This window comes from Corvus moneduloides, chromosome 24, assembly GCF_009650955.1.
Source record: "Corvus moneduloides isolate bCorMon1 chromosome 24, bCorMon1.pri, whole genome shotgun sequence".
NCBI lineage: Eukaryota > Metazoa > Chordata > Aves > Passeriformes > Corvidae > Corvus > Corvus moneduloides.
Genome location: NC_045499.1, coordinates 1,820,268 through 2,100,832, shown reverse-complemented (window position 1 = coordinate 2,100,832; position 280,565 = coordinate 1,820,268). Strand labels below are relative to the sequence as shown.

At 54.4% G+C, this 280,565-nt stretch overlaps 5 protein-coding genes, 2 long non-coding RNA genes and 1 other non-coding gene across 17 annotated transcripts in view; 4 read left to right on the top strand and 4 right to left on the bottom strand.

Moving 5' to 3' along the window:
* GPR37L1 (G protein-coupled receptor 37 like 1) overlaps nt 1-4,258 on the top strand; it is a 5,224-nt gene extending 966 nt beyond the window's left edge. Inside the window, exon 2 of the mRNA XM_032132980.1 lies at nt 2,965-4,258. Coding sequence (XP_031988871.1) covers nt 2,965-3,777 — 813 coding nt within the window. The 3' untranslated portion in view covers nt 3,778-4,258. The remainder of the gene's footprint in view (nt 1-2,964) is intronic.
* Nucleotides 4,259-5,980: 1,722 nt separating this feature from the next.
* ARL8A (ADP ribosylation factor like GTPase 8A) lies at nt 5,981-22,306 on the bottom strand. Its single transcript, XM_032132987.1, has 7 exons — nt 22,094-22,306; nt 13,281-13,361; nt 12,264-12,337; nt 9,939-10,032; nt 8,708-8,775; nt 7,902-7,972; nt 5,981-7,778 (listed from the first exon to the last, which is right to left on the bottom strand). Exons 1-7 carry the CDS (start codon nt 22,214-22,216, stop codon nt 7,729-7,731), a joined length of 561 nt encoding a protein of 186 aa, XP_031988878.1. The 5' UTR covers nt 22,217-22,306; the 3' UTR covers nt 5,981-7,728.
* Nucleotides 22,307-31,070: 8,764 nt separating this feature from the next.
* On the bottom strand, nt 31,071-46,172 carry PTPN7 (protein tyrosine phosphatase non-receptor type 7). Of its 5 annotated transcripts, none has more exons than XM_032132985.1 (11): nt 45,775-46,172; nt 43,822-43,887; nt 39,422-39,650; nt 38,890-39,073; nt 38,391-38,475; nt 37,793-37,869; nt 35,449-35,586; nt 34,594-34,704; nt 33,906-34,063; nt 32,392-32,505; nt 31,071-31,861 (listed from the first exon to the last, which is right to left on the bottom strand). In XM_032132985.1, exons 3-11 carry the CDS (start codon nt 39,550-39,552, stop codon nt 31,768-31,770), a joined length of 1,092 nt encoding a protein of 363 aa, XP_031988876.1. In that variant the 5' UTR covers nt 39,553-39,650; nt 43,822-43,887; nt 45,775-46,172; the 3' UTR covers nt 31,071-31,767. The 5 variants fall into 5 exon arrangements, with proteins under 5 accessions (XP_031988876.1, XP_031988874.1, XP_031988875.1 ...); XM_032132983.1 differs by lacking the exon at nt 43,822-43,887 and having other exon boundaries at nt 45,775-45,955; nt 46,048-46,172; XM_032132984.1 differs by lacking the exon at nt 43,822-43,887 and having other exon boundaries at nt 45,741-46,172.
* A 9,950-nt stretch (nt 46,173-56,122) lies between these two features.
* LOC116455329 (receptor-type tyrosine-protein phosphatase V-like) lies at nt 56,123-96,968 on the top strand. 5 transcript variants are annotated; one of them, XM_032133032.1, is made up of 40 exons: nt 56,123-56,211; nt 62,082-62,161; nt 63,212-63,266; nt 65,629-65,895; nt 67,299-67,568; nt 68,079-68,345; nt 70,030-70,302; nt 71,022-71,282; nt 71,772-72,044; nt 72,439-72,708; nt 73,270-73,539; nt 73,685-73,957; nt 74,170-74,442; nt 74,840-75,109; nt 75,490-75,762; nt 76,556-76,828; nt 77,353-77,625; nt 78,671-78,940; nt 79,368-79,646; nt 79,879-80,013; nt 80,120-80,324; nt 83,067-83,134; nt 83,501-83,627; nt 83,936-83,983; nt 84,403-84,496; nt 85,305-85,395; nt 85,894-85,970; nt 86,799-86,933; nt 87,477-87,599; nt 88,064-88,224; nt 88,598-88,733; nt 89,206-89,285; nt 90,537-90,624; nt 91,077-91,167; nt 91,812-91,888; nt 92,273-92,407; nt 92,934-93,056; nt 93,539-93,696; nt 94,119-94,254; nt 96,430-96,968. In XM_032133032.1, the coding sequence occupies exons 2-40, from the start codon at nt 62,096-62,098 to the stop codon at nt 96,487-96,489; spliced, it is 6,804 nt and encodes a 2,267-aa protein (XP_031988923.1). In that variant the 5' UTR covers nt 56,123-56,211; nt 62,082-62,095; the 3' UTR covers nt 96,490-96,968. The 5 variants fall into 5 exon arrangements, with proteins under 5 accessions (XP_031988923.1, XP_031988928.1, XP_031988927.1 ...); XM_032133034.1 differs by lacking the exon at nt 56,123-56,211 and having other exon boundaries at nt 61,590-62,161; nt 75,490-75,684; nt 76,751-76,828; XM_032133033.1 differs by lacking the exons at nt 56,123-56,211; nt 86,799-86,933 and having other exon boundaries at nt 61,589-62,161.
* LOC116455330 lies at nt 96,437-103,344 on the bottom strand. The gene is made up of 3 exons (XR_004244366.1): nt 103,325-103,344; nt 102,405-102,413; nt 96,437-96,506 (listed from the first exon to the last, which is right to left on the bottom strand). It is a non-coding gene; the product is annotated as an uncharacterized LOC116455330 (long non-coding RNA).
* Nucleotides 103,345-106,837: 3,493 nt separating this feature from the next.
* Nucleotides 106,838-259,521, top strand: LGR6 (leucine rich repeat containing G protein-coupled receptor 6). Of its 2 annotated transcripts, XM_032133239.1 has the most exons (18): nt 106,838-107,205; nt 162,923-162,994; nt 173,825-173,896; nt 186,350-186,421; nt 208,021-208,236; nt 217,313-217,384; nt 231,837-231,905; nt 233,351-233,422; nt 234,576-234,647; nt 235,687-235,755; nt 236,688-236,759; nt 239,832-239,897; nt 242,341-242,412; nt 243,910-243,981; nt 244,686-244,811; nt 249,183-249,343; nt 255,327-255,407; nt 256,962-259,521. In XM_032133239.1, the coding sequence occupies exons 1-18, from the start codon at nt 106,847-106,849 to the stop codon at nt 258,197-258,199; spliced, it is 3,033 nt and encodes a 1,010-aa protein (XP_031989130.1). In that variant the 5' UTR covers nt 106,838-106,846; the 3' UTR covers nt 258,200-259,521. The 2 variants fall into 2 exon arrangements, with proteins under 2 accessions (XP_031989130.1, XP_031989129.1); XM_032133238.1 differs by lacking the exon at nt 208,021-208,236 and having other exon boundaries at nt 106,877-107,205.
* On the bottom strand, nt 119,136-141,238 carry LOC116455392. The gene is made up of 4 exons (XR_004244373.1): nt 141,228-141,238; nt 130,902-130,907; nt 122,113-122,129; nt 119,136-119,220 (listed from the first exon to the last, which is right to left on the bottom strand). It is a non-coding gene; the product is annotated as an uncharacterized LOC116455392 (long non-coding RNA).
* Nucleotides 248,819-248,922, top strand: LOC116455563. Its single transcript, XR_004244421.1, has one exon. It is a non-coding gene; the product is annotated as a U6 spliceosomal RNA (small nuclear RNA).
* Nucleotides 259,522-280,565: the final 21,044 nt, after the last annotated feature.

Below are 280,565 nucleotides of genomic sequence, written 5' to 3'. Positions count from 1 at the left end.
CCAGGCCATTCCTCAGGCTCTGCAGCCACCACTGATGCTGCCAGGGCTGGGAAAAGCCCATTAGACCCTCCTCCAGCCTGCACAGGGACTCCCTCCATTTGTCTGTTCCTGTCCCAGCCTGATGCCCCAAAGCCTGGGGGCTCAGCCCTGCAGTGTGCTGGCCCAGAAACTGGCCACTGGGGGCTGCTGAGGATGGTCCAGGGGCAGGGGGCTGCAGGTGGACAGTGCTGGTCAGCACTGGAATGGGACCAGCCCAGGAATTAGGTGTGGAAACCTGAGATCTGTGTTTGTCCTCAAGCCCCACGTGTGACAGGTTGGCCACACTCAGGGAGAGCCAGGTACCCACTGAGAAGGCCAGAGGGACTGTGGTGACAGGGGATGACAGAACGAGCAAAAATGCCCCAGATGGCAGGATTTGGCCTGATGCTGCTCTGGTGCTGGAAACCAACCCTTGCTGTGCTCATCTCCCATCCTCAAGGGAACCTTGGGGTCCAGCTGTGCCCCTCTGTGCCCTGGTGGGACAGACAGACCAAGCCTGGCTGTTCTCTGGGGTCAGCACCCCGTCTATCAAAGGGTGGAAGAGCTTAGAGACAGTGCCAGGTCGCTGAAGACCCTCTCAGGCTTGGTCAGACCAGATGGGGTTCAGAACCTGCCCCTCCCCCTGAGCACCCACGCCAGTGTTCAGGGGTCCCGGCTGCTGTGTGCCCTGCTGGCACCAGAACATCACCTGTGCATGCCCCGGTGCCCCTGTGCAGGGTCTGCAGCTGTGCAGGGGTCCCTGGCTGCTCACAGGGTCCCCACCTGTGCACAGCCCTAGAAGCCCCAGCAATGCCTGGGTCCTCTGGGTGCAGGGTGGTGGACCGGGGTGTCCCACTGAGCACAGCCCCAAAGCAGCCCAGCCCAGCCCAGCACGGGGATGTGGTGTTTGCTGGGGGAGCCCTGCAGCCCCCCTGCAGCCCCCCTGCAGCCCCCCTGCTCCCCTGTGTCCCTGCCCAGCAGGCAAGAGCTGCTCCTTTCCACGGGTGTCCCACCCCATCCTCTCACTAAATGGAGAGTTTACCCCATCCCTGTCCTCCACCTCAGGCCTCCAACGCTGCATCTGGGTGGACTCAGAGAGGGGCAGGAATCTGGAAGAGGAAGGGGAAGGGGAAGGGGAAGGGGAAGGGGAAGGGGAAGGGAAGGGAAGGGAAGGGAAGGGAAGATGTCCCCAAAACAGACCCTGTCTTGAGGAGGATCTGCTGCTCATGGGCTCCCTGTCCCCGTGAGAGAACCCTGAGGGTGGCAGCACCAGGTGCAGGGATTCAGCAGCACCAGGGCGCCCTGGGACAGCTCGGTCCCAGAGGAGTCAGGAGGGAACAGGGTCGGTGGGATGTTGGTGCTGCAGGACGAGCGTGCCACAGACGGGAAGCATGGTCCTGGTGTGGGGCTACCCTTGCTCTGCCCCCCAGCACCCAGCCCTACACTGCCCTCCTGCCCCCCAAGGCATGGGCAGAGAGAGGCTCCAGGGCTTCCCCTGGGACCCAGCTGCAGGGAGCCTGGCTGGGAGCCACAGCCAGGCCAGAGCCAAATCCCCAGCACAGGGTCAGCGATGAGAGGGGAACCAAGGGTTCGTGTCTGGTGGGACTGTGAGTGGCTCGGGCCACTGGATGGATGCAGTGAGAAGCAGATCCATCCTCTGGAGCTGCTCAATGCTCTGGCACAGAGCCAGGTTTTGGGAGCAAAGCTGGTTACAGGGGCTGCTTGGGGACAGGTCCTGTGCAGGGATGTGCTGGGCTGACTGATGCCACCAGCTACATCCCTGCCAGGGCACTGGAGATGGGTGTTCTGCAGGACCAAGGGTGCCCAGAGAGACACCCTGTGAAGGCTGTAGGGGGAGGAGGCAGCAGCACAGCAGTGCCGAGGGCTGCAGGTGCCAGCCAGGGAACAGGTCCAGTGTGCTGGGTGCTGGCTGTGGGGCAGAGCAGGGTGCTGGGTGCCCAGGCTGGCTCTGGGCTTTGGGCAGAGGAGCTGGGACATGCTGGGAGGTGGTGCTGGGTGCAGAATGCTGGTGTTGGGCCGGTGTCCTGATTCTGTGTCTGGGGCGATGCTGCTGGGCATAAGCGATGGTGCTGCTGAGGGCTGGCACCGCTCTGGTCATCAGCTGCTGGAGTGACCAGCCCAGGGCCAAGGAAATGGCTGGGAGACCGGGGGGGCAGTGTTCCAGGCTGTTCCCCACGCACCACGTGGAGCCCTGGGAAGTTTCCTGAGAGCTGGGAAGGTCTTTCAGCACAGGGTGATGTTTGATGGCTTCGTGAGCCAGGAATGGCCACAGCACTGGGGGCACCAGCATGTGACTCTGCCATCATTTTGGCCAAGGGCTGTGGGACTTGGCTCCCAGCTCTGGGGCTGGGACTGGGAATGCTGACCAGTGCCTGGCCAGCCCTCCCAGAGCCACAGCGATTCCTGTCCCTCCTTTGGCCTCCTCCTTTGGCAAAGGGGATGTTTTTCTTGCTATTCTCAATGCAGCGGAAATTGCCCCAAGCTGATTTGGGACAAGAGTGCCTTCAACTCACTTGGCCTGTCCAGGCAGGCCTTGGGAACCCTGGGAAGGTGCTGGTGGGTGTGATGGCCCCTGCTTCTCCTCTGCAAGAGCCATCCAGAATAGAGGAAGAGCCTGAAAGACAATCCTGCTGTTCCCACCTTGGCTGGATGGACAGACAGACATCCAGCTAAACTTCTCCCTTCCTCAGAAAAGGGAGCTGGGCAGGGACTGAGGGTCGGGGGACATTTTTCAAAACCTTTCAGGAGTCACAGAAAAGTGGCTCTAAACCCTGGGATGCAGCCACAGGCTGTGACCTCCCTACAAGCTTTGAAGGAGAGGTTGTGATCTTAGGTAGCCAGGGGTTTGCCCCAAGCCTGGTAGAGCCCAGCCCCCTGTGATGTCCCTGCAGCAGGGCCCACCTGTTCTGCCTCCTCCCTCACCAGGTATCGTCACTGGGAGTTACCACCTTCAGCCTCTGTGCCCTGGGCATCGACAGGTTCCACGCAGCCACCAGCCCCCAGGCCAGCACACGGCCCATCGAGCAGTGCCAGTCCATCATCGCCAAGCTGGCCGTCATCTGGGTGGGCTCCATGACGCTGTCGGTGCCAGAGATCCTGCTCTGGCAGCTGGCACAGGACACGTCGCCCGTGTCCGGTGGGGTGACGGAGTTTTGCACCATGAAGCCCTCGTCCAACCTGCCCGAGTCCATCTACTCCCTGGTGCTCACCTACCAGAACGCTCGCATGTGGTGGTATTTCGGCTGCTACTTCTGCCTGCCCATCCTCTTCACCGTCAGCTGCCAGCTGGTGACGCGGCGCATCCGTGGCACTGAGAAGAAGAGCGAGTGCCGGGGCACCAAGCACGGCCAGTGCGAGAGCCACCTGAACTGCACCATCATCGCGCTGACCGTCATCTACGGGCTCTGCACCACCCCCGAGAACGTCTGCAACATCGTGGTGGCCTACATGTCCCCTGACATGTCTAAGCAGACCTTGGATCTGCTCAACCTCATCAACCAGTTCTTCCTGTTCTTCAAGTGCTCCGTGACACCTGTCCTGCTCCTGTGCCTCTGTCGTCCCCTGGGCCAGGCCTTCATGGACTGCTGCTGCTGCTGCTGTGAGGGCTGCGGCCCCGACACCACCTCCAGCGAGGGCAGCGCCGACAGCAAGCTCAAAACCGAGATGTCCTCCTCCATCTTCTTCGACAAGCCCCGGGAGACTCCCCCACCCCTCCTGGCCCTGGGCACCCCATGCTAAGTGCCACTGGGGAGCTGTAGCGATCATTTCACCACCTCCTCCCAAGACCAAACGTTGTTTTGCCATTAGTACTCATGTCTGGACATGGAGCAAGCAGAAGAGACAGATCAGGGGGCTGTGCCGTGGGCTTCAAACCCAGCACTGGGCAGGTGGGGCTTGAAATCCCAGTCCCCGTGGCTACACTGGTGACCCTCTTGCCTCTGCCCAAAGGTCAGCGAGGACAGCAGCACCCTCCTGTCCCGGCTGCCTGGCCGGGCTCCATGGGGCTGCTGCTCTGGAGATGGTGTTGTGCCAGGAAGGTCTTACCTGAAACCACAGAGGCTGGCCGTGATGGCTCACAGAGGACACAGCAAACACAAACTGCCCTCCTCCTGCCCCCTCCCTTCCTGCCAGCCCCTCCCCAAGAGGAGAAGGTCCAACTGGCCGTATCCCACGGGTTCAAGCCGTGCCCTGTATGAGCTCAATAAACCAGTAACCTAGAGCACGTCGTGCTTGCAGCCACTGGCACTGCTGGGCTGAGCCCTGTATGAGCACCTTGGATGGCTCTTCCCTAAACCTGGGGGGCTCTGGGGTGGGCATGGGCAGCTGGGGGGCAGGAGGGCAGGGAAGCAGCTGTGCCAGGGTGGGCAGCGGTGAGGGGAGATGGGGAAAGGCCCCCAGCCCCTGTGCTCCCTCCCTCTGGGGTGATGCTGAGCAGTGCCGGTGAGAGGGTGCCCTCTGAAGCGCTGGGCTTGGGGTGATTTGTAGGACTTGAACTGGTCTCAGTAAAGCCCAGCCAGCCCAGCCCAGGGCTGAGGTGCCCCACAGCCTGCTGCTTCCCCCATGTGTGCTGTGCACCACGGCGCGGTGCTGCTGCACAGTGCTGGGGGGAGATGTGGGATCACCACCCCCAGCACCCCTCAGGGAGCCTCGGGGTGAGTGCACCTCACCCAAACTGCCCCCCAGGGCTCCTGGCCCTCATCCCCCTGCCCGCTGCAGGGACAGCATTGTCCCAGGAGGATGCTTTCAGGGCTTCAGGGTTTCCAACCCCACACCCACCCCCTGGCCACGGCCCCTGCATGGGGCAGGGCGGGTCAAGGAGCAGGCGGGACGGATCTGCCTGAGGGCAGCCTGGCCGTGGCAGCCCATCCACCGGAGCTGTTAGAGCTCCTTGTCCCAGCTGCTGGCAGCCGCCCCAGCCCCCGAGATGCCGGGGCGAGGGAGACGGTTGCCACGGGCAGTGAAAGCGAGGGGCTCACTGCGGGCTTTGTGCGCAACACCCACCGGGCTCCGCGCGGGCTTTGCTTTCGCAGACCCGTTTCCAGGGAAACAAAAGCCCCAGTTTTCTTTCGAGAGCACAAAACTGGGTTTTTCCTTTCATCCTCCTCCCCCCTACCCCGTGCTGGGCCCCACGGCTTGGGAGAAGAGGGGTCTCATCTTGGCACAGGGATGCAGGGGGGCTCAGAGTCCGGGCCGTACCTCCAGCGCCCCGTGTGCCCACGGGGTGAGCGGGGTCCCGGTGAGGGGCCGGGGGCAGTGGGGGCAGTGGGGGAGGGCATCTCCCACGCGCCTGGTCCACATCGCTCCGTCCTGAGCCTGGGCCAAGGGCGAACAAAGCCAGGCTTGTGCTGCGGGGCTGCACGCGTGGGGAGCGGAGCGCGGGCGGGGCAGGGGCTGCGGCAGCACAGGGCCCCCCCCCAGCAGGCACAGCACCCCGGGGCTGCGCTGAACCCCGGCCCTGCTCCCACCCTGCTGCCCGGGCGCCTGACAAGCGCAGGGCAGGGGGCCACCCCCGGGCCACGGGGCGGTGGGAGCCCAGCAGCAATGGCCACACCCTCCCGAGGACATGGGGCCACCTCCAAAGGACACAGGGCAGGGGGACCCCAGCAGCAGTGGGCACAGCCCCCAGGAGGGAGCAGGGAGAGGGGGCACTGCAGCCCCCCCAAACCCAGCAGGGTTCCACAGCAGCTTGGGACGTGACAGGGGCAGAGGAAGGTCCAGCAGCAGGGATGACCACAAACAGAGTGTCCGAGCAGGCCTTGGCACCCAGGCCAAGGAAACAAAGCAACTGCAGCCGTCAGAGGTGCCTCCAGCACCTCTCGGGTGAGCATGACCCCACAGATGCCCAGTGGCACCCAGAGGACGGGGACCTCCCTTCCAGGCAGGGCCCCGAAGGATGGGTGGTAATGATGGGGAGGAAGAAACGTGACTGCAACCACACCCGCAACGCAAAATTGTTAATTTATTGTTAGGAGGCAAAAAAATTGTACAGTTACAAGAATCATTTCCCAACAGAGGTCAAATCTGAGTCAAAATATCTCTTACAAAAAAAAAGGGGGGGTGGGGGGTGACAACACTTTACAAGTCATTAAATTAAAAAAAAAAAACCAACAAAAAGAAACCTCTCTTTGTGCAATTCTGCAAAAACAAGAACAGAAGATAAATCCCTGGCCTGATGCGCTGGAGCTGAGTGGGAAGAGGCTGAGAGGGGCCCTGCAGCCCCCCAGCCATCCCGACCCTATGTCCCAGCCCTGCACTGGGACCAGCAGCTGCCTCGTCCTGCACACCCACCCTCCAATGCCAGCCCAGTCCCCCCAAACTGGCCCCAAACAGCCTGGCCAGAGCCCCAGGCTGCACCTGCAGAGCCCCAGCCAATGGCACAGACATGGCACAGACAGCCACAGCCTTTCTCACCCCACACAACTTCCACAGACCTCCACCCTCTGCAGACACAGACCTGACCGTCGTCCCCACAAGCCCTGCTGCCCCCTGCCCCACGGCTCCTGTGCGGCCCAGCCAGGGCAGCAGGGCAGGGGGTGCCATGGGGAGTAGGGAGTGGGGAGCAGAGCACGGGGAGCAGGCACAGGGAGCAGGGCATGGGGAGCAGGGCACCGGGAGCAGGCACAGGGCACAGCCCCCTGGGTCCGGCGAGCAGCACTGACAGTGCACAGATGCTCTCAGTGTGTCTCCGGGCGCCTCCATGTGTCCCTCCCTCTCTGGCATCCCAAGGGATGTCCCTGGCCAGGGCAGAGCCAGCCGCCCCAGCCGGGCACAGGCGATGCCACTTGGCATGTGGGGAGCCAGCACAGCTGTCCTGAGAGGCTGCACGGGGTTGAGCCAGCCCCAGGACGGGTGGGAGGCAGGTGCCAGCCCCCTGCTCCCCCAGGAGCTGCTGGCATTGCTGGGTCCCCAGCACTGGTACCAGTGCCCCAGATCCTCCCCCCTGAGCAGCCAGGCTGGGCAGAGGGCAGGAGAGCAGGGGCCATGTGGGGCAGGGGGACAAGTGGCCCTGGGCCCCCAAGGGGGGGTTGGGGAAGTGGAGGCAATAGGGGGAGGCTGATGAAAGTGGCTTGTGACCAATCCCTGTCCCCTGGAGGGGTGAGGAGCCTGCGGGTGGCAATGACACACCTTTCCCCCCCCACTGAAGCCCGAGGCAGGCAGGGCAAGGTGGGCACCTCCAACACCCCCAGGGTGGTCTCTGCCTGGAGGCAGCAGCAGGACACCCAGAGAAGGGGAGAGGGAGCCCCAGGGGACCTGCCTGCAGCTGGCACAGCCCCATTCCCAAGGGCTGCCTTCTGCTACCACCCTCCTCCTCCTCCCAGAGCTGACCCGTGGCTGGCCTTGGGGAGCCCCAGCTTTCCTACTGCTCACAGGGCCCAGTTCAGTAACAGCACTATCCCTTAAATTAAAAAATTAAAATATATATACATATATATATATACTGTATACACAGACAACAACAGAACAGTGCCAAAATGGAGGGAGAGAGAGAGGGGAGGAGAGGACAGGGGGAGAGGAGGGCAGTCGGACATCTTCTTTACAATAAAAACAAGGATTCTGCCCCAATGTGAGCAGAGTCTGGGGTCCCCTAAAAATACCCATCTAGAGAGAGAGCTGGAGGGACAGAGCAGGAGAGAGGGGCGTGGGCTTGTACAATGGCATCTTCCCAATCCGAGCCAGGCCCGCGGGACCTCAGCTTCGCCTGGACTTCGAGTGCTGGATAAGCCACTGTAGGGTGATGTCTGCAGAGGTAAGGGGACACTTACAGCCTCTGCCTCTGGCTGTCACCTCCTCCCACACCTGGGCAAGCACATGGGCACGGGCTGCCCCCCACGCCCCCCGTGACCCCAGCCCACGGCACTCACCGATGTTGTCCTTTTCTTTGCAGGAGATGGAATAGCAACAGATCTCTCGGTCCTGGATGGCGGAGAGGTTCCTGTGGGAAAGGAGCAAGTGCTGGCTGCAGACTCTGAGCTGTGTGGGGTGGCCATGGGAGACACCTCTGGGCAGCCTTTGAAGGGTCCCTTCAGACCCAGTCTCTGAGACAGAGCACACTGAAGGGGCAGCAGCTCCCCAGGCTCTCCAGGAGCTGCACGTGAGCCAGGGGAGGGCACCATCGCTCCATGCCTGAGGGGCAGGGGTGGTCTGGGGGGGGCCTATGTGACAGGGCAGGATGGACCCAATCCCACGGAGACCCTGGCCACCAAATCCCATAGGTCCCCCCCAGCCCTGCAGCCAGACGGGGCAGGGAGGTTTTGGGAGCGGCACAGGGCTGGCAGCATGGGAGCTGCACAGGTGCCCATGGCCAGGGGGGCTCAGAGGGGTGGCTGAAGGGGAGGAGATGCTGTGAGCCAGTGCAGCATCCCAGATCCCCAGCATGGAGGAGCCCAGTGCCACTGTCCAGTGCGGTATCTCGGGGAGACCAGCTCCACCAGCCAGTGCCATGCTGCGGCCGGGCCCCCACGCCACCATGTGGCACGTGGGACCCAGCCCTGGCACTGGTGGTTCCAGCTCCTCTCTGTCTCCACAAGGTGTCACCTAGGAGATCCCCAGCCACCCGTGTGTGCCAGCCCACCCCAGGCACCACAGTGCCAGCCCAGACAGGTGATGGTGCTGGTGGGGACACGGCAGAACGGGGAGGGGTCACACTGTGTCACACTGGCACACTTACATCTTCTCAATGAGCTCCTTCTCATCCAAGGCACCGGGCAGGTCCCGCTTGTTGCCCAGGACGAGGACCTGCAGGGCAGGACAGGGGACACCTGAAGCACCCGGCCACCAGACCAGGCAGGAACCTGCTTCTGCCACTCAGAAGCAGAGCCTGCTTGTGACACAGGACAGCCCTGGCTACCCCACTAGGATGTCCCAGACAGAGAAACCCCCTTCAGCAGCACTCAGGAGGCAGGGCAATTCAATTAACTGCCTTAATTAGCCTGTACACAGCATCTCCTGTGCACTCTCTACTCCCAGTGTGGAGATGTTCCCACAGCACATCCTCTCTCAAGGGTACCAGCATCTGCTGTGCCATCCAGGATGGTCTCCCAGGAGCCTCCCACTGCCTCTGAGCAAAAAGTCAAGTGAAATGGCCAACCCTGACGTTACCCAGCAGGAGCAAGCTGTGGATGCCGGGTAGAACCCACTCTGCAGGCAGCCAGCCCAAACCAGGATCAGCCGTTTGTGCCATCACTGATCTCTCCCTCAAGGCTCTCCACAGCCACAAAAGCATTCTCAGACTGTGTAAGGAAAATAACCACCCAGCAGGGCTGGTTTGTCCCTCCGGAGCAGCCATGTGACTGTCACCTGACGGGGCGGTGCTGAGGCTGTGGCTGCCCGGACTGCGCTGGGGCTCTGCAGCAGCACAGGATGCAGCATCCCCTGCTTCAGTCTGGAGGCTTGTTCTCAGAAGAGAGCCTTCAGAGGCCTGCAACTGCAGCGTGGTGTGTCAGGAGCTGAATTTAGCTGGCAGCGGACATTTGGGATCCGTGGCAAGATCTTCAATTAGCTCCTTTCAAAGGATGCTGATTTGGGGGGGTTGGTGCACATCCCACCTGACACGTACAGGGTGCCCAGCACTGCACCACGTCCCACCTCCTGCACGTGTCACAGTCCAGCAGCTCCCCTCCCAGGAGAGGGGACCTTCCTATCACACCATAAATCAGGTGCAAATCCATGTGAGGGGACAGATTTCACCCAGGGGGCCTGATCCGTGCCCTAAAGCTCCCTCTCTGTTGCTTGGCCCAGTTCTGACCTAGAAAGCGTCATTGCCCCAGCCGGCTCCCTCGGGAGTGCAGCAGGGAAGCGACGCCTCCAAGAAAAGGAGATTCATGGGATGTCCCTTCCTGAATCTGCTCTGCAAGCCCTGGCAGTCGCCAGCCTGGGGACCGACCGAGGCACCAGCTCACCGGGATGCCCTGGAGCTGTGGCTTGTCAAGCAGGTTGTGCAGTTCGTTCTTGGAGGCCTCTATCTTCTCCTGGTCAGCAGCATCCACCATGTACCTGCAAGGGAAGGGACAATCCTGAGCACAGGTGCCCAGGTCTCCACGGCCTCGTGCTGTGCTGAGGTCCGTGCCACCCCCAAACCTCCTCCCATGGCAGCTCACTGCCCCAGGACATGCAGGGGGTTGATAACAGGATCCTTCCACCAGGACGCCTCTTCCCAAGGATGGCTGTGGAGCTAAAAACCCCTCATGTCTCCCAGGGGAGTAGGGGACCACCCCAGCCTTGTCCCTGCAGGTGTCAACCTGCTGACAGCAGGGACAGGCTGGGCGAGGGAAGCCCAGGCAGGAGAAGCTGCAGGACACACATTGTCTCCATGTGCCCAGTGAGACTCGTGCACATGGCAGCTCCCATGTAAACAGCCAGGATAGAGGACAAGCAGAGAAGGCAAGAGAAGCTGAGGATGGAGAGGTGACAGTGACCCAAGAAGGGGAAAGAGCTCCTTGTCCCATCGATGGGGTAATCTTGGGAAGGGCCATGGAGCACATGGATGTGAAGCCGGTGGCCAGCAATGCTTCTCTGAGCAGAGCAGGAGATTTGGGAAAGGATTTCATTCTTACAGGGCAACTTTTATCCTGCAAAGAAATGTCAGTGAAGCCAAAACTTGGGTGAAGAACCGATCAGAGCAGCCTTGATTTCAAAGATCAAGAAGCTGGGAGAGAAGGAGTGAGAAACACCAGCTCATCAGGCTGTGGGGAGTTACTTAAAAATAGGAAAAAAGCTACTAATGACTGAAGTGCTTAACACAGGAAAATGGGAACGAGGTGCCAGAGGGAAAAACACCCCCAGGGACTGCCCCAGACCTTGGCATGTTGGGCAGGGGAAAGGGCTGAGAGCAAAGGGAAAGGAACATGACACAGCTCGAGGTGATGAGGGCAGACTGGAGTGTGACCTGGATGCTGACAGGTCCTTTTGTTTCCTGACAACTACGTGGGCCAAAATTATGACATTATGGAAGGAGGCAGCAAAAGGAGTGAGAAGACAGAGATTTTGTCATTTCCAGCAAAGCTCACTGTAATAAAAAGTGTAATAAAAACCCTCCTGCAGGTCCAAGGCCATGTCCCACCATGGTGACAATGTGCAAGGGCAGGAGCAGACACCACTGTCCCAACATGCAGGACACGCAGTACCACACTCCTCCTCACCTGCCAAGGCTTGGAGTTGGGAAGGGCAGCACAGAAACCAGCCCTCCAAATCTCAGGGCACAGTCACTTGGAAAAGATCCCATAAATCTCATTTTCTGACTGGGTTTAAGGAACCCCAGTATGGTGTCCCAGGATCAGTATTTGTCCTTTGGAATAGGCAACCTGCTTCCCAAGAATGCCTTGCCAGGCTCACCCCGAGCCTGGACTCCCTGGGATTGCTTTCACTGTGCTGTTTGCAGGCAGGGGACGCCCAGGGACACTCAGATTTGCTGACTCAGTAGCGGGTGTTGCACTGAGACTCCTGCTCTCAGCACAAGATTTATCTGGCAGCACATGAATATCCTGACCTGGAAACCAGCCTCTGGGAAGGGCTGAGCCCCACCACTGGGCTCTGCTCAGCCCCAGCAGTGAGCAGCCAGCAGACAGGATGCATGGGAGCCTGGAAGGGCAAGATCTGAGGAACAGAGCTGGACTGAGTGATGCTGGAAGGGAAGAGAAGGGTCTGCCACAGCTGGAGGGACCTGGCTGTCCTTTGCTCAAAGCCCATGTAGACATCAGTCCCCAGGGGAAGTATCTGGAAAAAAGGAGGCTCAGGGGGGACTTTCTCAGTCTCTCCAGTTCCCTGACAAGAGGGTGGAGCCAGGTGGGGGTCGGGCTCTTCTCCCAGGGAACAGGCTACAGGACCAGAGGAAACGGCCTCAAGTTGCACCAGGCGGGGTTCAGGTTGGATATGGGGGAAAATTTCTTCTCTGAAAGGGTGGTTAGGCCCTGGCAAAGGCTGCCCAGGGCAGTGGTGGAGTCACCATCCCTGGAGGTGTTCAAAAACCACCTGGGGACGTGGTCTAGTGGTGAATATGGTGGTGTTGGGCTAACGGTTGGACCGAATGATCTTCGAGGCCTTTTCCACCTTTAACGATTCCGGGATGATTCAGTGATTCCACCCCTTGGCACAGGTGTCTGGCTCTGGCAGCAAAGGCACCGCAGCTCCCCTGTCCCCCCAGCACCCCGGGGTGGGATGATGCCCCCAGCCAGCAGCAAGGCTCAGCATCAGCACGTGGGTGAGAGCAGGGCCCTGGGGATACTCACACGATGGCACTCACTCCACGGCAGTATCGCTCCCACATGCTGCGGAACCGTGGCTGCCCCCCGATGTCCCAGAGCTGTGACAGGGAGATGGCAGCGTTACCCCCACAGTCCTGCCCAACACTCCTTCCTCCCCCATGTGGCCACCCGGAGCATTTTGGCCACGAATCAAACCCACCCCCATCTCCTCCTCTTCAGCTCAAATTTCAGGAGGAGGCTCCTGACTTGATGAAGAAGGGAGAAACCTCAGGAGGGGCAGCTGGAGGATGCTGAATCCCCCTGTAATGTGCCTCTGCTGGCATGGAGGGACCCTCTGGCCCAAGCTGGCTGCTCCTCCCCATGCCCATCACATCTCCTGGCACTGCCCTGAGACATTTCCCATTTCAGAACATTCGGCACACTCTCAAAAGTGTTCCTGCAGCAGCCACAGATCCCCAGCCAGCTTTTCAAGTCTGTCCAACAGCTATTTCCCAGTACAACCCCAGGCCCTTGAAAGATCCAGAAGAGGTAGAACCCTCCTTTTCCTTTGCTCCCAAGGCAGAGGCCACCACTGCAAGCCATGACCTGTTTTTCCCAGCACTACCACCCTCAGCAGCATGACCACATCCGTAAGTCCCAGAGACATAAGAAACCTCCAGCTTTGCAGCCTGAACTGGCTCTTATTGCCCAAGTCTGGATCTCCTACACCCCTCCCCACCACCTCCCCTGGTGGGTACCTGCAGGACCCTAACAGGGCAAATCTTTCCCTTCCAGATGGTGGATCACAATCCCTGGAAATGTTAACAAAATGTGGATGTGGCACTTGTAGACACGGTTTAGTGGTGAACATGGCACTCCTGGGGGAACATTTAGACTCGATCTTAAAGCGATTATCCAGCCTTAATGATGCTGTGCTTCTATTCTACGAGCTGCATCTGGCGTGCCTGGAATTCTTCCACCTCCAGCAGAACAGCCACCAATCTCCCTCACCTCCACCTTCCATCCCAAGAGCCCTCACCAGCAGTAACAACTGCATCTCACCTTTATGGTAACATTCCCTTTGGTGATCTTCCTCATGTTGAAGCCCACTGTCGGGATCATGTCTTCGTTGAACTGTCCTGACTGCAAGGAACAAGGTGAAACAGCATTAGGAGGCAGAGGAACGGGGCCAGCCTGCCCTGGCAGGGCAGCAAGGCTGACAGCCTGGGATAACCCCAAAGGCTCTGCCAGCCCTGCCGTGGGCACAGCGCAACCCTCCTGCAGGTCCACGCCAGGACGCAGAGCCCAGGAGGCACGGTGCCACCAGGAATGCTGTGCGTCCTGGTTCCGCCCAGAGGGACGGGATGTGGCCAAAGACACTGTGTTATTCAGTACCACCTGACATCATTGCCATGGCCAGGGAAAAGGGACTGAGTTCTTTTCCAGTTGGGAAAAAGCCTGGTGGGTGGAGGGAAGCCATTGTTTCATTGTCCCGGGCTTGGTGAGCATTTTGCATGTAAATCACCCTCTCTTTGTACACTGTTGTTATTAGTAGTGTTGCTCTTACTGTTTTCTTATCTCGTTGCTGTTTCTAGTAAATTGTTCTTATCTCAACCCGTGATCTTTGCCTTTTGTGCTTCCAGTTGGAGGGGGAAGGGGAAGCAACCGGGAACATCGGGAGCACCAAACTGGGGACTGCCATTCCTAAACCACGACGCCGTGGCTGCTGCAATGGGCACAGGTGCCCTGGGTGCCCCAGTGCAGTCCCCAACCCTGCAGCGAGCTGCCAGCCTCAGCCCTGGACACCCTGTTGTCTCGGTGGGCTCGGGGCTTGCCCATCCCAGCTCTTTCCAGGTGTGACTCCCAAGCCCTTCGTGGGAGGAGGCTGAGACCTTCGTCCTGAGCAGTGACCTCTGGTGAGGCAGCCCTGCAAGGACCCCCGGGGTTTTAGGCTGGGCTTTTCACCCAGAGAGCCACCTCCTGCTCCAGCTCCTTTCCAGTTGCAAGTCCTGGGGGCACCAGCAGGTTTCATGCTTCCGATCACTTATGGTCTAGCTCAAACCAGACTGACTTCTGCTTTCAAGAGAGTGCTGTCTGCGCTGGTCCCCAGTCCTGCATCCTGCCTGTGCTGGGTGACGTGGGGGGTCACAAAGGGCCCCCCTCCCCAGAAGCTGCTCTCATGCAGCTCCAATGTCTGCTGAGTTTATGCATCAGATGCAGGAGATCCCTGGGGGGTCGAGCACCCCAGTGCTGCTGTGGATGGGTCAGGCCTGTCGGAGCAGGGACCATCCCTCTGCTGAAGCTGGCTCACAAGCCCACATGCCCAGCACCACGCCGAAGGCTCTGCTAATGCCCACCCCACCGTCCAGTTTGCTGCTCCAGTTCCAGCGCTGCAGGACGGGCCCAGGCGGAGCAGGGATGTTAGGGGCAGTCCCAGCAGTGATGTGGCATCGCTGGGGCAGGACAGGAGCTGGCACAGCCCCTCAGCCACTGCCTCCAGCAGCTTCCCTGGGACTCACATCAGGCTTATGGCCTGTAAATGCATCCTGGGGAATGCTGAGGAGCCAGTAGGGAAGACTGTTTGATAGCCAGGATAATGCAGCTGCGGGGAATCTGGCCATCAATGCCAGAAACTTGCAGGAACCACCAACCATGGCCAAACTCATCCTAGCAGGTCCTTACTACCTTAAAACCTCCGTTTCTTGAGGGCTTTTCTGTTAGTTAACACAAACTTCAAAACAGGAAGTCAGTTCATGCTATTTTCTCATAAGCAGATTTTTGTGCCTGGTTGAGCCTGTGGCTCCTCCGGATGCACCACATCAGCAAGTCACCAGGGTTTTCCTGACCTCTTCCAAACGCTCTGCAGTACACACTGCTTCCCTTTTTCATATCCCTTTTGCATTCAGCAGTAAAACCCAGCAGCTAAGGGGCGTTCAGGCCCCGCTGCACCCAGAAAGGACTGTGGGTAAGGGCACGGGGAGTGGAGGGGAAGCAGGCAGGGATCCACAGGGGATGTCTCCTATGGACTGAGGTTCAACACACAACTGAGCTTTATGAAACTAAGAAATTCTCAGGCTTTGATCAGTGGGCACAGAGAGCAACTGCTGAAGAGCTTCTTGGAAGCTGCAGGCACCTCCCTCAGGGATCCCAGACCACACCACGCGATCTGCTGGCTGTGCAAAAGCCACACAAGATATGGTTCTGGTGTGATAGAAACTTCTTCCAGGAAGGGGTGGGCTGCAGGAGCCAGGAGTCACCTCTTCTTTCCTCCATGGGTGGGAGAGAGCATGTCTGTGTGAGTGACCACAGCCTTGCTCCCTGCCCCAAACCCCTCTCCCTGCAGCACCTGCCTCCAGGCTGCCCACGGCCAAGGGGCCGAAACAAAACCACTTGAGCTGTCCAAAACAGGCCAAGCTGGGAGTGCAAGGCCTTGTGGTCCAGGATGGCTCACACGTGCTCCCTGCTGTCCCAGCACCCACAGAAGCATCTTGCACGTGCTCCTCCTCCATCAGCTCCTCCTGCATCAGCTTCTCTCTGAACACAACTCTCAGTGGTGGAAACACGATGGTCCCTCTTCCCTCTCCAACCACCCCTGGTGCCTTCAACACATTTTCAACTCCCTGCAGGGTTCAGCCATCCACAGGTCCACTGCCAGGAAAGCAGTGAGCACCCTGATGGAGACAAGCAAAAGCTTCACGGGACACATTCTTCCCCCAAATTTTTGTTATGTAATGAACATAGCATCCATGCTGACTCTGAAGATGATGCCAAGCCACACCAATTGCTTAAGAATGGGATTGCACTGGGAAGCACAAAAATCGTTGCAGGCAAGATGGATTTTGTGGCTACAAATGGCAGATCAGGTCTTTACAGACTCGAGCTCATCACTGCTTTTGCCAGGGTTACTCACTGCTCTGCCCAAGGCCCTGCCCGGAAGGCCAAGTGACCTTTCCACCCAGCCCCAACACTTTCCAGTTGGGTTACTGGCAGAAGTGGCCAGAATTCAGCTTTTGCCAGGGCAGGCAGTGTCCCCAGCTCACGCTGAGCCCCATCCCCTGACACATGCACAAGGATTCCACATCACCTGCCAGTTCAGCCATCATCCCTTGCTCAGACGGGCCCAGGACCTCGGCTTGCTGGCACATGCAGAGAAGCCACCTCAGCCTCCCCCAGCTCTGGTGAGCAGCATGCAGGGCTGAGGTGGCCAGGCCCTGCTCCTCACCGGATGACATTGAACTGATGTGACCTGCTCTGGATAAATCACTGCTGGCTGTTCTGCAGCCCTGTTCCCCAGAGGGCAGAGATGGCAGTGCTGGGCCATGCAGTTGTGTCTCCACCAAAGCATGGCCCTCTGTGGGACAGAGGCAGGAGCCCAGAGCACCTCGGGTTGGGTGTCTCCCACCACTGCCTGGACCATCCCCACAACTGGCACTCCTGCAGGCATCTCCTGCCATACCCTGTCCAAGCTCTAACATGGAGGGAAACTTAGATATAAAAGATAGAAGAAAGAAACTTTTTATGATGTGAGAGGTGAGGCCCTGGCACAGGTTGCCCGGAGAAGCTGTGGCTGCCCCATCCCTGGAAATGTTCAAGGTCAGGTTGGATGGGTCTTGGAGCAAACCAGTCTAGTGAAAGGTGTCCCTGTATGTGCCTGCCAATGGTAGGAGTGTTGGACAAGGTCATCTTTAAAGGTCCCTTCCAACCCAAATCACTGTATGATCCTGTCTCAGGAAAGCCACACTGTCCATTTTTCTTGGCTCATGTTGACAGAGCTTGCAGCAGCAACACAAAACCATGCCCCAGACAGATTCTCCTCCTCTTCCAGAAATACCAAGAAACCCCCCAGAAAACCTACCACCTTCTGCATTATGAAGCTAAGGTGCAAACACACACCCGTGGAGGGCCCAGGGGCTGCATCTGGAGGCAGAAGGACCATGAAGCAGCATGAGAGCCCACGGCCACCTCCCACCCACCCTGGCCCTGCCAGACCCCACACAAGGGGCACATCCAGAGGTGGGTGTCAAGACAGACCGGTCCAAATGCATCAGAACAACATCTCCCTACTACTTCCTCAGCACCTCTCTCTCCTCTACCTCCCCAGCAAACCCTGGGGACCTTGCAGACCTGGAGCTGCACCTTCCCTCTCGGGCTCAGGCACCAGAGCACATCCTGCCAAGATGGGTCAAGTGGCTAGTGAAGGGGTTGGCGTGTGTCTGAGGATGGCCAGGAGCAGGCGCTGAGCTCTGCAGTGCTCTGAGCCACTATCAGGCTCACTGTTGGAGCACTGGCTACCTGCCACACCAGCCACCAGCCTACCTGGTGCCAAATATGAGGCTGATGTGGTTTCATAGGATGGGTCAGGTTGGAAGGACCACAGTGGGTCATCTGATCCAACCTCCCTGCTCAACCACGTTCATCCCAGAGCACATGGCACAGCATTATTCCCAGACAGTTCTGGAATATCTCCAGTGAGGGGGACTCCACACCCTGTCTGGGCAGCCTGTTCAGTGCACAGTCACTGCACAGGAAAGAAGTTCTTCCTCATGTTCAGGTGAAACTTCCTGGGCATCATTTTCTGCCCATTGCCTCTTGTCGCATTGCTGGGCCCCAGGGAGCAGAGCCTGGTGCATCCTCTGACCCCTCCCTGCAGACACTGACTGACATTGATGAGGGCCCCTCTCAGCCATCTCTTTTTGGCTGTTTGGCTCAACAGCCCCAGCTCCCTCAGCCTGTCCTCATAAGAGAGACGCACTAGCCCTCTCAGCATCTTCACAGCCTCCACTGAACTCACTCCAGGAGCTGCATGCTTCCTCTTGCAGCACTGCTCTGAATCACTTTCCAAGCAGGGCTGAAGCACAGGATGGTGCCTCAGAGCTCCCACCACATGTCCAACACCCCAGCACTTGTGGCTTCACTCTCCTGGAAGGCTCTAGCACAGATAGAACGCGTGTGATGTTAAAAAGCAGCAACACCCTCTTGTTCTAACCATGGCCTGCACTGACAGGTTTTGGGCCCCAGCACCTGCTGAGGAGCTCTCAATGGCCTCGAGTCACCCTTGTCACCACCAGACTGGGATAAAGGCAGCTAAAAACCCACTGGCTTCAGGTTAAATCAAGACCACATGTATTTGCAGTTTTCACTTCTCCTTACAGGCAAGACTTCAAGCCTCAGCTCTCAACAGCCAGGAAAAGAAAATATAAGTCCTGGAAAATCAAAGTCCCCAGACAGGTGACCCAGGAGGAGTCACCCTGATCATAGCTGCCTTCAGCAAAGCCCTTGCCTGGCACAACCACAGCCTGGCTGCTGGAGGGAACCAGCCACCTTCCAGGGAACCAGAGTCCACTTTTCAGTCAGGTGCAGCTACAAATCCTGAAAGAAAAGGACGGTGCCAACCCCCCCAGAGCAGGTCCAATCCCAGAAAGGCTTCTTGTGAGATCTCTCCAACAACACCAAAATCCCATTCTTCTTCAGGTTTTTCCCGCCCCACAAAGCCCAAATCACAGCTATTTCCCCTTCTGACAACCCCATTGCAACACCCTAATGCCAGGCGCCTCCAGACCTTCTCAGGCAGTTCCTGTCGGGTTGGCATTTTCTGTCATGCTTCTATTTCACTGTGCCCAACAAGTCCTTCTTTCCAGGATGTCTTCTCAAAAGTTGGTGCCCCTTTTTGTGTGCATCTGCCACAAAACTTGAACTTTCCGAATAATTTGAGAGGTCGAACTCAGCACCCTGAGCCCGACTGCCGTGTGAGGGTCTCAAACACCCCACCCCAGACCTGACAGACCAGCAGGCTATGGTGCCAACTTCAGCAGCCTCAAGAGCTGCTATAATTCCTCAAAGCCCCTTTTCCCTACACCAGCAATCCTGGCTAAGTGGAGAGTGTCCTAGTGCATGGGTCTTGCCAGTGGGGTCTTGCCCACAATAAAACTGCCAGGCACAAAGTATTTACTCGCAGAAGCAAACCCCACAAAGCCCACACTGAGCCCTGTCTGCTCCAGATGCAGCTGGGAGAGGAGGAGACATGTGGGGAACAGGGAGCCGAGCAACACCAACCCTTGGGATTTCCAGCCCTGTCTGTGCAGGCAGAACTGTGCAGCAGGTCTGGGATAAAGCTCCATCACCCTTCGCAGCTTATCTGGGTGATTAAAACCGACACTAAATTACTTTGCCATTTTTAAGGTAGTCTGGGTGCTGTTAACAGGCAGCAGCATCCAGCAGATCCAGAGCAGGAGCACCCCACACGTGGCACTGCCGCGTCCCACCCTGGCACGGGATTGCAAAAATTGACTATAAAACACACAAATAACAGGGAGAGGTCCCCCGAAAATAGGATTGGTGCTCAGTCACTGCCCCAGAGCCGAAACGCTCCCTGTCCCCAGAGGCTGGTGCTGTTTTATGGAGGAACCAGCAGGAGACCGGAGCACTGAGCAGTGACTTCCAGCAAAACAGCTCAAGACCGGGAGTGCCATCGTCTCCAGGATGAAAAGCATTTTAGGGTGTCCTCTCTCTGCCCCTAGACACTTCAGAAAGGACATTTTCATCCCTCAGCACCTCCCAAAGAGCATGGCTCCAGTGCAACGAAGCCTCCATACGAGCTGGAAATCCCCTCTGACAGTCCAGCAGCTTCCAGCACCCTGAGCAAGCAGCAACAACTCACTCTGCTTTGGAGCCATGGCGAGCATGGACTTTGGAGCAACGTGCAGGGACCAGGGGGCAACCAGGATGGATCTGCATCCACTTCCTTCCATGAAACCCCCTGGGAGCAACAGCCCAAATCCACCCCTTCAGGATCCTCCCGCCTCGAACGATCACGTATTGAGAGGACGAGAACAACCCAAAAAGCAAGAGGGGAGACTCTGCCAAGCATCCCCATGGGCAAAGCCACGCCCTCGGCTTTGGGATCCAGGACATGCAGCTCCTGATCCACAGCAGGGACCCGGTGGACGAGGCAGCGCAGCCAGGGAGAGGCCAGGGCTGGAGGAGCCTAAGGCGGGTGCCGCTGCCCCGCTCGGGTGCGGACCGTGTGCTGCTGCAAGAGCAGCTGGCACCCACAGGACGCTGCTGCTGGGGAATGCTTCCCGAGGAAGGTCGCCAGGCAAACACCTCCTACACCGGCCCCCAGGCAAGGAACCCCGGTGGCACCGAGCCCGGCAGGGTCGCCATGAGGCCCCACCTGCGCGTCCCGGCGGCGGCGGGGACGATGACAAAGCGCCTGCTGTTACGGGTACGAGAGCAGAAGCTTCCCGGCTCCCGGGGCCGAGGCTCTCGCAGTCCCGTCCGGGGCACCGGCACTGGCTGCTGTCCACTGGCCGGGAAGGGCGAGGCGGTGCCAGGACCCTTCCCCAGGCCCTGCTCCGGCTGTGGCCGCGAGCACCGCGCTCGGCTCCGGGGATGCGGGGAGCAAACACTGCGGGCTGCCTGGGCCGTGCCGGGCCTGCACTCTGCACCCCACACCGTACCCACTGCTGCACCCCGCACCCTACACCGTACCCACTGCTGCACCCCACACCGTACCCACTGCTGCACCCCACACCGTACCCACTGCTGCATCCCGCACCCCGCACCCCACACCGTACCCACTGCTGCACCCCGCACCCTACACCGTACCCACTGCTGCACCCCACACCGTACCCACTGCTGCACCCCGCACCCTACACCGTACCCACTGCTGCACCCCACACCGTACCCACTGCTGCACCCCGCACCCTACACCGTACCCACTGCTGCACCCCACACCGTACCCACTGCTGCACCCCGCACCCTACACCGTACCCACTGCTGCACCCCACACCGTACCCACTGCTGCACCCCGCACCCCACACCGTACCCACTGCTGCACCCCACACCGTACCCACTGCTGCACCCCACACCGTACCCACTGCTGCATCCCGCACCCCGCACCCCACACCGTACCCACTGCTGCACCCCGCACCCTACACCGTACCCACTGCTGCACCCCACACCCTGCACCCCGCACCCCACACCGTACCCACTGCTGCACCCCACACCCTGCACCCCGCACCCCACACCATACCCACTGCTGCACCCCGCACCCCACACCGTACCCACTGCTGCACCCCACACCCTGCACCCCGCACCCCACACCATACCCACTGCTGCACCCCGCACCCCACACCGTACCCACTGCTGCACCCCACACCCCCACCCCGCACCCCACACCGTACCCACTGCTGCACCCCGCACCCCACACCGTACCCACTGCTGCACCCCACACCCTGCACCCCGCACCCCACACCGTACCCACTGCTGCACCCCACACCCCCACCCCGCACCCCACACCGTACCCACTGCTGCATCCCGCACCCCACACCGTACCCACTGCTGCACTCTGCACCCCACACCGTACCCACTGCTGCATCCCGCACCTCCACCCCACACCGTACCCACTGCTGCACTCTGCACCCCCACCCTGCACCCCGCACCCCACACCGTACCCACTGCTGCACCCCGCACCCCACACCGTACCCACTGCTGCACCCCGCACCCCACACCGTACCCCACAACCCACACCGTACCCACTGCTGCATCCCGCACCCCACACCGTACCCACTGCTGCACCCCACACCCCCTCCCCAAAGGCGTTTTCAGGCTGGGGTGCGATAGGGCGGAGACATTCTGAGGAGCACCCAGGGCGTGCAATGGGGGCATGCAAAGAGGGTGCAGCAGGGGTGCGAAGGGGGGGTGGAAGGCGCAGGGGTGCACTGGGGGTGCACTGGGGGGGTACTGGGGGTGCACTGGGGGGGCACTGGGGGGCACTGGGGGGCACTGGGGGGTCCAAGGCGCAGAGGTGAAGCCCTGGGATGGGCACGTGACCCGTCGGGGATGGGGGGATGCGGGGTGTCCCTCGGGCTCACCGCGATAACGTTGACGAAGGTGGTCTTGCCCGAGTACTGCAGCCCCACCAGGGTCAGTTCCATCTCCTCCTTCCAGAACAGCGCCCGGAACCAGTCCAGCAGCTTGTTGAAGAGTGCCAGCATGGTGCCGGCCGGGCCGGGCCGCGCTGAGCGGGGCCGAGCTGAGCCGTGCGGAGCCGGGCCGGGCAGGGCCGGGCCGAGCCAAGCCGGGCTGGGCCGGGCCGAGCCGAGCCAAGCCTAGCCGAGCCGAGCGGGGCCGGGCCGGGCAGGGCCGAGCGGGGACGAGTGGAGCCGAGCGAGGCCGAGTCGGGGCGGGGCCAGTCGGGGTGGAGCCGGGCAGGGCCGAGCGGAGCCGATCGGAGCCGAATGCGTCCGGGCTGCGCCGAGCGGTGCCGATGGAGGCCGAGCCGCCGCCGCCGCCCCCCGGTATTGTCCGCGCGCCGCGGGCCCTGCTGCCGCACCGCCGCGCCGGGTGGGGCCCGCGCGCCGCCTGCCCCGCCGCCGCTGCCGCGCCCCCTGCCGGCCCGGAGGACCCGCCGCACCGGGCACCGTACAGCCCTCCGGACAGCCCGGACAGCCTGGAGTACCCCACACCCCTGCCCTGGTCACTCCCTGCAGCCTCGCACCCTCGGTAATCTAGGCCTTCTCAGATCATAGCACGGCCTGAGGGAGGGGGGATGCACCACTGCACCCCGGACCCGGCACGTCCTCCCCGGGACCTCTGCTCCCCGACACACCTGTACGCCCCGGCAGCCTGCACCCAAAGCCTTCCGCAGCCTTCTCCCCGCGACCCCTGCACTTGCTGCACCCCCAGTACCTCCGCACCCCCAATATCCCTCCGGCCTGCACTCCTGTGCTCCCAGCTCCTCCTGGTGCCCACTGACCCAGCACCCCCGGCACCCCCATCTCCATCACGCCCTGTGCCCTTGTGCCCCAGTGACCTCCGCACTGGTCACCTGCAGCCCTGGCAGTGCCCTCCAGCCGTGCCGCTGGGCACACCCCAATCCTGCACCCGTACCAGCCCCCCTGGACCCCAGCCCTCCTGCACACCTGGGAGGGCCACTGGGACCCCTGGCACACACAGCAGGACTGAGCCAGCCCGTGGGGCTGCTCCTCTGCCCTCCTGCCCCACTGCGGCCCATGCCACCGTCCCCCTGATATTACCTGCCTCTCCAGACAAGAGCATGTCTGACATTCCCAGGAGGTTTTGATGTGGTTGCTCAACCGAGTTCCTTAAGGAAGCTGAGAGGTCAGGGCTGTGCCAGCCCATGTGGGTAAGGGGTGGCTTATCCTTGTGCTCCCCTGGCTCAGGGTTTAGCCCCTGAGTGACCAAGGACCAGCACAAAGAGGTGTCCCTGCCATGTCCCACAGTGTTCCTGGTACCCCCAGGAACCTGCCAGAGTACAGCCGTGGCAGAGAAAACAGCACCTGGCCAGCAGCCAAGGCAGGAACTGCCCCTGGCCACAGGTGCCCCTTGTCCAGGGCTGGTGGCAGGTGCGCCCGAAGGATGGTGTGGCAAGGTAACACCAGTGGTGGCCCAAGCAGGGACCCTGGCTCCTGAGACTCGGGGAACAGCAGTGGGTGAGGTGGGGGGACCTGGAGCTCCAGGGAGATGCATCCTGCTGTGATGGGACCTCGATGGGCACAGAGAAGACCTCACCCACTTGCTGTTTCCTTCACTCATGGGTTTTGTGGCTTTGGAGGCTGTGCTTTGACCTGGTGCTTGGCCTCAGGCCTCAGTTTCCCCAGGTGATGCCTGTGTGTTGGTTCGGGTGCAGGGTGCAGTGGGTGCAGGGGGCAGGGATGATTCGGGTGCAGGCTGCAGGGATACTGGGAGTACTGGGGCTGCAGGTGTTCGAGGGGTGCAGGCGGTGTAAGCAGTGCTGGGTGGGGGAGATGCAGGGCACAGGGGTGCAAAGGTGCTGGAGTTGCAGAGTTCCTGAGGCACTTGGGGGTGCAGGGTGTGATCAGTGCAGGAGAACTGGGGGTACAGGGCTGTGGGGTGTATAGGGGTGTGTAGGGGTGTACAGGGGTGTACAGGGGTGTGTAGGGGTGTACAGGAGTGTATAGGGGTGTGTAGGGGTGTACAGGAGTGTATAGGGGTGTATAGGGGTGTGTAGGGGTGTGTAGGGGTGTGTAGGGGTGTACAGGGGTGTATAGGGGTGTACAGGGGTGTACAGGGGTGTGTAGGGGTGTGTAGGGGTGTACAGGAGTGTATAGGGGTGTGTAGGGGTGTGTAGGGGTGTATAGGGGTGTACAGGGGTGTGTAGGGGTGTGTAGGGGTGTATAGGGGTGTGTAGGGGTGTGTAGGGGTGTACAGGAGTGTACAGGGGTGTGTAGGGGTGTGTAGGGGTGTGTAGGGGTGTACAGGGGTGTATAGGGGTGTGTAGGGGTGTGTAGGGGTGTACAGGGGTGTGTAGGGGTGTGTAGGGGTGTGTAGGGGTGTATAGGGGTGTACAGGGGTGTACAGGGGTGTGTAGGGGTGTGTAGGGGTGTGTAGGGGTGTATAGGGGTGTACAGGGGTGTACAGGGGTGTGTAGGGGTGTACAGGGGTGTGTAGGGGTGTGTAGGGGTGTACAGGGGTGTACAGGGGTGTACAGGGGTGTACAGGGGTGTGTAGGGGTGTGTAGGGGTGTGTAGGGGTGTATAGGGGTGTACAGGGGTGTACAGGGGTGTGTAGGGGTGTACAGGGGTGTGTAGGGGTGTGTAGGGGTGTATAGGGGTGTACAGGGGTGTACAGGGGTGTGTACGGGTGTGTAGGGGTGTATAGGGGTGTACAGGGGTGTACAGGGGTGTGTAGGGGTGTACAGGGGTGTATAGGGGTGTACAGGGGTGTGTAGGGGGTGTGTAGGGGTGTACAGGGGTGTGTAGGGGTGTACAGGAGTGTATAGGGGTGTGTAGGGGTGTGTAGGGGTGTGTAGGGGTGTGTAGGGGTGTACAGGGGTGTGTAGGGGTGTGTAGGGGTGTGTAGGGGTGTACAGGAGTGTATAGGGGTGTGTAGGGGTGTATAGGGGTGTACAGGGGTGTGTAGGGGTGTACAGGAGTGTATAGGGGTGTGTAGGGGTGTGTAGGGGTGTACAGGAGTGTACAGGGGTGTGTAGGGGTGTATAGGGGTGTACAGGGGTGTGTAGGGGTGTACAGGAGTGTATAGGGGTGTGTAGGGGTGTGTAGGGGTGTACAGGGGTGTGTAGGGGTGTATAGGGGTGTATAGGGGTGTGTAGGGGTGTGTAGGGGTGTGTAGGGGTGTGTAGGGGTGTACAGGGGTGTGTAGGGTTGTATAGGGGTGTGTAGGGGTGTACAGGGGTGTGTAGGAGTGTACAGGGGTGTATAGGGGTGTACAGGGGTGTGTAGGGGTGTACAGGGGTGTACAGGGGTGTGTAGGGGTGTGTAGGGGTGTGTAGGGGTTTACAGGGGTGTACAGGGGTGTGTAGGGGTGTGTAGGGGTGTACAGGGGTGTATAGGGGTGTACAGGGGTGTATAGGGGTGTGTAGGGGTGTGTAGGGGTGTACAGGGGTGTATAGGGGTGTACAGGGGTGTACAGGGGTGTGTAGGGGTGTACAGGGGTGTATAGGGGTGTACAGGGGTGTACAGGGGTGTACAGGGGTGTGTAGGGGTGTACAGGGGTGTATAGGGGTGTACAGGGGTGTATAGGGGTGTGTAGGGGTGTGTAGGGGTGTGTAGGGGTGTACAGGGGTGTGTAGGGGTGTGTAGGGGTGTACAGGGGTGTACAGGGGTGTACAGGGGTGTGTAGGGGTGTACAGGGGTGTATAGGGGTGTGTAGGGGTGTGTAGGGGTGTGTAGGGGTGTACAGGGGTGTGTAGGGGTGTACAGGGGTGTACAGGGGTGTATAGGGGTGTGTAGGGGTGTGTAGGGGTGTACAGGGGTGTGTAGGGGTGTACAGGGGTGTACAGGGGTGTACAGGGGTGTGTAGGGGTGTGTAGGGGTGTGTAGGGGTGTGTAGGGGTGTATAGGGGTGTACAGGGGTGTGTAGGGGTGTGTAGGGGTGTACAGGGGTGTACAGGGGTGTGTAGGAGTGTACAGGGGTGTATAGGGGTGTACAGGGGTGTGTAGGGGTGTACAGGGGTGTATAGGGGTGTGTAGGGGTGTGTAGGGGTGTGTAGGGGTGTACAGGGGTGTACAGGGGTGTGTAGGGGTGTGTAGGGGTGTAAAGGGGTGTGTAGGGGTGTACAGGGGTGTACAGGGGTGTGTAGGGGTGTACAGGGCTGTGTAGGGGTGTGTAGGATGCTGGGTGCCAGCAGGCAGGCTGGGCAGTGTGGGGTGTGCTGAGTGCCAGGAGCCCTGAGCAATCCCACAGAAGCCGACGATTCCCACCTGAAGAGCGAGACACAACCCAAAGGCACAGCTTCCTCGAAGGATGTTCCTGTGAGACCTTTACCCAGCCTTTCGCCATCAGGCCGGGCCCTGCAGGCTCAAAACCCCTTTTCTTTCCCCCTGCTCAGCTCTGCTGGGTTGGGGGGACACCGAGCTGCTCCAGCTGTGTGTGCTGGCCGTGCCTTCGCTCTGCTGAGCGCTCAGGGCAGGGCTGCCTGGCTGTGCCATGCCAACAGGGTTCCATCCATGTGGGATTTGAGCCAGTCCTAAAGTGAGGACTGGCACACTGAAGGTGCAGTTCCCTTACACCAGGTCCTTTATTCCAGCAGTTGCTGGGGAGAACCCATGGGTAGAGGTTGCTCGTGTTCTCGTGAGAGACAAAGATGCTGAATCCACTGCTGGGGCTGCCTGAGACAAATGTGTGTGCACAGAAAATAGGGAAACCGGGCTGGGGTTCGATTCACCTCACAGGGGCTATGTCAGCCCCTGACAATTAATGGTGGGAAAGTTTCCCTCATGTGCTGTGAGTCACTGGGAAGCTGCCTTTGTTTTCAGAGACACAAAGCATTTTGCTTTCCAAGCTGCTGCAGCCTGCTCAGGATCCCAGTGCTCTGCAAGGGAGGCCTGAGGAAGCAGAAATATCATTGTTTTCTGTAATCACCCCATCATAACTCCTCATACCAGTGAAAAATTCATCGTCCCCCAAATCTTGAATGTAATTTCTGCTTGAAGATATTTTCTTTTCATAGAATTCAGAGAGTTGTTCAGGTTGGAAAAGACCCCTGATATCATCGAGTCCAACTGTAATCCCAGCACTGCCATGGTCACCACTGAACCATGTCCACAAGTGACCATCCTGCAGGGATGGCAACTCCACCACTGCCCTGGGCAGCCTGTTCCAGGGCCTGGCCACCCTTTTGGTGAAGAAATTCTTCTTAATATATAATCTAAACTGCCCCCAGTGCAACTTGAGGCCGTTCCCTCTCCTCCTGTCCCTGTTCCCTGGGAGCAGAGCCCGACCCCCCCGGCTGCTCCCTCCTGTCAGGGACTTGTGCAGAGCCACAAGGTCCCTCCTGAGCCTCCTCTTCTCCAGGCTGAGCCCCTTTCCCAGCTCCCTCAGCCCCTCCTGGTGCTCCAGACCCTTCCCCAGCTCTGTTCCTTTCTCGGGACATGCTCGAGCACTTGAGGTGTCTTTCTTTTCATGGGGGGCCCAAAACTGTACCCAGCATTTGAGGTGGGGCCCCACAAATACAGGAAGAAAAGAGATTTTTGTTTAACATTCCAGCCCAAAGAATGTCCCTGCACCAGTCTGGGGCTTCCCCCCCTCAGGATTCCTGTAGCACTGAAGCTGTCAGAGACTGCCCTGGCATCATAGGGATATTCCTGCAGCCCCTGCCACAGAAACTGCCCATCCAGTGCTCCAACCAAACTCACCCCTCACAGCCGGGACAACAGCTGGGTTGTTGACCATCCCCACGCTGGGAGAGGCATGAACAAATGAGCAAAAAAGATCATTTTCATGCACCATCCCCACTCCACCCATCCTATTTCCCTTATTCCTGTCAAGGGGAGCCATCCCTGACTGGTTTGGGGACATCTGGCTGTTTCCCACTGGTTTGACCCAGGGTCCCAAGCTCTGCTGCCTGCAGAGGGTCCGTGGTGGCACATGCAGAGATGGGCATGTGCCCATCTGGTCCCCACGGCTGCAGCTCTGTCCCCCACTGTGTCACCCTGTGGTCTCCGTGCCAGGAGTTGGGGACTGGGCAGAGTCTTGTGCAAGGCCCAGCACCACCCCAGGGCCTCTCCAGACAAGAGCACGTCTGACATTCCCAGGAGGTTTTGATGTGGTTGCTCAACCGAGTTCCTTAAGGAAGCTGAGAGGTCAGGGCTGTGCCAGCCCATGTGGGTAAGGGGTGGCTTATCCTTGTGCTCCCCTGGCTCAGGGTTTAGCCCCTGAGTGACCAAGGACCAGCACAAAGAGGTGTCCCTGCCATGCCCCCTGCCACCAGCTCAGCCCTCCCTCTGATGCTGGGTGAGTGCTGCTGGGTGAGCCTCATCCTCTGTGGGAGCTCTCATGGGGCCTTCTTGAGATCCTGGGCCCCCACAGTGCTGCCTGGAAATGTCAAAGCATGCCACAAAAAAGTGTCCTTTCCAGGTGATGGCTTGGTCACTGATTACTTGGAGTCCACGGGTGCTGTTGGGGCCTGTGGTTACCATCACTCACCTGAGAACAAAGCTGTTATTAAATACTCAAGACCCTGGATTTTGGCATATGCTCTGCCTTTCCCAGGACCTGCTGGAGCAGTGCTGTGTTTGATGGCATTGAAGCTTTCCAGCAGCTGCAAGTGAATTTAGAGCATTCTGGGTCTACTTGCCACCACCAATGCTGGTGTGTGCCACAGCTGTGATGTGTGCCACGTGGCCACCACGTTTGTTCCTCCCATCCCAGTGAGTTGTTGCAAGGGGAGGGGATGGATTACCAGCCTGGAAAACCCCAGGCCAAAATTACAGTCATGTGGATAGGACATGATCTTGTATCTTTATACCTAATATATTTTCTTAGAGGTAAGAAAGTAATGTTTTACAAAGAGGGTGGGGAAGCTCTGGCACAGGTTGCCCAGAGAAGCTGTGGCTGCCCCAGCCCTGCAAGTGTCCAAGGCCAAGCTGGATGGGGCTTGGAGCAACCTGGGATAGCGGAAGGGGTTGGGAGTAGATGGCCTTCCAACCTAAACTGGTCTGTGGTCCTGCAGAGGAAGGATTTTCCTGAGCCCTGGGCAGGACCTGGCCTCCTGGGAACATGATTCTCAGGATGCTGCAGCCCAGGGCCCTCAGTGCCAGCATGCTCTGGGCTGTCCCTCCCGTGAAGCACAGAAACACCACGAGAAGGATAAGGACAGCTGGGTCCATACGTGGGCTTTGAGTGGGGGAGTGAGGAACTGGAGCAATCTTGGCTGTGCTGAAACCCCTGGCTGAGCTCAGGGGCTGAACCCTAGCCCAGGGCATGGGGAAGCATGAGATTTTGGAGAGATTCCTTCCCTTTGTCTGCTGGGCACCCTGTGCTCTCTATGGACAGGGTGAAGCAGTTTCGCAGAACGCTCAGGACACAGCCAGAGCAGATCAAACCCTGCTCACCCCTGACACGGGGTGAGCCCAGGATGGGGTTTGGCAATAACACAGGCGATGGTTGGGCACAGCCCCCGGCGCTGCTCAGGGAGTCAGCGCACGGAGGATGGAGAGAGCTCACATAGCGGCCACGTAAGTGTGGAACAGATGGAGCTGGTAGAAATTGCGGTCAAAAGGCAGGAAACTGATGATAATCTGCATCAGACAGCTGAACTGGAAAAACTCCCAGCACCTAATGGGGAATCAGAGGGGGAGACAACAGCCCTGGTCCAGCTGTGATCCTGGCGCTGCTCCTGCATGCCTTGGGAGACCCTTGTGCAGCTCCTGGCCTGAGCCTGAGCTCCCTATGAGCTCTCCTCTGGATAGAAAACTGAAAGCATGAGGAAAATGCTGTCTGTCCTGCTGTCCAGGGAGTGCAGGAAAACTGTACACCTGCAGTTTGCAAGTCTTCAAGTTCTCCTGCCTGATGGCAGTGGGGGAGGAAACACTTGAGGAGGGGAATGCTGAATAAAGCCTGTCTCACAACTCAAACCTCTGTCAGTGTCTCCAGAGGCACCATTAAAGGCAACAGTGTTACACTAAATTACCTGAGAAGGCAAGGTCCTGAGCCATGCATCCACCTACAGGAGCTTGCAGGAGCTCCACAGCCTCTCCAAGAGCCTGAGCATCGTGCAGGAGTCCCACAGAGAACACAATTCCCCCTCAAAGCACCTGGCTGGGCAGGCTCAGGCATGAGGAAAGGCTGACCTGGCACTAGGAACAGGGGGATTTCTCTGCCAGGATGATCGAAATGCAGCAGGTGAAAGGACATTACTTGAGATCTGTCCCTTTTCCTGCTGCTGGGCCAGGGAGCAGATTTGTTCCTGGTGCCAAGCGAGGAAACTGGACAGGGAAGACCATTGGGCAGCGATTCAGCTGCATTTCGGGGACCCATGGAGTGGTGAAGGGGTAGGTCATGCACACAGCCCTGAGCTGGGGAAGCTCAGGGAGCCCAGGAAAGCAGGAAGACTGGCCCTTTCTTCCCTGGATCTCACACTGGGTCATGTCAGGGCTTGTGACATAGGCTGGCACAGACTGGGCAGATCCCATCTCTTTCCCAGTCCTCACTGCCCAAGCAGGTGTGTGATGTGCATCAGCCAAGGGCAGCTTTGAATAGCTTCAAAATACGTCACAGAATATTCCCATCTCCGTGCTCTATGCCAAAATGTTTTTCCATCTTCTATTTCCCTCCCCCCCTGGATTTATCAGTTAAAAAGACAACCGAATAAAACCCAAATATTATTTTGTTCTGATTTCAGAAAAAAAACCCAAGAATTGAAAATCCCCACCCTCATGTAGGCAACTGGGGACACATCAGTTGCAAACTGAGCTTGGGACTCTCCCCTGCTAGGGAGAGGGCAGGTTCAGGTTGGGTATTAGGGAGAATTTCTTCCCTAAAAGGGTGGTGAGGCACTGACACAGGCTGCCCAGCGAGGTGGTGGAGTCACCATCCCTGGAGCTGTTCAAGAAACAACTACACATGGCAATTCATGATACAGTTTAGTGGGCACAGTGGGATTCGATCAGAGGTTGGACTCAATGACCTTGGAGCTCTTTTCCAACCTTAATAATATTCCATGGTTCTACTTTAAGGCTGGTGAGAAGGTGTTGGCTGAAGGTGGAGAGGGAAGCAAGCTATGGAACGCTGTTAGCTGACCATGCACCAAGCCACCAAGGTGTCTTCAGCAAGAAGAGCTTCATGGTGCATGTTTGGAGCAAGCCCAGCCCTGCCCACAAAGGATGCACAGCCAGGACAGAGGCTCCGTTTATTTCGGGGTAGTTCTACCAGCGCTGCGTCTCACGGGGTGAACATTTGAGTGCAGCCGAAAGGCAAACCGTGCTCCCGGCGCTTGCCAGCTGCAGTTCCTCTGCATAGCTTGCTCTTCTGCTTCAGGATCTTGCACCTCTCAAAAGCCAAAGCTTCTTTCTATGGGTGAAATCTGCCTCGAGCCGGCAGCAGTGGCCACCTCGAGCACCCACCGCACCACCACACCTTGCTCATCCCCAGGGTCCAAAGCCACCGTCCCCGTGGGTTCACTCAGCTGTACTCATCCTGAGGGACGTTCGTGCTGCTGCTCTGTGGCCTGGCAGCATCAGGAGAGGTTTTGGTGAAGGTGTCCCCCGAGGCTGGTGCAGGAGAGGTCAGAGCAGAGAGCCAGAAGCCCGGTGGGAGCCCTGCACTAGCGGCCTCCCCCCTCTGGCAGCTGGGAAGCGTAGAGAGCTAGTGTGTGATGGAGGAACTGGTACTGCTCGCTCGTCTGGATCATCCCACCTCTGCAAGGGAAAGGCAGGGCTTGCTGACGCTTCACCAAACACAGAACCCTGTTCCCAGCTCTCTGCTCCCAGGGCACAGATATTCCTGCTTCACCAGCCATGTCAAGATGCCTCTGAAACAGGCACCAGAGCAGCCCAAAGAGTGCAGAGGTTCAGAAGCATTGCTGGGCTGTTCAAAATGAGATTAGCAACTGATTTGGTGCTAATTTTCACCTGTGCTTCTTGAAAAGTGGCCAGATGGAGTGTTTCTGGGTTTAGTGGCTGAGCTGGAAGGGAGGAGCAGACGGCTGCCAGGTTCCCAGCCCCTTTACTCTCCCTCCTGTCCTCAGGTCAGAGCTACAGCAGCTCTGACAGCAGAACCAGCCCAGCACTGGGAATTGTTTGCCATCCACACATCTGTATCCTCCAGCAACCCTTCTGGTTTCCATCAGAAATAGTCGCCTTGGGATGCCCATCCCCATGTCTCTGCCACATCCCTCCCACACCCCTCCTCCCAGGCCTCCAAGGAGCCACGTGCTCTGAGTACCCACCTGTCTATGCGGAGACGGCACACGATTCCAAGGATATCCACCTCCCCCTTGTCCTTCAGCTGCTGGCACCCGATCCTGGTGGCGATGAAGCAGCCGGTGCGGCCAATGCCTGCACTGCAGGACAGACACAGCTGTGCTGAGCACCGACAGCATCCACTGCCCACACCTGCATCTTGCTGAGCTGGATGCACTCCTGGATTGGTTTGCTGCTGTGATTTCTTCCTAGAGGGATGAGGGGGTCCTGGCCCCAGCTGCCAGACCAAGCTTCTCAGCCAGGCACCAAAAGCCATGGGCTGGGGTCACTCTGCCATGGCAAGGAGTTCTTGCTGTGTTGCACAGCAGCTGAAGCTGCTCTGGAAGCACAACACCAGTCTGTGCCCCATCCTTGTGCAGTGCAGGGGGCTCTGCAGCCCCTTCCCCTCCCAGCTGGGCTCTAACCCCAGCACCAGTGGTTTGCACTCAGCCTGCAGCAGTGCATGCTGAGCGTGTTCCACAGGGACAACTGGGTGCTCTGCTCCACTGTCCCCAAATTCACTTAGCAAGGAGAGGAAACAGGCAGAGGCAACATCCTGCAGGAGGGCTGTCCTGAAACATGGCTCCACATCCAAGCCACAGGCCATGCTTGGTGACACAGAGAGCAGGAATCACAGAATTACAGAATGGGTCAGGTTCGAAGGGACCGGCCTTGTGATGCCATGATTTTTTGCCTTTTCTTTTTATATACCTCTTATGTATTCCCAGTATTCTTAGCATACATACTTGTAATACTTTAAGCCTGGTATCTTAACATAGTCCTGGTATTCTGCTAAGCGAGAAGACCAAACATCCTAAAGGCCTCACAGCTGGAGGCCGAAAAGCCTTACGCTATCTTGAGAAAGCAAGGCCCCTCTAGAAGATATCCTGTAAACTAGGATTAAGCCCATCTGGGAGGAAATACTTTAGAATAAGGAGATGTCACACCATTCATTTAAGCTCCTCATTGGGGAATCTTGGTCAGATATGCTAATTTATAAGGTGTAGAAGATTATATATGTGATATACCGTGTGTGTGCATTTTGGTGTATTCCACCTTCACGAACTGTTGCACCATAAGGATCCTTATTAAATACCAAAGTAAGAACCCTTTCATCCCTTAACTGTGTCTGGCTCATGGTTCTAGGACCGGGGAAAAGGCATCACATGGGGTCATCTGGTTCCATCTCCCTGCTCAAGCAAGGATCTTCCAGAGCCAGAGCTGTGGGTGTACGGTGGGGCTGGTGGCTGGGTCCCAAATGCAGACCTCTCCTGCTCCCACCCAGCTGCCCATGGACGCAGGTGCAGGATCTGCCACCATCCTGCTGCCAGGACAGGAGCTGCTGGTTGACAGCTCTGCTGTGGGGTGGCTGTGCCCCAGGATTTCTGCACCACAGCAGGACTCGTGCATGAGGACTCACGTGGGATTTTCCCCTCAGGCATTTGCAGCCTGACCCCGAGGTGAAGCACAGACGGGGCTCAGGTGAGGTGCAAGCCCTTACCTGCAGTGCACCACGATGGGCCCTGGGCTGGCTGCAGTCTGCAGAGTCTCCTCCACCTTGGACACCAGGTGCAGCAGGGGCTTGGCTGACTCGGGTGTTTGCTGGTCCGGCCAGGAAGGGAAGAGGATGTGTTTGACCTTGCGGCGTTCCTTTTCAAGCTTCTCCAGCACAGAACAAAGAGAAATCGGGATGTGAGAGCAGGGGCCAAATGAAACGTGGAGCGCAGCTCCAGCAGAGGCCAGGCAGCCTGTACCCATCTCTGCCACCCTCCTCCCAAATCCCTCTTTGAGCCTCTGCCAGACATGAGGGAGAGACCCCTGGGCCAGAGACGATGGATGTGTCCCATCCCAGAAGACGAGAACAGATGCAGAGTGTTCCAACACTGTCACCAGCGTCCAGGCAAAGCAGGATCCTTTAGGCTGGTATCAGCCAGAGAGTACAGACAGCCCATGGGGCAGAGCCCGACAGCACAGCACACAAACATCGGGCTGGTGGTGCTGCCCAGCTGACTCCTTCTCCTCTGTAGCCCAGGGCTGAGTCCTGCTCCCTCCCAGCCTCCCCAGGCAGGAGGGGCTCCTGAGAATCATGGACCCTGCTCTTTCCTGTCACACAGCATTGCCATCTCACTGGACATCCCAGGGGTGTCAGGGGCACTGCTGGGCCCCAGCGTGCTCCCTCTCTGACCCACCTGGATGGAGAGCTCCCGGACCACGTACTCCACAGACTCGCTCACTGCCTGCACACGGATGGTGAAGGGGCCATAGGTGCCCTCCTTCTCGGGCCAGTAGTGGACGCATTTCTGGAGAACAAGGCAGGTTTGTAGCTGTGGAGATGCTCAAGGCACCCCTGGATGTCTGAACTGTGCTTGGGTCAGTGCTCTTGGGAGGGGGCATCACTGTGGGGGTGGTAGGAGAGCGGGGAAGGTGGATGTAGGGTGATACAGAGGGAAAGCAAGGAAGGGATGGATCCCTGTCCCTGCACCTGCTGCTCTGCACCCTCTCCCGTGCCCTGCCCTGGCTTTCAGGCCCCAGGGATGCATAGCCTTCCTCAGCCCTGGAAGCTTCCAGACGCAGCAGGACCCAGGGCACAGGGAGGCTGTTGGGAGAGAAGGGAGCAAGGACATGGCCAGGAGAATTTCCAGTTCTCAGTTCCCCCAGGCAGGTGCTGTCAGCTCCATCCCGGCTGGATCCCCTGGCTGAGAGCTCCCAGCCCAGGGGAGAGCTTGGGGGGCCAGAGGGGCACTGCTGCCCACTGCTTCTGCCCCGTCCCCAGGGTTTTTTATCCTATTATCCAGCTGGTAAAGCGTGCCCAGGGCACACAGCCATGTGAGGAGGAAAAGCTTTGCCAGGTAGGGCCAAGGCTGCAGTCCTGGGGCTCTCTCCTCCACTTGTGATCCATCAGGGAATCCTCTGAGATGAAAGCACACTAAGTGTGTGCACAGACCCCATGTTTGGCCTCACACAACCCTCTGCTGTCATCAGCACCCCGCTCCCCCTGTGCCCCTGGCCGGGCGGTGCCTGAGCCCGGGGAGGGTCAGCGGTACCTCCTTGCGCTCCTGGAGCTCGGTGATCATGACGATGAGAGGCGCCTCCTCCTGCCACACCATCTCCCAGAAGTCGGTCACGGTGTTCAGCAAGGGTCCCTGCGTGGCAATGTACTCCCGGGGCCGCCCCGCGTAGCCCTGCCCAGCACACGGCCCGTCAGGGAGGCTGGGGGGCCTCGAGGGGAGGGGGGCTTGTCTCCAGGCCACTCCGGCCCTCATGAAGCTTTTCTGCCTCTACAGTTTAGAGGCTGAGCCACACATGCTGTTTCCTACTAAACCTGTCCCTAAAATGCTTTTATAGATCTGCTGAGGAACCCCCAGGCTTCCCCCCCATCCCGCTGGTCCCCTCACCCAGGAGCAAGTCCTTGAAGCTGGCCTTGTACACCCAAGTGCCTGCAAGCATCCCCAGGCTATCAGTGTGACAAGAGCCAGCGTGATGGATGCCTTGGCGAGGCAAAGCTCACACAGGGAGCTGCACTCCTCACTGTGGGTGTTTCCACAAGGACAAGCAGGAATCCCCGTTTCACAGCTCCAAGCATCTTCTGTCTCCAATCACTTCCTGTCCTAGTATAAAACTGCTAAAGGTATCAAAAATCCAGGCCTTCCCAGCAGTCCTGCTAATGGTTTGGTCTCACAAGAAGTCGCACTGGCCCAGCTAAGGGACAGGAATGTTCTCAGGAACATTTTGCAGAGCCCTATTTTCAGGCCTCAGGATCATTTTTTTCTTAGGAAACATGATTTTCCATTCAGGAGACCTGGAGGTGTCAACCCTGGGAATTCCACCTTCTCCCCACCACCCCATGCTCAAAAACACCTCATGGAACACCAGCAGCAGGAAGAGCATCAGTCCCAGGTGGGGCTGATCAAAGGCCTGCAGAGCCTTCCCAGATTCCTGTGCCTCCCAGGCATGCCCAGGCAGGCTGGGTTGCTGATTTTTCTGATGTGCCCACAAATTCCTGCACTGCTACACCCTTGGAGAGGTAAGGGGAAGGAAGGGGTCAGGAAATGCCAGCTGCACACAGGGGTGTGTGGGCACAGGTGTGCTCAGGTGTGTGTGCCAGGGGGACGGGCAGCACAGTCAGCACTCATGTGAGACAGAGGGGATGCCAGGCACAGCCTGGGCTGTAGGGACAGAGTGCCAGTGTCAGCTGGCATGCAGCTGCACGCTGCCAGGCTGCCTCGGGAAGGCACAGTTCCTCTGCTGCCCGTGGTCACGCTGCCCTCGGACCAGACAAGCCTCCCAGCAGCTTTGGGCACAGTGCTCCTGTCCCAAAGCTGCTCTGACCCTCCCTGCGGGGTGCTGGGCGCTGCTGTCTCAGTGGATCTCAGCCACAAGCACCATCAGAAAAGAAATGCTCCTCAGTGCCCTCCAGCTCCAACCCACACCCTCCGAGCACCTCCCAGGGGTTTGTCTGCCACCCCAGACAGCATTTTCTGTGGGCTGCTTTCCCAAGCCCTGCTTTCCCTCACTGCCAAGCACTCACAGCAGCCACGGCCCCACCTCTGCTTCCCAGTGCCCCGGCCAGCCCCAAGGGAAGGGTGCTGAAGATTAATTGCTCAGAAAGAAGCCTGCCCACCAGGCAAAGCTGGCACCTGGCTGACACGAGATCCCGTCGTGGGAGAGACTGCAGCCTGGAAGGTTGGCACAGGGATGGATATCAAAATCAGGCTGTCTCAGTAACACCCTAGGGTCTGGGGACTTCTCAGTCGCTGGAAAGGGACCCCACTGGGTGCCAAAAATAAGCCACACCCCACCTTCATTAGCTCTCCTCCTGGGAAATTGCCACAAGCTCCCTGAGCAGAGAGGAAATCCCAGGATGTGTGAGGTTTGAGGATCTCTGAGCTGCCATAATCTGCTGACACAGCTTGCCTCCCATGGCTTTTCCAGACCATGGGCTAGTGTGTGAGGAGGAGATGGAGCAGCCCCTGCAAGGGAGCCTCTCGGGGTGCTCCATCTGCCCAGGAGCTGAGAGCAGCTCCCTCAGGAGACTCTCCCCCCCAAAAGGAACAGTGTGTCTGCCCTGCACAGCTGGAGCCACATCTCTCCAGCCCCAAAAGGGCTGGCAAGTTAAGTCTGCTGCCCCAGGGCAGCCACAGGACACAGGAATCCCAGTTTCACAGCTCCAAACATCCTCCATCTCCAGTCACTTCTCCTAGTATAAAACTGCTAAAGGTACCAAAAATCCAGGCCTTCCCAGCAATCCTGTTATGGTTTGGTCTCACAAGAAGTCACACTGGCCCAGCTAAGGGACAGGCGACAGTGTCCAGCACATGTGACCCAGTGTGGCAGCTGCAGCCCGGTGCCTTGTGAGTCCTGGGCTGCAGGCCCTGGCAGGACACTCACCGTGATGTAGTTGGCATTTATGTAGCTCTCTTCCTCCTGGTTCCTGGCCCTCCTGAGGCAGACCCGGCTCTCAGGATCTGAAAGATGTTGCAGGTATTGCCCAAGGGACTGATCCTGCCTGGAGGCTGAGTCCTCCTGCTGCATGCCATGCTCAGAGCTGCCTGCACCCTCCCTCACAGCTGCTCTTGTCCCATTCAGCCTCCCTGACCTGGCAGGGCACAGCCTGGCTGCAGCCCAAACCTGCAGGTACCGTGGTGAGCAGGTGGGATAACTCATCCCCAGTGACCCCTCAGGACATCCCCACAGCACCTGACCAGAGCCCAGCTGAGTCCTTCCAGAACATGCTCAGCCTTTACACCCTTAAGGCCGTGCCCTGGGGACAAGTAACACCCACCCCAGGGACAGCTCCCCATGTGCCACCCCACAGCACTGTGCCCACCCCCTGGAACACGGCACCCAGCTCCTGCAGCACGGGCAGTAGGAGCAGGCATGGCAGAACCCCAGGAGTGCCCACCCCAGTGCCAGGGCTGCTCTGAGTCACCCTCACCCACAAGCAAACACAGGCAAGTGGGAGGCAAAGGGTCACAGTGGCACATACTGGGGAGAATGGTTTTGTATCTGTCCTTGAAGGCACGTCCAGGGATTTCCAGCTCCTCCGGACTCACGAAGTTGGGTGGGATTTTCTGCAGGGGGAGAAACCAGCAATAAGGAAAAGCCCCTCGCTGCCACTTGTGTCCCCTGGTGGTGGCAGACCTGGTCTCCCAGCAGGGTAGAGCTAACCCAGGGGCATCACCAGAGGTGCCAGCTCCTGGGATGAGTCCAGCTGTGGTGGGACTCCTTCCAGAGACGCAACCTTGGGAGAAGAGGGTGGCATGGGAGGGCAGGACAGGGTTTTCCAGGCACCCCAATGGGATATGTGTGCACCGAGGAGCAGGTGGTACCCGGGCACCCCTCCCCTCTGTGTGCCCACACCCCCTGCCCTCCCACTGGGGCTGTGGGGCACAGCCAGGCTCAGAGCCTGATGCTCACCCCTGTCAGTCCCACCACCGCCAGCCCCTGCCACCCTTCCTGTGAGGAGAGAGAGGGAATCACCGCACCGAAAACTCCTCCTGGAGCTGTGCCAGGCTCTGGGCGTGCTGCTGGAGCTCCTGTTTCCTCAGCACGTGGCTGGATGTCCTCAGAAACTTCAGCGTGATGTCCCGTGGTGTGCAGACAGGCTGGATGGGCTCCACGTTCCCTAGAGAGCTCATGTCCAGCACTAGTGACACATTGGAGCCCCTCCTGGAAGGCAGAGGGGTCCCTGGTTGACCTACTGCCCCGCTGGGACAGAAGGACAGCCCACCCCCCGTATCATCAGATAAAACCACCCCACACTGAGCAAAAGCCAGATAGACACCCCGGCAGATGGGGAACAAGGAACTAGCTGATCATTTTGCCTTTTGGCTGGGAAGCCCCTGAAGGACGGTGTCGAGATTTGTCCTGGGCTGGGTGGGGGCCAGGGCTGCCCCCACACTCAGACCTGGCACCTGCACAGGCTGGCAGGCAGAGGGCTGGCAGGAAGGAATTTTAGGGGAGCCCTGGGGATGAGCAGTGCCATGGGTACCCCGGCCAGGGGGGAGCCACACTCACCTCTCCTGGAGGCGCACGTGCTTCTTGGCAGAGGGACTGGGCTTGTCTGGCTTGTCCATGTCTGCTGCAGCTGCCTGGGCTGCCAGGCTGCCCCTATGAACTCTGGAGCACACCAAGCAGGCTTGGACCATGCTGCAGCAGCCACGGAGCCCTCGTCCTGAAGCACAGCGGGGGGACACGGGGGGCCCTCAGCTCCTGGGAAATCATGGAGCCATCAGAGGAAAAGCAGCTGGAAAAGAAAAGGCAGATGTGAGAGGCTGGGTGGAGCCCCTGGCAGATGGTCTGCAAGCAAGGGATGGGTTTTAAGTCCTCAGTTGTCCTGGAACCAGGACCCCAAGCCCCCGTATCCAGGCAGATGGAGAGCTCCCAGCACATCCACCCTCGGGGATGCCTGCAGCACTGCAGCCCACACAGGCACCACTGGTGATGCTGGGCATGGCACCAAGGAGCACCTGCTTCCCCTGAGGGGAGGACACCCACTCTGTGTGGTGGCAGGGTGTGGTGTGGTTTGGGGGAGCCCCAGAAGCTCTTCCCCTCCATGGAAGCACATGCCCTGCGCTTCCAGCCCTTCCCCATCACATCCCCCTGCTTCGGCCTGGGGACACGGTGGGAAGAATGAGAGCTGGAACGTGTGAGCACAGCAGCGTCCAGCACGTGACACGAGGTGGCTGTAGCCACCACACGGAGTCTGGCCATCTCCTGCTGCCCAGAGACACAGACCAGGCACCCTCAGCAGCCTCATGGCTCTGGCAAGGGAGGGATGGCCCTGGGACAGCCTCCTCCATCCTGTGGGTCTCAGCAACTGTCAAGAGGAAACTGCTTTATCTGGGTGGTTGAGCAAGAGGCGATGGGGCAGCCGGGCTGGGGAAGGTGCCAGGCTCTCCCCATCACCAGCTACGGGTCAGCCCCTGGCAGGGCTGGGGAGGTGCAGGTGATGCTGATTCACTTCCAGGCAGAGCTCCTCATGGGGCAGGCAGCACCCTGGGATCCTGAGCCTCCTGCTCATCCCCAGCTGCCTCCATGAGGAGGAGACAGACCCACAGAGACAGGGAATGATGCAGAGTCAGAGCTCTTGGTGGGCGAAGAGTGGGATCCCAGGCAGCCCATCTGCTCAGGGAGGTCTTGTGGAGAGCCGGGGTCCACATGGTGCTGGGAACACAGCTAGGGCAGGAGCTGTTCCCCATGATTCCCTGCTGCCCGGTGGCATTTCTGGGGGTGGCAATGCCACCACTGCCACTCACACCATCCCTATACCCCATGCAGGGTGTCCCGGTGTTCTCCAGACAGGCAGGACAAGAGCAGCTCCTTAGCAGGAGCGGCAGCACCAGGAGAGATCCTGACCAGAGACAGCCCAGCTCCCATCCCAGCAGCTGTCCCTCGCACTCCAGCCAGGAAACACCTGGGAGATGCCCTCGCCAGCAGAGGGGCCCTGGGAAGTACCTCAGCTGCCAGCACCTGCAGGGAGAGTGCTCGCATCACCTGCCCAGCATCCCAGCCCTGCCTGGGGCTGCCTGTCCACAAGCACATGCCCACCGCCCCTGGGCACCAGGGCCCGGCGCTGCCCGGCGGGGGTCTCCTCTCCAGCGGGCAGCGTGGCTGGGCTGGGCTGGGCTGGGCTGGGCTGGGGGGCTGCCTACCTGCTGCCCTGTGGCGTGGGCTGGTCGGTCCCGGCACAGGCCGCAGGCACCGCGCGTGTCGGTCTGACACCACGGTTTGAAAGTGTTCAGGAAGCTGCTTATCAAAGGAGCTGCTGCTTCTGCTGCTTCCTCTCCCTCCTTCTCCCCCACCCCGGCTGCCGCCCACACACATACCGGCCACATCTCTGCAGCTCGGCTCTGCTGGGCCGCCTGCACACCCAGCCCTGCTCCCCACCACCCGACCTTCGTCCTGCGCCTGTGGGCACGGCCTGGCCTCCCCCAAAACCCTGCAGTGTCTCCATAGGCATCTCCGATGGGGCTGGTGGGGTGTGCTTGATGCCCTCTGTGACAAGCCATGACCAGCACTGGTGCCACCCGTGGGGCACAGAGGGATGGGCGAGGCTCAGCCATGGGGGGCCACTGGCAGGAGGGGTGAGGCAGGATGCTTGGCATGGTGCAGTGCTGCTGCTCTGGGGGCACCAGACCCCACCTGCCCCGCAGGGAGCCAGAATGAATCCTCCCATGCCTGCTGTCCTGCCCGTGTCCTCTCACCCAGGCCGTGCCCAGCTGTCCCCATCCCGCTGTGGAATGTGCCAGGACTCGCTCAGTGCCTCCCACCTCAGTGCCTGCCCCTGTGCAGTGTGCTCCTTGTGCCACCCCACCGTCCCCCAACCCATGTCCATGTGGGGACACCCCTCTGCACCCACAACCATCCCTGGGTACCTCGGGGGAAGACGTGTGGGCTCCCCCTCCCCAGCAGGGCAGGGCAGGGGTGTATCTGGGGAGGAAGGTCCCTGGCTCAGGGGTCTGGCTCAGGTAGGACAGGTCTGCCCTTGGGGTACTGCACATCCTTCCTGACGCATCCCCACGGTTCTTCCTGTTTGCTCTTGCCCGGGCTCTGCACGCTTCCTTCCTCCTCAGCCCCCACCCCGCTGTGCTGCAGCAGCTCCCGCTGCTTCCCCCAGCCACACGCACCCCAAACACCTTTCCCGTGTCTGCTCCGCGGGCTCCTCCCGCTGCCCCGGGGAGCCCCGGCCGGAGCCACCCCAGCCCAGCTCACTGTGGTGACCGTGCTGTCCCTGGGCCGTGCGGTGCCCGCTCACCTCACTGGAGAGCTGTGTCCGTGCATGCCTGTGTGTGCTTGCAGGTGTGCCAGGACATCTTCCCTGGGCAACCCTGGGAGACCCTGCCAGTGCCACCTTCTACCCAAGGGTTAGGAGATCAGAGGGCCCAAGCTCCAGAGCAAAGTGCTGGGCTTGGCCAGCAGCAGAACAGCCTTATCCTGGAGGAAAGGCCACCAGCGCCTGTGTCTGACCTGCAGATCCTGGAGTGGCCAGAGGATAGACTGACTGGGGAATTGTTCCCTGCCCTAGGTGGGATGAGAGAACACGGCTGTAAGGCCTAGAGGCAGCCCCACCACACACTGCCCTTCCTTCCCACCTGTCCCTGACGGAACTCAGGAATTGCTGGGATGACCAGCAGGACTTAACAAGGTGGCTGCATAAACTTGCTCTCAGTAGGAACCAGAGTAAACAAACAGGGTTCTGTGCTGCAGTAGCAGGCTGTCAGACATGCAGAAGTGTCCTGAGGCTGGGACTGTATCTGGCCTCTAAGTGCAGAGGGCACCCGTCCCATCTGGGTGTCTTTGAGCTTAAGGGATTCCTGAGGATGCAGCCAAGATGCAAACCCCTGGAGCTGCTTTTCCTGCCTTTTGCTGATCTGATCTTGCTGCCTCCTCACTGCCCTGTTCCTCTGCCACTGGTGGACAAGCGGGGGACAAGCTCAGTGTGGCATTGGGGCAGATGCCACAGGGCCGCCAGCACATGGAAGTCACTGGGAATGTGTCAGTGACACCTGTGCGCCCACACTCCCTCCCAACATCCCCACCTGTGACAGGGAGGGTGGAGACAGCTGGACCCTCACAGACCTCATAGGGTCCAGGGAACAGCCACAAATCTGCCAGCACCCCAGAGGAGCAGAGCAATGGGGCTGTGACAGCGGGGCTGTGACAGCGGGGCTGTCCAGGGTCCCTCGCTGGACCCAGGAGGCACCACAGCACATCCTGATCCTCTGCGCAGAGCACAGTGAGCAGGAGACCCGGGACAGCACAGGCCTTTGGGAGCTGGGTTTAGGCTGGTTTTCCCCAAAGGGAATGGGAACCTTTTACCAACACATGATTTTCTGCAAGACGCAAACTCCACCCACAAAAGGGGTATGGAACAAAGGCTTTTGTGGAGGCCAGGAGCTCCCTGTGCACTGCTCGTCTCAGTGATCTGTGGCCCAGTGTGATTTAAGAGATTTGATGGGCATTTCAAAGGATTTCAGCAGTAAATCCCTTCTTCCTTCTGCCAGGTTCCGCCTTGGTCATGAACTGCCCCGGATGCTTCAGGAAAGATGCTGATGCACTTCCTTTCCAAAAATGGCGTATTTGGTTCCACTCGAATTTGGTCATGACAATGGACCATGCTCAGGGCAAAAAGAGGAAACTGAAATGCTGGGATGCAGCGTATCCTCTGCCTCTGAAGCATCACAACACCAAGGTACTCATGCTCAGGGATGTCCCCAGAAAAGCCCTGCAGCACTTTCCCTGTGCTGCTCACAGACCTCCCTGTGCTGCTGGCTTGGCTCTACCAGTCATGCACGTGCCTGTGCAGGACACCCAGGATACAGCCTCTGGAAACCACACCTGGCCCCCTTTGGCTTTTCCTTATGCAGAAAACTCCAATGGCGACTGAGGGGCCTGTCCTGGCCATGGCAACTCACCCAGGATAGAAGGAACGCAGGAGGGAAGTAGGGATGTAGTCCAGAGATGTGCCATGGCCCAGGCTCCTAGGAGCAGAAAAGTCTGCACTGCTGAGATGTCCTGACCCTTAGCCGCCTCTGACGGTGCACAGCTGGACCTCACTGTGCTCCCACCTGCCAGCATGGCTGCTCTTCCTCCCTTCTGCCGAAGCACCAGCATGCTGAGGAGGTGCATTTGAAGGGAGAGCATGGGAGGGGACACAGACCTGTGGAGACCCCCAGCACGAAAATGAAGGTACTGGTGGAAAACAAGGCATGAGCTGGTAGAGACAGACTGGATATGAGAGAGACCAGAAGCAGATGGAGCCAGAACACACTGCTTGACCCAGGGCATTTTTCAGCTCTCAGTGCCACTGGGGCAGCAAGCTTTCCCCTGTACCTTGCTGCACCCACCTACGTCTGCTGCCCTCCTGGGAATGACACCTGCCCCCTCCTGCCTCCCCGCTGGGGCACACAGCAGGTGCACACCCACACGTGCAGAGCAAACATCCCTGGTCACTCATCGGTGCCCATCCGTGCGGGCGTGCACAGACCTCGGGCAGTGAAGTCCAGACATGCCCTCCCTCCCTCCCCCCAAATGCACTTTAGGGCACATCACTTCCGGCCACCTCTGAGCCCCTGCTTGGAACATGATGCTGCCAGCTGGCTGCTCCTGAGGAACACCAGCTGGGTTTGCAGAGGGGTGCAGTGGGGAGCAAAGAGCTGGGAGATGCTCTGGCCATGGACTGTGCCTTTCGTGTGCAGCCATGCTTGTCCCGTGTCACATCACCAGGTCTGCACCAGCTGCACCAGGCTGGCCCAGGGAGCAGAGAGGGAGCTGCTGGGGCCTACAAGCAGGGACTGCTGGGGCCAGGGAGGACCTGGCTTTGAGGACAGACGGTGTCCAGTCTGGGGGCAGATCCCAAGCCAGGGTCAGTGTGCTGTAAGGACAGGACCAGGACGCCGGGACAGCCATTGCAATCTGGTGTCAGCAAAGAGGAACCTGACAGTCTCCAGAGGGTGAAACCCAGGAGGGGATGGGAGGAAGCAACACTGAAGGAAATGGCTCTGGGCAGGGGGTCCCATAGGGTCACTGCTGTGCCACTCACCTTCCTGCCTCCCTCCCCTGGTGGGGAAGGACTGGTGAGGTCCCAGAACAAGAACATCCCTTGTCCCCCAGCACTCCTTGCTGCTCTGACCTTGGTAGCAATGGGGTGTCAGGGGTGATGATGATGCCCAGAGTGGTGCTGGGAGGGTTGGCGACGGAGGGATGGACATGGAGGGAAGATTCCCAGCTGTTACCACAGCAGCCATTCAGCCTGGCCCAACCAGGGATGTGCCAGACATGGGATCCCCTGTGTCCTCTGTCCGTGGACATCTGTGCATTAGGATTATCTGTTGGAATGTAAGGACTAGAGAGCTCTGTGACAGAGTCTCAGGGGCCTTGAAGGGTCTGTATAGCTGTGGGTTTACTTCCTGCAAGATATGGGGACCCTATGGAGTAGTTGCCCTGGGGAGGAAGATCTGGATTTATCCCTGACTGGTACTTGCTGTTTGCTCACTTGCATTTTAAAACTCCACTTCCATGGGGTCATCTCGCACCTCTGGCCATGATTTCACAGCCAGTTCCCTTGGTGCAAGGAGCACCTTCCAGCCCCAGACTGGGACCTGTTTTCCCACTAACGACCAGCCAATCTTTATGCCCATTTCTGCCCCCCCCCAGCCCCCTGAGCACGAGGTTCCTCATGCAGCCTCCCTGCCCTGATACACACACCCCAGCACCTCTCCTCACCCCCTCCAGACAGGAGGTAGCCCCAAAGTCACCTCAGCCTAGGCAGGCACTGAGCTGGCACCCAAAGCACAGGCGCTTCCCAGTGGTCTCGCTGCCCAGGATTGCCTACCACACCACGGCTTGGTCCCATCAGGCCCCTTCACCTCTGGGTCCGGCACTCAGGAAGGGCTGGTCCTGCTTCCGTTGACACGACTGGGAGTCAGGATGTCCTGCAGGCTTTTGGAAATTAGCCCATCTCCTCCACTGCCGAAACATCGCTCGCAGGCTTGAAGGTGAAGCAGCTGCCTCGGGACCGAGCAGACGCTGTGCGAACTGGCCGATCGGCTGCCGGCGGGGCAGAGGAGGACGGTGCGGTCATCCCGAGCATCCCGCGGAGCCGGCCTGGGGCAGCGAACAGCCGAGGTGGGGCACCTTACCTGGGGGGCCCGAGCCACCCGCCCGCCGGCCTGGGGACAGCCCGGAGCCGGGAGCGGAGGGAAGCAGCTCCGCGGATTGCTGTTCCGGGGAGCAGCGGCTCGCTATTCCAGCGTCCTCCACGGGAGCGCGTTCCCAAGGACAGCCCCGGCAGAGCATCCTCCCGGGCTGGCGGGGCTGCGGGAGCTCAGAGCCCGCAGCGCAGCGCTGCCGGCCAGCCTGGACGCTCGGGCATCCCGCCGGGATGGAGCTGACCTGGGCAGCCACTCGGAGGCAGTGGATGTGTGACCTTTCCCCCGTGGCCGGTGACGGTCTGTGCAGAGTTTGCTCCTGCTGTGGCTTGAGCTGGGAGCAATGAAGCAATTGCTGGTTCATTTTGGCAAGGTGTTGCCGCTGATCCTGCCAGCCCCTGTGCTTCTGCCCTCTCCTCAAGGAGAACCAGAGGAAGAGTTCAGGACCTGGATTTCCTGCTTAACTGCTGGGTTGTTTTCTTCTTTGAATCACTCGGTTTGTTCAGCCTAGAGAAGAGGAGTCTGACAGGAGATCTCACTGAGCTCTTCAGCATCCTCATGAGGGGCAGTGGAGGGGCAGCTCCAGTCTCTGCTCTCTGTGACCAGGACTAGCAGGAACAGCTGGATCCGTGTCAGGGGAGGTATAAATTAGAAAGGAAAAAGTTTTTCACCCAAAGGGTGGCTGAGCACTGAAACGGGCTCCCCTGGGAAGTGATCACAGCTCCAAACCCGTCTGAGCTCAAGGAGCACTTGGACAAAGCTCTCAGGCACAGGGTGGGATTGTTGGGGTGTCTGTGCGGGGCCAGGAGTTGGACTTGATAATCCTGATGGATCCTTTCCAATTCAGCATATTCTGTGGTTCCATGACTGCTGAGTAGAACCACTTTTGGTTTCTGGAATTAGATACCCTCCTGTATCTCCTGCAAACAAGCTGAGCTTTCGTCCAAATTTGCCAGCAGAAGGGCAGAGCAGGTGAACCACCAGCACTGCTGGGCTGGGCTAACAGTGACGCAGAGCTGGTGTTGCTGTGGACTACAGAAGGTGCCTTGGCACAGGAACAGCTCCCCTGGGAAAGGTGATCTCCCAGACTGAAAGTGCTTGGTTTGTTCCTCTCCTCGTGTGGGAAGAAGCTCCCCCCGTTCATTCTGCAGTGGAGTAATTGCATGGAGGACTGTTCCTAAGCCAGGAGTATAGAACAATGAAATGACAGAAACACTAAGGTTGAAAAATCCCTCTAAGATCATCAAGTCCAGCCATTAACTGAGCACTGCCACATTCACTAAATCATGTCCCCAGGGGGTGAGGGTAAAGGGGATCTAAGCCAACACGTGGCACCAGACCTCCAAGTGCTGAGACTTTGACAATCTAGCCAACAAATGCCACTGGAGAAGCCGCAGAGGGACGGCAAGAGCCACAGAATGACTTGGTCACCATGACAGACTGCTGGGGACACAGCCCCAGCACCTGTGGCAGCACCTGTCTCATCCACGTGTCACTTGGGCTTTTTTGTGCTTCCCTGGATGCCTCCAAGAGAGCTGTGCTTTTAGAAGATGCTGTGTGCTTCAGTTTCCCTTGGGGAGTGAGCTGTCCGCCTTGCTTGGACACCTGCAGGGCACACACACATCCTCTCGAACTGCCTGCAGAACCCTGCGAGCTGTGTGGGCAGGAAGAAGTCTCCTAGGAACAGAAAAACCCCCAGCTCCTCTCATTCCTCACAGCACACAGGGCAAAGCAGGTCTCAATGAAAAAGGCACAAAAAGGCCTGAAAATCCTGAAGACTCATCACGTTATTCCTGTTCTGCATCCCTTGGCACGCTGTAGCAGCGGGGACCTCGGCAGCCAGCGCAAGGGCTGAGCCTTGTGCCCTGCTGGGTTTGCCCAGCACAGCCCTGCTGGCCCAGTCCCTGGGCTGCTCCCTCAGGGGAACTCTTGAGCCTGGTGACCTCTTGCTGGGTGCAGGGGCCATTATCAATAACAGGAAACGAGCTGGGCAGGAGGGGCAGGGGAGACAGAGACCCAGAAAGAAAGGAAGCGGTTAGAAAGCCGTCACTTCCATTTCTGCTGCAAGAGAACCTGCGCCCACGCACCGAAGGGCGCGGGGGAACAGTGCTGCCCTTCCGCAGCCTGATCTGCTCTGGGATCTCCAGGGAGTGCTTGTGACGAGGGCCCAGATCCTCGTCTGGCCTTTGATAACAGCTAGAAAGGTGGTTAAAATAGCCCATGCTCAGCCACTGTCTGGTGCAGAAACAGTGTGTGGTGAGCCCAACCGCTGGCAAGGGAGTCACTGCTGGGGGGTTAGGATTCTTAACCTTGCTAAAGACAGACTGTGCATGTGATGCTGCCTGTGTCCTCCGGTGCTGGCACAGGATGGGTCTGTGGATGCAGCTGCCTGGGGCCAAAGGGCCAGGGAGGATGTGCCAGCAGCTTTTATTTTAGGACAAATATCTTCACTGAAAGGGCGATCAGGCACTGGCACAGGCTGCCCAGGGTGGAGTCAAAGGCACATAAATATGGCACTTGGGGACATGGTTTAGTGGTGAACATGGCACTGCTAGGGCAGTGGTTGAACTTGATGATCTTAGAGGGCTTTTCCAACCTGAACAACTGTATGATGATTCTTGCATAGCAAGAGGCAGTCCCTGACAGCCGTGGCACATCCCATCTCTCTCTGGAGGAGACTGGCCATGGATGAGCAGAGGCAGCCAGAGGGCAGCAATGCAGAGACGATGGATCTGCCCAGTGCTGCTCCTCCGGCTCTGAGCCACAACAGAATGTGGGCCTGGCTGCTTTTGAAAGCTGTTCTGGATTGTGCTTTCTGGCCTCAGAAATTCAAGAAGCTGCTGTGTTGGGCCATGCATGCTCCTGCTGAGAGATGCTGTGCTATTCCTCTGAGTCCTCTTGGTCTTGCTGCAACTGTGTGGCCATAGGTGTGAGCCATGGGAGCTTGCAGCACATGGGGTCTGCTTTGTCCCAGTTCCAGGCACCAGAAATGTTCATGTCTGCTCACAGTAGGGAAGCTATGGCGCTTGGAGCCACAGCTGCCCCAGATCTGGAGGAAAAGCAAAGAAATTGTGAGTTTTTTAGTTTCTTTTCTTCTGCTGTTGGGGCTGAGAGGGGTCCCTAGCTGCTCTGGGGACTTCCGGCCAGCAAGTTCAAGGATGGAGCCATGGAGCTTTCAGCACTGGAGGAGAAATCGAGGCAGCAGCTGGTGTCACCAGAGCCCCAGATGCAGCAGAACTGCTGGGGTGCTTGCCCGTGGTGCTGGGGCCCAGGCCTGTGATACCAGGACAGGGCAGGAGAGATCTGTGCTGCTGGCAAGTCGGGGAGAGGATGGAGAAGCACCAGCTGAGCACTCCCAGGGCTGAAGAGAAGGGTGCAAGGCAGCGAGCTCTGCTCTCAGCTGGGGCAGGCCACCCCTGCCCTGCCATGCCACCAGCCAGCTTGGCATCATAACACTGTGGCAGATCACGTCCCACTTGGGCACTACTCCTGCCAGGGGCATCTCCAGCTCCTCTCACAGCCCCCTGGGCAGCTCTGCCTGCCCCTCTCCTGTGGGCCTCCTGAGCCCGTCCCCAGAAGCACTAGTGGGGACAGTTCAGTGAGCTTTAGGGTCGTTCGACTTTGGGGAGCTGGAGTCCAGCCAGAGGCCCCACAGAACCCTGATGCAGCACTCTGGGCAGATGTTGTGTGTGGGGCTGAATCCTGCAGAGCTGCCTGGCTCCAGGGCTCTGACAGGACCCCCCATATGTGCCTCTTGCTCCATCCCTGCAAGGGGCTGGTTCATGTTTTTGTCATGGTCAGGGATGACTAAGCATGTAAGGATCCAGGACTGCACCCTGAGGAGGTCCAGATGGATCCTGTCTCCCACGAGGAGTCAGGAAAATTCAAGCAGTGACAGCCCCCCTGCATGTCAGCGTCCTCCTCTCTGCTGCCTCTTCCCCAGGGATCAGCCAGGCCCCAGGGGCTGACGAAGCGCAGACTCTGCCATGACCTCTTTTAACAATGTGCAGTGAAGGAGGGGAAAGGTATGTTTGTCAAGGGAGAAAATATCTGTGTGTTTCCCTGGAGACCTGGTGGGACAGTTCCACCAGCCCTGGTACCCTCCAGGGCAGAGGGGAGTTTCAGTGACAGGCAGGGACAAAGAAGGAGAGCTGGGCAGAGGGCTCTGGGCTGGAACAGAGGAGCAGCGGCAGGAGCTGGGTGGGCACCACCAGGCAGGGTGACCTTACCTGTGTGCACCACTGCAGACGGGCTCAGGGGGAGCAGGGATGGACCCCAGGCTGGAACAACACTGAAACTGCTCAGCATCCTACACACAGTCGGGGTGCATGACCTGGGCTGGGTGGAGCAGGGCTGGGGGAGATGGAGACAGCAGGGATGTGCCATGGGGTTCCCTGCCCTGGTCTCCGCCTTCAGCAGCACCCTGCAGATCTGCAGCACTGAGCTGTTCCTGCTCCCCAAGCACCAGCCAGAGTGCACTGAGCCCAGGAATGCCCGCTTCCCGGGCTGGGCAGCCTGAGGAGCTGCTGGCCATGCCTGTGATTGTCAGGCCGTGGGAAGCTGTCGGTAAGAATCACCAGCCAGGCTGTGCTGCAAGTGGTGTCCTTGGCCGGGGTTCGACCACACATTCACGGATGCTTTTGGCCCAGAGGGGAAGGAATAAAGCTGTCTCCTTGTCTTGGTTTGAAAGACAGGTGTCAGCTGAGGAAGACGGGAACCTCCCTTGGAATGGAAAATATGACCCCTTTCCCTCTGAATTATTATAACTTTGAAATTACGGGGCTTTCAGGCAAAGCTATGGAAAAGGAATAACAGTTCTTTATTAGTGTATATATGTATAACAAGACAAACAAACAACAGCAGTGGCAGCAACGCCAGACAGAACCAGAACCCGGTGCCAGAACCAGACCCGGTGCCGGTGCCAGACCCCGGTGCCGGTGCCAGACCCGGTGCCAGAACCAGAACCCGGTGCCGGAACCAGAACCCGGTGCCAGAACCAGACCCGGTGCAAGAACCAGACCCCGGTGCCAGTACCAAACCCGGTGCTGGTGCCAGACCCAGTGCCAGTGCCAGACCCGGTACCAGCCCCGGTGCTGGTACCAGACCCAGTTCCGGTACCAGACCCGGTGCCAGACCCGGTTCCCGTTCCAGACCCAGTGCCAGTTCCAGACCCGGTTCCAGACCCGGTGCCGGTTCCAGACCCGGTGCCGGTTCCAGACCCGGTTCCCGTTCCAGATCCGGTTCCCGTTCCAGACCCGGTGCTGGTTCCAGACCCAGTTCCCGTTCCAGACCCGGTGCCGGTTCCAGACCCGGTTCCCGTTCCAGACCCGGTTCCAGATCCCGGTTCCAGATGCCGGTTCCCGTTCCAGACCCGGTGCCAGACCCAGTTCCCGTTCCAGACCCGGTGCCGGTTCCAGACTCCGGTGCCGGTTCCAGACCCGGCTCCCGTTCCAGACCCGGCTCCCGTTCCAGGCCCGGTTCCCGTTCCAGCCCCGGTGCCGGCTCCAGCCCCGGTGCCGGTTCCAGACCCGATACCAGACCCGGTTCCCGTTCCAGACCCGGTGCCGGTTCCAGACCCGGTGCCGGTTCCAGACCCGGTTCCAGACCCGGTTCCAGACCCGGTGCCGGTTCCAGACCCAGTGCCAGACCCGGTGCCCGTTCCAGACCCGGTGCCGGTTCCAGACCCGGTTCCAGACCCGGTGCCGGTTCCAGACCCGGTTCCAGACCCGGTTCCAGACCCGTTGCCGGTTCCAGACCCGGTGCCGGTTCCAGACCCGGTTCCCGTTCCAGACCCGGTGCCAGACCCGGTTCCCGTTCCAGACCCGGTGCCGGTTCCAGACCCAGTGCCAGACCCGGTTCCCGTTCCAGACCCGGTTCCCGTTCCAGACCCGGTTCCAGACCCGGTGCCGGTTCCAGACCCGGTTCCAGACCCGGTGCCGGTTCCAGACCCGGTTCCCGTTCCAGACCCAGTTCCAGATCCCGGTTCCAGATGCCGGTTCCCGTTCCAGACCCGGTTCCAGACCCGGTGCCGGTTCCAGACCCGGTTCCCGTTCCAGACCCGGTGCCGGTTCCAGACCCGGTGCCGGTTCCAGACCCGGTTCCAGACCCGGTTCCAGACCCGGTGCCGGTTCCAGACCCGGTTCCAGACCCGGTTCCAGACCCGGCGCCGGTTCCAGACTCGGTTCCAGACCCGGTGCCGGTTCCAGACCCGGTTCCAGACCCGGTTCCAGACCCGGTTCCGCCTCTCCCGCCGCGGGCCCGTTCCCCTCGCTGCAGTTCCTCTCGCGGCCGCCAGGGGCGCTGGCGGCTCCCGGCCGGGCAGGGCGGGTGCGGTGATTCCCCCGCGCCGGCAGGGGGCGCTGTGGCGCGAGCTCGGCCGCGTCTCCCCTCAGGCGGCGATGGCGGCTCGGCCGGCGGGAGGGATGGAAAAGCGGCTTCCTTTACAAACCCATGGGGCAGCTGAGCCCGGTGCCCCTCGGGATGGCAGAATGGGCTGTAGCAGGAACCCCGGAGCGGCGGCTGGAACAGCAGAGGCGGCCACACCCGGGGTGACAAACAAAATGCAGCAGAAACTCCGCAGCCATAGCAGCAGCTGCGGGGTGTCCCCGCAGGCACGGGGTGTTGGGTTATAGTGTGACGAAAAATCCGGAGCAGCGGCACAAAGCAGCGGGGCTGGGCAGCGGCAGCCGGGTTTTTGCAGGCAACTGCGGCAAGCAAAAGCCGGGGAGACGCGCCCTGTGGGAAGGGCAGGGGGTTGGGGTCCCGGGTTTTCCCCTGAGGCACCTGAGTAGATGGTGAGGGCCCTGTTCCAGAACAGTCAGGTGTTAATAAGGTCCCAGTTCAACAGCAAAGGCTCACCCGCGGTAAGGAAGAAAACAGTAAAAGGGTTGGACTCTGCGGTGGCAGCGAATTCTCCCAGTGGTAGCAGCAACTTGACCGTTCCCCTGCGATCCGAGAGCGGGAGAGTGAGGAGCTGAGCCCAGCCCCTGACCCCCCAGCCAAAATCTCTGGGTATCTCTGCCCTTCCCAAAAGAAAACCCCCCCAGCTAAGAGAGTAGCCAGCTGCACCCTTCCTTCCACCTTGGCCACTTCTTTTAAGTACTGGTTGTTATAATCTCTTAGGCAACAAATGGGACAAAATGCCGTGAGAGAAAGGAAAAAAAAAAAAAAAGGAAAAATCCTGACCTCCAACAGTCCTGCTGCAGGTCTCTGGCAAAGGTCGCAGATGATCTTTTGCAACCTCTTCCTCTGCCAGATGTCAAGCAGCAGAACTTGCCTCCTGGACAGGGGTCTGCTCTGGGACCAGGCTCTGTGCAGGCAAGTCCTCTGCCCCAGAGGTGCTGGAAGAGCTCCTTAGAAAACAGGAAACCACTCAACCAGAAGAAGCAGTGAAACATTCCCTTGTTCTGCGATGTTTGTTGTTTTAGGCTCTCCCAGCCAAGCGGCTCAAGCTGAACAGCAGTTCGGCTGATCCCTCTGAGCCGTGGGGCCATTCCTCCAGGCCTTGCCGCGAGCCCAGCCCAGCCCAACCCAACCCAACCCAGCCACCATCCACGAGAGATGCAGGACAGCGTGGCTTTGCAGCCCAGATGCCAAACGTGCTGTTAATGAGAGCCCAGGAGCAGATGAGTAGGCTCGCAAAAGCTTGATGCCTCCCCGTTACCAGCCTTCCCTCCAGCAGCAGAGCGTCTCTGCTTCCTGGTGTGTGAGTGGTAAACTGAGGCAAGGCAGGTGTGTTCCAGCTCAGAGGTGAAAATAGCTTCTGCCAGTGCTTTGGGTAGGGACCAGCACTCCAAGTCTGGCATCTGGGCAGGTCTCCAAGCCTCACAGGTGCTCCATGCTCCCAAACCAGGATGTCTGGTTCAATGGACACCTCACTGGGGACTCCTGGAGAGGCAAGGCTGAGCTGTGTGTCACTCTGGAAGGCCTAGTGAATGATCCCACTGACCCTAGTCAAGCAGCAGAGGTTGTGGCTGAAAGGAACAGACAGAACTGTCAGCAGGCAGCAGTGGAGGGTGCTGATCCTGCATCCCTCTGCGACCGCCTCACCCATGCTCCAGAACTGCAGCAGCCACCAGGCGAGGCTGAGCCCGTGCCAGCAAAGCCTTTGGCAATCAATGGCTGTGGGACCCGAGCCTGTGGCCAAGATGTGTCCCAAGAAGCAGCTACCGCTGGGATGTGTGACTGCCCACAGCAGCGCCCTGGGGAGCAGCCAGGCTGTGCCAGCCCCAAACATGCCTCAGCCTGAGGAGGGTGGTGTTGGGGCTCCCTGCAGCTGGGCTGGGGGAGTAGAACCCAGAAGGGGTCCCCCAGCTGCTCCTGTGAAGCAGCAGAGCTGCTTCTGCTGGGGTCTGGATGCAGAAAGCAGCAGGCACTGCTGACAGTCTACAAGGTGGACTCGTGTTTGGCTCCAGGAGCTGCAGGAGATGCCAGGGAGAAGCCGAGGAGCTGCATAAGCAGGCACTGCCAAGGCTGTGGCCACACACTGCAGGGACAGGAACACCCCTGGGTGCCACACCACAGCATCCCAGGACTGCTGCAGTGCAAAGGCCTGTCCCTGTGCCATGGGACACTCAAAGGTGGCACAGCTACAGGAACGGGTGTGAAAAGCCTCAGTCCAGGGCTTGCCGCTGGATACGGTGGTGGTGGTAGCATTGGTGGGGGCATTGGTGGTGGCATTGGTGGGGGCATTGGTGTTGGCACTGACACAGGCCAGGGCACATGGGAGAGGGACAGCAGCTGGGCAGTAAGAGGGGACAATGCCCTGCCTGTGACCACAGCTGCCAGGCAGATCTCTTTCCTACCCTGTGACATGAAAGATGGGCAGGCTTTGTGTTTACTCCTCCGAAAAAGAAACCTTCCTCCTGAAAACAAAACCTTTTGTGTGCAAATGCACCCGTCTGCAGATTTGTTTTTATACAGGAAACTTTGAACCAGAGGCTGGGGCTTGTTTCGTTTTGACTTGGGATTTTCAGTTCATGGCAGTATTTGGAACTGAGCTGCTTTCCAAATTTGGAGGCTGGGTTTTCACATCATTGCTGAGTGTGGCAGCAGTGTCCAGGGCTTCCTGTTGCTGTCCCTCTCCCTGTTTGCAGAAAGCTTAGCCCAGCTGAGGTGGGGATGGGTGCCCTTTGGGGAAAGGTTGAATACCTTGAGTGGCAGCTGAAATGTGTGACCCTCCTGTGTGGGACTGAGAAGGGTTGGGTGCAGAACTCCTCCACCATGAGCTGCACAGCCATGCAGGAACCCTCTGCTCCCATGCCAGGCTAAGCTGGGTGCATCCTGCCAGTCCCTGGCAAGGAGATGGGACCTGTGAAGTCCAGACCTTGCTCACAGCTGGGACTGAAGGAGACAGGAGTTGTCACACTCAGTGCCATGGCTATTGCACCTCCTCCGGCTGCAGCCATCGAGATGGGAGCAGGAGCACCTTGGGACCTGCTTCCAGCTCTCCCCCAAACCCACTGGCAAGACCCTTCTCCTTTCCCCCTGGGAGCAGCTGCCACCCGTTCCCCAGGGCAAGGATAAATGCCATTCTGGACAAGCCCTTGGAATGCTCTGCACCTCTTGAGCCAATGTGCCAGCTCCTCTCCATCCCTCCTGATGAGGGACTGAGAGGCCAGGATGGTGCCTGGTCTGATGGGGCTCAGGGCAGCAAAGCCTTTGGCAATCACAACCCTCAGACACCTTCAGGGCTGGGGCATGGGCTGGATGCCTGTGCTGACTTCATCACTGTCCTGGGGCTCTCCCTGTTCCTCCTTGCAGCGGCAGCACGAGGGGATGCTCACCATGACCAAGGGTCCCCAGCACCTGGCTGAACCCACAGCATGTGGGACAAACTCTGGCAAGGTGCGGGGAGAAGTGAGCCATGCCCAACCTGCAGCGTTGGCACACAGCTCCTGCTCCAGAGTGCAGACCCTTGCCCTCAAGGGGCCACAGGAGACATCCCTGTCCAGCTGATCCCTCCTCCCCAGCATCCTGCAGCTGAGAGCTGGGCGAGCCCAGGCGGGCCTTCCCGCCGGTCCAGCCCAGACTTGAACGTCAGGGCCGTGCACAAGCAGAGTAAACGGGCGAGTGTGAGCGTGCCAAGTTGACACCGCACGCGCCAGGCGCGCAGGAACGGGCTGTGGACCACGCCAGGGACACCCACCAGCTGAGGTACGACTCCCATTCTTTGTCCCTCTCGCTCTTCCCGGATGCATGGTTGAAGCCAGGATGTGTGCAGCAGGGAAAGGTGCAGGGCAAATCTGATGCCACAGCCCCGGGAAAGGCGGCAGGGGATGGGCAGCCTCCGAGCACGGCTGTGCCAGGAGCAGAGCCTGGCACTCGGTGGCTGTGCCTGCACGGGGGAATCTGGTGCTGGGCCCCTCGGCACGGTGCGGCACAAGTGGGCACTGGGAGCTGCTTTGTGGCTTCTTGGCGTCGTGTGCACGGCATCCTTGCAGCATCGGGCACCCTTGCTGCCAGCCTGTGCTGGCACTGCATCACAGGGTGGGAGCAGAGTCCCACGGGATTGCACAGGCTGTTGGTGACTGGGTGGGTGATTCTGGAGCCAGGTGTTGCCCCAGCAATACTCACAGTAGATCTGGGGCCAGCACTGTCCAGGCTGCTCTCAGCCCTCCCCAGTGGGTGCCTGTTGCTTGGCCAGGGGAAGCGGAGCCTGCTCAGCCCCAGGGGCGGCACCCACACCCCGGGGGTGCAGAGCAGGTCTGCCCTGCTTTGCCGGCTTTGGGCGTGCTCTGAGTCACCGCAGCCGTGCGCTCCCAGCTCTGCGAGGCGCCTGGCTCGAACCCGCAGGCATCCCGGGCTCAGCTGCCAGGGCTTCAGCAGCGAGTGGGGGGAGCGAAGAGCATCACCCAGGTGATGGTAACAGAGTCACTCCTGCCACTCTTGGCTGTCCATCAGCCCGGACAGTGTGGCTGTGCCCTGCCCTGCAGGGGGTGATGTCCGCCCCTGCCTGCCTGCCCTCCCGCCTCTGCAAAATGGGAAGGGTTCCAAGGTATCAAAGCGTGGGGCAGGAGGCAGCGGCGGTGCTGGCAGGGCTCCATGTGGGAATGACTAAATACTTGCACGGGGTTGGAGAAGGAGCATCCCCATGCTCTAGGGTTTAGCGTTGGAGAACCATGGCGTGTGAACCTTGCAAAGCGAGAGGTCCCAGCAGCACCTGCATCCTCTGCAGGTTCTGCCCTGGGAGCAGCCTGTTCCTCTCATTCCTCCCTCGCAGCCCTGGGCAGCACTCAGCACCTCAGAGTGGCAAAGGGAAGAAACTGTGGCCTGGGGCAGTTCACAGTGCTGGTGGGCACTGGGAGGGACTGAGGGATAGGGACCAAAGGGTTGTTGTTGGGCTGAGGCAGGACAGGAGCCCCAGAGCTGTTTCCAGCCCAATCCCAGTGGCACCAGTACCCCATATCATGGGACCCCTGGGCATATGTTGTCGTAGGGTGCCAGGTTGGATGCGCAGAATCCTGCCCAGGGAGGGATGGCAGAGCTCCCACGGAGACATCAGGGCTGCATGTTCAGACAGCAGCAGAGGCTCTTCTGTGCAGTGACAGCATTGCCCACAGCACCAGGTCATGGCTGTGCCCTCTGAGTGGTAGGCTGAGTCCCTGTGGGAGTGTCCTCAGCCACATGCTGCCCCCCTGGCAGGGGCCCTGCAAGGCTTTGCCCGTGCCCAGCCTTGGGAGTATCACCTGCTACTGTCACCTCGCACAGACCCTGTGACACAACTGGGACCCTTGGGCGAGGCGGGCACTCTGCTGTCCACCCTGCCCATCCTCACCCGAGCAGGTGCTTCTCAGGGAGGCCTCAACTCCCACCACGTATGCAGGACCATGCTCAAGTCTGGGAGATGCCTCAGCAGGGACAAACCCAGTGCTGCCAGCTCCATGCCCAGGGCACCTGGAGAGAAGGCCAGTGCATGGAGTGCAAAGTGGGTGCACCCTGCTCTACTCTGCTCTGGGGTTGGCTCTGCTCGGGAGGACAGCCCAGAGCCTTTGCCAGGCAGGACCTTTGCCACTGCACTGTGGCTGTTGTCCCTCACCTCAGCATAAGCAAGACCTGACACCACAGTGACAGGCATGCTGTCGGGGGCCCCCTTTCCCATCTCTCCTCCTGGATGATCCCCCTGGAGCACAGGGCATGAGCATGTCCCGTGCTGAGGCTCTGCCGCTTGCCAGAGGCAGTGGCTTGGCTGCAGAGCCCCAGTCCCCTCCCAGCCCTGGCCAGCCGAGCTCTGCAGCCATCCCGGCCAGCGGGGCGTCCCCATCCCCCTGCGCCTTGCGGTAGCGCTCACTGCTTCGCGGAAAATGTGATGACTCGGCAGCCCCTGAGTTTCCAGGCCTGGTTCCAGCTGCTGGGTGGAGAAACCTTCTGCAGTTGTGTTTGGGTTTGGCACAGCTGAAGGCTTCACTATCAAGGGTGATTGGAGGGGAGATGTGGTATCCCCAGCCGAAGGAGGGCTCTCTCTCTCTGTGTCCCTACCTGAGGTGGCACGGTGTCACTGGGGTGGCCGTGGGGGAGGCAGTGCTGGCACAGCATGAGCAGCTTCAGTCCCGTGTGGAGGCTGCTGAGCCCTGCAGCGCCAGGGACAGGCCCTGGGCTCAGCTCCCAACAGTGCTTTGGGCTGTTTCCACTGCAGCCACAGCCCAAACTCCCTGAGCTCAGGGAGCACAGCCACTGGGACCCGAGGTTAAATCAGCGGGGCTGGTATAAACATGTGTTCCCATGGCAGGGGGTGACAGTTCGCTGTGCCACTAGGATAGGCAGAGGCTGCAAAAGCTGCTGGGATGTTTCCTGGTTCATGCTCAGAGGCCAATCCCATCCTGGGGGGCAGCAAGGCACCCCCCAAGCCCATCCTCATGCCAAGTGAGGTTAGCTCTCCCCTGGCTGGGGAGGTGCGGAGCAGTGGCACAGTGTGGCAGCAAGATCCGAGAGAACAGACACTGTGTTCCAGGAGTCCCTGCTTGGCTGCCCAGCCCAGAGAGCAGAGCAGGCAGAACAGACCCTTTGCTCTGAGGGCAAGCCAGTGTCCAGAGAAACTGCTTCCATGGTGGAGCTGTGCCCCCGTGCAGGGCTGCAGCAGCAGAGGTTGTGGCCAGAGCTGGAGATGGCTGGCTTTGCAGAGAGGCTGGTGCAGGGGCACAGAGGCTGTGCCCAGGCAGGTGCAGTAAGTATGCACAGATTCTCTCCAGCTGGGCCGGGCAGGCACAACCCAGCTGGAATGTCCCAGGACTCCAGTGACTGGGTTTGTCCTCTTGTTGGCCTGGAGCTGCTCTTTGGTATGCTTTGAAGCTGCAGGAGCCCCACCTTGACTCTGTAGTCTGGGAAAACCTCCTGTCTGTGCCACCACTGCAGGGGACACTCCCTTTGACACTGGGGGATGCAACATCTCCTTCCAGGGTTTTCCTTCATAATCAAGGTTCCCTTCTGTCCCATGTCCCTGGGTCACAATTCTCAGCCCAGCAAGGCCCTCCATCCTCACCGCCAGCCCCTGCTTCATCAGCCAGGGGCTCCTTGAATTCAGCTCTGCCATCACCTGCCACGCTCGAGGGACACCAGAGTCCCCAGCGCTGCCTGCACTGCCTCTATCCCAGCCACCCTCCAGGTGACCCTCCAGGCTGCTCATGGGAGCAAACAACCCTGTCACCTGTGCTGGCAGCCTGCACCCCACAATGGACATCCACTGAAAGCCTCTTTGCAAACATGTTTTGGGGACCAGCCAGCTGTAACCTCCTTGATCCTGCCCTGGGCCCCTGGGTAAACCTGGCAAACCCTCACTGCAGCGAGGAGCTCCAGTCTCCTCCCAGCTGGCTGCAGCTGCCCAGCTCTGGAAAGGGGCCTTTAAAAACAGTCCCCAGCCCACTGGAGACAGCAGCAATCAGGCCCAAATCTCCCCCTGTCTCATTTCTTGGGAGGTACTCCATCTCAGGGGCTGGAGGACCTCACCCCCAGTACCTGTGAGCACTCACCTGGCACTCAGGTGAGGGGGGGTGGCCAGCTGCCCATCATGCCAGTGTCCAGCAGCAGGGATGGGTATCCCAGAGCTGGCTGTGTCACTGGTTGATAATGCCACGTGCTAATGGATCTCAGTCCCAAATGCTTATCAGGGGATCTCTAAGAGCCAGAGCTCTTACCTTGGGCATCCATCACTTAAGCAGATGCACCCACGGCATTTTTGGCATTCAGCCCTTCGAGCTGTGGGCATTAAGGGTTAAAAATCTTGCCTGTGCTGGAGCCAAGGCATTGCCTTCTGCTCCCACCCTGATCTCTGTGTTCAGGGTGCAGGGGAAGGGTAGGTCTGGAGACAGAGTGACACGAAGAGGCTCTGGTGGTAGAGCTGTACCCTTCTGCTGGGGGACATCTGAGTCCTAGACAGAAGTGACAAACAAGCCCTCACTGCTGGGCTGGGCTGCGGGGCCAGGGCTCCTTTATCCTCAGCCCACTCCAGGCAGGGACCTCTGCAGAAACGTGACTGTGACCACGGCCCCGGACTCCTGGCACCAGTCCCATTTGGCCAGGACCTGGGAAATTAACTGTCGCCCATGCAAAGGGAAGGGGATTCATATTCTCAGTCCCCTTTCCCAGCTGGCTCCATCAGCCTGGGGGTTGTCAGAAGGGTTGGGGTATGGACCCGGGGTTGGAGATGGGTCCTAGACCAGGTCCCCTGTGTCCCCCTCTCCTCTCAATTGCATGCAGAGCTGGAGCTTTTCCGTGTCTTTGTCCAGATACTGGGGATTGTTCTGTCTGTCACAGGTCCCACCTGACAAACTTCTGAGTCTTTTGTCGAGGGATTTTGGTGTTCCAAAGGACAGGTGGGGGATGTGTTCTACTCTGACAGCTCGGTGGCTCACAGTAATGAGCAGAGTTTGAATAACCCCCATAGGTGGCCGTGCTGGCCACTGGGACAGACTCCCACGGCCACAAAGGCTGTACTGGCTTCCGGACTGATGCATCACTGAACCTCTTCCAGCACTGTCCCAGATCTCCAGCGCTGATGTGAAGCCAATGGCATCTCTGCTCTGAATGAGAGCTGGCATTCTGCCACGCATTGCACAGACACCGCAGAGCACGGCCCTGCACGCAGCCCGGGGGCACAGCCTGATCCCCAGGCAACCCCCAAAGCACAGCGCCTACCCACCTGGGCACAGGGCACAGCCACCCCCTCAGAAGGGCGAAGCGTGGTTCGGGCACCTCTGTGCCCGCCAGATGCCACTCCCAGGAGTCTCCCACAGTGTGCGCTCCGCCCGCCGCAGCCTGCGGGGACACGGCACAGAAACACCCTCAATCCCTGCCCTCGGCGTACCCAAACCCCCGCTCCCCGGCCGCACCTGCGCAGGAATTAATGCCCACAGAGCTGAAGGGTGTCTGAGGGTGCGGCACGCAGAGAGCCGGGGGGCACAGCACCCGCGGCCACACTCGTGTCGTCGCCCCCTGCCCCATCCCAGCTCATCGCTGCGCCCTCCTTCCCTCCCTCCCCGCGCTGGGGGCTGGTTCGGGCGCTCCCTCCCAGCCTGGGGCCGCCATCAGCCGCCAGTCCTGTCTCCTCCCCTCCCGCTCCTCCCGCCCCTCCGCTGCAGCTCCCGGAGCTCCTGCCGATGCCAGAGAGGGCTCCAGTCCCGCAGAGCCCCCGCCGCAGCGAGGTTCCCTGAGCCCCCGGCCAGCAGCGAGCCCCCCACCCCAGCCGGCAGCTCTGCCCGCAGCCGCTCTCTCCGGGCCAGCTGCGGAGTCACTTCAGAGGACACGGACCCGCGGGGACAACAGCAAATGCTCCCGGCGAGAGGCAGCCGCCCCCGCTGGGCTTCTCCCGGGCCGGAGGCGAGCTCTGCCCCTGCCCAGGGACAGCGGGCCCGGCCGAGGTGCCAAGCGCTGGCCGGTCCCCACTGATGTTATCTTGCCACCTGCGCTCGGAAAGCACGTGGGGACGCGACTCCTGGCAGCCGTGGGAGAAGGGGCTGGCTGGGGACAGCCACTGCTAAGAAATTGCCTTCCCCCCCACTCCCTCCCCAACTTGTCATCCCTCTGATCTGCAGCCACCAGGTCCCCCATGAGGTCACTGCTGCTCCCGCTGCTGGTGCTGTGGGTGCCGCGGCTCCCAGGGACCCTGGCAGAGGTAAGCGCCTGACTCCCCAGCCCCCTCTTTGGCTCCGCAGCTCTTGGCCGCAGCTCGCTGCCGCGAGGGGCTGCCCCGCCGGGGAAGGACGCGGGACTTCGGGTGCCTCTCTCTGGCCGTGCAGCTGCGCCCCATCAGCGGTGTTCTCTATTCCGAGAGCCGCTGCCCCCGCTGTCCCCGCTGCCCCCGCTGCCCCTCGCCCCAGCTCCCGGGACCGCAGCGTGTCCCTGCTGCCGTGGCTGCGCCGCTCCTCGCCCGGCAGTGGCCCGGCTGCTGTTCCCAAGGGTCCCCATCCGCTTCGCTCTCCTCTCCCAAAAGCCCCGCGATCGGTGAGGAGTCGGAATGAGTCCGCCCGCAGAGCCGAGGGGAAAGAACGCCAGGAACATGCTAGTTCTGCTGTGGCTTGTTGCAGGACAGGGAGTGGGCAGGAGACATTTCCTTTAACGTGGGGGGAACTGACGCCAGTCCAAAGCCGGGCACACCCTGCTGGGAGCAGGCTGTGAGAGAACGGGTGTCCCCGCTGCCGGGCAAGGTGCTGGGGGCTCCGAGGGCTCTGTTCTGCCCGTGGGGGGTGGCAGCTGAACTGGAGTCTGTGGTCCGTCCACGCTCTCCCCGTGGTGGGGAAGGAGGTGTAGAGGGAATGAGATTGCCAGGCCCTGTCCAGAGCTCGCTCCTTCCCTCCCTCTCCAGATCTTCTCCTGTGCTCTGGCTGGTTTGGTGGCCTCTTCCCCTGTGGGCATGGCCCCGTGTTGGTCTGCAGCCCCAGGACCCGTGCAAAAGGCCAGGGCAGCCCACAAGCTGCATCTGCCAAGTCTGTCTCCCTGTCTCCCTTAGCCGTGGCTAAGGGAGGTGTGAGAAGTGACCCAGGCTCTCCTAGGAAAAGGGGTCACAGCCCACAGATGCCATGTCAGGGTGGGACCCATACCTGGCCAGCCTGACCCCTGGCCTGGCACGGGCACCTCTCCCAGCTGTTGGTCTCAGCTCAGCCCCCCCCCCCCCCCCCCCCCCCCCATCCTGCCCCTCTCTCACTTGACACCTTCAATCCCCCAGGGTGATGGATGCAACCACACAGCACAGGCAGGGCTGGATGCACGAGGTGAAAGAGGTAAGACACAGGAACGAGGTTCCCAGGCTGAGAGGGGTGGGATGGTCTCGGTACCTGGAGTGGTGAGATGAGCAGATGTGCTGGACCACTCTTGGAGTTGAGTAGCTTTGTAAATACTCTGCTTTAGGCTAACTACGAGCTACAGATCATGCCCAGGGAAGGGGGAGAGTCAGTCCCATCTGTATGGGGGCACTGTGAGAGATGGACAAGGCTCCAAAGCTCCCTGCTTCCACAGAACACCAGGTGGGCTCAGCAGCAGCAGCACAGCCATAGGTGCCCTGCTCAGAGCCTTGGGGTTGCCTGGGTAGGATCAGAGTCTGTAAGGCAGCCCCACAGCTGCTGTGGGCCGGGAGTCAGCACAGTGCCCACATGGCATCAGCCTATGCCAGTGAGAAATCACCTGGATGATCCACAGGCACCTGTCAGGGCATGGGGTGTACCTGGATGTGGCTGTCTGCGATGGGGTTAGTGGGAACATGAGAGCAGTGCTGGGGTCACGGGCCTCTGGCCCGGTTCAGGTACATTTGTGCTGCAGATGTGAGGAAGGTGACAGAGGGAGGCAGGCAGTGAAACTGCTGGAAACTCAAGAGTAGCAGAGAAGCCTAGGTTGAGAACTCATACCTTCAGGAGATAAGAAAGAGCCTGCAGTAACAAACCATCCCTGCTTGAACTCCAGGCAGGACACAGACCTGTGGGTTGCCTTCAGGAGGAGCTCAGCTGTGCCTGGTGCTCTGGGTGTCTGCTGACAGCGAGGGTAGTCCAGGGCAGCTGGCCCGGGTACAGACACCTCACTCATGGGCACCCAGCTACATTCAGCCAACCCTTCCTAAGCAGTCTGATCCTAAACATGAACTTGAATTTCTCAGGGATGGCACTGAGAAGGCCTTTCCCAGGGACACTACATGCCCCTATTTGTGTCCCATCTGATGTCCTCTGGTCCCTCTGCCCTCACCAGCAGGCTCCAAACCACAGCATTGCATGGAACAGAATTTGCATGTAGTTCTGGAAGTGTTCAGCTCTGGGAAAGACACACACAGCTCCTGATCCGTGCCAAAGGTGTCCCTGCCCCGGGCTCACCCCACTGCTCCTCCCTGGCTGTGGAAAGGGTGCCCCTGGGCAGACCTCTGGGGCAGTCATTGTGCTTGGTTCATGCTGTCTCCCTGCCAGACCCTACGTAAGCCTGTCATAACGTGTTGTACACCATAAATTTTAAGTGCTAATTATTACACAAATGTCTTACTAGCACTAGAGCTCTCTTGGCATTTTCCAAAGGCTGAGAGCCACAGAGAGCTCATGGATGTGGCACTTGGGGACTCGGGTTAGTGCTGGACTTGGCAGTGCTGGGGGAACAGTTGGACTCAATGATCTTAAAGGGCTTTTCCAACCTAAATGATTCCATGACTGACAGCAAGGCTGAGGATGGGGGTGTGTAACAATCTGCTGGAGGCATTGGGAGGCAGAGATGGACCCTGCCCTGGTCACTCTGCCAGCTTGGCCCTGACAGACAGGCTCTGCCTGGCTCCTGTTGTGTAGGTGGTTCCTGAGCGGCTTTAAGGGCAGGAATTCAATAGCAGTTTCGGCCACTGACCCACCAATTAGGCCAAGCCCAGTTTGCCACTTCCCTGTCCCCAGACACTCTCCATTGGGATGCCACAGCACTGGCCCCACAGCCCCAGTGCACTGACCTGGCTGCTGCAGCACAAGCAAGGCAGGGACACACCTCAGCACGGGCTGGGGCCAGTCTGGTCCCACATTTCCTCCATGTGTGCAGTGTCCCACTCTTCCCATGTCACCTCTGAACTGGGCAGGACGGAGGCAACTCATTGTCTGGGTCCCCCCAAAGCAGCCTTTGCCCCCTTCTCTGTCAGAGCCCACACAGAGGCAGAGATTATTGCAGGGAGCAGAATGGCCCCCCTGCCATATCCATCCTGCCCCCCAACTGGCCACTGTCTTGCTTCTCCATGGTGGACCCAGAGCCTTCAACATCTTTTTGGGGGGCTCAAGCCAACACAGGTGGTGAGCAATGGATTATACCCAGCCAGGGAACTTCTCTGCCTTAAACAAGGACTCTCTGGACAAAGCACATGATGACCTGAAGCCTTCTGGTCTTTCTCCAGTGGAGCAGATGCTCCATGCTTAGGAGCATCTCTTTGACAGCTTCCCTTGACAGCTTCCTTTGACCTGAGTCCATGAAGGTTTCTGAACATTCTTGTGTTTGCCAAAGGCTGTTCAGAGCCCTCGGGGTCGGGGTGGTGGCCACTGCCTGGTGTACCCAGCAAGGGTGGGTGGCTGGGAGCTGGCCCTGCAGGCTGGCACCCAGCACCACCACTCCCTGCTGAGGGTTTCGGATTTGCCTCTGCAGGCACCCTCCTGAATGTCAGTGTGAGTGACCACGACCGGTCAGACTCCCTCCTTCTGTCCTGGGATGAGCCAGAGGGAGGTGCCAAGGGGTACTTGCTTGCCCTCTCCTCCCTGGAGTCAGGCACGCTGCTGCAGAATGGGTCTGCTGGACCCAACGCCACCAGCTTCTGGTTCCATGAGCTGACCCCTGGCACACGCTACGAGATCGAGGTGACAGCCGTGCTGGCCTGCATGGGCACCACCAGCCAGACCATCACAGCACAGACAAGTAAGGGCTCATCTCAGTGCTCCTACCAGTGATCGTTGTGCTGCTTTGGAGGGTGTTGTGCTGTTTGCATCGTTGTGCTGTTTGGAGTCCTACTAGTTTGTGGGGTCGTTGGGCTTTTCCTCACTTTCACAAGAACCAGGGTCCTTCCTTGGTCCCCAGAGTCCCAGGGGTCATTCCCTCTTCCTTGTGGAGGAAGGGTCCTGCCCCTGCACTTTATATGGGCTGGGTTCATGCTGTATCTTCTCCTACAATAACGGAGCTAATGATGGACCAGCCCGTGATGTGGCTTGCAGAGAGCTGAGGGGTGGAAAATGTCATGCTGGAGGTCTAGAAATAGCTACAAGGAAGGAGCGTCTGCTCCACACTTTTGGCACGTCTCTGTCAATCACTGCTCACCCCCAGGCCTTGCTCTGTGCCAAGGGCTGGGGAAGGGGACAGGGCTGGTGGCTCTACGACTCAGGTGGGGATGGCAGCCCTTGCCTGCACCTCTCCAGAAGATCATTGAGTAAATCAGTGCAGGTGAAGGTGGGAAACCTAGCAAAGGAGAGTAGAGCTGGAGGGAGGAGATTGGACAGTGCAAGGGCTGGTGTCAGGCAGCAGTGGCGGAAGCAGAAGCTGGTTCTCATAGAAAGGCAGGTGGCAGGACCCACAGGGCTAGCAGGAACAGAGGACCTGGCAGCAGGTAAGCTTCCAGGTGACGATTGCTTCGCCTTTATATGTTGGCCCTGACCAAGCCTCCCTGCTCAGTTCAGAGTAACTGCTGAGACTGATCCAAGGGGATGGTGCAGCCCACACAGCCCATGGGAGGCTGGTGAGCAGTGAGGGAGGTGATGGGGCTGTGCTTCGGGGATCCTTGCTGGAGCCTCTCTGCTCTGGAGACAGGCTGAGAGAGATGGGGTTGTTCAGCCTGGAGAAAAGAAGGCTCCAGGGTGACCTTGAAGTGCCTTTTAGTACCTAAAGGGGATTTGAAAATAGAGAAAGGGACTTTTTACGTGGGCAGATGGTGGCAGGACAAGAGGGAAGAGTTTTAAACTGGCAGAAGAGAAGTTTACATCAGATCTTAGGAAGAAATTCTTCCCTGTGAGGGTGATGAAGCCCTGGCACAGGTTGTCCAGAGAAGCTGTGGCTGCCCCATCCCTGGAAGTGTCCAAGGCCAGGTTGGCCGGGGCTTGGAGCAGCTTGGTCTGATGGAAGTTGTCCCTGCCCATGGTGGGAGGTGGAACTAGATGAGCTTTAAGTTCTCTTCTAACCCAAACCATCCTGTGATTCTGTGACTGGGTCCTGTGAAGCTGGCTGGCAGCACCTCACCAGGCAAAGGCAAGTTCCACCAGCCTGTGAGCAGCTTGCCAGGTCAGGCACCCCCAGGCAAGCAGCCAGCAGTGCCTGTGCCATGTCCGATGCAGGTCCGTCAGCTGTCCGCAACCTGAGCCTGAGCAGCGGCGGGAGCTCTGCCTCGCTGCGAGCAGCCTGGGCACATGGGCACGGCCAGCGTGACGGGTACCGCCTGGCCCTGTGGCACAGCGACTCCCAGACCCTGGTGAGGAACGTGTCCCTCCTGCCCAGCACCTCCACCTTCCTCTTCGACGGGCTGCTGGCTGGCAGCGAGTATGCCTTGAAGGTCAGCACGCTGGCTGGGACCAGCCAGGCCAGCACCACTATCCACCAGTGGACAGGTAGGGAAGGATGGGTGTGCCTGCCCAAGGAGGAAGGGGTGGTAGAAGGGGTTTGGCAGGAAGGATGCAGCACATATGCTGGGCTGGTGAGGAGAGGAGGTCTCCAGGCTTTGGATGGGGAGCTTGTGTATGGTGGGGAGCAGCTGGAGTGTTTCAGGGGAAAACTTGGGCCTGCCTTGCAGCACCCACAGCTTGGGTTTGTGTGTTCCCAAGGGAGGGACGCAGTCTGGGGGTCCTGGATCTCTTGGCTGCTGAGAGCTGCAGGAGTGCTGCATTACCCAGTCTCCCACCCCTCTGCCCTGCAGCCTGAAAGAACATGACAGTATGGAGGGACCCCAAGGGCCCCCCAACCTGCATGGGAGGGGGCACGGGAGGGTAGTCCCCTACCAGACCTTCAGCCCCCACGCCATAGAGAGCAACTGTGGGCACAGAGGCCCCTGGGGAGAGAGGAGGGTCCAGGGACCACCGGCCCCAGTGCTGAGCCTCATTGTGTCCTGCTCTTCCCCTCAGCTCCCTCCATCCCCACCCAGCTGAGGCTCAGCCCGGGTTCCAGCACCAGCCTTGTCGCCTCCTGGGCAGGTGCTGCAGGGGCTGCCTGGCTTCACCTCGAGCTCCGCAACCTCCTCACCCAAAAGGTCAGCACAACCCTGTCGGCCAGGAGGGGCCTCACCAGCTACACCTTCCAGCATCTCCACCCCGGCACTCAGTACTGGCTGGGGCTCAGCGCCATGGCTGGGTCCCACACCGCAGTGGGACCCAATGCCACTGCCTGGACATGTGAGTATGAACTTGGTGACCCCAGCTTTCTCCCTGCCTCTGGTCCAGCCTCTGAATCCAAAGGCCTCCTGCCAGAGTCTCGGGTGCACAGGGTGATCTTCCTTGGACCTGGCTGAAAGCTGCTCCAGGACCCAGCTCTGGGGTACTGCTGTAGTGGGGCCAGTGAATCCCTTCAGCAGGTGGATTCCCTGTGCTGGCCTGCTTCCCCCTGGGATGCAGTGGGAGCAGCCTGTGGTCTCTCCCCAAGGAGAAGGATGGAAGGGCAGCAGATCCCACTGGTGTTCAGTGCTGCTGGGGCTTGGCCCTCATGTGCCTCAGGGCTGTACAGGAGCAGCAGAAAAAATGGGGCAGGGGGGCAGCAGTTGAGCTGGTTTGAACTGGAGGCCTCTGGAGGGGCTTATAGAAAAGCAAGAAAGACTTTTCACATGGGCAGACAGTGATAGGACAAGAGGTGAAGGGTTTTAAACTAAAATGTGAGAGACTTAGATTAGATTTTAGGAAGAAATTCTTTCCTGTGAGGGTGATGAAGCCCTGGCACAGGGTGCCCAGAGCAGCTGTGGCTGCCCCATCCCTGGCAGTGTCCAAGCCTGGGTTGGACAGGGCTTGGAGCAACCTGGGATAGTGGAAGGTGTCCCTGCCCATGGCAGGGGGTGGAATGAATGAGCTTTAAGATCCTTTCCAATCCAAACTATTCCACAATTCTATGATTCTATGAAATGGATTTTTGGTGCTCTTTGATTGCTGTCAAGGACGTGTTGTGGTAGCACCTAATAAACTCATCCTGGTGGATGTTCCCAACATGATGGGTGCTGTGCAAATACAGCCAAGGAATCCAGGAGCCTCTGGCAGGTCAAAACAGTGTGGGGACTATTGCACCATTCCCCCAGCCCACTCTCTGCTCCGGCCTCAGACTGATGAGGACCCTGGAAGAGGGGGACTTTGCTAGTGACACCATGTCCACAGCACAGTAAAAAGTTCCAGTCCTGAACTTGCTCTCCCAGATGTTTCCAGAAAAACCAGGAGGGAAATAGAGAGGGCAGAGTAGGTTCACACTGAACACCAAGGTAGCGTTGACCCTCAAACGATGGCGGTGCCAAGCTGCAGACTCAGAGCTGCTGTGGCCAGTGACTTGTCCTGGCACTGGCCAGACACTGGTCAAGTGCACGCTGGGAGGACCTGGTGCCACCAGGTGTCAAGTCTCCAACTCTTCCTGCTCCACCTGCCAGCCCAGGAAGCTGGAGCCTGCTCCCTGCTGACTGTGCAGATGGGATTTTGGAAGGCCTCCAGAGCTCCAGCTGGTTTGTTTCTGCTCTGGAGTGAGGCTGATTCCTGCTGTTGCTGTCTGCGGCTCTGACCTGCTCCACTGAACAAAATTCCCCCGTGCCAGACGCACAAGCCGGGGCGTCTGGCCAGGAGTTTGGTCCAGGCCAGTTCCTGGGAATATCAGCAAGCTCATGGTGGGATGTGAGTGGAGTGGAGGGAGACTCTCAGGAATTTCTCAGCAAGGCTGCCAGCTTTGTCTGGACTCTTGTTAGTCCAGGAATGCTTGTGCTGGGGAGTGGAGATGGCACGCTCCAAAAGGATGTCTGAGGCTGGACGTAACCCTGCTGGGAATGAGGCCCAGGAGAATATGGGATACAGGGTACCCCATAATCCTGACTCACACAATCCTATTCCCTTCCAGACCCCCTGAGCCCTGGCAATGTGACCCTGAGCAGTGCAGAGGAGCAGAACTCCTTGCAGGCTCGCTGGAGTATCCCAGGGGGACAGAGGGACTTCTACCTGGTGACCCTGCGAGAAGGAGAGGACAGCATTCCAACAAGGAACATCTCTGTTGGTGGGGACAACGATCATGTCACCTTCCACGGGCTGAGCCCTGGCCAGCAGTACTCTGTCCAGGTGGTGGCGGTGGCAGGGCCGTACAGGGCATCAGCGCACAGCACAGTAGCCTGGACAGGTGAGCATAAGCCCATGTGTGGCCCTTGGGCTGTTCCTGCTGCCCGATGAAGGGGCTGCTGCCTGCAGGGGGCTGAGGGGGAGGCAGGCGCAAGGACAGGGCACATGTGACACCTGGTCTCAAGAGCAGGTTGTGGATTGGAGCAGCAAAATCTGCCTCCCCACGGTTCCTGGTGAGGGTGGGCTCAGAGGTCCTGGGAGGGTTTGTGCCAGCATCAGGCACAAATCAAGAGCAGATCCTGCTTCGTGCCTTCTGGACTCAGTGTTCGGCAGGTTCCAGGCAGCTTCTCCCCTTCCCCTCACCACAGCTGGGTGGGTGGGCAGGGAAGCACCATCAGCCCTCTCAGATCAGCATCTCCCCATGCCCAGTCTCTCCTGGGTGACTTGTGGAGCCACAGTTGGTGCTGTCCCAGAGCTGTCATTCCGGGAAGGGACGATGGAAGCTGTACACAGTGTGGGGAGGCACCCACCCAGCCTGTGGTGCTGGGGCCACTAAGAGCTCTCTCTGCAGTCCCGGCTGCCCCTGTGTGGGATGGAGACAGCTGCAGTGTCACAGAATCACAGAACTGTTAGGGTTGGAAGGGACCTCTGGAGATCATCTAGTCCAACCCCTCTGCTCTAGGGTCACCTAGAGCAATCTGAAAAGCAGAAAATACCTCGTGAAAGCAATCTTCCTGCCTGATGCACTGCCCTGTGTTGTGCTGTCCTTTTCCCTTGCAGAACCACAAGCTCCATCTGGCGTGAGCCTGTCCAGCCAGGGTAGCCCCCACAGCTTGCTGGCCAGCTGGGAGGAGGTGATGGGGGAGGGCTATCTGCTGGCCCTCAGCCTCGCAGAGCACCCCGTGAAGAACAGCTCCTTGCTCAGGGGTGTCACGAGCTTCACCTACGAGGGCCTCCACCCTGGGACCCTCTACACCTTTGAGGTCAGCACTGTGGCTGGTCCCTACACATCCTCACCCCGGTGCATCTCCAACTGGACATGTGAGTACCACAGCCCTGGGTTCCCACTGGATCCCCACTGGGTTCCCTTCCCCCTGATGTCACACCTCAGGGCACTGACAGCACACGTCTTCTACAGCTTCATCCAATAACTGGGCAAAAGGCTCAGGAGGAGGCAGAGGTGCTGCTGGATGTGTCTGTCCCTGCTCTGTTTGCCAGTCACCAGGCACAAGGGGCAGCTGAGCCCAGTGCCTTTCTCCTCAGCCCACCCTCCTATGGCGCTACTCAGGCTGCCACTGCCTTGAGCCACCCCCTCCACCACCCACCACCTGCCCCAGAACCAGAACAATTTTTTCTCTGTGCCAGTTTGAAGTGTGCTGGCCCAGTCCCTGCCAGACTGGTGTGTGGGTGTCAGCAGGAGTGACAGTGGTCAAAGCACCTGCATGCAGCTTCTCCCAGGGAAGAAGCTCCTGCCCCAGCACATCTGGAGTTGCACTTCTGCCAGGTGATTGTAGACCTTTTCTTTTCTAGACCCTTTGCCCCCAGAGCAGCTGACCCTCAGCAGTGGGGGCCACAGCACCTCTCTGCAAGCCTCCTGGAGAGCAGCTTCCTCTGGCAGCACTGGCTACACAGGGACCCTCTGGGAAACCAAGTCCCAGGTGCAGGTCAGGAATGTGACTGTGGGGAATGACTGGACAAATGTCACCTTGGAGAACCTGGTCCCTGGGCGACAGTACACACTGGAGATGGCTGCTGTGGCTGGACCCTACAGATCCCCGGTGCGATCGGCCACCGACTGGACGTGTGAGTGCGACAGTCCTACCTCACCCTACTGCAGGTCACAACCACCACCTGCCCACCAGAGCAGAATGCTCACAGGTGGTGTGGGGAGGTGGGGAACCAGGGATAGGGGTGCATAGACAGAATGGGAGGTCAACTGGAGCCACATTCAGCCATGTTGGAAGTAAAAGGACCTGCAGTGCAGGAGGGACCCATCACCAAACAGAAAACATTTCCAAGCAGCACCCAGGGGAAGGTGGGGACCCACTCCCATGTCTGCTGCTCTGGATTTGGTGTGCTAGGGCTGACTCCTGACCCAACCCCAGCAGGCACAGGCAGTGGAGGGTGCCCAGGAGAAGGGTGTGCAGCCCCCACACCACAGCCAGCTCTCACTGGCCAGGTGTCTCTTCTCTCTCAGACCCCCTGGCTCCGGCCGGCGTGACCCTGACCAACACCCGGCGCCCGATGGGGCTCTCGGCCTTCTGGGACAAGGCTGCTGGTGACGTGGACCAGTTCCACCTCCAGCTCTACAGCAAGAGCCATGCAGCACAGAGGAACACCTCAGTGGGGCCAAACACCCACAACTTCACATTCCTGGGGCTGTCCCCTGGCACTCAGTACTTCCTGAAGGTGACTGTCCTTGCTGGCCCATACAGATCCTCGTCACACTTTGCCACTGAGTGGACATGTGAGTCAGAAGTATTCGCAGTCTCTTGCGGGGATGGGACATCCTGGCACTGCCTGCAAGACTAGCAGTGACACAAACTTGTCTGGGTGGAGGGAGGGCTCTGGTGAGACCTGCATGCTCCCTGTCCTGGAAGACAGAGCACATGTCATAGGTTAGGTACTGTGTGCTAGCTGCTGGGCCCCAAAAGACCCTTTTCCCCAGCTTAGGTTTTCCCCAGTCAAGCTGAACCTTCTGCCTAGACCACTGGTGATCTCAAGGCCAGCCAGGGATTAGTGGGAGGGGGATGTGAGAGAGGAAGCACAGAGACCTGTATAGGCTGTCTGCTTCCTGTCCATGGAGCAGGGCAGCCCACAGGGAGCTGAGTGGTCTCAGCACCTGCCTGCCAGCAGCACCCTGGGGACATGCACAGGCAGATTGCATGTCCCCCAGGAGAGCAGGAGATCTGGTGGTCAGGTGCCACCACTTCTCTTTGAGCCCTGGGCAGAGGTGCAGGCTGTACCCTGGCTTCTCCAGGTGGCTCCTCCACCACCTCATGGGTGTCCATGCTCTGCTTTCCTCCAGATCCACTGTCCCTGGCTAACGTGAGTGTGCAGCCTGGCCGGAAACCCCAGGAGCTGCACGTGAGCTGGGTGGAATCCGGAGGTGGCAGAGATCACTTGGTACAGCTCTCAGTGGCCGAGTCCCTGTCCATCATCAGGAATGTGTCTGTCCCCCGTGGAGTCACCCAGCTCGACCTGGAGGGGCTGGTGCCAGGGTCCCGGTACCGCGTGGAGATCATTTCCCAGGCTGGGCCTCACCGCATCTCCTCTCAGACTGCCATCGGCTACACTGGTAGAAACACAGCTCCCCTGCTCCCACCAGCCTTTACACATTGTCTGGATGCTCACAGTCTTCCAGCTCCCAGCTTCACTCCCAAACTAAAGTCTGTCCTGAGCACCCCAGGTTTGTCCCCAGTGACATTGTTTCTCTCCCACAGTCCCACTGCCTCCTCGTTCTCTGTCTGCCAGTCCTGTCAGCACAGCCTGGGCTCTGGCTGTGCACTGGGAGCCTGCTCCTGGGCACAGGGATGGATACCTGCTCAGCGTGCTTGAGGAGGGCTCTTCTGCAGTGCCAAGGTCCCTGGAAGCAGGGAAGGACAGCACCAATGTCACTGTGTCACAGCTGGAACCAGGAACGTGCTACCTTGTTGGGATCTGGGCAGTGGCTGGACCCTACCGCTCCCTCCCCAAGAACATCACCTGCTGCACAGGTCAGCATCTGTGACACCCACGGGTAGTGGGATCAGTGTTGGCACCTGGGAGAGGAAATGAGAGGAGGGGAGGAGGAGGGCACCCTGGCCTGGTTCTTGGTGAAGCTGGCCTGTAGTCACATCGTGCCTCTCACAGCCTCCTTGTACCAAGATGGCTGCATGTTCAGAAGTGGATTTTTTCCTCTCTGACTCGTGTCTTTTTTTCCTCACAGTTCCTGCTGCACCAACAAACCTGAGTCTTACCAACCCAGGCAGCTCCTCAGAGCTTTACACATCCTGGAAGAAGCCCCCGGGCAGGAGGGACCACTACCGCATCACTCTGTATAGCCTCAGCACCCAGAGCAGGATTCCGGTCCAGACCTTGAGTGCAGATGCCCTGAACTGCACCTGGACTCACCTGGAGGCAGGCAGCAAGTTTGCTGTGCAGGTCACTGCTGTGAAAGGCTCATTAGAAGCCTCTTCCATCAATGTCACCCAATGGACATGTGAGTCTGCTTGGTTGGGTTGGGCACAGTGCTCCGGTGTGAGCCTCCACCTGAGCCTTCCAGAGCACCCTCTGCCACCTTCCCCATCCCAAGCTGTGCCCACAGCTTCTATTCAATGGTCCTACCTCTCTGCTCACTGCCCTCACTCTATCCCTGACACAGAGCCAATCCCCCCATCCACCCCAGAGGCTCTGGGTATCTCCCCTGCCACATCCAGCTGCAGACCCCAGGGGCGATACACTCAAAGTCATGTGCCCTGCCTGGCTCTTTGTGCCTCAGCTTCTCTCCAGAGGATCTCTGGTCCAGCCTGCCCACCGCCTGGAGGGCCCCTGGGCACAGCAGGCAGCTCTCAGCACTGAGCAGGGGGGTAACTGACTGTCTCCATGTTGCTTTCCAGATCCCTTGGCCCCTGTCAACCTCACCCTGAGCAGCCCTGCAGCCTCAGCGCTGGTGGTGTCCTGGGCAGTGGTGGGACGAGGGGCAGAAGGCTTCGTAGTGAATGTTGGTGACGCAGCCTCCGGCGCTCCCGTCGGGCACACGGTGCTGGGTGGCGATGCCAGGAGTCACATCCTGAGGAGCCTGAGCCCTGGCACCCGCTACAGCGTGGCAGTGAGGGCCACAGCTGGGCCCTTCCACGCCAGCACCCCCAACCTCACCCACTGCACACGTGAGTGTGATGCTCTCCTTACAGCCAGGTGTTCTTTTCCAGATCTCCCCTTCCCAGTTTAGTCAGAGACCACACTGGTGTAGCCTTCCTGCTTTCCTCTCCCACCTGTGCAAGCACCCAGTGCTTACTCCCTGCTGGACGTAGCATGAGGAGTCTGTGCCTGATCTTGTGCCACACCCCACCCCTGGCAGCCATCCACAGTGATCCACAGTCTCAGACAGCAGCCAGGGAGGAAGCAGCTGCCACAGAGTCACAGCCAGCCCGTGGGACCTGGTGGAGCTGACCCATCTCCTGCAGCACGGGCTTGGCACAGACGTGGGGCATCTGCTTGAGCTCAGGCCAGATGTGGCTCCTGGCAGTGACCTGTGTTTCCTCCCCAGGCCCGCTGCCCCCAGCTGCCCTGCGCTGGCTCAGCACGGGGCATCCTGACCGGCTGAGCGTGGCCTGGGGAGCCACGGCCGGGGGCAGAGATGGATACACACTGACCCTGTACCACGCACAACTGGGCACTGTGGCAGCTACAGCCTCGCTTGGGAGAGACACCCACAACTTCACCTTCACGGGACTGGCCCCAGGATATGAGTACTCCCTGGAAGCCACTGCCACAGCTGGACAGTACCAGACAGCAGCACCCAAAATCAGCGGCTGGACATGTGAGTACCTGGGGCACTGTCCCCTGCAGAGGGGTGGGAGATACCACACCACTGGGCTGTCCTGAAGAGAGTTGGGAGGTTCACAGGGGACCTGGTGGCTTTGGAGATGTGCACACAGCCGTGCACAGGTGTGACACACAGCAGTTAGTGCAGGGGCCCTCATGGCACTGGGGTGTTCAGCTGTAGGCTTGCACAAGGATGTGCTGATGAAACAAGGCTGCCCAGATGTGCCTGTGCTGGGACATTCCCTGCCTGTGCTGACCCATCTCCCTGTGTACAGGAGCACAGAGGTGTACAGGGCACCTGTACTGTACCTGTGTACAGGAGACTCACTGAGTCTCCTCCCACAGGTAGAAACCACCTTGCCATAAAGGTTCATGAAATTAATCAGTGGAGTACAATAAGCCACTCCACAGTCCTCCCAGGAGAGCAGGTCTTTGATGGGCTAAGATTTTAGGGCTGGTCAGAGTACAGAGGCTGTGCCGGTGCTGTCTGGGCAGCAGGGTGTGGGAGCACACGTGTGCACACAGCAGGGTGAAGCGTTCCCACTGGGCTGTGGGAATGAGGGTGACCTGGATGAGCAGGGGTTGGCATCTGAGGCACCAGTAGGGGTGAGCATCATTAAAGGTGAGGTGAGATGGGAGTGGAAGAGAGAAAAATGAGGATGAGGAGGCATGGGCCAGAGGGGATCCTCCCTCAGGGGGCACCTGTCCTGCTGCACAGTGACCCGTCGGGTGTCTGTTTCCTTCTGCACGGTGTCCGGTCCCTAACGTGAGGTGTGCTGGTTCCCCAGGCCCGCTGCCCCCGGTCTCCGTGCGCTTGCTGAGCACAGGGCACCCCAACAAGCTGAGCGTGGCCTGGGGAGCCACGGCCGGGGGCAGAGATGGATACACACTGACCCTGTACCACGCACGACTGGGCACTGTGGCAGCTACAGCCTCGCTTGGGGGAGACACCCACAACTTCACCTTCACGGGACTGGCCCCAGGAAGCAAATACGTGCTGGAGGTGGCATCTGTGGCTGGGTCCTTCAGGGCACCTGCAGGGAATGTCAGCAACTGGACATGTGAGTACCTTTTCTGAGGGGATGTGTGCCTTCCTGGGCAGTCACAAAAGCTCATGGCCAAGAGCATGGCCCCACTGACCTTCATAGCAGACCCCAAGCCCTGCCTGGGGCATGTCAGTGCCATGGCACTGAGCAGGTGCTGACAGGAGCACTCCCATCATCAGCTCCACCAGCCTGGGTGAGGGAAGCTGGAGCTCCAGAGCCATGCATCTGGGGAGAGCCATGGAGGAGGGAGCAGCAGACAGGGCAGGGCGTTCACCTTCCTTGTCCTTTGGCTGGCTGCATGTTCTCTCCTCACCCCTCCCCAGGTGTCTGGCTCCATCTGGGACAGGGCTGTCCCTGCTCAGACAAGCACAGAGAAGTTTGCAGAAGCTTTAAGCTTCCTCTGGGCTGTTGGGTGCTTCCACACAGTCGAGGCTAAGTGCCCTGTCCAACGTGGTGCCTCCCTTCTGATGGCACTGCCAAGAGACCCAGGCAATGTCCCCGGGCCCATTGCTGACATGTCTCCCATCCTGTCTCTCCAGACCCCTTGGCACCCCGTAATGTGTACATGACGAACCAGGGGTATCCCAACAGACTGAGCGCGTCCTGGCGAGCCGAACCCCAAGGACAAGACAGTTACAGGCTCCTCCTGTATCATTCGGGGTCAGGTATTGTGGCAGCCAATGTCTCTGTTGGGAAAGGCACCAGCAAATTCACCTTTTCTGGCCTGGCTCCAGGACACAAATACCTGCTGGAAGTGCTGTCCATCGCAGGGCCCTATGCAGCCTCCGCAGGGAACATCAGTGACTGGACAAGTAAGTGTCAGAGCCGGAGATTCTGCATCTTGCATGAGGCTCAGCCTTCCCACCTGGGTGGGCTCAGCACCTGTGGTGGGAAGGGGCAGAGACTCAGCCAGGACTGCTGCCTGGGAGCTGTAGGATCAGAGAATGGTTTGGGTTGGAAGGGACCTTTTAAAGGCCATTTAGTCCAACCCCCCTGCTACTAGCAGGGACATCTTCAACTAGATCCGGTTGCTCAGAGCCCTGTCAAACCTGACCTTGCATATTTCCAGGGATGGGGTGAGATGAGGTGGGATGAGATGGGGTGGGACGAGATGAGATGGGGTGGGATGTACCAGTGTAGCAATGGGATCTAAGGCTGGACAAGCCCTGGTGGGTGGCAGAGCCAGGCAGGGCAGTGCTGCTGCCTGTGGGAGGGCCTGGCAGCCACGAGTGCTGTTTCAGGAGGCAGCCTCCGGCCCACGGCGCCCTGCTTGCACAGTCTGGCTCCTCCAGGCACGGGTGACTGAACAAGAGCACAGGGTCCCATGGCAGTAGTGCTGCTCTGGTAGATGACACCCACAGCCTGGGGGACCATGAGGCTTCACCCCACCATTCCTGCTGCCTTTCTTCCAGGCACTCCGAGAATTGCTGGCATGGGGTATAAAGGGAGGATGGGCTTTTTTTTTTCTTTTTAAGGAATGTGGAAATGCAGATAAGCACAATAAGCCTTTTCATGTGCTTGTCCCCACAGCCCCTGCACTTTGCTTGGGGAATCCAGCGGTCCCTGCTCCCACGCTCAGCCATCCCCTGGCAGGGTGCAGGGAGTCATGTGCAGAGCCCTTCGGGCAGGTCTCTAGTGAAACTTGCTAATTAGCAGGAAGAAGAATCCATCTCCCCCACGCTCCTCACTCTGTATGTCCTTCAGCTGCCACTTAGAGGTCATTTCTGGCAAACAGCAGCTGCGGGAATGTTATCACTGAGCATGTGGAGTCTCCTTGTCTGTCACCCATCTCCTGCTTGTGTCGCTGTAGAATAGAATGCATGCCAGTAACTCTTCCTGGTGTGGTTTTTGTTGTAGCTCCCTCAGTTCCCCAAAATCTCTCGGCGGTGGCTGAAGGGAACAACACAATGCTGATCTCCTGGGGCAGTGTCTCTGGACAGCAGGACGACTGCCAGCTGTGGCTGCGGGACCCCCGGAACAGCTCGCTGCCCTGGCAGCACTCCCTGGGCAGAGGACAAGTCCAGCACCTCCTCCAGGGGCTGATCCCGGGCAGGAACTACTCTGTGTCCTTGAGCTGTGTGGCCGGGCCGTACTGGAGCAGCACCAAGCCCTTGGCAGTGCCCATGGGTGGGTACACGCTGCCATAGGGAGGCAGCAGGGCAGGCTGGAAGGGGGAGAAACACCTGGGTGGTCTCAAGTCTGGATCGACCCTTGAGTGTCAACAGAGGCATGGGAAGTCTTGTGGTGGGAGATGGGGAAAGCCAGCAAGGTGACCTTCTGGTAGCCATTGGCTCCCTAAGCTAGTCCCAGCACAGAGATCTCCTGTCTCCTGGCTACCTGTGAAGCAGAGCAGACTTTGCAGAGATCTCCTGTAAGACATGAGCTCAGGCCCTGCCCATTCACACTGTCCTGTGGTCCATGGCACAGCAGGCCCCCAGGCTGCAGGTGTCCGGCTCTGCTCGTCTCACTGGCCATGGGGGCAGATGCTGGCAGGGGCAGAGGTTGGGATTTCTCTGACCCAGTGAGTCCAGAGCCTGCCCTATCTCCTTTGCAGAGCCAAATCCGGTGAAAAATGTGCAATGCCTACCAGAGTCAAGGAGCCTTTACTTGAACTGGACAAGCTCTCCTGGAGATGTGGAGGCTTATGAGGTGGTGACAGAGAGACTCTCTGAAGGACCTCCCACCTCCAAGTATACCATGAGCATCCCTTCAAGCGAGGCCAGTCTGGAGGGGCTGGAGCCAAACTCCTCCTACCAAATCACTGTGAGCACCGTGGGCATGAACACGCTGAGGAGCCAGGCTGTGACTCTGCTCTGCAGCACAGCAGTGGAGCGTGAGTCCCCTTCTTTCCCACAGGCCTTACCACAGGCCCCAGGAGAAAACCCCTGGTATTGCTGGTTAAACCCAGGGGCTCTTTGAGGTGCTTGTGAGGCCCACATGGCTGCACTGACCTGCGGTGGGTTGGGGCTCTGGCAGTGCTGCTGCAACCAGTCACAGACTGAGCAAAGGGGGGGTCTGGGATCAGGGACACACTACGAGGCTGTGCTTGCCGGTTCCTCTTCCAGCCCTGCCCCCACCCCTGCGTGCAGACGTCTTCCCAGTGGAGGCCAGTTCCACAGTTATCATTTCACCCGACCTGTTCAGCGAGGAGAATGGCCAGATCCAGTACTACGGTGTCATTGCTACCACTAATGAGTCATGTAAGTGTCCCTGCCTGTCCCAGTCTGCAGTGGCTCCCTGGAGGGCAGCAGGGCCCCTGGACGTCACTTTGGGGCTGTCACTGTCACCTTGAACATTCCCCTCCAGTGCTGAGGCCCACCCGGGAGATCATGTCCAGCACATGGTATGACCACTACTACGGGACAGAGGACTCCTACCTGGCAGTGCTCATCCCCAACCCCTTCCGTCAGAGGAGCTCCCCCGAAAGCTGGCGAGTGCCGGTGGGAACAGAGGAGTGCGGCCAGTCCAGGGCAACGTGCAATGGGAAGCTGAAAGACAACGAACAGTACAGGTGAGAGATGTCAGCATCCCTCCTGAGGGAAGGGGCTGGAGGAGAAGAAGGACTGCATGTGTCCTTGGTGCCACCAGCTCCCTGGATGTCACCTCACCCTCACACCCCCAAATCCCTAGCAGGGGACCCCAAGGGTTCTCCACCAAGCAGCATTTGCAGAAGGCAGGGGCTGGCATGCAGGGAATATTAGGCAGTGTAGTGGGCAGGGAGAGGGAAAGCTGAGGCTGCGAAGGGCTGTGTGTGTTGTCTCGGGAGCTGAGCAGATGTCCAGCCCCAGGACAGGAACTAAAACAGATGCTGTTACTTGTAGGACTTTGGTGTGTGACTCAGAACCATGTGCAGACAGTGCAAAAATGAAACCGATTTGGAAACAGTCCGAGTGGTGCCTATTCAGTGTGGGGCCCAGAGGCTGGGGGTAGCAAACACTCAGGCTAAGGTCCAAGTTCCCCATGAGACACACACATAGATCCCAATAGTCGTAAGTTCAGAGTCTTATTTGACAGTAAATAGAATCCAGGAACATGGAGGTACATGTTTTCTTGTAGGGTACCTTTAAAACTGTTGATGGAAAAAGAGGTTTTCCACTGCCAACAAAGAATAGTATCTTTAGTCAGTCCTGTTAATTTAGCAGCTCACAATTTCATCAAATGGGGACCATCTCCACAGGCATTTCTCTGATCCCCCAGAGTTCTGGAAGGTTGTCCCATTTCATTTTTAAGAAACTTGCAGCAAGGTGGCTGATGGGTGATAAAGACACTGAGAGCATTATGAAAAGAGACTGAAAGTCCAGGGGAGAGCATGTGCATGAGAGAGCTGCCCTTTCCACTGGGAATTAAGGGAGAATTAAATCTGCCCATGAGTGTTGTGGTGAGTGGGTGTTGGGGTTGGACCTGCTGCCTTTCCCTTTCCCTTTCCCTTTCCCTTTCCCTTTCCCTTTCCTTTCCTTTTTCATTCTCACTACTTTTCCTATGTGCAGACATGGGAAATTTTTAACTGGTTCTTACTGAGTTGTTTTATATTCACACTCATGCTAAACGGGCTCTTAAACTGCTGGTTGGGGCAGCACTGGTCCAGATTGGTGATAACACACAGGAGGTGGGAAATGGCTGTTTTCTCCCAGGGAAAAAAAAAGAGGAGTTTCCAGAGAGCCATTGCCTTGGAAATTTCCCCCAGAGTGGGGTCATCAAGAGCAGAGGGCAATTCCTGTGTGCTGTGTTATCCTGCCTGGCAGGAGAATGGCTGGCAGTGCACTCCCATCCCGTGTCCATCTCATGCCCATCCCAGGTCCCTGAGCTGGCGTGGAGATCTCAGAAAGTTTCAGAAGCTTGGAGATGAAAGCTGACCACCCATCAAATCTGTCTGTTCTGTATTGCTCACGCGTCACCTCAGGTGTGGCAGGGCAGGACTTACTGCTTCACCCCTCAGCCTCAGCTCTGGAGGGTCAGCTGGGGATGGAGAGGGAACAGCAGGGCAGAGGCCTCAGACCAGGGTGTATCAGCAGCCTCGAGGGGACTTTAACAACGGCACAATCACTCCAGGACAGCCTCCACATGCAGGCACTGAAGAGCCAGGCTCTGTACCTGCCCCAGCCACCTCCCAGTTTTCACTCCAACAGGAGCCTCCCACGGAGGAGCAGCTTACTCAGGGACATCAGACCCTGTCATTAGTCCACCTGCCATGATTCAGTGACATGATTCAGTAACATGGACTGAACTGTCCAGTTATTCAGGACTAGAAGATACTTTTACACCACAGCTTTCTTTCCGTTTGGCTGCCCTCAACAACCTAAATACTCTCAGTTCAAACAGCACTTGACCTAAATATCCAGCCTAAATACTCTCAGTACATGGAACACTCAACCTAAATATCCGACCTAAATATCCTCAGTAGACTGTGCTGCTCTCTGAGTTAGTGATTATTAGGGTGGTGAAAAGCTGACAGCCCATCCCCACTCAGAATTTCTGTTCTTGTTTCCTGTCTTCCAGTGAGTTATTTATTCACAAGCCCTCATCTTTCATGCCATGACTTCTGCAGGCTCACTTTTCAAAGGAGGTCTGTGCCCTGGCAGCCAGGTGTGGGGTGCTGCCAGAGGGGACCCACACACAGTCGACAAGCTCTTGGCTGCTAAAATCCAATGCTATCTTTAAAAGCTTTGGCTTGCATTTAGGGCACAAGGAGGGGCCCTTCCAAGTCACCTGCTCAGAAGGGAGTCAGCTCCGCAGAGAGCTGTGGGGATTGGTGTGCCCGCTGCCAGGATGGGGACGAGGGGCAGATCTCCATGGGGAAGAGGGTGCACCAGCCACCTCTGTGTGTGCAAGGAAGGGTCAGCCAGCTTCCAGCTGAAATGCCGCTGTGTCAAACAGGGCTCAGCTCTTTCGCATCAACCCAGTTAACCAGTTGACATGAACTGTGTGTTTTTAATGTTTTGTGTCCTATGAGAGACCAGACACTACCTTTCTCTGCAGATAACCCTTCGGAGCAGAGCTGCTTCCCATTTGTGCTTTCTGAACAATTTCTCATGCTCCCCCCAGTGGAACAAACTTGTCCAAGAGGTAGAAAAGGGAGGAAAGACCATTCCCACACATCCCCTAAATCCATAACAGAAAACCAGCTTTTTCCAATTCAGCATTTCAGGACAGAGGCAGGGTCCTGTTCCCCTGGGTGCTGCCTGCTGGGTGCTGGGTTCTGGGCACTGTGCTTGGCTCAGGGTGTCCCTGACACAGGACTCTGCTTTGCCTTTAGGTTCAGCATTGCTGCCTTCACCAAGTATGACCCAGTAGCCCCTGCTGTGACGTTTACCCTGTTCTCAGGTAAGCTGAAGAGCCTCTTCCCTACCTGGCTGTGTGGGTTAGAGGTAACGAACAGCCAGAGGGAGCTCGTAGGCTACAGGAAATACAATAAATAGAATAAATGCAGCAATCTATCATAGAATTATAAAATGGATTGGGTCAGAAGGGACCTTAAAGCTCAACTCATTTCACCCCCTGCCATGGACAGGGACACTTTCCACTATCCCAGAGTGCTCCAGGCCCCGTCCAACCTGGCCTTGGACACTTCCAGGGATGAGGCAGCCACAGCTGCTCTGGGCAACCTGTGCCAGGGCCTCACCACCCTCATCATAAAAAACTTTTTTACTGATTCTTACTTCTCTCTATACTCTCTTTTTTTAATTCCAGCTGCTGGATCCAGTGCAGACACAGCTCCACTCTCAATGCCAATAATTGCTGGAATCATTGTGGGATTTCTTCTCACACTTGCAGCTGTTTTTGCTTTGGTTTACTGGAAACAGCTCAAAGCAAAGAGGTGAGCATGGGCCGTATCTTACCTGCTGAGTGCAGGCTGAGGTACCCAACCTTCAGTGCCAAGCCTGGAGGAGAGCAGGAAGAGGGTGTAAAAAGAGACTTAGACAAACTAGAATGTGGGCTAGTGGAATTGTGCCTGGCAAGCTCAGAAGCCAAAGGCAGAGGGGAAGGAGGAGCTGCCCATGTGCAGTTAAGTTACAAAACCCTACAGGTGTGCAAGGCAGTGTGCCTGCCAGTGGCACACAATACCTCATGGCATCGATCTCTGCACTGCAGGCAAAAGTAACAGCTCCTGTGCTTTGATTCTAGAACCAAGAAGAGCAGCCTGCCCCAGGAAATGGTGACCTACAGCTTGAGGTGAGTGCTGGAGTCTGCCCTCTGTATGGCCTCACTGCAGCTCCCACTGTCCTGTACCTACTTCCTTTTTCATGCTTTGACTCCGGAAAAACCCAGCTGTCTCCTCTCCTCAGTTATTTTATAAACCAGTCTTTCCCAAGTTCAGCATTTACTGCCCAGCTCCATTCCAAGTCAATGCATTGTCTGCACCTCCTCTGTGGGTCTTCTGCAGCAGGGGAATATCCTCATCACCCTGAAGTCCCTCCCAGTATTTAAACTGTTGTACCCACTTCCCTGGGATTGAGGTGGGCTATAAACCATCCCTGTGTGCATCCAGGTACCGCAGGTCTCACGGCTGGGCTGTCTCAGTGGCATCTGACTGGCTGGCCAGGCCTCCCAGTAACTAAGGCAGGTTTTCCTCTGGACTTCATTTCCTGCAGAAACGTCCACCGGCCAGTGCCCCTGCAGAACTTCAAGCAGTACTATGAGATGAAGACAGCAAGTGCTAACCACGCCTTTTTCCAGGAGTTTGAGGTGAGATGAGACTCCTCCTAGAGATGACATTTGATTTCTCCACTCGGTGGGTCTCCCATCTCTAGCAATCCAGCCACCCTGTGAAGCAGCCTTGGAGGCCAAAGATTGGATGGACCAAGTGATCGAGCAGTTCCTTTGCTCAAAACCTGTTTTGTTCAAGTTCTGGTCAAAACACGTGTGGTGTGGGGTGAACTAGGACACAGCAAAGTGCCCCAGCCCTGACTGGAGGTGAAGATGAGAGGGGTGGCGATGAGAACCACCCTGACATTGTTAGAAAAGAGTGTGCAGCCAGAGGGAAGGTCGAGGAGCACTCTCAGACCTCCAGGGTCAGGCTGTGAGCTTCACCTCAGGCTGCTCCCACTGCCAACATCTGCAGCCTCTGGACTGTTCTGCTGCAGCATCTTTCAAATTCCCATCAGCAATTTCAAGCCCTCCTCAGATCACCTGTTTCTGGCTTCTTGAGTGAGGACAGGGGCAGAAGCCGATGCAGCACAAGATATTTCTGTTTGCTCGGTGGAAAATCCTCTGAGCTTTGTGGTAGATTTGGTAGATTTCTGAGGCTTTTTTCACCAGTACTTGTTCTTGGGCTTTTCTTTTAAATATGAACAGTGCTGTTGGAAAAGGCACTGGGAAAAGCCACCATGGCTCAGAGTGTGCAGGCCATCTGAGGGATGAGTGGAGCAGTTCTCTGTGTGAGAGTAATCCTCTTTACCCTCCAGACAGAGCCACTGGCCATGAGCAGGGAGCTGAGCTGACCAGGAGCTCTCCAGAGGAAATGTTTGTGCTTATCTTTTCCCCTGTCCTACAGGAGCTGAAGGAAGTTGGGAAGGAGCAGTCGAAGGTGGAGGCTGAGCTCCCAGCAAATGTCTCCAAGAACAGATATCGCCATGTGTTGCCCTGTAAGTGCTGTCCCCTCCCTTCTCCCCCAGCATCTGGTGTGAGAGCCCAGAGGGCAGTGCTCAAGGACAGGCTCACCTTGCTTCGCTGCCAGGGTCAGTGCCTGCTCCTCTCCTGGGAGCAGGAGGACTCTTGAAATGGGCCTCAGTTTCCATTTTCCTTCTGGAGACCTGAGGCTTGATGGTTGAGCCAGGGCTGAGCCACCGTCCTCCCCAGCTCCTCCAGCAGGCTGCTGGGTGAGCCCTGCTCAGGACAGGTCCCAGCAGGAGACCAAAGGGGGTCCATGAGCTTCACTGATGGACCTCATGACCCCAGCTCTGTTTTCCAGTCCCCTGCTAGCCTAGCTGGCAGGCAGTGCTCATGTCCCCAGGGAGAAGGTGCCTGGCAGAGCACAGAGCCTCCCTGCTGGAGCTGCTGAGGCTTCTCCCACTGGGTTACCCAGTTGTCCATGTCCTGGTGAAGGGCTGCCTTGGGGTTCACCTGTGTGGGGTCTCTTTCAGATGATCATTCTCGGGTCAAGCTGAGCCAGCTGGGGGAGGATCCACACTCAGACTACATCAATGCCAACTTCATGCCTGTGAGTGCCCACTTGCCTTCCCCACAGAGAGATGGCCACAGGGCACTGTCACAGAAACTCTGGAGGCAGAGTGTCCTTGTGTGAGGGCTGGGGGACATGAGATGCTGGTGAAGGCACAGCTGGCACAGGCCAGCGAGGTTCTGGGGGGAAGATGGAGATGTGTAGGTGCCCTTTAGCAGGGGATGATGGAGCCTGTCAGATGGCAAATGCTGTGATGCAGAGGTGTGATTGTGGGAAGACTGGCAAGTCTCTCTGCTTTCTGCTCGTGGACTGTCTGTCCTCTTCCATCACCTCCCAGCTTACTGCCCTGTCTTTCTGCCTGCTCTTTTTCCTTCTGGTCTGTGCAGCTGCATTTGAACAACCCTGGAGCTGTGCCTTCATCCCCATCCGGGAGGTTCCCAGGTAACAGCAGGGCACACAGCATGCAGTGCCGTTGTGTGGATCTGTGGGGCATGTGTGTGTCCAAGGGCAAAGAAATACCCTGAGGCCTTGCATGCTTACCCTACCCTCAGCAGTGAGGGGGAAGCACAGGGAAGACCCAAATGTGACTTTCTCTGGTTACACTGAATGAGGAACTGCTTGGAGGGAAATGGCGTGGGTCACTTTATTCCAAATGTGTAGAGAGTGTGTGCTGGGCAGCTCATGCTTCCTGTGAAATCAGCTGCTTCTGAGATCAGCTGCCTGGGAACTGTGCCTGTGTGGGCTAGGGGCAACAGGAATTTTGCCTTCTACCACAAAAGCAGACCAGTCACTGACTGGTCCCAGGGCAGGACCCACCTGCCTTGGCAACCTGACAACTCGTCTTGCTCATGTCTGCCTCTTGCTCAGGGCTACACATCCCAGCAAGAGTTCATTGCCACCCAGGGGCCCCTAAAGAAAACCATAGAGGACTTCTGGAGGCTGGTGTGGGAGCAGAACGTATGCAACATCATCATGCTGACAGTGTGCATGGAGAACGGGCGGGTAGGTCGGTGCCAGCCCCAGCCCAGCCCTGCCCTGGCAGTGTGAGCTGAGCCCAGGGCTGGGTCTGTGTCCTCCACAAAACCCCTGCTCTCATATGGCTCCAGGATGAGCACAGTCCATACAGCTTCCATGAAAAGGCAGTTTGGGGGAAGAGAGGCTGATCTGTGCAGCTCAGCTGTAGCTTGGGGCGGGCTGAGCCAGCACTGGAGCTTAGCTAGGACCATGCCCACCGCCCTCGGCTATTTCCGCGGAATCTGAAATTGCCATGTCCTCTGGGTGAGCCACCTCACGTGGACTGTTCCTCCAATCTCCAGGGATGATGAGACCCTCACAGGTCCTTTTTTCTGGAGGAGGCTGAAATCCAAATGAAGGGGCTGTGAGGGAGAGCTGTGCAAAGCTCCCAGTGGGAAGGGGAAGCACCCCTGCCTGCTCCCCAGGGCTTGTCCTGGCTCTCCTCACAGCCACTGCTCTCCAGATGCTCCCTGGGAGCCAGAAGATCACCTGGTCCCTCACTGGCCTCACTGGGACCCTGTCCTGCTCTAGGTTCTCTGTGATCATTACTGGCCATCAGAATCTGCCCCAGTGTCCTACGGGCAGGTGCGGGTCCACCTGCTGATGCAGAGCAGCTCTGAGGAGTGGACCATCCGGGAGTTCAAGCTGTGGCACGTGAGTACAGACCCCAGGGGATGTGGGAACCTGTCAGGGGTTGGGGGTAGGCACTCAGTGGTGGTGGCACCTTTCCCTGCCATTTGTGGGGCTCAGAGAAGATCCGAGCCCTGAGGAGCAGTCTGCCCCTTCAGACGGGTGACACAGGGGTGTCCAGCATGTGTCATGCTGCTCTCCACCCTCACTCTCTCCTTTCCATGTCCCTGCCCTGGGACAGCCTGCAGTTTCCAGGGCATGTTCCCTGGCAGTCAAAGGCAGGTCTCCTCCCTCCCACCTGCACATGTCCCAGCATGGCAGGGACTGTGGGAGAGGATGGAGGAGCAGGAGCCACCAGGCAGTGCAGACCTGACTTTGGCTGTTCCCTGCAGCTGAGGCAGGTATCCTCAAGTCCCCAGGTGCTGCCAGGGCTGTGGGGTGTGAGCCTGCCTCGGGGGGCTGCACACCCATCACCAATCCCCGTGCAGGAGGGTCTCCGGGCAGAGCGGTTTGTGTCCCACCTGCACTACACGGCGTGGCCCGACCACGGCATCCCGGAGTCCACCACTTCCATCATGACCTTCCGAGAGCTGGTCCGGGAGCGCATCCAGAGCACTAAGGATACAGGGCCGACCCTCGTGCACTGTAGGTGAGGCTCTGCCCCAGGGGATGGTGGGAGGAGAGGGTGGGAGAGAGCAAGGGGGGTCCTACTCGTGCACAGACTGTGAGGGAGGGCAGTGCCCAGGAGACACAGCTGCTTGTGGAGTCTCCTGCTCAGGTGTTGAGGACTACAAGTCTACTGGCAGTCTGCCCCCAGCCCCAGGGCATGGGGCAGGTGGAGATGGTCAGCACCAACCCAGGGCAGCCTGAATGGCTCCCAGCCCCGTACTGTGCTGGGACCGGTGCCTGGGTGTGCTCAGGCGGTGCCCAGGGAGCAGCCTTTAGGAGCATGTCCAGTAGCAGGAGGTAGCCTGTGGACTGTGATTCAGGCCTTGTTCAACCCTTGCTGTCTGTGCTCCCAGTGCTGGCGTGGGCCGCACTGGCACCTTCATTGCCCTGGACCGGCTGCTGCAGCAGATGAAGCAGGAGAAGGTGGTGGACATTTTCGGTGTCGTTTACGCCTTGCGGATGAACCGGTACCTGATGATTCAGACGCTGGTGAGATCTCTGCTCCCTCTTTTCCCTGGCCCCTCACTTCATTCCATTGAAGTTCATAGGGCTGGCAGTTGGATGAGCTGGCTGGCCAGCCCCAGCACCCCCAGGCTGGTTGCCAGCCTGTCACTGTGTCATCGTGCTGCTGAAAGCAGCAGCTCAGCTGGAGTGGAAATTGCTGGGGGGGGTCTTCAGCAGCTTCATGCCCTGCTAGACCCACAACGGCAGCATCCAGAGACCTCCCAGGAGGCTCAGAAACACCCCGGAGCACTGAGGAACAGGATGAGGCCCTTTGCAGGCAATCCTTAGCTCACACCATGTTGTTGATCTGTGATGCTCCACAGCCCGTCTCCTATCTCCAGCCCTTGGGGCTGGGACAAGGTGTCAGAATGGCCCTTCAGGACAGAGACCATACCCACCCTCTCATGCTGTCTCTGCAGTGTGACAGTCTGTGTTGCTGTCTGCCTTTGCCTTCCAGTCCCAGTACATTTTCCTGCACAGCTGCATTTTGGAAAAGATCTTGGAGGAACCTCCCCTGGATTTATCAGGGACAGAGAGGTAAGGCCTTGCTGTGCTTTGCCACTATGCCCACCCTGATCCACAACCCCTCCCGGCAAAGCCTTGGCTCCAGGACAGAAGGACAGGGAAGCCCAGCCAGCCATCCCACCTGGTGTTGTGAGCAGGGTCAGCACAGGGGGGGCTGTTCTCTGCAGCACGGGGAGCCCAGCACAGAACAAAGTGCCATCTCCTGGGTACGCCAATGCCAGAGATCAGCAGAGCTGTGCTGGGGAAGGCACTTCCCTCAGCCCCTGGCTTCCCAGCCCACAGGCATGCCCTAGTGATGTGTTCCCCTGTACTTGGCACTGGTGAGGCTGTACCTTGAGTGCTGTGTCCAGTTCTGGGCCCCTCAGTTCAGGAAGGATATTGAGATGCTTGAACGTGTCCAGAGGAGGGCAACAAGGCTGGTGAGGGGCTTGGAGCACAAGCCCTATGAAGAGCGGCTGAGGCAGCTGGGGCTGTTTAACCTGGAAAAAAGAAGACTCAGGGGTGACCTTGTCACTCTCTACAAGTCCCTGAGAGGTGGCTGTTTTCAGGTAAGGGTCAGGCTCTTCTCCAGGCAGCAACTGACAGAACAAGAGGACACGGGCTTCCCTGTGCCAGGGGAAGTTTAGGCTGGACGTCAGGAAAAAATTCTTCACTGAAAGAGTGATTGGGCACTGAAATCGTCTGCCCAGGGAGGTGGTGGAGTCACCGTCCTTGGAGGTGTTTAAAAAAAGCCTGGACGTGGCACTCAGTGCCATGGTTTAGTTGATGAGGTGTTAGGTCAGAGGTTGGACTAGATTACCTTAAAGGTCTTTTCCAACCTAGTTTATTCTGTGATTCTGTGATTCAAACTGGAGAAGCTCGTGGCAGCTAGGTGGCCTTGGGATGTGCCTCCTATGGAGGCCAAGAGGACAGAGCAGGGTCCAGCTGGGCATGGCCTTGGCCACCTATCTCATTGTCTTGGGGCTACATCTGGAGGTCATGCACCTGTCTTTGTGGCCAGATTGTCTCCTCCCTCACACAGAACAGGATGTCCTTGTCCTTGCTGCCTCTTGGGAATGAGCCCTGGGCTGTGCCACCCCTGAGACCTGCCTCTGTCTAGGGGAGACCGGGTTGTCACAGGCCAGAGCTGGGCTGGGAACCTGGGAGATCCCTGGCATTTGAGGAGTGAAGGTCTGCTCACAGCCCTGTCCACCTGCTGCAGACACAGCCTGGGTGCTGCTGAATGAGCTCAGCCTCACCCTTGTGCCCTGGCTCTCTCCCCAGGTCCTGCCCCATCCCACTGAAGAACTTTGCCCAGCACTACGCCCAGAAGGCAGCCAAGTCCCACATGGGCTTCCTGAGGGAGTACGAGGTGAGAGCTGTCCTGGGCAGGGAGTGCTGCCATGGCTGTATGTGCTGAGGGGACCTGGGGAAGGATTGTACCTGCTCGGGCTGGGAGATGCCCTGTAAGTGCCTCCTGAGTGGGTCGCATGCCCCCGTTTCACAGTGGTTCTGGCAGTGTCCCCTCTCCATGGCATTGCATGCCCAGGCACAGCTCCCTCATGCATTCTGCACTGCTCAGGGTCTGTCCATCACCCACTCCTTCCCAGGTCCCTCCCTGGACAGCAGCAGCCCTCTCCTGGCAGCATGGCACAGACCTGGCAGCCCACTCTGGAGCTGGTCTCATGGCACTCCTGCTCAGGCTTCTGCATGTGCAGCCATGACCCCCCTCTGCCGAGTGCAGGTGTCCTCAGGAAGCCCTGGTTCCTCCTGTTCCTGACCCTTCCTGCCCACTGCCTCCTCCACTCTCTCTCACTCTGGCAGGCCCTCCTGGAAGTTGTCAAGGAAGAAGCCAGCTCTGCACCACCATCTTCAGGCAGCCAGCAGACACGGCCCTCTTCCAGCATCCTGCCATGTAAGTTCTGTGACACCTGCATCCTCTTCCTTTCTGTTCCTCTTCCTCCTGCATGGAGCTAGGCTGGACCAGGGCCGGTAGTCCACAGCACAAGAAAGTATTTTGAGACTTTGGGTGAAACCAGAAGGTTACCAAGGTGTTTGGGGTGGAGCAGATGGTGTTTGGGACTGGGATTGGTAGGTTTGCTCAGCCTGGAGAAGAGAAGGGAGATCTTGTTGCTGTTTTCAGCTACCTGCGGGGAGGCACAGGGAAGAGTGGAGTCTTCTCAGAGATGTGCCATGGAGGGACAAGAGGCAAGGAGGATGATTTGGGAGGGTAATCCAGCTCAGCAGAAGGAATAGTAAATTTCCCTGAAGGTGGTCAAACACTGGAACAGAGGCCCAGAGCACCTGCAGGCTCTCCGTCCTTGGAGAGCGGCAGGTCTCCACTGGCTCAGTCACTGAGTGACCTGCACTACAGGAGCATGGGATAGAGACCTGTCCTTTGGGAGCCAACATGCACAGGCTGGAGATGAGCACTGCAGAAGGGAGTGCCTTTGCCAAGAAATGGTCAAGGAAGGATTGGATTTGTGTGGCAGTCACTCTGCAAAACCTGTTGGAGCTCAAGACTGCCTTGAATCCCTGCAGCTCCCACTTTCTTTGCAGATGATCGCTCCAGAGTGAAGTTTTCCCTGCTGGAACAGGGCCCTTTCTCAGGCCTGCTGCAGGTGTGGCGCGTCCCGGTGAGTCTCACCCCCAGCAGCAACGCCCACCCCTGTGCCTGGGTCCCCCATCCTGGCTGTGCTCCTGTGCCCTGCACTGCTCCACTGGTCACTGTCACTGTGATCCTGCGTGGAGAAGAGGGGAGTACGAGGCACTGACTTCTCCCAGGCAAAAGTTTTCCATCTCCTCAGTTCTGGAGTTAAGATCAGTTAAATTGCATGTGATGAGGACATCACTTCCCTTGCCTGCCCACTTTGGGCTGTCCTCACTTCCCTCCCTCTTTCTCTTCTCTCCTTGCCTCCTGACCTGCTGAGCTTTCTTCTCTTCCTGACCTTTCCTGCAGCCACCTGAGCCAACAGAGCACTCTCTCCAGCAGCAGAGTAACACTCTCATTCCCCACCCAGGGCTGCAGCTCCAGCAGGGACTATCTGGCTGTCCACGGCCCTGACAAGCTGACCATGGAGGACTTCTGGACCCTGGTGTGGGAACAGGATGTTCACACAATCCTAACACTTCTCCCATGGCAGGAGAAGGGGGAGGTAAGGCACTGTGCCCACCTGTGCCATGGCACTGGGCGAATCTGTTCAGTGGAGTTGGGACTAGCAGAGCTCTTGAAACACTTCACTGCCTCCTGAGTCCTGGGTGCAGATCCAGCTTAGCTGGAGCTGGACCTTTCCTGTGTCCAGGTGCTCCCACAGCTTGTCATGGGAGCCAGGTTCTGTCTGCCCCCCATGCCTGGACTCAGCTGGTGCCCTTCAAGCTATATCTGTGTGGGACTAAGGGCAGCAACTCCTGCTCTGCCCAGCCAAGGTGTAGACACTGGCAGAGCAGATTCCAGCTCAGAGCTCTGAGCAGAGCTGCCAGGCAGCTCTGGGTTCCCAGATGACCTGGCTGAACCTGATGGTGTTCCCAGAACTCCCTCAGGCTTTAGGTGGGGGATGAACTGACATGGAGAGATGCCGGGAGTGCTCTTGGTCTAGCCCCACCACAGACCCTGAAGATGGTGACTGATTATGACAGAGAAGCCAAATTTCAACAGGAAGCCAAATTTCTTGTTGCACACAGGTGCCAGGTGAGGTGTGCTGGCCCCTGGAAGGAGACTCGCTGTGCACGAAGACGCTGACCATCCAGTGTGACTCGGAGAAGCTTGTCTCGGGATGGAGATGTACCCAGCTCAAACTGAAACACGTGTGTGTCCGTGAGGCTGTCCTGGCTCCCACCTCCTGGGATGGTGGTGGGTCTGTAGGGATCTGTAGGGGCTGAAAGGTGTGTGGGACTTCTCCAGGCTGCAAGAGCAGAGTGTCAGCAGTCCACAAATGCAGGAGTGAGTCTGGATTGCAACATCCAGAACTGAGTGGACACAGGAGATACATGGGAGAGGCCCTGGGGGCTTCCCCCACCCCTTGCTGATGGGTCATTCTGACCCCTTTGGAAAGGCCCACACAGTTCTCAGTTCCCTCTCCAGGGGCAAGTCAGGGTGCCATGGGGAAGGAGAGCAGGTTGCCAGAATCATCATACCCACAGCATGGGTGGTGGGCAGTGCCCCAGCAGAGATGCCTGCACAGCTCTACAGGAGCTGGCAGTCAGCTCAGGGAAGCCTTAGGGAGCCTCAGGATGGGAGAACTCACCCATCCCTCCCCAACATCCATGTCAGCTCTTTGGTCTCGCAGGAGAAGAAAGCAAAGGAGAGGCAGGTACAGAGGTTCCTGTACACGCTCTGGAGCAGCAAGAAGCAGCCCGATGTCCAGAGCCTGGTGGAGCTGCTCGTGGCTGTCAGACGGTGCACGCCCCACCGGAGGAGAGCCGGTCCTCTCCTGCTGCACTGCAGGTACCCCAGGGTACACCTCCATCCATGGGCAGCCTCCCGAGCTGGGAGCCACCACAGCTCCTTGGCATGGTACCAACAAGCCTTCCCCTCCATGCCCTGGGGACACGTTGATGTAGGTCCATGGGAGCCAGTGGAGGTTCTGAGCCTGGGAGGTCACAGGGAGCAGTGCTCTGCTGAGGACTGGGACAGGGCTAATGGGGCTGGGCGAGGAGCGTGGGTGGAGCAGGCATTCCCAGGCTGGGGTGCCCAGGCCAGCCCTGGGTAACTGCAGGGATACTGGGAGCAGCCCTGATATCCTCACTTGCACACAGAGAGAGCTCACAGTGCACGGTGCCCACATGGCTCCTTGGACTGGTGCCCTCTTCCAAAGAGGTTCAGCTCAGCCTGGCCTGGCATCAGTGACCCTCCCTTGTCCCCTGCAGTGGTGATATGAGCCAGATGGGCACACTGATCTCCCTGGACTGCCTGTTGTACCAGATGAAAGCTGAGAGAACCGTGGACATCTACGGCGTGACCCTCCAGCTGGCCAGAAGCTGCTGCCTCATGACCCCAACTCTGGTAGGTGGGAAGAAGGGGTGGGGGACAGGGTGGAGCAGAGGCTTCGTGCTGACCTGCCTGGAGCTGGGAGCATCCTGCCCACTCCTGGGTGTTCCCTGCTGCCTGGGAGCCTGTCCAGCCTCAGCAGGGATTTACTTTATGCTTCCTCTCCACCCTGTGGCTCTGCCAGCCACCAAGGGCTGAGGGCACTGACTTCTCCCAGGCAAAAGTTTTCCATCTCCTCAGTTCTGGAGTTAAGATCAGTTAAATTGCATGTGAGCTCACAGTAAGTGCAAGGCACTCTTCCCATTGTACTCAGAGAAGTATGGAGCACTGGTGTCATCCTACACAACCTGCCTGCTCGCCCTTGGCTCCTGGGCGTGGCTGTCAGCCTGGGCACCCCGAATCTGCTGGGTACCCCCTTGGCCAGTACCTTTCCTGGTGCATCCCCCAGAGCCTGGTGTTGCAGCTGGGGCTGCCTGTCAGGGGGTCGGTGGGACACACTGTAAGCCACACGGGCAGGTGCCCTGTGGGCTGTAGCACTGTCTGCCGGTGCCGATCCGTGCCAGCCCAGCCTCGGCGTGCCAGTCCTGCTCCTGGCACCAACGCCTCTGGACATGCTTCAGTTGCTGCCACTGCTGAACGAGCTGATGCACAGCCCTGGAAACGCTCCCCACAGGGCACGGCAGAACTGGGGAAGATCTCTCCAAGGCTTCCCAGATGCAGAGCCTCCTTCAAGAAGCTAATTACATTCTTAATTAATGTGAACCATGTGCGTGGTGGGAGCCAGAGGAGGGCAAGGCGTCCACTGCCCCCGCTTCAGAGCCGCTTTGTGTTCCCGCAGCGCCCGGCCCTGCAGGGACACAATAACCCATAAAGGCACAGCAAGTGCCCATCAAACGCTGCTGTCCTGCAGCCCTCCAGGCTCCTCCATCCCGGTGGGGGCTTGCCAGCACCCCTTAATGTCTGGTGGGGTCAGCGGCTGCTGTCGTGCTGAAGGCATCAGATTTTGGGGGGGGGAAGCAAGGAGGAGGATGAACTTTTGATGGATATCCTTGGCTAACTGTCGGATATTAAGCACCAGCAGCTCCAGAGTGGTGCGTGTCTCAGGGGATGTGCTCTTGCATGTGGCAGTCACTGAGTGTGCCTGGGCTGGAGTCAGCCCTGGGCTGTCGCTGCAGATTTCACAATCAGACCTGACTCGTTGAAAGCACGCTCTGGTGACCTGGAGCCTCAGCCATTGTGTGATCCGCGGCATTCCCAGCCCTCCGGTGAGGCTGAACCCGCCACCACAGGGAGGAGGCTCCTCGTGACTTGCGGCTCAGCCAGCACATTAACGAGCTGTTGGGGAATGCTGGTCGGGGCCCCTCTGCGAGTCCCTAATCCCCCCTGCCCACTGCCATGTGATTCCAACCCACACCATGTGCCAGCTGGCCGTGCCCTGCAGCTCTGTGCCCTGAGTACAACCCCATTTACCTTGCTCACATCTTGCCTAGGCAGTCCTGGGCGTTTGTAGCCTGGTGTCATTTTGGGGCAGCCTGGCATTCGGGCAGAACCTCATAGCAAACGCACAGGGGACTTGGGACCTCTGAACCCACATTTGGACCTGATGGATCAGTTTGGTGATATTAAAAAGAGACAAACAATGCAGCTGGGCTAAACCCACACAGATTTTTCTGTACCTCTGTGAGCCTACAAGCATCTACCCTGATCTGCTGTCAGCACCTGACTGGTACACTGGGACTACACCAAGGGAAACTTCTGGTCCAGAGGTCCCTCATGGCCCCAGGTCACTGCCACACCCCATGCACTCCAGCTTCATGCCCTGCAGCATCACTGGAGTTGCTCTTTGCTCTTGTTTTGGATGCAAACACCACAGCACATCCAAAAGCCACTGGGGCACTTGGAGGAAGCCCAATGAAATTATTCGTCTCCATCTCAGATGGGATGTTCCTCTCAGCCCCATCCCAGGGGGGTGAAGAAGGGGAAACAAACATGGTGTAACAGGCTTGATTCTTCCTTTCTGGGTGATTGTGGTGGCACAGGACCATCATGGACTACTTGGGAGAGCAAATCCTGCTCTGCCATCAGACACTGTTCCTTAATTAGGATTTTTTAAGGCAAACTGCGAGGTTAATCTGTGACCAGGAGGTCTCTGTCAGAAACCTGACTCTGATGCCCCTTTCTCTCTTGCAGGACCAGTACATGCTCCTGTACACCTGCATCCAGGACATCACTGCTCAGAACCAGCTCTAGCACCACCTGGCCCTTCCCTTCTGCAGGGTCCTGTACAGAGCCGGGAGCTGGTGAGAGCACCATGGGACTCCTGGCACAGAGTGAGCCCTGCAGCGAGCGGTGGCCTCCCCTGGCACTGTCCCCAGTGTGTCGCTCACGGTGTGAGCTGTGACGTGGGGTGTCCTGGACAGACGGACAGTGTCCTGCCACGCAGCGCTGCAGCCCTCAGTGCAGACACGATGACGGGCTGGGCAAGATGCTCTCTTGCTTTGGACATCTCCTGGGATTCCTGGTGCCTGGAAGGTTCTCTAGCCCCCCTCACCACACACCACGGGGCTCTACGGTGCCCCTGAGGCCCAGCACGAGTATGGAGCACCGTGGTCTCCCCGTGCCCGTGGGCACCGGCGTGTGGAGGTCTCAGATGTGCTGTGGACAGAGCTGGCTTGTCTCGGCTGGTGGAATGGTCTTAGGTACAAACAATAAACAACCCTAGGAAAGCGTGTGCTTGTAAGGGAGGCTTGGATTTTGAGGGGTCCAGCTGATGTGAAGGCTACAGCATAGCAGCTGTTCCCAAAAGGGCAGCTGTGTCCCCAGCCATGGGACACTGCAGTGTCCCTTGGGCACTCGATGTTGCAGTCCATGGCACAGCAGCTTCTGCTCACTCTCATCTGCTCCTTCCCCTGAGGCAACACTTCTGCAGTGAATCTCCAGCCCACCCACAGCTTCACGAGGAAGGGATGCATTTTCAGATGAAGCCTGGGCTCCAAGTTGTGAACCTGCTGGCTCCCCAGCACCAAGGAACAGGGCAGAGCCACCTGGTTCAGCTGACACACTGGTAAGCAGCTGGCAGCCCCAGCAGTCCTGCTGCTCTGGGAACTGGGTTGTCCATGCAGGGACACGGCTGCTCTGCAAGCAGGAGTGGCCATGCACAAGCTGAAATCACAAGTAACAACTCAGTTCACTGAGCTGCAAGTACAGGACAGAAGGAAGAGTTTAAAAAAAGGAGATGGTTTCACAAGCATATTCCTCATGTAGATAAAACTGTACCTGGGAGCCTGTTTATCCTTCTTTGCCCCTTCAAGCAGGGTGGGGTTATAGTGCAGTCCCAAAGCAGTAACCCTGTCCCAGTGTGGCCCACACTCCTGCCCACTATTCCATGTCCTGTGGCAGCTGCCTTGGAGTGGGGTGAGGAGACATAACAGGTCTGATGAGGGGCTCCCAAGACCTGTTATAAGGAGCTGAGAGCCCCAGGTGGGTGACTTGAGTTGGCCACTCATCCTAATGCCCCTGTGTTTCCACAAGAAGCTTCTCCCTCTTCCAGAACGAGGATCTGCCCCCAGAATGGGACACCCAGGGCACCTCAGCATCAGCCATCCCAGCACTGGGCTGAGGCCTCTTTTGCAACTGGGTGTCCTTTTTTCCCTCTCCTAAATCACATTCCTCTTTGGCAGTTGCTGTCCCACACACCTCCTGCTCCCACCGTGCACCACCCATCCCCACCACCCAGCAGAGCTGTGCAGCCCCCAGCCAAGTCCTGCCCGTTGTTCCCTGCACCCACTGCCCAGGTGTGGCCACAGGAGGGGCACAGCTGGGTGGGAGCAGTCTCTCCTTGCACACAACAAACCTCCTGTACTGCTGGCAGAGCTGCTCAGTTCCCTCTGCCTCCGTGTAGTCCTGCTCTGCTCCCAGCTCCGAGCTGCAGCATTCCTGGGCTGGAGGAAACCCAGGCAGTGCAGAGCCTTAGCCCCATAGAGGGCTGGTTTTCCTCCCACCCTGGACATGCTGTGTGTGCAGTGCTGGCTTCAGCATAGCCCAGAGCATCCTGATTGCCCATGGCCACCCTCACCCATCCTGACCTGCATTGTCCTGGATCCAGTTGCTGTTTGGGAATGTTTCTATGTCACGACATCTTTTTACCAGGGTCACCCACCCGTGTGATGTGACCCATCACTCACTGCTCAGCCTGCACAAGTGACCATCCAGTGACTCGTTGCATTGCTGTTCCTGGTGAGGTGCCAACATGCCAGGGGCTCTGCAGGAGGATGAGTGAATACTTCCAACATGAAAAGGGCTTGTGAAGCTCAGTGGATATTCTTATGCGCACAAAAGGATTTATGATGTTGCTCTGGGAGGAGCCCAGCCCTTGCCCTTGCTCACAGGGAGCCTGATGGCTTTATGACTTTTATGTAACCAGTAACCCCTAAACCACACTGGTGCTGCAGGATGAGGGCCACAAGAGGGAAACATTTGTTTCCACAGCCCCGTAGCCAGGATCAGGGGGGTGGGGCTGTTGGCTGCACATGAGGTCCCCATGCTTTGCAGCAGCAGCACCTGTCCTGTGCATCTGGACCACCACTGGAGGACACAGCAGTGCGCACTGGATGTTGGCATCAAGCAACCAAGCTGCAAAATCAAGCCTGGTCCAAAGAATGATGTGCCGTTTGTCTGTCCAGAGTCTGGAGCTGACAGGCTGGTGAAGTTGAGACCTGCCCAGCAGCACAGAATCTCACCAGTGCTGGGGCTTTTACCCCAAGAGCCCCCAAGAAGGAGAAGTCTCAAAGACCATGTGTCCTGCTCACACATGCACATAGCCCCATCCTCCACTGGAAACAACCCTGATGTCCAGCTTTCACTCTCCAGCTGCATCCAGCCTTAAAAATAATTATTGTGCTACAGGACAGCAGCCTTTCTGCCAGGACCTGCAGGTCTAGTCCAACATACCCCTAGAAGAACAGTGAAAATGCTGATACTTTCACACTGGAGACTCAATCCCGTCCACTGGGAGTGCTCCTCTCACTGCTTCTCTCTCAGCACAGGTGATCTGCAAAGCACGTGAAGGCAGAGCTCCCTGTGTGGGAAGGAGTGAGAGAGCTGCTGGTGTGGGGAAGGGCTGGTGTCATGGCCTCAAACAGGGCAGAGATGATCCAGACCTGGATCCAACTCCAGCGTCGCCCGGCTGGTGCTGCTGGATGCAGCCTGTGGCTCTCCTGGCTTTGTGTGGCACAGGAATCCCGGGTGCTGAGCACAGTAAAGTCCCCAAGGTGTGCATAGAGATGAGGTTTAGCATCAGGCTCTTGTTCAAGGCATGCAGTCCCCACTCAACACAGACAAGCCTGTGCACCTGTATGTCCCTGCAGGGTTTATGATGTTACAACACCTGATGCTCATTGTCTCAGAGGATTTCAAGATCTGTGGAGTGCCCTACCTGCAAAGCAGGGCCAGTCACAGTGACAGTGAGGATGCCATGGGCCAGCAGGAGCCTTGTGAGGGGCACAGAAGAATGTTGACCAGTGGTTTTGCTCTCTAGGGCCTGGCAGCCAGTGTGTGGGACTTGTGCTGCTGGCTGCCCCCCTGGATGGGTGGGCATTGTCCTTCTTGGTGCCACATCACCCCTCAGGGCTCTGCAGGGACAACTCCCCTCAGCCCAGGGCTTTGCAGGGACAAGTCCTCCTTGCTCCCAGAGTGTCCCCACTGCCCAGCCAGGACTGCCTCCTCCAAAATGGGCAGCTGCCAGGGATAAGGAGAGGCAGGAACCCCCCAGCCTCTCTCTGCTGTTTTCCCACAATCAGAACTACCCTGTGGTGTTCAGTCATTACGCCCTGGGCTTTGCTCAGAGCCATATTCTGTTTGGAGAGGCTCTGGGTCTGGCTCCACAGCTGATGGCAGAGGAGGGAGCCTCAGGACGGGACAGACTTGCTTTTGTGGAGAAGAGCAGAACATCACCCACATGTGACAACCTGGCCACACCCCGGGCCACACTGATGGCAGTGAGCAAGGAAGGGGTGGGGTGAGTTCTGCTGGCACCTGCCCCACACCAGCTCTCATCCCACTGGAGCTCAGCACTGCACAGGACTGTCCATCTGCCTCAGTGGATGGGCAGTGCACCAGGAACTTGCCACAGTCCCTTGGGAAAGTGCTCCTGGATCTCCTGTCTGTGCACAGAGACAGCAGTCCCAAGACAGAGCACAGGGCTGATGCCGTGTCACCCACGGCTGGTGGCACAGAGCTGCCAGGGGCACTGGCCCTGAGACATAAGGAATGAAGTCAAAGCCGTGGTGGGGGAGGCATGGTGGTGTCCACAGAGCTTCTGTAAGTCCAGGAGCAGTGGTCCCTCAGCCCTCACATCTGGCTAACACAGCAGAGCCAGCAGCCAAGGTGAACCTGCAGGCATCTGCAGCTAAAGCACGGCTTCTCCAGCTGTGGTGGGAACTTCTCATCTCCAGGACAGGCACAGGACAGGGATTTGTCACACAAAGTGGCCAACAGGTTTTGCCCAGTGAGTAACCATGGCTGTGACAGCCGCAGTGTGTGTCTGTGGCACAGCCCTCTGCTCTGTGCTTTGTGTCCTGCCTGACAGGAGGCCAAGTTGGTGACAATGATGAATTTATGACCTCCCACCCACTGCTGCAGTGGAGTCTGGAGCCACAGATGCTTACAGAGGGTGTTGTGGGAGCTGTGGTTTGGATGAATAATTTTCCAGCCCTGCAGCTCAAGAGCCATGAAACCCAGAGGGGGAGAGAAAGACAACAGAACATTAAAACAAAACAAGCCTCTGGCTTGGTCTGCCCTGTGAGTTCTGGGCCTTGCCATGTTGTTCTTCATCTTTATCCTGCTCCAGATGAGCAGTACCCAGCCACTGCCCTCCTCCATCAGTCCCCATGTGTCTCCCACACCCATGCAGAGGTCAAAACACTCGAGATGAACAAGAGTTTGCCTGTTTGCACCCCCTGTCCTACTCCCTGCTCCCCTTCCCATGACTGCCACAGCAGGGGCAGACTGGGTTGGGATTGCCAAGTGACAGGGGACAGGGTTAGCACCCCTCAGATCTGGGGATCCACGGCCATGGGAGCCTGATGGTGGCTGCTGGAGCACCCCAACTCCTTGATCCCACAGTTTCTTCAGCACTGGACCTCTACCCCAGGCTCTTCTCTGGCCCCGGCTCTCCCCAGGGCACAGAGTCCAGCTGCTCCACAGCACAGTAATCAGCCCCTGCTCCCACCACAGGGAGCCCATTTCACCCTGACACGTCCCCAGCTGGACATCTCCATGAAATCAGGTGCTGGCACCAGTCATGGCATGGAATGCCCACTGCCCACCATCTCTTCCACCTGAGCGGTACCAGCACCAGGAGCAGCAGGATTGCAGCTAGATGCCCCCAGGATTTCCAGCATCCTCTATCATCAGCTGCTAGTGTTGGCCACCTCCTGGTGAGCAGAAATGCTGAGGCCAGCAAGGATTGAAGGTAAGTCTGAACTGGAAGGGGAATTCACAGAATCAGAGGGTTGGAAGGGACTTCTGAACATCAGCCAGTCCAACCCCCCTGCCAAGGCAGGACCACCCAGAGCAGGTGACACAGGAACACGTCCAGGTGAACTTTGAACATCTCCGAAGGGAGAATCCACAATCTCCCTGGGAAACTGCTCCAGTGCTCTGCCACCCTCAATGTGAAGAAGTTCTTCCTCATGTTGAGGTGGAATTTCTTGTGTTTTAGTTTATTCCTGCAGGGACAGGCGAGTAGTACTGAAGCTGAGGGTCTCTCTCAACACCCCTCATGCACGTGCCAGGCTTGCCGTGGCTGTGGCTCCCTGACCCAGCTGAGATGCAGGTGCTCCAAAAGAAAAGTCTTCAAGCATGTAGGACACTGGACCAGGGTTCTGGTCCACCCAACAGGTCTCCTACCTGGCTCTGCACCTCTGTCCCTCTTCTCTGCAGGGCATGGAGCCACAGGTCTGCCCCTTGGCTTTTTGCAAGCAGTGCCTCCCAAAGCAAGGGGTTAAAGTGCATCTGGAGATTGTGCAGCTCTGTGCCCCAGGCATCAGGCTGGAACCATGCTTCTCCCTGTGACTTCACAGGCACCAGTCCTTCCCGCTGTCAGGAAGCATGGACACCTATCCCTGTCCTTCCCCTGCCCCCAGCTGGAGCCACATGCTGGGCACTGGGACCTTCTGCTTGTTTGCAGGTGTTTGCAGCTACATTTTAGAAAACCTCTGGGAGTCCTTGCTGGGCCCAGACTCACACAGAGCCTGACAGTGCTATTGCAGCCTTTGGATGACCCTGATGGGAGCAGGGTCTCCAGGAACATTCCTCTGGCCTTTGCCTCTGCCCCTGACCTTGGATGGCTCCACAGGGTATGGCTGGGCTCACAGACACATCCGAATTACCAGATTCCTGGATCCTGCTCCATCCCTGCTGGTTTGGATCACAACCTGCTCCACCCAGAACCTAAAGGATCAGCTTCAAGAGGAGCCAGGGCTGGCAAGTCTGAGGAGCCTTACTCAAAAGAGAGGTCATGTCTTAGGAGTGAGTGTCCCCTCACAGAGACGTCGGATGAGGGGGATGGGTGAATGCCATGGCACACATGGGCCAGTCCTGGTGATGCTTGTTTTTTCTCTGGTGTCCCTGTGCCCTGTGATCCTGCTAAAGGCTCTCTGCATCCTCTCCTGCCCCTGCAAGCCCTTCTGGAGGGAGGGACTCACTGCTGTCCTCCCAGTGTGTGGCACTGCATCGGTCCCTGCTGGAACCTTGGCAGTGAAACACAGCCAGCATCGTCCAGGTCTGCAGTATGGCCTGGCTGTCCTTGGAGATCAACAGCCAAACTGGATCCTACTGGGTTGATCCAGAACCCTATAAAATCTGGAAGGAAATAAAAAGAGGGCAAAAGCAGTCGCCCCATGGGAGCAGGGCAGGAGACACATTTGTGGTTTGTTCCAGGGGCCCCATGTCAGGCCCATGCTGAGGACAGAAACAAACAGCCTCCAGCACTTTGACTCAGCTGGCAGCGCCAGTTTTCCAGCTCGGGAAGGACCTCAGCTGGATGTCCAGGGCACTGGCATCACCTCTGGAGGAGCAACATCACCTCCCTCCCCTCTGCAGGGCATGGAGCCCACTACTGAGGGACAAAGTCAAGGTCCAGCAAGTTCTTGCATCAGGGCCCACAGAGATCTTCTGGCTGTGCAGGAGGGGCCATCAGTGCTTGTCATGAGGGTGTTGCTGCAGCCCTGCCCCAGCTATAACTCCACAGCAACTCTGTCAGCTTTTGAATGCCACCAGCTCCAGAAAACCTTGCCAGGCACAATCCTCAGGCCAAAGCCTCTTTGGCATCTCATTTCTGGCCCACAGAGAGGATCTGACCAGTGCTGGTACACGAAGTCCTGGCTCTCCTCAGGTGCGAGGCTGCAATCCAGAGTCAGACCCCCTTGGAGCATGTGCTGGTGTGAGGAATGCAGCCCACTCCCACCACCCCTGGCCCCTCTGTGCCCCTGGCCAGCTGAGCCCATGGCTATGCTTGCAGCTCACAAGACCTGGACCTTGTTCTCCACTTGGGCTGTATTCTAAATTTCCCCAAGGGCTTTTTTTTAATTCCTGTTTTTAAGCAAGCTCTAGGAAGACCTGTTAATGTGGAGGCAGCAGGAGAAACATCACCTGGGATGTCACCTGCCGCTCAGAGGTACCCCACGCTCAGGAACCACGCTCAGCCCAATCCCCCAGTGTTTGGTCCCAAGAGTCTCAGAAGAGGGGGGGTGCAGCGGAGGGTGCCGGGGCCCTGCAGGGAGCAGAGGGGTGGCTGTGGAGCAGCGCTCTCCTCTCCCAGACCGCAGCCTGCCGCTAGAGGACAACACAGACACGGCGGAGCCTGCAGGGAAACATCCGCTCCGCAGCGATGAGCTGCATCGGGAGCTCCGGTGCCTTTGCTAATGGCACGGCCCACACTGCTCCCACCGCGCTGCGGGTTCAGCTAGAGCTGGCTGGAAAGTGACACCTCCATCCCTGAGGGACTCATTCAGAAATTCCAGGTTTACCATGGAAACGTCAAAGCTCTCTGGTCCAAGCAACCTGGTGTCCAGACTCTTAGTTTTGCCAGGAGCCAGGTGACACGCTGGAGTGTGACACTTTGAATAGTGACAGCTAAGATCTCAGAGAAATGAGGCATGGATATGAACCTCCACAGCCGACCTGGAATAAAAAGCAAACAGAAAAGTCAAAGTGAGGCACATGGAGAAAAGCTCTCCAGTGTCAGGACATGCTGCTCCAAAAAAGTGTGAAAATTGCAGTCAGTGCCTTCATGAGGAAATATCTCTGCTTCAGCTGAATGGTAGTTTTCAATAGGAACCTCTTCGGTGGGATTTTTTGCGAGAACTCTATTAATAGCATGATCAGCCAGAGCCTTGGGTTCCCGAGGACAGTTCACTGAGTGAGAAATCGTGAAGAGATGGTGATGTGGTGAGGGAGAGGAGCAGGAATCACAGATAAGAGCTGCTGCTGCTGCAGCCAGGAGTGATAGGCCTGACACTTTCTCCAGACTGACTTCAGATTCCTGGCTACTGTCAGAGCATGTCCAGCCATTTCGGGCCCTGCTAGCGTGTCCCGTCTCAGAGCTGGAGGGGAGGAGTGTTGAGGGGACTCATCTCTCTGAGGAGGGCTCCCTGTCTCCCCACCAAGCAGTGATTTATATTCGGAGCTGTCAAAAGGCATTGCAACTGTTTAATCAATGACATCTCCATCACTGTTTATGATGGAAGCGCCTTTATTCCAATTAAACTAGTTCCTGCTCCTAGACCAAAATCCTCTCACTCCTCTGCACTTGGTGATGCTCTTTCCAATGACTGCAGCAGTCCCAGGGAGTCCTGAATCTGCGGGATCTGAATGCACTTGGCAAGTGAAATAGTTTCAGATCCAGCATCACCCCGGCCAGCACCCCTCAGCCAAAGTCTGTGCATCAGCCCCGAACCCTGAACTCCATCTTCAGCACAGTTTTGGTGGAGGAGATGCCCACTCTGACTCACAGATCTCAAGGCACCCCAGCCCCGGTGAGCTGGAGCTATTTAAGTCTCCCAGTGTGCCAGTTCACCTTCCTGACCCCAGATAACCCTTCCGCCTCTTTTATCCTGTGATCATGGGGATAACAGTCAGGAAACTCTTTTGCCAGAAGGAAAGGCCCATTCAGAGGAAGCAGGAATGTGAAAGCATCTCCCAGTCCGTGCTTTGGCCACGTGGCACTTTGCCACAGCATGGTTACAGTGGGAGAGGTGACTTTATGGGTGCAATTTGCAGCGACCCAGACCTGGGCCCTTCTTTCTCTACCTCATTCACCTCCTCCATTCATGGCTGTGGGGGAGGCAGAGGGAGGAACAAACTGGGAATCCAGATCCACCTAAAGCCCCATGGAGAGCTGTCTGCCGTCAGTGTGAGAGCCGTGTTCAGCTGCTGTCCCTGTTACAGATGAGATTCTTGGCTCTGTACAGAGAGACTCGGTGTGGTTCAAGCTGTGGGGCCAGGCTTGCCCCTATCCCTCAAACCACTGCCATGGGATGACAGCAGTCACCCCATCTGAGGGCATCACAGTGGCCCTGAGCAGCCAGTGGCCATCATGAGAGAGGACACGGAGCTGTCCTTTGCAGCCTTCTCCTGTTGCAGGGCCAGCACCCTTTGCTAATCAGGTGTTTCTGCTGCCCAGAACTCGGTAGCTCCTTGATACAGAATCCTGCTCTGATGCACATCCCACATGTTCCAGGACACTATGAGGCCCTGGGCTGGCCTAGGCAGTAGCCCCTGCTAAGCCAGACCATGGCACAGGTGCAGGTGACATGGCTTCAAGCCCCACTCAGTGGACTATTCCTCTTCTTTGGCCACTTTACCCAGGGTTAGAAAGAGCTGTTGAAGCAACCCAGCCCCCTGCTTCTGGCATCAGTGCTGGGCAGCTCCTGCAAAACGCAGCTCACGCATGCCCTTGATCTGGGCAAAACTGTAACAACAGCACCACGTCCCACCATGGAGCTGCACAGCATGACACTGCTGCTCCATCCCCCTGCATCTCCCCCTAACCCCTGCCTGGTGCAAGGGGAGAGCAACGGGGCTGCTGAAGAGTGAGGGCTGGAGCTCAGGACAGACAGACAGCCAGCCTTGGGCATGGTCGCTCCCAGCAAAAAGCTTGTCCTGAGCTCCTCAGTCCTTTCTCCCCAGCTGCACCCTGACTTTCCAGTCACAGCTGAGTTTAGCAGCTAGCACAGACACAGAGTCCTTTATCTGGGGTTATATTTCAGCGTCCCAAAGTCTGGAGCCCTTGAAGTGCCTGTTGGGTACTCCTGCCTCACTACTTACACTCCTCTGCCCTGTCGGAGCCAGCTCTGCCTTCCCCTGCCCTGCTATCTCACAAAAACATGGTTACAAAACAAGCCTGGGTCCTGGAGCTATGAACAGGTCTTTATTTGTTGAGGTTTCTTTTGGTTTTTTTTTCCCCTTTCTTCCCTTTGAATGAAATTCCTGCCAGCTCTAAGAGAGAGAGAGAGAGAGGGAAAGAGTAGAAAGTTTAACTCCTCCCATTGGAGTGTCTCACGCCCCTGCCCAGCCCTTGAAACCCAATAACCAAGATCATTCAGCAATGCCTTCCCTTGCCTGGCTGCATCCTCACCACACCGGGACCTGCCGGGGATCCCGTGCCCGCTGCGTGCCAGGCGCCGGCACCGCTCCGCTGCGCCCCGCCGAGCCCCGCGCCCGCAGCCGGCCGGCGACACCGCGCCCCGGCCCCGCAGCCAGGGCGAGGATGGACACGCTCCTCTTCTGGGGCATTCTCCTGGCGTCCTCTGCCCGCTGCCGGGCTATGCCTGTGGAGCCAGGTGCTGCGCCCTCCTGCCCGCCCCAGTGCCACTGCGAACAGGATGGCATCGTGCTCTCGGTGGATTGCTCCGAGCTGGGGCTTTCGGAGGTCCCTGCCAACCTGAGCCCTCTCACCGCTTACCTGTAAGTACAGCCCTTGCTGCTGCTTTTGCAATGCTTCCCCTGGACCCCTTCAACAGCTGCAGCTTTCCTCCGGCTTGGAAGTTTGTGCCACATATTCCCGAAATTAAATTTCCTGTGGAAATTAGAAACCAAGCAAAATAGCAACAAAAAAGGCAGCTCTTTGGGCAGGACCTGCCAAGCTCCCCTCCTCCCGCGCCCCTCTGCGAGCGCTGTTTATACTGCGATGTTCTGCTCTGCTCCGTGATTGCAGCGGACCACGGGAACTGACTTGTTGGGTCGATTTTGATTGTCTGAGCACATAATGGAGTATTTTTACACAGCAATTAGGGAAAACTGCTCTGGGATCCTTCTGTCAAGCATTTCAATAGCTGCAATAACTCAGGGCTTTGCGGGGTTTGGGTTGTGCTGGCCACCAGCAGTGTCCGAGTTGCCTTTTTAAAATGAATATTAAAGTCTTGTAAGAGGTCTGGGGGGTTGGTAAGTGTTGTGTTTTGATTATTTATGTATTAATTTTATTTAAAAATTCTTGATTATCTGAATGTTTCATACCCCTTCTGATGTTAATACCCCAAAGGCTTAATTGACAGAGACTGGTGCGTTCATTTCTAGCCCTAGAGGTGGTCTCGGTGCCATCATACCGGTGGTGACTGAGGATCCTGATAAACGACTGTGGAAAATCTCAGTGTTTAACCAGGAGAGGAAACATCTCTCTCAGGGAGACAAGTTATCCCTGCGGAAGATGCTTCCTGGGTTTACAGGCAGCGCTGCAGCCACGAGCTACAGCTGTTCGGCAGACAGGCTGGGAAGGACCGCGGCATTCCGAGCTCGGAATGCAGCTGGGGCACTGCCAAGGGAAGCCGCGTGTGCCACAGCCATCACGGACCACTGGTAGCCCCAGACGGTGCTGGGGATGTTCATGTTGTGCTCAGTGTGCTGAGGGGGGACTCGAGGCTGGGAGTGGCAAACAGACCATGGTGTTGGTTTTCCGCCGTTCCTGGATTGTGCTGAGATGCAGGTGCTCAGCTGTCAGAGCAAAGCACCCGAGCCCCTTCAGGAAGGGCTTTGCGCAGCCAGGTGGGAGCTGCCCCAGCTGAGTAAGGGCTTCTCTGCTCCTCCCGCTCGCCTGAGGAGCACGGTCTTGTGCCAGCCACTGGATGGCCAGAGCTGTACTGGGTTAGCTGGGAGAGAAATAAGACGGGAAAGGACGATGTTCACTGGAGACCATGAAAGATGAGAGAAATGGGTAATGCAGGCTGAATTTCCCCTGGGAGAGGGAACCACTTGTTACATGAGGTGTGACTGCACAGAACAATCCTTCGGGCTTGGTTTGGAACCGGCTGCCCACGAGTGCAAAGTCACTGCAGCATGTGGGAGAATGCAGAACATTGCAGCATTGATGCTTCTGTGGGGACAAGGGGAAGCCCCATCAGGCACCCACTTCACCCTCCGGTACCACAGGATGGGGCACCCGCTGCTCCCACTCCGCAGAGGGGACGCTGCGTGTCATCCCCACGGAGCTGTCCCTCGGGCTGGGAACTGCACAGCTGCCCGCCCACACGAACCCAGGCACATTACGGTGTTCCTGGCGCTCAGTGCCACCTTCACCCTGGCCACGGTGGTTGGAGCAGGGACACAGCTCTGGGATACGGATCCCTGTGCGTGAATCCCAGCGGGTGCGGCCAGTGCCTGCTGAGGCTGCTGGCAGAGCCCTGGATTCCACTGGGACTGGGTCCTCGGGACAGCCCCGCAGCACCCAGCACTTCGGGATGGTGCTGGTGCGGTCCCTTGGACGCGGCCCCGCTCCCCGTGTCTGTACTGGCCCCGCTCCCCGTGTCTGTACCGGCCCCGCTCCCCCGTGGGCTGTACCAGCCCCTCTCTCTCCCGTGGGCTGTACCGGCCCCGTTCCCTTGTGGCTGTACCGGCCCCGTTCCCTTGTGGCTGTACCGACCCCGCTCCCCGTGTCTGTACCGGCCCCGTTCCCTTGTGACTGTACCGGCCCCGTTCCCTTGTGGCTGTACCGGCCCCGTTCCCTTGTGGCTGTACCGACCCCGCTCCCCGTGTCTGTACCGGCCCCGTTCCCTTGTGACTGTACCGGCCCCGTTCCCTTGTGGCTGTACCGGCCCCGTTCCCTTGTGGCTGTGCCGGCCCCGTTCCCCTGTGGCTGTACCGGCCCCGTTCCCTTGTGGCTGTGCCGGCCCCGTTCCCTTGTGGCTGTACCGGCCCCGTTCCCCGTGGGCTGTACCGGCCCCGTTCCCTTGTGGCTGTACCGGCCCCGTTCCCCCGTGGGCTGTACCGGCCCCGTTCCCCGTGGGCTGTACCGGCCCCGTTCCCCTGTGGCTGTGCCGGCCCCGTTCCCTTGTGGCTGTACCGGCCCCGTTCCCCTGTGGCTGTGCCGGCCCCGTTCCCTTGTGGCTGTACCGGCCCCGTTCCTCCGTGGGCTGTACCGGCCCCGTTCCCCTGTGGCTGTGCCGGCCCCGTTCCCTTGTGGCTGTACCGGCCCCGTTCCCCTGTGGCTGTGCCGGCCCCGTTCCCTTGTGGCTGTGCCGGCCCCGTTCCCTTGTGGCTGTACCGACCCCGTTCCCCTGTGGCTGTGCCGGCCCCGTTCCCTTGTGGCTGTACCGGCCCCGTTCCCCCGTGGGCTGTACCGGCCCCGTTCCCTCGTGGGCTGTACCGACCCCGCTCCCTTGTGGCTGTACCGGCCCCTCTCTCTCCCGTGTCTGTACCGGCCCCTCTCTCTCCCGTGTCTGTACCGGCCCCGTTCCCTTGTGGCTGTACCGACCCCGTTCCCCCGTGGGCTGTACCGGCCCCGTTCCCTTGTGGCTGTACCGGCCCCGCTCCCTTGTGGCTGTACCGGCCCCGCTCCCTTGTGGCTGTACCGGCCCCTCTCTCTCCCGTGTCTGTACCGGCCCCGTTCCCGTGTCTGTACCGGCCCCTCTCTCTCCCGTGTCTGTACTGGCCCCTCTCTCTCCCGTGTCTGTACCGGCCCCGTTCCCGTGTCTGTACCGGCCCCTCTCTCTCCCGTGTCTGTACCGGCCCCGTTCCCGTGTCTGTACCGGCCCCTCTCTCTCCCGTGCCCGTACCGGCCCCGCTGCCCGTGGGCCGCTCCCCGTGGGCTCACACGGTGGCGCCAGTGACGGTCCTTTGCACGGGCAGAGCCCCCTCCCCAGCCCACGCCCGGCTGGGGGGACCCTCCGGCTGCACCGAGCGCGGGGCGGGCCCGGGGGGTGCTGGAGGGGGCCTCCCTCCCTCCCTCTTTGGGGAAAACCGACCCTTTTGGTGCTTATCCATTAAACCCTGCCAAGGAGAGGACGGAGCAGATATGATGGAGGCAGGAAATCAGAATGAACTGGGAATGACTGGAGGAGGACTGGAGAGCTGGGTTTTCTCTCTGCTTCTGTCACTACTGTTAGCAAGCTATGTGAGGTCAGATTCCCAGGTACAAGTGTGCAGCCAGGGCTGGTTTGTAAAAGCAAATCAGCACAAATTTTGTAGAAAGTATGGATATTGGAGTGAGATCTAAGTTCTTCGTGGAAATACAGGCTCAAACTCCACATTCAAATACATAAAGAAACGCCAGACTGCTTTGGAGAGCTACAAGGGCTGAAGAGAGAGCCCTGGAATGGCAACAGGAGCATGGAGCTGGTGGGCAGCTGCTCGCAAAACTTTCCGGCTTCTTTGCTCCGTGCTCTGTCTTCTCAGCAAGTCACTGGCACAGTGCAGAGCAGGACTTCCTCCCGAGCAAAATAAAGGATCCCCGTAATCACCTCTGATTAGACACTGCCTCACCACTAATGAGCTGGTGCCCATGCCCCATCCTGACCGTGCTGTGCCTCCACCATGCCTGTCTCTCTGCAAGAATCCTGTCCTTGCTCCCTCCTGCACCTCTCTGAACTTGACCCTGATCCCACCCATCCAAAGCCGAGTGTTTTCAGTGGAGACATCGCTGGCAAAATTGCAGCTGTGGTCAAGGAGAGGGGAGAGATTTCCCCTTTAGCTGATGTGCCAGTGAGTCCCCACAGCCCTGTATCACACACCACATCTCTGTCTCTCAACGTGTGTCAGAGGGTTGACCTGGGGCTGCAGCAGAGGTGGCTGGAGCTACTGGGGACTGACTGGAAAGGACAGCAGCAAGCTGGGGGTGCAGAAGAGTGGAGCTGCGTAGGGGAAGATTCCTCTGCGGCAGAGAGGTGACTGTGCAAAGGGGCTCAGAGGAGGATGGGGAAATGGGAAAAGCTGCTTGGTGCTTAAAATACTATCTTAGCTGTGATCCCTGGCACCACTGCACACCAGTGCCCCACCTCAGATTCCCTAGGGCAGGTGTTGCACCACCTGGGCTGGTGCAGTTCAGTCCCCAGCTGTCCCCATGGCTGTCACCAGGAAGATGCCCATAGTTGGGTGCAGGTGCTCAGTGCAGCCCCCTGTCCTAGGATGGCATCCTGATCCCCCTCATCCCCATGTATCTGGCTACCAGCCCCTGCAAGGGGGACAGGTGGCAATGCTGGGGGTGAAGGGATGCTCTCACTTTGCTAAGGCTGCTCCTCTTCCACCATAAAAAAATTGACACCATATTGCTTGTGCCTGCCAGGCCCCTCCTAGGGAGGTGCTGTCCTGTCCAGCTGTCATTTGCAGGAAAGGAATGGAGAGTCTGTCTCAGCAGAGGACACCTTGGGATGGAAAGGCAGCAGCAGTAGGGCCATGGGCACATGTGGACTTCAGCTGGCCAGGGAACACACACAGCCCCACACCCTGCACAGGTATAGAGGGACCTGATGCATCTTGCAGTGCCTTATCCCCAGCCTGGACTAAGCATACATGGGGAGGGACTGGAAGGATTGCCCAGATATCCTAGGCTGGGAGACACCTCTGGAGGTCTCTTATCCACATTCAAACAGGTCCATCCTGTGAGGCTGGTCAGGATCTTCTCCAGTAGGTAAACCTGGATAATCTTAGTAGTACCTCTAAGATTCCCTCACCTTTTCCCCATTGTTTACTATCCCGTTTGTCCTAATATCTAATTGCAATTTCCTGTGGTTCCTCTTGTGCCCATTACCTCCCATCCTTCCCCTGCACAACTCCAAGGAGACATTGGCTCCGGCTTCTCTACACCCTTCCAGTCAATAGAGCAGAACACTCCTCCATTCCTCCTTTTCTTGTGAAGGCTGATCAAACCTACTGGTGTGAGCAGTGTGTGGGCCTCGGGCAGGGTGGGGAGCACCGCCCTGTGGAAGAGCGGGCCATGGAGATGCTGCAGGGGAAGAGATGAGGATGAAGGACACAAACCTGGAGGGTGCCAGACACCAATGGCACTGTGGCTCAAAGCTCAGCTGGAGGAGCCATCCCCCACTTCCCAAGGGTCTCAGGTCTCCCCATCCTTATGGAGGGGTCAGGCAGTTCTGCTGCTCTGTGCCCCCTCCCCAGAAACACCGGTCCCTGCTGTGTTCCTGTCCCAGGCCCCTGCACACCTTGCCGTGGAGCCAGGCACAGGCCGCTGCCTGCAGGGCTGTTCTCTGCCCTGGGAAACCAGCACAGACCTGGGGCAGGACACAACTGATGAGGCTGTCAGGCTGCTGCTGTCACAGCAGGGTCTGGGGGGAGGGAAAAGCAGAAGATCCTGGCTGCTCCCAGGTATCACCAGGCATCTCAAGAGGCTTCCCAGACAGAAAGCTTCTCATTCCCCCAGCTCATTCCTTTGAGCTGAATGGGACCAGGAGCCCTCAGGGCTGTTCTCACCTTGCAGAGACATTTTGAGACACTGCCTGGAATTTAGCATCCCGCTGGGAGTCTGGGGCTCTGCATCACCCACTCTCTCCTCTGAGCACCCCCCGGAATCAGGTGCTACACGACCCCTGACAGGGAGACAGGGATGCTTTGAAGCTGAGCAGACACTTCCCAGGTCACACTGTGCTGGACCCAATGCTGGATAGGGCAGAGTGAGGGAAAGACACCTTTTTCTTGACATTTGCATCTTCTAAAGACCCACAGAACTGCAGGTAGGTGAGGCAGCAGGTTTGGAGGCTCAGGACATAGCTGGTGCCTGCAGCAAGTCAAGCAGCAGGGGTGAAGGCAGCTCCCCTCAGCCCGAATCCCTCCCCATGTGCCAACATCTGCCCCCTGCAGCCCCCGCTGTGGGAAGGACAGCCACCACAACCCCCTGAGATGGGGAGCACCCCAAGAGCTGCCAGAGGAGCTGGGACACCAATGGGGGGGACAGGATGCTGCCCTCTGGAAGCCTGGGCAGGCAGGACAGCTGTGGGGAGGTGTTGGGGCTGAAGGGGTGACTGGGTCTCCAAGGAGCTGGGGTTTCCTGCAGGGGTGACAGGGACCTCTGTGTGCCTTTGGGACAGTCACACACCCGAGGGAGAAAGAGGGAGCAGCCAAAAATGCAGAGAGCACAAAATCCCAATGCAAAGCGTAAATTAGGTCCTTCCTGGGGCCAGTGCTGCTCTCGTCCCCCAGGTGATGTCGCACAGACATCACCCATCCTGTCCCCGTCCTGTGCCTGAGGCTTGCCCAGTGCCAGGGCCCATCCACAGCTGATTCCTCATGCCATGGTCACCACAGGAGCCCCAGTGTTGCACCAGGACCCATCCAAACACACCACAAAGGTGCAGACTCACTCCCAGACCCTTCCACTCCTCAAGCCACGACAGCGCCCAGGACTATCAAATGTTACTATCAGTTGGCCAGCAGACTAAGGGCTGCTCTCTGCTTGACCTTCTTTCCTGCTGGCAGACCAAGAGGAAGTGCCATTCCCTCCCTGTACAGCCCAAAGTCCATGGTCTCATCCTCGGGAATGCCCAGAATGCCTGAGAGAAGGGCAGCCAAAGCAGGAGCAGCGGGAAACCTCTGTGGGCTCGGGATCGTGGATGAGGGAGATAAAGCTGGTGAGAGGCACTTGAAGAGCTGGGCTCTGCACACTGCAGTGGAGTCACAGGGTCATATTCACCATTTATCAGCTTTGAGGAATTTTTTTTTCACACTTAAAATATCAGGGCTGACAAGGATTTCCCACTGTCAGGGATTTGGGTTCCTTCAAAGGGACTCTACAAAGTCCATCTGCTGACTCCATAGAGGCGCTTCACATGCACACAGGTGTGCTCTGCATCCTTGCTGCATCCTTGCCAGCAGGATTTCAAAGATTTCAAGGGCAGGCCACCTGAGTTCAACTCCAATTGCCCAGCACCTCAATTACAACCTCAGGGTCTCCTGTGGCTGACAGAGTTTTGCTGGCATGGTGCTAGGAAGGCCCCAGGGGGGAACATCTCCCAGCACTCATGAATGACGACACTTTGGAATACCCCAATGGGCTGGCCCAAACCAGGACCTGCCTGAGCCCCAGATTTCAGCTGCTGGCACCAAATCCAACCCAGGCTCTGGCTGGTGTTTCCCTCTGGAGCAGGCAGATGAGTACTAACCAGGAACGGTGTAATTCCTGTCCTGTGCTCCCCAGCCTGTGAGGAGGAGAAAACCAAGCAGAAAAAAACTGGGATCAGGCACAGCTTGAAGAGTGGCTTGTGAGAGAAACAAGGAGACAGCACAGCTCCTGAGCAAGTGTTTCCAAATGGCCTTTTGTGCTCCCTGGGCAAGGTGGAACCCCCAGCCCAGCCGAGAGCTGAAATGTCCTGGTCCCTTGGCCCACAGCAGTGCTCAGTGGGCCTTCATCCCTGCGGTGAGGATGATGAGCATGGTCCTACAGATGCTTCATGGTTGTGTGTCTGGACTCGAGGCTCAGGGCAGAGCAGTGGGAAGACACCAAACTCCACAGCAAGCAGACAAAATAGAGGTGAGGGAGGGAGTGAGGGATGGGTGGGAGTGCTCAGAGCAAAGCCAGAATTGCAGGACCATTAATCATAGAGCCACAGAATAGTTTGGGTTGGAAGGGACCTTAAAGATCATCTCATTCCACCTTCCACCATCCAGGTTGCTCCAAGCTCTGTCCAACCTGGTCTGGGACATTTCCAGGGATGGGGCAGCCACAGCTTCTCTGGGCACCCTGTGCCAGGGCCTCAGCACCCTCAAAGAAAGAATTTCTTATGAACATATAATCTAACCCTGCCATCTGCCTGTGGGAAGCCACTGTCCCTTATCCTGTCACTATCTGCCCATGTAAAAAGCTGCTCTCCCTCTTTTCTTTAAGCCCCTTTAGGCACTGGAAGGGGCTCTAAGGTCTCCCCAGAGCCTTCTCTTCTCCAGGCTGAGCCCCACATCTCTCAGCCTGCCTTAATAGTGAGGTCAGTCCTAGAGCTGCCTGAAGAACATGTTTGATGGGATGGTTTTCCAAGCAAGATCTCATTTAATTGAAAAAGAAAAGCTTAATGAAAATGGACAGTGCTCATGGGACTGTAAATGGTAGAAATGTAGTAACAAGTTCAATCAGGAGAGATTATTTCAGTGTTTTCACTTTGCGGTGTCTTTCTAAAAAAGAGTTTCCATTTACATATCTTCACCTGCTGGTGCTACATTTACCCACAGGCAATTTAATGTTCACATTGCAGGACTTCAAGACTACCAGAGCAAAGCGTTTTGCTGTTTTTAAAACACAGTATATTGATTTTTTTTGTTCTATACTAAATATTGACAATGCTGGCTCTTTGTTCTAGGTTCAAGGGAAAGGAAGTTCAGAAGTCTCTGAATTTCCAATGAGGTTCATGACATCTCCTCCACTTTTCCTCCTGTTGCATCATCTTCCAGGCCCCTTCATAGGCTCTGCTCCCTTTCTGCTCTTGACGTCATGAGGCAGAAGCACTTTGGGTCCAGCAGTGTTCACTTAACTTGGCTGCTGTTTCCCCAGTGTGGATACTGCTGGGATTAGTGGGATGCTGTGCTCTCTGGAGAAAATGGTCCATGAAGGAGGGTTGCATTCCTCAAGTCCTCCCAGCCACAACAGGCAGTGCTGCAGGTGACAATGCAGAGGGCTGTGCCTATAGTGCCATCACTGCTGGGACCCCCCACGATCTCAGCTCAGAAGGAAAGAGGCATCTCCTGCAGGGCTGTTGGGAAGTGCTAAAAGGTATCTGGATGTGAGCAGATGTCTCATTCTTGGTGGGGCACTTTCAGAGTACCATAGAACCATGGAATCTTCTGAGCTGGAAGGGACCCACAAGATTTGCTGAATTCGACTCCTGCATGAGAGGAGATGCAGGATCTGCCCCATCCCAAAGGCACCGGCTGGTGCCCGGGTCACTGCAGGAGAGGCAGCAGCCAAACTTTTGGTGCGCTCGCTGCGCTCCCCGGCAGAAGGGAGCAGGTGTAGGGATGGGGAGCGCGGGGAAGGCAGCGCAGGGGTGTTTGGAGCCACTGCGCACAGAGCTGGGGCTGTGCCGGGGATGGACAGCCGTGCGGAACCGCCAGCACGCCTCCTCCCTCCTCCCTGCCGCGGCGAGCGCTGCCGGGACAGCCCGGCCGGGGCTGCAGGAGCCGCTCCGCTCGTGCTTTGAGGGATGCCGAGGGATGCAGCGCCGTGCCCGGAGCCTGGCCGGAGGGCCGGAGGGCCGGAGGGAGCTGCTGCCCGCCCGCCCCGTGCCCCGGGCTCCAGCCCCGCAGGCGGGGCCCCGCTCAGCCCCGGCCGCTTCTCCTCCCCAGCGCTCCCGAGAGCCGCGGCAGAGCCCAGCGCTCTGCGGAGTCCTCGCACCGCAAAGCCTCGCTCCCCCCTCTGCTCCCTGCCCGCCCCCCGGGCTAAGCAATATGCCACGGCCTCCCCTCTCTCCCGCCCTTTCTTGAAGAATAAGCTCATAAATCTGCCTGGGGCAACGAAAACACTGAGCTCATGGCCCTTAGATCTGTGTGGGAGGAGCTCTCGCTGGCGATTAAAGGAGTTTAAGGTTTGCTTTGAAAAGCTCTTTGATTCTGGTAGGGGCTCTGGTGCCAAAAGGCAGCGATGGGGCTGCAAATGCCTCTCCCCCTCTGCACCTGCCTGGGTCAGGGAGCAGCAGCGGCGTGGGGGAGGGAAGGGGAAGCGCAGCGCTCGCAGCGCTCTGCAGCGGCAGCTGAGGGACCCCTGCCACCCCTCTGCCAACTGCAGGGCAGTGGCTGCTGCTGCCCTGGAGACCAGACACTTCAGCCGGGATCCCAAAGTGCCTCCATGCCTGTGGAACACGCTGCTCCCCCAGATCCTTCTTCCTCCGAGGAGCTGGGTTGGTTCTCAGGCACGGGGTCCTGCCTGTGTGACAAGGACCCAAGGGAGAGGAGCGGAGGTCAGGACAGGGATCACCAAGCAGCGCTCTGAAAAGCAGTGGGAAGGGATAGGGCAGGGCTGTCAGGGCCGGGAGGAGCCTGGGGTCTTGCAGAATGAATTGAGTTTAGTAGGGGAAGAAAAGAGATCAGAAACGGTCTTCATGAGGAGCAGCGGGACTAAGCACAAGCATCCTGGTGCAGCCCAGTCAAAAGAGAGCCAGGCTCCAGCCTGCGTGGAGGCAGGAGCTGTGCCAGAATGGAGAGCAGGGGGAGGATTCAGGGAGGCTCAGGTGGTGCCTCCTGTCCTGCAGGGATGCATCAAGGACCCAAAAAGGGCTAATGTAAAACCATTCCCAGATGCACCAGCCCCAGGTTTGCTGGCAGTGAGGAAGGAGGGCAGCTCCCAGTCTCCTCCCCTCCATGGATGACAAGTCTCTCAAGCTATCCACAGCTCTCTGTCTCCCTTTGCCTTGTTTGCAGGCCTTCCTGTAGCTGTTTAAAGCTCTTTGAAGGATTTGCAAATGAAAAGCAGTCCCCATGGGAGTGGAGCGAGTAGAACACACCTGTAAGGGCAGGACATGCTCAAGGGACATGCTGTCTCTTCTTGTGAGCAGCCACAGGTCCCACTACAAAGAGAGCCCGGGAGACAGGATGGTTTCCAGTACTGAACATCCCCGTGGGGCACCAATTAGGAACATTCCCTTTGTTCAAAGGGAAGGTGAAGCCCAAGCACCACGTGTCATCCCATCAGATGTGCCACGGTGGGAACTGCAGGGGTGGAAGGGGAGCAGAAATGAGGCCTCGTCTGCCAAGTATGGTGGGGGAGACGAAGGGGCGTGCAGGCATGGGGGCTGCTGGGAGGGTGCCCCACACACAGGGTGAAAGGCTTTGTAATGTGATGCTGAGCCCTGAAGACCACCAGCCCCTGGGACATTCCTCCTGGCCGGTGGCACCTCCTGGAGCTGGCAATGCCACGGGCATGGAGCAATGGGTGCTGCTGGCAGTGTGACATGTGGCCAACATCAGGGATCTTAGGGACCTGCAGGATCAGAAGGCACAAGGCACCTTCCCAAGGATGTTATCTGATGTGGGGATGGCTCTGGGTATAATTGCATCTTGAAACTTCAAGAGAACTCACAATTGTGGGCTATTCTTAACCTCAGTAAAGCAAATGTTCATCTTTGCATGAAACCTGCAGGAAAGACATTTGTACCTTTAGACAGAAATTAATCTTCCCTCTTTCCCAGAGAACACAAGAAAAAATTCTGGTTGTAGGAAACAATATCTGCAGTTCTGCTTTATCCCTGGTTCTGCATCCCTGTAAGTGTCCCCACCAGCCCCTCAGCACCTGGGGGCTGGGAAAGGAAACGGCCACGTGAGCATTTCATTTATAGAATCACAGAGTCCCAGGATGGTTTGGGTTGGAAGGGACCTTAAAGCCCATCCTGTTCCACCCCCTGCCATGGGCAGGGACACCTTCCACTATCCCAGGTTGCTCCAAGCCCCATCCAGCCTGGCCTTGGACACTTCCAGGGATCCAGGGGCAACCACAGCTGCTCTGGGCACCCTGTGCCAGGGCCTGCCCACCCTCACAGGGAGAATTCCTTCCCAATATCCCATCTATCCCTGCCCTCTGGCAATGGGAAGTCATTCCCTCCTGTCCTGTCCTTCCAGGCCCTCATCCAAAGTCCCTCTCCAGCTCTCCTGGATCCCCTTTAGGCACTGGAAGGGGCTCTGAGGTCTCCCTGGAGCTTCCTCCAGGTGAACATTCCCAGCTCTCCCAGCCTGGCTCCAGAGCAGAGGGGCTCCAGCCCTGTGACCAGCTTAGAGGCCTCCTCTGGGCTCGTTGCATTCGGTGACTCCCCAGGCAGCCCTGAGACATCCTGGCCAAGGACACGACCCTGGACTTCTGTGCTGCTCAGCTCACTGCTCCCAAGGGAAGAACAAGACACAGATCCATGGGGCTGCACCCTCTGGCTTTCTTCTCCCTGGACACAGGGCCATGGGAGTGGTCAGATACCATCCCAAGCTGTTGTCCCAGATGTTGCCCCAAGGCCCCATCCCAAAACTGGAAGGTCTCCTCATGTACCAAAGGACAGAGATGTACCTTTAGGGTCAGCTGTGTGGTTTTGGCAGAACCAAAGGCACCACAGCCAGGACAGGACCTTGATTATAGGTGCAGGTGAGGTTTGTACTGCTGCACTCATTTCCTGTGGCAAAGTGTTCCACAGATTAATGAGGTCCTATGGCACAGACTGGTTTTACATGTGCCCTAGAAACGCCGTGTGGGGCTTTCTAGAGCATGGGGCAGCCTCCCCATGCATGCTGGCTGTAACTGCTCTTCCACTCAGGGCCAAGCAGCAGGTTCCTGCGCTGCAGGTTGTGTTTGCAGCTGCGTCCTGTGCAGGGAAGTGCCTGCCAGTTTAGGTATTGTAGTGCTTTCATGTGGTGCAAGACAGCAGAAGATTTATTAGTGACAAAAGCATGAATGCTGGAAGCCGTGATTTATTGAAGAAGGGGGAGAGGAAATGTGTTGCAGCCCGTGCTGGTTAGTGTGGTGTGTCTGAAGTGAGCTCGCACACGCTGTGAAAACCGCCCTGCTCCTCCTCGGAGAGCTCTGCCTCACCTGGCGAGACCATGGGGTGGGCCCACTCCTCTTCCAGGGGGTGACTTTACCCTGACCCTCTCACAGATGCTCTGAGGAAAGGGTTTCTCCTAGGGGAAGGGACACAAGGACTCCGACTTTTGGAAACAGGTGCCCCACAAGCTTTGGCTCCCTTGTATAGGTGGGAGATACAAAGGACAGTGCAGCACAAGGCACCAGGTTTCTAGCTCTGTCCCAGCCTTAGGGTTGACCCCAAAGCTCTCTTCCTTTCCTGTGCCTCAGTCTCCCTATCTTTAAAGCACTACTAATGAACCCTTCCCAACATGCTTTGAGATTAATTGATCAAACTGGGGCTACAGAAGAGCTGGAGACTCTCTGCACTTTCCAGCCACATGTCTGGACCTCTCGAGCTAAAGCACCTTTTAAAAGTTTATTAAATAGTTCTTGAGGCTTCCATTTGTTCAGCCACCACGTGAAGAAAAGCACCACTGAACTCTCAGATTTAGTGCCTGCCTTTCATGTCCGCTGACCTCATCCCTTCTCGCTCACAGAGCAGCCACAAGTCAGAGCAGCTACTGGAACACTCCTCACAGCCACAGGCAGCAGCTGCTTGGAGTTCCTGGGCAGCACTGGAGAACTCCACGGAGGAAGTGAACCCAGCTAGGAAATGTCAGCTTGGCCAGAGATGCTGTAAACCCCAATTCTGTTTTCTGTAGGAAGCTCCTCTACTTTCAGCACACTTCTTCCTGAATGGATGGGGGTAAATAACAGCTAGTTCAGCTCTTTGCTGGACCTAAAAGGGAGGGGAAAGGCTGGCTTGGGTTAAAAAACAAGGGGTGTTCTTTTCAGGTTTCCCAGGCAATTAAAACTAAACCAAACCAAAACACGTTTTCTCTGACTATCTCCAAAACACTTTGCTTTGACCCAAGACAGAGTGCTTTCTTTTTTGAGTCACCTGAAAATCTCTAAACCCTTAAAAAAAAAAGTATCTTACAATGAAAACTTCCACCATCTCCCCCCAGCCCCACTGGTTTTTTTTAGGGAAGCATAACTTTCCGTGAATTTACTTTTGACCAAAATGCTGTAGGTTCTACCTGACCTGGAAGTCACAGTCATTCAGCTGAGCTTGTGCTGTCACTTTCCCTTTCAACATTGTTTCTGGCTTTTCACCTCCCACTGCACAGACACAAAGGTCTCATGGGAGCATCACCCTCATCCCAGGGCTGTGCTGAGTTCCCAGGGAGACTAAAGAGGGGCTGGGAGAGGGAAGGAAAGAATCCACGAAGGCTCTTTTTAGCTTCAGAGAGCTCCTCTGGCTCTTCTGACTACCTCTGGCTACTGCCAAGGCACCTTTGAAACACCTTTGAAACATCTCCAGCATGTTGGGCACCATGACTGGGCTGGAGGGGAAATCCACATTCCCTTTGAAGTCTGGATACTTGAACAGTCTTAGAATTATAGGGCTGTAATGTACAGGAATGTGTGGGGCTGTAATTGTGACTTAGATCCTTGGATGAAAGGTGCTATGTACATACAAAGGGTATTATCATTATTGCTACTATTATTACTATTATTATTACTATTATTATTGCTATTATTATTATTATAGGCCTGCAATATGTGGATTGGAGATGAAAGTAGCACCAAAAGATCCTGAAATACAAGATGTGTCTTAAGGAAATTTCAGCTTGAAATTAGGTTTGTCTACACAGGAAAAGCGGAGCCGACTGGCTCCGCTGCACTGACAGCTCTGGGGTTTGATGGAAGAACTGCTGTATGCAGGCATGATTCCCAAATCCAAGTTTCTCTGACCTTCAGAAAGGTGTCTCCAGCAGGAGCAATTCCAGAGCAGCTCTAGCAGAAAAAGTGAGATCAGGCATTTTCACCATTCTTTATAAGACACCCTGATTGCTCTGTAGCCATCACAAAATAAGTCCCTGGTGTTTGAGCCATTGGGTAGGAGGTGTTTGGGAACTGGTGTCCTGGAGGCTGGAAGGGAGCCTGGAGCAAGCTCCCGGTGTCGCTGGGCACAGAGGGAGCTCCTGTGCATTGGTCCTGCTGCCCTCCAGCAGAGACGGGTCCAGATCCAGCATCCTGCGCTCCTCATCCTCCTTCCAGCCACCAACCACCTCTCTCCCAGAGCAGCCTGGACGCAGCGCATGGAGAAATCCAGGATCACCTTTGATCCTTGTACGTGCTGTGGGTCTGCACAGCCTTTGCCATCAGCCTCTCGTCGTTGTCCTGCCCTGTTCTGCACCCATGTCCCATTAACAAGGGGGGCCATAAGTGAAGCCAGGCACTGGAGTGCGACTCCCCAGGACAATCTCGTGGGGATTTTCTCCTGTGTCACCGGCTCTGCAGAGCATCAGGTTTCACTTTCTACCTGAACCGCAGGGGCCGCAGAGCGGTAACTGACTCACACTGGGGAGGAGCGGGGGATGAGTCAGGTCCATCCACAGCAGCTTTTCCATTGCTAAACTCCCACAAGAGCCATCTGGCTCCTCGCAGGAGGGTTCAGCTCCCCAGCCCTGCCCAGCTCTTTCCCAATTGCACTGATGAGCGGAGCTTTTCCCCGGCACAGTCGGGAGCGCTGGTGCCTCACCGCCCGCAGGGTGAACCGTGCGGCCCAGGAGCTCCAGCAGCAGCGCGTGCTGGAGACGGGAAGATGCTCGCCAGCCACTTGACAGCAGAAGAAAGGCTGCTCTCGGTGCGTGGGGACCACCCACCAGAGGATAAGACAAAGCAAGAGCTCTGATGCCTTGTGGCTTCCTGGTGACACCATGAAGTCTGCCACCGCTAATGGAAACCCGCTCGTTCCTCGGGGTAGCAGACATCCGCGAAAGCAGCCAACTCCCAGCATCTCTGAAACACAGCCTGTCCCTCCCGAGGAGCTGCCAGGCCATCGCTGGGCTTGGCTGCAGAGCCCCTCAGCCCAAATCCCTGCAGGCATCTCATTGTCCTTAGAAGGCAGTGAGCACGGTGAGGAATGTGCTGGGATTCGTCTCCTACCTTGGACTCTGAGTCCCAGCCGAGAAGCCGAGTATCAAACAGCATGGAGCTGCACTCCTCCTCTGCTGCCGCAAATGCTCGGAGACTCTTTGTCTATAAATCATGCCCTGTTTTGGGAGGCAGGCCTTGGATGCTTGCTGGCCACAGAGGCCCAGGCTGTTCTGGTTTAGGTGCTGGCAGGATCAGCAGCTCCCCGGGGAAGCGTTCAGAAATGACCGGATTGTCAGCACTGGTACCGCAAGGGAAGCCTGCCCACGTGGGCTGCGTCAGAAGGAAGGAATGACAGGATCTTGTCAGCCATGTGTCCCCACAACCAGGATTCATCCTTTGGGTTGGATCCTCACTTTCTTCTGGCTGAATTTCACAGCTGCTGTTTTTGAAATGCCCTCCTGAAAAGGCCAGAAGTCCAAAAGGCATTTTTCAAGAGCTTTCAGCCATGGCATTTCTTTTCGGGAAGTCTTTGGTCTGAACATGGATAATTATCAGCCAAAAATGACTGAAAACCACCAGCAATTTTCAGTTCTGATAAAAATGCTATTCTCTCTTTTACAGTGTCAACAACTGTGTTTTGCTCCTTGTTCATTATGGTTTCCTGCAAGACGAGTCAAATATCTGCAGGCAGCTATTCCCTGGGATCCCAGCAGTTTATCCATCTCTGTCACCCAACATAGTCCCTTCTCCCAGGACATTTCTGTTACCTCCAAGAACAAGCAGAATGCTGCTCAGGCCCAGGGTCTGAGCTGTGCGTGGATGGCAATAACATTTATGGAGCTGGCTGGGTTGCTCTTCGCTCCACTGTGAGGCTCAGCTCAGAGAGGAAGGGCAAGCCACAGCTCAGAATGGTGCTGGCTGATAAAGTCAGGGCAGCAGAGGGCAACAGATTAGGTGGGAAAATCAAGAAATAAAGCCCATGAGTATCTGTGAAACTGTAGGAGCAGGAAGTCTTGCCTGATGAAGCAAGGTGGGGAGCAGAGTCTCTCCCTCTGTGTCCTGGGCTTTTCTTTGCAGGCAGCCCAGGATTAGGCACTTAACTGCAGCTGATGAGAAGATGAGATGCTGCTTCCCAGAAGGAAGGCAGGCTGGGATGGTTGAGTGGCTCCTCAAGGGTCACTGTGCTGCAGTCCAAGAAAAGGAAGAGATGGTGTGGGTTGGGACTTCTCAGCAGAGGTGATCAGAAAACTGGACACCAGGGTTCTCACTCTGTGTTGCCATCCAGAGAAAAGCGCAAGACGCTCGATGAGCTGCGGCAAATCCAAGGCTGACTCTGCACTGGCCCAGAGAGCTTCCCTGCAGGGCAGCTTGTGTGTGCTGTTCCTGACCAGCAGCTCAGATCCCCCCCAGTTCTGCCTGATCCCTCTCCCCAGCGGGAGCAGAGAGAGGATCAGAAGGGCAACACTGACAGCTCTCATGGCTCAAGACCAAGACAGTCTGGGAGGTAGAGCACAGCTGGGTGTGCAAGAAGAACAAAACCAGGAAATCATGCACTGCTTCCCACGCCAGTCAGGTGTTTCCAGGGAAGCAAGGCTTTGTCACACCTGATGGTTCATTGAGAAGACAAGTGTCATAACCACTAATGTGCCCCCTTGCTGCCCTTTTCCCCACCTCTTTTAGTGCTGAGCCTGATGTTACAGGATGTGGGCCATCCTTTTGATCAGCTCAGGTCACAGCTGCCCAAGCTGTGTTCCATCCCCACTTCTCACATGCCCCCAGACTGCTCCTGGTGGGGACAGAGAGGGGGAAAGCTGCTGTGCAAGCACTCTTCAGCAGTAGCCAGGATGCTGGTGTGTCATCAGCATAGCCACAGACCCAAACCACAGCACCCCATGGGCTGCTATGTGGAAAATTTTCTCCATCCCAGCCAGAACTAGTCCACACCTCCATCAATTTGCCCAGCTCCAGCTGCTTGTACTTCTCCCTGGCAGGTTTTTGTAGGCTGGTGTGGAGATCAAGGCTCTCTTCCCAGATCCTGTTATCACCATGTTTATTCATGGCCACAGCAGAGCAGAATCATGCTTTAGCTGATCTTGTTATTGGCCTTGATCTTCTAGAGCATGGTGTAGATGCTTGTTGCTGTTGTGGGCAGGATTCTGCTCAATCTCGATAAATCAATCCAATTCTGATAAATCAATCTGATTTATTCACTTTATATCAGGCTCTTTCTGTAATGATTTTCCTCAGTTGTGTGACATCCTCCCTGACCATGTTTCTCACAGCAGTTTGGGGGTAGAAAGGTAATATTGATGTCCTGTAGCTCCAGGCCCACAGTCTTCCCCAGAGTCCCACACACCTGGTTACACAGCAGCACAAGCCTTCTGGGGCAGGGCCCAGACACACCATGATTTTTCTAAAGGCCCAAATAAAAACTGATGTTTAGTTATGACATTCTTCTGCTTGGCAGACGTGAGGGAGTTTTGGATCTGGGCAGTTCTTTGTCTGAGGTCTGACTGGGTGAGATCAGAAGTTTTCTGAAGTTCCTTGGCCTGTCCTTGCTATTCCTGATAGAGATTGAACTTTCACCAGACCCACCAGATTCATGCTTAGACATAAAAAGGCTTCTTGTTGCCCTGAGACATGGAGGTATCTTGGCTGGGGGTGACCTATCCCACCTGCATGACTGCAGGTCTTAGGACATGAGGGAGTCCCAGAGTTGTACTGGAGGAGCTTTGATACCCTGTTGTTACCCATTATTGTCTCACAATGCTTCTTATTTTAAAGTTCCATCTTGGCTAGGTCTTGGATGTGTGACAGACCTCCAGGGCTGGGACCACTGTTCTCCGTGTTCTCTGAAACAGCTCCAGGTGCTTTCTTGTGAGATTGAGATCTTCAGAAGGGAGAGCACGAGCAGAGATGTTGCTGTACACCCAACAATGCACCATCAAGGTGAAGGGTCTGGAGGAGAAGTCTGATGAGGAGTGGCTGAGGGATCTGGGGGTGCTCTGAGGGATCTGGAGGAAAGGAAGCTCGGGGGGGACGTTCTGGCTCCCCACAGCTCCCTGACAGGAGGGGGCAGCCAGGGGAAGTTGGGGTCTGCTCCCAGGGAACAGGGACAGGACAAGAGGAAACGGACTCAAGCTGGGCCAGGGGTGGTTTAGGCTGAATATTAGGGAAAAACTCCACCCTGAAAGGGTTGTCAAGTCCTAGAACAAGATGTCCAGGGCAGTGCTGGAGTCACCACCCTAGAACCATTCAAAAGATGTGTGGATGTGGCACCTGGGGACATGGTTTAGTGGTGGCCTTGGCAGTGCTGGGGGAATGGTTGGACTTGATCTTAGAGGCCTTTCCCAGCCTCAATGATTCAATGATTCCGTGATCAAGCAGAGCTTAGAGGAGACCTGGTTTTGCCCTGGCACTGCACTGAGATTCCTATGAGGCACTAGAGGTGCCCAAATCTCAAGCAGACAGACTGCACATGTTCAGAGCAGCTGGGGGGGGTGGAGGGTCAGACCATGACAGTCATACCTGACAGGTCACCTTGAGAGCCACAAGCTGTCTGCCAGAAGCCCTTCCCGAGAGCTGTTGGACTCTGCCCACTCAGGGAACAGGGAGGGGAAGCCACCTGCCCAGCATCCTCCTCAAATGCAGATCCCAAGCTGTTGGGAAAGGAGCCTCTGTGGAGGCTGAGCAATGGCCACAGAAATCTTTACCCTGTGGCCAGTGCAGCAGGAGCTCATGGGGGCAGAAGGTGCAGGGAGCAGCAGCGTGCCCTCCTTCCTCATCTCAGCCAGCTGGGTGCTATCTGCAGTGGTGGAGGTGGTGTGTGCCTGGCATTTAACCTTCCCTTGGCCAGGTGCTACTGGGATTTCCCCACCTGGCACTCAGCAGGTGTGAACAGAGCTGTTTGCCCTGTGAATTTTGGAGTGATGAGGCTGGAGAATGTGTAACCTTCGCCAGCCTGGAGCCTGCCATGGTCTTTGATGGCTTTCTTTGTGCCAGGAAAGGTGTCTCACTGCTCACATTCCTTAAACAGTGCCCACCAGATGTTCCCTGAGAACACCTGTGGGCTGTTTCCCACAGGTGGATCCTGTCAGCTCCAGGCTCTCAGATATTGTCATTTTGGAGTATTGCTGGCTTTTGCTGTTGCTCACGCTGGTGAAACTTGTCTGGACAGGACAGATGATCTTTTGGTGCCTGAGCAGAGGGAATGCCAATGAGTCACCCACAGGGCATCTGATTTCCAGACGTGGCCCACACGCTTCATTGCCTTTCTCCCAGGAGACCAGGCCACAGGTTCTGAGCTCCTTGTGCCACCGATGTGTATCGAAGGGAGGGAGCAGAGCTGGCACTCAGGGCTTTCCACCAGCAGGCAAAGGTTCCCACATCCTGCAGCTGCCATGGAGCTGGGAGCAAAAGGGACTGGTGGGATGTCCTCGCTCATTCATGAGGAATGTCTGGGCCAGTTCCCTATCTGCAGCTGTGGGAGGAATGAGCAGCAGGAGCAGCCTGATCCTGCGGCAGGGAGGGTCCTTGGCAGCTCTTTCCACCTCAGAGCCCCTGCAGGTCATCTCTGGCTGCCTGTATGTGGTGGCAGAGTCCCTCAGGCACTGTGAAGATGGCCAGGACTCAGGAGACCCCGACCAGCTGCGTGTGGCATTAGGCACACTGGGCCACAGCCCCAGCAAGGAGGTCCCGTTCCCCTCTCTGGGTCAGAGGATGGACCAGGCACAGACTGCCTCGCCCCAGAGTCCTGCCTCCCACCCTCCTCTGCCCCCCTTGCTGTCCCACACGGTTTGCCCCATCTGCTTCTCATGCCACCAGCACCAGAGAGAGCTGGGTAAAACCAGTGCTCGGCACCCAGGCATTGGTGCAGCACAGGGCAGCCAGAGGTGGGGAGTTTGCACAAGTTCTGCTCATGATTTCCCAGCCCAGGAGAGCACCAGGGAGCATTGGGCCTGCCCATAGATCTTGGTCATTGCCAGGGTAACCCCCAGCAGTTTAAAAACTCCTTCTCCTTAGTGAACCTTCCCATTACAAGTCACAATGGAACAATTCATTATTAGTGATGTGTGCAGGCTCTGCATTCCTGTGGCTCTGCTGCTCCTGCAAGAATGTGGGGACTGATCGAAACAGGTGAACCCATCTCATCTGCATTGTCTTTGGTGATTTAATAGTTCCAGGTACTGCTCTCTAAGTCTTTGGCAATTACCTGCTTCTTAATCCTCCACATCCACCAGCTTCCAGGTAATGCAGCCAAGTGGATTTGCACTGAATCACATCTGTCAAAAAAAAGGAATTAGAAACACTCTGCTTGAGGGTCCCTTCAATGCTCACGCCACAGCAACCAGCAGGGATGTCAAAACATGAGCTTCCAACCTTTCTCCAAGCATGAGTACTCAAACCAAGTCCTGCTGTCAAAAGCTTCTGTTTCCCCCCAGAATTCTCATCACTCAATGCTGCCTGTGAATTTCCTCAGTTTAAAAGAAACATCTTTTGCACCTGTGTGGGAGCAGGTTCCCAGATGGGTGGGATGGAGGTAAGCACTGTCCCAGAGTCAGTGCTGGCAGGCAGGGGTGGGTAGCCCTGGGTGGGCTGGTGGATGCACAGCCCCGTGGGGCTGCAGCTGGGTTCCCCAGAGGGAAGGCAGAACAGCATCCTCTGATCACAGCAGGGAGCTGTGTCCCAGGAATAGCTTTCTTTTCTCTACGGGAGGGCCCCGTGCCTAGGACAGAGCAAGGTGACCTATTAACAGTGTTAAAGGGAGTTCTGTTCTCATGCCATTTGCACTCAGCCCATCAGGGCCTGGCTTGTCCTCTGATGAGGGAGGTGTGAGCACTCCAGCATGGACACTAGAGACCTGTTGGCCACAGGGACCATGATCCTTTGGCAGCCCAAGATTGTTGGGTGGATCTACTTTAGCACTGTGCTCCCACCTCACTGCCCATCTCATCCAGAACTGTCCTGGAGACAACAGAGTGAGTCACTGCCGTGATTTCCTCAGTGGACTGTGATTGTGTCAGGGCTATTCCTCAGGTGGGGTTTTATCTGTGGGACAGGTTTCTTTATGCTGCCCTCATTCTGCCCACAGAGCCTGGCTGCTTGGGGAATGCATGGGCAGAAGGTGGCCACCCCCTGGTTTCATTCAGTCTGTCAGTGTGCAGGAGCTCACGGCCCTCACAAGGCAGCCTGGGCCTGGCCAAGGACTGGCTTTGCTGGAGACTGCTTGTGTAGGCAGCTGGCTCTTCATATTCCTCCTTTCCAAGCATTTTAGGTGTTTCTAGTCTGATTTCCTTACAAGAACATGGAAAGGGAAAAAAGCCTACAGACTGTGCTGGAGCAACCACTGAAAGCAGAACAAAACAGAAACAGAGACGTTTTTCCAGACAGAAGTAAGGTCTACGGGATAGGAAAAGGCTGGATTAGAGCTCAAAGTAGGAATCATTAAGAGATGCACAGGCCGAGTTTTGAGGAGCTGTTGGCAGCTGAGTGTAGGAAGCTTTGGGGATGGCCCATTGTTTGTCATGGAGGTGTGGCATTCTTGGCAAGGGGTTTCCCTGGACATGGGCCTCCATACCCATCTACCACAGTGTGTCCTGGATTTCCCAGTGTCTGATGGATGACAAATTTTCACAAGATTTTCAGTGGCTTTCCAGGAGCTCTCCAATGTGCATAACTCTCAAGGCAAAGAAATGCTGCCCTGTGAGTTCCCTCATAATCCAGAATTTCTTGGATTTGACACTCTGGAGGGTCACCAACATAGATGAGAGGGAGGGCAGTGTGGATACAAATATGCTGCTAGCAAGAATTTCTCTTGCTTCTTTCCAGTCCTGTGAGATATTTTCTCTCTCATGGAAGATATCAGTAGGGTTCTATAAGCTATGAATACCTGTGACCTTGCAAAGCTTTGTTTATAGTACAGTAGAAAAATATTTTGACAATGGATGCTTTAGGATTTTAGCCAATCACCCCAAGGGGTGACTGATCCTTGTCCAATTAGACTATGAAGAAAAGAAGTCTATAAAAGAGTTTGTAAAATAATTAAATAGATCAATCTTGCTGCACAATTCCTGCCTGCTGGATCTCTCTTCTCCTCCCTACCACTGCGGGATACCATGATAGGGCAGTGCTTTTTCAAACGTGTCTTCATGGGGATTCATGAAACAGGAAGAACTCAAAGCAGCAAAGATGTAATTTATTGGGTGGATCTGGGCAGAAATTGTGAAAGGTTCCCCACAAAAACAACAGTTACATTTTTAGATGAGAGTGAAGTTTGTAGGTGTTTTGTCTAGACTGTCTCTTCTTTTGATGAAGTTGGAGACTCCCAACAATGAAAATCTGGCTGGGCTTTAAAGACTTCCTTTGATATTTTCAGAAGGGACTGTAAACCCTTCTGAAGACAGAAGGGTACAGAAGGCACAGTCTGGCCTGGGTGAGAAATCTGGTCTTTTGTAATTTAGTGTAACAGAGAGTGAAATAATTGATAGGCCTCAGCCTGTCAGTCCAGACAATTGTACAGATAAATGAAAGGAGGAATGCTATGGGAAGCAGGATAAAATACACCCCACCAGTCAAAGAGTACAAGCCCAACCATCATCCCAGAGTTTAGTTTAGTTTCTATATTTACCCCTTACCTTAAAGTGAATACACAGCAGTGAATAACTCTTTTGTTCCCAATAGGATAAGAAGTTCTTTCCAAAACACGGATTAAATCTGAGGCTTTCAGTGAGAAATCCCAGTAGGCAGCAAGTTTACAAGTTAAGAAAAGCTGAGCTGCTCCTTAAGTAGGAGGGTAGCTACACAGTAGAAGCTGTATTGTCTTAATTAAGCTGGTTAATAATGCCAAAAAAGAGCCATTCTGATTCCCTGGAGGTAGGAAATGTAAGCTTACATCAAAATGGAAGCTAAAGAGAGCTGGTGCGACTACAGAGGCAGAGGCATCTCCAGCTCCTCAGCCTTGATCTATTGTAAAACACACTCCAGGCTGTCCCCAGGCACGTTAGGCTGGTCAAAAAGAGTATGGTGAGAAGCTTCTAATCCCTGAACAACCTCCTGTGTCAGAAATGTGGCTTGCTTATACCTTGAACCAAGCATCCCATTATGGGCTCACAGCTGTCTCCCAGCCAGTGCTGGGTGCTGATGTGTGCATACTACAGAGTCATGGAATCTCCTGAGCTGGGAAAGACCCACAGGGATCACAGACTCCAACTCGGCACAGACACCCCAACAATCCCACCCTGTACATCCCAGAGGGCCTTGGCCAAACGCTCCTGGAGCTCTGGCAGCCTCGGGGCTGTGCCCATTCATTCCCTGGGGAGCCTGGGCAGTGCCCAGCACCCTCTGGGGGGAAGAACATTTGCCTGCTCTCCAGCCTGACCCTGCCCTGACACAGCTCCAGCCCTCCCCTGGCTCCTGTCCCTGCTCACAGGGAGCGGAGATTGGAGCAGCCCCTCTGCTGCCCCTCGGGAGGAGGCTGTAGACTGAGATGAGCTCTCCCCTCGGTCTCCTCTCCTGCAGCTGAACAAGCCGAGTGACCTCAGCTGCTCTTCGTGTGACCCCCACAGACCCTTCACCATCCCAGCGCCCCTCCTTTAGAAGCTCTCTAGCAGATTTAGAACTTTTTTATATTGTGGTGCCCAAAACTGCCCCCAATACTTGAGGTGAGGCTGCCCAGAGCAGAGCAGAGCAGGACAATCCCTCCCTGGCCCCACTGGCCTCCTGGGACCCCCCAGGACCTGTCTGGCCCTTCTGGCTCCAGGGCACTGCTGACACATTCAACTTGCTGTGGAGCAGGACCCCAAGGTCCCTTCCCGTGGGGCTGCTCTCCAGCCCCTCACTCCCCAGTATGCCCACACATCCAAAGTGCTCCATCCTCGGTGCAGAACCCAGCACTTGCCCCAGTCAAACCTCATTGTTCAGCCTGGAGAAGGAAGGCTTTTGGAGGTGACATAATTGGGGCTTTCCAGTACCATAAGGGAGCCTTCAAGGAAGATGGAGAGAGACTGTTTGTGAGGGCCTGGAGTACAGGATGAGGGGAAACTGCTTCAAACTGACAGAGTAGGTTTAGATATTAGGAAGAAATCCCTCCCTGTGAGGGTGGGCAGGCCCTGGCACAGGGTGCCCAGAGCAGCTGTGGCTGCCCCATCCCTGGGAGTGTCCAAGGCCAGGCTGGACAGGGCTTGGAGTAACCTGGGACAGTGGAAGGTGTCCCTGCCCAGGGCAGGGGGTGGAATGAGATGATCTTTAAGGTCTCTACCAACCCAAACCATTCTGTGGTTCTGTGATTGTTCAGCCCTCTCATTTGCCTGGGTCTCTCTGCAGGCCCTCTTTGTCCTCCCAGCTTAGTGTCACCAACAAACTTATTATACCTTCAACTGCTGCATCTGAGTCCTTTGTGAAGACATTGAAGGATCTCTTGCATGGGTACCTGGCTTCGGTTGAAGACTGTGAGCCATGAGTTGGTAAAATCTGCTTCAGGTTGGCTAAACAGTTTACACTGACAAACTCCAGGTGGTTTTAAATCTGTCCTCCAGGACTGCAGACTAGAGCTGGTTTTAATCCAAGACCACTTTCTGCATCTTTCCAAGAGGCAAAAAGGCAAGATGGTGAAAAGAAAGATGATAATCAGGAGACTGAGTGGGTTAATAGTGGTTGAGTTTTGCCACCATGGTTCTTTATCCTCCCCAGTGTTCCCATCCTGGCTGGGCAGGAGTGGCTCTGCTGCAGTAGCTCATCAATTGGAGCTAATTCTCTTGAATTCAGCTACTTTCATCACTAAAAATAGCTCATGTAGGGAGGAAGCTGTGGTTGAAAGGTCTTCACCTGACTGCCACCACTCCTCCAAGCACAGTGAGAAAGAGCTGCTTTCGCAATGACCTGATGGGAAGGGTCTGTGGGTATTATGAATGGGACAATTATAAAAACCTGTTCAAAATTATCCCATATTTCCTCAGCCAACAGGGCGTGATTTATCTCCGCCTAAAAGGCACATCTAAAGCAGGCAGCGTGAATCACACAGGAAAAGGACTGGTTTCTCCTCATGCGACTAGAAAGGAAATCCAGAGTCTAGCTCAGATGTAGACACGCACATGGCAGGCTTCTGAACTGCAGTGGTGAGATTCAAACATCCCCCTCTTTAATAAGTCCAGAAATGGGAAGATTATTTGGTGAAGTCTTTAATTAATTGGTGATAAAAGCTAATGAAGCTAAGAAAGCACCGAAACCTAGTAACTGTCTTTGGCGTGGCCACGTCTGTGATTTCTCAGAGTTCATTTCCATTGCCTCTGGGGAGCTGGAGCAGCCCAGGAATTCAACGGAAGGCCTTTCAGAATTTTACCTCTCTAATTTGGCATATGAGTTTGTGACAACTCAAATACTCTGGGACTGATTTTACAAGCTGCTCAGGTTGGTTCTTGTCCTGTGAAAAATAAAATATTATTATAAAGGAATCTAGTAAATCTCTAAAAAACATAATAAAAAATTTTGCAAGTAACTGCAGCATTACATAGGGCAAAGGGCGTCACCAAATACTCAAGTCTGTTTCTGGTCCGAAAGATAATTTTTGTTTTATCTTCTGGGGATTCTCTTGCCAAACTTCAGACGTCTCTGAGTTGCAGTTTTGTAAAGGCATACCCTGCAGTCTAATAAGGTCAAGAGTAATGCTCCCTTTTCTCATAACCCTTACCTGATTTCCCACACCTTGATGTACAGTGGAAATAAACCATCCTATTTGCACACAAAGAGAATGTGGGGGCACTGGTGGCGAAGCTGAGGGACATAAAACCCCTCTGCTTTCATGCTGGTCTGACAACGGACAAAGGAGCCCAAATCTGGCTGCCAGGGGCAGTGTGGTCACCTGCCCAGAGCTGGGAGGAGCAGTGCTGTGTCTCCACAGCCAAATCTTGTGTTGGCATAACAAGGACTTGTCTGACTCACATGGGCTGGGGCAGTGCCAGAGCCCTTCCTCCCATGATCCTGGCTGGGATGACATCACTTCTGATGACACTGATGGAGACAAAATCAAACATGAACAGTGTTATCCCCTTACTCCAAATGGCTTTAGGAATTTTAGGATTGTGCAAAGGGAGTCGGTGCCCAGTACCCCTTCACATGATTGGGAAATGAGGCAAATGAGGCAGACAACTCTTAACAGCTAATTACTGTTTCTATGTAATTGCAGCCACTAATAATATTTCTAATACAGAAGATGCAGGCAATCCAACAGGCCAAAAGGTGGCAGGAATGGGAAGAGCTGCTCAAACACAGGGCCATCACCATAAAATTAAATAATTTTCTTTGTTGTTCCCTGAGAACAGGCTGTGGGTGCTTCCCTCAAAGTCATTCTTAATGTGGACAAATCTGAAAACAAATGGGTAGGATGAATAACAAAAATTATCAGGTGGTATTCGCACAGCTCCTAAAGGCATCCAAATTTGAGACTGTTGACCTACTAATCATTGTGCTTAGCCCACTGCTTAAACCAGTTCTTCTGCCTGAAAAATGCAAGAGGACAAATGCAACACCAGCTTTCAAAAAGCCTTCAGGGGCAATGCAAGGAATCACAGACCCTTAAGCCCATCAGATGGAGGGAAGGTAGAAGTAAGGAACAGAATGAGTAGACTAAATTATAAAGGGTAAATGTGGTAGGAGATAAAAAGAGGAGGGTCTGCGAAAAGGAAACCATTCATTGAAGGTGCCAACAGGCATCTGGTCCAGCAGAAATTAGTGGTTGAATTTACGGAGTCTCCAAAATGAGCCCACACTAAACTCTCTTAAAGGGATTCAGTTGGTGTGGGCTGATAACTGGTCAAGAGAAAGGGAATGAAAAAATATCAGTGGTCATTTTGAGAGCTGAAGGCAGGAAGAACCAAAAAATGGGAGAGTATCACAGGAATCTGTGCCTCTGCCAGATGCCAGAGCTTTGCCAGGAGACCAGATGAGGGGAAAATCAGTTTTGAGAAACCCAGAGACACACTGGCACCTGTGTGCACAGAGCAGAGGGCTGCATAGGTGTTTTATGAGCAGCTGAGAAACAGTTCATGGAAGCAGAGCAGGCAGATTGATAAAAGTGTCAGCTTGGTCCTCAGGGTGATCAAAAAGGCAGGTGTTCAGGGATGGGAGGAGGCTACACCAGACCTAGTCTAGAGAAGTCTAGGCTATAATCTATAAAACTATGTAATAGGTCTGCTGAACTCAAAAAGAATGACCAGAGGTGGTGCCTACCCTCTTTCTGATCTGTAATTAAATACATATCTCATAGGCCCAGGATCCAGAGCTTACAAAGAAAGAGAGAGAAGATAGAATTCTATGTCATCTCCATGAATCAGTTCCTTGCACTGTTCTCGAATCCTTGCTTCCCTTGCTGACTCCAGCAGGTCCTGCTTTACTGCCCCAGCCAGCTTCACATGCTTTTGACTTAGGAGCTTAGGAAAATGTTCATTTTGCCAGGCTTTTCCTCCCTTTGCTGCTCAGAGCAAGTTCCCACGCTGTGAAGCACTTTTGTGGAAAACTTCAACTTCAGAAGAAGTATTCAAGCCTGTTGTGGATGCAGTGTTCTCTCACCATGTGTGAGGTGACAGTGAAATGATTATAAAAGTGAATGTAACTGAAATACAGAATTGGTGTAAATGAGATGATAAAAGCACGGGTTACTGACCCCATCATGATAACGATACAGACTAGATATGGCAACTTACACGACACTTCTCCGACTCTTCTGCCTTTCCAAAATATCATTAACTTCACAGGAACCATGTCTTCTGCTTCCTTCCTCCTGTTCCATCCCAGGTCAGACAGACCCAGGTCCCTCTGAAGGATCTCTCTCTAGCTTGGTGTACTGGGTTTGCACGGCCTGGGTTTTGGTAGCAGGGGGAGCTACAGGGGTGCCTTCTGTGAGAAGCTGCTGGAAGCTTCCACCGTGTGTGTCAGAGCCAATCCCTGGTGGCTCCAAGGATGGACATGCTGCTGGTCAAGGCTGGCCCAATTAGAAATGGTGGTAACACCTCTGTGATTACATACTTAAGAAGAAAGACAAACAAAAAGGTTGGTTGGCCAGTTTTGATTTCAGCCAGAGAAGAGCCAAGTGAGAACATGTGAGGGAAACAACACGGAGACACCAAGGGCAGTGGACAAGGAAGGGCAGGAGGTGCTCCAGGCTCCTCTGCAGCTCGTGGGGAGGACCATGGCAAGGCAGCTGCACCCCTGCAGCCCGTGGGGATCCACAGGGATGCAGAGATCCACCCACAGCCCCTGGAGGAGCCCACGGAGGAGCGGGTGGATGCCTGAGAGGAGGCTGTGACCCCTTGGGAGGCCTGTGGAGAAAGGGGCCCTGCTCCCAGGCTGGAGCAGCCTGTCCTTGAAGAACTGACCCCATGGAAGAGTGACCCATGCTGGAGCAGTCTGGGGGGGAGTGTTGCCCGTGGGATGGTCTTGCACTGCAGCAGCTCACAGAGAGCTGCTGCTCATGGGATGGACTCACATCGGAGAAGTTCCTGGAGAACTCTCCCATGGGAGGGATCCCGTGGTGTCGCAGGGGAGTGACTCCTCTCCCTGAGCAGCTGGAGAAGCCATGGGGGATGAACTGACCACAACCCCCATTCCCGTCTCCTTGCACCCCTGGGGTAGGAGGTAGAGTTGGGAAGGAAGAGGAGTGGGAGGAAAGTGTTTTTAAGGGCTTATTTTACTTCTCATTATCATGCTCTGATTTTGTTTCTAATAAGTTCATTTCATATCTCTAATTAGAGCCTGTTTTGCCCATGACAGTTTTTGATGAGCAACCTCTCCCAGTCCTTATCTCAACCCATGGACACTTCATTAAATTCTCTCTCCCCGTCCAGCTGCAAAGGGGAGTGAGTGAGCAGCTTTGGTGGGTGCCTGGCATCCATCCAGGGTCAGCCCACACAGTTGGGTTTTAAGTGCTTGGTATATTTGGTGCTGGGGTGATCAAAAATGAAGTCATTGTGTCAACAGGTACTGCTGGTGCTACTTCTTTATGAAATCCAGGCTGTACTGAGGTGCCAGATGAAAATCTGGCTCCAAAAGGAGCAGCTCCTGGCGCTGTTTTTCCAGGCAGGTTCTGCGCAGGAGCTGCTCAATGGGAGAGGGAAGTTTCTGGCTTAGCGTTTTTTAAAATGGCCAAATGCACCTTTGTCCTGAAATTGAATATTTCCTTCAGAACACAGTGGTATTTGCCAGAACGTCTCAGGTTTCCATTGGGAAAGTTGAATCACGAAGAATTGACTGGCGTCCTCCAATGCCCAGTCAAAGCACCTGGCTGGGTCCAACAAAACCATGTTTGACTTCACAAAGACAGCGAGCTCTATAATGGGAGGCACCTGCTTGGACCTGTAGCTCAGATAATCCTGTTAACAAGTTTCCTAATTGGACCCCCAGTGTCTGTGATGTGATAAAGGCATTCTCTGTGTAGAAAACAGAAAGCAAATATTGTATTTCAAGCTTTGCTGTTGTTCTGAGAAATATACTGGGAATATTTCAGTCAGCCTTGATCAGATTAGCTGGCCTTTCACCAGGTCCTTTCTGATTCCTGGCTGGTGGTCTTTGTAAATGGAGATGGACAAGCTGTAGGAAACAGGAAAAAATCCTAGAACAATATATTCCAATTGTTCTCACAAGTTGAAAAGCAGGAGCATTTGTTCTCAGCTGAAGACAGTGTTTTGTCTGAACTGATTTCAAGCAATTCAATCTATTTAACTACGTCAGTTTGTATGAAGAATAATGTATTCCAAGCGTCTTTGTGGAAACAAAGCATTTTAATATTTTCACAGTTTTGCAGCCTTTGCCTCCACAAATTATAAAACCTGATGCTGATTTGCCAAGTCTTGGATTGTCATTCTACAAGCACGTCTGGCAAAGAAAATACCAGTCAAAAACCTTTTCTCTGTCTCTGCAATCGGTTCATTGCTTTGTTCCATCTTCGACTGGCTGAGTACCCCACCACAGCTCAGAGGGCAGCAACGACTGCCCAGCACAGCCAGTGGCCCAAATATTCTCTGGTGAACACTGGTGTGGACACGTGGAGGTCCTGAACAGGGACTCTTCATCAGGAACCATAGTGAGAGGACAAGGAGCAATAGGTCCAGGCTGAAAATGGGGAAATTTAGGTTGAGTGTACAGAAGAAATTCTCCCCTGTGAGGGTGGTGAGGCCCTGGCACAGGGTGCCCAGAGCAGCTGTGGCTGCCCTGTCCCTGGAAGTGTCAAAGGCCAGGCTGAACGAGGCTTGGAGCAACCTGGGCTAGTAGAAGGTGTCCCTGCCCATGGCAGGAGGTGGGATGGGATGGTATTTAAGGTCCCTTCCAACCCAAACCATTCTGTGATTCTCACAGATCACTCATTCTAGGACAGACTCAGTCTGGGTAACTTGACATAAATTTTCCTTGTCTTAAGACACCTGTCCAGATCTTTACACAGATCTCCTCTGCAGCAAACCAAGGGTGACATTTCCATTTTGCTCCTCCTTTGGCTTCTTTTGTCTATACCTAAATCTGACTGTGCACCCCAACATCAACAACAGCAGCCTCTGGTGCCCGGTGATGGACACCCAGAAGGGTTCTGGTCTGGGCCATGGCACATTTGCAGGGCCCTGTGGGGGGGGGGGGGGCATGGACAGAGCTGGAAGCTCAGCAATAGATGCTGGAAAAGCTGCAGAAATTTCGTTGAGTGAGTGTGGCAGAAAAGAAAACGAAGGTTTTGTGGGGGGGATGCATTCTGTGAGCTCCCCAGCAGATGTTCCTCTCCAACCATGGACAGCCAGCTGTGCAGATGGGGGACACAGGGACAGCTCTGAAGAGGGAGATAAGGAGATCTGAGACCCACTGGCTGGCAGCAGAGCAGAAATTGGGAAGAGGACAGTGTGGGCTGAGAGCAGCTGTGGGTGATGGTGCAGTGCCAGCTGAGGGTATGTGAGGGGAGCTGCTCTGTGCCTCTGTCCCGTGGAGCCTCTCTCCCCAGAGCATCCACAGGGAGCATCACTGTGTGGAACAGAGCTGGGCTCGGGGTTTTCTTCTCCCCTGCTCTCAGGAGGAGCTGCAGCCTGTGGTAGGAGGGCAGCAGCAGCATTAATAGTGGAGCAGAGGCCTTTGAAAACACAAACGGAATGGAAGGATGGTCTGGCACAGCTGGGGCTTGCACCCTGCAGGTGAATCCTCACAGTCTTCCTCCACCTGAGCTGGGACACCAGTCTCAACCCTGCAGCACCAGGGGCTGCTGCTTCCAGAGAAAAGGCAGTTTCTGCTGAAACTCCTGCACCGACTGTCCTGGCCAGAGGCCAGAGAACTTGTGGTCAGAGTGAAGAGTCTTCCCAGGTGATGTGAATGTGCTGGAGGTAATTGGACAGCACACAGTGGCATGCTCTGACTTACTGTTTTGCTACTTGCAGGGGTTTGCAATCCAGTTTCCAGGTCTTGGCAAGAGGTAAAGCTGTTTTTCCTTGTTTTTCAGGGAATCTCAATGGCCCAAACAAGGGAAGGGACTATTTGAGTGTCCCATGAAGAGAGAGTGGCACAGCTGGAATCAGGGAGGTCACCCACTTGCAAACATCCCTCCCCAGTGCCAGCTCTCCCCGGCACACCTGTCTAGCCCAGGTTGTCACATGTATCACAGGAGGCGTGGGCACACCCTGCACGTGGCAGGACATGGTCACTGCACTCCCTGTGCAGCATCCCTAGGAGCTGCCCGCCTCCCAGCTGTGCTGCAGGGAAGGCAGAGGCGCTGCTTTAAGGGCCCTTCATTGAACAGGGAGAAGCAGAGTGCAGATCCTGAGCACCAAGCACAGGCTGCTTGCATTTCTACAGGTCCCAGGGAGCTCCCTGGCTTTGGGACACGCTGCTCAAAGCATGGCTGAGGGAGGGCAGGCTGGAGAAAGAGCAGGGGAGGTGTGCTGTGTATCACAGACTGGCCAAGTACCAGGAGCAGCCCTGGGTGTTCACTTCCTACCTCCCATTCTCATCAGGCATTAGGGACTTGCCAGTGACTGTGTCCTGGAAGCCAAATATCCATGTTCCAGGTCACTTTTTGGAAGATGGGCTGGCAAGGAACTGGGCAGGTGTTGGTTAGGGAGCAGAGAAGGCAGCACACACAAGGCTGGTGGTGATGTGAAACCTCAGCACTTAGAGCTTGCAGCAAACACCAGCTCCTGGAATCACGTGGAATGAATGTCTTTTCTTTGAAAAAGATATTTCCCGGGCCTCTAAAGGTCCACAACTCAAAGAAGGCCAATAATAGAAACCAAGTACTCTTCACTGTTAACTCTTTCCACCAAGCAAGCCGGCAGTACCAGAGTCGTGAAGGCCTGGTTTTGTTGGGATGAAAAGTAAATTGTAGGAGTTGGGTGCTTGATGTAATCTATTTATTTACCAAGAACACATGCTGGGGCCTGTTCCCCTGTTCACTGCAGAGCAAACACCAGCAGCCTTGCTCCGAAATCCCACACCTGCCCTTCCGTGCCCAAAAACCCTTGGGCCGTGTCCTGCCCTCTGTCACCAAGCAGAGTCTCCCAGGCTGAGCTCCACCACTTGCAGCCTGACTCCAGGACTGGATTCTGCAAATCCTGCACCTCCACAGCTTTCAGCCTGAGGTTCTCCCACGGGATCGGGCAGCAGCTATCAGGATGGTGCTTCTTACATCTGGCTGTTAAAAGAGGCTTGACTTTTGGAGACTGAATGTGTTTGGAACCTACACTGCAGCCACTGGTGGAAGGGAACTGGAGTACACTGAGCTGGTTGCCTTGAAAATCTGATATGTCTTTGAGATAAATTAATATTTGCATCATTCTGCACACATACGGGGCATTTGAAGGCTGGAGATGGACATCTCTGGTGTCAAAAGCAAGACTGGAATTGCTTGCACTACTGTGACAGGAATGCACTGATGCAGGTGGATATGGCAAGGAGGCAGGAATGCACTATCTGATGGAGCACAGAAAACTGGAGCACTGCCTGGACTCCAAGTATTATTGGGATATTAAGTTAGTAGGCCTATTCCAGATTTTTTCAGAGGCTGGACAGGTAGATCTGCACCAGAATACTCAGTACTGTAGTCTCAGCATGATTCAGTGCTCATAACAACTTGTGTCTCATGGCTTTCCTCTGCATTTCCAAGCAGAAGTCCACTTAAGAATGGTGTCAGGGCACCAGGACCCCACAGCTGTGAGCAAAGGTTGTCACTCCCTGCAGCAGGCCCAGCTCCAGAGCCGTGGATGAAGCCTTGTGCTCACTCCCAGCCCAAGCTGTGATCACAGCACGTCACCCCGTGTTCCCTCCCGTCTGCTTTCCATGCGCTGGGCACCACTCCCTGTGCTCCAGCTGGAGTTAGGAGACAGCTGTAGCAGCCAGTGCAGAGTAGCAGTGTTCCAGATGTTCTTCATTCCTTCTCCCACGCTTTACTCTTCCTGCCTGAGATACGAATAAGGGGTTAACCTTGTGAGAGTGCTCTGCAGCAGCATTCATCCATAGCTGGGGCCTGCACCTCCCAGCAGCCCCTGCAGTATTTTGGGCCTTTTCCCTGATGCCCACCTTGGCTCCAGGGCACCCGTCAGACACGTCCCATGGTGGCACAGCTCAGTGTCCAGTGCCAGGGGTTGGACTACAAGCAGTGACCAGAGCAGGCTGCAGCTCTCATGGTTTCTGCTGACAGTGACAGTCCATGTCTCTGCCATCCTCTGGGCATGACGCCAGCTCAGGCACTGCTCGGTGGTCATGATGCTTGGATTGCCTGATTCTGATGCCAGCACCCCACCTCTAGCTCAGGTTTCTCAGTGCAAGCACTGAAAAGTTGTGGAGATGTCCCTGGTGCCGTGAGCAGTGCCAGATGGGGCTCCCACCTCTTCTGCACAGCACAGAAAGGACACGGACAGGTAGGAGCAAGTCCCGAGGAGGTCACCAGGTTGATTAGGGAGATGGAGCACCGCTCCTACAAGGAAAGGCTGAGAGAATTGGCACAGTTCAGCCTGGGTGATCCAATTGCAGCCTTCCAGTGCCTGAACAGAGCTGACAAGGAAGATGGTGGAGACTGTTTAAAAGGCCCTGGAGTGACAGGACAAGAAGAAATGGATTCACACTGACAGAGAGTAGGTGCAGATTGAATATTAGGAAAAAATTCTTCCCTGTGAGGGTGGGGAGGCCCTGGCACAGGGTGCCCAGAGCAGCTGTGGCTGCCCCTGGATCCCTGGAAGTGTTCCAGGCCAGGTTGGATGGACCTCTGAGCAACCTGGGCTAGTGGAAGGTGTCCCTGCCCATGGCAGGCAGGTGGATCTAGATGAGGTTTAAGGTCCCTTCCAAGCCAAACCAGTCTGGGATTTTGGGATTCTGCTGGGGCACTGATGGATGGAGAGGATGTGGCGAACTCTCAGCCCCACTTCACAAAAGCATCCATGAAAGGCAGCTTGATCCAGCCCTGCCAGCTGCCAGGAGCGGTGTGGGGACCACTCCAAGGGTCCTTCAGGACACTGACCTTTGGTTTGTGGCTGTGAGAAACAGCTCAAGATGATGTGTGGGCACAGCTGGCTCACAAGTGGACGCCCATGCAGCCATCATCCATCACTCACCAGAACAGACTGGCTTCAAACATCACTTTGGGGCTGTGATGGTGGTTTCAGACTCCCCCCACAATGTTCAGCAGTTGGGTGGGTCATGGTAGCTGTGTCAGCTCCAAGCACAGTGTAGACGATTTTGTCTTTCTCTGTGTCTAAGTCAGTTGGGGCAATGAAAGTCTTCTGATCCCACAGCCAAGTCCAAAATGTGGGGAAGGAATAACACAATCGCTGTTTTCCCCCAGAAGCATTTGGACAACTGAACTGCATGAGACAAAAAAAGCAAACTGGAGTTGGATGACAGGGCAGGACCAGCGTAGGGTGATGCTACTTGTCTCATTGTCATCCAGAGTTGCCTCCTTCCACCCTAAAGAACCACAGGGACCTGAAGCAAGTCAAGCCATGGCTCTAAAGATGGTTTATACATGATCAGGCTGCCAGCAACTGTCCCAACCATCATTTGGTGTCTGCCCATACCCCAAGGTGCGTGGCCACATCCTGAGTGGGAAGGCAGTCAAACCCCAAAGTGTTCCCTGGATTCCCCACACAAATGCCTCAGTCTCTGTGCCCAAGGTCAGCTCCTCTCAAATAGGGCAGAGGAGTCATCTGGAGCTGAGCATGGAGCCAGACCTTGCTGTGCCTCCGCACTGCAGCATCCGACTCGTGCCTGCTGCCCCTTTCTCTGCTGCCCTCTGGGCTACAGGTGAACCCCCTCCCGGCCTAGGCTGTGCAGAAGGCACCTGCTGGCATCATTGGGTACATTATTCTGTGTCCTGGAGAAAGCAGAGAAAGAGGTGGCACAATACTGCCCTGGGGCTACAGGGGACAAGAGGTGCCTGCTGCAGCCAGTGCCTGTCAAAGCACTGAGCAGAGGAGAGTGCAGCAGTGCTGGAAGACAAATGAGAAAAGCATCCTGTGCTGTCCTGCTACTGCCCCACAGTCCTGTGTGCAGCCTCCAGCGCCTGCACACAGCGATGTGCCCTTCATACCTGCCCAGAGCCCCACAGAAGCTGCTCCTCTCCTGCACTCAGGCCTTCAAACACTTGGCCCAGATCTGGTGGCCAGCAGAACAAGTCTGGTGCTGTAGCAGGGCCAGGAAGAGGCGGTGGTCAGATATCACCCAGATGTCCAAGGTTCCAACAGGCCTGATGTCTGCTCCTCACTTGGTTATCCTCAGTCTCTCATGGTCTGCACAACTCTGGACTCACTCTGTTGTCTCATCAGAAGTTTACTTTAAAGGAAATTCTTCTCTCTCATGAGGGCTTCTCTCTCCTACTCCCAGTAACTTTGTCTAGCACGATTGGGATATGGAGTCTGGCCATAACTTGGCTTGAGAGAGAGGACTGCAGATGGAAGGACCCAAACTGTGAAGCAGTCCAGCTCCATCAGTTCACAGGTGCAGCTCCTGATTTTTCCAGACTGCGGAAAATGCCTCAGAACGCAGACATTGCTGCAGCTGCTCCTTGTCTCTCCACAGATACAGTGCAGGACACAGCAGGCACACGGTGCCCACCCAATCAAACACGGGCTGGAGACACATTTGATTCCCCCAGAACCTTGGTCTTTCCTGGGAAGAACCATGCCTCGAGCTTCCTAAAGGAAAGGTGAGGGTGCTGAGATCTGGCTCCAGCAAGCTGCAAGGCTGGAAATAGCACCTCCGCTGACACCCACTGTCCCATAATCAACCAGGGAATAAGCAGGACCATCAGGTCTGATGGCAATAACAGAGAGATGTTGCTCTGTGAAGGTCTGGATCTTGTTAGCACAAGATATTTTCTTCTCTCCGTCTCTGATGCAGATCAGTGCCTGGCAGTGCAGTGGGGCAACACAGAGGCAACCAGAAGATGCCCACCATGATGATCTACCAGCCCTCAGGGGCTGTTTGCCACTTAGCTGCCTGAAGACTGGGCAGCTTGGCCTCAGGGAAGACAGCTTTAGGGTGCATGGATAGGATCTGGACAATGCCGTGGGCAGCAGTTCCCTTCCAGGCCTGCAGCACCCCTTCTCTGAAACCCTGAGGGATCCCCAGTCCTCCCCAGCACATCCCTGACCAGCATCCAGCCTGAATGGCACCTGCACCAGCAGGCTGGAAACCTCTGCAAACCAGACACTCCTGTATCACAGCAGCCTCTTGGAGATCTCTTCCCCACCCAGCTCTCCTTGGCCCTTTTCCTGCTTTATTCCTCTGCATTTTAATTCGTAGGATGTTACACAAACCCACTGATTGTTCTCCCTTTTGTGCTGGGGCAGACAGACAGGCTCCCCAGACAATAGACAGGCTTCACCGGTGACTGGGAAAGAGAGGTGGAAGATTTACTGCCATGAGGTAATTGGCTGGAGGAATTGAACTTTCTTTGCTTCTGGAACTGCCTCCATTGTCCTGCCCTGGCAGCAAAGCAGAGACAGGGAGGGTCCCGAGCACGGGGTGCTTGCAACAGGCAAGGTTTGTCTTTTGAGTACCAGCTCCATTCACAGATGGCAGCCAGAACCTGAATCCTTGGGCTGGGAAGGTTTTCTGCCTCTGGGTGCAGCTTACCCCACCTGCTTTGACACTTCTTTTGCCAGATTTCTCAACCATGACTGGTTGGTGACCCCCCTCTTCCTTATTCAGAACATAAAAATGTCCCAACCCTATTTCACTTACCTCATCAGTAAGAATTAAACTTCTCCCTGATGCCTTTGATAGTGCATTAGGACATGACAGGCAGCATCACACGCCAGATCACACAAGCGCGTGGGTGCACGGCGAGAAAGTCAGTGCAAGAGGTGAGGTCTTGTGGGCTGCGTGGGGTGAGGAGGGATCTGTTTTCAGCTAGAAAAAACACTTTTGCAACTTGCAACTGCCCACATGGTGCTTTTGAAATCCCTTGGTGGTGTGGGTGCAGCAGGCACAGAGCAGGAAATGCTACACCAGCAACACTGACGCTTCATCATCCTCTCAGGTGCAAAAGGCGCCTTTGTTGGGATCCAGAACTTCAGGCTGCCAGGTTGCTCAGGTTCTTGACTGCTCCAGACAGGGGCTCTGTCTTTACTAACTGGCTGCTTGAACCCAATACGAGTGCAGCTGCACAGCTTTACGCAGCTCTGTCCCAGCCTCTCCTGATGGCGCTGGCTCACTGAGTGTTCCGGCTCCCGGGGGTTCTGGCCTTGGACACAGGTCATTGCCTGAGTGAGCTGGTGACAAGGCTAGCAGGAAGCTTCAGGGTGATGTGTTAGGGGCCCTTTAGCACAGGCATTGCCAGGTTATCAGGTGGAGACAGCCCAGCAGACAATTGGGCACCAGCCCACTCTGTGCTCCAGGGACATCGCGCCTCCCACCCCAGCCCAGAGAAAGGGTGAGAGCATCAGCTGGGAAAGTGCTGGGGACAACCCCAGCCTTAGTCTGTGCACCCCAAAAGTTCTGGTGCCTGGGTGGTGGGGGAAGGCACACAGATGCAATCCATGGCCAGACTCATGCCATGGCCTCTGGCAGCCCTTCCAGATATCAGCGGGAGATGTCCAGTGATATCTCATCTCCGCACATAACATCAGTCTTGTGGTTTTCCACCCCAGCACCAGCAGGAAAGCCAGTGCTTCTCAGTTTTTGTAAAGCTCTAGATGCAGGACCTAAATGATACTGAAAGAGCTATTTTAAATTTTATTTAAGCTTCTGAATTGTGCCAGATTCTGGGTTTTTTTTTTCCTTTTCCTGACTTCATCCCCATATGCAAGCTCAGCCATTGGAATTCAGGCAGGGATTGCCTGTGAATCTCCCAGAGCCTGTTCTCCTTCCCTGAGTTAAGGTGATACTTCCCTTCTCAGTCTGTGCAAATTCATCCTCCTACACAAAATAAAGAGAAGGCAGAAACATTTGCAGGGGCAATTTTTTTTTTGAGTTTTCGTTTACTCACAGTCTCATGATGAAGGCAAACATTTAATGCTGGCCTGGCCACCAGCAGAGGCTTGTCCCTCCCCACAGCTCTGGCAGCAAAGCCTTGTCTAACAGAGCCCAAAGCAGGGATCCAGGTTCCAGAGTGAGGTGGTCAAGCCAGCTGCCCCCAGGCTGCGAGCACAGGGCTGGGGGTGCACCAGCTCCCTCCATGCCCTTCCCTGCCTCGCCTGATGGGTGGCCAGCACTGGCTTCAGGAGCATCAGCCTTGGCCACAGCCTCTCACGAGCTGATGCTTCAGGGCTGACACAAAACCCATCCTGGACACCCTTGCCAGGACAGCCCCACGGCAAGGACATGCTGTCTGTCCTTCTGCCACAGTGCTGGGAAAATGTGGCCTCAAGTGGCCTCTCAGTTCTCAGTGGTCCCACCAGCAAGGCAGCACGGGGGGCTGCAGAGCAGAGGAGAGGGCTGGGGCACGGAGGAGCCCAACCCTTCCTGGCCCCCGTGTCTCAGCCAGTCCATCCAGATATTTGGGTACAGGATGTTGAAGAGGCTCTGCCCTCTGGTCAATGCCAGTGTCCTGCCTCTGACAGCACCCAGCACCACCCAGCTCACAGGAAACAGAAGAGGGAAGCTTTGTGCACTTCTTTGCCAACTGACCTAGTTAATAGTTGACCATGCCACGAAGTGGAATGGTTTAAACTACTTTTGGGACAGGTTGAATACAATTGAAAACCAAACTACTGTTCCACAAAAGCACCTGCCAAGCCCAGCTCTGAATATAAATCATCTGCTGTGCCAGACCATCCCAAGGCAGTCCTGCTCCAGAGTGAATTATTGCCTTCTGTTCCTGCTTGAGTGCATTTAATGTATTCAGCTCTGTCATGACGTGATTGTTCCTTCTCTGCCTTGTTTTGGCACAGACAACACCACCTTCAAGACAAATGAGCTGAAAGGCAGAGCCTGGGCATTGCCTTGCTGCTCAGCAGCTGTTAGGTTATGAGACGTTTTCTCCTCTCAAGGCAGCCGCTCTGCAGATGTTCAGTGTTGCTGCTCTTTGCAATTTGCAGGGCCTTGCTTGTAAATCCCAGCCTGCACAGGTAGCCCTTTGTCCAAACAACTGCTTCTCACAGTCATGACTGAAGTAGTGGCACAAACCACACTAAAAAGTCGAAGTGCAAACCTTGAGGGAGGTTCTGCTGCCCCAGCACTGCAGTGGGCAGCTCCTCTCAGGGAAAAGCAGGGGATTAGAACCATAGAATCATAGAATTACAGACTGATTGGGGTTGGGAAGGACCTTAAAGCACATCTGATTCCAACTTCCCTGCCGAGGGAGGGGACAGGGTTGGGGTTAGGGTTCCACCAGAGCAGGTTGCTCAGAGCTCCTGATGGATCCAGCCTGATCCATCCTGTATCCTTGTGATACACCTCCCTGCTGGTAGAGAGCATAACAGGGCACTTGAGTCCATGATAAAATGCACAGGCACAGGGTTCTTATTCCCCCACAACTTTTCTCAGCCATTCTGCTCCGAGCAGGACCCTGCTGACCTGGCTGCTGGGGTGCAAAGCATACGAAAGACAAGAGACACAACTGGGAGGTGTCTCTGCCAGCTCTGGGCTGGACACAACCGTCGCTCTTTGTTTGCACAGAGTTTTGGCCAGGTCTTTTGGGACTGGAATGAGTTTCCCAGCCAGGGGCTTTAAGTGCCATCTGGGATAGCCTGTGGTGTCGCAGACATCCCTGTGGATTCAACGCAGAACCCACAGGAAATCCCGAACGTGGTGACTGGAAGTCAAGGTGAATGCAGGGTGCCAGTGTTCGTGTGGGGCAGTGCAGGCAAGGTCCCGGGTGTCTGGATGAAGCAGCTGCTGTTGTGCAGAGCATTTGACACCATCAGACACAAAATCCTTGTTTCCTGGAGAAACTGGAGAGATGTGGGTTCCATGGATGACCCACTCGGTGGATAAGGAACTGGATGGACGGTGGCACTCAAAGAGTTGTGGCCCATGGCTTGATGTCCAAGTGGAGCCCAGTGACGAGCGGTGTCCTCAGGGGTCAGTGTTGGGACCAGCACTGTTTGACACCTTTGTGGGTGACCTGGACAGTGGGATGGATGCGCCCTCAGCGGGTTTGTCGATGACACTGAGCTGTGTGTGCAGTCAGCACCCTGAAGAAAAGGGATGGGGCATCCAGAGGGACCTGGACAGGCTGGAGAGGTGGGCCTGGGTGAACCTCATGAAGTTGAACAAATCCAAGTGTGAGGTCCTGCACCTGGATTGGGGAAATGCCAAGCACAAATCCTGACAGGGCAGAGAATGGACTGAGAGCAGCCCTGGAGAAGTAGACTTGGTGATGCTGGAGGACAAGAAGCTCAACATGCCCTGGCCATGTGCACTGGGACCCAGAAACCCCTCCCCATGTGCTGGGCTGCATCAAAAGGGGGATAACAAGCAGGGTACGGGAGGTGGTTCTTCCTTTCTACTCTGCTCTTGTGAAGCCCTGTCTGCAGTGCTGAGTCCAGCTCTGGGGCCTCAACACGAGAAGATCTTGGACCTGATGGAACAAGCCCAGACAAGGTCACTAAGCTGATCACAGGGCGGGATCCCCTCTGCTCTGGAGCCAGGCTGGGTGATCTGGGGATGTTCAGCCTGGAGAAGAGAAGGAGCCAGGGAGACCTCAGAGCCCCTTCCAGTGCCCAAAATGGGCTTACAAGGCTGTAGAGGGACTTTTCACAAAGGCATGTACTGATAGGACAAGGGGAAATGACCTCAAGATGAAGCAGGGGAATGTTTAGACTAGATGTTAGGAAGAAATTCTTGGCTGTGAGGGTGGGGAGGCCCTGGCACAGGGTGCCCAGAGCAGCTGTGGCTGCCCCTGGATCCCTGGCAGTGTCCAAGGCCAGGTTGGATGGGGCTTGGAGCAGCCTGGGACAGTGGAAGGTGTCCCTGCCCAGGACAGGGGTGGAACGGAATGAGCTTTAAGGTTGCTTCCAACCCAAGTCCTGCCTGGCAGGGGGCTGAGTCTGGGCAGACAGACCCCACCTGATCCCTCATGGTACAGCAGTGATGGCAGCTGGACCCCAGCCTCGGAGGCACAGGTGAAAATCTGGATAACACACAGCTAAAACAATGTTTTTCTCTGGCTGTTGTTCAGTGACTGAAGCCAACAGTCCTGCCTGCTGCCAGCAGCCCAACATCCCATCACAGGAGCCAGCAGGATGCACCTTGCTGGGGGGGCTGGTGCCCACACCTTATGTTTCATGGGCCAAAAGGAAAAGCCATGGCTGGTTCTGCTTGAAAATTGGGGTAGTGAGGAAAGGTAGGGTGCTGACACTACACCAGGGATTGGTTTCCCAGCTGATCCCAGTTCCCCTGGTGTTCCCAGGGGCAAGCCCAAGCTTGGGTTCAAAGGATGGCTCTGAAAGCAGCACTTATAAGAGCAGGGCAGTGTTGATGAGAAAAAAATTGGCCTCAGGGTGCACCTCAAGCTGGATGGGAACACTCCCAGCAGCCCACCTTCTCCTGTGTGTCAGCCAGCATTGTGGCACTGCTGTCACCAGAGCTGGCTGCAGCAGTGTCACAGACCCCAGATCTGAGCCTTCCACCCATTCCAGGCATGAGAGCACAGCTTTGACTGTTCCACATGTTTATGACACTGAATCGTCTTTCTGGGTTGGTCATCGTGGCTGGGAGTGTTTAAAAAGTGCTGTTTAAACACAGTGCCAGCCTCGGAGACCAGGGGCCTCACTCACCTCTGCTGTGTCTGGCTGAAGGTTGGGACTGGTGTTTCTCGGTGCAGATGTGCTGCACACACATTCTCCATGGCTGCTGCAAGTTCATGCACGTGCCTCACATGGAGTCTGTGCTTACAGAGTCATGGCATCAGAGCTACTGAGATCAGAAAAGCCCTTCAGGGTTATTGAGTCCAACCATTCCCCCAGAACTGCCACGTTCACCACTAACCCATGTCCCCTGGTGCCACATCCTCACATCTTTTGGACACTTCCAGGGATGGTGACTCCACCACTGCCCCCGGGAGCTGTGCCAGTGCTTGACAACACTTTCTGTGAAAATATATTTTCCGATATCCAACCTGAACCTCCCCTGGCACAACTTGATGCCGTTTCCTCTCGTCATGTCCCTGTTCCCTGGCAGCAGAGCCCGATCCCCCCGGCTGCCCCCTCCTGTCAGGGAGTTGTGCAGAGCCACAAGGTCCCCCCTGAGCTTCCTTTTCTCCAGGCTGAGCCCCTTTCCCAGCTCCCTCAGCTGCTCCTCATCAGACTTGTGCTCCAGCCCCTTCCCCAGCTCTGTTCCCTTCTCTGGACACGCTCCAGCCCCTCAATGTCCGTCACGAGGGGCCCAGAGCTGACCCCAGCATTGGAGGTGCTTACAGCCCTGTGAGGCTCCTTGTAGCTGTACAGACCCTGCTGGGGCTGAGGGGTCACCCCGAGCACCCTGCAGGGAAGCACTTCTGAGAGCAGTGGGAACCTGCAGGAGGTGCAAGTAATACTTAAAGCAAAAGAGGGTACGAGAGGTCTTTGAGGGGAGCTGAGTCTGGAAAGCAGCTGGGCTGGGCTCCCCAGAGCATGGCAGCCCCTGACCTTGGGCACAGGGAGCTCAGGGCTGGCTGCAGCACGGCCGTGTGAGGGTGCAGGGGTAGGGCTTGGTGTGCACAGAGCCGAGGTGGAGATGAGGCTTCCCCTCCCCTCCTGGCCACGCTGTGCTAACAGGGGAGCCTCTGTCCCCCACACAACCTTCCCTGGAAAAATCCCACATGGGACCTTAACTCTTGGAGACCTGCATGCTTTATCTCCACAGGGCTTTCTGACAAGGATTTGAGAAGCAGTCCCTCTCTGTGAGGCCAAGCATTTGGGCATAAAGCCATCTGCTCACATCTGGCACATTAAGCGCTCATTTTTCTCTGACCTAAGATCTTTTTTCACGTTCTGGGTAAGAGAAATCAGCTATCACTGGAGTGCACAGTTTGCTCTGAGGAAGCACAGGCAGGAAGACACAGGCTTCTCATCAAAATTTTTCCTATTATTTCTTGCCAGAAACCTCTTGTGCTTTTCCAGGAGCTTCTGAGGATCTATCCAGGAGTGCCAGATCAGGTACAATCCTCTGTACCCTAATAATCAGATTCCTGTTCTTTGAGGGTCTAATGCACAGCTGCAGCACTGACAGCAACATTTGGCAAGTTCAGGAGGTCGCATGCAAGGGAAGGAAGCCCAGTGTCCAAAGGCCAGGCCCTGCTGCTTCTGCAGCCCTCTGTGCATTGCTCCCTCCCTGGCACTTGAACCACCTCTCCATCCTCCCATGGGGGTTTCCAGCTGGGGCCTGCATGGTGCTGGAGATAACACAGACACCTCAAAGCCACCTGCCAGTGAAATACAGAAACTTGTCAGCTTTCCTTCAGGGGGAGGTGGGGAACAGCTGCTCGGGAAACAGCTCCTGTGCCTGAACACAGCTCAGAACCAAGACCAGGGATCCCTCAGGGCCCTTCCTTCAGGGGCAATGCCTGGCACCCGCAGGGTCCCAAGATGGTAGCTTGCTTGTGAGCAGAAAAAGCATCCCCCCACAACACCCAGGGAAACCAGGCTTCTCTCTAAGTGTCCTAGAGAAAAAAACTGCTCTTCATCAAATGCAAAAGCTTCCAGGCAACACAGAGATGTGGTAGAAGTTTTTGAATGAAAACATATTGGAGATGTTTGAGTGTGAAGTGAAGGATTTGGTTTCAATTGGGGTTTCGTTCTACTTCTGATTTTTCCAAATTCAGCCTCAGGTTAGTTCATGCAGTTGCTGCCTGTCATTAAATATTGCATTGTCATGGCTTGGCTTTTAGTGAATTAAATGTTTTGATGTGAGCATAAAGCATTTCAATCAGCCACTCAGACATTTTAAACTAAAAAGTTTATCAGACTTGGTCTCCTGTAAGATATTTCCAAATTTTGCCTATTTCCAAGTAGTGACAGACACAAACTGCACTAAGATGGAGCAGTGCAGCTACTCCAAGCCTCCAGTTCCCCTGTACTGCTTTACTTGCCAGTCTCAGGACTCTGGGATCAGATTCTCCCCAGGGCAGTGCTGGAGATGTGGTACTTTGCCACATGGTTTAGCTGATATGGTGGCATTTGGTGAAAGGTTGGACTCGATGATGATGTTGCAGGACCTTAATGACTCTATGACTCTATACATGATTTGTTGTTACCCCTCCCCAAGGTGTGGCTTTCAAGGGGAGAGGCAGCCTGACCCAGTGCTCTCCCAGTCGTGCCTTGTCCCAGTTCTTCCCCATCTCAGCAGCTTTTGCCCCCACTCCTGTAGCACTTGCCCAGAGTGACTGTACAGCCTGTCAGAGCCTTCCTCTGATTTCCTGCCAGCCAGAGAGCCAACAGGAACAGCTGTGTGCTGCCAGACCCTCTCAGTGTGGAAGAACCCCGTGTGTTTACCTGCACCTCCAGCCAGTTCCAGGCCCTCGGGTTCCTGCCCACCAGCCACGGGCTCTGCCGTCGGCTCTCTGTGGTCTGGAAGTCAGTGGAGAGGGGTTGGAGACAAGGGGCATTGGCTGCAGGGATTCCTGGACAGCCCTGGGTGGGTCAGAGCTGGCAGCAGAGGGGGGATGTGTGCAGTGAATAGAAACAGGACAGAGGTGGCTGCTCTGGGCCAGATGTGCAAGGAGCTCTTGCACAAATTAATGGTGGGCACCACAGAAAGAGTCCAGTAGGGCTTTTGGCTCTCCAGGAGAGGTGGAACTCAGTATTCAGAGAGCTTTTTTCCCTAATTCAAATACTGCCTTTCCTTAGACTTCTAATGGATACTTTTCCAGAATATGTGGGGCCAAATCCACTTTGTGCAGACCTCATGCCTTATCCATATTTTGGTAAATCAACGCAATCAAAGGAAGGATGTGGGTGACAGTGGCTACAGGAGCCCCTGATCTGCAGCTGGAAGCACATCTGTGTCAAGTGTGTGCAAACCACACCGTCTTCACCCCAGCCTGCCCCTGAAAGGAGAACCAGAGCTCTCAGCAGATTCTCTGAACTGCCCATGGGTACCAAGCTGGTGGTCCAAAAGCCAGTCCCAGTCAAGGACGTGCTCAGGAAGCACTCAGGTCCTGCGAGGTATCCAGCACAGCCAGCCCGTCACTGCCAGGTGTTTGCTCATGGAAACTCACCAAGAGCCTCTGGGAGCAACAAGAAGACAACTTCCAGTAACCTCTGCTTCTATGTTGCCCTCAACCTGTCTGGATCCACTGGCTGGTCCTGGAATCAGTGATTTAGGCACCTTGGAGCCAGATGTAGCACTGAACAATCACCCCGAATAGTCACAGATTTATTCTTTGTAAATTCGTCTTGTGGCTTTGTCTTGTGTCTGTACAGAGACACTCTGTAAGATTCTTTACCAGCAATTTGTACATCAAAAGTGCATCCTCCTACTGCATCAAACCAGCATCATCCTCTCTGTCACACCCCTCCTCACTCATCTCTTGCAAGCAGAGGAGTCCTGCTATCTGCAGTGTACATTGACCCAGATCCTTACACCCTGATCCATCTCCTGGGATCTGCCTGCTTCATCCCTGTCTGCTTTTTTGATGTGCTTCAACGAGCCTTGCACTCCAGGTGGATCATTACTCTCCCAGGAATATCTCCACAGGAATTCCTTGCTGTTCCCACCATGTGGGCTCCAGGAGTGGTTTGACCATCATGCAGGTTGGCACAAGGTGGGCTGTAAATGCCTTTACTCTGCACACTGGTGTACACTGCCCACAGAGGTCTTGGAGGTGTGGGCAGGACATGGAGCAGGCAGGGCAGGCTGCGGTGGATCAGCTGCCTTCTGAGGTACTGCGGGTACCAGAACAGCTCCAGCCTGCTGGCAGCAGCCTCTGCCAGGGAGCTTCTGGCTGCCTAGAACAGCTTTGTGGCTTGCAGCCATCTTGGGCTCACCTTGACCTGCTGTCCTGGTTCCACCCAGAACAGGGTGAATTCTTGCAGCAGCTGGGAGGGGACATACTTCCAACACTCAGTTGGTTTCAAGGACGCTTGCAGGGGGAACGCTGTGGATGCATCAGTTGTGTTGGTTTGCTGTTCACGGCTCGTTATCTTGTTCAAAAAGCTTTGGCTGGGCAGCAAAGAGGAAGATGCTCCGGAGTTCACCTTTCCCTGGTAGCTGTTCTGGGTGTTAAGAGAATAACTCCTCACACAGGAGGAATTTGTCCCCAAAAGGCCTGGCAAGTGGGGACCTGAAATGCAGCAGAGACGTGGAGAAGGACAGGGAACAACCCCACACTCTGGACACAAGGGGATGTGAGGTTCTTTTCAGGGATCTAGTGGAGACCATTAAGTTGCCAAAAGTCAGGATGTTGCTGGGCTGTGGCTGCTCCAAAGGACATGGTGGGAAGAAAGGACATATACTTGCAGTCTTATTTTTCTTGCTTTAAAATGGTGTTCCTTGCTCTCATTCATGCCCCAATATTTTTTTTTAGTTTAGAAGTTCTTTTAGATTTGATGTGCTCACACTAATGAAAGTGTTAAGGTTGACCCAGCTCATCCACTTGCCCACTCTGAATCCTTTTAAGTGAAGCTAACATGGAAAAGGAGTTTTAAAGAGGCTGAGAAGCCCTGCTTGGACATTTTCTGGACAGAAAGTATTCTTCTTTTCAAATGACTTTTGGCTTAGAATGTTCTTTCTGGGATGATTTTTTTTTATGTCAACACTGGAGCGGGGGAAAAAACAACATGGTTGTTATTATTTTGATCAACCCAAACCAATTATTTCTGGACTTCTCTTTCATGGGAATCACCAAAAACATGAACTTGCAGAATGGTAACAGAAAAGAAAAATTGTGGTTCTTGCCCAACATCCAACTCAAAGCAGGCTGCTGCACTGGCTGCTCTGTCTGGAAGGTGGAAGAGGGAATGGCAGGAGGCTCCATCAGCCTGCCCCTCGGTTTGGTGTGTGAGATTCCCCATCTCCAGCTCCGTGTGTGTGGGCACGGAAAGCAGCACGGCACTCGTACACCTGCAGGCCAGAAGATGTCAATGCCCATTGTGCTCCTCAGAGCTGTATCCAGCCAGACAAGCCATCTGCTCCCCTGGGATTGTCGTGTTCCTCGGGAGCCTGGACAGCTACAGACAGGAGGCAGAGCCCAGGAGAAAAATCTCCATGAGTTCAAGAAGTGTTTGAACAGCACTCTCAGGCACATGGTGGGATTGTTGGGGCTGTCCTGTGCAGGGCTGGGAGCTGACTCAATCTTTGTGGGCCCCTTCCAGCTCAGGATATTTTATGATTCCATGATTCTATGACACACTTAACAAAATTCACGGTTTGCCTGTTTGGAAAGAGTGCCCTTGTGTTCTGCCCCAAGTGTCATTTCTGCCCCGTGGCACAGTGGCTGAGGAGCCCTATCTCCTCCATGTGGCTGCAGCCTGTTCTGCCGAGTCCCTGCCTGTCTGCCTGCCCTGGGCTTGCACCTCACACTGTCCTGTCTCCTCTGCTCTTCCCCTGGCAGACCCTGTGGGCCCTGGGGTGGGATGGGATCCACTGACAGCCCTGACCTGGCAGAGAGTTTCTAAAAGTGATTACTTCTGATTCTCACACCAGCCTTTCCCAGGAGCACAAACGCATCACTGCCCTGCTCAGCCCCTTTCTGCTCCCATGCTGGAGGGCACCTGACACGGTGCAAAGCCAGGGCAGGGACGGGAGGAGATGCAGGAGCAGTAGCCAGAGTGGCATCAGAGCTGTGCTTGCTAAGGGTCACAGCTCTCGCTGCACAGACCCTGCTTCTAAAGACCTTCTGGTGCAGGAATGGGCTTAATCCCACCCTGGCAAATTGGCCTTGGCTGAGACTTCATTATCGAAATATTGTGGAGATCTGGGATAGGGCCTACACATGGGGGATGATCTAAGATGACTGATCTATTTTCAAGCGTGGAGAGGTGGGAGTAGAAACACGTTCTGCTCTTGCCCATTGCAGTGATATGGGATTGAAGCAGTGCTGGTGCCTCCAGATATGGTGTGATGCAAATGAGCTCTTACTGCTTTGATCTCTTTATCTTCCCTTTCTCTGTCTCTTTATGGAGAGTACCTTTAGTGTAGTTTTCAACCTGCAGGCTTTTAGGAAGAATTTCAGCTGGTTCTATGGCTCCAGGTACCATTCTATCATCAGACCCAGCTTTGCCCCAGGCAATTCAGGCATTTTGTGGTGACCTAGGAGATTTCAAGATAAAGAGGAAAAGAGATAGTGAGAACCTTTATGAATCATTCTAGTATAATCTGAAGTATTTCTGAAACCATCGTTTATTGCCTTTGGGCTTCTTTTCTGGTGGTGTAACTGTGCATTTTTACCGGATGCTAATGAGAGTGGCCAGGAGAGAGGCAGAGACAGTGCTCAGCGCTCAGTGATTTCGGGGTGTTTCATGCCTTACAAGAACAGGCCTAGTGTTGGGCCTTTCCAGGATAAGGATGGGAATTTCGGTCTGGTTTGTTCAGTCCCCCTAGAAACCAGACTGTTGGACTCAGAGGCCTTAATGCTGTAACTGTGCAACTAATTAATGAAGAGGATACCAGGTCATTAGCTTCTCCTCGCAATCACAAAAATTTCTGCTCACCTGCCTAAGGAAGGTGTTTTTTATGGTCCAGGAAGCCACATGTTCAGCACCAAAAGTGAGAGGAGCTAGGTTGAACCAGTGCTGGGAAGAGAGCACATTAATATCCTGAACATCTTGAAAAACATGAACATACTCATCTAGCAGAGCAATTTGGGGATTGAGAAGACAGTCACCATCTGGGATTCTTAGTAGCTTCCTGTAGGCTCAAACCAGGATGTCAGTCAGATATGTCCTTTGGGGTGACTTTGCCTCCTTACACACAGGGAGCAAGAGGGCCATTTCCCAAAACACTGAAAGTGTTGTCCAGTGACTTGGGCCATGTCTGTCACCACTTCCAGCTGTAGCCAGATGCATTGGATTTCTCTGAGGTAGCAGGGAAACCAGAAGCCCATGGAGTACCCACTGCAGGCTCTGTGAAGGTCCAGGAACAACAACCTGAGCTTGCAGAAACCTTGCAGAACAAAATTCTTGAAGGCAGCTGTGGGAGGAGGACACAGGCTTCTCAGTCTGCTGAGTGGCAGGGGGACCCATGGAGAGCACCTCAGGGGGCTGAAGCTAAGGACCAGACTTTCTGCCCCTTCGGAGTAGACTGAGGTGGTTGGGGAGCGTCTTCTCCCAGCCACAGGTCGGAGCTGCTGTTTCTGTAGGACATCTGTCCTGTGATGTCCCCCAGGACAGCATCTCTGCCAGCTGTGTGCAATTTTCTATGGCCAAATGCACATCTGGCTCTGAGGTCTCTCTGCTTGGCCTCAGCCAAAACCTTATCCCTGCAGTTTCACCCTCACACCCTCCTGGCTGAGGTCCTGTTGTGTTACTCTAGTGGGGCTTCAGCCTGCGTTGCTTTGGGTCTGTTGACTTCTGCTTGCATTAATTCCCATTGCAGCGCATCTCTGGGGAAGCACTTTGCTTTGTGCCTGGGAAGACGCATGTCAGGAGCTTTGGGGCTCATGGGCAGGGCTCATCTTTCCCCATTTTTGTGGGCAGCTTTTAGACATCTTGAGTTCGTGAGAGGCATCAACCCAGCTGTCCTTGGGGAGCGTCCTGGGGACGTTGCTTAGGCCTGTCTCAGGCAAGTATTGCATGATGCCCTTCGTGCAGCCCCCTTACAGCAGCATAAGAACCTGCCCCTTTGGCCCAGAGCGTGCACGTCCACAAAGCCCTGCAGGAGCTTTCTCTGCCTTCTCCCCCCGGGGCTGCGCACTCCCCACGGTGACATCCACGGCTCCGTGGCTCAGAGCGCACCACCACAGCCTGCCCGAGCCAAAGGTAAACCCCTTTGATCTTTAAAGCTCCTATCATCCCTGAGCTAAAACTCTGTGGTCACCATCTCATAGCACAGGTGGAGAGCGTGGCAGGCAGTCCCACCAGGGAACCCAGAACAGTGTGTGTGTCACCTCATTTTTTGGTAAGGAAGATCAGCTAATCAGTGAATAATCAAAGGTTGTTCATGAAAGAAGGTGACATCAAAGAAAATAATTTAAGGAACCCCTCGAGGGCCAGAGGAGTTGTAAGGTCTAAGGCTGAATCACATGAGCTCAGTTTCCATGAACTGTGTCTCAGTTTTCCTGCAGGTACAAGTTAGAAATGCTTACGATAAATGTTTAGAATTAGTTGGGGAAGGGGGGAAAGTTAAATCACACTAATTATAGCCATGATGGCTTCAGTACAGTGCCATTTGAAAGCACAGATATTTTCTACACCTAATGCAAGAAACATTAAAAGACATTGTTTCTTGGGTAAGCAGGGTGGTACGAGAGCAGAGTTTCAGTTTTGAGAGTAGTAAAGTAGTTCACTCTACTGGCAGCATTCCAGACCACAGCCATGAAGGATGATTTGACAGCAAAAGAATTCCTGCTTTTATTTCATATCTTGTAGAGAGGACAGACAGGCCAGTCACTGGGGAAGGGGGAACAGGGGAGCTCTGGGACAGGAGACGGGTGGCACCACTGCTGTGAGGTGTCATGGACGCAAAGGCAAGAATCTGAACAGTTCCTCTGCAGGTCCTGCACTGCAAACCTGGGTGAAGCTGCAGCAGCCCATTTCTTCTCCTGCCTTTCTAACTTCTTTTAGACTTTAAGGGACTTTGGGATTTGAATCACTTTCTTTGTGCATTTCTGTACTGCCTGCTGTGGTACAGACCTCACCTTTGTAATGGTTTCTCCAGTGCAAATGACAGGAGCCGTGCACAGACCTGAGAGACCCAGCACTCATTTGGCTTCCCTGGGTGCTTGTCACTCAGAAGAGAGCCCCAGCTTGGAAAGTCAAAGTCACTGACACAGCTGAGAAAGGTCAGAGGAGTTCCTAACCCGTTTAGTCCATGAATCCCTATTTCTTCTGCTGGATGCTGCAGAAAAAAATAATCCGCCAAGGTTCAAATACCGTGGGTTCCTTTTAAATTAACTAAATGTGGCTGACTGAAGTAGCCACCCCCAAACACCTGAAGAGATAAACGGCTTCTCTGATTGCTCTGACAGGAAGCATTTCCACCCTTGCATGTGCTGGGAATGTACATAACATAAGAAACCTTACTAAGAGGAAAAGCACGAGCTTGGGAAAACACAGCAACAAGTCAACAACACCTTTACATGAGTAATAAGTCAAATATTTACTCCTACAACACTTCAGGCAAGAATCCTGTGCCTCAGCTTTCACACAAGCATGGACAGCCTGTGCAGAAACATCTCGTACTTTTGTGGCTAGAAAAATCACCGGGTCCAGGGCTGTGCTTGGGAAGTTTATTTCCAGCCCTTGGAGGAATTTGCTCTTCCTTCACACGATTTGCACATTCCATGCTGTCCTCACAGCAAGGCCAGGCCAGGAATTCCACCACGCCAAGTCGGGTGTGATGTCCCCTGCTCTGGAGGAGCTGGTGGGGGATCCCTGCAGGATGTTACGCTGGAGAGTTGATGGCAAAACTGAGTCCCTGGAACCTTTGCCTTGCTCTTCATTAGCTGGCAAACCACTGCCAGGATTTGCACTTTCAGGGTCCCCTTTTCAGGGCTGTCAGTGTGGATGTGTTACACCTGAGTCTTGCAGGGCTGCAAACCACCAGAGTGTTCAAACAGCCAAAACATCAGTGAGTTTTCAATAGAATGACTCTAAATATTTCCTGTGTAACAACCTTGAAAATACAGGCTGGATTTTCCTTCACTGCCCAAAGAGATGGTGGGAGAGAGCCCCTTGTCTCAGACCTGCCCGTGGCCAGGAGCCCCAGGGCTGCAGGACGGTGAGAGGGAGGGAAGGGGGGCTTTTAAAGAAAAGCCATGTGCTGTGGAGCTGCAAGGCTGCCAGAGTGAGGGGATAATGGTATCTCTCCTCTGCCTTTTGGAAGATTTCTTCAGAAACCAGTGTATTTTGTTCCTTTTATGTCTGGATCAGGGCAGGAGGAAAGAAGTGTCCAAGGCCAGGTTGGATGGGGCTTGGAGCCACCTGGGATAGTGGAAGTTGTCCCTGCCATGGCAGGGGGTGGAACAGGATGAGCTTTGAGGTCCTTTTCAACCCAAACCACTCTGTGATTCTGTGATTCTAAATGATATTTGACCTCCCATATCCTCAGCCACCTACAGCCCTGATGCTGCCTGGGACTGATGCGGGGCTCTGCACATCCCTGCAGCCACCACCCACCCAGGACGTGGGGTAGGCACTGTCCCCCCCATGCCCGGGGAGCACCTGGGCACAAAAAAGTCAGTTCCAGGAGGCTTGGAAGGTGTTTCCTGCAGCCAGCAAGGAGTATTCTCTACACTGCCAGCAGAAGGCAACTTAAGGAACATGCCCCACAGTTTCGAGGAGATCTTGGATGTTTCAGATCAGTGTTTTCTTCCCAGTCTTTCATTTTACATTATTTTTCGTTATTTTCACATTGTTCCACAACATGTCAAAACATCAGACAGATTCATTACAACACAAACAGGAGACACTTTGATGTAGGAAAAAAAGTTGTTTTAATGGGTGCTAAGTAGCAACTGCCCTTGGGGGTTTAAAAATAAAAATAGAAGCAGCACAAAATAATATTTTAACCCCTGTATCCCGGGATCACCATAATATAGAATGCAGCATTGCACACAGAACAGTGCAGGCAATTTTCTTTTTGCACTCATCCTGAAAACAGAATTCTGAATTCTCATAGATTTTTGGCGAGTTTTCTACCACTTCTTTGGAGAAGAGAAAGTTATAAAGAAAAAAACAAACTTTGCCAGGAGTATTTTCAAAAGGGCTCATGAAAGGGCTCACGAAGGGCTCCTGATTTTGTCACAGGACACCTCTCCAGAGAATATGCAAAGGCAGCTCCCAATCTTCCTGATGTGTCACCTGCCTCCACCAATGCCAAACAGAGCTGGTCAGAACATGGTGGTTTGGGTGTTTTTGTGGAAAATGGTACAAAATGCAGAAGCCTATACCCCCAGGTGTTCTGCTCTTTACCAGAAAAACTCAGGCATTCTTTTACTGAGGAATACAAATGCATTTCAGTAAATTTTTCAATAAACTCATTTTTCAGTGAAGCAGTTTCCTCTCCAGAGCCCAAAGCCAGCTGAGATGCTCCAGAGCATTTGATATGTGACCTGTGGGATCTCAGGTGTTCTGAGCAGATGGAGCAGCTCAGAGAGGTCCCTCTTGTATTCCTGGGTTCTCCTGAGGGTCTTTTCTCCTTCATGCTTCCGTCCTTGCCCTTGGCACAAGCCTCCTTCCAATGCCAAGATATTCCCAGTGACACAGGGAGGACAGGGAACCTCCCTCCTTAGGCTCACAAGTCTGTGAGATTTACAGAAGGAACGAGTAAAGTAAATCGCCTTTATTTTGTTGCTGTTTCTCTTCACTTTCCCATCACACCCATCAGCCTCTGCTATTTAGCCTGAGCTCTGGAGAGCCAAGCTGGGCCCTGTCTGTGCACAATGACAAAGAACAGCCCCTTCTGCCTCACACGGGGCTCCCCAGCACCCCAGATGACACTGCCCAGGATTGCTTTGCTCAGGAGGGGATACACCCATCTATTCCCATTGCTTTTAACCACACCAGCTTTTCATTCAGCCCCAGCTTAGTTTTAAAGGTCAATGCTCGCTTGCTCACCTGGCCACAGCCTGGTCTAGGTTGGGGTAAGCAGCATGAGTTTCTTCAGCTGCTCATGAGGGCAGGGTTGCAGCTCTCAGGTATCGGACCTCAAGAACAGCTTTGGAGCCCAGAAACATCCTTATTTTTTCTGAACAGCAGCCTGTGTATTGAATCACTCAGTACAGACCCAGCTACTCTCATGCCCTGGGATGAGGAGAGCTCTGCACAGGCAGCTCACAGTGACCCTGTAATGTGCAAAGGGCTTCAGACTCAGCAGCACCCTGGACCCTTTGGGTACCAGCACAGCCTCCTCCAGCAGGGCCTATCAGACCCTGAGCAGGGGAGATGAGCCTTTAGCTGGAGATGGCACAGAGTGAGACAAGCACAATCATCCAGGTTCCTTCCACCTCCTAACCTCAGTTTGTCACCCACAGAGCCAACCTCTGCCCCTCAGTCCTGGTGTGGCTCTCTAGTTTGTACAGTGTAGAGAAAGCCAGTCCAATGGGATGTACCCCTTCTCCCATGGGTTGCTGTCTCCTCAAAAGCAGCTGTCTGTCCACAGCTCCCTGTGGGGGCTGGCATGCCCATGGTGACAGAGAGATGCTCTTGGATCCAAGGACATACTGTCCTATTGCAGTGTCACAGGGCTTCCTGTTCACTCTCCAAAAATTGTGAGACAGCAGTACTGCTTGCGCTGTTGGGAAATGTCCTAACTTGCTTCATAACTCGGAGAAGCTCAGGCAGACCACCCTGAAGCAGCCAGCCTCTCTGGCGACTCCTCTCCATCCCTCTGCAGGCAGAGCCTGGGCTGTGATCAAATGTTAATGCTGAAATGCTGTTTGCAGGGAGGGGACAGAGCCTGGCACTGAGGTTTATTCTGTGCAAACCACTGCATAGTGACTGATCAGAAACCTCTGTCTTTCCTTCCTGCCAGAGACCTGAGCATGAACAACATCAGCCAGCTGCAGCCCAGCGCGCTCCGACACCTGCGCTTCCTGGAGGAGCTGTGAGTACGGGACGGCCGGGGGGGCAGGGAATGGTTGGGGGACTGGGGGACGCTGCAGAGGGTCCTGCAGCACTGGTCACAGCCCCCAGTGCTGCTACTGCAGCTGCAGGCTGAGATGGGAGCAGACAGCATGCCAGGACAGGGTTTCTTTGCTGCTCTAGCTTTGGGGTTTCGCTGAGGTCGTCACCTTCAGGCTGAGATGATGCATGTGCCAAAAGCCAAAATAAAAGAGGACCTAATCTCCTGTTCAAAAATCAACACTGTGCCCTGGAGCAGAGCCAGCAGAGAGCTTCATTCACCCTTCTGCAGACAGGGTCCCCCTCACAGCCTCCTGCAGCCCAGAGACACGTTAACACCTGGGCGCTTTGCGGTTCAGATGGAACCGGCCCTGGAAAACTGAAGTCCAAAAAGTTTTCCCGAGAGGCTGAGGTGTCCCACCATGCACCAGTGTGCACTGAGGTCTGAGCAGACAGACACAGCAGCAATCCCAGTCCTGGGGATCAGCATGTGGCTGTGTGTCAGTGAAGGAGTGGCCCCACTTCTGAAAGTGTGAAAATTAACCAGCAGCACAAGAAACCACTGGAATCCTTTGTGAACCCCAAAAATGGGAGCCCAGGGGGCAGAATGTTGAGGTTGACCATTTCTGCATGAGTAAATTGCACCTGTATGGTCTTACTCCACTTGACCATGAGAAATACCTCCAGGTGTTATTCTCATGCTGTTGGTACTCTCAACACAACAGCTTCTGTTGGAAAACACAGTTTCTTCAAAACACTGTTATTGCGTTGCATGAAATACCAATATTAATGCTGCATTTGATGTGTGTTGTAAACTCACTGCGTGTGTAACAGTTACTGCAACTTAATCTGCCTAAATGAAACACTTTCACTTCTCTGAATCAGATCCTGCCACCACCGCAAGGCACAACACTGGCATTTCAAAAATGGTATTTTCCAAAATGCCAGAATTACAGACATCACCCTCACACCCTGTGAGGGTGGGGAGGCCCTGGCACAGGGTGCCCAGAGCAGCTGTGGCTGCCCCATCCCTGGAAGTGTCCAAGGACAGGTTGGATGGGGCTTGGAGCAGCCTGGGACAGTGGAAGGTCTCTGCCCATGGCAGGGGCTGGGATGGGGGGAGCTTTAAGGTCCCTGCAAATCATTGCATGATTCTATGGTTTTATATTATAGGGTTTTGACTTCAAATGATCTTGCAACTGATCATCATCTGTCTGCATGTTAAATTCATTAGAGTTTAAGGACCCCAGCCACCCAAGCCCCCCTCCCCAGCAGGCATTTACAGGCTGAGAAGGAGGCAGTTTTGATCCTGTTTTGGCTTTGGAGCCAGAGCTGCCCACAGAAGGTGGGCTCTTCACCACTTTACATCCATCTTGCAGCCTTTCTCTTTTCATTTTGTCAACATCCATGTCGAAGTGTGGACCCCCACCACCTTCACTGGGGGTACTGAGGCTTTTCTCACACACAGACCAGACTCTGCTGTGTACAATTAGCAGCTGTCTCGCTGCAAGCAACCGTGTCCTGGTTACGTCATGTACAAACAGAGCAGCCTCAACCAGCAATGAATAAATATTCATAGGTTCCAAAAGAGCCAGCTTCCCACAGCCAAAAATAATTATGAATGAAACAGGAGAAGGGGAAAAATTTAAAGAGGAAAATCTGAAAAAATAACTGGAAGTTGTTAGATAACATTTTACTAGAGGTTCAAAGTGCCACATATCCTCCTTTGGAAAGGACTAACATCACACTGAGGGGAAGAAATGCAAACTGCAGCACCATGTATCTATGCACAGCAAAGTGCCAGCGTGAATTTGATAGCAGTAAGGCAGTAATCCTATTTATGGAAATCAAGTAATTTATATGAAATCAAGCAAGGAAGGATTTTATGTTATGGGGAATTAAAATTGATTCTTTCAACAACAACAGCTAGACAGGGACAGTTTGTACAGAGTTCGTAGGGCTGGCACTGACCAGTAATGCAACTTGCCTGGCATTTCCCCTGCTCTTTTCATTTCTATCTTTACCGAATTTTCATCCCACAACATTACATCAGGACCATGACATTCAGGCTGGGATCACCCTCTGTGCCAGGACACGCATGAGAATCAAGCAAACAAATCCTGCTTGTTTAGACATCCTCAAGGGAAGTTTGTTCAGGTTTCACAGCTCAGATCTCTGCTGATTTCATCTACCTGGGACCCATTCCCAATGTCTGCCAGGGTGACACGTAGCACATGAGACCAAGCCCTTTGTCTTCATCCCCATGGCAGAACTGCCCATGCTGGGACATGCCAAGTGAGTGAAGAGCAGAAACCCCTGCTGAGCAGTAGGGGACAATCCAGATATCCCAGATCCAGGTATCCCAGTGTTAGTGTCTCCTGGGGAGAAGGAAGACCTGCCTGTCTGCCCTCTTGCCTGTCCCCCTCCAGGCAGGGAAGTACTGACAGTGAAGAGGACTCTGCTGCAGCTCATCCTTGCTGCAAGTGTCTGTCTTTTGTTAGATGGAAACCTTCAGGAGGTTTCTCATCCCCAGGGATTTTGGGTGGCATTATGGCCCCAGTCTGCCTTCCATACAGCGTCACAAAGTCACAGAATATCCTGAGTTAAAAGGGACCCACAAGGGTCATCGAGTCCAACTTCCAGCCCTGCACAGCACCATCCCCAAGAGTCACATCTTGGTCCCAAGGGTGTTGTCCAAACACTTTTTGAACTCTGTCAGGCTTGGGGCTGTGACCAATTCCCTCCCCTGACACAATATCAGGCCAATCCCTTAGGTTCTGTCACTGGTCACAGACAGATCAGTGCCTGCCACTTGTCTTCCTCTCCAGGGGCTGAACAGAACAAGCGCCCTCAGCTGCTCCTCACACGGCTCCCTCTCAAGGCCCTTCACCATCTTCATTGCCCTCCTTTGGATGCTCTCTGATAGTTTAATATCTACACTCTAATGTTCCCTATTACATGCTTGATAAGCCAAGTGAGTAACAGGCTGGAGCAACTGAAGACAAAATTGACAAAATTCAGTTCAAGGTGAACCAAAACTGATGTTCTGGGACTTTGGTCAATCCCTAAAGTTTCTTTTAACCTGAGAGGAAAAAAATTGTTTCATCCTCAGGTTACTTCTTAACATTTACCCTTTTAGTTTGGGTAAAGCGCTAAAAGCAAATGGTATTTCAGATTATATTTGCTTTATTGCCAAGGTGCCTTAGGTGCTTGAACCTTATGAAAAGAATCAGAGGTTCCTCAGCAAAAAAATTGCCAATTTCAAAGCAGATTTTCAAATCTCCTTTTCAAGATCCTATGAAAACTCTTACATTTTAAGGATACTTTAACCTTGATCTAATGCTCAGAAACATTCCAGGAACTCTTGACACCCTTGGTCCTTGATCCATAACCCTTCCTTCTTCAACAGTCAGAGAAAGCCCAGGTTCCTCTGGCTCCTCCTCGCGCTTCTCCCCCGCTGCTCTCGCCCGTGATTCTCTGATTCTGTTTTCTCTCTCATCAGATTTAGCCCCAGTAGCTCAGGCTCCTGTGGAGGAGAGCTGGTGTTTTCACAATTCCTCCTCTTTCTGTTCCTCTATTTTAGCATCATCTCAGGCTCCTCATGAAAGTGAAGTTACACAGAAGTCAGAGATGAGCTGGACTCAGGGCTTAGCTTGTGCGTGGAGCTGGGATTCAGCCGAGGAAAAGGAATAATGGGAAGGGGGAAGACAGCTCTCAAAATGGGTGGATGAAGCACACATTTCCCGTGGACAACAAGGACAAATGTGCCTGGTTTCACTGCTGTGGAGCCCTGCAAATCCAGGTTGCTGGGTCCACTTGAGCCCTGAGTACCTCAGTCCTCTGCACACATCCACACCGGCTGGAGGCCTGTGAGTGAAAAACAAGAGCAGGGTGGCACGGGAGGGTCCTGAGGACAGCAGAGCAATCACCCAAGCCACCCCAGCACCCAGCCAGGCTGTGTCCCACAGGGCATTTCCGCACTGGCTCATCTCTGCTCTGGACACCAAACATGTCCCCCGGGGCATCCGAGGGGGTGCTGTGGTTAGGGCACAGATGAGGGTACAGGGGCTGCTCCTGCTCACTCCCTGTGTGGTCTGGGTCAAGTTATTTTCTCTGCCAGTGCCTGTCCAGCAATGAGAGCGGGCCCTCAGGTGCGCCCTGTTAGTCGTTTGTTTTTACAGTGAGCTGCTCCGGAAGGTGTTGTGAGTGCAGTTAGTTCTCATGCTCAGGGGATGCCCAGAGACCAGATTCTCCACACTCAGCTGCCTTTGAAGAGGCAGTGGGAGAGGGGCCCTCAGTGGCCATGCACCAGTCTGTGCCCCCTCTGGCCCCCTCCACCTCCAGAGACAGGAGAGGCTGCGTGAGCAGGCACGGTCCCAGCCCAGGCACTCACCAGGCTTTCCCTCCAAAGAAATCCTGCAGAGAGAGAGGTGTTCAGAGCTGGGCCTCACACAGGCAGGGAGCAGCCCAGAGTTAAGTATGTCTCCTCTTTGTTTCCTTCCTTTTTTTCCTTCTTCTTTTCTTTCTCTCTTTTTGGCAGCAGGAAGATTGTTTAAAGTTGCTAATAAATTCCAGTTAATGAAGCCTGAAAAGCCAGAGTTGGGAGCCAAGAGAAACAAGAGCAGTCAGTACAGAAGGAATAGAAAGAGATCTTGAAAGCCGGCCTGGGAATAATAACATGTTGAAATGTGTTCGCCGGCAAGGGCTTTGTTACCGCGCTTTGAATCCAAGCACGAGCGCTCGGTGCCAAGAGGAGAAACTGCAGCCAAAGGCAGGTGTTCATTGCCATTCACCTCTTGCTTCGGGGCACAGCGGCAAGATCAGACCCCTTCCCAGCCACTGGCTCTTTCACCTGCCTCTTCTCGGGCCCCACGGGCAGAGGGACTCACCGTCACGGGGAGTGCCGTCGAGGCGGCGCAGCAGGCTCAGGACCACACGCTCAGGACCCGCCGTGGCCCTCTCTGCCAGGCTGGGGGACCAAGAAAGAGCACAAAAGCAAAATGAAACAAAATGCAGGCATGTATGCTGGGAATGTGAATGCAGCAGCCCTGTTCTTCTCCCTTGCACCTGTGAGGGAACCCCCTTCTCACTCCTGTTCCCATGCGGGTCCAGAGACCAGTGGAGCCACCACAGCTCACGGGGCACCAGCGCTGTTCCTGGGTGCCCTTGCCTGCTCTTAGAGCACCCCCACCCCCCGCATCAGCTCCCAGGCATCTGGAACATCCCCCTCTGGGAGGGTCGTCCAGCACAGGGTCTCTCTCCAAGGCACTGCCACTCTGGTAGGAGGCAGCACTGCAGTGTTGCTGGCTGTGGAGCACAACTCCTTCGGGAGTGACAGCTCTTCCGTGGAAGGGGTGCTGGCATTTCTGGGCAGTGCTCATGTGTGCTGGCACCGTGGTGAGAAGCTGTTTCTGGAGCAATGCAATAACGTGTCTGGAGTAGGGGACTTCTGAGACAGCAGCTTTGGTGGGTTTCCATGGCACAGCAGGCTGGAGAGGTCTCTTATAAAGACATAAATGCTTGTAGGGCCATGACCTTGCTTTGCCACGCTGGGGTTTGGAGGCAGAATCACTGCTCCCTTGGTAGGCACCTTGCCTGGCACAGCCCTCTCTTTCCAGGTGGCCACAGCTAAAGAGCCACAGCTCTGAATTCTTGGCCTCTGTGGTTCCCCCAGGATTCTGCACAGCTCCTGTGCAGAGAAGGCACCAGGGTACAACTCGTTGGCAACAAGGAGACTATCTCTGGTTCATCCAGGACTTTCTGCCCCCCTGGCTGGCACCAGTCCTTGGCAGAGGATGGTGCTGCTCATCAATTCAGCGGGTGAGCAAAAGCACAGAGAGTGTCAAAGGATAATCCCTCTGATGAAGCCATCCGAAGGTCATCCCTGTGCCTGGCGTGAGGACTGTCCTCAGCGCTGGCTAAGGTGCAGGTGAGGACAGGAGAGAAGGGCTTCTAACAGGTTGTCTATCATGAGCACTGACCAATGAGGCCAAGTTATTGCAGCTGCCCAAATCAAATTCAAAATGTTTTGAAAATTTAGAGACTCCCATTCTATTTCTACTCCATTTAGACCAGGGAGAGTGTTCAGCAACTGAAAAAGCCTTCCTAGTTGGGATAGCTGGCCCAAATTTTCCTGAAAACAGCTTTCCATATGACTAACTGTGTTCTGGGGTACCCTGAGTGGAGCACCAAAAGTAGAGTCAAAAGTCAAAACTGCTCTGAAGATTTGGAGGGAACAAACTGAAAACCTTTGCAGTTTCTAATATAAAGAGATGGAGTGAAGGTGTTCAGTGTCCTGTTCATTAAGGAGCTGTGTCTTACTAATATTTCTTGGCAAATGAACCCAAACTGGCTTGCATATGAACATTCATGTGGGTTGAAAACTGGCTTGAGGACCATAAACAAAAGAACAAATGCGATCAATCTATCGAGTTGGAACAGGCATTCAAGGGGGGTACAGCGAGCAGAGCTAGAAACAGGCACAGTCTTCTCCTCAGGGATGGAGTGAGACAGCAAAGACCACATTAGAGGCATCTTCAGGAGATACCAGACTAGGACCAGCTGCAGATTCCTGTGTGAGAAGGAAGAGTCCAGGCCTGGCCCTTTTCTCAAATGTACCATGTTTTCACTTGTTGACTTAATTGGCTTCATTCCTGTTTTGCACCAGCACAAGAACAAACTCAGGCATGACACGGGGCCTGTGGTCCCCTGTGTGCCCAGGGGAAGGCCCAGGCTTGGCGTGATGACACTGTTTAGGCAAGAGCATGGAGTGTCTGGGCACTCTGCCTCGAGAGTGTGAGCGCTTGAGAAACCAGCCGGAGCAGCAGATCAAAGGGGCGGCCGACACGCTCAATAAAAGTCTGGCAAGGGGAAAATTTCACTGGGATATGGACACACATGTTTGTCCTGTCCTGCCAATGGGCAACGTTCCTGCCTCCTAATGTGAGTGATAAGAGCATCACCGAGCTGCCTGAGCACCTGACATGAGCGATCTTGCCCAGCACAGCCTTTGGGCGTGCCATGGAAGTTGTAGCATGACCAAGAAGCCCAAGATACAGGAGGGTTGAGCCTGTGGTAACTGAACAGCAGCAACCATAAGGTGGTAAACCATGAGTTTGTTCCAACTTGGAGTGTATTGGGAATGCAGATCAAAGCCTGGAGGAATGTTCCCAGAAATCACGGGAGTGGTGGAAGGGGAGAGGGGGTGGCAGAATCTAAAATCCACCATGAGCTTTCTGAAGCAAGCCAGCCATACCCAGCTGCCACCCTTCCCCTCTACCTGCCCCTTCTCTCCTTCTTCTGTCAGTCGCTTTAAATCCAGAGCTTTCTCTTTCTCCCAACCCTATGGCACAGTGTAAACTTCAGCACAGCAGGACACACCACTGAATCAAGTCTGTCCTAAAAAGAGCCCTGAGCAGGCCTAGAGCTGAGCTCATGTGCTGTGGACCAGAAATTCAGCCCTGCAAGAGTAGCTCCTCTTCCCTGTGCTTAGGGCAAAGGCAGTGCCTCTCTGTCCTTCTTGGTGGAGTTATTGGCTCAAGTCTCCTCCACAGAAGGAGTAAATCAAGAGCTGTCTCAGGGGATGTGGCACTGACAGCCTCACTTCAAATGTTATTGTTCCATTTTAAATAGAAAGGAAGGAACCATTTCACTGCATTTCCTGTGGGATCTGAATTCTGCAGATGTATTCAATGGGTGCCTGTCTGCCAAGCAGGGGAATTGCTGGAGAGTTTGAGTGAGAGGGACAGAAGGAACCAAGCACTTGGAAGACTGCCAGGTGACCATGGACAGAGGAAGGGTCACACACAGGAAGAATTTTATGTCTTGGGTCTCTTACATGAACTGGCACAGGAGTTACTGGTGTGAAAGCAAAGGATGGGCAGGAAGATGCTCCAAGAACTGGAGCCCTTCTGCTCTGGAGAAGCTGGGCATGTTCAGCCTGGAGAAGGCTCCAGGGAGACTTTAGAGCCCCTCTCAGTGCCTACAGGGGCTCCAAGGGAGATGGAGAGGGACTTGGGACAAGGTCCTGGAGGGACAGGACACAGGGAATGACTTCCCATTGCCAGAGGGCAGGGTTAGACTGGATATTGGGAAGGAATTCTCCCTGTGAGGGTGGGGAGGCCCTGGCACAGGGTGCCCAGAGAAGCTGTGGCTGCCCCCAGATCCCTGGAAGTGTCCAAGGCCAGGTTGGACAGGGCTTGGAGCAGCCTGGGACAGTGGGAGGTGTCCCTGCCCATGGCAGGAGGTGGAATGGGATGAGTTTTAAGGTCCCTTCCCACTTAAACTGTTCCGTGGTTCTATGACACCTTTCCAGAGGCCACCCTTCCTGCTCGACAGGACACCCCAAAAGACTCACCCATTCCTGATCTGCTCTCGGGCAGATGGGACAGCTGTGCTCCTTTGCCTGGAGCACTTGGCTACCACTCCCAGCATCATGCAGCACCTGTCCTGGGAGGTCCAGCAAACCTCCAAACCCCACACCTCCAGGCCCTGTGTGCATGTCCCAGCCACACACCCCTCTAGGAAAGTGAAAACTCAGCCTGTGTGCACAAACAGACGTGTCCCACCTCCCAGTCCCTGCACAGAAGTGAGCAGAGCCCATCTTGGACCCCAATGACACTGTCAATTGCCCTGAGAGGCGACTTCAGAGAAGTGGCTGCGTTTGGTGGCTCCCTTTGTGCCTGCTCCTGGTTTAGCATGGACCTCTAACCTTGGGGAGAGGAGCTGGGCTGCCTCGGTGGCAGGGAGGAGGTAAAAGTATGGAGAGAAGGGCCAGAGGCCAGAGGTGAGCCAGGGACAAGGCACAGTCTCAGGGCAGCATGGCCAAGGGCGGGCACAGCAGCAGCAGTGAGGCCTGGTGCCTTCTCTGGGGCTGGGGGATGCTTGGCACTTCTAAATTCACCCGAGCCAGGACCCAGTGAAACCAGGGCATCCACCACAGAGTGATTTTCCCCCTTATGTTCTGTGTTACCCGCGGTGCTGAGATGCCACAAGCTGGCTCTGCATGTGTCCCACCCGCACCTGGAGCTCCCCGCCACCCTGTTCTGAGGCCAGCAGCCCCAGCCTGGGCTCCGTTTAAGCTTCACATTCCTCTCCTGCTGATGCTGGAGGTCCCAGATCCATTTAAGGGACCTGGCAAACACTCAAACACACCCAGGAAAGTGAACAGAGAGGCCAGGAAAGAAGCCGAGAGGCACATTTAGCCGGGAGTACGTGTAAGCTGCTGGCAGTGGAGGCTGGGGCAGCCCGGAGCTCCGGGGAGGTGAGGACAGACACAGCCAGGCAGGACGGATGCAGGGAGCGGGCTGAGGATGCCGTGCAGGAACACCTCCCCTCCAGGCAAGCACTCCAGCCTCCCGGACAACACTCCCTCCCATGTGGAAATCGGCAATCAAAAGGAGCAATTACCCCAAATCACAGCCCCCAAGTGACAAATAGCCCAGCCTGCCAGGCAGCTCATGAGCTGCGAGAGGCAGGTTACAACCTGCTCACACACATTAAAGAGACGACCCTGTGCTGTTTATGCTGTCAGAGGCCTAATTACGGGAGCAATTTTCTCCAGATTCCCGAGGGGAGAGACAGAGCGGGAGAGCGCTCGGGCACCCACCCACGGCTGCTGTGCCTCCGTCAGCGCGGTCCCTTCCGTGAGCTCTGCAGAGCCCTGGCTCCCAAGGGCTCCGCTTCCACCGGGGCTGCACTGCTCAGCCTCCACACCTGCCTCCTTCCCGGGGAAAATGCCTCTAAAGGAACAAGCGTTGTCAGAAGTTTAATGAATGCCTTTGCCAGCGTCTGTGCCCAACCTCTTTGGACTTTCTGTGAGAGTGAGGATGAGCCTGGTCACAGATGATGTTCACTATCTCTGTTTTGGAGATGCAATATTCCAGTCCAAGTCAAGTAGACAAGTTTCTTGCCCAAATTCAGTAGCAGTTTAGGGTCTCAATCAGGCTGCTGAACCTGTCTTTATGATTTCTGGCTGATGGGTGCTGAGAGTTGGTCCATGTCTGTCCTCATGGGTGAAACAGGAGGAGAAGGAGAAAATTCACCTCTCCTCTAGGTCAAGCCTAGACTAAGGAGTTCTGAACTTCACTCCTGGCTCCACCACATGCCCTGATGATAACAGTGATGCAGTTTCTAATGTCAGGGAAAAATGCAAATACCTTTTAATGCCCCAGCCTGCTCTGGGCCTGGTTAAAATTTGAGTTCTAAGATCAGGTGATGCTGTACAACGGCAAATCCCCTGGGTTTCCTTTAATAAATTCTTTCAGTGAGACCTGAATGTTGTCCCCTGCTCTTTGCTCTATGTCCCAGATATGTCTCATTTTCTACTGTGATGCTGCTCCTCACTTCGTCTTCTTCTCCCATCCCTTCACCCTCATTCATCAGCCAGGATTTGGGGACAGTCCTCCCAGAGCCATGCAGGGGCAGAGACAGCTCTCCCCTGCTCCACTCCCTCTGCCAGGGCCTCCGTAGGGCAGGGTCTGCAGGCTGGTCACTGCCTGTGCTGTAATTCCTGTGGAGTGGGGACCCTCTGTGTCCATCTAGGAAATGGCTTTGAGTCACGAGCGTCTCTGGATGCTGAAAATGTTGGATTCAGGTCTGGCAGGAGTTGTGATTTTCTTTGCCTGTTCTGCGGGCTGTGCGAGAGGATGATGTGCAGAAGCTGCCCAAGCTCAGGATTGTGGCTCAGCTTTCAGGTGCTGCAGCCTCCTCTCCAGGGGACAGTGGCAGGATGCATGAGTTGTTAAGCCTCTGCAGACAAGGGACTGTCATCACAAAGATGTTGACACATGACTGGCTCCTCTTCTCACTGCAGACGCCTCTCTGGAAACCAGATCTCCAGGATCCCAGGGGAAGCTTTCTCTGGCCTCTACAGCCTGAAGATTCTGTAAGTAACTTGCTCCTCCCCGCAGAACAATCCCTGTCCCTGCCTCTCCCCAGCCTCTGGCACTGGCCATGAGCAGGGACTTGCAGCCATCCTGGGGGGATGCAAAGCTACGAGGAGGTGTGGGGTCAGATGTTAAACCCACACTGGCAAACCTGCCCCGAGGTGACTGGGGAACTGTGTCCCACCCCACAGACTGTGAGCAGGTACCCCCCAGGACACGGTGTGGCAACGTGCCCCAGAAGAATCTGCAGAGGTTCGCATTTTGCATATAAAACTCAACAAACTCCCTCAAGTGGTGTCCCCCAGATGCGCTGTCCACACCCCAAACTGCTTCGCTGCTGTGTTGGGGCTGGGTTGGAGCAACTCAAAGGTCCCGGTACTGCATTCTGGCAGGTGCTGGGGAAAGGGCTGTGCTCTGCCCAGCTCAGCTTGTCCTCACCACAAACCTCTTCACGGCCCAGGAGGCCTGTGCAAGGCTCTGGAGTGACCTGGGAAGGGCAGGATCCTTGGACAGTGTGACCTCAGGGGCGATGGAGGCAGCTGGATCCAGGAGCACTGCAGCCATCAGGCCATGCCTAGGACCTGTTAACCCTGCTTAACAGAGGTCATTGCAGGCAGGCCACCCACCCCTGCTGTCCAGCGGGGAAGGTCTAAGTGACAAAGTTCCTCTGGAAACTTTGGAAACCATGCTCAGCTGAGCTGGCTCTACTGTGGCACCTGCAGTCACACCTTCCTACGGGCCGCATGGAGCCACACTGCTTTTTGTATCCATATGACAGTCCACAGGCTCTGTGCAGGGTTTTGAGGTGGGAGTCCCTTTCTCCCTAAGGAACCATCTTAAAAATCTTCTGCAATAAACATTTTATCCCCAAGGGGATGTTTTGAACTCAGCCACAACGTGAAATTGTTGTAGCTGGTCCAGTTTATGCAGGGCGAGCAGGTACAAACCTGCTCCCAGGATTAGAGAGTATAAGGCTGTTTACTACGTCTTCTGAAGATGTAAAGTATGAATCCTGCCCTAAATCTCAGGGCTTAGAGATTTATCCATCCCCTGCATTAGGCAACAAATCAAAGGAACTGAGGAAAAACCGCAGCTCTCCCACCCAATTTCAACAAGAGGAGCCTTCTACTCTGGGGACACGGGAGCTTTTAAAGGTGCTTTTGATCAATTCTATTTGTGTCAGGCCCAGGTAAGGACTAATGCAGCGTTACCGGGGCGATGCCTCCCTTCCGGAGCCCGCAGCTCCCGGCAGCTGCAGCGGGAAGGGGAGGGTGGGAGCCCAGGACGCGGGCTCACTGACACCCAGCCCCAGGCAGCACCAGCAGGGACACGCTCCCCACTGACCCCAGAGTCAGGAGAGGCTTGAAGGATCAGGGCATTTCCATCTGGGAAATGGCTGCATCGGGAGGCTTGCTCCAGGCTGTCTTGTGAGAGCCGGAGTTGGTGTCCTCACGCTGCAGGATGAGCTGCTTTGCTCTCAGCCGGGCTGTGCCCGGTGACACCGGGTGGCATGTGGGCTGTCATGTCCCTCTGGCTGCAGCCCTGCCTGAAACTAAAGCACATGCCTGCTTAGGGACATGGTTTAATGGTGGAGCTGGCAGTGTTAGGTTAATGATGGGACTCAATGATCTCAGAGGGCTTTTCCAATCTTAATGATCTGGTTGTTCTCTGGCACTTACCCTGACCCCCCCAGCCTTTCCCGTGGGGGTATGCCGAGCACTAGCCCAGCCACGAGGTCAGGGGAGGAAAGGGGATGCTTACAGGGACTGGTCCATCCAGACCCTGCCATAGACCTCTTATTTAACAAAGTTCCTGCTTCCTGAAAGCAAGGGCACTACCAGACCCCATGTCACTGGGAGCATTTCCCTTTCCAAAGACCCCAATGGTTTTACTGGCCTGGCCGCAGGGGTGTGTTGTGCTGCTGTGTGCTCTCACTATAGGAGATGCTCTGATTCCTTTTTGTAGTGTTTCTGTGGGCTCCCCTGGAGTGAGGTGTTTGGGGGAGTGCAGTGGCAGATCCCTGCACCCTGCAGGAAAAGCAGCCATTCACCCCCACCTATTCCTCTGTCACTGGGAGGGTGAGGGCAGCAGCGAGGGACATGGTGGAGATAGACTGGTCCTGGGAATTGCTGGAACAGGTCTAGAAAAGTTGCCAGGACAGATCGTAGGAGCACTGAGCTTAATCACATCGGAAGGGCTCTTGGCAAGGGGCGGACTCTCACTCATTTCTCTCCTAAGACTGAGGAAAACCACAAGGTACTGAAGAAGGCAGGTGAAGGCCACCATGTGTTTCCTTCAGGTTGTGATTAAGGTTCCTCAGGTCACCACAGCAGTGACCTGTTTGGGGCTGGTGGCTCTGCAACAGCTCAGCAGGATCTGCTCCATCTCTCCAAGAATCAGAGGGAACAAGTGTATTCCCTCAGAGTCTGGTTGTGGCCAGGGGTGCAGAGCAGAGCCTGGAGGAGACCATGGGGCTGGCTCACCCTGCTCCTTGTGCCCTGGGACTGACCAAAAACCCTCCCCCTCTTCCCAAGCCACAACTCAGTCCCTTCTTCCCTTTGCTGCACCTCTCTGTACCCCATCCAAGCCTGCTGAGTGCCAGAACCCACTGCTGAGCTGGCTCCACCAAGATCTCCCTGTATCCTGGGGCTCTGAGACTGAGAAGATAAATTTCAACCCAAAAGACTGGGAGGAATTCGGGGCTACTGGGGAAGTGCAGTGATTTATAGGATGCTGTTGTTATGGACACTGGGGGTACTGCAGAGACAAGGGTGCACAGAAGCGTGCTGGGTAACTGGGGAGCACCAGACTGGCCCCAGTTATGTCCATGTCCTGTGGGCTGCTGTGCAACTGCACTGGGGGAGAACAGCATTTCATGGGACATGAGGTGCTCACTGCACTGCTCCCCATCCTGACCAAACCCTTGCTCCCTCAGGGCCGCTGTAACCATTCCTGCAGTCACGTGCTTTTCTTTGCACTTTAATCTCCACCAAAACAACACAGATAGCAAAGAGGGTATCTGGAGAGGGGAATCTGAAGACCCCATGAGACAGGAAACATCAGAGAGATGCTGAGATGTCAGGTATTAAAAGACAGGAGCATAGAGGAAAGTCCTGTCTCCTCACTTTAGGCAGAGGCAAAGCACTGAGTTTATATTTAACCATTCTGGCTCTGCTGAAAATCAAGACAGAAGAAGACTCAGAGAGGCCAAACCACCCTTCAGGCTTTCCACTGAACTTCCCTGGCCAGTGAAGGGCTGCTGCTGGGCTGGGACCCACCTGCACTGAGATGCCAGCTGTGAGGCTTCTGCTCCTCTTGATGCTGGGCAAGCTTTGGCCAGGCCACACCGTCCCACCTGGGACCTGCCCTGCAGGACACCGGCCAGCAGCACGGCAACCAGATGACAACAGGCAGAAGGGTGAGGAAATGCCAAATCCTCACCTGTGGGGAACCTCAGATAGAGGTTCCAGGGGTGCTAGAAGAGAGTGTGGCTGATGTGGCTCCCCCGCCCATGTCCTCCTCCTGCAGCTCCTGTGCACGGCTGCTCCCTGGGCAGCACAAGGGGGGCCCCAGGGGTCCCGCTGCTCACAAGGGGCACTCCAAGCCTCTGGCACGCTGACAATCACAGATGCCTGCCCCCTCAGCTCCTCTGGAGTACCCCACTCACACCACCCTGCCGCTCTCATTTCCCTCTTCCCCTCCCTGGGGGATCTTCTCCCCTCCCGCTCGCCGTGGTCACGGGTCGAGGGCAGGGCCCACCGAGCACCAGGAGCTGCCTCGCTGCTGCACCCAGAGCCCATTGCCATGGGGGACACGCTGCAAGGCTGCTGGGAGCCCTCTGAGATGAGTGTCGCCCACGCAGGACACGCGGCTGCTGTGAGTGTGCCCTGGCAGGTCCATAGTCCTGGGCCGTGCTGCTCCCTCCATGCTGTGCAAGGGGCCTGGCAGCCCCAGGGAGGGATCCCGGGGCTGTTCTCTGCAGCCCTCTGGGATGGGAAACCTCACCCAGGTGGGCAACTGTCCCACAAGGACCAGCACAACCTCTGGGGCTCCTGGTCCTGCACATGGATTTGTTTCTGCAGCCAAGGTGTGCTGGGGAGATAAAACACTGGCTCCTGCAGCCCAGTGAGAATGATCAGGGGTCTGGTGGTGAACCAAAGGAACATTGAGTCATCTGAGGTCCCTTAACCTGGAGAGGGGAGTGAGGATGGACACAAACCTTCAGGGAAGGCTGCTGCTGCAGTAAGTAAGGAAATACATATTGTCTATATATGAAGACAAGGAATAGCAAGTTTTGGAGTAGATGGCGACAGGGACATTGAGGACACACTGTGTTTATAGATGTCACAGGCTGGCTGAGGTTTGACAGGCTGTAGTTGGGAATGGCTGCCCTGAACATGAGCAGCTGAAACCTGTGGGCAGCCAGGAGCTGACCCGCAGCAGGATCAGAGATCTTACCCCTGGTGACAGGGGTGTCCCCTGGGGAGACAGGCTGGTGTCTGAGGATGGCAACAATTTACATCTAGTTTAATTTTAGTGTGCTAGAGCCCTAGGACTAATTGCAATCATCTGCAGGTCCACAAGTAAACTCTCACATGCTTCTTGGGCTGTCAAGGGGCCTGGTGCTTTCCTAGTCTTTCCAGAGAATTAGTTTGTTTAAAAAAGGATGGGAAACACCCTGGGAATTCCTCCACAAACCCGCCTGTGCAGATGGTCCTCTCCCTGCCCTCAGAGTGAATCCCAGAACTGGAACCTGGACCAGATTCTTGGCTCTGCCTCCTGTGGCTGCTTCACTGCACAAAAACCACCTGGAAAGTGGCCATGAAGATAGGCCTGTGCAGAAACCATGCAGGGGTACACCCAGGCAAGCAGGTGTGTGGAGACTTGGAAGAGAGCAGGGAAGAGCCAAGCTGCCCCACTACAACAGAACATCGTGCCACAGGGGAATAGGCTGAGACCTTCCTGCGTGAAGCCTGCAGCCAGCCAAGGGCAAGGCAAGATGTGGCCCCCTCAGCCCCCTCAGACAAGTGCAGGCTGACAGGGGTGGATGCTCAGCTGCTGCTCAGAGCTTTTCTCCACTGGCAGGTCCATCCCTTTTCAGAGAGACCCTGGCAGTGCACCTCTCCCGGGGGCTCTGCTCTGTGGGTGCACCCACATCCTCTCCACAGAGGCTGATGCTCCTCAGTAAAAGCTTCATTGCCAGGATCTTTGGAAGCCACTCCACAGGCTCTTTTGTCCCCTCTGCAAGCTCCTTCCCTTGCAAAATTAGCTCCTTGGCCCATGCTCTCCCAACATTGGAGCTTTCCAGGGTGGCAGAATATGCTGCTTAATCAGAGTATCTGGAAAACTGGAAACTTTTCCATCCTTCCAGACCTCCTCATGAGCTGCCTGGAAGCCTCTCACCTCCAAGTGTCCTGGCTGGAGCTCCATCAGCCAGGAAGCATCCATCCCAGCTGGCCATGGGGTTGACTTGTGCAGCCACAGCTCCCCAGGACATCCCACCCTTGCACAGGTGTCCTTCACCAAATGCTGCCCTGCACAACCAGGATTGCCCCCGCTCTGACTCCTGGCTGAACATGCTGCAGCAACAGCAGTGCTTACTATCCAAGAAGGAATCCCACACCAAACTCCACAGGGAAAGATTCCAAGTGCAACCACAACCTCACCCCAGAACGTGGAGGGCAAAATTCCTGGGTGCATCCTCTTGGCTGCAGACCCCACACCCGCGGCAGGCCCACCCTGCCCCTCCATTCCTCAGCAAGCCCCAACCAGCCTGTGTGAGCATGCAGACCCCGTGCTGCCCAGCCTGCCTGCACTGCCCGGGCTGTGAGCACTGCCCAGCACTGCCCAGCACTGCGCACCACTGCCCTGCACTGCCCAGCACTGCCCAGCACTGCCCAGCACTGCCCAGCACAGCCCAGCACAGCCCAGGGTGTGAGCACTGCCCAGCACTGCCCACCACTGCCCTGCACTGCCCACCACTGCCCTGCACTGCCTGGGGTGTGAGCACTGCCCAGCACTGCCCACCACTGCCCACCACTGCCCTGCACTGCCCAGCACAGCCCAGCACTCCCTGGGGTGTGAGCACTGCCCAGCACTGCCCTGCACAGCCCAGGGTGTGAGCACTGCCCAGCACTGCCCAGCACTGCCCAGCACAGCCCGGGCTGTGAGCACTGTCCACCACTGCCCTGCACTGCCCAGCACTGCCCAGCACTTGCGGGGGTGTGAGCACTGCCCAGCACTGCCCAGCACAGCCCTGCACTGCCCTGCACAGCCCAGGGTGTGAGCACTGCCCAGCACTGCCCACCACTGCCCACCACTGCCCGGGCTGTGAGCACTGCCCTGCACTGCCCAGCACTGCCCAGCACTGCCTGGGGTGTGAGCACTGCCCTGCACTGCCCTGCACTGCCCTGCACTGCCCAGCACTGCCTGGGGTGTGAGCACTGCCCTGCAGTGCCCTGCACTGCCCTGCACTGCCCAGCACTGCCTGGGGTGTGAGCACTGCCCTGCACTGCCCTGCACTGCCCAGCACTGCCTGGGGTGTGAGCACTGCCCAGCACTGCCCGGGCTGTGAGCACTGCCCAGCACTGCCCTGCACTGCCCAGCACTGCCCAGCACAGCCCAGGGTGTGAGCATTGCCCAGCCCTGCCCAGCACAGCCCGGGCTGTGAGCACTGCCCACCACTGCCCACCACTGCCCACCACTGCCCTGCACTGCCCAGCACAGCCCAGCACTCCCTGGGGTGTGAGCACTGCCCTGCACTGCCCAGCACAGCCCTGCACTGCCCTGCACAGCCCAGGGTGTGAGCACTGCCCACCACTGCCCAGCACTGCCCAGCACAGCCCGGGCTGTGAGCACTGCCCAGCACTGCCCAGCACTGCCCATCCTGCCCAGCTCAAGCGTGTTGGCTCAGCACTGCCTGAACCCTCTCCCACCACACACTGCCCTGGCACTGCCCATGGTTCATCTCCACCAGCAGGTAGGCTGGACAGAGCCTGGCAAGAGTGGCCTTGTTCAGCACATGCCACATCCCCTGGATGGGCCCTACCCAAGGGCCACCTCGCCAGTCCCTCCTCTTCTCCTCCTATACAGTGACCGAAGCAGCTCCTGGGGTCCAGGACAGGTGCTGGCTCACCTGGTGTGTGAACACACATCAAAAACATCACCAAAAAAGCCACATTGCCTCAGGATGGCAGGCATGGAGGTGGCTTGGGACACTTCAAATCCCTAGACAAACCCTACCTCCTGGACAGCCCTGAGCCTATGCAGAACAGAAATGGCTTTGAGACAAAGGGAATGGTGTGGCACATCCAAGAGACGCTCCCATTGGGAGGGAAGAGGAACGTGCAGAGGTTGGAATGTCTTTAATCCCCATGCATGGGCTCCAGGCACAGCTGCCTCCAGCAATAACAGCCCTTTGACTGTGCTGGCTGAGTCACTTCAGCCTCCCAGGATGGGGACATTTTATCATGCACAGGCCTGTACCTCTGAGGGCTGGATGTCTGCTGAGACTCTCTTGTGCAAGGATCCTGGTGTGATGGGACCTGATCCCAACATTTTTCTGGTCGTTCAGGCGTGGTCCCTGCCAACAAACAATCCTCCTACTTCTGAAAATGAAACCCGACCTCTGAGGAGCTGTGATTTTCTCTGGTTCCAGTCAGACTGCTGTGGGTAGCAGGTGGTGTGTCCATGTCTGCCAGCGTCTGCAAGCCCTGGCATCACCTGAACAGTGCCAAGCGAGGTGACAGTGCTCCATCCACGCTTGGGTTTGAGTCCTTGCTGGTCTGAACAGTCTTTGCTTGTCGTGTTCATCAGCTTGTCCAGAAGTTGGCTCATCAACCAGTAAGGTCATACAATCGCAAAATGGTTTGGATTTGAAGCAAGCTTAAGGACCATCCCATTCCACCCCTGCCACAGGCAGGGACACCTTCCACTAGCCCAGGTTGCTCCAAGCCCCGAACCTGGCCTTGGACTCTTCCAGGGATCCAGGGGCAGCCACAGCTTCTCTGGGCACCCTGTGCCAGGGCCTCCCCACCCTGAGTAAGTCCTAAGAGAATTAGACTCAGCAACTGAGAAACCACATCAGCTAGAGTGGGATTGCTCCATGGGCACAAGAATTTAAGCCCTGACTAAGTTGTCTCCAAGCTTCTGTGAAGCAGCACCTTGCTGTAGGAAAGCCAATGAAATCCAGGGATTTTGTTTGAAGGAGCTGATGGAGAGGCAGGAATAGACAGATGCTGACAGACAAAGGCCAGTGTGATCTGGGATCTCAGCGTTGCTGTGATCTTGTAGACTGAGGTCCAGCTTCACAGACCATCTGTGCCTCAGTCAGTCACCCTGCAGCAGACCTGGGATCCACGCAGATCCCTGCACCATCATCCATGCTCACACCCTGGAAAGCAGCTTCCTTTCCTGGGGAAGCATGAATGTAGGGACAGGACAGTGTCTGCCCGAGGCTTTTAGGACCATGAAGTCAGGAGATGGCAGGTGACTGGTTTGTGGAGTTGTTCCCTCTTTTCAATGCTGTTGACATAAATCGTGCAGTGACCTCTTAAAGCAGAATGTGTCGGCCATCCTTGGAGATGGCCTGGAGCCCAGGGCTCCTGCTGCAGGTGCTCTCCTCAGTGAGCTACAGCATTGTCCTCCCCCAAAGGCCAAAATGCCACAGCTTAGACAGAGAGGGATGCAGTAGCCCTGTCCCAGCTCTGCAGATGCCTTGCTGTCCTCTGAACCTTTGCGCCATCCTCACGTTAGAGCACTGCCCCGGCACCCCAGTGTGGAGCAGCCCCAGGAGCCAGGTGCCACAGCGAGGAGATGTGATCCTGCAGGCACGTCAGGGTGTCCCTGGCATCATCCCCCAGGCTTTGGTACAATTATCTGAGCTCTTCCCAAAATCATGGTGTATGTTGTTTATGAAAAAAAAACCAATATTATGCGAGGGTGGTTTAACACAATGTGTAAGGACTGACCACAGTCAGCAGGGCCTGATGGGGGTTGTCCTTGATACCAGACTGCAAGAAGAGTCATCCTGGGACACCCAGTGATAAATGCAGCATGTCTCTTCCTGCTCAAACCTGAGGTCTCTGTAAGCAAAGCTGGAGGTTTCTTGAGCTGGAGGCTGAATGAAGAACTTCTTGTTTAATACCAGGGTGGCCCTGTCCATATTATCAAACTCTGTTTGGAACTGGTTTTTGGCTTCTCTGTGTCATGCTCTGATGAAGAGTTATTGCATTCATTATGTGCAATGTGAAGAAGCACTGGTTCTTGTCCCAGTCCCAGCATCTGAAAACTTCTCTAACTGCCCTGCTGCTGTGAAAAACAGCATTGTCCACCACTCCAGTGGTTTTTGAGGTCTCTGAAGCATCTTCTTTAAATATTGTTTGTCTGCACCAAAATGGCTTCATTTTGGAACCAGACCATGCTGATGGTGGTCTGGAAAGTCTCTCAGTCTGTTTTACTGGTTAGAGAAGGGACTTGTAATAAATGGAAGGCAGCAGGATCCAGCAGAAGTGTGACAATGGGCTTTGCTCTAGCACTGACTTCAGATACTTCCTATGATCCACACTAAACACCAGGTTCAGACTTCAGAGAGACAGGGAGATTCAATGTGTGTCCCACCAAAACTCCAAAAGCACTTTTCAAAGCCCCACTCAGTATCACTCTATGTTCAGCTCTGCATGCTCTTGGTTTTTAACAGACATGAATTGTTGTTCCGCTTCACTGGGCTGCAGGAGCCAGTGTTTTATCTCCCCAGCACACCTTGGCTGCAGAAACAAATCCATGTGCAGGACCAGGAGCCCCAGAGGTTGTGCTGGTCCTTGTGGGACAGTTGCCCACCTGGGTGAGGTTTCCCATCCCAGAGGGCTGCAGAGAACAGCCCCGGGATCCCTCCCTGGGGCTGCCAGGCCCCTTGCACAGCATGGAGGGAGCAGCACGGCCCAGGACTATGGACCTGCCAGGGCACACTCACAGCAGCCGCGTGTCCTGCGTGGGCGACACTCATCTCAGAGGGCTCCCAGCAGCCTTGCAGCGTGTCCCCCATGGCAATGGGCTCTGGGTGCAGCAGCGAGGCAGCTCCTGGTGCTCGGTGGGCCCTGCCCTCGACCCGTGACCACGGCGAGCGGGAGGGGAGAAGATCCCCCAGGGAGGGGAAGAGGGAAATGAGAGCGGCAGGGTGGTGTGAGTGGGGTACTCCAGAGGAGCTGAGGGGGCAGGCATCTGTGATTGTCAGCGTGCCAGAGGCTTGGAGTGCCCCTTGTGAGCAGCAGGACCCCTGGGGCCCCCCTTGTGCTGCCCAGGGAGCAGCCGTGCACAGGAGCTGCAGGAGGAGGACATGGGCGGGGGAGCCACATCAGCCACACTCTCTTCTAGCACCCCTGGAACCTCTATCTGAGGTTCCCCACAGGTGAGGATTTGGCATTTCCTCACCCTTCTGCCTGTTGTCATCTGGTTGCCGTGCTGCTGGCCGGTGTCCTGCAGGGCAGGTCCCAGGTGGGACGGTGTGGCCTGGCCAAAGCTTGCCCAGCATCAAGAGGAGCAGAGGCCTCACAGTTGGTGTCCTGCTCCTCACACCCCCTGTAGTCACCCCCCCAGGGTCCCTGCACTCTCCCAAGAGCACTTCTGTCCTGTCCTGGCTCTCCTGTGATTCCCACTAGCCCAGGCAGAACTGTAAGCCAATGCCCAGCTGTATCTGTGCTCTGTCCCTCAGCTTCCCTGTAGAATTCTGCATTTCCCCAACTGCTCTTCCACACCAGCCTCTCTCCACACCCTCCTCATATGTGCAAGCTGTTGGCAGAAATGCCAGGTGAGATGCCGTAGGCCCTTAATCATGTTCTTCATTTGGAAGGGAACCATTTATTAAACATGGCCTCTCTGCTGCCCTTTTGTTCCAAACACATCTTCTCTCCTGCACTGACTGTCAAAATTTAACATTTTACTAAAGGAAAGCTTAAGTCATGGTAGCTGGTGTCTATTCTTTCTTCTCCATTCTTATGGTCTTTTACCCTGTATAGAAAAAAAATTTGGCACAACCCGTTTTTCACTAGCTACTGCTGAGAGTTCCTTGTTTCCCTGCTCTTTCTTCTGTGTTCATACAAATAACTTACTGGTAAGTCCCCATTTTCTTCCAGAAGTCAGAGTTGTGTGGCCTATAGGTTTCCTTTTTAAAAGTTGTCTCTTTCCAACTTTCCTTTCATGTCAGACCTCTGAATCCGCGGCAGTAAGGTTGCAGCCACAGCAATGGAGAAGTTTCTTGCTTACATCCGTGCTCTTTGGGCTGCCCCTCACCGCTAAGGCCATGCCCTGCTCCTTTGACACTGCCGGTAAATGATGGCAGGACCTTAAGCACCATTTTCTTTTTCATGCCATCTCCAATCACTCTTGGAAGGTTTTGTAAAGAGTAGCCTCAGATATGTAAGACTTTCCTTTTTTAGGCACTTCCCCTGGCCCAGCTACTGTGCTGGGATGTGTCTGTTACCCAGAGGAGCACATCAGTGATGTCCCAGTTCTGGAAGGAACAAGTAGGTTCAGGACAGAAGCCTGTCCAGAGTCAAAAACGGAGCCTTTGCAGAGATGCTGAGATGATGACACCAGTAAACTCAGATGTGTGGTGCTCCAATAGGTCAGTGAGAGAGGATTGTGTCTGACCACGTCTGAAACACCCCTTGGAGTGGGGTTCTTACTCTGCCTCCATCCCTAGAGCCAGGCAGACACCCATCCCTGGGTGCACTGTCACCTTTGTCTCCTCCTTTCCCATCTCTTGTGTAGGTGTCTCCGTGTCCACAGCCCTTCTCCATGCCCTGCACTCACTTCCATCTCTGAGGGATCCTCCTGGGTCCTGCCTGTTCAGCCCAACAGCCCCAGGCACCTGCTCTCTCTGGAGTCTCTGAGCTGGTTTGGTTGTTTCCACAGCAATTCCAGTCACTGCTGCAGGCGGTGCCAAGGCTGCCAGGTCCCTGAGCAAACAGCTGTGGAGCGGCTCCTCACCCGCTGTGTCTGCAGCTGGCCACAGTGGGATAGGAAACCTGCCACGGGCTGCTTTCCACCCCCTCTGGAGGGAACCACTGGCACGCACGGGCGGAGGATGCCTGACTCCAGGATAAATGTGGCACAGCCTGGCTCAGACCACTGGTGCCAGTCTGGGGTAACAGATGCACATCTGCAGGGCAGAGGCCCCTTTGTGGTGACATCCTCCCAGCAGACCCCCAGTGCAGCACCAAACTCACCCCTCGGCCCTTCTGCTGCAAGTCCTGGGCCGGACTGGGCTGCAGCTCACTGGCTGGCCACCTTAAGCTTGCTTAAGAGCCCTGGCTGGCCAACATGGTGCTTTCCAACCACTCCAGCTTTCCAGCAAGAGCCCAGAACATCTTCAGAAACAAGCAGCAACATCTTCCATTTCGTGTCAGGCTGTTGCTGTTGTTTTTTTAACAAAGTTTTCTTTTTTCTAATTATAGGATGTTGCAGAACAATCAGCTGAGCCGCATCCCTGCAGAGGCACTGAGAGATCTTCCAAATCTCCAATCTCTGTAAGTCATTAAAAATCAATGCTACGAGCTGCACAGTCCCTTGGGGGCCCCAGGCTTCCCAGCATTTGAGTCATTAGTTCCTTTGTCAAGGATGTTCTGTTCCTTCTTCCTTTTCTTTTCCAATTTATGCAAAGATTACTGTCACTTAGAGTGGAAGGGAGGGGAGGGCAGTTTTCAAGGAAGAAACACTGTCTTGGTAGAGGATGTTGAAATTACAGCTCCCCATGTGTGCATTGTGATGAAAAGGCCACCAGAGCCAATGCATATTTCAAGGAACATTGGAAAATATCCACTCAAAGAGTCTCTGTGCTCTGCACTGTGGCCCACAGTGGGGAAGGGACCTGCCAGCAAGCACAGAGGACACTCTGGGTTGTCCAAGTGCAAGCTGGGCCGTTTCACCCAAGTGCAGGATAATTGTGCCAGGGAAGAACTGCTTTAAAGACTTCCAGCAATTCAGCCTTGGGAAGAAGCTGAGGCTGGGATTGTGCTTTTCCTTCGAAGGACCTATACCCACAGCAGGTTTATGCTCCTGTGCTCACTAAAATCCACACGACTTTGGAGTACTTAGAGTTTTCCTGGGTGTGGGCACAGTTGAGACCAGACCCTGGCAGTGCCAGTGAATTTAGGGAAGGTGTGTTTGGTGCAGGGAGCACAGCTGAAGCCTGTAAGAGCGTTCTGAGTTGGGCTGAACCACCGAAAAACTGACATTATCCCTCAATCCTTAACTTCAGTCCTAGTCTTACACAGCTCTTTTATCACAGAAATGTTAGCTGGGAGCAGTTTCTGGGAGTCTCCTGCTTGGAGCAGGACTATCCCAAATACTCAGGGTGGCAGTTGCAGCTTTGTCTATCCAAGCACAGATTCCCCTCTCACTGGTAGCCTGGGGCTGCTCTTCCAGGGAAAGAAGCTTTTTCTCAAGTCCAACCTAAAACTCCTGGAAGGCAACTTGTGGCTATTACTCCTTGTTTGATCACCTGGAACCACCCTGAAGGGCTTGGCTCCATCACCTTTGGTTATGAGTCCCTGGCAGTTCTCCTCTCAGCCTCTTCTCTGCTAAGTGAAACCAACCCTGCTCCTTCCACCTCTACTCATGGGGCAAATGCCCTGGGACCCTGAGTCAGCCACTAGCCCTCCACTGGACCTGTCTCATTCCTCTTCATCCTTCTTACACTGGGCACCCCAAAACTGGGCACAGTTCTCCATGTGTGGCCTTCCCAGTACCCAGTAGGAGTTTCTGTAAATATTAATTTAAATATTAATTTGCAAGGGGGGTGTTGGCTGTGCAGGATATGAATGTTCTTTCTGCCAGAAGAGATTTGAAACATTTGTTGTTGAAACATCATCGGCGCATGGTTGCGGTTATTATTAAATTGTGTTGACATCACCAACAGTGCCAGAGTCAAGACCCCCCCACTCCAGGGGTTTTGAGATGAGATTGTTCTCCAAGTGACTTCTCTTTCAAGGGAAGTGTGACGTGGAAGGTCACTGCCAGACAGCTGCCCCAGGAACACCCCTTCCCCCTCAGCCTGTCTCTCCTCCGCCTTGCAAGTGTGTGACAGCCAGTGCCACCAGAGCCCGTGGCTGCAGGGAGCCAACCTCTGTTTCTGAAGGTTCAGCTGCCTGCACAGCCACCACTGCAGCTCTGGCCACCAGTCCTGGGGCATTCGCCACTGATGGATGGCGACCTGGGCCAGTGCTGGGAGGTCCACATGCTCCATCTCCTCAGCCCACAGCTCCTGCCAAAATACCACAGGGCACATGAGAAATGCAAAACACTCCAAGAAGCTACTTGCAACACTTTGGGGGTCGTTTAAGGGGCAGAGTGGGAGGATGGCTTGTGCGAGTTAGCACAGAGGTACCTGCTCCTGGTGCACTTTGAGGCCACCTCATCCAGGGTGGTTTTCCGGGTGTCTCCAAGGTTGGGTCAGTGGGAGCTAGGGCCAGCTGGGATCCAGTGCTCTTCCTGCAGAAACTGAAGAGTAAAAGCAAATTTTAGGAAGAAATAAGCTGCTTTAGACAACCTGAGGGAGACAAGGCTTGAAATAAAATCAGAGGGCTGAGTATCTGGGCAGGTCTGGCTTGGATATGCCTAATGCCTGCTGCAGCAGGACTGCTTTCAAGAGCCACAGGCACAGTGACCAGAGGCCGCTGTAGCCACCTGTGTCCCATTTGCCTCCAGAACACGCTGCCCAAGCTGGTCAGTTCCCATCCAGGATCCAAGGTGACTGAGCAGGGACCTACTGCCTTTCCCAAGCAGCCTTGTTGCTGTGAACCAACCTGTCCAGGCTGTACTGCCCTCTCAGAGCTTCCCTCAGCCCCTCACCCCTGCAGTTCAGCAGTGCACGAGCACCCATGCCTGGTCCCTCTGGGCTCCTTCGCTCCCCCTCTCCTCATCATCCATTTTTAAGATACCTGTCCTCATTCCCCTGTAACAGAGCCACATCTTCTGTGCCTTCCCCAGCTCCTCCTCTGAGGCTCAGATTGCTTTCCCAGCCCCTCATCGTCCCTGAATCCTGTCCCAGACACAAACTGGGCAGAGGAGGGACTGGGGCTGTGACCTCCCACTCCTGCCTCTATCTTAAAAAATACAAACAAACTGTTAGGCCTGACAAGACCTGAGTTCAGGGTGGGAAAGGTGATGAAAAGGCCACCAGAGCCAATGCATATTTCAAGGAACATTGGAAAATATCCACTCAAAGAGTCTCTGTGCTCTTCACTGTGGCCCACGGTGGGGAAGGGACTGCTCCATCCAGTGCTCCCAACCACCCCAGCCAGGCCCACAGCGTATTCACCAGGCACCAGGCACAGTGGGAGCAAGCAAGTTCAAAGGAAAACTCCTGCGAGGAAAATCAACTTTTCATGGGATGGAGTCTAAAGTGCCCCTCCAGCCAATGAGCCTCAGTACACATTCTCATGGTCACACAGTGCCCAGGGCTTCTTTAGAGTCAGAGCATAGAACCAGAGAATCATCAAGGTTGGAAAACACCTCCAAGACCATCGAGGCCAAGCTGTGCCCCATCCCCACCTTGTCCCCAGCTCAGAGCACTGGGTGCCACATCCAGTCCTTCCTTGGACACCTCCAGGGATGGGGACTCCAAACCTCCCTGGGCAGCTCCTTCCAGTGCCTAACAACCCTCTCAGTGAAGAAACTCTTCCTGATGTCCAACCTGAACCTCCTCTGGCACAGCCTGAGGCTGTTTCCTCTTGTCCTGTCGGATTCACACAGATGACTAATTATCACCCTTTTTGGGAGGCCCATTTGAGAACTGGCCAAGAGTATCAAAAAATTAAGAGACATGTATTGGGAACAGCACAGATCTGTTGGAAACAGCTCTCTCCCTGAGCCAGGCAGGTATCCCACTCGTCTCCTCAGGAAGGTGGGACCTGCTGCAGTTAGGCTGGGTCCTCTTCATCACATCTCCCCTGATCAGAAAAACAGGCAAGGGATAAGTTAAGCCACAGGGAGCAAATAAATGGGAACTGGTAGACACAGAAAGTTGCAGGGCAAACTGCTGTGGGATCTTGTCCCTCATGCACCTGAGCACAGTTGTCTCTGTCTGCACACTCAGAAGTGCTTTCCCAGGAGTTCTTCACTGCCACTGCTCTGGCCAGAACGGCACAAACATGGGAAGGCAAAGTGATCCTCCCGAGGGCAAGAGCAAAGTCAGGAGTAGGACCTAGGTGTCCTGCCTCCACTCACCACGTTAAGATGTTTCCACGCCTCATTTGAGACTCTGCAATGGCACAATGGGAACGTGTAACCACCAGACACCAGGAGAGGAAGTATTTGGGACAGAGTGCACAAAACCCATAGAATCATAGAGCTGTTTGGATTGGAAGGGACCTTAAAGCTCATCTCATTCCAGCCCCCTGCCATGGGCACTTTCCTCTAGGCCACAGTGCTCCAGGCCCTGTCCAACCTGGCCTTGAACACTTCCAGGGACAGGGCAGCCACAGCTTCTCTGGGCACCCTGTGCCAATAAGATGAAGAGCTCCAGAAAAAGATTTCTGTAACAAAAAGCAAACAGCAAAACAGCAGTAACTTCTGTAGGTATCCCATCAGTGAACCCAGCTCACCCATCCTGTTCTGTGCTCACAGGAATTCAGGGTAAAGCTGTAGGAGGTCAGTCAGGTCCCCAGCCATCACTTCTCCATGTGTGCCCCTGAGGCTGGGCCCAGCTCTACGAACAGCTGCGGGGCAGTCTCTTCTGGAAGCAAAAGTTTCAGAAGGGTTCCATGCAATGGAGAACTCTTCCTTGTCTGAGGGGGTTAAAGGAAGGGCAGAAAGTGCTTCTCAGAAGGACCCTGAGCACAGATCACCCACAGGCTGCAGTGAAACCTGCCCTCAGCATGGAGAGGACAGCAGGGAGCTGTTCTCTAGGATGGGTGTTCCACAGGATGGTTATTCTTCACAGGGACAGGCACAGCCCAGCTCTGCCTCGCATCAGGACCACACCAAACCCTTTCTCTGTCTCGAGCCTGACTTCTTTAAAGCGTGGAGGGCATGTGCAGACAAAGATGATGATTTGCACTTTCACAGAGTCACAGAATCGTCGAGGTTGGAAGAGACCTTCAAGATCACCTAATCCAACCATCAGCCCAGGGCCACCACATTGACCCCTCCACCACATCCCCGAGTGTCACACCCAGACACCTCTTGGACACCTCCAGATACAATGACTCTACCACCTCCCTGGGCAACTTATCCCAATGTCTGACCACTCTTTCAGTGAAAAATCAATTTCTAATCTCTAATCTGAATCTCCCCTGGTACATCTTAAGGCCATTTCCTCTTGTTCTATCACCTGAGACATGGCAAAAGAGCCTGACCCCCACCTCACTATAACCTCCTTTCAGGCAGCTGCAGAGAGCAACTTTCTCCTTTTCACACAGAGACCATTGGGCTCAGTGAAGGCCCAAGAACCACATCTGGTGACACAGCCTGGCGTGGCTGCAAGGCACAGCCCTGCTCCGGGTGGGTGGGGATATTTCTGGAGACACACGGTGTGTTACAAGATGGTACCACAGCTGTGCCTCACACTGGTGCAAGCATGACCTGGAAAGCATCCTGGGTCTCATCCTGTGCTGCTCCCCTGTGGGAGCAGCCAGTGCTTGCAGAGTCCTACAGTTCTCCTTCATGTTTAGAGATGCTCTCCACCCAACACAGTGGCACAGCATGGACAGCGCTGTGCCTGAAGGGGAATACAGGGCTGAGATGCTCTGCTTGCTTTCCACTGGTGCTGCCATGGCTTCTCCAAATGTGGCTACTCACCTCAGACCAGGAGACTCCATGCAGGTCTGCATTAGAGTGATTTTTTCCCCTCTTTTTCAAATATCTGAGTCATTTTCCGCAAGTTTATGAGACTCTTGTGTATCCATTGCCAAAAAATTCGCCAGCCTGGAACACCTATAGGTCACCCTCAGCGTGGTTTTCAAGCATTACCAGTCAGGCCATCTGAGCCCCAGTGTATTTGTGCTGCCCAGAGACTCCTTTTTTCCATTCAGGAGGGGAAGTGGTTTCATGGCACATCATGACAGTCCATGAGTTACCAGACTTGTACGGCACTTGGTGAAATATTAACTCTCTGTTTGCATGTTGGCAGCACATCCTAAGCAAGCAGGACAGCTGGGAAGGGGGTGAAAATGGGAGCCAAGAGGAGTGGGGTGGAACCAGTACCAGACAGAAAGGGATTGTGTGTTGGTTATTTTCTTGCTCTTTCAGATATTTACATATGGTGTCCATGTTTGTCATTCTGGGATTCAAGCAGGATTTGAAGGGGAAGTGTGTATCCCTTAGGGACAAGCTGACCCAGGAGAGGAAAGACAGACTTCTCAATGCACAAATCTTTTCTCAGGATTACAACAGAGGCAGCAGAACTAAGTGGAGACTGAGATCAATTGTTTTCAGCTTAGTTCTATCAGAAAAACTTGCCAATCAATTCAAGGGATGAGGTGACCAGACAAGTGGGACAGAAAGGGAGGCTCTAGCTTCTGTGGGACAGAGAGAGGCTGGAACTCACTACCTGCACAGCACAAAGTTAGAGTTGAAATGTAGCAAAAAACTGTCAGTGAACTCCAATTGTCTCCAAATGTGGCAGCTGTCTTGGCTTGTGGGCATTTAGAGAGGATGAGATAGGACACACGGCCCAAGCTTTGGTGGCACTTGGAACTGAACTGCAGCGTCCCTTTGCTGCACTGCTGGGGTCCAAGCTCGGTTCCCAGGCAGGAGGCATATTCGGACCTGTACTCAAGTCCCTCTGCTTGCTGGCTCAGAGTGCTGGGCAATGCAGGCAGCAGGCACTCCTCAGGCTCTGTGGGATGCATGCAGTGAGGTAAGGACCCAGCTGGAAGGCTGCAGGGGGTTTGGGAGCCCCCAACAGCAGCAGATCAGCTTTACATACATGCTTGAAGAGAGGGAAGGCCAGGCAGGAGGAAACTTCAATAAATGCTGTCACCCAGAGGGCAGAAGGGAAGTCATTCCTCCTTTTCATCAGGTGCTGATGCATGTTGAAGTAGGAGTGCCCTGCCCAGAATGATCAGAGTCGGGGGCACAGTCAGAGCATGAACTCTCCACTCCAGAGTGCCCTGACCCCAGGAAAGCCTGGGGCACATGCACCCCTCATGCCTTCCCCCCGTGTGGCTTTGTGGCAGCCTGAACACAAGCTGAAGGGCTCCAGCTTGCTCTCCGTGCCAAGCTCTCTGTACCATGGCCTGGGTCCTGCTCACATCTGTCTCTAAAAGACCAGGTCAAAAAGGAGAACCACAGGTGTCACAAAGACACTGCTCTGCTTCTGTCGGCCTCCCCCTCTTCTTGCCTTCTGATGAGGGCCTGTCTTTAGGCAAGGAGCTTTCCCAAAGCTGCCAGCTCATGAGCTTCAGGTGTACAGAATTTTGCGTGTTCCCCCACAAAAGACATGCTGTGGAGCCAGCACTGGGAGAACACCAAGTTTAACTACTCTAGGTGAGGCACACTGACTCCCTGGGAGCCCAGGTTACTGAAGATCCTTCACAGGACAGACAGCAAGCCAAAATAATGGGTCAGGCAAGTTTCAGTGAGACGGGAGAGGCAGAGCACTCCCCTTTGGATTCTTTCTCTCGGATATTCCCATTGCCCTGTGTGATCCCCCCATATCCTTCCTTACCAAAGAAGTTGCAGTCCTGAGTTTTGGCAAATAACATTTCAAACACGGTAAGAGGGCTTCCTCCAGCAAACCCTCACACAGGTGCTATGAATAGCGGCCAGCCAGGAGGAGGTTTCCAGTCATTCAACATAACTCTGTGCCAAGAGGGCATTTGTAGGTCTAGGATGCCCATTGCCCCTCACCCCATGTACTGACCCAAGGCATGGCTGCTCCAGGTTGGATCACTGGGTATCACCAACCATTTGTCATCAGAGACCTCCTGTGGTCTGCACCATCCCTTCACAGAGGGTTTGGCTTTCCCCAGCCAGAGCTGTCCATGGCTCACTCTGCCCCATGGATGTCTGCCACCCTGAGGGGGCAAGTGTGAAACCCACCCAGACAGCCCCATCCACATCAGACTCCCCTGTGCTTACAAACACCCCTCACTGCAGGTCCTCCAAAGCTGCAGCCACGCCCAGACCAGAAGCAGACCTGCCCTGTTCCCTGTCAGCTACAGGATGTGGAGGCATCACTGTCTGGAGCCCCAGCTGTCAGGAAGGAGACCTTGGCAGGTTTCACTAGATGAGTACAAAGAGGAACTTGGATTCCAAAAGAAGACAAGGCCAAGCTCTGGAGACCGAGCCTCCTACCAAGTGTGAGGGAGTTGCTTCCCAGCAGGCTTGATTTATCTGGGAAGCATGTTGGGAAGCCTGGTGGGGAGGATTAGAAAGAACACGCACACCTGATGGCAATGCTGTGAGCCCTGCAAGGGGTGCCAAGGCCTTACGTAATGCTGGGATCCAGTTGTGATCCCTGGCAGAGTATCTGCCTGCCGGTGGTTTATAGGTGCAGTAACAGCATACCGTGTGCATTCTGGAAGAGTCGTGTGTCAGTCTAATTAACGACTTTGTGGTTTGTGAGCACTTACCTAAAGCAGATGGGCACTGTGTCTGTTCCTCTGCCAGGCAGAAAGAGTCCACGGTATTTCAAAGCGAGCAGGTGCTATAAATTATAATTACCAAGCTTGTCGAGGTAGAGAAAGCAGAGAGAAAAGAAACCTGGTGGATTAAGAGATCAAGATAAACTCCTGGTTTTTCTTTTTCAAGTGCCTATGGAAAGCTTTTTTGGGAGTTTCTTGCAGATCAGCATTTTGGGAAGGTGCTTAGCATGTGTCTGGCTCTTCAGGGTGAGTGTTGGCTGTATCAGCCTGGAGGGGGAAGGGAGGATTTAGTGCCAGCCAGAAGAGCTAAAGCCTCAAGATCCTGCACCATGAGATCAAGCTCCCCTTGCCCCCTTTCCACACTGCACTTTGGGTTTTCTCTCGTGTCCCTGGCAAGATGCTCCATTCTGCTGGCAAACACTGGGTGCGAGCCTTGTGGGTGATTCCCTAGCTCTGTATCCCACAAGGACTGACTCTCCTGCTGTTTGTCTTGATGACATCCAGGAAAACAACCCGTGACTGTGTCTCTTGGCAATTCCTCCCATGTGCAGGAAAGTATCTGCTTCCCTCCATGCCAGCACGTCAGTCCCCTGCAGCCAACCACACTCTGCTACCCCGTGGCTAATGCACCCCATGCACAGGTAGCCACAGTCAGCACCAGTATGCACAGATGGTGGGCGACAGCCCAAGAGGCCCCATTCCCTGCGATCCTGGCCTTGCTCTCATTTTAGTTCCCCTTTCTCCATCACAGTCTTGCATCCCTCTGGAATATTTGCAGAATTCTCTTGCCACTCTGCCACAAACCGGCTGTTCCCAGCTGAACTCAGCCACAGTCTCCCTGAGGAGCACTCTGGTCCCTTCAGCACCGTCCCCACCAGCAGCACCTTCTCGTTTCTGACCCTTGTATGACAGCAGTGCTGTCCTCTGCTCCTCTGGCCTGCTGAATCCTTTGCTGATGGGACGCAAACTGGAGGAGAAACTGCGCCATACACATTGTTCTTAAAAATACTGAAATCATTTTCCTGGTTGCTAAAGGTGTAATTTCCAATTATATTCTGATTCCACTCCAGCTGTACTTGACCCATAATCAATAAGTGCTAAATCAGCCTGATATGTAACTCTGCATGCAGGTTAATTGTACCTCTAACTAAAACAATCCACTTCCTCCATCCCATTAGTTGGCCACCATTTGGGCTCCTGTGGAAATGCAATAAAGGCTGCTTCATCCTCTGTCCCTTAAGGCAGGTAATTGTTTTCATACATATGGCCAGAGATTAAAATGCAAAAAATGACTTATAGCAATTCAACAACATGTGGACTTTGATGTAGACAAAGGAGGAAGGCTCTTCCCATCAGATCAGATTCTCACAAGCATATAAATTCTTATGACAGAAGGAAGAAAAAAATTCCTTTGGAATCAACATGGCCTGAAGAGCCCAGTCAGTTCATTCCTCATTTCACTTCTTTGATCTGATTGAGATTTGACAGTTTGCTGTTCACAGCAATATTCTTCTCTATAAATCACACATGATGCTGTGCAGTTTTGGGAAGGTGTTGTTTCCATTGGTTGTTTAGAGGATAAAAGCTATGGGAAAACAGGTATCTATGAAGTCAATACAGCAGAGCAGTGCCCTACAGTCTGCTGGCACAGGAGCTGTCTCGTGGCAAGACCACCTCAGCCCCGTAGCCTGATTTACTGGCTACAGAGTCCTTCTGGAGCACAGGGAAAAGGAGGTCAGGGAGGAGCAGCGAGGTAGCTCTGATGGAGTATACGGACTGAAGCAAAGTGACCGCAGATGTTTCCCTGGTGATCGCTGCTGCTGAGCACACAGGACCTCAGATTTCACCTCTTATGGACGCCTCTGCAGCAGCAAGCGTTCCTGCAGCAGGAAAAGGAGCCCAGCACGGGTATCACAGTGTCAGCAGCGTGCTGTCCTTCCACTTGAGAGGACGCTGCTAAAAACCTTCCTGTTCCATCTCTGAAATCCCCTTTTCCTTGAGGCCCCTCTTCCCAGCAGGCAGCTCTGGACAGCAGCACAACCGAGTCAGTGGAGTTTTGTCCCCACTCCTGTTCTCAGAAGTCTGATCTCCATTTTGGCACTTCAGGGTTTAACAATATTTCTACAAAGAAGAGAGTCTGGGAGGGTCCAAGAGCAGACATTTACCGCATTCAAGAGAACATTGCAGGCAGATGTGCCACACATCTGGATGTACCTCAGTTAATTTTCACACACTGAGGTAGCCGTGGTGTGGTGAACCTTTGCTGAAGTTTGGCTGCTGCTAGTGTTCCTCAGTAGCTGTATGGAAGCAGGAGCCTCTCTGGCTCCACCACCATGATCCTTCCTCGCAGGTACAGCTTGCACAGTCTGGGAGTCACCTGAAAATGGCACAGTAGCCCCTGTAGCTTGTGCAGTTGTGCACAGACAGGGAAGAGATGATACCATTTTGATTCAGGTGGGCTGATGTCCCTGGAAGGGACTGAGGTCTTCTCCTGAGGCCACTTCTCAAAATTTGGTTCATCAATTATAAAGTGAATTCAGAGGAATTACTGCTTTTTGGCACAGACTTTGAACAGATAAGGTTTCTCTGGTTCTGTGTACCACGGGCTGTCATCCAACCTGCCACGCACTAGCTCTTCCCTCCACCCAGGCTGAGCTGCCACTGGAGATCTGTGTTTGTCACCAGGACTGGCAACAATAGCTTAGCAAGGTCAGACCAGGTTTGAGGAGAATTAGAATTTGAGGTGTATTAGAATACAAATACAGTTCAAGATTCAGATTTTGGACTCGTTCCTCTGTTTATACGGGCCTGATCCAAATCCCAGGTCTGGGTTCAAGAGTATCCCTGACTGGGAAAGAGCGAGCATGGCTGGACCTTATTTCTTATTGCAGCAACTTTCTGTGCCGTTCAGCTCATCTCCCCATGCTGTTTGGAGTGTGTTCCCCAGTACCTCTGAAAAGCATGGTCATTTTTACTGCAATGAAGAGCAACAATGCATTTTCAAAAGCCATTGGTAAATCCACTTGGCAGAACATGCATCGCTGTCTTTTACTGGGGCAAAAACTGTGGCTTGGTCATTGTGCTCTTGGTAGGACCCAACAAGCAGCTTCCCTGCAGCCCACAGGTAACAGCAGGGGATCAGCCGTGCTGGCATTTGGCATGGATGCAAAGAAGCCTGGGCCAGGTTTGTGGTTGGGATTTGAGTGGCTGGGACCAGTGCACTGGTATCTTTGTGCCTCTGCTGAGACTGGGGTGCTGGATCCTTCCCTCATGGTGGAGGATCCTAAAATACCACCAGGAAGGAGATCAAATTCCTCTGAGTCACCACCATGGTGGTGTCTCACTACACAACCTTCCTTCACTTTGGATAAGTTTCTGCTGTGCCCAGGTCTCCCTCAGGCAGACCAGGTGGATTTGTCTCCTCTGACCGTGGCTGTCTAGATGTTACCTCACCCCAGCAGCAGTGGAAAATGATCAGCATCTGCAGAGGGTGAATCATCTCTGTTATCTCAGAGCCCTCTCTGGGGGATGAATCACACTCTGGAGGAATCTGCTTTTCTCTTCTGGCTATAGAAAGACCCTATAACTGGTTTCAAGTTCTGTGAGAGTAAGGCTGGGGGAGATGTGCTTTTCCTACACTTGGAAAGCAAAAGAAAAATGTCCCTGTCCCCACCCGTCCCTTTTATCTGGCAAAACCAGCCCCCCAAGCTGACACAGCCCATCAGAGCAGGGGTGCCAAAGCAGAGCTGAGCATCTCTGCTCCCCACAGCCCCCTGCACATGACCCAGCACACACTTGTGCAGCCCTCAGGGAAATCTACCAGAGGAGATCGTCTTGCCCAAAAATACAAGTGCAAGGAGCAGCTTACCCTCTAACCAGGGAGGAATTTCTCTACACTCCAGAGCTGGAGGGATTTGAATTTGCAACCACTGTTCGGGGAGCAAGTCAGAAAGGAGGCAGGCATGGCTAGTGGGTACATCACAGACATGGATTTTTTCCTGTCAGTAGGAGGAACTCAGCTGGTCAGATTAGAGTCTTTTCTGCTTAGCAGTAAAAAAACCATGAAATGCAATGTGGTTCTCCCAGTACAATGGTCTCAACAGCATTTTTGAGAGGAAGATTTAATGACCACACACAAGCTGTTCAATGTATCGTCCTCAAGGAGCAGTTCACTTTAGCAGTGCCACAAGAAATCCGTGCTCCATTTGTTTTTCATTCATTACTTGCTGGTTTTGAGCCATGAGTTGCACTGAAATTTATGTAAGGGCAATGTCCGTGTATCTCATGCTTGTGAGTGTCAGTGCTGTGAAGGATCCCTGGATTCATGTCCCAGGAAGACAAGAGTGTTGTGTGGTTTATCAGGCTAACAGCTAAAAGCTTAGCAAACTTCAGTCACTTCAGAACTAGAAAATAATACAGAAAAATAGGTGTCTGCATGAATTGGTATCTCCTCCCAAGGATGGTGTGTGTAGATACAAGACAGAGAAACTGCCCCAGCTGCATCAGATGCCCCATCTGTGCACACAGTGTGTAAAAAGCAGCAGCTTTCTCTCTTTTGAAATCCTTTCCTGGCACGTACAGAGAGTAGGTCATTCGGGTCCCAATGACCTTGAGTTGGGCCAGCATGTCCATGATGATCCCCTGAGTCAATTTCTCTCTTGAGACTTCACTTTCTAATTTTCCCATTCATTGAGCAGGTGGTTGGCAACCCTTGGAAGGGGGTGATGGTGAGGGACTCCCTGGCCACACCCCAGCACCTCCAGAATTCCCGCTTGTGCTGCCAATGAAGAGGTCACAGCACAGGTGGTGTTTGGAGCTGTGCTTGTCCAGCAGCTTGGCAGTGGCTGTACCTGCCTGGCTGTGCCCACTGGGTGCTGCAGTCACCTCCAAACTTCTCTGTATTGACTGCAGCAATCCAGCAGGGCCACTGGTGGTCACACATCTACCCAGATTGTTCCTACCTTTCTCTGCCCATGCTACAGTGACTGCAGAACCCACCTTTCAATAAGCAGAGGTCCCTCAGAAGAGACTCTGACAAACACTGAAACTTAACTCCACCTTCATCCCCCTCTCCAACACGCTGCCACTTCCCATCTCAGGCTGTAAGAGCTTTCAGGAAAAGGCACGTGCTGCCTTGGTGCCCTCACTGTGTGTTCTGGGTGCACTGTGAGCACTAAAGGAATAATAATCACAGCTCACATCCACAATCCACATACACACTCCTGCCTCACAGAGTCATGTAATAAGTTCCAGTGTGTTTCCATTAACCTTTGTCAGGACATAACCCATGTTATATCATGAGCCTTAACTCCCTCACTTATCCACATGAGCGCCCAGGGCTTGCTGCATGTCCCTGGTGATGACTCGATAGAAACGATGGACAACAGTTGTTCCATGCAATAGACACGTCAGTGCAAAGGGAAGACGGGTCCCAGGTGTTCAAGCACTGATGTGTAAGCACTCCTGATGAACCACAGAGGAGCTCTGGGTAAACTGGACATAGGGAGATGAGCAAGGAATGGACATATTTAAACTGGCAACGTCTATCTTAGAATCATGGAATGGTTTGTGTAGAAAGAAACCTTAAAGCCCATCCCATTCCACCCCCTGCCATGGGCAGGGACACCTTCCACTAGCCCAGGCTGCTCCAAGCCCCATCCAGCCTGGCCTTGGACACTTCCAGGGATCCAGAGGCAGCCACAGCTTCTCTGGGCACCCTGTGCCAGGGCCTCCCCACCCTCACAGTGCGGAATTCCTTCCCAAGATCCCATCCAGCCCTGCCCTCGGGCACTGGGAAGCCATTCCCTGTGTCCTGTCCCTTCTTCCCTTGTCCCCAGTCCCTCTCCAGCTTTCCTGGAGCCCCTTTAGGCCTTGGAAGGGGCTCTGAGGTCTCCCTGGAGCCTTCTCTTCTCCAGGTGAGCACCCACAGCTCCCCCAGCCTGGCTCCAGAGCAGAGGGGCTCCATCCCTCAGAGCATCTCCATGGGCTCCTCTGGACCCACAAAAACCATGTGTTTCTCTGCTGAGGGCCCCAGAGCTGGAGCCTGCACTCCAGTGTGCCATGAGCTGTTCAGAGCCCCTCTCCCCAGCATGTCCCGTTCCTTCTGTCCTGAGAGCTGCTCTCCCTTCTCTTTTCTGGCTGCCTTATGCTTGACGAACACCATGTTTCCCAACAAATATGCAGGCCCCACTGCTTGGTGAGCCTTTGAGCCACTCTGCTCAGCCTCCAGCTTCTTCCTGCACCTTCTCCGTTTCCCTGTGCCTGGCGCCGTGGCCAAGGGGGCAATGCCAGGGCCCAGGGAGAGGCTGGTTGGGGAGCTGGCATGGCTGCCCAGCTTTCAGCAGTTTCTATAACTGCACAGAGATTTTGGCAATCCTTCTTGTACCGTTCTGACCTGAGGGGTTTTGGAGGTGTTTGCAACTGGGGATAACAAAGCCCTCTTGTCTACACCAAAGGCACTTTGTGTGGAGTCTAGGTATTGCTCTGATTTCATTTCCTGAGCATCCCTTGTGGAGAGCTTCCCACAGAAACATGCCCCATTGAGTCAGGAGGGAAGACTCATTGCAGTCCAAACAGAGCCCTGCAAACTTTCTCACCGGGTCCTGTTCCACAGCCAACTGCAAACATGTTTGTGTCTTGAACCTCCATTCACTGCCTGGGACGGTTTTCACAAGTTTTCAGCTGGAAATAGAACCAGGCAGCACTGGTGAGTCTTGCTTGAGGGCTGTGAGCCCTTCTGTGGCAGGGGCAGAGAGCCCAGGTATAGGAGCTACAAGGCAATAATGTGGCATTCACAGAATCACAGAATGCTTTGGGTTGAAAGCGACCTTTAAAGGTCTTCTTGTCCAATCCCCTGCAATGACCTGGGACATCTTCAGCTACAGCAGGCTGCTCAGAGCCCCATCCAACCCTGAATGTTTCCAGGGAAGGGACATCCACCACCTCTCTGGGCAGCCTGTGTTGGTGTTTCACTACCTTATCATAAAAACTTTCTTCTTTATATCTAGTCTGAATCTTCCCTCTTTTAGTTTAAAACCATCACCACTTGTCCTATTGCTACAGACCCCACTAGAAAGTCTGGCCCCATCTTTCTTATAGGCCCCCTTTAGGCACTAGAAGGAGCTCTGAGGTTTCCCCAGAGCCTTCTCTTCTCCAGCCTGAACAGCCCCAGCTCTCTCAGCCTGTTTCCAGAGCAGAAGGGCTCCAGCTGTCAGTGTGGCCTCCTCTGGGACCACTCCAACAGCTCCATTCTCCCACTGCATCTACAGTACGTTATGACAGCAAAGACATAACAGGCAGAGCAGAAATTTAACCCAGTGTCCCCCTTTCCAGGTGAGCACTGCAGTCCCTGGCTGCCTTTGTCCTACCCCAGTTGGTACCAGCTGACAGAAGAACCCTTGCTCCTCCTCTGGGTTATCTGGGCAGGCTCAGGGACCCAGACGCTCCTGCCTCAGTGTGTCGGGCGGGCCCCAGCGGGTGCTGAGCTAGGCAGAAAGAGCAGCACGTGTGGAGCTGGCTGGCAGGGCAGTGTGGCTGTGGGGGACAGAGTGGCCTCGAGCAGGGTGACTCCGGAGCCGTCCTCCCTCGCCGTGCCCTCAGCTCCTCGCACAGCAATTCCCCAGGAGCTCACCAGCCAGGCACTGACTCAGTCTGGGAGCTTTGCCTGAGAAAGAAGCTGAGGTGTTGGCCCCAGTCGTCAGTAAGTTATCGGAGAAGTTTAGCTGCAGTGACATCACCTCCTCCTTATGTTACTACAAGGAACTCAGATCCTATTATGGGAGAGGAGGTAACTCAGTCGAGCCTTTCAAGATAAACTCAGACAGGAAGAGAGACGCGATTGCCTGAAGGCACCAATTAGACATTTCTGGTGAGCTCAGCTCTGTTCAGCTGACACACAACCACACTGGGGCCAGGGAGACAGGAGCACCTCTCTCGTGTCTCAGGGCTGGGGTGGGAGGGATGGGAGACCAGCACTTCCTTGCCGAGCTGCTGGCTCAGCCCTCACACCGCCAGTGGCCACAGCTCTCCCTCCAGAACGTCCTTTCTTTACGTCCTGTGTTCTGCTGTGGACAGGGAACCACAGAGGAGCTCCCTGGTCTGGAGAGAGATCAGCCCAGCCCTGCCCCACTCAGTGCTGCACATGATCTTCGGTGGCAAGTATCCTCCAGCTTTATCAAGGGAAATAATAGCCCAATATGTTGCAAAAAATACTGTGATAATGGGCTGCAGTTTGAGGTCCCAGTGCCCTGTGGTGATTGGGCTGTGGGGAACATCCCAGTCTATGCTGCAGGCCAGTTACTGCACGTGACTGGCCTAAGACACGCAGACAGAGAGCTCTTACTGGCTCTGATGTGTGAGAGGAAGGAAAAAACAGCAGCAAAATTTGGGATGCCTCCTGACAGCGTGGTATTGAGCATTTCTGTTGGTTTCCAGGCTGCAACTCCCCCTGTAAATGCTTCACAGCCAGAAGAAAATGGTAAAATATGAGTAAATTTGCTTCTGCCAGTCATAGCTTGAGATCTGCACCACATCTGTTAGGGAACAGAGAGACTGGTTCTGGTTATCCCCTGGTTATTCTGGTTATTCTGCCAGTCATGTTACCAACAGCTCGGAAATGCACTTGTACCTCCTCCAAAACACTCGGGAAGCAGTTCTTGGGACAAGACAGTTCTTGGAAACTGCTGGATCTGTGACACAGAAAATGCAAGATCTCAGATTATAGGTCAGGATTAACACAAACCTCACGACACACTCACTGCACTGATGGCTGCATGCACCCCACCCCTGGCCAGACCTCCCGAGTGGCTGCACTGGTGGCATTGGCTTGTCTTCTGGAAAGGAGGAATCTCCCACTCTTGACCTTTTCTCCTTAGAAAAGGACTTCCCTATTTGCCTGGTTCCTTCTATAAGTGTTCCTGATCCCACCATCCTCTCTGGACTGCTCCTGGCAAGAAGACAGTTGATTTCTCCTCAAATATTCATCAAACAGACAAGGTTCAAAGCAATGAAGGGGCTCTTCCAAGGCATGCTGGAACCCAATATGAAGCCGACCCGAAAATGTCCCGCCCAAGGAAATGCTTCCCTTTCCCATCCCACACAGGTTCTTCTGCCTCCCCAGAGCTGTCACTCCACAGCAGCAGCAAAGGAAGCAACTGGCAAGCTCAGGTACACTCACATTTGGTGCTGACTTGCTCCTCTCACCATGGCTCTGCACAAATGTGAACACCTGCTCAGGGAAAAAGATGCCTCAGACCAGCAGACCTTGGGTGTTCTTCCAGGCAGCTCCCTCTCTCCCTAACCCTGTAGTCCCTACAAGGGAAAATGGAGTAAAGTCTGAGGTGACTGCAGGACTTTTGAGTCAGTGTCATGTTGAAGCTTTCCATACACCCCGTAACTCTCAGCAGCAGATGCAGCTCTAAAGCTGGAAGCTGAGACTTTCAGCAGCTGCTGGTTTTCACAAGCTGTTGTTCTTGAACATCCCACTTAAAATCACCTCCTCCTGCACACAACAGACAGGCCAGTGCCCTGCAGAGCCTTGCTTGAGCCCATGAAGTCACTTGGAAATCTTGTCCATGCTGACGTCTGGAGTCACTGTGTGTCTTCCTCTCTCCAGACCCATAGCACTGCTTGACAGCAGGTGTGGGATGAGTCCCTCTCCTAAGCCATCCAGCAGCTCCGTGAGCGAGGCGTCTTCCTCTGCAAGCAAGCAACGGGTTAAAGCTTGCAAGGAAAACCAATTGAGTGATTTGGTGAAATAAAGATTAAAACATCTCCGTGGAAGGTGAGGAGCCAGCCCTGGCCTGTGCTGTCTCATTTACCCACTAATCGGCCCAATTACCTCAGGTATAAATCATAACACAAAACACTTACAGAGCCAGAGTCACACACTGAAGAAAGGAGAGAACTGTTGGGTTGGTTTTTGTTTAGTATAATTGATATAATTACTAACAATTCCGTGCCAAGAACTTCAGCTTTTCTGCTTCCAGAAGAGAGTAGAGAGCTGTCTGAAAGCCATAGCAATTAGCAATCCCCACATGCACAGCTTTTATTAGAAAGAATGCACATCTATTCCAGAAAGAGCCAGCAGCTCCCTGAGGAGCAATTAACCATCCCTGGGTGCCAGGAATGCAGCTGTCACTGAGCCCATGTTCCCTGGCCCCTCATCAGTGCTGCAAAGGCACATAAGGAGTACTGCCCATCATGCTGCATGTGAAATGCCTTCACCTGGACACCTCCTTGTTCCTAATTTTAGCTCGTCTGGCTCCAGATAGGTGCATCTTGCTGTGCTACGGTCCAAGTAGGCTGCTGATTCTGAGACTTCTCAGGTCCAGCTCACTGTAACCAGCAGGAAGTCTCCCTTTTGCTCTGTTGAGGGGTTTGTCTGAGCTCTGATCTCCACACTTTGGAGCAGATTGACAGTAATTATATGGCTGGAGCTTCCAACACCTCTGCAGAACATGACCCCAGAGAGTGTCTCATGGACAGCTGCCACACGTTCACACTTTGCCACGTTGCCACCAGGCAGCCCCTGCAGAGCTGAGGAGCAGGAGAGTTCATCTGAGTCCTGCAGAGATGACCTCTCACCAACAGCGAGCTGTGGGGATACGGATGTGTGGGCACATGGGGCTGCAGCATGTCCACAGCCAGAAGCCATCCAGGAGCGTTAACAAACTCCTTGGATGGATCCAAGTTCTTGCCCACGTACTGTCCACAGGGATCCACAAGGACAGGCAGGTGTCCAAGTACCCCAAAAACCCTCACCAAGGGCCCGTGCTGCACTTCTCATACCTATGGACATCCCTAGGGGAAAAGGGCCTTTCCTGAGTGTTGCTAAACAGCCACAGAGCAAATCCAGCAGCATTAATGGTTTCCCCAGCTCCTGGGGCACGGTCACACTGACACCAAACCCCCTTGTGGGTGACCTCTGGGGCTTCACCCAGGAGTTCATGAGCAAAGTGGGATGTAAAGCTGGACAGCCATGGGCTCCACCTCGCTCCCTTGACCCTGTCCCTGTCCCAGCTCAGCCTGGTGTACCAGCCCTTGGCTCTGGTTTAGCACCTCCATTTCTGAAAGCTTCATTTGGGTTTGAGAAATTGTAACTACCTCAAGGATATTTTCATTGTCTGTTCTTTAATTAATTAAACTTGAAACCAAGGATTCATTTTAAAACAATTTTCGGTAAACTTATAGGGATTTGGATGAAAGAATATCTCTGGGAAAAGTAAGCAATGCAGCTTTAATTTTTTTTTAACAGTTTATGATGCCAAAACCTAACAGAATTCTTATGCTGAGGAAGGGATGGAAAAAAATATGCAAAGATTAACATTTCCTGCAGAAGTTTTAATTTTGCTCAAAAAGTTCTTGTTTGTCCCAAAACATTTTGATGAAATTTTCAAATAGAATCCTTAACCTTACTGTGAGCTGCTGCAGGGTTTGCTTTTCTGATCTTTATTCTTTGCAGTTGTTTTCTCAAGAAGATGAATGAAGTCATGCTGATTTGTTTGTAGTTTGGGGGACAGTTAAGTAAATTGGGGCAGAACTTGCAATGTCCACTCTCCTAACAGGAAAAATCAAAATTCATTGCCTTATGTCGGCCCTCTGAGCAAAAACACAAAACCTGTGGCAGTGGAACTGAGCTTTGGGTGTGATGTGCTTCTGTGACCCACAGAGGAATCAACAATGCTGGCTGAGAAACTCTCAACTGAACAGCCTTGTACCAGAAAACAGCACTTTGCAACAATGCAAGAGGATTGGAATTTGGGAAAATAGAATCATGGAATCACAGAATGGCTTGGGTTTGAAGAGACCTTAAAGCTCATCCTGTTCCACACCCTGTCATGGCAGGGACACCTTCCACTGTCCCAGGATGCTCCAAGCCCCGTCCAACCTGGCCTTGGGCACTGCCAGGGATGGGGCAGCCACAGCTTCCCTGGGCACCCTGTGCCAGGGCCTCCCCACCTCTGTGGTTAATACATCAATGTGGCAAAAGGGGGATAGGGATTTAACCCACCCTGGTTGTCATTCCAGTCTAAGGTGATGCTGTACCAGAATTTGAACTCTGCATTTAAAGGACGTTTTTCTGAAGGAGACCTCAGGAAGGTTTGACTGCACTTCTTAACCAGGTACAAATCTCCAGATTTGTCCATCCAGGTCAGGCCAGGCAGAGCAGGAAACATTTCTTTCTGTGATGTAGGGGAAGGTCTGTTTCCCAGGATTATCTGAGAATTTCACCCAGGAAATACCTGCACCCCCCTGCAGAGAGCAGGGCTTGCACCCAGCCTCTCCCCTGCTCCCACTTGTGATGGAGCGTTTGGTCTCCTCCTCCTGCAGTCCTTTGCAGCGTTTTGTGACTTAAGAAATGTTGGTACTCTTTGAAGAAGGGTCGTGCCTGGGCTGTAACAGTGGGGGTTTGCTCCAGTGTTCAACTTCCATCAAAAATATTACTTTACATAATCAAGAACAGTAATTTCTTTACCACATTCCTTTTTGGAGGATCATTGATTTGAGGGCTGGGCCATGACAGCTCTGTTAGCTTCTTTCTCTCATGCTTTGATAAGAGACAAAGTGCTTTCTCTTTGCAATTTGAATTCAGAGATCTCTCCTTTAGATAGCTTGAAAACATAAGCTCTGTTGGCTGTGGATGGAAATTAAAATTTGCTTTTTCCTTGGTATAATTGGTTCCTGGTATTTCATCCAGATCTGAAGTATTTTCCTCTTATAATTTGGTTTCAAAATCTACAGATAACACATTGTATCCTGCTTGCCATCGTTGCAATAAAAGATCTTTAGAGAGATGATTCTGAAACCTGAGTTTTAAACTTTTTTTCATAACAAGCTTAATATATTTTGGCCTCTCATTCTATTTCGAAACAAAAACAAGTGTTCAAAATTAAAGTTTCTCACCAAATTAAACCTCAAATTCAACTGCCTTAAGCTTTCCACAACGATTAAAAAGAAGCAATTGGCAAATGGAGGGGGAGGAAAGGCCCAAACGTGAGATACAAGAGCACGGGGTCTGACTCCCGCACAGGCACAGGATCACACACAGGACCCCGAGCAGGGCCGTGGCATCTTCCACGTTTCCAGACAAAGCCTTTCCCCCCCGGCCTGGCGCTGTGGCCGCTCGGTTTGGCTGTCCCGCAGCCCCGTGGGTGTGAGCTGCCTCGGCAGACGGCTCGGGCAGATCCACGGCAAGCCCAGCCCCGGGGGATGCGGCTTTGATGCTCCGAGTTAAGGGGCCGGCTGCAAGCCCCAGCTGGCCTGGGGGCCACACGGGAGGACTCAGCCCAACCACCGTGCTTCAGAAGCTGCCACCGGCTGGCAGCACCAAGTGACCATCAAGGAGGGATGGTCCTTGGTGGTGGTCAGACATCTCCCAGCACAGGCAGGAGCTTCACCGATACCTTCTTATGTTAATCACTATTTACAGCCCGATCCAATCTCCCTGGCCATCAATCCAAAGCCTCGGCATCGCTCCCCTTGCGTAACACTGCGGGCAGGTCTTTCACTGATCCCCACCCTGTTTCTCTCCCCCCCAGACGCCTGGACGCAAACCTCATCTCCGTGGTGCCCGACACGAGCTTTGAGGGGCTGCTCTCCTTGCGTCACCTGTGGCTGGACGATAACGCCCTGACGGAGATCCCTGTCCGAGCTCTGAACCACCTGCCAGCGCTCCAAGCCATGACCCTGGCCCTCAACCAGATCTGGCACATCCCCGATTTCGCCTTCCAGAACCTCAGCAGCCTCGTGGTGCTGTAAGCCTTCTCCACTTCTTACTCCCTCCGGCCGGGACAAGGTGCTGCCCACGGGCTCCTCCTCCTGTGGGAAGACCTGCTGGTCACTCCCCACGAGCAGCGTTTTGCTGCTGGGGCCAGGGTAGAGGTTTTGTTCAGTCAGTGAAACCCCCTCATTCTGTATGAAATGCTAAAATTGCCTCTTTTGATTTTTCTCATATTTTCCCCACTTTTCACTGAAGAGCTAATAAGCTCCCTGATATAATTCAAGAAATGTTTTGTATTAAAAAAAAAAAAAAATCAGTAACTGGAAACAAAAACCAGATTTTTTTTCCTTGAAGACTCAAGCAACAAAAAACCCTCTCATTTCTTTTCCTCCCTCCAATCCCTGTGTTAAAACAACAGGAACTTCTAGCAACGTGAAAAAAAGAATCAAATTGCAACGATTTGCAGTCAGGTCAAAAAAGTAATATTTTCATTTCTTGGAAAACATACCAACTCAGTCCCTCTCCCCCTAGCCACCCCAGCCCCTTTTATTACCAAATATGATTTTAAACCAAAGGTCTAACGCCAACACCTTGTCCAAGCCCGTGCCTGCTTATTTGCATGACTGGTACATGTGCAGGTCAGATGTTTTTGCCGTGGCTGCTGTCCGGTTTGCATTGTGAGCGTTGGGAGCGCTGGGGAGAGCAGCGCTGCTCCAGGATGGAAACAGGCACTCCGTGGGCAGTGAGACACTAAACCACCCGCAACCTGCACTCAGAAAGTGAACCCATCCCTCTGGCAGCTGCTCAGGAGGGGCATCCTTTCTACCAACAGAGGCTTGCAGATTATCTTCCCTTTAAAAGGAACTCTACATGTGCAAATGAGCTACTTATTACTTCTTCGGTGTTGATTAGCAAGTTCAGGTGTGATTGCCAACTGGTTTGGAGCTCCTCTATGCACATGAAATGCCACCTCTAGTTTGGTAATTTGTACTGATACCAGGGTGTTAAGTAATCTCAGCATGTAGTGCCTTAGTGAAAGTTTAGCAATTATTTCCCTTTCAAAATTTAATGCGTTCACTGAGACCATCCAGCATAGAAAGTGCTTGGACAAAGCACAGTTCAGAGTTTTATTAAGCATCAATAATACTTAATGGGATGTGCTGTTTAGACAAAGCATAAAGGCTTATTTAGGAGAAAAGCAAAAAGCAACTTGAGAAAAATCAAAAAAGTAGTTTTCACCCACAATGGTGCTCATTCTGCAAGGCAACCCATGGCCACCATAATGCAACCACTTCAGTCAGCTTTAATAGCTCACTCAGCGGGTGAGCTGACATTTGGGGTTTCATTTCAGCCTCCAAAGCATGCTGCTTTCATTCCGGCTCATCCCATACTGTGGGCAAGAAGCAACTCCTTAATTAAACAGGCAAGCTTGAGAAATAAAAGTCATTGACCATTAGGTCACAAGGGAGAGAATAATGTCCCACCACATACAATTGGAAGGGAAGACATGTGTGATCCTGCCAGGCTCTGTGGGACACGATGCTACATTTTTGTGGGATCACAAGTGTTTGGCAGAACTGGCCCCATAAATCTCTCCCATGCTTCCATGCAAGCCCTTCTCAACACATCACCAGTGGAAAGTCACCCAGTGTCCCTCCTGTGTCCCAACCAGGGATATGTCCCTGCTCCAGACTCACCCATCAAGCTGACAAGCAAATGCTCCCAAAAGCTGGAGAGAAGACTTTCCCTACCAGGGTGCAGATGATACACGTCCCTCCATCTGAAAATGTCTGGATTTGCAGGTAGATGGAGGATCTGGCTGCTGCCATAAACATTGGGAACTCCCAGCTACAGGGTATTAAAATGAGCCCCCAGGGGAAGAAAGCCAAGGGCAGATGTGGCTGAGCACAGGGGAATCTCTCCTGTCCGGCCTGGTCGGTGCTCAGGGTCACGGCTGACCGTGGCTGAGGGCAGGAGTCTCCCAGCTGCAGAGCTCTGCTGTTCCTCCTCCACACACCTTGGGCCTTTGGCAGAACCATTTCACCATCCTGCACTGCCGCAAGCACTGACATCAGAGTATCCCAGCCTCAATCTGGAACACTTTAAAGGCTCAGTGTCTGCTAATAAATTACACCTTTGTTGAGGAATTCCCTGATCTGATTCCCATCTATTGCTGCTGCAGTCTTCGAACTGGGGCTGCAGGCTGTTCAGTGAGCAGAGCCTCGTATAAATCACTCATCATGAAATCCATGAACCTCCGTAATTGGCACATCCTTTCCCAGCTTTAATAACAAGGGCTCTGTGTGCTGGGGTGCTGGCACTGTGCTTTGATGGCAGAAGAGAGGTGGATATCTGATCAGGATAGCTCATGGCAATAGGATGTTACCTTCCAGTCTGATCTATTCAGGACCAAATGTATCTTAGTATCTGCAAGCAGAAGTAATCCTGAATACTTTTCAGCTGATGGTTTGTGTGAAGTAAAGGTTGTTTTACAAAAATCATCAACTTTCTTGAGCATATAAGACTTTTCATTCAGCAGTCAGCATCTGAAACCCCCATGCTGCTGCGCTGACAGGCCAATAAAGTGCATGAAAGCAGTTCTCAGTAGTGTCCCTCATTTCCTCTGTCAGCTGAACTCAGCAAGAAGTCTCAAGCCAGGAATCACAGCACCTCTTTCAGCTCCACTCCCCAGAGAGGTCCACAAGTAAAATCTTACATTGCCAAGAAATCTCCCATGCTGCAGATGTGTCCTTGCTGCCACATCTCTGCAGTGGGCTGCAGCTCCCTGCTTTCCTGATGTCAGAGGAGCTCTCAGCAGAGATGCTGGGATGAGTGTGGGACACAGAGTTGGAGTGACCTTTCCAAAACAGGCCAAGCAGTAGAGAGGTTTGCCCTGCAACGAGGGACCTGGATAGAGAAAATCTTCAAGTAGTTTTAGTTTCATCACATAGCAGAGAACCTCTTAGAGCAAATGAGGTCAAATCCAGATCTGAGAACCTTCCTTGTTTGGGTCCACAGGGAGCCTTAGCTCCTGGAAACCTATTACCGCAGGCCTGGGCCCTAGGGTACATCACCGTGTCCTGCAGCCGTAGGGAGGAGGAGGAGAGAAGATCCAGCAGGCAGGAATTGTGCAGCAAGATTGATTGATTTAATTATTTTACAAACTCTATTTTATAGACCTTTTTCTTCATAGTCTAATTGGACAAAGGATCAGCCACCCCTTGGGGTGATTGGCTAAAATCCTAAAACATCCATTGTCAAAATATTTTTCTACTATACCATAAACAAGACTTCTCAAGGTTGCAGGTGTTTGGTTGTTTACATAACTCTGCTACCTCTTCTGTGAGAGAGAGAAGTCTCTCACAGACTTAGAAAATAGCAAGAAAATCCTCGCTAGCAGCATTTTTTATCTACAGAAACCTCCAGGAGTCAACTTGGCCCTGTAATGGGAGCAAAAGAGATGCTCCACTCCTCTAACCTGGCCCTCACCCTTGCCTAGCTGGTCGAAAAAATGGACACTGGGAAAAGTTGTTCTGGTGCCACTACCAGTTAGTTTTGCTTAACGCCCTCTAATTCTTGTGCTCTGTGTCCATCTCCTCTGGGCCATTGCTGTATTTGTTACTATCTATTGTACCCTTCCCTCAGCTCAGCTTTTCCAGTCCCCATCCAGTTACCTAGTGTGCAACATGGAATCCCAGACTGGTTTGGGTTGGAAGGGACCTCAAAGCTCATCCAGTTCCACCCCCTGCCCTGGGCAGGGACACCTTCCACTGTCCCAGGTTGCTCCAAGCCCTGTCCAACCTGGCCTTGGACACTTCCAGGGATCCAGGGGCAGCCACAGCTGCTCTGGGCACCCTGTGCCAGGGCCTGCCCACCCTCACAGGGAGAATTTCTTCCCAATATCTGATCCAAATCTACCCTCTCTCAGTTTAAGAAAAAAATCTACCCTCTTTTCCCCTTGTCCTGTTAATACCTGTCTGTGTAAAATCAGAAGTTAGTTCACATATCACACTTACTTGTTCCTTCACACCTTCAGATGGAGAGACCAAGTCTGCACACTGCATCAGACAGAAATTAATTCTGGTTTATACCATGGTACAACGCTGTTCTGTGCCCATTCTCCCTCTTCCAGTTATCCCTGCCATTTCATTTGCTTTTTTCATAGCTGCTGAACACCAAGGCCTCTTTCCTGGAGGTATATAAAAGCCTGTTAGTGTGTATGCCTGGTTCTCCCCTCTGCTGCACTTGACATTCACACAACCTGTATATCAGCTGATAATTTATTGTCAAGGTCACTCAGCAGCACCTTCCAGCTGCAAGCGTGCTGGAAATGTGTCAATGAAGGATCTTCAGTAGAATTCCTCTTTCTTACAGTTTTTATCATTAAAGAACACGATGCAGCTCTGTCTCTAACAGAATAGTTTAGTGACTAGAAGAGAAAACTTGTTTGCAAGACTCCTGGGTTCCCATTCCCATTCTGGTCCTTGCTCTGGTGTAACTCTGGCTGGGGCTTTCAGAAGGGACCACTGCTTTTCAGCGTCTTCCTTGCCTAGGAGCAAACATCAACATATCCCTGCTTTCCAGAGAAGCTAGTCACCAGTCCTTTCAGCTGACATCTGTGGGACTTGGAGCTTCCTAGCACCACAGAGCCCAGTCTGGTGCACTGGAGTGTCAGGATGAGCCTGTGAATCCCTGCTCCCACCTGTGCAAGGGAGTTACCAGTGCGTCTCTGAGAAGTTGTTGGGAACCCTGTTGGCAGGGAGTGCCAGGCATGTGCAATTCATTATCACTAAGAGCAATATTGCCTGGAACATCTGGGTCCCATTTATGAGCCTTTTAATTGGCTAAAGTGCCTTTTCTCTCGGAGGACCAAGCTCACTGCCTTGGCAAAAGTGGATTTCCTTCTCCAGCACTTAAGGAAGAAGCAAATCATGCCCCAATGCACCCTGAGAATGTCGCTTCTGATCGAGCTTTATTCTCCACCAGACAAGTCTCATGCTGGTCCTTCACTAGTGGAAACAATCCATGGAATTTGCACCACTTATGGTTCAGGTTTCTCTACTTATCCATGGCCAAGTTGAGGAAAAGGACAATTTTGCCACAATAGAGATGCAAGCTCATCGTGGCAATGGCTGGTCAGGGGAGAATTCATATGATGTCAGATTTGAGCTTGGTTCAAATCATTTAATGCAAATAATTGATGGAAAATGTTTGCATTTGTCCTTTTTGAGAAGAAAAAATGAAGTCATTAAAAATGAAAGCGATGGCAAATCCACCACTTCTCTTTGTAGTCTGTTCCAGTGGTTAATCATCCTTAGTGTTAAAAAAAACGTTCATATTTCCCATTTGAATTTTCTTTGGCTTTGACTTCAGACATTTGTTCTTATTATTCTTTCCTCCACTCAATCACAGAACCATTTTAGTACCCAGTTTCCAACCAGGAAGAATCCTATACATTACACTGCACTCATCCCCTTGATCTTATGTAATAATCTAAACACATTGAGTTCTTTAAGTCCCCATCCTACTTTTTTTCCAGCCCTTGGATCATTTTTATTGCTCCTCTCTGCACCCATTTCAATTCGCAACATCCAGTTACCAGTGTGGGTATCAGCAATACGTTTGTCCTGCCAGATCTGCTTTCACCAGTGTACAGTGCAGATGTTGACAGGATTTCCCTTTCCTTGCCCACACAGACAAGCACCTTCATTAAAGCAGGATTTAGGCACTAGCTCAACCTGCTTCCCTTCTGTGTAAGACAAATGTGCAGTCCCCTTGGAGGTGGCATTGCCACAGTTGAAGCTAATGCCTGTGTTGGACTGTCTTTCAGACTGTTCTCCAAAACCTTTTAATTCACTGGAAAAGTAAATAGAAAAAGCAGTAAAATGAAAATGGAACAAATTTGACTAAGGGTGCTGCATGAGTGATGGGGAAAAAAAATCACATTTATTCCAAATTTCTGATAGGAAATAGTTGGCAAGGACAGAAAACCTTCTATCTAGAATCTGCTGTGCATTGCTTATCGTGGGTCAGAGTGAATCTTGTAGGGTTTGATCTTTTCCTGCTCTGTTTCTAAATTCTCCCCACCCGAGGCACCAGCCAGGCTGCAGCCTCTCTCCCCAGCCTGTGTGGGATTCTGCAGCCACCGCCGTTTCTGTTGGTTTCAGCAGGACACAGCAAGGGTTCACCTGGCAGCAGAGGAGCTCACTTGTCCCACAACACGTGGGAGCCCTTGTGCTGCTGCAGGAGCTGCCAGTCCCACCCTGCCAGGGGTCAGTGTGACAACAGCTACTGCTGCTTTCTAACAGAGGCTCGTGGCTGAGAACAGGCTGCAGGCCAGCCCACGATACAGCACTGACTGTCCTCATCCTGGGCAAAGCTTCATCCACGGGTGGTTGCCCAAACTCGTCCTCACTCCACAGGACTGACCTGCACAGGAAGAGACACAGATCCCAAAGCTCATTGCCCTTACCAAGGAGAGTGGTGGCTTCTGGCTCCAACAGCAAAGGCTTAAAGACTTGCCATGTTTTTGCATCGTAGGGGTTGTTTATAGCCCAGAATCAAGTACCTTGAGCTGCCATCAAACCAGCTGAGCTGTAATTTACAGGGCAGAATATAACGTTGTGTGGGCTGAGCTCAAATTGACAAGCACTGGAGATGTTGCAATTCCACTTGTTAAAATTTGTTTACCAGGGGAGAAAAAAAAGGCAGAATGGAAGACAGGAACGTCTTTTCAAGTGTTTACCTTTCCAGCTCTCTTGTTTCTATTATTGCCATGTGGTTGGGTAACTCTAGAGTTCAGCTTGGACAGCAAATTTTTTTATAACTCCCTTTTTTGGTTGTTCATAATTTTCTCAGCAACAAAGAACTTCCTTCGGATGATTTTCATTACTCTGCCTCCAAACAAAGCACTCTAGAGCCAAATATAAACACAGCAGGTGATTGCTTTTCTCTGCTGTCTCCTTGCCTGACTGCAGTGATAGCAGTCAGCTGCTCAGCATGTCCGAGCTTGGACAAGGTGTCCGGTCACACCATCCCGACAAAGCTCCGGGGAGCTCACACCTTCCCTGGCCTTCAGCATTCCCTTGTCCCCACACTGTCCCCTCACACAGGACAGGGGTTTGAGGCATGGGGCTCTTGTGGTACCTCTTCATGTGATCCCACAGCAACTCCAGACCCAAACCCTTTCTTTGCCAATTGCAGTATCCAGTGCCAAAGGAACTCAAAATGGTTGGCACCACCAACTGAAGAAAAGGCAGCATGACCAGAAGCTGTTAACATTTGATGGAGGAAACCATCTGGGCTCAAACTTCTTTTCTTGTGACAAAGAGGAATTTCTCCCATAAGATTCACATTTTGATCTCAAGTTTCTTTTCTCCTCCAAAAGTCACAATCCAAGTTTTTTTGCAGGCAACATCCTTTTTCTTTTTTCCCATTTGCTCAAAGGAGCAAACATATGTTATCAGATATCTTTCCCTTCCCCTTCCTCTGAAATGTTTGCATGTTCTCATCCCAATGACAAACATCCGTCTTGGGCTGTTTCTGTTTTGCAAGCCCCTACCAAACTGCCCTAGAGCCTGGCTGTTCTTCCACTCCCAGCTTCCTCCTGTTTTACCCTAGAATATTTGGCAGTGGGAGCTGCCTGTGCTCAGCCAAACAGCTCGTACTTGAATCCAGGTGGAGTGAGAGATTTTTCAAGCTGAGACACATTTAGATCAAGCAGCAAATAATGAAAAAATCATGGATCCACCTGCCAGCATGGAGCCTCCCCCAGGCTCTTGGAAGGAGGCAGCAGCATTGGACAAAGGCTGGTGCATCCCTTGCTAGTGCTATCATAGGCATGGGACAAGAGGACCCCCATGGGGAGTGGCATGGCAGCAATTCACCACGTGGACTGGGCGTTAAAAGAGAATCTGAACTGATGGGGAAACCTGCCCAGAGAGCTGCCCCTCCTCGGTGGGCATTTATCACACACACCATGGCAGTGCAAGCATGGGCATCACTAAGAGGGTTAAGTGCAGGCTGGGCAGCAGTGGGTTGTCTTCTCCTGCTTTTCAGCAGACTTTTCTCAGACTGCTCACAAGAACTCTCTCCATGGACTTGGAGGTGCCTTTGAGTGGGATTTCAGAGGGAGATGCACAATTAGCCACAAGCTCACAGATGTAAAGGAAGTGACATGGGAAAAGCGCTGAGATGTGCACACATACACAAGGGTCTCTGATAATCCAAGATGAGGAATCCGGCAATTAAGGCCTTGGGTTTGCCAAAAGACTGAGACAGGGGAGTGAGGGATCTGTGGAAACACAGAACCCAGGACTCCAGAAACTCATCACCTACAGAGCTTCCAAGGAAAATTACCCCAGGTGGCTTTGCAGGAGCCCCCAGCACAAGGCTCCCCAGTGCCAGCGTTAAGGCTGGGAGCTCCCAAGCCTTTAAGTACTAGATGTTTGTGGCATGTAGCAGCAGGATGAAGGGGAACAGGAAAAAACTGTTTCTATGGTGCAGAGAATGTGCATCAGCCTGTGGCATGGCCCCAGCACTTCAGCCAGGCACTCTGAAGCATTGAACTGAAGACAACTCTCGTTGCAATCAAACTGGAGCTGCTCCAGGAACTGGCAGGGTTTTCTTTTTTTTTAAAGTAAAGATAATAAACTGTGACTAACAGGATGATTTTGGACTCAAAGTCTTCTTGCTGCTACTAAAGCTCCAAGGAGTCCAAATATGATTGTGTCCTTAGATAGCACCCATGAACAGCTGTTGAAGCCACATGGTGGGTTGAGCCCAGGGAAGGGTGAGCTCTAGGGTGTTTCTTGAAGCTTCTTGCTTAAGCATGTTCATCCACAGCCACCTGGTAGCTGTAAAGGTGGAGATCTCAGGGAAATTCCTACATCAGCCTGGAATTCCTGAGAGGAATGGGAGCTCTGTAGCTGCTCTGCAAGCACTACTGCACCCAGCATGTCTCATGGGGTAAGAGAGGGAACCCTATGAGTGCCCTTGGCATCCCAGCCCAGGCTGTGGTCAGCTTACATCCAGGATGTTCTGGACCACAGCTCAGACCAAAGGAAAAGGTCATCTTGCACCTCCACTGACCATCTCTGTTTTGTCCACAGGCACCTGCACAACAACCGGATCCAGAGCCTGGGAGCCAACGGCTTTGATGGGCTGCACAGCCTGGAAACCCTGTGAGTCCCCTGTTTTATTCTCTGTCCTAAAGACATGGGCTGTGTTCATCCCCCAGCACAGCATGCAGGAAAGGGGGGCAGCCCCCACGTGTCGCTGGTCACCATGCACTGGGGGCAGCAGCAGGGCTGGCTCCAGGCACCAGCACGAGTGCATGCCCAGGGCATGATGCTCACTGGGGACTGAGAGCCTGGCCTTTCCTCCTGTGGCTGTGCAAGCTGGTCAGGCTGTGCTGCTGCTGCAGGGGGATCTGTGCATATGGGCAGTGTGGCTGGCAAGGGGTTCTGAGGCCCTGGACACCAGTCTAGTCCAGGTGCAATCCCAAGAGCTTGGATGCGTGCCCTACTCAGGGAGTGTCTCCTTCCTCAGCACATGGGCATGGTCCTAAAGCCTCTCCAACACCTGACCACCAAAACAAGGGGCTGTATTGAGTTTGGGGCCTGTAAAGTCCTCAGGGGTCTGTGGGGTATCTCTGTTTGAGACGATCTCATGTCTCCTGGCATCACCAGCTGACTTCATTTTGCACCATGTGCTTGGCATGGCTGGGAAACAATCCATCAGAAGACTGCAGGGAGGATGGGAAGCAGGAGTGAACTCACCTCCAGGACATATCTTCAGGAAGGTAGATTGAGATTGGATAGTAGGAAGAAATTCTTGGCTGTTAGAGTGCTGAGGCCCTGGCACAGGGTGCCCAGAGAAGCTGTGGCTGCCCCATCCCTGGGAGTGTCCGAGGCCAGGTTGGATGGGGCTTGGAGCAACCTGGGATAGAGGAAGGTGGAACGAGATGGGCTTTGAGGTCCCTTCCAAGCCAAACTATTCCATGGCTCTGCAATTAGCAGCAGGGGGTTCACCCTGAACTGAAGGAGAGTTTCATCCCACAGCCTGACCACACATTCCCTGTGCTGTGACAGCTGCATGAATGGCCTGTGCCTCGTGTGCTGTGCATTGGCCCAGGAGGAAACATAAACAAGCAAACAAATAAATCGAGGCTCTGAAAGACTGGAAGAGGTGCCTGATGCCTTCGATTGTGCAGAAACATCTCCCTTCATGCAGGCTTGGGGTCAGAGTCAGGCCCTTGCTTCCTGCCAAGAGAACCAGGGGGTCTGGGTCATGGCAAAAGGAGATGCTGCTTCCCAGCATTCAAGTGCCACTCAAGGAGAGAGGGCTCCTCTGTGCCCAGCATGATGCCAACAGCAGCTATCGGGCAAGAGTGGCAGCAGCAGGCAAACCCTTGGTCCCCAGACACACTCCTCAGGGCAGGACCATGACACGCATTGTCTCTTCCTTGCAGACTGGCAGATCCTGGGACCACCCAGAAGGGCTCAGCTGGGGAGAGGTTGAACTGTGCCAGGGGTGGGAGGCTGATGCATGGTCTCCTCTGGTGACCCACGGGTCCCAGCTTGGCTTTCTCCCCAGTCATTTCTGGTGGTCACAGGCAAATATGTGAGGGCAGAGATGTGGCACCCAGGCAGCACAAAGGCAGGCGAGCTGCAGGAGGAAACAGAGAACTCGCTGATGGAAGAAAACCTTCTTTGGTCTACAGCTGTAGCAGACATGCAGCAACATCCCAGCCTACATCTGGGCAACCCTTCTCTGCAGCCAGGGTGGTTACAGATCCTGCTGCCCATCCCAAGCAGGATGGAGCTGCAGAGGAAAAGATGGCCCCTTGTTTGCTGTGGGAAAGACTAAAGGGTTTCATAGCCCTGGGAGATAATTCTGTTTCCACAGACATTTGTGATGAAAGCTCATTTTCCCTCTCTTCCACTCTGCTCCCACTCTCACACTTTCTTTGCCTTTTGCTGCTCATCCGAGGTGCTGCCCAGCACTTGGGGAGCTCCATGTCCCCTGTTCTTGCTCCCCATCCCTGCGGGGACAGGACTGTGCAGCAATGCGGGGACTCTGGAGCACTGCAGCAGTGCAAACGCTGTCTCTGCTGGTGCTGATCAGGCAGCCCTGGGAGGATCCGACCTCCAAGGCTGGTCCCGTTGAAGCAGGGCTCTGCCCGTGTCCAGGCTCTGCCCATGCCCAGATTGTGCCCATGCCCGGGCTCTGCCCATGTCCGGGCTCTGCTCCTGCCCAGGCTCTGCCCGTGCCCAGGCTCTGCCCATGTCCGGGCTCTGCCCATGTCCGGGCTCTGCTCCTGCCCAGGCTCTGCCCGTGCCCAGGCTCTGCCCATGTCCGGGCTCTGCCCATGTCCGGGCTCTGCTCCTGCCCAGGCTCTGCCCGTGTCCAGTCTCTGCCCATGTCCGGGCTCTGCCCATGTCCAGACTGTGCCCATGCCCGGGCTCTGCCCATGTCCGGGCTCTGCCCATGTCCGGGCTCTGCTCCTGCCCAGGCTCTGCCCGTGTCCAGTCTCTGCCCATGTCCGGGCTCTGCCCATGTCCAGACTGTGCCCATGCCCGGGCTCTGCCCATGCCCGGGCTCTGCCCATGTCCAGACTGTGCCCGTGCCCGGGCTCCGCCCGTGTCCAGGCTCTGCAGGACACGCTGGTGCGTGAGTGTCCCACAGCCCCACCCTACACAGCTGCCTGCAGCAAGGACAGTGCTGTGGCAGGGAGCTCCAGGCTCTCCACGCTCTCCTCCACATCTGATCGCTCTGAAGAAGTGCTCTCCAGAGAGGCCTTCTGCTCCTCCTGGCCTGAGAATCCAATTCTCACCATCAGGCCAGCAAGCATTCCGATTCAGTGATCCTTGAGCAACGTGTGTTCCTCAAGTGGAGCCACCCCCCATGCTGATCCTTAGCACCCACCTGTCTGCTGACCAAAGCTGGACAAGCTCTGGGGCAAAAATTTGCCAAGCTTTTGGCTGCACCGTCCCAGCCTAGACCTGCATCTACCTACCACCTCTCGGCTCCTGTGCATGTGGAGACGATTACAGGCTCCACATTTACCCTTTAACTCAAATTATGATTACATTCTGTTGACAGCACTTAGCACATTTTCTTGGGCTTGTGGAGGCCAAACTGTGCTCTCAGTTACCCCGTGGGCGTTACCTCCTGGAAGGCAGCAGGATGGTAAGGGTTGGTGAAGACAGAAATTTCTCCAGGGTTCCTAAAATGAGTATTTGTGGCCAGATGCTGATTATAAACCAGGCACAATAGTTGAAGAAGTGTAAAATTTGAGAGGAAAACATAGTTTCAGGTTTTTCAGAAGAGCCTGGGAAGTTTTAGGTGCAAAAACCTCTGTTTCCCTAAGGGAATATTTCTTCTCATATTCAGCTAGACAGTAAAACTTCTATTTTTACTAAATGCCAAAACCTAAGAGAAGCAGCAGCCACTGCCCCATGCAGGTCTCAGCAACGTGCGAGCTGTGTAAGTACAACCACACTGCTCACCTGCCCCAAGTCCCAGCATTCCTGCAAAAACAGATCCCAGTGGAGCATCTTTGTTCTTGGAGAAGGCTTGGCCCTGATATTTCAGGAGGGCAGCAAATCTAGAAAGAGGTGAAGCCAGATGAATGACTTCACATTTCCCTTGCATTGACCTGCAGCTTCTGTGCACAAGTCAGCTCTGCCAAGTGCACAGCGGCTCTGTGTTCCCCACACTGATGGGGGGACAGGCAGATGTGCAGCACCCACCAGGTCAAACACCAGCATGCAGCTGGATAAAGCAGCTCCAAGAAAATTTTCTCTTTCAGGGCAAGACCTGGCTGTTCAGCAGCCGCCCCCCCAGCTTTCTCTTGCTGGGAAGGAAAGCTGGCAGGTAGGCAGGAAGCAAGTCAGAGCAGCCTGGGCCAGATTCCCAAAGGGGTTTCGAAACAGCCCTGTAAACCAGGGAGATTCCGTCTCCAGTTCTCAACAGCCTGAGAGATGACACAGAACAACCCTGCAGGGCTGTGGGAAGAAGCCCCAAGCTGAGCCATGAAACCAGGCATTAGATGGTCGGAGTGGGAGAAGTTTGGCATTTTTTAGCCCTTTCCCAAAGCCATGGAGCAAATAAGAGAGTAAATATGCTGATGTGACACATTCTTCCTGTAGCCCCTTTGGGTAATGGCCTCGATTCTGTACACAAGGTGTAAGGTCAGGGGATGCCCACAGGAAATGCAGGGAGGAGCCAGCATTGCCCCATGAGCAGGGATCGATATGCCAAGGGTATAATATTGAAATACCAAGGGAAGGACATCCATTACCCATTGGCATGGCCGGAGGGAAAGGCCTGTGGCCACGGTGAATGTTTGGACCACAGCAAATGGCCTGGCAAATGGGCTGGCACAGTGGGGTGAGGGAATCGTGAGAGGGTGAGGAGTGAGGAGTGGGGAGGTGAAATGAAAAAGAGTCAAGAGAAGCACCATCTTTTGCAAGAAGTAGGTGCAAGGCATGCCAAGAGCTGAGACCGCAGACACACTGCTCTTCACATCACTTCCCTGCTCCAGATTTGCCTTGTCAGACCCGGCCCATGGTGCATTGTCCTTTGGGATGTTTAACATGTGCTGTAAAACACCTGGCAGCGTAACCTGCTTCTGCCATTTGGATGGAAAGATCCTGACTTCTACATTTCCTGATTGTTTTAGACTTAATTTCTCAGTCTTTAACAATGCAGCAAGAAGGGTAAGGGGGATTAGATACCTTCTAGTGGGAGGTGTCCCTGCCCATGGCAGGGGCTTGAAATTAGATGATCTTTAAGGTCCCTTCCAACCCAAACCATCCCATGATTCTCTGATGAGACTTGTGTGTCATTAGCCTGGTGAGGAGGAGTGCTCATGGAAGAGCTGATGGAAGGAGCAGTTCAGCTGCAGCCAGGAGCATCGCTGCAGTGACAGAGACTGATTCTTGGGAACACTCAGACCTTGTGCTCAGGGCTGGGGGCAGAGTGCCAGGGACAACGTGGCTGCAGTTTCAGAGGAACAGCAAGGGAAAACTGCCATGCAAAGGCCTGCATGGTGCTAACACAGGGGCCAGGTTCCCCTGCTGTATGAGGAAAGAGCTTCTCATGAGGGGATCCCTGTGACATCAATTTCCGCAGTGAGGCTGGTCTCATGCGCAGGTTTCCTCCTTACCACCTTCACCTGGAAAGCTGAGCAGTGTCCTGAGGTCCCTGAGCTTTGCTATCAGTCTGAACACATTCTAAAGGCTGATGAATAATTGCCTCATACCTCATAGTGCTCAACTTCGGCCTCATCAGGTAGATTGTGGTAACACTGGATTTATCCCCCTGTGTCTCTGAAATATGAACATTTCATAGATCAAGGATGAAGGGGAATGAGTGAAGTCCCCCGACATGACCAAGCTCCAGGTCAGTGCTCTGTGCAGAGGGATGGAAGGGGAAGGTGACCTGAACCTGTGCAGCCATCGGTGTTCGAGTGTGTGTATGCAGGGCCTCAGAGACAGCCATGGGGAGGGCATCGAGTCATGGCAGCTGAATTTCAGAGCTGGCCCCAAACTCTCGCTCCAAACACCAGCACACACAGACCATCATTCAGCATGTCCACCTTGCCTGCTATTAGGCAGGCCTCAGCCCTCGGTGTCCCCACGGCAGAGCAGAACAGAGCCCAGAGACCAAGTGCAGAGAGCAGCTGAAAGGGGACAGAGGCTCCTTATGGAGCTTCCCAAATCTTCCACCAAAGCAGCTGTGGAAGGGACTCATTGAAAATGCCCCTGGGATGGGATCTCTGCTTTGAAGGAAAGGGGAAAGCATTTTTCCTCCCATCAGGACTGTTTTGTCCAAGCAAGGAGAGGTGTGGTGGCCCTGGGGGCTGACTGTCACACACACACACAGAGCAGGTCCCTGGGGCCTCTGGTACGAGGTAGGTGGGCAGCAGCAGCGGCTCTGGCAGGTCTGTGCTCTCAGGTGTGGCTCAGGTGGGCTGGCAGTGCCGAGCAGCACTCTGGCAAGGGATGTGCAGGGTCTCCCACCACAAAAGCCACCTCATATTCCCCAACAGCTGCTCCGAGCTCTATCTGGAGCTCTTGAGGCAAAGGGAAAAATGCAAAAGTAAGAGCTGCGGCCCTGCCAGTGGGCCTGTCATGGACACGGCCGAGTCCCACAGAGCGAGGACCGAAGGCAGGGGCCAGGGCTCCTCCTGCCTTGGCACACTCACACGGAGCAGACCCTGGTGCTGGCAGAGAGAGAAAGCGTGTCCTGGCAGTGTCCTGCCCTCCCAGCCCCCAGCAGGGCCAAGGTGGCTCCCGGGGCACAGGCAGGGCTGGGAAAGGAGCGGCTGCTCCCCAGGACCGGCTCAAAATGCCGGAGGCCTCCTGGCTACAGCCAAAATAGCAACAATCAGCCCCAGAAGCGCTGCTCCTCTGGGAAATCTCCAGCCCATCTCTGACACGGACGTGATGAGGAACCAGTTCAGAGAGGCCATGCAGGCCTCGCCCATCCCCTCCACCTGAGATGACCCCGTTGTTTCCTCTCTCCCTGGATTCTCCCTCCCCATCCACATCCCTGCCAGCTCCTCCGCCCATCAGACAAAGGAGATAAATCACTTGGAAAGAGCAAATCTCCATTCATTTAAAAACCTTTTAATTTATTTTTTAAAAATAGCACTAATAAATTAAAAACATCTCCCAGAACGGCTGAATCCAAAACCCTCTGGCTTCAGGCATTTTATCTGCCTAACCTTGCCTCACAGGAAATGCCCTTACCACAGCACCCGTCTCATTATTCGGGTAATTAGTGGAGTCTGTAAATGCAGAGCAGAGCTGGAACCTACCAACTCCTCTGGAGAGTTGGATTTTCTATAGGAGAAAAAAAAAAAGAAAGAAAATTAATATAAAGTGCACCTTGGGCAATGAAGGCAGGAAGAAGGAAATGGGAAATATCTCCAGTACAGCTCATGCCAGGGTTGTTTAACACTTTCATGGCCAGGCAGGCTCTGCTGTTCTCCTGGAAAACTGTCTGCCAAAATTCTACCTTGCTCCTCTAGTGGATTTTTCTCCATCAGCATGTTTAATTTGAAGCCTTTTGTGCAGTTTCTTGATGCTAATCCCAAATCTGTGCAATTCCCAGAGCAGCTGATGGATTTGACCCCTCAGGGATGCCCTGTTTGCTGCACTGAGCTGCTTCCTCAGCATCCTGATGCTCCAGCCCTGCAGGGTCACCGTGGGTCCCCAGCTCATTAGCTTGACTGTACGATCCCAACCTGCCCTGCCAGAGGATGGAAGGGACTTCAGGAGAGGCTTAGGTACCCAGATTGAGGGGATGGAGAAAGGAAGGGGATGCGGCTTTTTGGAAAGAGGGACACAGCTGAGGGCCCTGGTTGCATGGGTCCCTGTTCCTGGTCCCAGAACAGAGCTAAGAAGTTCATTGTCTGCTCTGATCATTGTGTAAGTGGAAAGTGACTTTTCCAAACAGAGAAAGTCACCTGTCAAACTGAACTGGCAAATGCACCTGGCACTGACCAGGAGCACAGAGATCAGACCCTGTGTCTCCTTGGGCCCTGCTCCCAGTTTGCTGCAGGGGCCTGGAATGTGCCCTCCCTGGTACAGCTCGGCTCTGAACCAGTCGGTACCTTGTAACCAGGCTGAGCTTTGGCAGAACACAACCCCAGTCAGACATGACATTTTGCAGGTTTATAAAGAAAAAAAGAGAGGAAGTGAATGCGGTTCAGGTGAAAGGGTACTTCTGGGGCCACTGCACTTTTCCATGGCTCCACTGTAAGGCTCATCTCCATCGCAGGACTCTGCCTGTTCTCCCTTTGCCCACCAAATCCTCACACTCCCCTCTTGCATCTGGCCAGCTCTCCAGCCTGGCTTCCCCCACCGCTGATCTTGCAATGACCAACACCACTGAGGCTCTCCAAGCTCCAACCTCTGGGTCTGCAGACATGCTGTGACCCATCAGAGGTCCTCAGGCCCCTCTGGCTCTTCGGGCTCCCATTTGCCCAAAGCCTTTCCCTGTTTCCAGAGCCTTTCCTGGAGCAGGTGCCCGTGCCTCTGCCTCCCAAGGTGTGTGAGTGTGAATTGATGCCCGTGCAAAGGAGGAGCGACCCTTGCAGGCAGCAGAACGGCAGCAGAGGCAGCTGGGGGCACGTTTTCACCACGGATGTGCTGATGCACAGAAGCTCTGCCTCCATCCCATGCTCCCTCCTACCAGCAGCAGAGCTCCAGGGGCTGATCCCCAGCCATTTGTGCACCTTGGGGAGCAGGTAGAAATCCCCAGCTTCTTTCCTGCAGTTGGGGAATGCTCTGCTCTAGACCAGGCTTCCTCGAGCCTTGCCTTCCTCTCCAGCCTGGCAAAGAGCAGCCTCCTCCTGAGCCATCAGCTCTGTGGATGTTTCTGTGTGTCCTCGGTCAGCACCTTTGTGTCTGAATGTGCAGGGCAGTGTTAAACACATCAAACATTGATCCATTGCCTTAGAGAACAGACAGGAGTCCCGGGTGGAACAGCCACACACTGGACACTGCTGGGATTTGCAGTGGAGATCAGAGCTGTACTGGGAGGGATTAGTGGCTGCAGGGGTACAAGGCACAACCCAAGACAGTCCCCCCGTCCCAGCAATGGTCCACCAGTGCCACCGAAACCTGGTGAAGTGCTGCAGCACCGTGTCAGGGAGAGGCTGAGACATTTCCAGGCCAGGCTGTCAGAATGAATCCTCTTTCAGAGATTGCTGCTTGCTCCTGGCAGGAATTATGTACCCTACGTATCTGACAACCTTCCCACAGTAGGCAGCCCATCTCTGTTCCTTTGGGACACACATGCACTCCCTCAAGTTCCATCATAGCGTGGCTTCTTATAACTTACAAAAAAAAGGGGGTTTCTAGGACATGATTAATTTCCCAATGAAAACACTGACCCTAGCAGATGGATCCCATGGTGGGTCATTTCTCTCTCTGGTTCATGTGAACATCCCCCTCTTGCTCTCAGGTGTGGCTCAGGTGTCTTCCTTTAGGGGATGGACACATGGTCTGGAGCCAGAGAAGTGCTCCGTGTCCTTCCACATCCCCCTTCCCTCCTCTCACTTGTTAGAGGCACTGGCAGCTTCTCATGCCCCAGGCTGAGCTGGGGCTCACACTCACTGCTTGCCACTGCCAGGACAGCGGGGTGTGGGCTGATGCTACACAAAAGAAGGTGCTGGAAGCATTCCAAAAACACTCAGGATGCTTAGGGACATGGTTTAGTGTGGGGTTAATGGTTGGACTCAATGATCTTGGTTTTTCCAACCTTAGTGAATCTGTGATTCCATAAATTACGGCACCTGATTGTGCAATTGCTTTTCATATTTGAACTCATCTGGCAGCTCAGCCACGAGCCACGACTGGACGTATGGAGCCTGGGTAAAGCTGTCCGGCCAGTGCTGGGCAAGAGGTCAAACTACATGGTCCCCATGGCCCCCTTGGGCTTCCAGACTACCAATTAAATCATTTCCAGTGCTTGATTTGCCCACAGTAACCAGCACAACTAGCAGAGGCAGTAATTACATTTACTGGCAGCTTGATGAGGTGCCAGCACAGGACAGGTGGAAATGCAGGTCCTCAGAGGAGGCTGCACAAAGTCCCCTCCAGGCACCGTGGTAACATCTCCAACTCCACTGGGACTGAAATAGTCAGCAAATGTCCCATCTACAGCTTCTAATCTCACTTCATCTTCAGGTTTATTAGCTGCAAATTTGTGGTGTTTTGTGGCTTATGGAAGAATTTATAGTACTATATAATTTTATTTTTTTTGGCTTCCTGTGTGGAACCACTAATAGTCCCTAACAGGCAGAAAATTGACCTGAGACTCTTTCCTCTCCTTCTCTCCTTTTGGCACAACTGAAGATATTAATAGTTCCAGGCTGCTTGCTGTCAGCTTCAAATCACCCTGGCAGTTAAAGCCCAAAATAACTGGGCCTTTGATGTCAACTTACTTTTATTTCTAAATAAACAGGGTTGGTTAAGGTCTTCCAAATATGAAGCTATAGGCTCCCTCTAGCAACAGCAACAATGGAAAGCCAGCCAGTTCACTGTGTCTTGGGCAGACGGGGTGACCTTTCAGAGGCTTTCATTTCAAGTAGAAGAACAGACAAGGCTCCTCTTGCCATTCCACTGTCATGCTAGAGCTGGTAACTTTGAGCCCAGCTGAGGAAAGGGATTATTCATAGTCACTGCTCTTGCACATCAGTTCTGAACCTCTTGCCTGACTGATTTCACTTTCAATAGCCCTTGATAATGGGAAAAACTCCCTTATGCCATGCTCTTTATTTCTAGTTTCTTTTTTATGAGGCCTCCTATTGTTTGGCATAGGCATGGCCATGGTGTGTTGCCATCCTTCCACCAAGTAACGCTGCCGTTGATCTGCGTTGTGCCAAAACGGACAGCACTCCACAGCCAGGAAACCCCACATGTAGCACACAAAGCCTTGGGTCGGACCCCAGAGCTGGGACAGCACTGCCAGGTCCAGCTTCCTTGGGCCAAGAGGCCTCCTGGGCCATCCCAGCCTGTGCCACAGCAGTACAGTGGGAAGAGTGAAGTGGCTTTTTTAGCTTTCCCTGCATCATCCCAAATCTGGAAGCAGTGGGAAAGTGTCAGAGTGTGGAGCTGGGGATGCAAAGCATTGCCTGAGTACCTCAGATGAGGCAGGGAGAGGAAGGGGACCCTTCAAGGTGTTTGCTACGGCACCTCCATTTCCTACATCCACCAGCTCCTGGAGAGGGTTTGTGAATGATGGGCAGTTCACTGACGTGCCCAGTGGAGGAAATTTCGTGGCCACTGGAATCGAAAAGCAAAATCATCCCTGAGCCACTGAGCTGTGAGCTCTTCCAATCTGCCTTGACCCTGTGCTGGGGAAGAAGCTCCGGAGACCCACCATGGGGCACATGGGCTGGGCCAAATTCCCCATGGGAGAGCAGGCAGAGAGGAGATGTCTGGGACAGATGGAGCCCTGCTAGCACCTGTGCAAAGACCTGAGGACTGAATTTCACTAAATGAACAGAAACTTCCCCACTGACAGGAACACCACGGCGGGGGTTGAATGCTGCTTCTGGGTCATTGCTTGGACCAGAGCCCAATTCCAGTTCTGTGAAAGAAGGACAAGGGACAGGGAATTTTTTCTTACATCATGGTTTGGGTCTGAGCTTTGGGAAGAGTGCAGGGAAGAGATGACACCTGAGGACCGTCCTGAGTGCTGGTTTCTTCCAGCCCCCTCCAGCCAGCTGGACCCCATGAACTGGGCAGAGCTTGGCCAGGAGCAGCGCTGGAGACAAGTCAGGGCGGTGAGAGCAGCACACGATCCAGAGCAGCCACCCACAAGCAGCACTCAGGGACCTGTTCCCCAGAACAGCTGGGTTGTTTTCCAGGAGGGAGGCTCACCTCCCCAAAACCCAGGAAGCACGGGCAGGAGCGAGCACAGGCACATTGTCTCCTCTGCATAGAGCAGGGTTGCTGGCAGCTGGGATGGAGCAGCATGACTACACCTGGTTGCATTTCCACTTTCCAACAAGCCCAGTGTCTGCCAGCATTCCAAGATGGGCTTTTACCCAGCGGGAACACAATGAATGCTCTTTGTATCTGTCAAGTGCACAGGGGAGGGAGGCCCCGGGATGCTGCCAGGGCTGGGAACGGTGTGTGTTCGCTCAGGAAGAGCTGGTCTTGTACATACTTGCACACATGCAGAGGTACAAACAGAACCTTCATCTGCTGATGAAAGAGCAGCCTGCCTGGAAGAGATGCAGGCTGGAAAGGAAACACATTTTTAAAGACAGGAGCAAATATTACAGCACAGTGAATTATTCCTTGGAAATAATACTGGTTGCAGATCTAAGGTCCCTTGTCGTGTTAGTGAATCACAGGTGAGCTAAGCCTCCTCTCTGTTGGACAATGTTTTCCATCTGTCGGCAGCTCACAGACATGTCAGGTGTCACTGGGGAGGAACAGCCCTGTGCCATCACAAGAAGCCTCCCCAGTGACACAGCAGTGATGGGCTGAATGTCACCCGGGGCTGGGGCTTACAGTGCCTCTTCTCCAGGGACTGTCCCTTGGCATCACACAGGTTCTTCCCAGCCCCAGTTTGTGGGGCAGGAGAGGGAGGTGGCACAGGCAGATATCTCCTGCTTCCTGCTCCCTGTGGAATCTCCCTCTCACTTCAGGGAGTCACTGCAGGGTGAAATTTTTAAAGGTATTATGCACCTTATGTGCATTATTTGGGCTGTCAGTCGACTTAGGCTGCTAATGCCTCTGATTTCAACCAGTGCAGTGATCTGGAGGTTAATCAGATTTGCCCAATGCTTTGAAAATGCCCAGTGGGGTCCTGCCTGCACTTCCTGTTGCTTGTTCCCTTGGGAAATCCACTCCCGTATGTCCCTGAGCAGCAGAGAAGGGATGTGTCATTAACAGTCCTGATAACCAAGCTGAGCAATGAGAGCCCTCAGCCAGGCCCCTATGGATCCTGGCAGGTGCCATCTACAGACACTGGCCAAGAGCATCCAAGCAGCTGATAGGGAGCCACAAGCAAAGAGTGAAGCTATGAGCAGTCATGTGTTGGGCTATTTATTCTTGAACAGATCAATTTGGGCTCAAGCGGAGAAGACTGAGGAAAACCAGTGACGTGCGTGGAGCCAGATAAGGACAGAGTGTGACAGAGCGAGTGCAGGGAGAGGCAGAGCTCTCCTGTCTAACAGATGTGAGGTGGCGTGAAGAGGGGACACATCGCTCCTGTTCCACTCCTGGGCCCTGGGACAGGCATAGCAGCTTCAGGTGTGCTGGGGCCCTGCCACCACACTGCAGGGTGGACACTGGGCAGGCAGAGCTCACGGCCTCACCACCAGCCCTGTGCTCCTTCCCTGCTGATTGCCAGCACTGCCAACTATTAGACAACATGAACCCTTTCTGGGTCCTACAGGAGCAGGGAATTTGCTCAAATCCCTACACATAGCACCAGCATCCACATCCCTGTGTAACTGGAGGAAGGAAAAGTGCCCTCGGCGTCCGGGGACAAACCCTGCCAAAACAGGACCTGCCACAGCACCTGGGCTTCTTGGGGAATCCAGCAACAAGGTGTGGACCTTGTCAGAGCTACACAAGACAAAATCTGCCCACGACAATCTCATTCCATATTTTTCTTTTCGGTTTGTGCCCTATCTTGTAATTCCATGATAAGCATTCCCTAACACATAAATCATATAAGTGGGAAGTCCTGGAAGGACCAATTTGGAGAGACTGTCTGGGTTGATTTCCCATGTAAACACCTTCAGGGCAAAGCTGAGGTGGGGCCACAGAGTCGTTCCCAAGCAGGGGCACTGGTAGTGAGGGAAGATGTAAGAGACAAAGGGGCCAAGAGAGATCATAACGTAATGACCATGCCTGAGCCCAGAGGATGAGAATTACAGGGTAATTGGGCAGCAGCTCATTGCTGTGTAAATGCTCAGTTATTTCTGTTCCATAAACCACAATCCAGGTTACATGGTAATTACTTTGAGGTTCATTAAGTGTAATTATACAGTAATCTCCAGGAGCCAGTAATCATGTTCCAAAGTATCTACCACTTAAAACTTGGTGAGTGTCATGCAGGTAGGAAGCAGTCGCATGGTTTTCAGACTTCAGTGAATTGGAAAGTGGGATGGCCAGGATAGGATCAAATGTTACTGTGACAGCCAAAATTGCCTTCCAAGGAGAATGTTGGGCATGCTAGAGAAGTGCTGCACACCCAAAGCCCAGCCAGTCTCCATGGGCACCCTCCAGCCAGCAGCAGGATTGGTGCCTCTGGAGGGCTGCTCCTCCCAGGTTGCCAGCAGTGCCCCATTGGTCAAATAAATCCTTTTCCAGAGGTTAAGCCCCTCCTTGGAGAACAAACACAACTCCTGAGATTTCATTCACACTCAGATGTCTCTTTCAGTTGCCAAGTCAAGGTGGGTAAGTTCTACACCTGCCACTACAACCAACATAGCATATTTTATTTGTTTTACTACACAGCAAATTAGACTTAATGCTCAACACTGTCAGTACTCCTTGCATATCACTTCCAGCTTTGGCTTACAGATTCCAATGTGGGGTTGACCCCAACCACCAGGAGTCTTCCCGCAGACTCCTCTTCCCACTGCTCCCAGTCACAGCATGTCCCCGTGGCAGGGAGACCCAGCGTGCCCAGGACAAACACTGAGGGAATGGTCCCCTGATCCCCTCTGCACCACAGGGTGAGGGGGGCCCGGAGAAGCCCTTCATGAGACCCACACAACTGACATTGTTTGTGTTTCTTGTCCTTCAAAGAATCCCATTTTGGAAAGGCAAGAAAAATTACTCAGAGCCAAAGCCCCGGGGGTGAGCTCCTGAGAGAAGGGGCCAGGGCCCTCAGGAGATGGGCTGGGCATGGGGCACTTGGCAGGGAGGAGTCCCATGGCAGCAGCCATGGCTTGGACTGGTTCTCACCTGACAGTGTTGCAGGAACGTGTTTGATTGTGTTTCCAGGCAGTGGCTGGATCAGCCTGGTAGGAAAAACCTGTCTCCCATGTTAGCGACCAAGTTTCCGTGGCTTCAGAGCATGGATACACATGGTTGAGTTCCTGCAGAAACATTAATGAATGTTTTTCCCTTCTCTGTCTTTCAGGGATCTGAACTACAACGAGCTGCTGGAATTCCCCGGGGCTATCAGGACGCTGGGTCGACTGCAGGAGCTGTGAGATTTTCCATTTATTCCTTTACAAAACCACTTTCTGTGGGAGAGTGACCAATAAAGCATCGCGTGTGCTCTGACTTGAGGAAAGCACTCAATCCAAGCCTTTCTTTTCCTTCCCAGCCCTCTCCACTGCATCAAAGCAGTTTATCTCCTCAATTTCCATCAGCTCTGACCACCTCCCCATCAGCCTCTACACCATGGCTGGTGGAGGGGACTGGGAGTCCCTGTCAGCCTTGGAGCAGGTTCCTCCTCCAGTTCTTCAGTCTCCTGTGGCATCCAAGGGGCTCAAACTCATCTGTTCTCTGGCTAATTCTGATGTCCATTCCCCAGCTTGGGACCACAACCTGGACTTACCCGTGTTATTGTGAGGCCATTGTTTCTGCAGGCCCTGTGCGACCTCCTCTCATGTGCAGAAACTGTTTGATCTCCCTTAGGATAAATTTATAATAGGGAATTAGCAAAGTTTGTGACCATTTTAGTAGATAGCTCTCCTTCCTCTAACTGGTCAGCCTGGGAGACACTAAAAATAAGAAACCATCCCACTTATCACCCACAAAGGTAGAAGCCCCAGGGTGGGGTCAGTTGATGTGGATCCACAGTTCTTGTGTCACACTGGTGCCAGGCTGGGGTGGGACAAAAGCAGCTGCTGTCATGTTTCTGGGAGCCTTGGAGTAAAAATCTGACACTAGTTTTTTCTTTACTGGAAGAATTCTCATGAGATTTCTCTGTCCAGCTCAGATATCATCATTACTCTCACCTTCAAAATGAGAATAAGAGCCTTAATCCCCTTTGAGATGGCTTTTGAAATACCTGTTACTAAAGAAGAGGCAAATTCCAAACAGTCATCAACTGATCACCCACTCAGACTCCTCTGGGATAAACAACCTGGGCATCACCCAGAGCCTGGTCCTAGTCTAGCCACAGGAACCTGTGGTTGCCTTTGCTGTGCAGGAGGTCAGACTGTGGCCACAGAGCTCTCTTCTCCTGGAAAAATTTTCTGAATAGAAATTTTCTCAAGCTTAAGCAAAAATATCCCAGCTACACCTACAAATCCTTTAAAGTCTCCTGGGACGATAATTCCTGGCGCGCTCTGGTTGGCAGCTGTGGAGCTGTAATGGAGACCATCCATAAAAACTGTAGTTCCTGGAGGGTAGAAAATTTTGCATTTGGCTTGTTTCTGTTTCCCAACCTGTGAGGTGCTAAACCTTAAGTCCTTGTATCCTTGGTGGGGTCGGTGGAGTCACATATGGAGCACCCACAGAGTAAATGCAGCAGATTTTGTCCTGCCAAACCACAGACCTTGTTCACCTGCTGGGATGATGCTGCACCTGGGAAGGAGCCTACATATCCTATTTGATGTGTATTTTGAAGGGTCTCTGGCTTTAAAAGTGATGAGGAAAGAAGGTTAAGTTAATTAATATCAAGATATTTGTTTCTCCCAACAGCGGTTTTCATAACAACAACATCAAAGCTATTCCAGAGAACGCATTTGTTGGGAATCCCCTCCTCCAAACAATGTAAGAAAATTAAATAATGTTTCCTACATCTTTATATTACCCAGAAAGGGACGTTTCCTGATGCCTTGGGTTGGGATTTCTGACAGTGGTCACAACAACAATCTGATATTTGCTGTCCCTGTGCCAGGACAGGCTGAAATTGCTCCTTCTCAGCTCCTTTTTGGAATTGCTGTGGGTTCTCCTTTCCCTGCAGCTGAACTTTGCTGCAGCACAGGCTGATAGCAAGGGAGGAACAAAATGCAGGTGGTCTGCATGGAAACTGTCTAAGCCCTGGTTGACATCTGCTGGTGTTTATTCCTTGTGTTCAGAAAAGCAGCTGCATGTGTCAGAGAGCTGGGATACCAGGCCCTCGTGTGTCTGCCCCAGACCTGCAGACACAAAGCTCTGCACATGAATACACCCAGCTGTCTGCTCATTTCTCCTCTGACCCAGGCACAGGTAGTGATTTTTGGATAATTCTCTGAACCACACAGATACTGAAAACTGTGGCAAGTGACAAAAGTTCTGCTTGTCCAAACTGGACTTAAATTATAGAAATACCAGTATCTGGAAAGCCATGGTGACACTGGGTGAAACCATTCACTGCTCCAGCCAGAACAACCAGCCTCATCCCCATCTCCCTTGGGCAGCACCCACAGAGTGATGATGGGGGCCCACACACCCAGAACGTTCATCTCTCCATTGGATCTGCCCATCTCAAGTCTCTCACAGTTTGTGGGGGGAAGTGCTTCTTGTAGGAGGTGACTCAACTCCTCCCATATCTCTCTGCGTCCCAGAAGAGCTCACTTCTCTCCACTGACTGTGACAAGGGGGAAAGGTGCTGCTGCTGTAGGCGTGTGAGACCTGAGGAGGTGTCCTCCAGTGCAAGGTGTTTCTCAGTAGGATTGAAGGAAGGCTTTACACCTTTCTAGCCCCTCTGTTTCAGCAGGACCCCAAAGGGCCCATTCAGAGCAGCAGGAGACCTCGGTTGTACCAATGTCCAGCTGAAACAGGCCAGTGGGAGAGCCTGTGGCTATCTGGGAACAAGACTTGCCCACAGCACAGCAGCACCTCGTGCATGGATTACTGCTGGTAGCTCTGGGGCTCCTGACCTGTAACAGCATCTTCTCTTTGTGTGCAGCAGGCTCTGACGAGTTCCTCTTTCCCATTGCAGCCATTTTTATGACAATCCCATCCAGTTTGTCGGACAGTCTGCTTTCCAGTACTTGCCAAAGCTCCACACTCTGTAAGTTCACCAAGCACATCCTCAGAGAGGTAACATCCAAGCTCCAAGCCCTATGCACTGGGCACCTTTGTGGCCTCCTCCCTCCCTTTTTCCAAGAGCCCCTGTGCCAACAGAGGACCATGAAGCCACTCTGTTGGCCAGCCCCAAAGGCTCCAAGGAGCAGACACTGCAGATGTTTTCTTTTGAGGAAGGATAATTTTGAAAAGGGCATTTTGGAGGCAGCCACTAATTCCTCCTCCCCACACAGCTGACAGGCACTGAGGCCTTCCAGGGTCTCCACAGCTGTGCCAGGAGCAGCAGAGACCTCACACACAAGTGCCACAGCTTTTGCTGCTGTTGCATAGTTGCCCAAACAGACGGACACTGAAGGCATCTGCCTTCCTGCACAAGATGGAGAAGTGGAGGAACACGTCCCAACAACGTGGCACAAATCATATCACTGGGCAGCCAGCAGTGGCAGTGCTTTCTTCACATGTTTGGCCCTAGGCCTGCCCCAGGGCCAGCAGCACAGGCTGGGCACCACCTGGACCACAACAGCTGCCCCATGCTGGCTTTTCAGCCAACCTGTTGTGGCACAGCACTAAAAATATAGAGGCAGAGGCAACCTCATAAATCTCTATTTATAAGCCTCACCCAGGCATATAAAATAAATCATTCAAATAGGCCTGCATTCTTTAGATCCAAATGCATAGACCCGGGGAGGCTTGGGTGGGATGCCCTGCTTACATTCCCCGTGGTAATTGCTTGGGGTTTTTTTATTTAATTTGGGTAGAGATCATGCCAAGAATGTCAGTGGCTGGGAGAGGCTTTGAGCTTGCCAAGCCTCCTTGCACAGAAGTTCCCAGCTCCATCTCGCTGTATCCACACAGAGCGAGGCTTCTGCTCCAGCCACAGGGACAAGCTGGGTCTGGGCCTCTGATCACCACATCTGGGTGTGAGGAAGCAGATTTGCCACTGTGGCTGATGGCACTGGAACCTTGGGCAGTTGCACTTGCCTCCAGCTCTCTGCCCACCTCACCTCACCCTCATTTCTCTGCAGGTCACTCAATGGAGCAACGGACATCAGGGAATTCCCGGACCTTAAAGGCACCACCAGCCTAGAAGTTTTGTGAGTGGCACCTCTCTCCCTTTTACCCTGCTAGCTGTGCTCTTCCTCCTTCAAGGTGGTCCAGGCTGTTTCAGTGAGGACAACTTTCCCAGTGCTGTGCAGTATTCAGCTCTGCCTCTCCCTGGTCACTCACCCTTCTGCTTCGTTTCACCCCTGTGGCTCCTGAACGCAGCTTTCCTCCCCGTGAGTGGCTCTCTCAGTATTCTTGAGTGTGCTCCAATCTTTTTTTTATTTTTTTTTTCTTCCTTCCCTCCTGCATCTGTGAAGGAGTGAACCTCTGAGTGCAGTGCTTCTGCTGAGCCCCAGTGTCTCTGCCCATACTGAGACCAGCACCACGGTGCAGTTCAGGAACATGTGCCACCCACGCTGGGGCTCCTGCAACTGCTCTGGTCCCCTCCTCACCCCACCGGGCCCCGGAGAGCAGGGCCTTGGAGGACACGCTGCCTCTGGCCTCACATGGTTCTCCTCTCTCGGGCACTGGTCCCTGTGCTGTGCCCAAACTGGGAGCACCCCAGGCCAGGGTGTGACCTGGCCATGCCATGTCTCGGGGACACTGGGACACACCATCCATCCCTCATACACAGGCTTCTGAGGCAGTCCTGGCTCCAGGCCTGTCCAGCCTGGCCGATGGGCACTGGGATGGCAGAGCCCACTACAGAGGGCACTGCCACCTGCCCCAACAAGGCCAAGGACAGCTGTGAACTCAGTACTCAGCAGTGGCCCAGAACTCTTCATAGGCACATTCACCTTAGCCAGGCCCAGCAGCAGTGCCTGTTTCCAAAACTGCCAGGCAGCTTTTTATCCACTCCAGGTATTTCATTGTCCCATTGATATTGTCTCCCCTGCCACTATCTGGGATGGCAGCTGGGCTTCTGGGTCACACAGTCTGGGCACTGGCTGCCAGCAACACCATTTCTTCTCCATCCCTCTAGGACCTTGACCCGGGCAGGCATCCATTTCCTCCCCAGAAGGATGTGCCAGCAGCTGCCCAGCCTCCGAGTCCTGTGAGTAACACGTGTCTCTGTCCTGCCTGGTCCTTAAAAAATGCCATCAGGAACTGGGCTTTCCTTTTGTCTAGCTCAGGGAGAGGACCAGCTGTGGAAGACCATCCTGTGGTTCTTGTTCCCATTATCTTTTCCATGCAGAAATCATCACCTTCTTAATCACTCCCTTGAGCTCTTGCTTGTTCTTGAACTTGCTGTTTCATCCCAGCATGATGCTCTGGTCTCAGGGCTGCAGTCAGGCACATCCTCCTTGCTCAGCGCCAGTAGGAACTGCCCCCTCCATGCAAGGAGAGTAGAGAGGGTACAAAAGGAGGTGGGTAAGAATGGCCACAGCATTTCAGAGCTCCCAGCTATGCTGAAGCTCTTAGACCAAAAACAAGGGGGAAATCACATTCACCCTCTGGCCCAGCCTTGGCTTATTGCAGTTGGAGCTCCAGCAAGTGCCATCATCCGGAGGAAGGATCCCAGGAGCGATCAGGTCTGACCTGATGGAGACCTGCAAGGCCACATTTCCTCATGAGGGGCAGCAGAGCCAGATCAGGGTTTTGCTCAGTATCTGTTTCTTTGGCTCTGCCTGCTTAGCCAGGCACTGAATGATGCTGGGGCAGTCATGCTTTCTCCTTTAGCTTGGTACATGATGAAATCAACATCTCAGAAAGATTCTGCAACATCTCAGGAATCACACCCCTGGTTCCTGAGATCCCCAACTATGTCTGCAGTCAAAGACATCCTCAGGAAATGCGTCATGAGCCAGATTTGTACAAGTTTGCAGCCTTAGGGCAACAGGAGGCTTGCCTCCCATCAGTCTTTATACAAGCAAGCTGAAAAAGAAAACAAGTTTGTTCCAGGAAAGCAACAGGAGTCAATTCTTGATCACAGAAATTGGAAACAAGAGTAAAACACAAAAATAAAAGAAGACAATTTGTAACTTAGGAGATTACAGGCTTTTGGTTCCAGCTGTCCCTGTAGGGAAGATCTCTCATCTCTAGACATCTGGACCAACTCAACGGATGACTTGCTATGAAAGTGCAGCCTTTGGACTGGCCCAGGCTCTTGGGTCCCAAACCCCTGTTTATGTTTGCAAGTTATCAGTTTGCAAACCCTCACAGCAGAGCCTGTTCTTGGTGCCTACCCTCTCCACGTGGGAGGGTTTTATTGGGATACACCACCTCGTTCCTTGCTCCTTGTTCCTCTTCCCTAGTGAGCTTTCCTGACATTAATTGCATTGCTTTCAGAGTTTGGAGAGAGAGTATGTGGGCCAGTGTTTGTGCATGTTTACATGTCTCTTGCCTTTGAAATGCCTTGGCCCTCTGTCCCCATAGACCCTGGGGTTGTTCTCTGCCTGTCTCTTGGCAGCCATAGGAGCTATGACTGTGACACATCTGACCACAGATGACACAGTTAAAGCCGCACTTCTGGCCTCACCCCACAGTGTGGATTCTCTGCAGGGACCCTGCACAGGGGCTGTAGAGGGTCACGGCCATGCTGGGATGCCACCCATGCTGAACCCAGCTTTGGCATCAACCTGGCATCATCCTGCTGCTTTCATCCAGAGCTTCTGCTCAGGGTGGAGATTTCTTATAGTCATGGTACATCCTGAGCTGGAAGGGACCGACAAGGATCATTGAGTCCAACTCCTGGCTCTGCACAGGACACCCCAGCAATCCCACCCTGTGCCTGAGAGGGTTGTCCAAATGGTCCTTGAGCTCTGGAAGATTTGTCTTCCTTCTCCAGCAGAAATAGGCGAAGCTCCCCTGAGCAGAGCTGAAGTCCCTTGACGCCATCAGCACCCTCATCCTGGTATGTTCCCAACAGAGCACGAGTGACTGGGGCTGCTCTGTTTGTAGATTCTGGGCTGCACTTGGTTACCCTCACTCTGGAGGAGCCAGAAATAACTCCTGGGGCTGGTTCTCCCCCATAGCTGTTAGCTAAGCTACAGCCCTGTCAAGCCCAGTGAATTGACACAGGGACCAGGGACAAGTGTCTGATGCCAAGGCTCTTTCTCCATACTGGCTGACAGCCTCCAGAGCCAAGCACAAACCTTTTGCTTGCTTTTCTCTCCCTCCTCCTCTCCGCCACGGAAAACTGGTGGTGAGGGGGTTGGCAAAAAAAATAATTGAAATATTTTTAGGAGCAATCTATTGGCAGAAAGATGGAAACCGAGTTTGGAAAGTCGGCAGAGAATCCACATACAAAACTTTACCCTGGGGCAAATTTCCCTTGAACAACCACAAATCCAGTCTCTGCTGGTGGGGGAAAGAGCTGGGTTTAAATGTTACTCCTTACCCAGCCTCTTTCAGCTTCAATAAATTCTCATTAAGCTGTGCCAGGGTGGGTTTTCCTTTGACTATCAAGCCAGTCTACTCTAGATGCTGACATGACACTGGGCCATGAACCAGTGGGAAGAGGAGTTTGCTGCAAACTCCTTTCAAGTGACAGCACCTGAAAGAACGGGGACCAGAGGTTTTCACAGTCTGGGATGTCCTGAACCAAATCTCTGCCAATGCCACAACCCTTTCCCTAACCTTGGGAGAAAGCCAGGAAAGGCTGAATGGGGAGCAGGCAATGGGCAGTGGGTTTGCTGTGCCAGGAGGGAGGAGAGCAGCTGGCTGGACAAAACCTCCCTGGGCTCTGCAGACACATCTGCAGCTTCTGGGAGCTCTGGCAGAAATCTCTCTCTGCTGTGCCTGCAGAAAGCAGGGCTGTGCATGGCAGAAGTGGCACACAGCTGGGTGGTTTCACAGGTGGCTTTCACAGCTGACCTGAGGCTGGGGAGGAGGACAAGCCCAGCTGTACGAGCAGCTCCATCAGCCCACAGGCTGTGCTGCAGGGAGCTGGGCTGGGGATGGAGGAGTGGGTAAATCATGGGGCAGCCCTTGCCTTGCACAGAGACACTCAGAGCCAGCATCAGGTGCTGAGTGCGAGATCCCACTCACCGGGGTTGCCAAAAGTGGAGCTGTGCAGAATGAAGTGAGGTCACCTCACTCTCCAGCAGTACCTGCCTTCCAAGGGAGGGCTCAGGGGCACTGCCTTTTGATGTCCCAACGTTCCTGTTCTGTCCTTCCCCTGCAGAGAGCTGTCACACAACCAAATTGAAGAGCTGCCCAGTTTCCATCAGTGCCAGCAGCTGGAGGAGCTGTGAGTATGGAGCTCGTTCCTACTGTGCTCTGGGGGAAAAAGGGCTGTTCTGAGGAGAGGGGCAGTTCCCACACACAAAACTGCCTAAGCACTGGGAAAGTTGGGCATTACAACTCACTGTTTGGAGTGCAAATGGACCAGAGCTCCACTCTTTGCCCTTGTGCACATACAGAATAAAAATACACTCCCTGTGCATAGGAGCTGAATTCACTCAGGTCCTTTCAGAGGTCCCAGACACTTCAAACAGAAGTAGGATGTGACAGCACTGAATTCACTTCACTAACTCCAGTCCCACTATGAGCTAATCAAGAATGGGGTTTAATGTCCACCATAAATGTCTTCTGCTTCAAGGAGGGGTCCCATGCCATGGGCACAAAGCAGCTCTTATCCACCCTGCCCAGAGCCAGCCCCTCCTGAGATAAGGGGGATTCTTTCCTCAGGTGTAGCACTTGAACTGGGTCCTCTGCAGGCCCCGAGAGGCACCACTGTTGCTCTGAGACAAAGTTATTCACATCCAGCTCAGAGTGTCTGCAGATCTGGCCCTACACTTCAAATACAACACAAGTTCTTGGCCTTTTTGAGAAAAACTAAAAACAAACAAAAAAAAAACTTTAAAAAAATTAGAATAGACTCCGTGATTTTTTATAGAATTCTGCTGCCTGGAAGAACAGATGTATGGGAGCAACATCCCCATAAAAAACCCCACAGGAGAGGTTGTCCCTGCTCTCTGCAGCACCCAGCCTGGACAGCCATCCAGCCTTAGCAAACTGGATGTTAGGACACTGTGAAACCACACGAAAATGAGAGTTACACAGCCCCTGCTGCCTTTTATGGCAGCTGTGAGAGTACCCCCAGGAAAACATTTGAAAAACATAGAAAGTACACCAAAAAAAAGACAAATGTTCAGAATTCCAAACGTGCAGTTTCACACATTCTGCCTAAGTTCCTTCTTACAAAATTTTATAATATGCCAAATTCGATTTAACATTAATAGGAAACCACAATAAATCCCAGTTTCTGGCTGAAGTCAAACAGATTATACCTTAAATTAACATTTTTTCACAAAATGAGTATTTGGTCCCTTAACCCCAAAGTTATTGTCCTGTAAGCCCCACCCCCACCAAGCATCAGCATTCCTGATGGTTTGGAACAAGTCTGGTGGTGCCTGGTGGTACAACCTGGCACACAAACCACTCAGGTGTGCCATGGCTCTGCTGTAACTGCCGCTGTGCAGACCTTTACCTGCACCACACAGGTCATCCCTCACAGCTAAACACCCCTAAATTATTTTTCACCACCTTGCTCCAATACCCCTTCTGCTCAAACTCCACCTCTTCCAGTCAGTGAGACCCCCAAATTTGTGCCCAGAGCTTCCAGTGGCCCCCACATGAAATCCTGGCTAGAGGTAGAAGCGATGCCAGCCTGGTGACGTGGGGCACCAAGGGACCAGCCTCAAATGTCCACCTTTGGAACAGGAGCTTGGCCAAATACCAGCAGAGACATTACAGCCAGCACATGAGGGTCCTTGTGTGAGATGAGTCAAGATCATTTCTGAGTCTAAAGGCAGGTTAACTACCTGAAAGATGCCCAGGGAGCTGCTGTAGGTGGAGCACCAGGCAGTGTCTGTCTCCCCTTGCAGAAGGTGGGGACACAGCTTCTGCAGGTCTGGGAATTCATGATGGGCATTCTGCAGGAATCTTCATAAATATTCTCCATTGTTTCACGTTAGGGAAAACAAAACTGAGGAACTGAGCCTTTCCCACAAGGTGCATGGTTGGAGCATCCAGGATGTCTCTTGAGGGTTTGGGAAGTGTGTAGGTCAGTCAGCAGAGTCTGTGTAAACTCTCACCCTGCTCTTTCCCCTTCCCCAGGGGATGAAGGAGACAGCTGGAAAGGAGATGTGGAGGGCTGAGGCACTTCATGTGCAGATGTGGATGGTGGATTTTACAAGACATCAATATTTTTCTTCAAGAAACACTGAGATGCCTTCAGCCCTCAAACCTTCATTCTCACCAAGGCAAAGGGCAGCACCACGTGATCCTTCCTGAAGGGTCACACAGAGCTGGTTGCTGATCACTGGCTCCAAGCTCTCAGCTTTTCCTCTGGAAAAAGCAGTTTGGAGGCTTAGGGCAGAGCAGAGTGGGAAACCAGTGTGGATTTGGAGTTAACAGGGCACCTTTGGCCACTGCACATCAACAGTTCTTTACTGAGTCATGATGGCATCAAAAGCAGAGGCTGGCTGAGCCCTGGAGCTGCCTGGAGGAGAGAATGGCTCTGACAGGTTTTGCTGCTCATCCTGTTTAATTCTTGAAATAAGAGCAGGTCTCCCAAGCACAGCAACTTCCGCTGTGACAGTCTGCATCTGCTGCATCGGAGCAAAGATCTCCATAAAGTAGGAACACTGCCTTCAGCTCTCTTCTCAAAGCAGTTTCTGTTTTTCCAGTGGTCTCCAGCACAACAAGATCCACGAGATTAGAGCAGACACCTTCATGCAGCTGATGGCCCTGCGCTCCATGCAAGTATTTTCTGCCAGGGGACCAGCTGGGGTCATGCTGGGGAGGGGGAACTGTGAACCCAGATGGGCTGTGGGAAGCTCCCAACCCCGCTGCCTGTCTCTGCTGGGAGGCTTTTCTGTTGAGTCCCTCTTCCATTCTGCCTTAGAGAAGAAGAGGGTACAAACCATTCTTTTGGCTTCCCCTGTGCCTGCAGACCCCCCTCCTTTCCTGCCCCCCTCGTGCCCACACCCCACATGCTCTCACCACACACCGCAGCTCTGCCAAAGCAGAGCCCACATCACAGACCGGCCTCCTGAATGCCAGGAGGAGCTCAGGGCAGGGATTCACCCTGGTGTACCTGAGCTCCAGCACCCCTTGTGCTACACAGGCTGGTTCTGGGCCATGCACTCCTGGAACATCCACGCAGAGCATCCTGTTTGGTTTGAAAGTTCCTCCCCACAACTCAAAAGCTTGTGTTCCATGTACCCAGCGCACCCAACCGTGCCCTTCCCATGCACACAGAGTGACCTCCTAAGTGCTCGGCACCTTGGAGAGCTGGCAAGGCCCTGAAGGGCACGATTGTCTCTGTGACATCTGGGAAGAGCCCTGACGGTCTTTATTTGCTGTTCTGCTAGGAAGTGAACTAAATCACATAGAATCTTTTCCCATGGTGCAGCAATGTGAGTGCCATTTAATAGCCCGGCATTCCTAGGATCCCGTGGGTGTCATGTACACCATGTTTACAACTGCCCAGGAGCACTGAGGTGTCACAGGTGACACTGCAGACACTCATGGAAACGTGAGCATGCTGCTCCAGCCCACAGTCACACACACACAGCTGAGCAAGCTCTGGCATGGCCTTTGGGTATGTTCTGGTCCCTCTGGGAAGGATTCATCCCACCCAATTTCACACACATCTGAGCAGGTATCTTGGCTCCCTTAGAGCTGCAGAGATGAAGGTTGTCCTGTAGTCAGCCTTAGGGCAAGAAATGTGTCCCAGTTTGCTGGTTTCCTCGACACTGGTGACAGAGGGAGTAGAGTGCTCTCACTTGGCTGGAGGCAGAGCTTATTGAGGGGACTCAGTGAATTCAAAACACCTGTACATGACAGGAGACATTCCAAAATCACCTTCCCCAGACTCCTGGCCCGATCTGCCCTTGCTGCATCCAGCACTGTGACTGCACTGGGGATGCTCTGGCACTAAGGCATGACCTGTTTGGCACGTTGGCATAAAATTCCCAAATTTACAGAAATTAAGCCAGAAAAGAACCTTTCCCATTGGGCCTTTCCCATTGGTCTCAGCAGAGGAGCTCCTGCAAGGCAAATTCTTGTGCCCTCTGTTAGAAACCACCCATCTACAGACCCATAGTTGTCTGTGGGGAGCTGTAATGGGACAGAACTTGCTGCTGACCAAGGGGCTACAGATCCCACATGTGCTCCCACCAGGGCCAGGCCAGTGCCAGCAGCTTCACTGCCCTGCTCTGCTCTCTTCTTACTGGTGTGTCCTTGCCTTGCAGAGACCTGAGTTGGAATAACATCCAATTTATTCACCCAGAAGCCTTTGTGACCCTGCACTCCCTCACCAAGCTGTAAGTTGCAGGGATATTTTATTCACAGTGGGCCATGGACAGGAGGTGTCTGAGGACCTCAGTCTGACTCCCTGGGCTACCAGGACACCCGGGATTTAGAAGGTGGAAGACTGATGTGCTGAGGTGCATGTCTCAGCACTAATGTGGACAGAATAAGTCCCAAGGTTTCCTATTAATACTATTAATAAAAGGATGATGAAGTGCAGGAGGGGCCATCTTCAAGATGCTCTCACCCTGAACACTTAAACCTCCATTTCCTGATGCTTTCATAGCTGCCTTAGATGCCTTTAAGGAAGATCAGCATGATGGGCTGTTTCTGCAAGAGTCACTGCAGACCATCTGTGCTGGTGCTGGGGGGTGCCCAGTTCTCAGGCCTCTCTCTATCTCTTGGGTATTTTATGGGCTGGGATCTGCAGCCATTCCTGCCCTGTTATGGAGGAAGAAATGTGTGGGGCACGTATGTGTACAGCGAGGGAGATACCACACAGCGCTTTCAGCGTGGCCGCTAACCCCAGTCCCTCATTTTCCCAGGGACTGCAGTCTCAATACCTTTATCTCCAGAGGCTCCTGGCCCAGTGCAGCTCCCAGCCCCAATTTCAGCATCACATCATGGGAGCAGTTGAGGCAGTGCCCTCTGCTTGGCTGAGATACCACTGGCAGCAGAGCCCTGACCGTGGTCTCCCTCTCTGCTTTCCCCTCACCAGGGACTTGACTGATAACCAGCTGGTCACGCTGCCCCTGGATGGTTTGGCTGGACTGACCCATCTGAAGCTCCAAGGCAACCCAGCTCTCTCTGAGCCCTTCACCAAGGAGAGTTTCCCCAAAATGAGGTACTTGGAGTGTCAACTCTCTCACTTCTGGTGTTCAGCACAGCCTGTATTTGCTTACAGCACTCAGCCTCCTGCTCTCCTTTTCCATCTCGTGCTTTCTCCACACTTCCAGGCCCATGGGTAGAGAAAGATCCATCTGCTGCTAACGCATCTCATCTTTATTATGTTCCATGGGAGAGCAATGATGTGCTCCCAGGCCACCACCCCCACCCCAAACACACACACACACAAGTGGAAAGCATGGAGCAGGCCCAGCTCAGGGCTCCTCTCAATGGAAAACATTCCCAGAAGCAGTCCTACCTAATGACATCCAGGTTTCCTTCCATAAACTCTGCTTGTGTGGCCGTGTCTTGTCTGTTATGGATTAATGAGGAGCCTGAAGGGGTCAAACGGATCAAGAAGAGGCTGCAAAAGGCTCAGAGCACAGTGCTGCGCTGCAGGCTCAGACTTTCCTGACCTTCCTTGGCTCCTGGGTCTCAGCGTGGCACCTGCCCTCAGGCTTAGGCACCCATGCTCCAGAGAGCACAAATTCCCCTCAGGTGAAGTCATCTCCTGCTTGGGTGTCCCAGGGAGTTCACTTCAAGCCAAGAATGCATGAGCTGATGCTCCCACTCATCCAGGATGGGTTCCCAAAGTTCTCCAGTTTACACACAGGGCTGGGGTCACAGGTCACTGCACCAACACAGGGCTTAACAGCTCAGGCCTGAGGAAAAGTGTGGAGCTTCACTTCAGGCTGCCTCAGCAGCAGTGCCTGCAGGGCTCTCTCTTCTGACTTCTTTAACTCATAGCTGGGATCTGCTGCATGACTGGTTTCCAAATGGCAGGGGATTCCAGAAGCTTTTGGAGGGTTTTCTACACCCAAGATCATAGAACAATAGAATGGTGTGGGTTGGAAAGAAACATTAAAGCTCATCCTGTTCCACCTCCTGCCGTGGGCTGGGACACCTTCCACTATCCCAGGTTGCTCCAAGTCCCGTCCAATCTGGCCTGAAACATTTCCAGGCATGGGGCAGCCACAGCTGCTCTGGGCACCCTGTGCCAGGGCCTCAGCACCCTCACAGGGAAGAATTTCTTCCCAATATCCCATCAAACCCTGCCCTTTCCAGTAGGAAATGAGGATTCCTTGTCCTTGTCACTCCAGGCCCTTGTCCAAAGTCCCTCTCCAGCTCTCTTCACAGAACCACAGAATCAGAGAGTCACTGATATTGGAAAAGACCTCTGAGATCATCGAGTCCAACCTGTGCCCCATCCCCACCTTGTCACCAGCCCAGAGCACTGAGTGCCACCTCCAGTCGTTCCTTGAACACCGCCCAGGATGGGGACTCCAAACCTCCCTGGGCAGTCCCTTCCAATGTCTAACAAGCCCTTCCTTGAAGGAATTCCTCCTGATTCCAACATGAGTCTCCCCTGGCATAGTTTGAGGCCATTTCCTCTCGCCCTGCTGCTTAGTGCCTGGGAGAAGAGACCAACCCCCACCTCGTTACAATCATCAGTTGTAGGGAGGGAGGAGGTCCCTGCTGATGGGGGATCCCTTGAGCTTCCTTTTCTCCAGGCTGAGCCCCCTCAGCCACTCTCCCTATGATTTACTCTCCAGACACTTCCCCAGCTCCATTTCCCTTTTCTGGACTGACTCCAGCCCTTCAATGTCTTTCTTGAAGTGAAGGGTCCAGAACTGGAAACAGGACTCAAGCTGCAGCCTCACAAGTGCCAAACCCCTTTAGGCACTGGAAGGGGCCCTGAGGTCTCCCTGGAGCCTTCTCTTCTCCAGGCTGAACACCCCCAGCTCTCCCAGCCTGGCTCCAGAGCAGAGGGGCTCCAGCCCTCAGAGTATCTCCATGGTCTCCTCCAGACCCGCTCCAACAGGCAGTCCCTTGTGCAGGGTGGGTCAAGTTCAGCACTTCCAGGGTGTTTCTCCTCTAAATTCGTTCCATTGGCATCTCTTGAGCCAGTTTGGATTTGTACAAGACAACCTGAGCCAGCAGCAGTGCTTCATTGAGCCATGCCAGGCAATGGACCCATTAACATTCCCTAAATTTTGGGGTACTGCCATTAAGTAGCCCCGCTCCTGGGGCGTATGTCTGGAGGAGTCATCTGAGAGCAGTTCTTAGCCTTGCTGGGAGCATCTGCACCTCCCTACCACCTTTCAGTAATAGGATCTAATTTGGAGCTTATAACAGGAAACAAGCTTGTATACAGACTTTCCAGACCCTCCCAGGGCTCGGCCAGAAATGTTTGGGAACATAAAACAAAAGCATATTTTTAGATTATAGAGTTTTACCACATTTACTGATCTTGTCAGAAGACCTTAATTGTCTGGAAAACCTGAGGTTCCTTTGCCTTCATCAGCAGTCTCCCTGATTTCCAGCAAAGCCCAAAACGCAGCTGCTGACAGACAGCCTGGTATTGTGTCCAGATGATGCTCAGCTGCTGTTGAATTAACCTTGTAATACATGCTGTAATTAGCAACTAAAAATTCAACTTTCAAGTAGAAATCAGACATATTTAAATAACTTGCTTCACTTTGGGAGACCTGAGACTTCCTGCCTGAGCTGGGACTCCTGGAACTGGAGTTTGAAGGTGCCTCTCCAACCCTCAACAACAAGCAAGGGGAGCCTTGCTCTAGGGAAGCTTCTCCCCTTGAAGGAAACAAAGGATGCCTGGCAAAACACGGCCTTGTGGTAAAAATTGAAGATTGTACATGGCTAACACAGTACTTGTGCTCAAGGCACCGACTCTGGCGTGCCCCAGGTCAGAGAGAGTCCAGCTGCGTTACTTCTGTGCATCGCTGAAGCGACTTTGACATCAGGAAAAGTGCTGCTTGCTGGGCTAGCTCGCCGGCTTCTTTGCAGAGGAAACACGGCAGGAGCCAATGGTATCAGCTCACAGTTAGCTCGGAGACAAAGGAAGAGAGAGGCTGTTCGGGTCTGGCTCCTAACAGGTTTATTGTTAGAAGTTTTGCTACCCAAACAAGCTCGGAAGGGATGGAATGCGATGGGATGGGCCCCTGAGGCTTTTCCTCAGTTTTATAGGGAGTTTGAAAACCCCGGTGAAAGGGGAAAACAACCAATGAGTTACAGGCCAGGGGTCGGATACAATTCAACAAGAGCCACTGGGGTAAACCGAGAGGCGGGAGTTATAGCAGAGAACCAGTGAACAACCGAGTAACCGAGAATTTTCCCGAACCGGGGGAGGCGGCTTGGACCCGGGCACCGCCCAGGGGGTGCAGCTTAGGCTTCTGAGCCGCCCCTGGACGCACCCTCTGAGTCTGCCTCTTGGGGAACTCGATCCAGGGGATGGGCTGGGATTGATTGGCGTCACGCTGCCCCAGCCCCGCAGTGGGCTGGGTCACAGCAACACATGGCATATTGGAGAGAGGGGGTGGTTTAGTCTGCGGAGAACAGCAGAAGGGTTTTTAGGAGTCTGGTGGTTTAGGAATGGTATTCTCCAATTTAGTATTCCCGCTAAAACCATGCACCACTCACTCCTCCCCAACGGGAGGCACAAAAGGCCAAGATCACAGGTTGAGATAAGAACAATTTACTGGAAACAGCAGTGAGATAAGATGCAAACAGTAATAGCAAAAATATTAGTAACAAGAAGTATAAGAAAAGAAAATTATTTACATGGAAAGGCCCCCAACAACAAACGAGTACCAGATGGCTCCCCCATCACATTTGCTCCCTTCTCCCCAGAAGAGACTCCCTTTCCCCCAGCCCCCAGCAACGAGTACAGAATAACCTCCGGGTCCTGGCCATGCTCCCTCCCTGCTGCAAAAATTAACCCTGTTCTGGCTGGAACCAGGAGAAGGAACTACCTGGGAACTTTAGAGCGGTTTCCAAACCTGGTGTTTAACAACATTTTATTGACTGACGATGTCTTAAGCACCAGAAGTGGGTCAGTGCAGAGACACCATGGGGTGCCCTGGGTCCACACCCTGTCCTACACAGAGTCCTTCACCAAAGCAAAGTCCCTCTCCACTGTAACCATCACCCTACAGACCAGCTTTTGTCATGCCAGCAGCACATGTACCAAAACCGGAAGGATACAGAGAAGATCAGCATGGCTCCTGTGCAAGGACATCACAGAAATTCGTGGAGTGTTCCACATTTTTTTGACTCTGAGGTTAGCTCAGCTGGTTAGAGTACGATGCTAATAGCACCAGCGTTGTGGGTGTGATCCCTGTATGGGCCATTCAGTTCAGAGCTGGACATGATGATCCTTGTGGGTCCCTTCCAACTCAGAATATTTTGTGACTCTGTATAGATGAGTTTCATCTTTGAACAACTGAAGGAGCTAAGCAAAAAGTGTAAAGCAATGGAAAGTCAGGTCGCGGAGGGGACACACTTTAAAGTTCTGCTTTTTTCTGTGCAGAGTCCTGGAGGTGCCGTACGCCTACCAGTGCTGTGCCTACGGGAGCTGCAGCAGCTTCTTCAGGGTGTCCAGCCAGTGGGAGGCAGAAGACATGAGCCCTGAGGAGGAGGATCCCCACAAGAGGACCTCAGAATTGTTCCCCGGTCATGCTGATAACCACTGTGAGTAAACAGGGCTGGACGGTGACCAGTCCCTGGGCAGGGCTGCGAGTTCGGGTGCAATCCTGCATGTGCAGGAGTGGTGCCACTGTCAGAGGTGACACCTGCCTCAGGGAAGGCAGGCTGAGCCTTCTTCAGCACAGGTGGCCCATTGCTTTGAATGGGCTTCATTTGGTGATCCCACGTGGAAGAAAGAGTAGATCTGGCACATCCAAACCTTCACAATGTAACCAAAGGACCTGGCAGTCCTCCATGACATGGGCATGTTCATCAGTTTGGCCTTGCTGGCTATGGAGGGAGGCTGCCCAAGGCACTGGAAGGTGGCTGAGGCTACCTGGGACAACTGGGCTTGGTCATTAGACTTCTGGGCAATGTGGAGCCTTTAGCATCAGTCTTCATTGATACATCATCTAGAGGAAGGACCCTGGGATTAATCTGGGTAAGAGAATGGACTCAAAGACCTGGAATATTCAGCTGGCTGGAGGTAGAGAGAGCTGTGTATGTGCTACTTTTGTACACACCCCTGGTGTTACGGCGAAGGTCAGGGTTAGGTGTGACAGCAGGACACATTTGGGGAACACAGCACAGGGACTGGCCAAGGCAGTGAAGGAGCTCCATGGTCAAACAGCACTTTCTGTCCAGGAGTCAATTTATTCTGTGCTCCAAAGTGCAGCTCTGCACAGACTGAATGAGGCCAGTTCCAGGAGGCCAGCAGAGAGTGCAAGGCACCCCTGCACTCCCAGCCCCACAGCACAGCAGCAGCTCCAGCACAAGGCTGGTGTGATCCCTTTGCAAGAGAATCTCAGAATAACGTAAAGAAAAGCATGAGCCCCTTTGCTTCCTCTGTAACTGCTGGAGAGTGGAAACAGCATTTCAGGACACAGCCTGGGCGCTGCATCTATTTATATATCTGTGTACACACAGTGCACTTCCAAGGTCTGAGACACCCTGTAGGCAAATCCACACGGTAGATGGAGAGAGGGCTGTGTCCCTGGAGAGCCCCTGACCCACCTGCTCCCAGGAGCACTGAGCATCCAGCCACAGCTGGGAGCTCTGCTGTGTCCTCCCACATCCTGAGCAGGCAGGACTGGATCTGGAGGCAGATACTGACCCAGAGCCGTTGGATGCTGCGTTATGGGCAGGATGACTGAGACACTTCATGACACAGCCAGCAAGTGACCCACAAGCCCTGTGCTCCTGCTCCTGCCCTGATCCTTCACAGCCTGAGAATAAGCTTTAGACATGCAAAGAGTCCAGCCAGAGGGTAGCAAATGTGATTCCTGCTGGCATGATGTGGCTCCAGGAAGCATGGTAGACTTGGTGGTAACACTGGCCAGACAGTACAGAGGAGTCATGTTACAGTCATTGCTGCAGGATTTTATTCTGAGCCAGGCCACTTTTTCCATCATTAATGCAGCCCATAACGTAGCAGTCCTGGTGCAGATAGTTGTGGGGTTTGCCCAGCAAGTTATAGCATTTGTGGAAAGATCTGGTTTGTGACAAGGGGCCACAAATCTGCTTTTGCTCGGTACCAAAGTCTTTGATGTCCCAAAGGATGCTCTCACCTGGCCCTGTCAGCAGACCAAAACCTACTACAGGGTTCCAGGCCTCCAGGCCACTCTCAGCCTCACGGGTGGTGTGTTCGTGAGATGCTGGGACCCGAGGGGAATCCTGGCTGACTCTAAGACGTGCCAAATGAGACTACTTGCAGCTCGTTAAGGCTCCCACTTTCAGATGTTAAAGCACCAGATCTGTTTTGAAATATCAAAGCACAGAGGTGCAAACATGAAATGCACAAGGAACATCATTCCTTATGATGTGTAGCTTTTGCAGATGACTCTCCAGACCTCCAGCAACGGGGTCTGCTCTTGCTGATAAGGGGTTTGTGATATTGCTGTTTTACTTAATCATTGCTTTATTTCTGTTCCCTGTGCTTCCTTTCCAATGGCCACTGGTGGCATTTAGCTGGGTTATATGAACCTTGTAACACTTCCTCATTAAAGAGGAGAAAAGCTCCCAAACATTCCTTTCATGCAAGAAGGAAAGTGGTCTGCTTAAGAGAAAATACCTCGGGGCTGTGTCGCAGCAGGGTCCAGCCAGGCTTGTCAGGGCACTCAGATGCTGTGAGAGAATTTGTAAGAGGGACAGGGAACACCTCCAGACAGCTCTGTCCTCTTGATGCCTGAGGTGGCCACCTGAAACACAGAGATTAGACAAGAATAAGGGAATAAAGGTAGGTATTTATTTGAAGGGCCTTCAAAGGCACACCCTGGGCAGTCAAAAGGCTACACCCAAGATGGACCCTGGGTCACGGGTTCTTCACACTTTTATAAGTTTGGTTCATTTGCATATCAGGGTTAATTCTCCAATTATAACCTCAGTTCAGGATGTAATTACCCCAATTTTCCCCCCCTTCAGAGGCTTTTTAGTTTACACATTTTGTGGCCTGGTGTCCTTGAGGTGGAAACCTAGAGAGGTTTGTTATATCTGACCAGCATGAGCAAACAGCAGCTAACAGGCCACAAGAAACTTCAGAGTTACACACCAGGCAGTGCAGGATTTGAAAAAGTTAAAAGTTAAAACCTAAGGCATCACTCTCAGCCTTGTGCATTGCTTCCAGTCCTTCCCAAACAAATCCACGGAACCTCCAGCTGGGTAGTGAAAGGCAGCTGGTCCCAGGCAGCCCATGTAGGGATAAGAAAAGGCTCCCCAGTGCCCAGCCCTGCCCTGCCCAGCAGCGGCTCCTGCAGCCTCTCCTGCTCCCATATCCAGCACCCATGCCCCAGCCAAGCCCTGCACCTGAGGGACCACCGGAGCACACAGACACAGAGCACATGTGGTGCCACAGACCCCAGGGCCAGATCAGCTCTTCCCCATCCTTCCAGGGCCCTGGATGCCTGGGAACCCACCCCACACCACCCAGGTATGTCCATTTGCATCTGAGTAACAGCCACTTGAGGCCCAAAGTAGTGTGGTCAGTGCATGTCTCATCATTCTGTCACCTTGTCAAAACAGATGTTTAAGGTCTCATTTCCAGCACTTTCAGTGTTTGGGATATCATAGAATTGTAGAATGGTTTGGGTTTGGGAAGAGCCTTAAAGCTCTTCTCATTCCACCCCTGCCATGGGCAGGGACACCTTCCACTCTCCCAGGTTGCTCCAAGCCCCATCCAGGCTCACCTTGGACACTTCCAGGGATGGGGCAGCCACAGCTTCTCTCCAGCTCTCTCGGACCCCCTTTAGGCACTGGAAGGGTCTCTAAGTCCTGGGGCCTTCTCTTCTCCAGGCTGGGCAATCCCAGCTGTCTCAGCCTCTTTGGATTACAACTGGCAGTGTTGAGCAGACACCCCTGTCCCAAGTCCATCCCCTGTGGCTGAGCAGGATCCCGAAGATGGCTCAAGGGCCTGTCACCAGGACAGCCCCCAGCAGTCCCCAGCAGCTCCTAAGAGTGGCTGCGGAGGAGGGCAGGAAAAGTGCCCTGGGGCACTTCCACCACGCCCCCAGCACCTCCCTTTGGGACCTCTGGTTTGAGGATGGAGAGGGATGCATTCACTGACAAGCACGTGTTTGCAGTGATGGAACAAAGCTGTGGGGAGTGAGAAGGGAGCGCACGTGTACGGCGATCCTGATCCTCGGCAGCAGGACACTGCTTCCCCCAGCCCAGCGCCTCCAACAGCTTGTAAAGTACTAATGAACTTCTGCAACCACGTGGCAAACTCTGGAGGGCCCTTAGAGATACACTTTTCCTACTTCTGTCATTCAAGAAGGCTACTCCAGACCCAAAATAGGATCTGCCCAGGCCCCTTGCAGCCACTCGTGCCCTTACGCCGAGGAGAGGGCAGGTCCCTGCAAACCCTGGGGACTGCCCTGGCTGAGACAGACAGGACTAAGGGGGAAAAGCATTCAGCCCAGTGTTTTCTGTTCTATCCCTTCTCCAGAAATTCTGCTCCTCTTCCTCTCACTTGACTTCTGGTACAGGCAACTCCTTTCTCGTGGAAAGGGCACTACTGGCAAAGTGGTTTTTTTCCATAAGACCTCAGAAAGTGGAGGCGCCTCAGCAAAATTCAAATAAATAACAGCTTCTTCAAAATCAATACAGCCTGCCTTGCTAGGACACAACAGCCATTTTCCTTTCTCCACAGTTCCCAGGCTGGAGAAGGACTGGTTTCTAGCAGAGAGAGGTACATTTTGCACTTTGAATCCCGCTGTGCTGACTAAGGATTGCTTTGTAATTCCCAGCAGGCTTAGTAGTCCAGGCAAAACAAAAGATCTTCCTTCACCTCATGAAAATGTTTAACCTGGGCTTAAAACCAGGCTTTGAGGAGAAAATGGATGGCACAGGTTACACTTTCCCAAGGGCTGGGTCTCAGCAGAGCACAGAGAGAGCGAGCCCGTGTCTGTTTTATTCGGGTATCGTGACTGCACATCACAGCCTCCGCACTGTGGCTGGAAAAGACACTGGAGATTTATAAGACTATAAAATACAAGGATGAAATATTTTTCCATCCCACTGTGAGTTGTTCCTTGCCAGGATCCAAAGCAGCAGTAATATTTCAATTCTTACGCAGACAGATTTTAAAAATGACTTTTTTTTCCAAAGCTCCCTGAAACTGAGAAAGCCATGAAGCTTGTCAGGAGGCACTAAAGATAGCACGTTATTTGTCATCATCCTTTAATCAAATAATCCCAGTCACATTTACAAACACAGGCAGAGAGCAGAGCTCATGAGAGGCACCACTTCTAAACAGATTAGACAATTCCACTCAGGTCAACCTTATCTTCAGCGCTGTGGAAATTTGCCTTCCTGGCCAGTGTCTGAGCTGCCAGGTGCACACCTGGGCTCCAGCATCAGTCCATTCATCCAAGAGAGAGTTCATCCCACAGATCCAGCTCTCTGTCTACCAGGCTGTAGCAAGAACAAAACCACATCCTTTCCCTTTCCTCCCACTGGCAGAAAGCCCTCCAAAGATCTCCACTGGGAGCTGAAGGCTGTGCTGGTGCCATGGGTGGGAACGGGGCAGCAGGACAGCAGCTATCCTCACTGTGTCCCAGTGCTGTCAGTCAGCAGAACCTTGGGGAGAGGAACAAGAACAAAGCAGAAAAGCACGTCATGGATTAGAGTGAGAGGATGCCATATGCCTTGGTGATGACCTACACTGAAAACACAGCTGAGGGCTTGGCCCCATTCCCTTCCAGCAGCTTCTCCCTCAGCCAGGGGGTCTCTGCCTGACCCTCAGCTAGCCCCAGCCTGGCTCGGGGTGCCACTGCCAGCATGACAGAGACGCTGGTGCAGGGCTGGGCTCCGCAGCCTGGCTGCACAAGCCCCACGGATGCAGAGTCTGCAGCCACAGGCAACCACTCTGCCTTCAGCAAATCCTGGGAACATCCACGATTAAAAACAGTCCCAAGATTTTACAGGGCATAAAATAAAGCAATAAATGTTGTGTTCCCTTGTCTCTTTGCTGCTGAACCGTTTGGCGGTGGTGACTGCTGACGAAAAATTTGTGCTGCAAGAAGAGGCTGATGGCTCCCTCTAAACAAAGCCCCAAAAGCCCCGTTGATGAACAAACATTGGACAAGGCCTGCCCAGAAAGCTCCCATGGAGAAGATGCATTTAAAGGCTTTGTGTTCTGTAACCACACAGGCTGGAGTATTTATTTACTTTTAATAAAGCTTGCTGGGAGGAGGGAACCGCAGTCACACAGCTCTGGGATCTGGGGCTCTTACACTTCAAATATGGGGAGTAACCTAAAAACAGAGGGGTTGGCTACACTGCAACCCACCAACGTTTACAAGATCTTCTCCCTCTACAGCAGTGACTGCAGGGGACAAATTTTACACCAGCAGCTACTTTGAACTTGCAGGCTGGGAACTGGCTGGGAAGGCCTGTGTGGAGGACAGGCAGCAGGAAAAGCTCCTGGCCCAGTTAGCTCTGATGGTTCTATTTGTTCTTCTCTGAGCACCATTTCTTGTTCTTTTCTCCCCAGATGATCTAGATGCAGATGATCTTCAGTTGGACCTTGAGGAATCAAAGCTGCACCCCACTATTCAGTGCACACCAAGCCCCGGTGAGCAGCCAGGGAAATGCTTTGAACAGAGTTGAGATCCTTTGAGCTTCTCTAAATCCCCAGGATCCCCCACAACCTTTCAGATCAGAAGCCTGATAGGTTGGGCTCAGGCCAAATGGGGGACAGATGAGAAGTTTCCATCTCCCCGTTGGATGTAGCTGCCCTCCTATGAGGAGAGGCCCGGTCAGGATAAGCCTGATCTAGAACCCCAGGTATCACCAGCTCCTCCATCCACTGACCTGCTGCACTCAGATCTGGCTCTCCAAAAGTCCCTTGCACGGCTTACACTTGGCTTTGTCTCAGCCAGCCTGGAATATTGCATGGCAAGGCCTTGTTCTTGATGTCCTGATCATACCTGTGGCACTGCAAACTGCAGAGACACTTCGCTCTGTTTCCTGAGGGAGGGAGAGCAGGGAGGCACTGGACTGCACGTGCTGGCTGGGGCTCGAGGAAGTTGCCTTCTGATTTTGTCCCTGTTCATAGCTCAGTGAGGTCCTACACAAGCACAGCTGGAGGCTGGAGAGGTCTGGTCCCTGCCAGCCTGCTGTGGGACGCTGGCAGGGACAGAGTTTCCACCAATCATTCCACTGAGTTTGTAGCAAAAGGAACAAGATTTTGTCTGATGGCATGTCCTGCTGCCTGGCACTCTGAGCATCACCTCCGTTGAGATGAGAACAATTTCTCCATTTCCTCTAATTTCATTTGCTCTCTACCACCTAAAACTTCTACCATCCTGTTTTTGTTTTTGCTGAGCCCCTCACTGAAACATCCCAATCCCTCCCAGAGGCAATTGTATGCCATTGCCCACTCTCTCTTTCCCCACTCTCTTCTTTTTTCTTTGGCAAACAGCTTCCACACCAGTCCTCTTTTTACCCCTCCATGACCTTCCCTTACTCACTCCCCGTTCCATCCACTTCTGTTCTTTCTTTCTCCTGATATCCTTCCATGTTTTGCCTGCCCAGACCCCTCCATTCCTCCCCTGCCACGCCAGCTCCCTCCCTCTCTCCCTCATTCCCAGACACTTCACCTCATGGTGCTCATCCCCTCTGTGCAGAGGCCATTCACACAGAAACAGTCAGACACCTCTTAGGCAAGGTCTTGAGTGTACAGAGAGAGGCTGGCAATGCCAGAGCAGGATACAGCATCCTGACAGATCTCCACACCACTAAGGGGGAACATGAGAAGGAGCAGGTAATGGTAGAGGGGCCCAAATGCCAGCCCAACACCAGGAGTGCGGGTCAGTCTGGAGTCACAACCTTCTTACATTTTGGGAGCTCTGATCAAGTTCCTTGTTTCTCACATTTCATTTCAACTTCTCCCTGCATCTTTTTTCTGCCCTAGACAAGATCTAAGAGGATACCAGAGGCACTCCAGTGTGGGTTCAAGAGCGCAGGGGAGAGCCAAGAGGCAGCTGAGGAGGAGGGTGGACAATGTCGTATTTTCCTCGGCAGCCCTCAGCCCTCACGTGGCTGGTGGGGACTTGGCCCCCACTCCGAGCAGCACCACTGGAGAGAAGCAGTGTCTGCTGGGTGTAACTTGGGGTTTGTCTTCCAGGTCCCTTCAAGCCCTGTGATCACCTGTTTGAGAGCTGGATCATCCGCCTGGGAGTCTGGGTCATCGTTCTGGTCTCGGTGCTCTGCAACGGGCTGGTCATCCTGGCTGTCTTTGCTTCCCCCAGCTACCTCTCCCCGGTGAAGTTCCTCGTGGGCTCCATCGCTGGGGCCAACATGCTGACGGGCATCTCCTGCAGCATGCTGGCCCTCGTGGACACCCTCACCTACGGCCACTTTGCCAGATACGGCGCCAGATGGGAGACGGGTGCGGGCTGCAGGGTGACAGGGTTCCTGTCCGTGTTGGCCTCCCAGGCTGCCATCTTCCTGCTCACCCTGGCTGCTGTGCAGTGCAGCCTCTCAGCCTCCTGCGTGCGGGGCTATGGGAAGTCCCCCTCCCTAGGCAAGGTCAAGGCTGCTGCCTGTTGCTGCCTGTTGCTGTCCTCTGTGGCTGCCGTTCTGCCTCTCTTCTCCATTGGGGAATACGGAGCATCCCCTCTCTGCCTCCCATACCCCATCCCAGAGGGGAAACCCGCCACCCTGGGCTTCCCTGTGGCCTTGGTGATGACAAACATGCTCTGCTTCCTGACTATCACCGGCACCTACATCCGACTCTACTGCAACCTGCTGAAGGGGGAGTTCAGCGCTGTCTGGGACTGCGCCATGGTCAAGCATGTGGCCTGGCTGATCTTCACCAACTGCCTCCTCTACTGCCCAGTGGCCTTCCTCACCTTCTCCTCTACTCTCAATCTCTTCCTTATCACCCCAGAGGTCATCAAGTCCGTTTTCCTTGTGGTCCTGCCCCTGCCCGCCTGCCTCAACCCCTTGCTCTACCTGCTCTTCAACCCCCACTTCAGAGATGACTTCCGCCTGCTGAGGCAGAAAGGGCAGGACAAGGGCAGCTTCCCCCAGTCCTGCAGGGCTGATGACATGGAGAAAAGCTCCTATGACTCCACCCAGGCTCTGGTGAACTTCTCCGACATCGACCACATCTTTGATACCCCTGATTCCCTGGGAGTGCGCCCCGTCCTTGACAGCTACAGCTTCCCCTCCATGACGCTCATCCCCTGCCAGCAAAGGGTGGGCACTAGGGGGAAGGAGAGGGGCTTCTCTGAGCACTGTCCCTGCCTCAATGACAGTGAGATGCTGATAACTTCAGAGAGCCAAGATCTGTCCGGCAGCAGCCTCCGGATAACCTTCTTCCCCTCCCCACCCACACCGCCCTACACATCTCACTTATAAACCTCCTCAGAGCAGCCGTGGGAACAGCCCCACAGCACACGCCGAGGGCCAACACCAGTGCCGAGGGGCCAGCAAGGTGACACACACTGCTCCCTGAAAAGCACCAGTACAACCTGTCTACCCTCATCCCTCTCATACCTGCCCAGGCAACAGGCACCGCTCTGCCAGCTGCCCCTGGCCTAGAAGGGCTCTGACTGAGCTCCAGACACTCAGGGCTGGCCATGGGGGGAGACAATCCCTGTGTGAGTCTCACTTCTGCTAGGAACTGTCTGGGAGAGAGCCCCACTGCCTCAGGAAGTGGATCAGGGAAATCCTCCTCCTCCTCCTCACACTGCAGCATCACCAGCCAGGAGGAGCCTGCAGCGAAGCCAAGCGTGTCTTCTCAAGGCAGAGACGTCTTAACCAAAGCCATTGCTCTGTGGCAACTGCTGGAAATGGCCAACTGCGATGACATGGCCACCCACAGGAACCCCAGGCCTTGTCCTCTAGGGCTCTCTGCAGGTCCCACACACCCCTGGAAATGAGCTGGTGTCATATGCCATCAAAAGCACCGAATCCATGTGTACACCTGAGTTTTGGACCACCTCTATTTTGGGAATCCCCACTCATTCACTGGGAGCCTCATGGGTTGGACACAACCCTCACTTCCAGCCAAGACCAGGAGCTGGGGATGCTCAGTGCTTCAGTCTGACCCACAGTGTCTCACAAGGGGTCTCTGAAACCCACAGCAGCCAAACCCAAACAGTTCCCAGAAAAACCCATGTGCTCTGCCTCAGGTCACCCAGCAGCACCCAGCCAAGGCACCCAAGGGCACACTGGGCCCCCTCCACCTTTGCCACCCCCCCTTCACACAGCACAGCACACCTGGAGCACTCCTGTCTGTAGTCACCTGGCTCCTGGTCTCAGACATGGTGAAAATGGGGTCTGATTGCCTCATTGCCCCCAAACCTCACTCCTGGAAGAGGCTCTTGGTTCTGGGTACATGTCCCACACACAGTGTAGCCATTTTGGGGACTGCATGTGCCTCCTCCTATTTTAAGGGCAGGCAGCTGGTATAGAAGGAGGAAACAGAAATCAGCATTGTGGGATGGTGGCATCAGGAGGACATAGGCCACTGGGAACAGCCTCAAATCCACTCCCTGCAGCTCAGGGATCTCCCAAATCCATTGACTCCATCACAAACCCTCCCAGTGCCACCCAGTGCAGCAGGGATCCCTGCGCTCAGAGCTCGGGCCCTGGGCAAAGCTTTGGTTCTGCTGACGTTACTGCAGCTGTTTGTCACTCATTTTCATGAGACAATAAATGAGCCCCATTGCTGACCAGTGGGTGGTTTCTGTCCTCTTTCATGTGAGGAGCACCTTGGTGCTTCTCTTGGCAGCTGCTGTGCCTTGGGTGTTGTCTGCATTGTCCGAGTGAGAGCTGGGAAATTGTGTTGGGTCCACGTGAGCTGATGTGACCCTCCCCACGCCTCTTCTCCAGAGGGAAGAGCCAAATCACCCACCTTTATGCAGCAGAACTGTAGCACCAGGGTCCCTCTCCAGGTGCCATGGACCAGACTCCTGTGAGCTGTACCCTGTGATCTGCTGCTCAGGGGTTTGGGTTCATGAGCAGGACAGAGTCTGTGGCATAAAAGTGTAAGGACATCATGTAACAGGGTCTCCCATGGAAAGCCAGGCTCACCAGCCAGAATCTGGCTCTGCTTCCCTCCTCTGCACTTGAGCCCTGTGGTCTTATCTCAAGAAGAAAAATTTGAAAGATAGCAAGAAATCAGAGGAACAAGATCCAAGGATTAGAGAAGAGGATGGGACCCCCAAATTTAGTGACAAAATGCAAAGCTCTGCTACAGTCTTCAGGTGGGAACTGTGAAAAACATGGCCTATTGTGAGACTTGAATCCTGATCCAGACATCTGATATCCTACACATGCTCAAAATCTGTTTTCATGTTTGGCTCATTAAAAACACAGCCATTTCCTTCCATGTCCTTAGGGCTGCTCACGTGCACAGGACTGGGAAAGACCCATCCTAGGTCAATTTCCAGAAACAAAATTCTCCTTTGGAAGTGGGATCAACCTCCTGGAGCTAGTCCAGAGGAGGGCTACAAAGTTGATTACAGAGATGAAGCATGGGGAAAGGTTAAGAGAATTGAAATTGTTCAGCCTGGAGAAAAGAAGCTCCAGGGTGACCTAACTGGGGCCTTCAAGTACCTGAAGGGAGTCTGTAATAAAGATGAAGGGAGACTGTTGACAAGGGCCTGGAGTTACAGGACAAAGGGGAATGGCTTCAAACTGACAGGGAGTAGGTTTGGTTAGATATTTGGGAAGAAATCCTTCCTTGTGAGGGTGGGGAGGCCCTGGCACAAGGTGCCCAGAGAAGCTGTGGCTGCCCCTGGATCCCTGGAAGTGTCCAAGGCCAGACTGGATGGGGCTTGGAGCAGCCTGGGACAGTGGAAGGTGTCCCTGCCCATGGCAGGGGTGGGACTGGATGACCTTTAAGGTCCCTTCCCACCCAGGACAATTCTATGATCCTCAGCATAAACTCAAATTCCCCAGCACATATCCTTACTCCATAAGGAAATCTCTAACTGGAAGACACCCTAAAATAAACCCCACTGTCACTGACACGATGAGCATCATTACAAGTCACAGACTAACTGCAACACTCTCTTGCCTGAAATCCCCTGGCCTGCACTACTGCTGGGAGTATCTCCAAGCAGTCACTGAGGTACCCAAATGCACAAGGGGCAGAAGCTGTCCTCAACAGAGGGACATGTGAGCTCTGCAAGGGCACTGGGCCTTCAGGGAACAGCCCTACATCATGATGGCAGCAGGAGCTGAGCAGTACTGGGGACAAGAGATGCTGCATGGCCAGTGTAGCAGAAATGGAGGCCCCAGCAGGCACACAGGGTTCCCAGACTGTCAGATGCTGTGCACAGCTCCTTACGTGTCAGGCTGCCATGACTGGAGAGACTGTGGGGTACAGGCAATAGCTTCCTTTTGGATTACACAAATTACAGCCCTCATCCAAAGGGTCTCTACACAGTTTCAGCTTGGCTGGGGTGTGGTTGTGTCTCAGGTGGTGGCCACTGTGGGATAGAGCAAGGGCAAACAGAGTTACAGACACCCTTGATGGCACTGAACACAGAGGAACAGGGAGTCTGAGCCCAAGGCTGCCAGGGGTCTGGCACAGTCAGCTTTCCAGGGCTCATGCTCATCACCTCTGGAGCTGGCTGAAGAGGGGGGGAGAGCATCTGGGAGAGCCCAACCCAGGAAGACCCCAAGGTAATGACAGGGTTGATACAGGTGAAAGCACTGCCCTGCCCATGGACAACTTCCCCAGGAAGCTGTAGAAAAGTCCACTGTGGGTCTGCATAAAAACCCTCTGGGCTGGGCAGGCTCCTTGGTCAATGTGGGCCTTCCCACACACTCCTCTCCCAGAGGAAGCGATGGCCAGTGGCCCTGCAGGTCCTGTCTGTGCCAGGGCCCAGAGCAGGCCTGCCAAACTGAGACCTGCAGCACCTCACTCCATCTCTCAGGGCCTCCACAGCAGATGCTGTCCATGGATGTGCTGACCATTACTTCCAGCTCACCCAGAATCCCCACTGCAGCCGGTCTTCTGCCTCATGATGTCTCCAGGCACATGGAGGGTGTCCCCCATGAGCCAAGGACAGGCTGCAGGGCAGCTCTGGGGAAGGAGGGACTGAGAGAGCACCAGATCACCCTAAAGGGCCCTGAGCCCCAAAAGCAGACATACTGTAAAGCACAGGAGCATTTCCTCACTGTTCAGTGGGGGACCTTTTCCCATCAAGGGTCCCTTGGCTCTGTCCAGGGAAGCTCAGTTGCCTCTGAAAGCCAGTGCCCGTCTCCTGGCAACTCAAGAATTGTCAGCCTCAAAGAGAACAAAGCTACTTGGAGCACTGCACAATGCACCAGCCAGGATCCTCTTATCCAGCTCCCAAGGGGCACAGAGCCCTTCCACACATCCTTGCTGCACAGGCCAGCCAGGGGAGCTTAACTGAGCACAAACTGGTCATGGGCAGGGGTGAGATCTGCTCCCTCTGCTCCCCCAGGCCACAGCAGCCCCTTGGAGCCCATGTGCAGCAAACACAGCCTGAAGCCCCCTCTGAGCTGTGCTCCTTGCAGGGTTGCTACGGTGAAAGGAGGGAGCATAAACACAGAGCACATTTTGTACTGACCAAAGAGGTGCCTGAGAAACAGTGAAAGTTTATGGATCTGCAGAAGTGCAGGAAACAGAAACCAGCACCTTTCCATTGCTGCAGGCCATAAATCCAGAGTATGAGCTCTCTGGCAAATGCTCATTAAAGTGCCTTTCACCACATCTCTAACAGTGCACACATGTCTTTCCACCCTACCAAACACTAAGTTCAATAATTATCTAAAAAAAAATAAAAAATAAAAAAGGTAAAAGCAATCCTACACCACTCCATCTCCCTTCTTAGCAGCTGGTTTGGCCCTTACTGGTGCCACTCTGCCCAACTTTGGGCAGCTCAGCCCTCAGCCAGTTGGTGCTCAACCTCAGTTGGTGCTACCTGGGGGTGACCCTGCTGCTTCCCTGGGCAGCACATCCTGCCTGGATTAGCCAGTCCCATGGGCAAGCAGAAGTCAACTTAGACTGTGTAACCCATTTCTGGTCACCAACACAGGTGTGAAATGATCTCAGCAGGCCAGAACAGGAGGAAGTTCTTGCTCCCCATCCTCCACCAGCAAGAGTTCATGAGGCTGCTCTTCTGCCTCCTCTCTGCTCCCGTCAGGTGAGACCCCACCTGCACCTGCCTCCAGTTCTTGGGCCACCAGCACAAGGTAGACGTGGATCTATGGGAACAAGTCCAGAGGAGGCCACTAGGTTGATCACAGAGCTGGAGCCCCTCTGCTCTGGAGCCAGGATGGAGGAGCTGGGGGTGTTCAGCCTGGAGAAGAGAAGGCGCCAGGGAGAGCTCAGAGCCCCTTGCAGGGCCTAAAGGGGCTCCAGGAGAACTGGAGAGGGACTGGGGACAAGGCATGGAGTAGTAGGACAAGGGGGAATGGCTTCCCAGTGCCAGAGGGCAGGGTTAGATGGGATATTGGGAAGGAATTCTCCCTGTGAGGGTGGTGAGGCTCTGGCACAGGGTGCCCAGGGAAGCTGTGGCTGCCTCTGAATCCCTGGCAGTGTCCAAGGCCAGGCTGGACAAGGCTTGGAACAACCTGGGCTAGTGGAAGGTGTCCCTGCCCATGGCAGGGGGTGAAACAAGTTGAGCTTTAAGGCCCCTTCTGACCCAAATCATTCAGATTCCATAATTTTAAGTGGAGCTAGGCTGGGAGTCCCAGTGTGATAAGGCCCCAGTCCTGAGCTGATGGAGACACACTGCAACAGCCTGAGTGGGCAGGAGGGCACCAAGGTGGTGGGACAAGTTGAAAGGGAGGAGGCTGAGGCCATTTTGGGCTGCATTTTGGCTGAGGAGCAGTATTGGAGGCAGAGCCTGAGGGTGGCAGGGTGACAGGCACGGCTGCTCTGGAAGCCATTGTCAGGGCTGGGCACCTTTGAGGTTTCCCCTGCACGTCAGCAAGGCACTGCCAGGACACCCTGAAGGGCAGACGTGGCATGTTCGAGGAGGATTTTGGCCCTGAGGGACCCGGAAGCATTGTCTAACAGGACAATGTGGAGGCAGTTTGTAGGCACGCTCAGATGTCAGTTTGCTACTCGTCCAGCCCTCCTGGCTGGAGATGTGCAGCTCCTCTGAAACAAAGCCAGCAGAGCAAGCACCCTACGGTATTGTTTTTACAGTCTCATTGTTTTTTCCACCAACATTGTGATTTCTGAAAGACTGGGCCATGATTGGGAATGCTTGGGAGAGCAGCACTGCCTTGGTCACGGGAATGCAAGTGATGAGGAACAAACTGTGCATGGGACAGCAATGCCTGGTACTGGCCTCCTTGGAGGCCAAAGGAAAACAGACATTTTGGAGAATGCAAGCCCATCTTCAAGACTGGGATGGACCACACATCAGGTCTGGCAGGTGACCTCAGCAGCTCCAGGTCATACCTGAGCTACCAAGGGGTTAACACCTTGTGCCTGCTCTCCAGTGACCCCAAACCACATTCACGTTTTCCAGGCAATCTCTTCCACTACTGTCCCAGACCTGCTTCCAGCTGGATGTTTCCCATAGGCAGAGGAGGTAGAGGCACCACTTTGAAAGGTGATAGCCAGGAACATGGTGCAGAGGAGGCAGGATTGGAAGGGTCTGAAGAGTTAACAGCCTGCTCTGATTCCTCTGGCCAGTACACTCTCCTATTCTGGGAAGTATTCTGTTGGGAAGCAGAAGCATTCTTGGAAATACTCTGCTCAGAGATTTCTTAAACCTTGGATGAAAGCAAAGTGTGTGCAGACTCTCTCCATCTGTGCTCCCAGGTATACAGCAAACTCCAGATCTTGCATCTGCTCGTCGGATGTATTGAGGATGTCATTGTATGTACAACAGTCAAGAGGACACTTGGGAAAAACCACAGGAAAAGCTGAGTTCCCAGTGGGAAAAGCCAACCTGGAAAATAGAAAAAAGCTCCAGCTTCCTGAATGCCTCGAAACTGGAGTAACTTCCCTGCAATTGTGAGGAAGAAGAATCCCACTCAAATACTGGTCAGTCACAAACTAAGTTAAACACCTCGACCTCTTCTGTGGCTCCCCTGCTAAGACATACAGGCTGAAAGAATTAAGGCTTGTTGGGGGCAGGGGGTCACTGGGTAATGGTCACAATTCCTGTCCTAGAGGGCTCCCAGGGTACAGGTGTCAGCAATGCACAGGTGCTTAAGCATGCAGAGGAGATGTTTTCTGAAGCACTTTAGTATCTACTTATGAATGGAAACAAATGCCTGGGATCATCTGACTGTTCATAAAGCCTCAGTGTGGAGTGAGGGATGGAGGGAGCTGGGGAATGCTGCAGCTGGCTCTTCTCTTTCCCAGATACTCACTGTGATATGCCCTTTCTGCAGCTCCACGAGGAATCAAGCAGCAGTGCCCACTTGGGAGTGAGGTTCCTTTGGTCCCCCAGGACTATAGGTGTGTGTAAAAGCACAGACAGCACCCCAGAAACAGTGAGGACACTCTGCCCTTTGGACACTGGCTGCAGGTGGGTGCAGCAGGAGCTGCACTATCAGGACATGGGTCACATCCATCTTCCCCATGCCACAGTCACAGTTATTGAGATGCTCTTGCACTGCCAGCCATTTGATGGGAGTCAGGTGTAAGAGCATCTCCAAGAGTTCCCATGTCACCTGGTTTGAGGATGCAGAGGGCCCTGCATTATCCACCTGTGGCAGGTATTGCTCAGAAGCAGCAGGTGATATCCCATTCCCTCCAGAAGTGAGGAGCAGCAGTTCAGGTGCTTCCTTGAGCAGCCTGAACGGAAGAGCAGAGCACCAAACTCTTGATTGGCAAGAGCCAAGGCTGTCCACTGTACTGAACTGAGGCTTGGGGAACATTTATATTCTCTTTTCTCTCAGCTTCCAGTGCCATAAACTATCCATGATATCTGAGTGAGATTACTCAGCATGCCTCAGAGCTTCTCCTCCTCTGCATCCCTTCACAATCTCCTTCACTGCATCCCTGCATTCAAATCCACCCAGATGATTGTGTTTAAAGTTGTCTTTCTTGACAAGTACTTCCAAGTCATAATCTCCTCTCCCTCTTTATACTCCAGATAATCTTCTTCTGCCTGCTCAAAGGCTACCTGTCATTTGTCTTCTAAATTTTAATAATATCACTATTAACTATACCTTTTAATTCAGTGGTTCTAGTGGTAACAAACTATTGGGCATAGTCTGCTTTTAAAAATAAAGTATGTGTATAATTCTTATCCCTTATTCTTAAGAATAATTCCACACTATTCCAAATCTGCATCAAGAGTAATCACAAAATCATAGAATTGGAATCACTGAAGCTGGAAGGGACTTCCCAAGATGACCTAGTCCAACCTGCCCACTCAAGCAGGGTCAGCTATTGCAGCTTGCCCAGAACTGTTTCCAGTCAGATTTTCAGTAACTCCATTGATAGGGAAACTCAACAATCCTCTGAACAATCTCTCCCTGTGTTTGACCACCCTCACAGTAAAAAAGGGGGGGTTTATGTTCAGGAGGAATTTTCTGTGCTTCACATTGTGCCCACCACCTCTTGTCCTGTCACCCACTGGGCAACGCTGAGAAGAGTCTGACTCATCATCTTCAATCTCCCCACCAGGTATTCAGACACATTGACAAGAGCCTCCTCAGCTTTCTGTCCACCAGGCAGAACATCCCAGCTCTGAGCTCCTTTACACATGAGAGATGCCTTGTGGCCCTTCACTGGACTCTCCCCAGGAAGTTCATGCCTTTCTTGTACTGGGAAGTAAATGGTCTTTTGGGCATATTTGATTCTAGGCATGTGCATGCACACACACACACACACACACACAGAGTGACTTCAATATCTGCATATTATTAACTTATTTCTATGTAAAAACACCTCACCTCGCCCCAAAGTTCTGCAGCTCCCATCCTAAACTGCCTTGTGCATCATCCTGAGAAAGGAAGAAGATTGCTCTCTGCTGCAGGGTGTGGAGCTGGGCTTATTCCCAGCTCAGTGCAGAGCAGGAACCAAGGCTTCCCAGCATGGAATTAAGGGGATTAAGGATTTCTCAACACTGTCTGTTAAGCAGAGAACACAGAACTAGATCAGCACGGCAATCTCATCTCTCTTGTCTTTTCAGAGCTGTGGTTCTCACCTCCCAGACTGGTCCAAAACGTTGGACTTTTTCTGGCATCCACAGCATCTCTACAAGCCCAGCTCCACTTGCCATGACTGATAGCTCAGCACTGTGAAGTTTCACAATCCAATTATGGCAATCTCATTACTAATTATGTATTAATATGTAAAGGAGTAATACTGGTGGAACATCTGTGTTAGGGAATGGAAAGAAAAAGGACTAAACCAGCTTACTGTCAATGCCAGCCTCCTGTTCTGACTCACCTGTCAGCATTTTGCCCATAACCTTCATCCCCCTTGATCCCTAAAACAGCCACAGATGCTCTTCCCTTAAGCATCTAAAGTCAGACCAACTATCTATAGAGGAGCAGGTGACATGGAAGGAACATGGAAAGCTTCAATTTACAGCTGAAAGATGCCAGTTCTGCCACGAGAACACTAAAAGGAATCAAGTGTATGGCAAGAAATCTCCTTCAAGGCTCTTCTGGGACATAACAGTAACCAGTGAGGTCATTTGCTCATCTTCAGCATTTCATCCACGCTGAAATAATCTGCTTTGAACTCAAAGCTTTGTTGTTGATGGCACAGTGTGAGAATGTCGGGGTGAAAGCTGGGACCCAGCAGTGCTCCTCATCGGTACCCTGCAGTGAGTGCCACCTACACTGAACTACTGATAGTATTGTCCCATTAATCATAATGCTTGAACTCCAGAGAAGGAAAGCAGGCATGCTATAGCCAGGCCTATGGGTGCCCAAAACATGGAGAGTAATCTTTTCACCATCAAAAAATCAAACCTGCTCCTTCATTACTCAGTGTGGTTTCCATCACCCAAAAGTAACGGAGCGGAATGCCAGGCTGCCAAAGTACTCCAAGAGAGCTGAGGAACTGTTCATTCATTTATGACATCATCAACACAGGGACTATGACCATCAGGACAATCAGAATCCATTTTTTATTTATTCCTTTTCAAAGTGTTCTGAAATAAAATGCAAAATAAAGAGCAGGACCCACCAGGGGCATGGGAGATGCTGTCACCACAAGGAACACAGCACTGGGTTTGAAGGTAGTGACTGACACACATCAACAACAACAACCTAAACCAGAGGAGACTGGCCAACCACTCACATACAGAAATATTATAACATCTACTTCTTTACAGCAATTAGGTGATTTTTCTGAAATTTAAATCAAGTTGACAGCAAAGCCATCTCCAGACTAATCTCACATTTTCCCCTCCTCATGACAGCATTTTCTTTGCTTGGGGAGTTTAGATTCTTTGGGATATTGTTTCCTTTCCTTATCCAGAAATCTGGGATAGCCTTAGAGACAAAGGCTGTAGAACATGACCCATGGTCCTGATTCTTCTGTTGTCCAGCATGCTCCCAGCCTCATGTCCAGGGTTCCTCACCACATTGAAGAGGCACAGGAGAAAAGCAGAGGGAGATGCACAGTTGATCTCATCCAAGCATAATACTTGACCCCAAAAATTAGGGGATAATAATAATAATAATAATAATAATAATATCAACAATAATTTTTAACACTTACAACTTGAGTGTACATTATTTTATAAGTTGTAGGAGACAGCAAAGGGCCAGGAACTTGATGACTAGAGGCAAAAACTGGCTCCTCCTCTCAAAAAACATCATTCTACATCCATGTTTACACCACAGTGTGTGGGAAGAACTGATCCTGAATTGCTGCCAGTCCAGGCATAAAATCCAGCAGCTATTCCACACCAGCTAGGAAAAGTTTGAGGTTAATTCTTGACAACAACAACAACAAAAAAGGCCATTTTCATTATGGATGCTTTCCCGAACCAGGCAAAGAGAGGATGGAACCAGATGAGTTGTTTTGGTGGCAATGACAACTTTTCCTAACATCAGCTGTTCAGGAAACTACATCCTTCAGCAATACAGTTAAAGCAACCCTAATACTGAAGGAAAAAGCAGATGGGAAATTGGGTCCAAGTTTGCCACTGAGTTTCAAGGGGTGCCCAGAAGAAATCCTGGCTCCTACACAGCTGGGCTCTTCCTCCCCTTTGCTGTACTGCCCCATGGAGCCAGTCAACAAACAGAAAAACAATTGCACCAAAATCTCTGCAGTAGTTTTACTCCAAGCCCTCAGGAAAAAAAAAAGCCTTTTATGCTTTTAATTTTCTGGTTTTCTCTTGCAATTTTGCCAATTGAGTTAATCAATTAAAACAACTGGATTGTTTTCCTTGCCTAACCCCTCTAACCCACCTCTCCTCTTCCTTCTCCCACTCTCACATTTAGATCTTTATTTCCCCCCTTCCTCCCCCCCCACCTTTTTTTTTTTAAACTCCTGGTTTGGAAAATTCCACAGCTGGAGTTTCACAGTTCCTTTTGTCACCACATTGGAGACATTTGAGGAAGACAGCAAGGGGAATGTCACAATGGGCACAGTTACATTAGGGGCAAAGGGAAAGACACACTAAGGCAAAGCAGGTTCCAGTCCAGTTCCCTCAGCCTGGCTGACCTTCCCCTGCCTTGCTGTGACTGCCTGGCTGTCGAAATCCTCCATCCATCCCCATCTCTCTATCTTTACTACATCGCTTCTTCCTCTGGCATCTCAGTCTTGTTTCTGAGAATCCATTCCTGCTACGTACACCCCTCATCACCCCCACACAGAATAAAATCACTTATAGCAGAAATAAAACTGCCCTGCACATCTGAAGGTGTCAGGTGTGAGTTGAGTGAGCAAAGCTTTGAAGAGTCCAATTCTCTCTTTTTACAAGTGCTGGGCCCTTCACTTCAAGAAAGACACTGAGGTGCTGGATCACCAGGGGAGGTTCAGGTTGGACATCAGGAGGGATTACTTTCCTGAAAGGTTTGTTAAGCACTGGAAGGGACTGCCCAGGGAGGCTTGGAGTTCCCATCCTTGGAGGTGTCCAAAGAACACCTGGATGTGGCACTCAGTGCTCTGGGCTGGGTGACAAGGTGGGTGGGGATTGGGCACATGTTGGACTCAATGACCTTGAGGTCTTTTCCAACATTAATGACTCTGGGACTGTGTGAATAAGAAACATCCAGAGCCCCAGAGGTTTGCAGGGAACAAGGGGTTTGGCCTGACTGTGAGGCCTGTCCTGCCAGAGCCTTCCCAAGACACAGAGCATTACTGGAGTGGGCTGAAGAGATCGGTGCCATGAGAACAGCCAGGTCCTGCGTGCTCTGCAGAGAGCACGAGCAGGGATGGGGATGCACTGACAAGGCTGCACCTTGGCCAATGTGAAGGGAATAGCAATTCCCAAGGGAGCACATGCCCATCACAAAGAGGCTGGGCCAGGTCAAGGAACTCCCCTGTCTGAGCATCCAGGAGCCACTCTGGCTGTCACTGTCCCACCACCTGAGCTGGGACCGAGGCCCCTCTACAGCTGCACCCCCACTCTCACTGAGTCACTCCAGGTTTTCTCACCAGCTCCATGCTAGGTTTCCCATCAGAGGACTCCATCAGAGTCTCAGATGTCCAGATCCTTAAAAGAATTTAATCATGGTGCAATAGCTAAATAACAAAATAACAGCTTGAGCTGGGGCCTCTGAGGAGGCACCCCAGACAAAGGAAACCCTGGGCTTTTATCCTGTCAGTCTAAAGACAGGAAAGTCTGGGGCTCCTTGGCTCTTGCCATGTCTCTGAGTGTCCAAGTCCTTGGCCTGGCCACAGGTCCCTGGGCCCTTTGTTGTGCAAAGGGTCAGCAGTTCACGGCCTCTTGCCTTGGGCTCTGGCCCCCAGAGCTCAACCTGCAGCTCCTCCGCAGTTGTCCCTGGGCCACAGGCACTGAATGGATTCTCCACCATGCTGATCCTGCCGCGGCAGTGATGGCTGCTCCTGTGGCTGAACTGGAGCACTGGTCCTTTGGATTCTACTCCCATCCTGCAGTGGACAGCAGGAGCCCTCACCTGTTCTCCAGATCTCCATGGAATGAGTGCACCGAGGTCAGGATTTTTGGAAAGCCCCTTCTCTTGCAGGTTTATCTGAAAATCCCAGTCTTCAAACAACAGCAGAACACAAAGTTGGGAAGCCACAGCCAGACACCACACAAGCTGCACCACCACCTTCCTCATCCTCCCATGTGAGCAGGAAACAGCAAAAAGATTTCACATCAGAGAAGTTGTACTGCCCAGGCTATTCCATATCTCGTCATCTCCCTTATCCACAGGCACCTACAGATATCTTTAGCAGTCAGTATAAGGGGAGAGGGCAGAGCGAAAATCATAGAATCAAAGAACGGTTTGGGTTGGAAGAGACTCGAAGATCATCTACACAGAACTCTGTAGAGGCACATCATAAGAAGTGCTGGAGAAGGAAAGCCCTTGAGGTCTGTGTTTGGTTGGGTTTGAGGCCGCCTGCCGTCACCTCTAGTCTGTTGTGAAAACTTCTGCAGCAGAACTTCCCTTGCTGAAATTGCCTCTTGCCGAAATTGCCTCTTGCCTTTCCAACGTGCCCCTCTGACATGGCTACACATGAGGCAGCTGCAGACAGCAAGATGTCCTCTTTGTCCTCCCTCCTTCAGCTGAAACCAACTCTGGCAGCCTCTCCTCATTTTTCCCATGCTTCAGTCCCAGCCACCTGAGCTGACCCTACAGTACGTCCCTGTCCATGGGGAAGCCCAAAATGGACATAGCACATCAGGTGGGACCTCCTAAGTACCACACAGGGACAAACACACACTTCCCTCCACATGCCAGCTGCACTGGTACTAACACAGCCCAGAACGGGGTTGGCCTTCACTGCAGAAACATCACACAGGAAATTTTGTCAGGAACCCTGCCAGGGCCAGGAGAAGCAGCACCTACTGACCCTCCACCCACAAAGGCAACTGGAAAGGTTCACCTTTAGTAAAGCCATTGCTCCCAGTTCCCTTCCTGTCCTTTGAGTGCCCTCACATCCTTGGACGTGATTTCAAGGAGGATCTATTTACTGCAAAACTTCCCCAGGGACTGAGGTGAGGGTGAATGACCACTCATTTCTGAACCTTCTTTATGTCTTTTTTGAAGATGGGTATGACACTGACCTTCTTCATGGCAGTCATCAGGATCCTTCCCCAGCTGCCAAGAGTTTTCAGAGGTGCTGTAGAATGACCCTGCAATGACACCAGCCAGCTCCCTCAGGTACAGCCTGTATGGTCTCACAGGGTTGTCTATATCCAGTTTCCTTACATGAGCTATAATTCTCTCTTCCTCTAATGTACCTCTCTCTCCTGCACCGTCTCCAGGCACAGATACCAGGGAGGCCATGCTAGGGAAGCTTGGAGCCCTTTTTATGCCCATTCTGCAGGGGGACATTTCCTAACTCCACCCCTGCACACTCAAGCAATGTCTCTGTGTTCCTCCTGGGCAGCCCATCCTGGCTATCACTTTCTGTGCACTTAATGTGGTTTTTTAATTTTAGTTTAGCCACGAGTTCCCTGTTCTATCATACTGGCCTCCTACCATGCTGGCTTGGTTGCCTACAGACCAGTTTGGGCCTTTCTGCTGTTTGGGGACATCCTTCTAGAAGATTGAGCAGCTTTTCTGAGAGGCTTTGCCCTCTGAGGGTAAATTAACGCCTAAATACACTAAAGTCTGATTTCCTGGTGTCAGAATTGTTATTCTGCTACTTGCCTTCCTAACTTCTCTCAGATCCACCGAGCTGTGAGTCTAGAAGCCAAAGTTGCCATCAACCATCACATCCCCAACCAGTTCTTCCTTACTCCTAACTTGCAGATCCATCACCTCCCCTAGCTGGCCTGCCCAGCACTTCCATCAGAAATGAAATCACCATTAGACCTGAGGGTGAGGCTCTTTCTGCTTTTTTCTCTGCATCTTCCAACCTATGAAATTCCTGTCTGAAACCTCATAAAATCATGATTCTTCTGCATCAATTGCATTGGGGCTTTTATCATGATGGCTAACCCCAACATCAGAAGGATGAAACTCAGTTGCAGGGGAAGGGGGGCAAAAAAGCTCCTCTGAACTGCAGGATCTAATTTTCCTTCATTTTTAAATAATCATATAATTATTTTCTGTGTGTCCTCCCATCTTGGCAGGATGCACCAGACCCCTTCTAGGAGTGTGGGGCAAGCTGGGGATATTCCTGTGCATTACCCCCACTCTGGTCCTCTTGTTTCAGCCTTTTAGGTACATGGTCATCCTTCTCTTTTCATTACTTGTCCCATATGATCACTTGGACTCCTGAGTCTGGCCCTCCAGCCCTCCCTACCAGCAAGGGGCATGGAAGGGAAAGAGTACAGGTCACATATGTCACAGTATTGTAGGGAAGAGACACAGACTGAAGGTTGTGTGTGAAATGGAAGGTCTCAATTTGGATGAAAATCCATTCCATAAAGGTGAAGGCAAGAGGCAGAGACGTGCTGGGTCCCAGAGTCACTTCCTCACAAGCCATCAGGGACATGCTCCCCTTTTGGTGCCCAATCACAACAGGTGAGTAGATGTCCCTAAGGTACAACACATGGCCATTGGGAGCAAAGTCAGGTAAGATAGGTTATGAAACAGAAACAGGGGTTCAGTGTGTGGCAGAAGGTGAAAAGACACTGGTTCCAGTGGCAGCAGCTCCAGTGCCTGCTGTGGCAGCCATCAGGTGGGCTCTGCAGGGAGTGGCACAGCCCCACACCAAACCCTAGGGACAGGAACCATTCCTAGATCCCACACCCACCAGTACTGCTTGGTGCTGCTGGGAGACCACCCCTCCCTTGTGGTGTGCAGCCCTTCCAGTGCTGATGTCTGGGAATTCAGCCTCAGGAAACAGGTCAAGGACACAGGACCCTTACAGCACACCTGCCCTACAGCAGAAGGACATGCTTCCACAGCCATCCCACCAAGAGGGTAGGATCGCCAGTGGACTATACCTGCTCCCACGTCAAAACAGTGGCACTGCCTTGGACCCTGCAGGCCCAGATGGATAAAGTGTTGAGTAACCTGGACACAACATGGCAATATTCATGGTTCAGCCCAGAAACCCCTTCGTGTCCTGGGCTTCATCAATAGAGAAGTGGGAAGCAAATGAGGGGATTCTGGCCCTCTGCTCCACTCAGGTGAGACACCACCGACAGTGCTGCTTCCAGCTCTGAGGGTCTCAGTACAGGAAGGACATGGAGCTCCTGGAGAAAGTCCAGAGGAGGCCATGGAGATGCTCTGAGGACTGGAGCTCCTCTGCTCTGAAGACAGGCTGGGAGAGCTGGGGGTTTTCAGCCAGGAGAAGAGAAGGCTTTTCTTAGAGCTCCTTCCAGTACCTGAAGGAAACCTAAGAGAGCTGGAGAGGGACTTTGGACAAGGATCCAGAGTGACAGGACAAGGGGGAATGGCTTCCCACTGCCAGAGGGCAGGGGTAAATGGGATATTGGGGCGAAATTCTCCCTGTGAGGGTGGGGAGGCCCTGGCACAGGGTGCCCAGAGAAGCTGCGGCTGCCGCATCCCTGGAAGTGTCCAAGGCCAGATTGGACGGGGCTTGGAACAAACTGATCTGGTGGAAGGTGTCCCTGCCCACGGCAGGGGATGGAACAAGATGAGCTTTAAGGTCCGTCCCAACTCAAAGCATTCTGTGGTTCTGTAATACTCAAATATTGCCCTGGTAAGCTTAGAGGGACCATTATCTCCTGCTTGGGGGTGTCAGAAGAAATCCCAGGGGTCTTTCCAGCCACTGTCACACACACACACACACACGCACCCACGGGCACAGCTGCTGGAGCTGTCCCGGCGCTGGCGCCGCAGGAGCCGCTCCCCGGCGCGGCTCGGAGCTCCCCTGCCCTCGCGCGGTGCGCGGCCACTGCTGCAGCTCCGCCCGACACAGCCCCAGCCCCGCGTGTGCCCACGGCCAGGGCGAGGGGCTCTGCTGCTCGCACACGGCTCACGGACCGTTCCGAGCGTACCTGACAGATCCCATCCATGTGACAGATCCACCCGAACCCCCCAACAGACACGCGCTATTTGAAGGCGAGTTTATCATAGGGGGGGTTTAAAGCGCTTCTCAGACCACCCTCGTGAGACATCTCTTACAGTATTCCTGAAGACATCCCCCAATTCCAGAACCTTGATATCCCACAGTCATTTTAAATTGATTCGAAGCCCTCACCTAAAGGACAGAACAATTTAAAAGATTATCCAAAGTCCCAGCCCAGGAACCAACCATTCTGTGACTCCTCTGAAAGCTGGAAAAAATTCTGAACTACAGACAGAGCACACCAGAAACCACAGCCAAAAGCAGTTATGAAAATACATAGCTCTAAGGTCCCAGCAAAGCAATTTATCAAAAGTCTCACACATCCCATCGAAGGGACATTTAGAAAATGCCCTTAGGGCATCACTGATGAAACAATTGTGAACATCATCAAGGCACTTGTAAAGCTGCCCTAGAGTCAAAACCATATGGATTTACTGGGAACATCTTGGTGATTCTAAAATTGCCCCAATAACACCACATAGAAGCCATTTTGGAAGTGATCTGTAATGTCAAAGCATAGCAATAAACACCTCATTAAAAGGACCATAAAAAAAAAAACCAACCAAAAAATCCCACAAAGCATCCAGTATTAAAAATCTTTTGTGTGATATTTGGAAGTATTCTCGTGGGGGCCTTTTGAAGGGATTTGTACAATGATCCCTCCATTTTTTATGGTTATATTTACAATGGCTCCTCTGTGGGAATTTGGGCTTGCTCTTGATAGCTCCTTGGCAGTATTTTTGGTCTCCTCAGTGTGTTTTCACAATAGCTCCATGATGGAGGTGGGGTATTTTTACAAGAGGCATTTCTTAGATATTTTGGAGACAGTTTACATAATGGTTATGTAATGGTGTCTTGGGGAAGGATCAGAGATGTGATTTAAACCGTCTGAGTGATGTTGGATTTGTGAGTGTTTTCCCTGTTAAGTGACATTCACTGGACCCACTTTATGCCATGAAGAGCAAAATGGAGACAATCACAGTCACTCTGACTTCAGGGAAAGGTAGAACAGCTGTGCTGTGGACAGCTGAAGATGACACTACCCCACAGTTCATGGGGAGAGCAAACTGAATCTGCCACGAATATTTCCATCCATGACTGCAACAATTCCAAATGGATCACCTGAGATCACCAGCCCAGTCTGGTTCCCTCCTTCACCGCTCCCCTGACAGTGAGCATGAGCTTCTCACACAGGGATCAGTTGACTGGCTCCACAGTGCAGCCAGATTGAAAACCACCGTGTAAGAAGTGGAGGATCAAAGAGTCTGGCTTCTTCCACGATCACAGCCACAATAGTCTTGCCCATCCCAAACTGGTAAACCACTGCTGAAGAAAAATCTGGAGCTCCCTGCTGCTGCTCAGACTTGAAGGAGAGCCTGGGTGCACACTGGCCTGATTTTGCCAGGAATATCAATTTCTCTGATATAAGAAATCACCTCTTCCTTCTTTTCAGCTGAAGAACATCCATTGGATAGCTGGACTGGAAGAGAATAAAAACATTTCTTAACCCAGGGCTTGCAACAGGAGATGAAATGTATTAACTGAATTTTTCTCCTGGAAACTGCAGCACAGGAATTGAGAACAGATTCGGGCTCCTCAGATGAGCAGCTCCATGCAGGAGCTGAAGCCAGCAGGCACTTGGCAGTAGCCTTTAAGTGCTTCTGGCTGGTAGAGGATTATCCTCCAGAGGATGAATGTTCTCTAGAGGATAGTCCCAAATCCGGTGGTGGCTTTTGTTAGTTTTGACACAAGTGACTTACAGTCAACCCAGTTCCAACATTTCTTCCTCTGCCTTCCCCAAACCATCCTTCCTCCCACAGCACCACAATTTTGCGTGCCCTGCAAGCACGGAGAATGTGCCTAGTATGGGACCAAAGAGTCCTGGGAAAAAAAGGAAACTTCTAAGAACAAAAACTTCAACAGGAAACGTTTTCTCTGAGAATGAACAATAAAACACATCAGTCTTGTGTCTAGAAGTACACGAGCCTCCAAAAAACTTTTTATAATTAAAGTATTTCAAATAAAATCCTTTTTTTTCATCAATCAGAATTGTTTGTAATGGTCCTGCCTGCACTCAGGCTAAAGCTCTCCTTGCTACCTCATGGGCACATCTGGTTTCTGTCTCCAGAGTTCTTGCACACCTCCACTCCTTGAACACCACAGTGCAGTGCCTGAGTCACACTGGCTCTGTGAGTTCCTGAAGGTGGGAAGGCAAACAGGGCTGGCCTGGCTTTGTCCTCTCTGGCTTGGATGCACCCTCACTTCTTCCAAAATCCATCTGTCTGTTTCCTGAAATCCTTGTTCCTCCCTATGGCACACTTATGCTCGTCCAAGCCATATCAACCATTTTCCCAAGCACACAGTTGTGGAAGACCAGCCCTTCCCAGGTTATTCTGCTGGGCAATGACAGCTCCAAGGACTGCTATCCCTGTGAGCTACCAACAGCAAGGGAGGGACGGAGGGATTCCAACCATGATCCACAAAAACAGTAAATGCAAAACATCTCAACCTGGGGATCTGGGCTCTGCACTGCTGTACCCAAGTGAAAGGGCCTGACTTGCCTAAGAGAAAGAGTGAGTACACCTGGGAGAAAGAGGGCTGGAGTACAGCTGGAGCAGCTGGGCTTCCTGGGGATCCCATCTCAGTGTTCTTAACCTACAGGGCCTGCAGACACAGACTCTATGTATTCACTCAGATTTGCAGAAAACCAGGTTTGCTTGGCAGTGTGACAGCAGCTTCCCCAGCCTGGCTTGTGCCGGAGACACTGAGGCAGGACACACTGCAGCCTTGGGGAGCCAAGCCAGCACAGCTGCTGGGAAGTGTGTCCCTGATATCCCAGCACAGGGCTGGGAGAACACCTGAGTCACCAGGAGTGCCATGTTTGGATCAGGCCACTCTGCAGGAAGTCCTGGGGGCACAAGAGCTGGCCTGACCAGCTCTGCTGCAGGTGAGATTCAGTACCATCTACCCCAAAAGTCACGGAACACAGACCTCAAAAGTCATTCCACTACATCCCAACTGCCTCTTCAAATAAGCCACAGCACAGGTGCCTCCTCCACTCACTGGGCTGGCCCTCTTCCAGTGGCAGAAGGTCTCTAAGTCCAAGACAGTCTGAGGGAGAAACCCAAAAGGAAGCTACAGAGAAAGTTCTCCCAAGTTTCTCCCTTGTACCATACCAGCTGGGACCTTTTTATACAATCCCAGAGGACACTCCAAGGACCAGACAAGTCCTATCAAGACAAATCAAGGAACTCGGCTATGTGGACATTAACGCAGACCCAAAGCACAACTTAAATCAGAGAGCTGGTCCCACCCCTCTCAGAGCAGAGCCAACATCAGCATCGCACCAGGTTGCTCAGGGCTTTGTCCCAGCACACGTAAGTGTCTTTGGGGCATGGTGTGTTTGTATGGAGTGTTCTAGACAGCATCACCACTCTGGGACTGAAACACATTCCCACACATGGGATGACATGTTCATTTTCAAAGGCCCTACTTTACCTACTTGCCTATTCTGAAATATTTGCTTATTCTGAATATTTGCTTATTCTGAAAGAACATTGCTGCAGTGAATTTATTTGTACATTATTTCTGAGCCCTATGATGCACCTTGCTCTTGCTTACACAAATTTGATCGTTTTAATTTCTCTATTTTAATTCCTTTCTCATATTTTAAAAATACTTATCTAAAGGATAAAAAATATATGAAGAACATTAATGTAGAGAGCAAGGCAATATATGTCACCATTCAAATAAGAACATGTACCTAATTCACAAACATACAGTAAATTGTTTTGTGCTTTCCACCCTTTGAGATATAAAGTTTAATATCAATATGCAATTTTTACTGTGGCTGCTTTAATTTTCCCCAGATTTTTTTTCTTGAAAAAAATCATAGAATTATAGATAGAACACCTGAGCTGGAAAGGACCCAGAAGGATCATCAAGTCCAACCCCTGGCCCTGCACAGGACACCCCAACAATCCCACTCTGTGCCTGAGAGCTTTGTCCAAACGCTCCTGGAGCTCTGGCAGCCTCGGGGCTGTGCCCATTCATTCCCTGGGGAGCCTGGGCAGTGCCCAGCAGCCTCTGGGGGAAGAACCTTTCCCTGCTCTCCAGCCTGACCCTGCCCTGGCCCAGCTCCAGCTGTTACACTGGGTCCTGTCCCTGCCACAGAGAGCAGAGATCGGAGCTGCCCCCCATGAGGAGCTGCAGCCCCCGGCGGGGTCTGACCTCAGGCTCCTTCAGGCTGAACAGACCAAGTGCCCTCAGCCCCTCCTCGTGTGGCCCATCCAGACCCTTCCCTATTCCTGTGTCCCTTCTTATATTGCGGTGCCCAAAACTGCCACCCAGACTTGAGGTGAGGCTGCACCCATACAGGTGGGGGGGAGAGCCACCGATTGTTCCAAACAGGCCTTTGATACTCCCAGGGATTTCATCTGTAGCCTTGGAAAATCAGCACCAGGTGGATACAGAGGCTGACTGAGCATGTCTGTTGGAAAATGAGGAGCACAGGGAGGAGAGCACTGGGCAGGCATATGCTGACTCTTTCCTCCGTTCCTCCAGGCTGTATCTCTCATGCACTGAGAGTCTGCTTTGACACTCTGGTCACACATCCCTCCTGACTTCAAGCTCCCAGAGGACCAGATGATGATGCAGTCTGACACACATACTGGTACCTGCCTCCAGCACAATAATTTCTGCTTGAGTTGGGTCTAGAGAACGAGGTGCTGCTGACTTAAAAATCCCCCGTGGCAGAGCATCTGCCAGCTCTGAAGGCAGAGATAAACTGCCCTCCTTGCAGAACACTGAATTCCCATCTCCAGCTGCTGGATCTTGCCAATCATTTGCTTGTTTAGCATGGCTGAGGTCAAATGAATCCTCCAAACTCTCATTCCATGTACAGTCTCCAAACAGACTGACCCCGGTTCTAGAAGGAGGAAGTTTTATGAATTAATGATCAGCCTCCAGGCCAGAATAGTATCTCAACCTCAATGTACAGATTTCTTAAGTCATAATCTGTTCTACATTTAGCTGGGAATTTATCTCAGGTTGCTGACAATGACTCTATACCTGACTATATGTATGGATTTAGGTTTTAAAATTCATCCCCAGGCAGGATTGAAAGCAAGCTCGAGGGCAGGGGGGAGCGGAGGCGGCTCAGGGCTGTCAGCTGGAGGCGATCTGCCGGAGATGTTGAGTTGTGTGTGTGGGAAGAACTCAAAAATAGTATTCATTTAAAAATCCTGGGATTCTAAAGCAGTCTCCTGGTGCCTGGCTCTCAGCTTGGCTCCCGCAGCCCTAGCAGAGCCAGGTCCAGGGGCTCTCCCGGCAGGAGCCACGCCAGGGGAGAGGAGGCAGCTCACGGCCCGTGCTCTGTGAAGGCTCTGCCTGCCGGAGCACTGCAGCAGGGAACCGGCAATCATGGAATCACAGAATCATTAAGGTCGAAAAAGCTCTCTAAAATCATTGAGTGCAACCGTTCCCCCAGCACTGCCATGTTCACCACTAACCCATGCCCCCTGGTGCCACATCCACGCATATTTTGAACACTTCCAGGGATAGTGACTCCACCACTGCCCCGGCTGGCTGTGCCAGGGCCTGACCACTCCTTCAGGGAAGAAATTTTCCCCAATATCCAACCTGAACCTCCCCTGAACAACTTGAGGCCGTTCCCTTTCATCC

Coding starts and splice junctions, on each gene's coding strand:
- LOC116455329 (XM_032133032.1), top strand. CDS start 62,096: ATGAGGTCACTGCTGCTCCCGCTGCTGGTGCTGTGGGTGCCGCGGCTC. Junction 85,396..85,893: donor ATATCGCCATGTGTTGCCCT/GTAAGTGCTGTC, acceptor GGTCTCTTTCAG/ATGATCATTCTCGGGTCAAG. Junction 93,697..94,118: donor CCTCTCCTGCTGCACTGCAG/GTACCCCAGGGT, acceptor TGTCCCCTGCAG/TGGTGATATGAGCCAGATGG.
- PTPN7 (XM_032132984.1), bottom strand. CDS start 39,552: ATGGTCCAAGCCTGCTTGGTGTGCTCCAGAGTTCATAGGGGCAGCCTG. Junction 35,587..37,792: donor TAAATGCCAACTACATCACG/GTGAGTGTCCTG, acceptor TGTGCTGGGCAG/GGCTACGCGGGGCGGCCCCG. Junction 31,862..32,391: donor TGCCGTCTCCGCATAGACAG/GTGGGTACTCAG, acceptor TTTCCCTTGCAG/AGGTGGGATGATCCAGACGA.
- LGR6 (XM_032133239.1), top strand. CDS start 106,847: ATGCCTTCCCTTGCCTGGCTGCATCCTCACCACACCGGGACCTGCCGG. Junction 186,422..208,020: donor CTTCCAAATCTCCAATCTCT/GTAAGTCATTAA, acceptor TCTCCCCCCCAG/ACGCCTGGACGCAAACCTCA. Junction 255,408..256,961: donor TCAGTGCACACCAAGCCCCG/GTGAGCAGCCAG, acceptor TTTGTCTTCCAG/GTCCCTTCAAGCCCTGTGAT.
- ARL8A (XM_032132987.1), bottom strand. CDS start 22,216: ATGCTGGCACTCTTCAACAAGCTGCTGGACTGGTTCCGGGCGCTGTTC. Junction 7,973..8,707: donor AAGGAGCTCATTGAGAAGAT/GTAAGTGTGCCA, acceptor CCTTTCCCACAG/GAACCTCTCCGCCATCCAGG. Junction 7,779..7,901: donor CAAAGAAAAGGACAACATCG/GTGAGTGCCGTG, acceptor TTACCTCTGCAG/ACATCACCCTACAGTGGCTT.